At 44.3% G+C, this 246968-nt stretch overlaps 51 protein-coding genes and 3 long non-coding RNA genes across 122 annotated transcripts; 23 read left to right on the top strand and 31 right to left on the bottom strand.

The window, feature by feature from the left end:
• Positions 1–9024: 9024 nt before the first annotated feature.
• LOC108022147 (basic proline-rich protein) lies at positions 9025–15075 on the bottom strand. Of its 50 annotated transcripts, XM_050888048.1 has the most exons (49): positions 14923–15075; positions 14615–14830; positions 14535–14558; positions 14425–14481; positions 14304–14369; positions 14099–14176; positions 13970–14047; positions 13883–13909; positions 13717–13773; positions 13461–13487; positions 13342–13407; positions 13253–13279; positions 13133–13198; positions 13044–13070; positions 12924–12989; positions 12835–12861; positions 12715–12780; positions 12626–12652; positions 12506–12571; positions 12417–12443; positions 12297–12362; positions 12209–12235; positions 12089–12154; positions 12001–12027; positions 11881–11946; positions 11793–11819; positions 11673–11738; positions 11585–11611; positions 11465–11530; positions 11376–11402; positions 11256–11321; positions 11167–11193; positions 11047–11112; positions 10958–10984; positions 10838–10903; positions 10750–10776; positions 10630–10695; positions 10541–10567; positions 10421–10486; positions 10332–10358; positions 10212–10277; positions 10123–10149; positions 9880–9933; positions 9797–9823; positions 9677–9742; positions 9587–9613; positions 9431–9532; positions 9347–9373; positions 9025–9292 (listed from the first exon to the last, which is right to left on the bottom strand). In XM_050888048.1, the coding sequence occupies exons 1-49, from the start codon at positions 15064–15066 to the stop codon at positions 9161–9163; spliced, it is 2697 nt and encodes an 898-aa protein (XP_050744005.1). In that variant the 5' UTR covers positions 15067–15075; the 3' UTR covers positions 9025–9160. The 50 variants fall into 50 exon arrangements, with proteins under 50 accessions (XP_050744005.1, XP_050744006.1, XP_050744007.1 ...); XM_050888049.1 differs by lacking the exons at positions 10630–10695; positions 10750–10776; positions 10838–10903; ... (3 more) ...; positions 11376–11402; positions 11465–11530 and having other exon boundaries at positions 9880–9939; XM_050888050.1 differs by lacking the exons at positions 10541–10567; positions 10630–10695; positions 10958–10984; ... (3 more) ...; positions 11376–11402; positions 11465–11530 and having other exon boundaries at positions 9880–9939.
• A 1348-nt stretch (positions 15076–16423) lies between these two features.
• LOC108022146 (uncharacterized) lies at positions 16424–17447 on the bottom strand. Its single transcript, XM_017090987.1, is given in 5 exon segments — positions 16424–16475; positions 16477–16545; positions 16547–16587; positions 16589–16665; positions 17408–17447. Coding segments are annotated over 5 exon segments (279 nt in total).
• Positions 17448–24313: 6866 nt separating this feature from the next.
• On the bottom strand, positions 24314–24876 carry LOC108022370 (uncharacterized). The gene has a single exon (XM_017091251.3). The coding sequence runs from the start codon at positions 24743–24745 to the stop codon at positions 24395–24397; it is 351 nt and encodes a 116-aa protein (XP_016946740.1). The 5' UTR covers positions 24746–24876; the 3' UTR covers positions 24314–24394.
• An 11058-nt stretch (positions 24877–35934) lies between these two features.
• On the bottom strand, positions 35935–36514 carry LOC108022145 (lipopolysaccharide-induced tumor necrosis factor-alpha factor homolog). The gene is made up of 2 exons (XM_044092533.2): positions 36303–36514; positions 35935–36242 (listed from the first exon to the last, which is right to left on the bottom strand). The coding sequence occupies exons 1-2, from the start codon at positions 36512–36514 to the stop codon at positions 36140–36142; spliced, it is 315 nt and encodes a 104-aa protein (XP_043948468.1). The 3' UTR covers positions 35935–36139.
• Positions 36515–54668: 18154 nt separating this feature from the next.
• Positions 54669–58428, bottom strand: LOC108022559 (lamin-B receptor). Of its 3 annotated transcripts, none has more exons than XM_017091553.3 (3): positions 58313–58428; positions 57600–57959; positions 54669–56879 (listed from the first exon to the last, which is right to left on the bottom strand). In XM_017091553.3, the coding sequence occupies exons 2-3, from the start codon at positions 57933–57935 to the stop codon at positions 55080–55082; spliced, it is 2136 nt and encodes a 711-aa protein (XP_016947042.1). In that variant the 5' UTR covers positions 57936–57959; positions 58313–58428; the 3' UTR covers positions 54669–55079. The 3 variants fall into 3 exon arrangements, with proteins under 3 accessions (XP_016947042.1, XP_016947043.1, XP_016947044.1); XM_017091554.3 differs by lacking the exon at positions 58313–58428 and adding an exon at positions 58034–58229; XM_017091555.3 differs by lacking the exon at positions 58313–58428 and adding an exon at positions 58041–58229.
• Positions 58429–58653: 225 nt separating this feature from the next.
• LOC108022143 (histone-lysine N-methyltransferase SETMAR) lies at positions 58654–59956 on the bottom strand. The gene is made up of 3 exons (XM_017090985.3): positions 59802–59956; positions 59565–59737; positions 58654–59370 (listed from the first exon to the last, which is right to left on the bottom strand). Exons 2-3 carry the CDS (start codon positions 59733–59735, stop codon positions 58969–58971), a joined length of 573 nt encoding a protein of 190 aa, XP_016946474.1. The 5' UTR covers positions 59736–59737; positions 59802–59956; the 3' UTR covers positions 58654–58968.
• A 268-nt stretch (positions 59957–60224) lies between these two features.
• On the top strand, positions 60225–63900 carry LOC108022562 (transport and Golgi organization protein 11). Of its 2 annotated transcripts, XM_017091558.3 has the most exons (3): positions 60225–60329; positions 60500–61130; positions 63023–63900. In XM_017091558.3, the coding sequence occupies exons 2-3, from the start codon at positions 60573–60575 to the stop codon at positions 63296–63298; spliced, it is 834 nt and encodes a 277-aa protein (XP_016947047.1). In that variant the 5' UTR covers positions 60225–60329; positions 60500–60572; the 3' UTR covers positions 63299–63900. The 2 variants fall into 2 exon arrangements, with proteins under 2 accessions (XP_016947047.1, XP_016947048.1); XM_017091559.3 differs by lacking the exon at positions 60225–60329 and having other exon boundaries at positions 60336–61130.
• Positions 61587–62971, bottom strand: LOC108022563 (MIT domain-containing protein 1). Its single transcript, XM_017091560.3, has one exon. It carries the CDS (start codon positions 62496–62498, stop codon positions 61683–61685), a length of 816 nt encoding a protein of 271 aa, XP_016947049.1. The 5' UTR covers positions 62499–62971; the 3' UTR covers positions 61587–61682.
• Positions 63901–63944: 44 nt separating the features above from the next.
• Positions 63945–67386, bottom strand: LOC108022564 (high mobility group protein D). 2 transcript variants are annotated; one of them, XM_017091562.2, is made up of 3 exons: positions 67305–67386; positions 65064–65267; positions 63945–64992 (listed from the first exon to the last, which is right to left on the bottom strand). In XM_017091562.2, exons 2-3 carry the CDS (start codon positions 65211–65213, stop codon positions 64804–64806), a joined length of 339 nt encoding a protein of 112 aa, XP_016947051.1. In that variant the 5' UTR covers positions 65214–65267; positions 67305–67386; the 3' UTR covers positions 63945–64803. The 2 variants fall into 2 exon arrangements, with proteins under 2 accessions (XP_016947051.1, XP_050744069.1); XM_050888112.1 differs by lacking the exon at positions 67305–67386 and adding an exon at positions 66516–66604.
• Positions 67387–69244: 1858 nt separating this feature from the next.
• Positions 69245–71114, top strand: LOC108022560 (uncharacterized). The gene is made up of 2 exons (XM_017091556.3): positions 69245–69970; positions 70278–71114. Exons 1-2 carry the CDS (start codon positions 69623–69625, stop codon positions 70791–70793), a joined length of 864 nt encoding a protein of 287 aa, XP_016947045.1. The 5' UTR covers positions 69245–69622; the 3' UTR covers positions 70794–71114.
• A 6264-nt stretch (positions 71115–77378) lies between these two features.
• LOC108022889 (high mobility group protein Z) lies at positions 77379–84885 on the top strand. 3 transcript variants are annotated; one of them, XM_017092086.3, is made up of 3 exons: positions 77379–77575; positions 83783–83997; positions 84070–84885. In XM_017092086.3, the coding sequence occupies exons 2-3, from the start codon at positions 83845–83847 to the stop codon at positions 84250–84252; spliced, it is 336 nt and encodes a 111-aa protein (XP_016947575.1). In that variant the 5' UTR covers positions 77379–77575; positions 83783–83844; the 3' UTR covers positions 84253–84885. The 3 variants fall into 3 exon arrangements, with proteins under 3 accessions (XP_016947575.1, XP_016947574.1, XP_043947908.1); XM_017092085.3 differs by lacking the exon at positions 77379–77575 and adding an exon at positions 78965–79147; XM_044091973.2 differs by lacking the exon at positions 77379–77575 and adding an exon at positions 78966–79154.
• Positions 78978–80393, bottom strand: LOC127011053 (uncharacterized). Its single transcript, XR_007764086.1, has 2 exons — positions 79812–80393; positions 78978–79685 (listed from the first exon to the last, which is right to left on the bottom strand). It is a non-coding gene; the product is annotated as an uncharacterized LOC127011053 (long non-coding RNA).
• Positions 84886–85504: 619 nt separating the features above from the next.
• Positions 85505–90226, top strand: LOC108022943 (cyclic nucleotide-gated cation channel beta-1). Of its 3 annotated transcripts, none has more exons than XM_017092157.3 (6): positions 85505–85594; positions 85724–86076; positions 86888–88510; positions 88566–88715; positions 88769–89198; positions 89254–90226. In XM_017092157.3, the coding sequence occupies exons 2-6, from the start codon at positions 86050–86052 to the stop codon at positions 90144–90146; spliced, it is 3123 nt and encodes a 1040-aa protein (XP_016947646.1). In that variant the 5' UTR covers positions 85505–85594; positions 85724–86049; the 3' UTR covers positions 90147–90226. The 3 variants fall into 3 exon arrangements, with proteins under 3 accessions (XP_016947646.1, XP_016947647.1, XP_043948027.2); XM_017092158.3 differs by having other exon boundaries at positions 85524–85594; positions 85965–86076; XM_044092092.2 differs by having other exon boundaries at positions 85524–85832; positions 85965–86076.
• LOC108022944 (phosphopantothenoylcysteine decarboxylase) lies at positions 90144–91007 on the bottom strand. Its single transcript, XM_017092160.2, has 3 exons — positions 90833–91007; positions 90570–90709; positions 90144–90500 (listed from the first exon to the last, which is right to left on the bottom strand). Exons 1-3 carry the CDS (start codon positions 91005–91007, stop codon positions 90240–90242), a joined length of 576 nt encoding a protein of 191 aa, XP_016947649.1. The 3' UTR covers positions 90144–90239.
• An 18-nt stretch (positions 91008–91025) lies between these two features.
• On the bottom strand, positions 91026–91416 carry LOC108022945 (cytochrome c oxidase assembly protein COX19). Its single transcript, XM_017092161.3, has one exon. It carries the CDS (start codon positions 91308–91310, stop codon positions 91026–91028), a length of 285 nt encoding a protein of 94 aa, XP_016947650.1. The 5' UTR covers positions 91311–91416.
• A 360-nt stretch (positions 91417–91776) lies between these two features.
• On the top strand, positions 91777–92154 carry LOC108023015 (uncharacterized). Its single transcript, XM_017092248.3, has 2 exons — positions 91777–91921; positions 91995–92154. The coding sequence occupies exons 1-2, from the start codon at positions 91884–91886 to the stop codon at positions 92152–92154; spliced, it is 198 nt and encodes a 65-aa protein (XP_016947737.1). The 5' UTR covers positions 91777–91883.
• A 47-nt stretch (positions 92155–92201) lies between these two features.
• Positions 92202–92976, top strand: LOC108023014 (mitochondrial import inner membrane translocase subunit Tim10). The gene is made up of 2 exons (XM_017092247.3): positions 92202–92352; positions 92709–92976. The coding sequence occupies exons 1-2, from the start codon at positions 92202–92204 to the stop codon at positions 92834–92836; spliced, it is 279 nt and encodes a 92-aa protein (XP_016947736.1). The 3' UTR covers positions 92837–92976.
• LOC108023012 (uncharacterized) lies at positions 92694–94456 on the bottom strand. Its single transcript, XM_017092245.3, has 3 exons — positions 93972–94456; positions 93323–93907; positions 92694–93262 (listed from the first exon to the last, which is right to left on the bottom strand). Exons 1-3 carry the CDS (start codon positions 94149–94151, stop codon positions 92996–92998), a joined length of 1032 nt encoding a protein of 343 aa, XP_016947734.1. The 5' UTR covers positions 94152–94456; the 3' UTR covers positions 92694–92995.
• A 171-nt stretch (positions 94457–94627) lies between these two features.
• LOC108022142 (baramicin A1) lies at positions 94628–95338 on the top strand. Its single transcript, XM_017090984.3, has 2 exons — positions 94628–94770; positions 94829–95338. The coding sequence occupies exons 1-2, from the start codon at positions 94719–94721 to the stop codon at positions 95119–95121; spliced, it is 345 nt and encodes a 114-aa protein (XP_016946473.2). The 5' UTR covers positions 94628–94718; the 3' UTR covers positions 95122–95338.
• A 297-nt stretch (positions 95339–95635) lies between these two features.
• On the top strand, positions 95636–96965 carry LOC108023007 (TATA-box-binding protein). The gene is made up of 2 exons (XM_017092240.3): positions 95636–96491; positions 96550–96965. Exons 1-2 carry the CDS (start codon positions 95805–95807, stop codon positions 96826–96828), a joined length of 966 nt encoding a protein of 321 aa, XP_016947729.1. The 5' UTR covers positions 95636–95804; the 3' UTR covers positions 96829–96965.
• LOC108023008 (eukaryotic translation initiation factor 3 subunit K) lies at positions 96957–97964 on the bottom strand. Its single transcript, XM_017092241.3, has 2 exons — positions 97712–97964; positions 96957–97648 (listed from the first exon to the last, which is right to left on the bottom strand). The coding sequence occupies exons 1-2, from the start codon at positions 97780–97782 to the stop codon at positions 97051–97053; spliced, it is 669 nt and encodes a 222-aa protein (XP_016947730.1). The 5' UTR covers positions 97783–97964; the 3' UTR covers positions 96957–97050.
• A 158-nt stretch (positions 97965–98122) lies between these two features.
• On the bottom strand, positions 98123–107504 carry LOC108022225 (protein stum). 2 transcript variants are annotated; one of them, XM_017091082.3, is made up of 9 exons: positions 106445–107504; positions 105874–106350; positions 103151–105756; positions 102537–103095; positions 99131–99787; positions 98936–99041; positions 98751–98877; positions 98495–98689; positions 98123–98432 (listed from the first exon to the last, which is right to left on the bottom strand). In XM_017091082.3, exons 1-9 carry the CDS (start codon positions 107266–107268, stop codon positions 98323–98325), a joined length of 5661 nt encoding a protein of 1886 aa, XP_016946571.1. In that variant the 5' UTR covers positions 107269–107504; the 3' UTR covers positions 98123–98322. The 2 variants fall into 2 exon arrangements, with proteins under 2 accessions (XP_016946571.1, XP_016946572.1); XM_017091083.3 differs by lacking the exons at positions 102537–103095; positions 103151–105756; positions 105874–106350; positions 106445–107504 and adding an exon at positions 101014–101220.
• A 4624-nt stretch (positions 107505–112128) lies between these two features.
• Positions 112129–112928, bottom strand: LOC108022723 (uncharacterized). The gene has a single exon (XM_017091808.3). The coding sequence runs from the start codon at positions 112791–112793 to the stop codon at positions 112197–112199; it is 597 nt and encodes a 198-aa protein (XP_016947297.1). The 5' UTR covers positions 112794–112928; the 3' UTR covers positions 112129–112196.
• Positions 112929–113026: 98 nt separating this feature from the next.
• Positions 113027–114499, bottom strand: LOC108022720 (dr1-associated corepressor). The gene is made up of 2 exons (XM_017091805.3): positions 114336–114499; positions 113027–114150 (listed from the first exon to the last, which is right to left on the bottom strand). Exons 1-2 carry the CDS (start codon positions 114375–114377, stop codon positions 113146–113148), a joined length of 1047 nt encoding a protein of 348 aa, XP_016947294.1. The 5' UTR covers positions 114378–114499; the 3' UTR covers positions 113027–113145.
• A 181-nt stretch (positions 114500–114680) lies between these two features.
• Positions 114681–115306, top strand: LOC108022727 (cx9C motif-containing protein 4). The gene is made up of 3 exons (XM_017091811.3): positions 114681–114885; positions 114948–115104; positions 115165–115306. The coding sequence occupies exons 1-3, from the start codon at positions 114822–114824 to the stop codon at positions 115172–115174; spliced, it is 231 nt and encodes a 76-aa protein (XP_016947300.1). The 5' UTR covers positions 114681–114821; the 3' UTR covers positions 115175–115306.
• LOC108022724 (uncharacterized) lies at positions 115174–115428 on the top strand. The gene has a single exon (XM_017091810.2). It carries the CDS (start codon positions 115174–115176, stop codon positions 115426–115428), a length of 255 nt encoding a protein of 84 aa, XP_016947299.1.
• A 9-nt stretch (positions 115429–115437) lies between these two features.
• LOC108022728 (uncharacterized) lies at positions 115438–115672 on the top strand. Its single transcript, XM_017091812.3, has one exon. The coding sequence runs from the start codon at positions 115438–115440 to the stop codon at positions 115633–115635; it is 198 nt and encodes a 65-aa protein (XP_016947301.1). The 3' UTR covers positions 115636–115672.
• LOC108022719 (GPI mannosyltransferase 1) lies at positions 115659–117162 on the top strand. Its single transcript, XM_017091804.2, has one exon. The coding sequence runs from the start codon at positions 115659–115661 to the stop codon at positions 117057–117059; it is 1401 nt and encodes a 466-aa protein (XP_016947293.1). The 3' UTR covers positions 117060–117162.
• On the bottom strand, positions 117084–118031 carry LOC108022721 (uncharacterized). Its single transcript, XM_017091806.3, has one exon. It carries the CDS (start codon positions 117809–117811, stop codon positions 117173–117175), a length of 639 nt encoding a protein of 212 aa, XP_016947295.1. The 5' UTR covers positions 117812–118031; the 3' UTR covers positions 117084–117172.
• A 41-nt stretch (positions 118032–118072) lies between these two features.
• LOC108022722 (uncharacterized) lies at positions 118073–118997 on the bottom strand. Its single transcript, XM_017091807.3, has one exon. The coding sequence runs from the start codon at positions 118778–118780 to the stop codon at positions 118157–118159; it is 624 nt and encodes a 207-aa protein (XP_016947296.1). The 5' UTR covers positions 118781–118997; the 3' UTR covers positions 118073–118156.
• A 211-nt stretch (positions 118998–119208) lies between these two features.
• Positions 119209–120298, bottom strand: LOC108022172 (uncharacterized). Its single transcript, XM_017091017.3, has 2 exons — positions 119616–120298; positions 119209–119561 (listed from the first exon to the last, which is right to left on the bottom strand). The coding sequence occupies exon 1, from the start codon at positions 120153–120155 to the stop codon at positions 119691–119693; it is 465 nt and encodes a 154-aa protein (XP_016946506.1). The 5' UTR covers positions 120156–120298; the 3' UTR covers positions 119209–119561; positions 119616–119690.
• A 177-nt stretch (positions 120299–120475) lies between these two features.
• On the bottom strand, positions 120476–122962 carry LOC108022808 (uncharacterized). Its single transcript, XM_017091942.3, has 2 exons — positions 122227–122962; positions 120476–122172 (listed from the first exon to the last, which is right to left on the bottom strand). Exon 2 carries the CDS (start codon positions 122162–122164, stop codon positions 121700–121702), a length of 465 nt encoding a protein of 154 aa, XP_016947431.1. The 5' UTR covers positions 122165–122172; positions 122227–122962; the 3' UTR covers positions 120476–121699.
• Positions 122963–123066: 104 nt separating this feature from the next.
• LOC127011063 (uncharacterized) lies at positions 123067–124428 on the bottom strand. The gene is made up of 2 exons (XR_007764109.1): positions 123606–124428; positions 123067–123552 (listed from the first exon to the last, which is right to left on the bottom strand). It is a non-coding gene; the product is annotated as an uncharacterized LOC127011063 (long non-coding RNA).
• Positions 124429–126489: 2061 nt separating this feature from the next.
• Positions 126490–128571, top strand: LOC108022807 (uncharacterized). Its single transcript, XM_017091941.3, has one exon. It carries the CDS (start codon positions 126833–126835, stop codon positions 127418–127420), a length of 588 nt encoding a protein of 195 aa, XP_016947430.1. The 5' UTR covers positions 126490–126832; the 3' UTR covers positions 127421–128571.
• A 196-nt stretch (positions 128572–128767) lies between these two features.
• Positions 128768–130045, top strand: LOC108022806 (protein Rae1). Its single transcript, XM_017091940.3, has 2 exons — positions 128768–129278; positions 129333–130045. The coding sequence occupies exons 1-2, from the start codon at positions 128871–128873 to the stop codon at positions 129963–129965; spliced, it is 1041 nt and encodes a 346-aa protein (XP_016947429.1). The 5' UTR covers positions 128768–128870; the 3' UTR covers positions 129966–130045.
• LOC108022809 (NADH dehydrogenase [ubiquinone] 1 beta subcomplex subunit 3) lies at positions 130034–130748 on the bottom strand. 3 transcript variants are annotated; one of them, XM_017091943.3, is made up of 3 exons: positions 130706–130748; positions 130327–130461; positions 130034–130269 (listed from the first exon to the last, which is right to left on the bottom strand). In XM_017091943.3, exons 2-3 carry the CDS (start codon positions 130452–130454, stop codon positions 130065–130067), a joined length of 333 nt encoding a protein of 110 aa, XP_016947432.1. In that variant the 5' UTR covers positions 130455–130461; positions 130706–130748; the 3' UTR covers positions 130034–130064. The 3 variants fall into 3 exon arrangements, with proteins under 3 accessions (XP_016947432.1, XP_016947433.1, XP_016947434.1); XM_017091944.3 differs by having other exon boundaries at positions 130638–130724; XM_017091945.3 differs by having other exon boundaries at positions 130327–130456; positions 130638–130707.
• An 85-nt stretch (positions 130749–130833) lies between these two features.
• Positions 130834–143079, bottom strand: LOC108022626 (uncharacterized). 3 transcript variants are annotated; one of them, XM_017091673.3, is made up of 9 exons: positions 142748–143079; positions 139120–139237; positions 138535–139044; positions 136270–136396; positions 134132–134264; positions 133997–134073; positions 133283–133664; positions 132497–133221; positions 130834–132436 (listed from the first exon to the last, which is right to left on the bottom strand). In XM_017091673.3, the coding sequence occupies exons 2-9, from the start codon at positions 139120–139122 to the stop codon at positions 131736–131738; spliced, it is 2658 nt and encodes an 885-aa protein (XP_016947162.3). In that variant the 5' UTR covers positions 139123–139237; positions 142748–143079; the 3' UTR covers positions 130834–131735. The 3 variants fall into 3 exon arrangements, with proteins under 3 accessions (XP_016947162.3, XP_016947160.3, XP_016947163.1); XM_017091671.3 differs by having other exon boundaries at positions 138535–139237; XM_017091674.3 differs by lacking the exons at positions 136270–136396; positions 138535–139044; positions 139120–139237; positions 142748–143079 and adding an exon at positions 134896–135168.
• On the top strand, positions 136829–138395 carry LOC108022627 (protein Aster-A). Its single transcript, XM_017091675.3, has 2 exons — positions 136829–137623; positions 137717–138395. The coding sequence occupies exons 1-2, from the start codon at positions 137191–137193 to the stop codon at positions 138277–138279; spliced, it is 996 nt and encodes a 331-aa protein (XP_016947164.1). The 5' UTR covers positions 136829–137190; the 3' UTR covers positions 138280–138395.
• Positions 143080–152583: 9504 nt separating the features above from the next.
• On the bottom strand, positions 152584–156282 carry LOC108022774 (zinc finger protein 853). Its single transcript, XM_017091888.3, has 2 exons — positions 155975–156282; positions 152584–155610 (listed from the first exon to the last, which is right to left on the bottom strand). Exon 2 carries the CDS (start codon positions 155582–155584, stop codon positions 153074–153076), a length of 2511 nt encoding a protein of 836 aa, XP_016947377.1. The 5' UTR covers positions 155585–155610; positions 155975–156282; the 3' UTR covers positions 152584–153073.
• Positions 156283–156333: 51 nt separating this feature from the next.
• On the top strand, positions 156334–159035 carry LOC127011045 (uncharacterized). Its single transcript, XR_007764071.1, has 5 exons — positions 156334–156397; positions 156458–157392; positions 157492–158172; positions 158565–158810; positions 158890–159035. It is a non-coding gene; the product is annotated as an uncharacterized LOC127011045 (long non-coding RNA).
• A 389-nt stretch (positions 159036–159424) lies between these two features.
• On the bottom strand, positions 159425–166141 carry LOC108022768 (protein mahjong). Of its 4 annotated transcripts, none has more exons than XM_017091875.3 (11): positions 165572–166141; positions 165361–165511; positions 164044–164856; positions 163709–163981; positions 161510–163636; positions 161328–161448; positions 161166–161263; positions 160745–161107; positions 160269–160329; positions 159994–160212; positions 159425–159936 (listed from the first exon to the last, which is right to left on the bottom strand). In XM_017091875.3, the coding sequence occupies exons 1-11, from the start codon at positions 166000–166002 to the stop codon at positions 159932–159934; spliced, it is 4662 nt and encodes a 1553-aa protein (XP_016947364.1). In that variant the 5' UTR covers positions 166003–166141; the 3' UTR covers positions 159425–159931. The 4 variants fall into 4 exon arrangements, 2 of the variants coding, with proteins under 2 accessions (XP_016947364.1, XP_016947365.1); XM_017091876.3 differs by having other exon boundaries at positions 159994–160200; XR_001768060.3 differs by lacking the exon at positions 159425–159936 and having other exon boundaries at positions 160118–160200; positions 160269–161107.
• Positions 166142–166446: 305 nt separating this feature from the next.
• LOC108023060 (protein TEX261) lies at positions 166447–167837 on the top strand. The gene is made up of 3 exons (XM_017092307.3): positions 166447–166622; positions 166681–166982; positions 167288–167837. Exons 1-3 carry the CDS (start codon positions 166553–166555, stop codon positions 167510–167512), a joined length of 597 nt encoding a protein of 198 aa, XP_016947796.1. The 5' UTR covers positions 166447–166552; the 3' UTR covers positions 167513–167837.
• Positions 167823–168996, bottom strand: LOC108023059 (ribose-5-phosphate isomerase). Its single transcript, XM_017092306.3, has one exon. The coding sequence runs from the start codon at positions 168817–168819 to the stop codon at positions 167986–167988; it is 834 nt and encodes a 277-aa protein (XP_016947795.1). The 5' UTR covers positions 168820–168996; the 3' UTR covers positions 167823–167985.
• A 103-nt stretch (positions 168997–169099) lies between these two features.
• LOC108023033 (uncharacterized) lies at positions 169100–171519 on the bottom strand. 2 transcript variants are annotated; one of them, XM_017092272.3, is made up of 2 exons: positions 171373–171519; positions 169100–171315 (listed from the first exon to the last, which is right to left on the bottom strand). In XM_017092272.3, exon 2 carries the CDS (start codon positions 171307–171309, stop codon positions 169336–169338), a length of 1974 nt encoding a protein of 657 aa, XP_016947761.1. In that variant the 5' UTR covers positions 171310–171315; positions 171373–171519; the 3' UTR covers positions 169100–169335. The 2 variants fall into 2 exon arrangements, with proteins under 2 accessions (XP_016947761.1, XP_016947762.1); XM_017092273.3 differs by having other exon boundaries at positions 169100–171312.
• Positions 171520–174245: 2726 nt separating this feature from the next.
• On the bottom strand, positions 174246–174797 carry LOC108022392 (uncharacterized). Its single transcript, XM_017091278.2, has 2 exons — positions 174671–174797; positions 174246–174612 (listed from the first exon to the last, which is right to left on the bottom strand). The coding sequence occupies exons 1-2, from the start codon at positions 174688–174690 to the stop codon at positions 174348–174350; spliced, it is 285 nt and encodes a 94-aa protein (XP_016946767.1). The 5' UTR covers positions 174691–174797; the 3' UTR covers positions 174246–174347.
• Positions 174798–179488: 4691 nt separating this feature from the next.
• LOC108023034 (aminopeptidase N) lies at positions 179489–184222 on the top strand. Of its 2 annotated transcripts, none has more exons than XM_050887712.1 (6): positions 179489–179626; positions 181044–181496; positions 181551–181706; positions 181838–183242; positions 183297–183799; positions 183856–184222. In XM_050887712.1, exons 2-6 carry the CDS (start codon positions 181045–181047, stop codon positions 184070–184072), a joined length of 2733 nt encoding a protein of 910 aa, XP_050743669.1. In that variant the 5' UTR covers positions 179489–179626; position 181044; the 3' UTR covers positions 184073–184222. The 2 variants fall into 2 exon arrangements, with proteins under 2 accessions (XP_050743669.1, XP_016947764.1); XM_017092275.3 differs by lacking the exon at positions 179489–179626 and adding an exon at positions 179982–180126.
• Positions 179645–180838, bottom strand: LOC108023035 (uncharacterized). The gene has a single exon (XM_017092276.3). The coding sequence runs from the start codon at positions 180771–180773 to the stop codon at positions 179922–179924; it is 852 nt and encodes a 283-aa protein (XP_016947765.1). The 5' UTR covers positions 180774–180838; the 3' UTR covers positions 179645–179921.
• Positions 184223–201202: 16980 nt separating the features above from the next.
• LOC108022344 (uncharacterized) lies at positions 201203–201732 on the top strand. The gene has a single exon (XM_017091207.3). The coding sequence runs from the start codon at positions 201240–201242 to the stop codon at positions 201606–201608; it is 369 nt and encodes a 122-aa protein (XP_016946696.1). The 5' UTR covers positions 201203–201239; the 3' UTR covers positions 201609–201732.
• A 2118-nt stretch (positions 201733–203850) lies between these two features.
• LOC108023047 (bromodomain-containing protein 2) lies at positions 203851–204802 on the top strand. The gene is made up of 2 exons (XM_017092288.3): positions 203851–203961; positions 204016–204802. Exon 2 carries the CDS (start codon positions 204017–204019, stop codon positions 204800–204802), a length of 786 nt encoding a protein of 261 aa, XP_016947777.1. The 5' UTR covers positions 203851–203961; position 204016.
• Positions 204803–204804: 2 nt separating this feature from the next.
• On the bottom strand, positions 204805–207607 carry LOC108023045 (uncharacterized). The gene is made up of 3 exons (XM_017092286.2): positions 206339–207607; positions 205139–206266; positions 204805–205084 (listed from the first exon to the last, which is right to left on the bottom strand). Exons 1-3 carry the CDS (start codon positions 207491–207493, stop codon positions 204830–204832), a joined length of 2538 nt encoding a protein of 845 aa, XP_016947775.1. The 5' UTR covers positions 207494–207607; the 3' UTR covers positions 204805–204829.
• A 69-nt stretch (positions 207608–207676) lies between these two features.
• On the top strand, positions 207677–209946 carry LOC108023046 (proteoglycan 4). The gene is made up of 2 exons (XM_017092287.3): positions 207677–209133; positions 209289–209946. Exons 1-2 carry the CDS (start codon positions 207815–207817, stop codon positions 209854–209856), a joined length of 1887 nt encoding a protein of 628 aa, XP_016947776.1. The 5' UTR covers positions 207677–207814; the 3' UTR covers positions 209857–209946.
• A 2264-nt stretch (positions 209947–212210) lies between these two features.
• Positions 212211–213369, top strand: LOC108022302 (uncharacterized). Its single transcript, XM_017091162.3, has one exon. The coding sequence runs from the start codon at positions 212315–212317 to the stop codon at positions 213236–213238; it is 924 nt and encodes a 307-aa protein (XP_016946651.1). The 5' UTR covers positions 212211–212314; the 3' UTR covers positions 213239–213369.
• A 10099-nt stretch (positions 213370–223468) lies between these two features.
• Positions 223469–224697, top strand: LOC108022287 (proteasome subunit beta type-5). Its single transcript, XM_017091145.3, has 2 exons — positions 223469–223696; positions 223754–224697. The coding sequence occupies exons 1-2, from the start codon at positions 223547–223549 to the stop codon at positions 224543–224545; spliced, it is 942 nt and encodes a 313-aa protein (XP_016946634.1). The 5' UTR covers positions 223469–223546; the 3' UTR covers positions 224546–224697.
• An 18689-nt stretch (positions 224698–243386) lies between these two features.
• LOC108022318 (RNA polymerase-associated protein CTR9 homolog) lies at positions 243387–244897 on the bottom strand. 2 transcript variants are annotated; one of them, XM_050887432.1, is made up of 2 exons: positions 244760–244897; positions 243387–244703 (listed from the first exon to the last, which is right to left on the bottom strand). In XM_050887432.1, exons 1-2 carry the CDS (start codon positions 244820–244822, stop codon positions 243486–243488), a joined length of 1281 nt encoding a protein of 426 aa, XP_050743389.1. In that variant the 5' UTR covers positions 244823–244897; the 3' UTR covers positions 243387–243485. The 2 variants fall into 2 exon arrangements, with proteins under 2 accessions (XP_050743389.1, XP_016946667.1); XM_017091178.3 differs by having other exon boundaries at positions 243387–244679; positions 244760–244894.
• Positions 244898–246968: the final 2071 nt, after the last annotated feature.

The following is a 246968-nucleotide window of genomic DNA, read 5'->3' as shown; positions in this document are numbered from 1 at the left end:
AACCCGGCGATTGGCATCGAGCGGGGGTTGGATAAACCACCGACTTTCGGATGGATGGACAGCTTGGTTGCCGGCCACAAGAACCGCAGGAACAACAACAATGTATTACACGTAAAGTTTTTGCAAGAGCGACGACCATAACACAGGAAAAATTAGGTATTATATTATATTGATGAATTCAAAACCATTCACATTAAACCATTTAGTACTAAAATTTCTCAGTAAGAAAACATAAATTTTTAACTTTAAATTTAATGTAATTGTAATTTAGTTTAAAATTAAACTATTCTAACGGTCTATCCTAACTAACTGTGAAGGAATTTTTCTAAGACTTTTAAATTCCTAAAATTAAATTCATTATAAAGCAATTATTTCTTTTTGCTTAAACCCAATAACGACAAAAACTAACACATTTTTCTTCTTTGGTATTCTCAATCTGTTTTTAAATTGTAAAAGGACAACACAATATTTGCAATGTTAAAAAAATATTCGTCCATAGAGTTTCAATGAAAAACATACATTTTCCTACTTTTTTCCAGTGCACTATGAATGAGTTGGATAAGGGGCGGAAAAACTAATTGAGTTACATATTTGGTGCTGACATGTGGAGCAAAGTTTCTTTCTGCTCGGCTTGGTGGCCCAACCAAAACTTTACATTGTTTAATTTCGACAAATGTAGGAACACTCGAATGCGATTGCAGCCCCAGACACTAATCTTTTGTTTGTCGCCGCTTTCCCCAGCATTCCCCAACTTTCCCCCAGCTTTCTTTTCCTTTGTCGCAATGGCAATGGCAATCGCAATCCCAAAACCCAATCCCAAGTAGTTTGCCTGTGTCTTAACATCTCTTAATCTCTGCTGCTTGTTTCAGAAAAACTTTCATTCGCACTACATACTCGGCTATAACCATATCCCATTTCCCATAACTGAGAAACTGGGAAAGCGAGGGTAAGTTTCTACTTTCCTTGTTTTCCTTCCGGCGGCGCCATCTTTAACTTTCATTAGTAACGAGTATGTGTAAATCTGTTTTCCGAGGCTTGGGCTCTGGGTTGCTTTATTTCTTTGTGCCAACTGAAAGTTATAAGTTTTTGTAATTGAGCTCTGGGGTGGGATGAGAAGGCACGGGGCGTATTCGTAATATATGATGACATTACATTATCATTTGTCAGCCAAGGAAAAAACTGCCAACCAGCAGAGATGGCTTGCCAGACAAGTGTCTGCAAGTTAATGTCCTTTAAATGGCACAACTTTAATTATAACGAGCTAACTAAGTGGGGATTACGGGACCAAAGTTTCGGGTTTTCTGCTACAATGTTGATGCCATAAATATGCCGATTATGTGAGGATAATACATGTATGAGATGATAGTAATTATAATCTTTAACAAAACCTTTGCTTTGTCTACTTTTAAAAAAATTAAAAATTAAAAAAAAATGTTAACATTAAGTTATTACAAAATAATCTGAGCACCTTCTGAATTTTTTATGTTGTTGATTAAGCTATATTAATATTTAATTTAAAATGTACGTAAAATATCCTATTTTAAAATACTTAACAACAACATCTTTGTTCTGATTTTGATTACAAATTTTGCAAATCAAGTAATCACTTCACGATGTCCAACCTCGAAATTCCCAATTAAATAATCCAAAATCCCATTTCAAGCCAGGGAAAACTCGAAAAGTCTGACCACTGAATTAGTGCTCTACCAGATTGTAAAGGCATCGTTCTGCACATCTTTATCTCCATTTTCCCCGCGATCTTACCAGTCGTCCCACCAACTCATTAGTATGCAACAATGTGTCCGCTTACATTAATTGGGCGTTGCAGCTGATTTGAATACGGGTAATCCAGGCAGTGAGACTGGAGTAAAAACAGAAAAGGGGAAAACCCGGGGGAGTGGAAAATATTTTGCCTGGCCAACCAAACTAACCGCAAGCAGCTGTCCGCCTGATGAACAGCGCTTTTAATTGCTGACTTCGTTTTATTTTCCCCTGTTGACTTATGGAAATTGGCAGAGCCGACTACTTATATTGGTTAATGCCAAACACGCTGGCTGCATAATAACGAGCGGCTCATCAAGGATGCGGGGCGGAAAATGGGGGAAGGCGGGAAAAGCTGGGAAATGCTGGGCTGGAGCGGAGCATGTGTCTATTTATTTTAATTAAGCACAGGTAAACCAGGCTCAGCGTGGGCTTCGGCTTTGCTTTTGCGACACTTTGTTGCCATTTTTTGGCTGAATATTTCTCCTTGTTACTGTGTACGCGGAAAACACCCAAGTGCGTAACACTAACGAATCACTAATTAATAAATTAGGACTACTACGGGATTTGGCCGTTGCCAGCACTATTATGCTGATTAATTTAGCAAGGCTCTTGGGCTCCGTGGCACTTTTACCTTGGCTGGGCAAAAACTTGTAAGTTGACTCTTAAAGTAAATTTGATACTAAAAGAATATCTTTATAAATACGTATTGGGAAAATAAAGTTAGCTTAGGCATCGTAATTTTCTAGGCCTTAAATGGGTTCCCTTTAAAGGTAATATTTTTAAATAGCCAACTATTATAGAAACTGGATTGTCTATGCTAAGCTTAAAGGTCAAATGAACAAAGAATAAAATAAAAATGTAAATAAAAAAACCAAAAGGAAAAGGAAAAGCTTCTTAGCTTTAGTGTTCCCTTTTAAATTAACTCTTAAGTGAGTGTCTGAGAACCAGGCCCGAATTTAAACAATATTTCTCGGGCCCCATTTGAATTTGAATTTTCATCTTTTTAAATGCAATAATATAGCAATAAAACCATCAACTCTGACACTTGGCAGCCATTTTCATTTCTGCAGGCAAATGATGTCATTAAAGGCACATGCTTATGGCATTTTGAGAGGCATTACGCATACGCCATGTAGAACGCAACAGCTGCGTTATGACAACGCAAATGCGTGTCTTCGCTCTGTCTCGATGTGTGTGCGTATCCGTTGAGATTTTCCGCCAAACATTTTACGTGCAAATATTTTAAGCCTTTGCCGGCAACATGGGAAAAACAGGGAGCGAAACAGACAAATCTCCATCCTGCGGCATTATTAGGCGCATATTTGTCGAGCAAGTGTAAGCATACCATATAAACATATATCTCTGGCACACAGTCCCCTTCACATATGTGTATATATTTTCCTCATGTGTGTGGCCGTCAGCTGGGGCAGCAGAAAAACCCATCCCCACTTTGTCTTTTCCCTGCTGAACCGAAAAAACGTGACTGCGTCATCTTCGGTGTCTTATTAAATATTTTCCTTGCCCGTTTTTTCCCGCTCTAATCCATATTTTTTGTTTGTTTCGCTTTTTGGTGACTTTAACTCACATTTAATTGCCGCAACTTTTCAGTTAGACTTTTCCTAATTAATTAAAAAACTTTGCGAAAGCAAAAACGGCAACTCACCCAGAATGGAAAACCCATTTTCGAGAATTCTGACTCTGTTTTTGGTGGCAAAAACTGTCCCAAAGTAAAAGTCATGCCACGTTGGAGTTGCCCCAAGTCAAATAAAAGATTTGCGGTTGCCAATGAATAAGTGAGCGGCTTTTACCGGGCAAAAGCGGCCGCAAAAGGTGCCTGTGATTGGACGGTCGTGGTGGGGGCAGTAATGGGTTAAGGGGCGACTGAATTTCATGTCTCATTTGCGGGACAGTCGAAAGTGCGGCTAACCAAACCGCAAAGCTGAAAATGAAAGACTTGCCACCGAAAAGTCCCGAACGGCAAAATTAGAAAGGTATTCATGGGATTTTTGATGAATTTTAGGCAGTTATTTGAAACTTTAAGCCTCAGAAAAATCTTTATTTTGTAGGAATATGTTTCTAACAAAGTCAGAATCTTAAAGCTGAATTTCCCTTTCATGTCAAAATAATCTTTCATATCTCATACTTTATTTTGTTCATGGCACACCTGTGTTTTCCTTTGCCTGAACCCCCCAATTTATCCCCACAACAAACTAAACAGTTTACAAAATATGTATCTTTTGTGGCCGGGACAAAAGAGGGAATTAGTTAGTATGCAAAATAATCACAACGTACGAACAGCTTTGGAAGCATATCCCTTTCTTCCCTCGGCCAAAGTTTATCTCGTCCATACATATGCAGTTTTAAAACTTTGGATTGTCTGGAGTTGTAAATGTTTCATTTGCTGGCTGCCTCCTCTGTTAGTATTTAAGTCTTTTATATTATTCGCCTCTTCGTTGCCTGGCAAATATTACTTAACAGACATATCAAAGCTGATGGGATTTCGTCCTTTTTTCCATCTAGTTCTTTGTTTTTAATGTGACGTTGCTAAGCGGCAGCAGCAGCGTATCAAATTTATAGGGCTTGCTGGGCTGTTTGTTTTGTCTTGGCACTGACTGTGATTGTCGGGAAAGCTGCGAGTACGCAGTAAAAAATAAATAAATAAAGACCTTAAAAAACAGTACCCTAAAAAGAGGTTAAAAAAATATTGCACTTTGAAGAAAATCAACAAATGTAAATATACCTTTCAAATATCTTTATAAGCATAAAATCATCACAATCAATACCAATAACAAGTTTGACATATTATGATTTTAGCAACATTTTAAAATAAATTATAATAATAATATAAATATTTAATATTAAAAATCAAACTTTAAAAATGGTATTTGAAATTTTTAATTAGTATATTACAGAATAAAATAGGAAATATTGTTCAATTTGCATCGGTTAATTGTATTATACATTTACAAGTCTAAGCGAAATTGAAAAACTAGAAATAAATGGGTCACACATTTTTTTCAGTGTAGTACAGCGAGTAAAAGTGGATGGATAGAGTGTATGTGTTTATCTTGTCGCCATCTGCTTTGCTACTGCTTTGTTCTGTTTAATTTTCTGCTTGCTTTTGCTTCCTGCAGCTGTTTGTCCTTTTCCCTGCCCTCCTCCTCCGCCGACTTTTCCACCCACTTTTCCGCCCACTTCCTCGCTTTGTCCGTCCTTGCATTGTTTTCATTAATGTTATTATTCAACATTTCTGTGTTTACGTCATCCCATACGACGGTAGTTTCTAATTTGTATGCATAATTTACAGCCACACCGAGTTCGACTGGAAGGATGTGTGCACATGTGCCCTGGTGTGGGTGGAAATGGGCTGGGAAACAATTTCCAATTGTCAACAGGCCTGTGTGTGTGTGCCGGGAAATGTATCTGTGAGTCTGTCTGAGAATTGATGAGTTGATGCCTAAGTAAGTTGCTGACAAGTGGGAATTTCTAATCAAAAGAGCGAGGCATATCGATTAATCGGAGCTTAAACACTTATCGCCACTTGCACTAAGAGTGCAGGGAATAATTTAATAGTTCAATTAATTAGTTTATAGATTTGTTTAATTTATCTGTTTAACAAGAGCTAGATCCATCTGAATGTCCATCTATAGATACCTAAGTCTTCGCTCGAATCGAAGAATCATTGCACTTCAAAACCTGTAGAGCCGAGTATTTCAAATAGTTTAATCGTTGAATTGATTTAATTAAATGTGACTTTTAAATTATAGACAAATAAAAAAAAAAAAATATTAAACAAATTGTATTTTATTTTTATTATTATTACATTACACCTAAAATGAAACTTAAAAATAATTTAAAAATCCTAGAGACTTATGTGAAACCTCTAGTTTTAATTTTAATCTCAAAGGTACGCATTCCTTAAGAGAAATATTTGCTTAAGGTTATAAATGTTCCCTCGGTGTTTTCAAATTGAAATAGTTTTGCACGATTGCCTGTCTGAAAAAAGCGGCAAACAAAAGGAGAAAGTAACCAAAAAGTAAGGAAAATTGCATACCAAGATCCCTAGCATTCCCCCAGTGCTTTCCTTAGCCAAAGTAAACAATATTTGGCAAAACTTTTAATTAAAGAAAATAGAAGAGAGAGCCAAAATATAGGAGGAGGAATTGCACCACGTATTGTTATCGTTTGGAATTGCGCAACTGCAACTGCAATCAATCTAAATGTCGAGCTGTCAATAAAATTGTCAGCCGAGCTGCTGCAGAGGGTCCGGCATCCTGTCAGCCATCTGCAGGATCCAAGGAAAACACGTTTGCATACCTCCGTTCAGCTGACTGCACTGGCAACCTTTCCAGCTGGCAAAATGGGTTAGGCGAGGGGCTGAGGGGGTTAGGGCCAGCTTGGTTAGCCAACATCCCAACGAGAGCTAGTCGTGTGAAACAAAAGCGGGGACATGCGACCTGCAGCTTGATTTGGTAACACATATTTGACACATGTCAGGGAAACAATCCTTCGGCAAGCAGGTCAAGCGAAGCCAGTCAAAAGTTTGATACTAAAACCTTATTGGGGTTTAAAGAAAATATTTAATTTGAATAAGAAGACATTGTTGATGGGAAGGCACACTTTTCAGCTTTATTTTTGTTACCAATCTTTTTAATCAGCTTATAACAATTTTTAATTACACTCAGATCGATTTGAACCCAGCTAAGGGAAGAGTGAGGGAGATGGAGATATGCAAGCAGCAAACTTGCAAACTTTATTTGGCTATAACTTTTTGGTAAATAGTCCGATTTGTATAATTTTTTATATATAGATGGATATTGAAAGTCAAAACCAAATCCAATTTACTTTTCCCGTAATTAATATAATTATCATTATACTGCCAACAATATTTACAGTGGCTTATTAATTGAAAACTGACATGGCTAGTAAAAACTTACACTACGTACTACCCCCAGCAAATCGCTTATTTATTTGCTAATAAAGCGCAAATCTATAGATCTGCGACTTTTCCCCTGTTTCCTGACCTTTTCAGAAACGCTGTGACGTGCACTTTTGGCTGCTTCTTCGCTCAATGCACTTCAATGCGCCTGACATTTTTATTAAAAGCTTTAAGTTGTTACGGCACATGCTCGCACATACATGCATAAATGTCAGGCAGCCGGGCAGGAAGAAGGGATATGTGCTGCAGTGGCAACGGCTGCTGGCAACTTATTGGCTGCAGGACACACACAAACGCGCTTCCCCTGCCATTTCTTGCTGTCTTATGCAACAATGTAATAATGCCAGCCAGGACTTTAACTTTAACCCCTCCCCTGCCAGCTTCAGTCATTTTTCCATCCCGCTGGGATTTACTTATGACACTAAAACTGCGAGTGCAAGCTGGCATCATTTATTTCGCCGGATTCCTCGGAGCAGCAGGAATTGCATTGCCATTGCGTGACATTTTATGAAAAACTCATTTGATAAATGATTGCGAGCAATTGAAATCTGCAAGGACGGGGCAGGAGGCAAGGCACAAGGCACACGGCACATGCACTTAAAGCGCTCCGCGAATTGGGCTAATGACAATGCACATCCCGGTCGGTCGTCGCCCCTCGATAACTCGGCATTCGGCAGTCGCCCCATTTTAATATGCCAAACACATGTCGTATGCGCAATATTCGCAATGCCAGTTTGTCTGCGGGAATTTTCGCTTTCGCACACATAATTTTCGAGCATAATTTGGAAGGATTTCAACTGGGTCGGATCCTGCGGCAAGCAGATTTGCAATGCACAAAACGTTTATGTGATGGGTATGTGAATGCCAGGCACCCCAGTTCCCCCCACTCAATCCCACCCGCATGCACCCAGGTCTTGATGCACCAAGAGAAATTTCGGGTGCTCTTAAAGAGACAGTGAATTTAAAACTAATGTGACAAAAAATAAACAGAATACATTTATGATTTAAAGCAGGCAAGGTAAAAACTGATTTTTAAAGCTTTAAGCCTCTAGAGATTTTTTACAAAACACTGCAAATGGTGTTTTATGATAAGGAGGTTAATATAATATAAAAAGAAAATGGAAAAGATTATTATAAAATAAAATATTTATACTTGTAGTTCCAGAGAAATATACAAAGCTATATATATATATAAGTTCTTTCAAAACAATGCTGTGACTTTTTGTTCTTTTATTTTTGACACACTTTTAAAACAATTATTTAAAACGATGTTATTGTTTGTGTAAATTATTTTTACCATTTTCTACTACTCTTTTCTCCCAGTGCACACACACAACCGACGCTTGTTCATAATGGGCATAAACATTCTCGCATCCGTTGCCGTTGATTTGGTCGCCTTTGCTTTGTCTTCCAGCTGTTGTACGTTAGATATTTTGACTATGCCGCTGCGAAATGTTGTATGTATAGCACATTCGATGTTGCTGTCGCCGCTTCCCGCATTGCATTTGTCGGATGTGGCAGGACCCGCTGCGTGTCCCTGTTGTTCCTGCCGCTGCTGCCACGTCCTGATAATGACGGCCGGGCATGGGCCTCAATTTAAGTTTCTATTAATAATGGAATTGAATTTCGGTCTCCATGGCGGAAGTTCAGACCCACTTTTGGGTACCTCTCGCAGGCCCTTCCTCCCGTGGTTGCCGTCGATTTTAATTGCAATAAATAATGAGTTGGAACTATTAGGCCTTTAAAGAAGTTTACTAACTAATTGGAACTTGTAGAATGTGTTTAGAGGCTTCTAATAAGTCTTGGAGAGTATTATATTTTGTATATACCTCATAAATCAATTTCCTATTAAATCTTCCCATTAATCCAGATAACTATTTATACTAATCGAGATTTGCCGCAAAGTCGCCTGCCAAACACATTATAAACCAAAAGCAATCAATTCCATGGACTTGTGGCCGATGGGGCTGCTCATATCTGGTAGGAGGACATACCAATCACAATGGCAACTGTTTTGCAAACAACAAATGGTCAACATGCAACCGGGACAAACATTTGCATGCCAAAGGCAGGCGAACAACAATTACCATATAAAATTTGAAATGATTAAGCAACAACCACGGCGACAACAACAAAGGCGGCCAGGAAAATGGAAATGAAAATGAAAACGGAATGGGATTTTATTGGTCATGTCCATGTAGATGCATAATAAAATGTGCGGAACCTCTAGTGATGCTGACAGCATAATCAGCGTATAATTTGCATAAAATTAAAATATGAATTTGCATGACCCAACCACATCAGAGAAAAGCACGCGATGGTTATTACCGAGGGATGTGGTAAATGTTCAAGTGAAACGGTTGAACAGTATTTATTTTTTCTGCCCCTCAATTCAGCTGACAGAGTTTTTGGCTATACACAAATAACTCAATACCCATTACCCTTACGAGTAAGGGCCTAGTTAAAAAGGTCTTCGGGAATTATATTATCCACATTTAAATCTTTGAGATAAAGGTCTTCGGTTCTTAATAATTGAGGCATTTTCGGGAGATTCGGAGCTATGATCCTGGGATTATATGTTCCAGGTATCTGAAAACATCATATTCCTAAGGAGGATGGAAAAATATACAATTCAATACGTACCGCAAGCGTTTTTGGCGGACTCAACCCCTAGTTAAATAAAATACAAATAAAAAATATACATTTCTGGGATCATGAAGTTCTTACGCCGAGCGGGGTATTCCATGGTATCTCAGGATTTGCTTCTAGAGGCCGAATACGAGTTATCTTTGGCCTTTCAACATTAGGAATTCTGGGATTGCCAGGTATCTTAAATGCATAGTTTTGCTATGAAGGTCCGATTAATTTTCGGTCAATACTTACAGAAGGAATTTGTGGTGGACGTAAACTCTAGAATAGTAAAAACAAATTTAAGAAATATATATCTTTTTTGGAAAATTAAGTTATTCTTACACCGACAGGGGGAATCTGTGGTATCTCTGGATTACCAATACCAAGAATTTCCGGAATGCCTGGTATCTGAAATTCAGAACTGTACTATGACAGTGGATTAATTTAAAGAAACACACTTACCGCAGGAAATTCAGGGTGAGGCGGACCCTAATGAAATAAGAACACCATTAATAATACTCTAGAGTAAATTACGTAATACCTACAACAGGAACGGGAATTATTGGTATTGTGAGTTCCGGCTGTCTTATACCAGGTAACTGAAACTCATAATATTATCATGAAAATCGATTAATTTAAGGTACAATGCTTACAGGTATAACTTGTGGTGGTCGTACGATCTAATTAAATTAACCAAATTCGAAATATATGCATACTAACCAAAAATCAAGAATTGCTTACACCAATTCATATATTAACTAATAAGTCCGATTATATTAAGTACTTACCGGGGGAATTCCCGGTGGACGTAAGTTCTAAATAAATTAAAAGCAACTTACAAAAATTATATATTTTCAGTAAATTATGTAATGCTTACATCGATTGGGGGTATCCTTGGTACTCCTGGACTAACAATACCAGGAATTGGTGGAATGCCGGGAATCTGAAATTCATATTTTAACTATTAAGTACGATTAATTTTAAGTACAATGCTTACCGGGGGAATTCCTGGTGGACGTAAGTTCTAAATAAATTAAAAGCAACTTAAAAAAATTATATATTTTCAGTAAATCATAATATGCTTACACCGATTGGGGGTATATTTGGTATTCCTGGATTAACAACATCAGGAATTGGTGGGATGCCGGGAATCTAAAATTCATATTTTAACTATTAAGTACGATTAATTTTAAGTACAATGCTTACCGGGGGAACTCCTGGTGGACGTAAGTTCTAATTAAATAAAAAACAGCTTAACAAAATTATTTATTTTCAGTAAATTATGTAATGGTTACATCGATTGGGGGTATCCTTGGTATTCCTGGATTAACAATACCAGGAATTAGTGGAATGCCGGGAATCTAAAATTCATATTTTAACTATTAAGTACGATTAATTTTAAGTTCAATGCTTACCGGGGGAATTCCTGGTGGACGTAAGTTCTAGGGAAATTAAAAACAGCTTAAAAATATATATTTTTTCAGAAAATCATAATATGCTTACACCGACGGGGGGTATATTTGGTATTCCTGGACTAACAATACCAGGAATTGGTGGGATGCCGGGAATCTAAACTTCATATTTTAACTATTAAGTACGATTAATTTTAAGTTCAATGCTTACCGGGGGAATTCCTGGTGGACGTAAGTTCTAATTAAATTAAGAACAGCTTAACAAAATTATTTATTTTCAGTAAATCATGCAATGCTTACACCGACTGGGGGTATATTTGGTATTCCTGGATTTACAATACCAGGAATTGATGGAATGCTGGGACTCTAAAATTCGTAATTTAACTATTAAGTGCGATTAATTTTAAGTTCAATGATTACCGGGGAAATTCCTGGTGGACGTAAGTTCTAAATAAATTAAAAGCAACTTAAAAAAATTATATATTTTCAGTAAATCATAATATGCTTACACCGATTGGGGGTATATTTGGTATTCCTGGATTAACAACATCAGGAATTGGTGGGATGCCGGGAATCTAAAATTCATATTTTAACTATTAAGTACGATTAATTTTAAGTACAATGCTTACCGGGGGAACTCCTGGTGGACGTAAGTTCTAATTAAATAAAAAACAGCTTAACAAAATTATTTATTTTCAGTAAATTATGTAATGCTTACATCGATTGGGGGTATCCTTGGTATTCCTGGATTAACAATACCAGGAATTAGTGGAATGCCGGGAATCTAAAATTCATATTTTAACTATTAAGTACGATTAATTTTAAGTTCAATGCTTACCGGGGGAATTCCTGGTGGACGTAAGTTCTAGGGAAATTAAAAACAGCTTAAAAATATATATTTTTTCAGAAAATCATAATATGCTTACACCGACGGGGGGTATATTTGGTATTCCTGGAGTTAAAATACCAGGAATTGATGGAATGCCGGGACTCTAAAATTCGTATTTTAACTATTAAGTGCGATTAATTTTAAGTTCAATGATTACCGGGGAAATTCCTGGTGGACGTAAGCTCTAATAAAATTAGAAACATTTAACAAATATGTATTTTTTCAGAAAATCATGTAAATCTTACACCGACTGGGGGTATATTTGGTATTCCTGGATTAACAATACCAGGAATTGGTGGAATGCCGGGACTCTAAAATTCGTAATTTAACTATTAAGTACGATTAATTTTATGTACAATGCTTACCGGGGGAATTCCTGGTGGACGTAAGTTCTAGGGAAATTAAAAACAGCTTAAAAATATATATTTTTTCAGAAAATCATAATATGCTTACACCGACGGGGGGTATATTTGGTATTCCTGGACTAACAATACCAGGAATTGGTGGGATGCCGGGAATCTAAAATTCGTAATTTAACTATTAAGTACGATTAATTTTATGTACAATGTTTACCGGGGGAATTCCTGGTGGACGTAAGTTCTAGGGAAATTAAAAACAGCTTAAAAATATATATTTTTTCAGAAAATCATAATATGCTTACACCGACGGGGGGTATATTTGGTATTCCTGGACTAACAATACCAGGAATTGGTGGGATGCCGGGAATCTAAACTTCATATTTTAACTATTAAGTACGATTAATTTTAAGTTCAATGCTTACCGGGGGAATTCCTGGTGGACGTAAGTTCTAATTAAATTAAGAACAGCTTAACAAAATTATTTATTTTCAGTAAATCATGCAATGCTTACACCGACTGGGGGTATATTTGGTATTCCTGGATTTACAATACCAGGAATTGATGGAATGCTGGGACTCTAAAATTCGTAATTTAACTATTAAGTGCGATTAATTTTAAGTTCAATGATTACCGGGGAAATTCCTGGTGGACGTAAGTTCTAAATAAATTAAAAGCAACTTAAAAAAATTATATATTTTCAGTAAATCATGTAATGCTTACACCGACTGGGGGTATATTTGGTATTCCTGGATTAACAACATCAGGAATTGGTGGGATGCCGGGAATCTAAAATTCATATTTTAACTATTAAGTACGATTAATTTTAAGTACAATGCTTACCGGTGGAAGTCCTGGTGGACGTAAGTTCTAATGAAATTAAAAACAGCTTAAAAAATTTATTTATTTTCAGTAAATCATGTAATTCTTACACCGATTGGGGGTATATTTGGTAAACCTGGATTTAAAATACCAGGAATTGGTGGAATGCCGGGAATCTGAAATTCATATTTGAACTATTAAGTACGATTAATTTTAAGTACAATGCTTACCGGTGGAAGTCCTGGTGGACGTAAGTTCTAATGAAATTAAAAACAGCTTAAAAAATTTATTTATTTTCAGTAAATCATGTAATTCTTACACCGATTGGGGGTATATTTGGTAAACCTGGATTTAAAATACCAGGAATTGGTGGAATGCCGGGAATCTGAAATTCATATTTGAACTATTAAGTACGATTAATTTTAAGTACAATGCTTACCGGTGGAAGTCCTGGTGGACGTAAGTTCTAATGAAATTAAAAACAGCTTAAAAAATTTATTTATTTTCAGTAAATCATGTAATTCTTACACCGATTGGGGGTATATTTGGTATTCCTGGATTAACAATACCAGGAATTGGTGGAATGCCGGGAATCTGAAATTCATATTTTAACTATTAAGGCAATTAATTTAAGGTTCAATGCTCACCGGAGGAATGGTTGTTGGATGAAAGTCCTAATTAGGTATAAGAAAATGAGAATAGGTATTATGTTTATCAATAAATAAAGTTATTTTTTTTGTGGGTGATGATGCTGGCTCAAATTTTCAGGACTTTTCGAAACTATTACGTCAGGTCTCTGAAAAAGTATTTCAGTAACTTAGCGTTGCAACATCAAATCCAACAACCTAATTCAAATTGCCGTAGAAAACAACTATAATCGAAGTGTACATATGCAATTTTTACCTCGGTGATGGCAGTTGTCGCATTTCCAGGAATTTTCGGCGACACTTCCCCAGTTATCTAAAAAATAATATTTTAAAATAGTAAAAACTAATCATAGTTAAGTAAGTATAAAGATTTGTTTTAATTTTACTATGAATGTCCGATTACTTTTAAATACAATACATACCGGAGGAATGGTTGTTGGATGCAAGTCCTAATTAAATTGAAGAAAATGTGAAATATTTTATTTATCAATACATTATGTTAGTTTTACCGCGAAGGAAGATGTTTGCGGGGGCTCTTGTGGGCTTATCGAATTTTCAGGGCTTATAGATACTGTTAGGTCAGGTCTCTGAAAAAATTTATCTCAGTAATATAAAATATTACATAAGGTTATTTTTACCGCGGAGGTTGATGTTTGCGGTGGCTCTTGTGGGCTTATCGAATTTTCGGGGCTAATCGATACTATTAAGTCAGGTCTCTAAAAAAATGTATTTCAGTAACTTATCGTTGTAATATTTTTTATTTGTGAAACCTATTTATATTTGGTGAAACCAAATTCTTATAAACATAGAGAAGAACTATAACATTATGTTATCAATTTTTACCTGGGTTAAGAATTTTTGCGGACTCGTCAAACTTCCGGGACTTATAGTTGATATTTTACCAGGTATCTTAAAAAGGGTTATGTTACAATACTTTGGTTTCTATAAGATCGGTTATTTTTACCTCAGTTGAAAAAGTTTTCGTTTGACTTGGTGGGCCACTCGAATATGCAGGGGTCATCTGTAACAAAAAATTGTCCAACGCTCTGCACCAGATGGAAAAGCAATACGTACCTCAGGAACCTCAGGTGATAAACCCTTTTTTAAGTAAATCAATTAAAAATTTTTTTCTGAGAAAATTTTTGAAAATTTACCCCAGTTGTGGTCAATTCTGCTGGTTGAGTTGGTAATTTCTGGGTAATTATTGTTGTTTCAGGAGTTACAGGAAGTGTAACTGAATTTGTATCTACACTTCCCCCATTTTCCGGTGATATAGTCGGCATTGTAGTTAAGGGTCTTTCCACGGTGCCTATCCTATTTGTATCTCTGTCCGTAACCGGTGGTTTAATAGAACTGTTTCCTGAACAAGGCTATTGAGTAAACAATTAAACCAGTATTTAATGACAAAAGATATTAGCCCACTGGACGTAATGTGAAACTAAATAAGTGCATTGAAACTTACCAGGATCAGAGGATTACTGGTTGTGGTTATGATGCAACTACCCTCAAAAGCCACATATGGAGGCACGCATAGGAATTTAGGCATATAGAGAGCATCCGAAAAGTTCCCCAGATGGGATAAGGCTAGGATCCAGACAATCCACATCTTGTTTGCCAAATAGCTGCACAGGAACTGATTTAATGATAGCTGAATTATATTTTATATTTAAATTAAATTGATTAGCGTCACTTTTACAATTACCAAAGTTCAAAAGAATAAGTGTCCGAGAAAATTCAATTGGATTTGCAGAAAACTTTTTCTTAATAAAATATACATGGAAAATAAATATTGTTTAAAAAGTAAAATTGTGTAGATATATACTTTGGTTTCCCGGATTGGTTTAAAAATTTCCTGCCCTTTTTTTTAAAACATTTGCAAAAATTAAGTTAATTTTATCTACCTTTTTAATAAAAAATTGCATATAAATTGTCACACCATTCAAATATTAGAACAATTAATAACTGTGTACTTGGTTGCTATGGAACCAAATTTTCCGCATTCATTTAATTATCATTAAGAGTAACTAAAAAACTACTTAAAAGGGATACTTAAAGAAGAAAAAAATCTACCCAAACAAGTTAGTTAACTTATTGGGAATCAGGAAGCTAGACACTCAGTGAATAAATTCGATACATCGAATAAAAGCTCGGAAATAGGCGAATAAATTCAAAATGACAGGAGAGGGGCGAAAAGAGGCAAATTGGCACGCATCAGACGTGTCAAAGTGACAATTCTTTATTTACATTTCACCCCCTCCGTCATGAATGACAAAAACAACAATGACAGCTCTCATGACTCTGGTCACATTTGCGTGCGAGAGCGACGTGAGATGCATGTAAAAACTCGCAGGGGTGCGGAAAAGTGTGGCCATGGCACAGGTAAAAATGCTTTGACATTTGTCAACGACAGCTGCTACACAGAAATAAATTTTTCGCATATTTTTGGATTTTTTTTGCCTCATTTTGGAATTAATTAATAAACAATAGGTGGTAGGAGCTCTTTTTTGATGTACTAAAAACGCAAAAGGTGGAAAGAGCAGTGTGACCAAACGCTATTTCACGCTTTTAAGGTGGGGAAAATACTCCTATTTATTCAATAAAAAAATAGTTAATGCACTGGGAGTTTAGTATGGTGTAATTGCTCTTCTTTTTTAATTTTCGTCGTTTCTGTGTTATTAGTTGGAAAACCATATAAAAAGGTGCTCTTGCACTACGAAGCTGCTTGTGTAATTGGTTTCAGTGTACTTCTGTGATATGAAGCCATCAAGTTGTGCACTCCGCTTATTTATCAACAGATTAGCAGGCAGTTTCGGTGACTGTCGCCGTCTCCTTCCCACTGCCGGCTCTGTCTCCCTCGCTCTGCTGGGTGTAATGGCACATGAAATCGCAATAAACATGACACAGAGCGTAGCAACTTCTGCGGCATGTAGTTAAGTATAACTTACGCCCAGAGCGCTCATAATTCAAAAATTCTTCCTCGAATGGAAGGGGTGATTCTGGGGTGGCGATAGGCGGTTCTTGTGGGGCATCGGGTGCCCTGGGATGCTGCAAGTAACAGTCACGCTTTCGAGAGTGGGCGTGTGACCATGGCGACAGAGGCGCCTTCCCTGGGGTCTGTTTTGTCCTTTTTCCATTGCCATCTGCCCCGAACTGTGAAATATGTTGCATACTTTTGTGGGCACTCTATCTCTCGCCATCTTCCCATCTTTACACCCCCATTTCCGGTCGCCCCTTTTGACTTTTGCGGTTTATTGTAGGCGTGCCGCGTGCCAAACTTAACATACACAATCATTTTTGTGCCACACCATTTTGGCTTTCCACTCACGTCCTGTGAAACGGGGGTGGAGTGGGGTTTTTTGGGTGGAGTGGGTGGTAGTGGTAGTTGGCAAGGTCCTTCGGGTCTGGCGCGTATAAGTTCATAATTCATTCCTTCATTATTATTTTCATTTTCACATTTTCGGTTTCCTCTCTCGCCTTCCTTTGTGGATTCCCCTGCCCGGTTCTTTTTCCACTGTCGTTGACAAATTGTTTTAAATTGCATTTTCATAGTAGTTGTTACATTTTTTATTGAAAATAATTAAAGTTGGGAAATAAATGAGTCAAAATAAAGTTAATAAGTTATGCAGATAGTTCTCAGAAATTGTATTCTTAGTAATGGGTGTTACTGTTTCTAAGTTTAAATAACTTCATAATTGTCTCCTTTCCTTCAATAAATACTTACTTTTTTAGGCAAGGAGTTAAGCATAAGGTCCCCATGTCAGTCCTTAAACCTACATTTTCCATATTTCTTTTAGATGTACAACGAATGTTTACAAAAATTGAATATGTCTTGTACGGAGTTTAATCCTCATGACTATTTTATACCTATTTATAAAGTCTCTCCTTTTTACCATTCCTTTGTATGGCTAGTTCTTTACTTCGGGGCGAAATCGGGTGATTCTATTTACTCGTGCTCAATGAGCCCTGCAGCTCAGCTTGTCCCTGCATCCAACCCTATCCCTATCCCTATCCCGATTTCGATTCCGATTCCGCATCAGATCCAACAAGTCAAAGTCCCCAACCATCGACGACGTTTTGCGTTCGACAGCCAGAGGCCCAGTGGGGGCTTCGGTGGGTGGCTGAGTGGGTGATTCAACGGCGGGGTGGCAGCAACCACAGACGCGTCTTTTGTTTGCTTTGACAGAGGGCGCAGCACCCACACCCGGATGTCTCGTGTGTTCTGGTCTGTTTTAGTCTGGGTGGCTTGGCTGTTTTGGCTTTGGCGGCTACCGATTTGCTCGCCGGAGCACTAAACTTTTATTTCTTAAATCTGTGAATCGTTTGTGCCCCTCGCTCAAAGTCAATATGCGGGCGCAAATGTTCGAAATGATGAGACAGGCATGTCAGTGGAGTGGAGTATGCACTGCCAAAAAGCAGGTAGTATATCATTGGATTTACTACTACTAAGTGAAGTCATAATAAAAAAGCTTTAAAATAAATTTAATGGGTCTCTTTTGTTTTTATTATTTTTTTTTTTTAAATCCTTAAAATTTATTTTTTTTATTTGTCTATTTATTCTCTTCGTGTAATGATAACGTGGCCCAAACTGGGCCTCTGGTTGTCCCAGCGTTGGCGCTGCTGTTGCCGCTTCCTGTTTTTTGGAAAATCGGTTTTTGTTGATGCCAGCGCCAGTTGTTTAGCCCCGACAGGCAGACTTCAGTTAACCCACTGCCCACCACCCACTCCAGCTAACCACATCCCACCCCGTTGGCCGAGCTTCTGTCCGGCAAACAACGGCAGCCGACAACTGAAGTGGAGTTTTGTTTGTTGTCCGTTTGTCAATTACAAAACTTTTATTGCAATTTACTTTTGTTTCAAGCTCGCAGCAGTCACTTCTACCTAGCCCCTCCCGAAACAGCCCCCGCCCATGCCCACGCCCGTGCCCACCCACTTTTGAGGTCGTTTCGATTGCTGTTCGTTGACAATTTCGTTGTTCGCCCGGTTCAAGTATTTAATATAGCACTCGATGAAGTAATATCCATTCGCTTGTTTGATGAATTGTAACGGCTCGATGTTCGAGGACATCAAATAACGATGCCCATTGGATGCCAACGCTGTTGGCTCTGGGTTAGGTTCGGAATTGGTGCACGTACTGGGATGGCTGGGGGAGATTGGGTGGACGCTGAAGGTTAGGAGACATTTCAACAATTCAAGCTAGGCCCGGTAATTGGAGTTTGATGTTTGCAGCTATGGGTGGTGCATCACAAAAATGTAGGGGGTTCAATTGTGGAAAAGTTTACCCCTAGCTAAAGAAATCTTCGTTCAATAATTTGGGGATTCCTATAATACATATTCAAATTAGATCAAACCAGATACATTCAAATACATTTTTAAAATTAATAAGTAAGTAGTACCATAAAAGTAAATTTAATAATAATAATGCTGAAAGTATTAATGAAGTACTATTATATCATTACTGTACTTCAAATTAAGAATTTAAATGATATTTAAAAATGAATTTCTTTCATAAAGAATATTTGTACTAAGGTAATAAAATTTCGGTGGCATTAACTCACTGTTCCACTTAGGACCGTAAAATCTTAAACGCACATCACACTGTTTTAATGTCCTATCAAATTTATAGCCCCGTTTTCCTAAGTGGTATTGTTTCATTTGCAAGCCTTCTTCGAAATCGCTTTTCGAACCCCACTGTGAGCCATTCCCAGCCAAGTGGCGACTGCCAGGAAATGGGCATTCGACTTAAAATTAACAAGTTTTTTCGCTGGCGCTCACTGGCCCGAACTTCGGAGGGCCCAAAGGAGGGCACAACAAACGATGCGCTAATTTGACAAAACCCACATGAGGTCCTTCGAGGGGGATGCGAAGGGGACTCGAAGTACTCTCCCTGCAAAGCGAATGGGCCCCAAGAACGCGCATTTAGTGAGCTCCACAGGAGGCTGCGGTAATTTGCAAGAGGTTCATGCCATTCCGGTCCGCTCTTCTCTGGCCCAGACGTGTGCGATCCTACACAATCAAATAGGAATGAAATTGACCATTAATGTGTGGGGCAGGTACATATGGGCACGGCTCTGCCCCAGGGGTGGCTGTGTGCAGAGGTATGTATGCCTTGGGTTGCCGGGTGGATTGAAATCCCCGGAGTTCCTTGCCATTGACAGCCATTGTGAATGATGTTGACAAATGAGCGATTGTAAGCAGGAAGCCGGGGTGGGGCCCTTGCACTAGACACCTGAAGCGGTTCGGGGGTATCTGCAAAAACAGGTTGCGAAATCGCATTACCCAAACAGGAAAAATATTAACGTAATGGAGGAGCACTTGCAGTACTCTAAACTCACGCTGTTTGCGAGATTGAAGTTGGAGAATGGATTGTGATGATAAACTACTATCTTTTTATCTAAAGATAGGATGAATGTTTGTTCTTTCAGAATGTATACAATTTTATCTTAAATCAAAAAGCAGAATAGCACCATTAAAAAGGTTTAGTTTTGATTTAATTTTATAATTTTATTGTTATTAACTGGATTATGTAAAAGGTCTTGGTTAAATCAAACCAAAATCAGATTAAATTATTATTAAAATCAAATAGATCCATAAAGTATGGATGATTTTTGGATAACATTATAATTAATATTTATATGATAATGGAAATGTATGACTTATGCCTATATACCTTACCTCGCTTTTATTCCCCTTAAGTTTGTTCATAAATTAATCAAGTACCTATTGTCATCTGAAAATTCCCGGGGAACTTTTGCGCGTAAAATAAAATTCTAATAAATTAATCGCGGCAAGCGCTCGCCTAACTCGAAACTTTGGCTGCCAACTAATCATCTCGAGCTCTGCAAAGCATTGCGCGGCATTTGGCAAACTCATTAAAAACTTTTTCCTATCGCGATGGAGGGAAAACAAAAAATGTCAATACAGTGGGAACTCAAACAACCTACCGTGCCCACCTGCATAATTTTTTGAGTCAACATTTTCGCATAACTTAAACATTTGCCGTGCACTCTTTTCCGCCATTTCCTTCGGCTGGAAAACTCCTGCCGCCCACTTTCATGCTTCAACTTTCGCCAGACCAACGGCAGCAAACATTTTTATAGCGCATTTAATTAATTAGTCGGAAAGTTTTTTTCGCTCTCGCAGCCCTTCTTCGCATATTCTTGTTGCTTATTCCTCGCAAAGTTGGCTGTTCATCAGCCGAAACTCATTATCCCTTTCTGCCGGCCTCAAGTTATTATCTCGTCAGTTATCCCTCGATTATGCCGGCACAACTCTTTTCCCGGTTGTCTGGAGCACTTCCTTAAAATATGCATGCGGTGGGCTCCTTCGAAAGTGCCCACTGCCCCAGGAGAACTCACAGAGGCCGAGCGATTGCGATGACGCCGGGCCTTCACTCCCCCGTGAAATATTCATAAAATACTTAATTAATTGATTAATGGCCCCAAAAGCTGAAAGTTTAGCTAAAATGCTTAGCTCTCGCAAGGTATCGAATTACCATTGGACGGGTCGATGATCCCTCGGGGAGTTGGGACAAACTTTGGTGGCAACTTTGGCATCTAATAAATAATTTATGCTTGGCATTTGGAGATATCTTAATTTGCTATTCACTGATTAAACAAAACATGATTTCTGTGTGTTAAAATAACAGAATCACAAGGCTTGAATTGAATGTGGAAAATGGTAAGATAAAATTTATCATATTTTTATAAACACAAAATATACCTTTGCCTCCATTATTTCAATGTCACTGACCTTCCAGTGCATTTGTGCAATTTTTACTTCAAATGCTGTCAGGCATTTTCCAAGTAGGTGGTACATATTCTATATAATTATACGTATATGCACATATCCTGTTGCTTTCGTGTTGACATCCAACAGCCGGTGGAATAGCGACAATGGGAGCCACCCACTTTCGGTTCCGGTCGGCAGACCCCAGTAACAATGTCACGCACACATATTTCCTGTCATTCCGGCATTTATTTCCTCACTTCGCTCCACTTCTGCTATTTTTTATCGCATCCTTGTTAACACGTGCGTTGCTTCCCCATTGTGGCTATTACTTTTCTGTTGCAGTGTACGCCTTTGGAAGTGTTTGCAGGTGTGCCATAGAAACTTACAACAATTCCATACTGAACACTCGAAATGAGAAAGTAGGGACTCACGTCCAAGTATATTTCCTTATTTATGAACTCGCAAGTGTAGTTATATTTTATATAGATTTTGAAAATATATATATTTCCTCATAATAAATACTATATAATTATGTTTTTGCCAGTGTAAAAGTATTCCTGTAGCCCTCGCAAAGTTTATCAGCGCGAAAAGATCTCAGTTGCATGGCCATGGCCGAGACTGAGACCTGGACCTGGCTCAAAGTCACCGTTTGGGGATAGCATGTGTAAAACAAAGAAGTACAGCAGTAATATAATTATATGTTGGCATGACACGTTACGTGCAAGTGTCGTTTTGAGAAATTTTAACACGTTCTCTCCCGAAGTCACTAACTCCGGAGGGGCTAGTGTTTCAAGACTGATGGGGTGTCATTAGATGGAGGAATAATATATATTTCCAGCACTCTAAATATATCTTCCACAATTATTGCATTTTCAGCTCAGCATAAAGTTAGCCAATTGGCGAACTACAAATTCAAAACTGCAATCCATCTTTCCGGGAGCCGCAAAAAGAATCTCCAACAATGGGATATTCGAGCATTTTTCGCTCGTTTTTGGTAATTACAAGACTGCGATGCCCCGGAATTTGTAATCAAAAATGCCACAAAAGCCACCGAGCGGGAAAACTAATAATAAAACGCTTAATAAATCGTCTATCAAAGGCCAAGGAGCCGCCGCTGCACATGCACATGGAGCAGACAGAGTTTTCGGGAAACTCTATGATATATGGATGGTCTAACAGGAGTCTGGCTGCCGTAGTTTCGGGGCTCGGAAAGGGGGCAGCCACGAAAACTATTCCAGCCCGCAACTCGTCTGGTCAAAGAAAATTCTAATAAATTCTTCTCATGCGAGCATTTTGCGTTCTGCGGAACTTAACACGCTGATAATTGAAGATTGAGTGCTGCATACATTGTTCGGCCACGCCCCATTATATTGGCCATTAAAAAACGCCTGGGCAAATGAAATTAAGGCCGGCAACAATGTTGCCCCACTGACTAGATAATATCGCAATCAAAATGCCAAATGCATTTTTTATTGAGTTAGTCAGCGACAGCCAGTTCTCTTCCTTTTTCCCCCACTCTGACAGTCTGTCGGTGGCAATTGCATTCATCCTTCAACAAATTAAAACAAAGTTATATGCCACTGCAACACACTTTTTCCCCTCCCTTGGCTGGCTTTAAATAGCGAAAAAACAGTGTTGGCCAGCGTTCGGGATCGTAAAAAATTTCCATTCCATTTCAGTTGTAAAAATTCTTCGTGCTGGTAGCCATAGCAAATTTTCATACTCGTCTGACTTACGCCAGAAAAAAATTAATAAACAGGTTAAGGGCGAGGACCAGAATACCCTAAAAAAGCTTAAAAAATATATTATTTATTAAACAAATAATAAATAATAATTAGAACAATTCTATACAATTCTTCTTTCAAATCCTTAAAATTTTAATCTTTAAAATTTTGAAATACAAATAACAACTGGTAATGAGTTGTTTACCATTCCAAAAAGCTGAGACCTGACTGCTCATAATTTCCATAATCAATCCTTTCGTCGCTGCTCTCGTGAGTTTTAACCCCAAAAAACAATCGATGAGCCAAATTACGCATACGACACGTGTGCCGCGACATTTTTTATCCGTTCGCCCAGGTGAATTGCGATCAACTTTCGCGTGTGTGACAGTAAACCGAATTCGACATTGTTAAAGTATTTTCGAAAACAATACAGAAAGCGAGGAAAACAATTTGGCAAACAAATTACAAGCAATTTGGGGGGAAATTCAATCAATTTAAGCTTGCGTTTTCTACGAATTTGTTCAGAAACCTGGTCTGAGCAATGGAAAAAATCCTTATATTCAGCATATACTCCTCGTGAGACGTGCAAACTATCGTGCATGCACTTTGTGGATTGTTCGATGGGGTCTTGAAACTTTAATGCACGAGCCTTGACCTCATGACGTTGCTTTCAACTTTTCCATATGCAAATGGGTTCGAAATCGTTGGAGGGCTGGAAAAGGACACCTGGATGGAGGACAACAATGAAGCACACTGTCGAGCGCAGGTGAACGGAAAGCGCATTCAGCCCAGCCTCCCGACAGGACTCGCTCCTTAATTGTTACCCGCCCTCAGACAGGCGGGATCCCCCCAGGAACAACTTAAGCGTCATATTGAGCAGATAAAAGCCGGCTCGTGCATCCGCCTCCTGTTTGCATTTCCTTTGTTGCCACTTTTTTAATCGTTTCTCCCAAGCAAACACATAAAAAAATGAAATCGAGTTGTTTAAGATGTGTGTCAAAATTCAAAAAAAAAAAAAGTCAAAAATTCCTACGTTTAAAAAAGGTAGTGAAAACTTTAATATAAAATTTAAAAAATTTCATTGCCCTCAAATATAAAATTGTATTATAGTTTGAAGACTTTAAACTATGATTTCAATATGAACTTTTATTTTTTCTTAACATAACATAAATGTATAATTTATTTATATAAATAAATTATATTCTGTTTTTTATCAAACTTTGATTAACTCTAAGAATAGGACTGGCATATTTTACTTGGTATTTTCTATTTGTTCAAATATTTGTATATTTCACCAAGCAATATAAAAAATATAATTTCTAGATAATCTCTTAATATAATGATTGTATCGTGAATGATAATTAGTTTCACAACCTTCTCCCATCCTTATTAAAAACACCCTTTGAAACGCCAACTGCAATTGTTTTATTGTGCCGGAAGAACAGAGTTAAAATGGAGAACCACATGCAGCATGCCCCATTCTCACTGGAAGTACTTCTGCAGGATGCCCTGCTCGTAGAGGCGCTTCACGTCGGTGCCGCCGCCCACGAACTTGCCGTCGATGAAGCAGCGCGGAACGGTCCTCGACCCCGTCATCTCGCCCAGAACCGCCTGGATCTCGTTGCCGTCGTCTCGCAGGTCCAGCTCCACGACCGTGGCCTTGACGTTGATCTTCCTGAACTGCTCCTTGGCCATGCTGCAGTAGGGACAGTAGGTCTTGCTGAAGATCACCACCTTGTTGCTGCTGATGGTGTCCCGCACGAACTGCGCGTGCGTGCTGTCCATGCTCACAAAGGGGGTGGGGCGCTGCAGGGTGGAGACCACTGTACCCATGGATCGAGCGGGAGGAGTGAACTGTCCGGATCCGGGAAAGTTTGGAAGCAGGGGGAGACGAGGCTTTGGGGTGGTTGAATTTTGACCTACGGCTTTCAACTGATTATGTATATTGATGGAAGAAATACCAGTTGCTACGATTCAGGGATAACTTCGATTGCTTTAAGAAGAGAGTATTTAAAATAACTTTCAAAAGTGTCAACGAGATATTGATGCAATCCTTTCACAAAATATTAGCTTTAAATGTTATGTTTTTTTAAGTTTCCCAAAAGAGCTCCAACTTATTTATCATTTCCAAAAAGCTCTGTACTTTCCCTTTCCCAAAAATCGATTAAGAAATGATTAAACTTTAAGGCAAAGCCGCAGAACGACAAGCCAACTATTTGGCAGCTGTATCTGCGGTCTGGTCCGTCATAAGATCTTCCTTCCAGCCCTCTAGGCTTATGACACTTTCACGCATTCTGGGCCCAAAAGCCAGCCGCAGTAACCCATGGAACCAGGGAACCGCAGTGGGCCCCAAAGGGAACCCTTTTGCTGAGGGCGAGACTCACTAATGAACTGAGGCGTTTATTTATGCAAAAGTTGAGACCTCAACTAATGGGTCGAGGACATCAAAGACAGGGCCATAGTGCCCGTCATCCTCCTACTTGGAAACCCACCGTCTGGCTGGAGTTTAAATATTAAATAACCCAAAGAGGAAAGTCAGTTCAGTTGAGAGAGGGTTGGAGTAGGGGGCACTACTAACTCTGCAGACATGTGGATGCCGGAGAAATCCTTTTCATTAACGCGGCGCTTGTTGCTGACTTCCTGCCAGGACCTCTCCTCCACGTGTGTGCACAGATATGCCAGTGTGTCCGTGCCCGTGCCCGAGCCCGAGCCCGTGTCCTGGTCGTAAGTTTCCGTGTAACAATGTAATTTATTGTGCGCACCTTTGTTTTCAGTCAACACACACTCAACGGCTTCGCCCGGGTAATAAAACAATTTCTCCCCAGTTCCCAAGTATGCACAGAAAGAACTGGTACGAGATCATATTTTTAGTGCACTCAAAATTAAAAGCTCACTAAAATTTATTTTTTAAAAAATTATAATAATATGAAAGTATTTGTCTTTAATTTTATACATTTTTGTAATTACATACAATTATATTTTATTACTCTTTAAGTAATTTTTTGTTTAGAAAACCTATTTTACTGGCTGAATATCTTTTAAGCTTAATATATAAGCGGTGAGTTTTGAAAATAAAATAACTTTATTTTTGCACTGTGTGTGCAACATTGTTGTCGCCACACACACCATACAGCCAAAGGCACTCCTAAGTGGATTATCCTTCCTTCAGTTACTTCAAAAAGTCGCCCCCTCGCCTGTCCAAAAAGCCAACTCATTATTGTTGTCTTGTCTTGTTCAATGGCCATCTGCTAACAATTTACACATATGTAAAGTGCCAGTCCTTCGTCCTTAATCATCCTTTCTTCCCGACAGGCTACAAATTTATCGCATGCAATAATAAGTAGCCTCTCTTCGCGCCTGCGCCCTACGAAAATCTCTCCTGAAGATTTCCTCTGAGTGTGCACTAGACCATCGTAATTGTTTTGGGAAATTTACTTAACAATCATTTTAAATTGTTCGCGGTTTTTCCCAAGGATTAGTACTTAATTTGATTAGGCCATTCAAGTTGGCAGCAAGTTCTCGTGGCTGGTGACGCCTTTTTATTGCCTTGTCTGGAATTTCTTGGTTCGTTTGAGGCGACCATTAAAAATTTAATATTTGGGGGTTTCACAGAATGTCGCTTTACAGTGGGTGAATTGTAGTTTTAAAAGAGGAACTACAACAAAGTTTTAAGCGCTTTTAAAACATAAAATTTAAAAATTTTAGCATTTTAACTAAAGGATTATTGGACTTAAAAAAAGTAGTTTATGGGCACTTTAATTCCTGGGATAATGTATCTCAATAAACAGCAACACAATAAAATACCTTCCCAGACTGATGACCTCCTAAGTTGATAACTACTCCATCCTTTTCCCATCCGGCAATTAATCAACTACTTAATTCACATCAATACACCATCTCCACACTTGACACAGATCGATAGCCATTGTCCGCTGGGAGGCGACGGAGTTAAAGGCTCATCCACCTGCCTTGAACTATGGGAATCACCCAGAATCGGCTGACGAACAATGCCTTTGTCGTCGTCTTCGAGCTCCTGCTAATTGCCAGCAATTTGTCTACGCAATTGCGTAATCCCATTGGCCCATTCCCCTGCTGACAAATTAATTTCCAATCATTAACTCAGCTATGCAATGGCAACAGATACTACAGAGCAAGGGATTCAAAGGGTTTACGAGCTGGGTGTTGCTGATGGTGATGGCGATGGTGATGCCGATGGTGATGGCGGTGGGAAGGCTCCTCAATTGATCACAATTTAAATGTCGGTCATTTATAGCGGATGAGGGTGAGGAGCGAAGGCATTTTCCTCCTTCAGCTAATTGGGTTAGGCAGCAAATGGGCCAGAAGTCGCTAGTAGGGCGTACTTTGAACTGGATGCACCGGGAGAAATAACATAACTAAATAATGTATTATTTAATTAATACTTGCATCTATAGTTTCCTTCTTTTGTGGCAAAAAATTGTATTTTACTGTTTAACTTATACTGTTTATACTGTTTAAGCTTATAAAAAAACACTATTTTTATTAAAATATTAAAAGCAATTGTCAGCAATTTTTGCTTTTAAAATTATTAAAACCATTTTTCGCTTCCCTATTATATGGAATACAAATATTTATTTCATATTTTCTATTATAAAGCTGATAAAAAGGTTGATACTGCTGTATTTTCTTAAACAAAAAAAGCTAAATTATTCTCTGTGCACTGAAGAAAGCGCTGCCAATCCTAAGCACAATTCGGACCTAATTGATTAGCTTAATTTACATTTAATGTTCATAATTTCTAACCACCCTGCTACTTTCTTCATCCTTAGCCATTTCCAGCAGTCTGCTGCCATTCGCAAAAGTTTGTTATAAATTTCTTCATTAAATATTTTCATTCATGTGCCACGCGTATTTCGCTGGCGAAAGGGTTTTCCACCCTCTCAAGGAAAATTAAATGAACTGCGTGGGCTGTAATTATTCATGTGGGAATTTCCCCTTTCGAGCTCTGCCAGTAAAATGCTCTCCGGATGAACTTAGAGGCTGGCTTTAGGTTAGCCCCAAAGACCCGAGTGCCCTTGCATATTCATAGTTCTTGAGACCGGGTAAGTAGCTCAGGTAAGTCCTGCGAATTGTGGGTAATAACTAATGGGTGTTTGAATGGATCTTTTAAGCATTGAAGGTAAGAGTATCTTTGCAAATGAGTAAATTATTCAACTAAGTATAAGTTGACTGGGAAAGATAAACAAAATATATAGTAATAATATTTCCAAAATCAAAACGAACCTTTGTTGATAATCCATCCCCATAGCAATAAGTTTATTCCTTCCCCCACTTGGAGTACCATGAACCCGCACCCCACTTTTCAGGCAACGTTTCCACCATTCACCCAACACCGAAGCAATTTAAACTTTTTTCCGCTGGCGCCTTAAAATAAGACTCACCTTAATCCCCGACAGAAGTGGCAGAGACCAGCTTGCAGTTGAGCCCACAGTTCTCCAGTTTTCTCCAGTTGTCTCGGCTCAACTCATCAACCCAATGCACATCCGTCCAATTAATCCAGTGCGTAGCAGCCAAGAAAAGCTGAAGTCGAAAGGAAAAAGAGGGAAAATGCAAAAGGAAAAACTAGGCACACCTGCGCGCCTACCGCTTAAGCAATTTTCCGCACAAATTCCAAAGACAGCAGGCCGTCTCTTTCCCCGCGCCCTGTTGCCGTCTCTTTTCCCGAGACCAAGGCAAACGCATGATCAAATGTCACAATCAATTTCAATTTGGCGCTCGAATTGAGCTTCGTTAGCGGCAAAAGCTGCAAAAAAGACGAGACAAGACGGCAATCTGAACAATCTGAGAGGAAAGAGTGAAGTGCCTTGGATGCCACGAAGAAGATGCAACAGCCAAAGCCACTTTTTCTAATCAACCGCCTGTAATTTAACTAATTTGTGCAGCTCGTTGCAATTGTCTCACGTTGCAAGCTGCAACTGCAACTGCTTGACAACCCGGCTAACCAAATAGAAATTGCAAATTGCTCGCAGAATACCTTAGCATGGTAAAAAGACGGGCTAAAATGTAGGCAGATTGAATGACTAACTGAAAAGGCGGAGTGGGATTGCCTGTCTTTCACATGCAATCAGGTTTTTCGAAGAGAAAATAAAACAGGAGACTTAACTAGGATGATATGGAAATAAAATAAATGGCATCATTAAAATGTTTGCGTTATTAATTAACTAGGAATACAAAAGTTAAGTGTTCGATTAAAATAACATCTTATGAGGTCTAGTTAGGGGAACAGCAGTTAAATCCGCTGGCAAAAGTTAACATGACATTAGGATCTGGGCCAAGGGGAAAATATTTACATATCAACTTGATTATTAAAAAAAAACACTACCCATTTATTAAGAAACAAATATCTTATAAAATGTTCTATTATTAACTTCCTAGGATCCTTACAATCCAACACTCAACCGCAATTATGCGCTCGGAGTGCATTAAAGCAAATATCAGGAGCCAAGGAGTATAATAAGAAAACCTCTAAAACTTCCAACGCACTTTTCGGTTGGGTTCCTTGGCTCTTTTGTTCTTCAGCCGCAGTTGCAATAAAGCCTTTTGTCCCTTGTTTACCAATGTCTAGACGCCGATGGTGACTTGGCTCGAAGCTGCATCCACGGTGCGTGGGTCGTCCTTTAAAGGCATTGTGTAAGTTTTAATGCAAAAATGGTGTGGTTGATAATATTGAATGCGAACTGGCTGGGGCCAAATTGCGTTTTCGAAAGTGTTTCATAACAACAGCTCAAAGTTAAGAGAACAAGGGGTCCTTTACACAAGAAAGCGGAAAAGAAAAGTGTTGCGATACGGAGGCAAATCAAAGTTTTTAATGAGCTTCAATTCAAGTATGAAGTTAGGATTTCAATGCAATCGAAAACTGCTTAGCTTGAATACTGCAAGGGATAATCCTTAAAGCAGAGAGCGAAGCTCAAAAGTTGATGCTTCTCCGGAAAAGATATTAAGGATTTTAATTACGCGCAGTAAAGAGAATAGAACGTGCTGCAGCGGTCAACGATTTGTGGGGAAAAGTGCGGCAAATTAAAAACTTTGCGTAAAATCCATTTTAACTTTTCAACAACTCATCGCGCAGCTTTCGAGGCAGCTGGCCCGCAGAAAAATCGCAATCTGAGCCTGACAGCAAGCGTTTAATAAAGGCAATTCCAGTTGGAGGCGGAGTCATCGCAATCGTAGTCATTTCTGCTCCCGTGCGACGAACGCGATGAGGCTGTCGACGGCCAGTTACCAGAGTCACTCAACATGTTCCATACATATAAGATAGATCCACACCCAGACCTATTGAGAACGGAGAAAGACTGGTGGGAACTCACCTTCTCACTTATTCAAGAAGAAATGTTCTTGATATCAAGGCGTTAGTACTCTCTACCTTAAAAAGAGATACATATTACCCTCTAGCCTAAATAGAGTTACATTTTATTGAAGTTTAAGCCTATGGAGGTGTATACTTTTTATACTTTTTTGTCTTCTCACCCATTTAAGAATTTATATCAAGACAAAAGTACTCGCACTTCTGGAGTTCTTTACAGTTTTAATAAATGTTGTTTTAAACCTTTGTTGTATCCAAAAGCTTTGTTTTGTGTCTCCAACACTTGATGATTTAAATTAACGTTTGCATCCCAGACCCACTTGCACATTCTTCCTCCAGGCAAGTGGGATGGCAGTAAAGAAGTGCGGAGGCCGCTGGCTTTGCCTGCAACTCCATCTAAATGTTCATTTGTTATGCTGTCGTCGGTCGCGATCATCATCGCCGCTATATTCGCAATCACCATCATGCTCCTCGTCCTCAACTGGCGGGCAGCCAACAAGTGTCTTCAAACACACTCCACCACCCCACTCCACTCCACTCCACTTCGCCCAGCCAACTGCAAGAGGCGCCTCCAGCGATGTCTTCAAGTAGCCTGCAGCGTAGCGATGGGAGGTTGGCTTTATTCTAGCCGCAAAACAATAAAAAAATGTGTCTTCATGGGGATACAAATATTTTATTATTTATTCAATTTTTCAAAACAAAATCAGAATACTGAGTTAAGTTTTGAGAGCTTTGTACATTTTTTTAGACAATTGTAATATTTTTGTATTATTTATTTATTTTATTTATTTTATTTATTTTATTTATTTTATTTATTTTAATTATCTAATTTAAAAACCTAATTCTATAATACAAATTTACTACTGTTTTGGGGTGTATTGGGCAAATAAATTAACAGAAAATTATTTAAACTGTGGTTTTGAACCAAACGAAATTGTCTTTGGAAATCTTAGCGAGATATTATTAAAATATGGATATATAAAAGATCGAATTTTTTTATTCGTTATGTAGCTTTTTCCAAGCTAAAACCAGAGCCGATCCGACACATGCAAATTTCCAGTGGCCGCAGTGTTTTGATTTTATTCTCATTTTGATTATTTCGTTCGCTCCACTTACAGATGGCCTGGAGACTTTTTCTCGTGGCGTGGGCACACTATATGTATATTTATTCCCGGGGACTGGCTTGAGCTTGGCTGGCCAGCTGCGAAGTGCAGTTGAAATTGCCACGGCGTGGGCTTTTCCAGCTTTTCCCAGTTGTTCGAGAAGTGCGTGACATGTGTTTCAGAGTGCCAGAACGGTAGTTAACTTATGGAAATGCAGCGAGCTACTCGACATCAAACTTTGTTTGATTGACTAGGCGATGGGCATCGTGAAAGCGGCCAAGTCACGTCCACACCGACGGAATAGAGTTGTCCAGTGGGATCTAACGGAATTCAATTTGAAGTTGATACCGAAACTGAGCAGAGATGATGGAAATGAGATATTTATTGGGTTTTATACTCCTATTTATAGACAAAGTCTGAAGTACCAATTTAGATAGAGCCCAAATATATTTTCGATTTCTTGGTTACTTGACTTTAATATTCATAATAAAGACACAAATTATATTAAAAAGCAATCAACTTACTACTAATTTCCCTGACATTTGACTAACTTCCCGAATACAAATGCATTCGACAAACATTGTTTGTCAATTCCACCGGACGCAATTCGTCGGCCATACTAAGCGATTCATGAGATACTCTCCATACAATCCATGGGATTGCCCAATAAACGGCTCAAGATTTATGCATGCCGGCGTTTTATTGGCCCAAATCCAGTTCCACTTCTGCCATATCCTCTGGCCAAATTGTAATATTTACGAGTATCGATACACAAATCAAATTGCAATTGCGAACAGCAAAGATTCCAGTTCTGCGAAATGTGTGCCACCAGGAGATATGGTATGGATTTCCTAGTCAGCCAAAGGTACTTTAGCATTTTCACACTTAATTATAGTGCTTCAGGGCAGTCGTTAAACAAATCTTTTGCGCTAACTGATATTAATCTGTTAAAAGTTTATTTAAGTGTTAACCTAATCAATTTGGCGCTTGTGTAGGATTTTCTAAAAGGTGTTGGTGCTTTTTTTCTGAAAAATATTTTAATTACATTTAAAACAGATTTTTAAGGCGATTCAAAATAATTAAACGTTCAAAATTAAATTAAAGTGTATATTTACGGCCAAGATAATTGCATTTAAATTGTACGATTATGACCAACTAAAATGTCCTAGTGCAGAAAAGCACAACAAAATATTTTGTTCAAGTTTGTTAAATAAGTAGACGAAAGTAGATACGAAAAAGCAAAATAGGTGCATTATGGAGTCATTAAACTCTTCCGATTCAGTCCCCCAAAGTCCTTTAGCCCACTTAGTTTCACTGAGGAGGCCTTTGAAGTGTGTCAATGCATTGCTCGCCACATGTGGAACATTTCGCACGACACCAGTTCGCATTTCACCCCTTTTTCCTCCCCGTTTCCCCCGTTTTTCCCCTTTTTGGCCAGCACTTTTGGCAAGTGTCTGCGCCTGCTTAGGCCGTGATAATTTATGTGGCTGCCGCATCTCCGTCGTCGTCGGACTTTGCGGCTTTGATCAGTGCCGACAACAATGCACCCAGCCTTTTGCCCCTGGAATTCTGCCTCCCGACTTGAAAGCGAAAGTGACATTTTACTAATTTAGCATTTTGAATGCGCCGCGTGTCTTGCGGCCGCGCCAAAAGATTTATTCGCTGCACTGCAAGTGCAACAGTCCCGCCTCGGCGGCTTTTAATTAAAGCGGATTTTTCATTCCCCGGCCAGTGGCCAAGAGGCAATTCATCAATATCATGGTTATGGATGCTGGGCATGCTTGCACCGGGGTTGAGCGATTGATTGATGCCCAGAAGGTGCTGCTGAACTGCCAATAAGTTCAAGGATAAATAGTTTTAGTTGCAGTTTAATAGGAGATTTCTTTTAAAAGTTTTATTTGGTTTTTTAACTTAAAAAAATGTAAATTTGCATTTGCTTTGCTATAAATTTATCTGTTTTTATTTCTTAAAACCTCTAAGTTATTTTTAGCTTATATATTAGACATTTAAATTAAGCTTTTCAAAACATATACATTGTTGAATATTTTGTTAATAACAATCTTTATATCTTTTTCTTCGTTTCTATTTGAAATATCACAAAAAAAAACCCTCAAGGGCTTATGTAAGCCAGGAAAAACTCAAAACTAATACCCATTCTCCCGAAGGGCCCATTTATTTTAGAGAAATAATTAAAGCACAATAAAAACTATAAACCAATTAGTATTGAACCGTTCAAATTGCATTTACCGGGCTTGTGGTGGTTTTCGCATTTATCCGTTTATCGCGTTCAAGCCAATCCGCACTGCTTTTTATGCCCCTCAAATTGCAGTGGAAAAGCGATTTAACAAGGCCAAAAGCTACAGCAACAAAGGCAAACATTGCTGAATTATTCAGAGGCAAACAAAAGGCATTCAATTAAAATTTGCACAGTTTGCTGGGCATGGCAAAACATTTAATACAATTTACGCAAATTAATTTCGATGCAAAAATGCGGATATGCAAAACTGCGAAAAACATCCAAATCTGCGAGAGTGGCGGAGAATTTCTGCTATTTGAAGCGCAGCTGGGGGCAAAAAGCGCTGACAAAAATCGCATTCAGCGATCGACGGAATGTTTCGAGTGCAACAAAAATGCAATATTAATGGCCTATATAAATGGCAGATACACTATATTCCAACACACGCACACCCAGAATGATAATAGCCCTCGAAACAGCAGTTAAACGCAAATATTTTGCGTAAAAACAATTTGCGAAAATGGCAAAAACCCATGGAGAGCGGGGGATAGACAATGCAATACCAATTTGTCGTATTGTTTGCCAATGGCCAAAAAACAATGGCTTAGGTATCGAAAGATATGGCAATGAATGATGTGTAGGGTCATCCATTTTGCAGGCAAAAGCTTCTGTTCTGTTTCGCTTGCTCTGTAAATTGGGTCAGCCGATAAAAACAATAAATAGTCGTCCGGAATTTATGGCATTTTAAGGTGTTTGCACAAGAACCATTCACCAAATTGATTGCTCTGCATTCAACTGGCAATTAAAACGGTATGAATTAAAAATACAAAATAAAAGTAGATTCCGCATTTTTGGGGATACTGCTTGAGGGTGTTGAAAATGGTAAATGGCATTAGCTCCCTTTTAATACACCTTCAATGATAGGGTATGTTCGTAACATAAGTATTAAATACCAAAAAAAAAGTATTCAAATAAATATTTAGAAAAAATTAAGACTAAGCTGAAATAGTTTTAGTGAAATTAAAGAAATTAAAATCATTTACTCTTAATAACTAAAATTATTTCTGGTCAGCTCTTATAACATATTTTATTTAAATAAAAATTATATAATAATAAATCTTATGGGAAGTGGTTATAGTGGAAAAGGAGCTATACATTTTAAGCTTCCTTAAGGCTTAGCTTAAATTTTAAATATATTTATCCACCCCGATGAAACTATAATAAACCAAAATGAGCCTTAAATATTTACACTTACACTTTCCCCAGACTCGTCCCAGTCCCATAAACTGCTGCCACATTGCAAAGCGCTTTACAAATATTTCCACATGCAGCCTTTGGCTCCTGGCGCAAACATACAAAGTGTGAAACCCTTTGAGACGCACTAGACACACCAGAAAACGAATAAAAACAGGAAAACCCCCAAGAAAAAGAGAACACTTTCCGGGAGAAAAGGGGAAAAACAAAAAATGCTGGAAAATTATTTTACGGCAAGTGTATGCGCTGTGAAATTATTATGAGCTAGGGGTCTGGTTATATAGGGAAAATGCGGGAGGTTCGGGGGCTCATATCCGCTTGAATTAAAATGAATTTAAGTGGTTTGCTTTTGGCCAAAGTTGCTCCCATATGCAGACAGAGCAAGGAGCAAGGATATCGTGCATAATGCTTAGTGGCTGGGCGAAAAGACAGCTCAAATTCGTATTTAGCTGCGAAATGTCTGCAAAGTTACAACGAGTTATTAATAACGCGGAAAGAATGGCGTTTTATGGGATAAAGTAAAAGCTAATTATATGATGCAGGAGGAAATAAATAAGCAAATTAATGTGTATAAGAAAAGGTTTTTATAAAGACACATTTCTGAAAGTATGCAGACAACACTATTTTCTTGAATACTTTACCAAAGCAGGGTATTTACTGTGATACTCAATAACAATAATATTAATTCTATTCAAAATTATATATTTATTCATATATTTACATTAAATACTTATTCACGAGTTACTAAAAATATTAACTATGCTTTCAAACGTTCATAAAATTAACATATGAGCTTATTGAGATTGAAAAACAATTTTATATATTTTTCGACAGTATTTTGGAACCCAAACATAACTCATACCTCTGATATTGATTAATCTCTTGCTTGCATATGCGCATAAAAATGTTTTATATTTTGGGGTACGATAATGGCATATGTATGTATATTTAAAGTACAAATTGAAGGAACACTAAAAATAGCATATAAAGAAATTATATAGAAATTATATATTATATTATATATATATTATCAAGCAAAAGTTAAAAAAAAATTTGTATAATATCTAAAAATTTATGAAAACTGGGATTATAATTATTGCAAGTTCTATCTGAGACATTCCAATTGTATAAAAAATGATACTGATTATTCCCACAAAAGATAAGATTTTTCCTAGAACTCGTTTACTGTTTTTGTGAAACAAAACTTTAACTTTTTTTTAATTCTTTATTGGTGAAAATTCCAAGGCATAAGATTGCTTATCTGCAAAACCGACGACTTCCGACCGAAGTTTTTATCGCTCGTAGGTGGCAATCAAGACCTTGCAGGCTGGACAGTGGTGGTCACAGTTTCTGGCGCACGGGGTGCAGTAGAGACAAACAGCACAGGGCAAACAGCTGTTCGATCCAGTAATTTATTAAAATGATGTAATACATCTTAGATATACATATACAAACCTGAGGCAGCACAAGATCAGAGCTATCATATGAGTTCTGGTGGTAGACTGGTAGGTCACACGGGTGGTCACCTGCTGGTTGCAGTTGGGACAGACCACTGTACAGGCCCTTGGACCAACGACGGGGATGTACTTGAAGGTGGGGGGCGCAGAGGCGGTGGGAGCGGGAGCGGCAGGGGCGGGGGCGGCTACGATGGGCATGAAGGGGAGCATGGAGACACCAGGGACAGCGGGGACACCGTTATTGGTAATATTCCTGCAAGAAAAAGGAAGTTTTTTAAAACAGTTCTCGAAATATTTCAAAATGAGCGCTGATTATCTTAAAAAATAGGCCTGGCTTATCCACACTCAAAAAAGGTTTGCCATTTCAAAGTTCTTAGACTCTTTTCGAATACTATATTTATTCCCATGAAAATAGATCAAAACTCTTCACACTTTGCCATAAAAAAATTTGTATTTATGATTAAATTACACAGTGGCCATGTTTTCTCCGAAAACTGTTGTGCACCGCTTGAACTTTTAATTTATTCTGAAGCCAGAATTTGTTCACCACTATCGAAACGTTCCTTCCACTCAAAACTCCGATAAATCATGGCTCAAGGGCCCAAAAATTCCCATGACTCATGGCCCATACTATAAGCTCAGCTACCTATCGTGGATAAGAATTGTTTTAACTCAAACACTGATTTGAATATATATATACGAATAAGTGTTTTTCATAAATTTTGTATTAAAATTATGAATAATTCTATTTGAAGTTATACAAAATAAATTAAGTGACCATGAATATTTGTTCGATTTTTAATTACTTTTTTTATAGTTTAACTTAATAAATTACTTGTACCATTACTCATTGTCCAGGTGAAGCCCATTCCATCGGGAAAGCAGAAATCAAATATTAATTTTCCCAGATGGATAGATAAGACCTGCCCCCTGATAGAGCCATCAACACGCAATGGCCGAGCTCTGTGGTTTAATTAAACTCACGATCATGAGCAACTTGCCGCGCAATTAAGACCCAAGTCAAGGCTGGAAAAATCATGCAACTTGGCTCACTCTCTAGGAAAATATAAAATGGGAGGCGGTGCTGTTTGAATGGCCGAATAAAGTGGGGGAGGGGGAGATTTGCTATCTGGCTAGGGCCACGCCCCCTGGAAAGTGAGGGGCGTGAGTGGCAATTTTTCGCGCTGAGTGCAAATTGCGATTTCGAGGATCGGATCGCCGAGCTCTTCGCCAGTGCAAATAAGCAATTAGTTGGCTTAATAACTCAATGGCCTTGCAACCGGTTTGCACTTCCTAATACAATTTTTCTTGCCCACAGAGGCGGGGGGAGGGTAAAGTGGCAGGGGGACGCAGGGGTGCCGTGCCACAAGTTAACTTTTGCCTTTTTGCTAAACAGTCCGCGTAAAAGTTTGCTGGCAACAAAGTTGGCCGGGGCACAAAGTAAATGAAGCCGCCGCAGCAGCCTCAATTTAAAATTAAGCTCATGAAAAGTAGTTAACCTCCAACCAGCCACCCACCCAGCGCCCCCCTGCCGAAAGCCGTTAACTACAGCACAAAGTCAACATGGGTGGGGCAGAATAGTGCGGCAGGGTTTCCCTCTTGTTGGCATTAAAGTAAGCATGAAATTAAAGCTAAGCCAAAGGGACGACCTCCAACCCTGATGGATGCGTGGCTTTTATAAGCTCGTGGTTCTCTGGGGCGCGAGAGGGGGTGGTAATCAGGGGAAAGGGGGCGCCAAAAGGGGGCACAAACAGCGCGCCGTTGCCTGCATTGTTGCAGCATCAAATTAGCAGCCTTGTTGTATGAAAACTAGCGCGAAATTCACATTTTTCGTCCATTGTTGGTGGTGAAAAGCTGCCAAAAGGAGCTCAAATGACCTCAGACTGGTGGTGCACAGAAAAAAAATAACGAAAGTTTGTTAAAATATAAAATATTTAAAACGGGCGTTTGCTTTGTGAAATAGAAACATGGTAACTTGTGGGCACATGAGAAAAATTTAATTTTTTGTTTATTCATTTAATAATAGGCAAAATGGTTTCGGATTAATATATATTATAATATAAAAAAAAGAAAAGAAAACAAGTGGATAATTGAAGAACCCTTTTATCCATCTTTAAGCATATTTTTATTTTTAGTTGGTTTTTAGGTTGGTTAGGGAGAACCATCCAGTTTTTTTTGCCGTGCACCTAATGATACCCCACCAAATTCAACTTAAAGAGCAGAAGCAGACGCATCCCTTTCTGAAAACAGCTGCACTTATTCGTCCTGAATTTTCCTTACTTTTACGTTCGTTTCCTTTTGCTATCCATTGTGCTGCTTTCTTGATGCCATTTGTTTTGCGAGAGAGGAGGGCAAGTAAAATTACAACACCCAAAGGTGTAATTGAATCAAATGAGGAAAGCAAAAATTTGAGATTACTTCAAAATGTACGCTTCAAGACGAGACTCTCATTTCGCCGAGGGCAATCAAATGCAGTTCCCTGGGAAAGATTTTTTATGGCTGGCTGGGAGCCAAAAAGGGGGGTTACATGGCTAATAACTGAAAATACAAATGAGGGGGGAGCGATACGAAGGGGGGGTTTTGGGGGTTGAATTTCTGGGGAGCAGCAATCAGTGAAAGTGCCTGCCACAGGCGTCTGCCGCTTCCGGTGCGCCAAACGGAAGCGGAAGTTGCACACGCCGCAGAAGCGGAAGAGCGAGAGGAACACTTTTCACGCACATATGCGCCCAATCATCATCATCATAATCATCATAATGCGGTCGAAAAACATTTAGAGATGGAATTATGACAGAAACGCAGACAAAGCCCCCAGACAGAACAAACTGCGGAGCGAAGTAGAGAAAATAACCAACTAAAACAGACTCCAAATGCGATTGCTGAAAGACTCCCGACCCCGAAAGTGGATTTTAGCAGCGGGAAAAGCGGGAAAATCGGGAATAGCGGGAGGAAAACCTGGCAGCCAGGGCAACATCAGTCGTCTGGTGATTTATGTGCACTGTTGAAGGCTCAAATAAGCGTTAAGTTTTCATTTCCGCTGGCGCCGCACTCAGCGGGTCCGAGTAAAATATCCAAACTGCAAAAGAAATATTGTTTTCTTTTCTGGCCAAAACAAATTAAGAGAAATGCTAAAACAAAGTGCCGACTTTCTGCGGATTTCCCGGCAAGGGGTCGCGCATTAGCAGGGCCGGAAAAGAATCCCAAGACGGGGAAAAGCTTAGGGAAAATAAATTATGGAGACAGCGGGCCAAGGAGCAGGTGAAAGGATGGACAGCGATGGGAAGTGTTTAATAACCGCTTTGGGGCAGGGCACATTTCCACCATTGCATTTAATTACATTCTCATAACTGTTAAATTCTTCCAAAGAATAACAAATCACTTGAGTTAAATTTGAAAAATAAGTTGTAAGTTGTTAATTTTCAAATATAAATTTAATAACTTTTTCTTGCATATATATAGTTATTATATAAATATTATTTATTTGTTTTAAAATTCACGCCAGATAGATGATTATTATAATGCTTTTAAAATGGTTTAATGATGACCCAAACAGAAAATATAAATAGAAAAAAATGTATGAAACCTTATTTTTAAATGTAGTGAGTAATTTTGTAGATTAGTGAAATAAACGAATACTTAGCAAACTTAATCTTTTATTCCACAATTTTTTTTTTATTTTTGAACCCACTTTAAATGCGTTTGAATATATTTTCCTGTTTCTACATTTAATCCTATTGCTCATTATGATTGAATAAGCCGCTTCGCACCCGTTAACCTCTGTTTAAAAATCGAAAGCTCCTTAAAACTGCTCTTGCCGCACCTGGATCCAACTAGGGCCATTAATTAAAGGCAAGATGCCCTGCTAAAATATCTTTACAACTGCTAAATGGCTGGCAAACTTTTAACCATAACCCCGCTTATCCCCCACTTATCCCACTGCGTTAATCAAAGGGAATTATATTTGCAGGAGCGAACTAAACTTGACTTGGCACTTTATTTATTGCTTAAATATTTCGCTGGCTCATTCCGCCGCTGAACAAATTGTTAAAGAACTCTCCGGCGTACAGTGCGGCGTATACGCAATTTATCAACGCACAACAACGGCAATTAATTTGTGCGTTCGCCTTACAGCGGCAACATCAACTTTTATAAATCAAACGTAACGAGCGTGTAAAACCTGACGGGCCCCCAGGTATATATTCTATATAAAGCATGTGCCCACCGCCCCCTTTACGTTTTGGGGGTGGCTTTTCATTAGGTGGTGGCGTTTTCACAGACCCCTCAATAACAACTTTTCAAATAAAACTCAATGGCAAAAATATTTACAATTGACTCTGAAGCATTTTTACCATCTGGCAGGCGTGACTTTACCTTTGTTTCATTGTTTTTGTTATTCCAGTTTTCTCCCCAGTTGCTTTTTTTTTTTGTTTTCTTCCCGGGCCCACGCTGCGTATGAGTTATTTATTTTTGAATTATTGGCATTTGAAACTTTTGTTTCGAGGGGATGAACGTGCTTCTGGGATTTCTTATCTGTGCTCGATTAGTAACTGGATAATAAATGAAACCATATTTATGAGTGTTTAAAATTTGGCAGGGAGATAAATGGGTCAATGAAGGGTTGGTAGAAATAACCCTATTTAATTTTTAATAAATTAGGAATCATTATTTAGGATTTATATTTCAAAAATAAATATAAATATATTTTAATAAAGAAAGAAAATAAATATTTTCCGACGGGTTCCAACGTTACATGGATAAATTATTTCAATGATCGGAAAATGTATTTTTAGTATGGAAATGGTTTAATCCAAAATAGGATTCTATTCTCCTTCCACAATTCATAAGATAATGCTATGTTTATATACTTAAATAAAATTTCAGATTAAAGATTTAAAGACTTAACGTTTTAGTTAGTAAATATTCTTCGCCCCTGTTTGGTAACTCATCAATGGCACTTATTGATCTGTGCACAACATCGTTTAAATTAAAATTCCTTAATTATGATAATGCTTCCATAAATGTAAGTCACTGCTTTTACAGTTTACAACTTAAGCGGCTCAATTATCGTACTTCTCTGCCGTTCGCGACCAATCATCTCGAATCACTTACCATCTCTCATCCCGAAATCCTCTTTGCATCGTTTGTCAGCGCCAACTTCTGTCTATCCACTAAGAACCCGGCCAACAATAACATCAACAATGACAACTACAACAATGAGGTCCTGACAACACCCACACAGAGCGCTGTTGAAAATCAGGGAAAACACGAAAACTTGCATAAGCGATGTTCCAACTCACCTGACAAACTCGAAAAGGCAGCTGCCGGTTGCAAGTTGCCAGTTGCAACAATAACAGCAGCATGTTGCAGCAGAGGCAACAATAACAAGGGGCCGAACAATTTGCCACTGCACTGGGACATTCAACGTCACCCGATCCCCCTAAGCCCACGTAACCCTCCCACCCAGCGACCCCTTTAAAATCCATCCCCCCTTCAAAAACCCCCCTCAGAAGCGCTACATTTTGCGCTTTATGCACATTGTTTATGAATTCTCGCGCACAAAAACTTTGCCCATGGGAAGAAAAGAAGGTAACGTGGGGTGATTACACTCGTAATAATAATGATTTGCCATAAAAAGTCTTAATTTAAATGTATTTATTTATTGACATTAAAAAACTTGGGATTTATAAATATAATTAATTAATAATTATGTTTTTTCATATAGACATTTAATAAGTCGCAAAAGATAATTTTTGCTAAAACTGGTTGGGAATTTTAAAAAAGTATTAATGATTTGGATTATACATATACACGTATTTTTATACAGCTGGTCAGTGTAATAATATAAAAAAATTTTCGAAAGGTAATATCAAAGCTTTAAAAAAGAATTATTTTTTAACTGCAAAGTTATTTTTAGTTAGTTATTAAAAAAATGGTTTTTCTCGTTTCTCGGAAGTAGGACCCCCATTTTTCCGACTGCATTGGCTGGCAGGCCAAAAGGCCCAAAGGGCTACGAGGCTCTTGCGCTGAATGGTTTTACGATTATTAACCCATAAAGTATTCATTGAAGTGAGTTTGAGTGGCCCAACTGGGTTCGCAATTTTTGGCTGCTCCGCCGCCGATCGCCCCTCCCTCTCGCCCCCAACGCCCGCTGTCTCTTTTCTGCACGCAAAAGTGCAATAACAAACAGGAACCAACAGCAGTGGCAGCAACAACAAAGGGCGCCACAAGTTGGCAGCCCTTTGGCTCTGCCGTTTTCATACTTCATTCGCTTTGTGCATTTTCTCTGGTAGCTTCTTCTTGCCCCAACCTTGGAGCACGTTGTTGTTGGCTTTTTATTTTGCGCCGCGCTCTCTTCAGTCGAGTGCTTCCCATTGGTTTGCATGTTATCTGCTGCATCAGTGGCATCTCCCAACAGAACTGCCAACTTGACTGATTTCAAGACAAGTCTATTCTTACTTTTTCTGAATTCAAGAAGAATCGAACATAAAAACACACAACAAAAATCAAGAAAAAACAAAAAAAGTTAAACACACTTTTAGTTTCTTCTTTTAAAAACTCCTGTTAAATTTGGTACACTAACCGAATACCATCTTAATAATTACATTAAACTTAAATTTAATACCTATCTGAAACTTTCAAGAAACCTGCTTCTAACAATATTTAATATTCTGCACTTTAAATTAATCTCTATGTCTGATCTAGACTTAATTCATATTTTAATAATATTTTGTATTTGTTTCTTCATACTCATTCTAGCTATGCTAGTGACCAGCACTGTCCCTGAAGCGCTACTTTTGTTGTTTCGCTATTGCATTTTCAACTGGCCAACACTCAGCTTCTGCCCCATTGAGGCCCTTCAGAGCCCCTTCTGCCATCCAATCTCACCCATTTGCGAGTGCCTTAATTTATGCAGCCGACAAGAGTGAATATTAAAAGTTTTCAATGCGCCCAGTGTCTGTTGTACCTTTTGCTGCGGTCGCTTCTTTTTCTTGGGCTCCGTGATTCTGCGGTTCCGTTTATGTGGGCGGTACTTCGGCCTGCTCTTCAGATGATTATGATTACATTATTATTTTGTATATACTGTATTATTATGGCTTCCTTTCCTTACTTGGGTGGTGCATTCTTAATGAACAGCGTTGAGAATGATGATGAACAGCTAAAGCGGTTGGGGAAATATAGTAGTTAACTTTTTTAAATTGTATAACCAGTTTTAAAAATGTAAATTTTTCTAAATATTTTATTTTTAATTTAATTTTAACATCTAAGGCTTCAAACGCTTTATCAAAAATAAACCTTAAGTCTCTGGGTTCCTGAAATTGAGCAAAAGAGAGAAAGGACCCATTTTAATTTACCTTAATAACATTTTTTATTTCCTTCTTTACACACCTCCCCATCTCTTGCATTTTTACGCCTCTCATAATCACGCTTACACTGCACAACCGAGCGTTAAAAAACCCATTCGATACACTTAAATTATGACCTAGGACCAGCCACCCTTAAACCGGGCATCCCTCTGCAACTCCCCGCTGTCCTGGCCAAAAAGAACCCACAAATCTTCCATCTCTATACGTAAATAGAATTTATCAAATTTAATTTCACGCTTCGTGCGCTCATTTCTATTTAAGTTTGAGTGTCGTGTCCTATCGAGAGGCCAAGGATCCGCAAAAAATAACGAAGGAGCCCGAGGAGCGGAGGAAAAAGGCCAATGAATGTCAAAAATTGTGACCGTAAATGACGGGCCTCAGCCATTGGGGCAATGAGCACTATAAATCTGGCAAGAGATAACCGGAAAAATGCTAACGACCAGAATGGCCATAGCCAAAAATCTCTCACTATCAGGAAGGCAAAAAGTGGAGACCGGAAAAAATATCAAAATGATGAGGGACACTTAAAGTTATGAAATTGTAAGTTTCGGTTCGGTCTAGTTTGGCCGAGACAAGAAAAAGTACAAATATTTGGACTCGCACACATCCCATATCACTTGCCCTCGTCACAGGACTTGGGGTCTCACAGTTTGAGTTTGGGTTTGGGTTTTTGGGATCCTGCATGGGATTTTGCATAGAAAGTGGGGAACCGAGCATACGCACACAAATTTCCATGTCAAGTGTTGTTCGAAAGTTGTTTTCAGCTTGACTTGGTTTCCTTCCAGCACCGCCTCCTCCATAAATGTAATCAAAAATGTATTCAAATTGTTTTTATGGTGGCCGTGTTTAAACTTTCTGACGTTTCGCACATAAATTTTTGATATATGTGTCATGCTTGGTGATATGGTGTGGAAAATTACTTTGGATTTTAATGAGTTGTCTGCTGATTTCGGTTAAGATGTGGCTGTTGCTTCTGTTTGGTTTTCCAGTTGATGGCTTAGATTGGGCGTGAGAATTCGGTATTACCTTTAGGTTGGTTCCACAAAATTTTAAATAATAAAAATCGTATTTGGGAAAGTCAGCGAAATCTGTAGAAATTGTAAATGACTTATAAAGTGCTTAGAAGTATGCAACGACAACTTTTATTATTATTATATTTCATAGCATACTTTTCGGTGAATTATTAAACAGTTTTAAGCCTCAACAGATAAGAATTGCCATGAGTTTGCTTAATATGGAAATGCCTTTAAAATTTAAACCATACCTGAGTACATTTTCAACCAGACAATTAACAGATTAAACCCTAGCATAAATCCTTACACAGCACTAAGCACTTCCTGTACCCTTCAAGCCCAAGCGGAACCATTATCCAAAAGAGCAAAAACACCTACGTCATAAACATTTCCTAATCAGCCCACAAAAGTTGACCCTTCACATGCATACGAAAGTGGGCGAGTGGAGTACTCGAGCTTTATCCCCGGTCTTGGCCTCCTTGGGAACTACAAATTTTCCAAGAGTTTGCACTAAAAAGCAATTAAAATTTTACACGACCATTTGCGCAAGACAATTATGAGGCACCACATGGCCAACCATTCCAAAGGAACCCGCCAAGGAGGAGTCATCATCTAGGGGCCCCATCTCTAGAACAAGTCCAGAGCGTCAACATTATGCCAAGACAATAAAACGATGGCGAGCGCCGCCAGGGAAAGCGGAGATTTGTTGGCCAAATGCCACACACTCCATGGAGGAGATGGGGAAATAATGGCTCGGCGAGCACGGGGATGAAGTCGAAGGCCCGACCCCCCGTCGCTTAACTGGCAGCCATACCTACGAGGCATAACACCCAACAATTTCCACACATTTACGACGCTGCCCAAGGTAAGGGAACAAATTTTTCTAAGCGCCCAGCGACCGACCAAAAAAAATGTGGCCAAGAAAAAGCGACCACTGCAAATTGAATTGTAACCAAAGTCGAGTCACCAGAAAGCTTGGGCAAAAAATAGGAGGATTAAAACTCGAGGGGTCTATGTTACGGCTAACCAAGAGCCGGCCGAAAGGCACTCAGAGAAAAGGAGTAGCAAAAATGGTTTAAAATTGTCTTTTAAATTATTTTAATAGTTATAGTCATTTGTTAAATTCATTCAACTGTTTTTAAAGTAATAAAAATATAGCATGATAACAGATGATTTTCGAAAAATTTAGATTGGGTATTTAAGGATATTATTATAATATCTTTAATTTTCATTAAAAGCAATTGGGTTCTCCTTTTGAAACACTCAAAATTATGCAACACTTTATTCACTTCAGAATTTTAAAATATTTCAGAGTGGCATAAAAAATGTATATAAAAATCTTACAAAGTAAGAGAACAAATTTAATCTGGACAAATAATGTTTTAATTTTACGTCGTCTAAAACTATGCAATATTGAATTTACAATCTAAATATCAATTATATTCACTTGGGTTTCAGATTCTTTTTTTTTAAAGAGCCTAGAACTATGCAACGTTATCTTTTAAGTCTATAAATCGGATAAATAATAAACGAAAGGGCAACCACTTTTATTGCTGGTTTCGAAATCTTTAAACCTATTTTCCCCAGTGCACTCTGTTTTGGTTGCAGGCCCATTAGTTGGCAGCAAGTTATGACTCTATTAAAGGAGCAACGCCTCGCTGCACTTGCCACCGGTTCCAAAGAGGGCGTGGCCGCGCGTTCTGGACCCTCCCGCGATGTCGCTGCCTGCCATTTGTTTTTGGCCACAGTCGCGGACTTCAATAAACATTGGCAATATGGCAATTGTATGCGCAGCTGGAGCTTTGATTGCAACCTCTCATAATTGCTGGAGATTCGAGCGCCCCGAGGGCCAAATGGAAATTCAGCAAATGTTTTAATTGCAGTCTGCCAGAGGAAGCTGATTGAATTTGCATTTCAGTTTGGTTTTGAGCAACACAAATTGCAGTTGTCGTCGTCGACTGCTGAAGAGGCCAACCGCATGCCATTAGTTTCCATGATTCCATGAGCATTGAAGAACATTCACCACAGGCCAATAATCTAATCTTCGACCATGCTAAAAGCCTACTATCCCTATCCCAATCCCTATGCCTAATATGGCTTAAATTGTTTTTTCGGGCAATAAAAGTTTACCTGAACCGCAAGGGAATAAGAAACTCGGTATAAAATGCCAGAAATGGGGGAAGAGCTTGCGGTTGCACGCCTGATGCAATTTACGGCGCTTTGTTAAACGCTTCAACATGAAACCGAATGCTCAGGAACTTTCCTCGTCCAGATAGCCAGAGAAAGGCAGGGCGGGGTGTTGGGGGAAGGACTTGCCGGCTGAAGGATATACAAGTTAAAGGCAACATCCGTTCTGGCCCAAGCTGGCTGTGGCCATAAACAAACTCAACGCTCCGCACTGACCGGGGCAGCTATAAAACAATTTCGCATATGGCTCCCCGAGCCCAGTGCTCTTTGTTTTTCCTCCTTTTGAATATGCGCTGAGAAAAATTTAACGATTGCTTAAAGCGCTGATTTCTCAATGTCATGTTAGCTATTGTTTTAATTTTAATTGCTATCTAGGTATAATTGAGACTCCCAATATCATGTTAGGCCTTATCTGACTGTAAAGAATCTTAGTCTAAACTAACACTGAAATACAGAGTCTTTAAAGATTTGTATGTTAAAATGATTCTATAAAACAAGAAAACAAATGTTTTGAATACCCTTCCTCTTAAATCCCTAGAAATAATATTAAGAGTAAAACAATCTTAATTTCAAGAACATTCCTCTTACCTCTTTCAACGGAAATTTGTCTTGGTGTACGTTTTCCTTACACTTCCGGCAATCCCTTTTTCTGCAAGTGTGCCAGGAGTAGGAATCCTGGCCAGAGTTTGCGGTTGTGGGCAGGACTCCCGCCCGCCCCTGTCTGTCCTGGCATGCACTAACACCTGGTAAGCGCCTTTGTTGTGCTCTGGTGGCTGTGATGACTCCGGTGGCCGAGTGTTGGGCACTTTTTTGCTCGGAAGGAGGCTCCTCTGCACCCGGAATTTTTGCGGCTCTTTCCAGGCAGCTTGTTTTTCTTTCAATATTCTCTCGCACTTTTCGACTGCTACTCTGCCCGGGCCCGATATTCAACACTTTTGGCTTCTGGCAAATATTATGCTAAGCTGAGGCATAGTTGGAGCCCCCGAAAATTGTTGCATTCTGTGGGTTTTCGGGGGTTTGCGGCCGTGTTACTGCCTCAAATTCGACCCCACCAATTGTGGGCAAAGTTTTTCTAATTAAAAACACAATAAAGCTTTCGGCCCGCTGTCTTGGCCATTGTGGAAAGTGAAAAGCGCCAAGCGCTGAACCGCGACTCCTGCATCCTGATCCTGCGCCGTTCCTATGCCACACAATGGCCATTATGCCATCGTTATGTGGCATCAACTTTGTGCCTCATTAAAAAGGTGAGGTGGCTCAGAGGCTGCTTAATGCCTCCCTTTACCGCCCCTGTTGTTTAGCTATCTGGTCTTAATTAAAGCCGGGATTAGATATGGCCAAGTCATAATTGAAACGCAAAATGGCAAGCCAACGAGCTTTGCCCTTTGCCCGGCTTTAATTTCCATTTCTGTGCTGCTCTCTTGAAATCCTTGGCAGGACCTCGAGTGGTCAGTCCACTTAGGCCTTCGAGAGTTCTGTGTCGGCCAAAGTTGCCCCATTATGCTTGAACTTAGAGCCTGGTCAGGGCCAATATCGATTCAATAAGTGCTTTCACTCGTGGGGTAATTGGTTTTCAAGTTGGTTCAAGGTCGTTGATATATGAATATTTCAGTTCTATGAATATTTCAGTTCTATGATTATACTATGTTATTCTACTATGTTTTTTTTTAAATTAAATCCTAACTTAAATGAAGTATCTTTGTTAAACCTTAAGAAAAGTACATGTTAATGAGGTAATACATTGCCTTGACACAAGCTTCCACAAATTTCTGCTTAAGGTAAGTATAATTTCCTAATGAATTCCTAACACGGCCTATTTTTCCACCTCTATTTCTATTTTTACCCCCACCTGCCCTGCTTTGATCGCTTTCATCTTGCGAGTATTGATTTTGCGGAGCCCTTTCAAGGTCCCTCCTGCGTTAAGAACCATATATCACGAGTCAATTTCCTGGCCACATAAATCACCGGGGATAGTGCAAGTTTGGTCTGTGGACCGCAGCATACACCATTTGTCTGGACCACGTATCCCCGTGTATCGCTGCATCCGCACTTCTTCCACACTCGGCTGACAATTATAAATTGTAACCTTGCGTTGCTCCCTGTGACATAATCGCGTTCGAATCCAATTTGGCCACGTGTAAGTGCAAGGGCAGGAGCGATTAATATTTTGTCTGGCGATGATGGATGGTCTACGGCCACTGCAGTGCGCCACTGATTGAGTTATTGGCAGCAGGGAGCCGGGGAGGGGGATGCTGGATGCTGGATGCAAATACGATAGCAACACCTACTACATGGCCACAGACTTGTTCCCGGTGCCTGGCCAACCATACAGAGGGGAGCCTCCTCCTCATCCTCGCCGATTCTCCCAGCTCCTCCGGCAACTCTCAGCTCCAGCTGCATCGACAACAGCCTTTCGGTCAAGTTTATTGTGTTAGCATTAAACAAGACCAAAGCAGGGGAGGATGGGGGATCTGCATCACTTATCCGGGCAACGAGCCGTGCATACTGAAGCCATCCCCACTACACTCAAAATTCTTTACCAGGCCTAACTCATCAATTAAAGATCTTCCAAATTGTAATTAGTTGACTTCCCTTTAAAAACGTTTAACTTCAAATATAAGTATTCCAATAAGCAATACAAGTGCATTTTTCAAAGAAAAAAATTGGTCTTAATTATCTTTTGATATGAATGTTATGAATTTGTCCTTAATTTATCTATGATAGTGTACACAAAATGTATAAAGTTGATAGTTTTTAATTATTAATGTTTTAATATATATGAATCTTTATAAGAAATATAAAAAAAAATGTGAGTGTAATTATGATTAATTCCCCTTACTCTAAAAAATTCGCGTTTTCTTTTTCCTATAGATTAATTTTTGTAAAAAATCATTACATATTTGTTTGGTAATTCCTTTGATTTTCTTTTTGTATTGAAAATATTAACTATTAATTCTTACATTTTAAATGGCAACAATTATTTCCCACAGTGCATCTCAGGGTCCAGCGGCAGCAGCGCAGGCCTATTGTTTGGTCAGTCTTGGCCATGTTCGTTGAGTGGGTGCAGCAGGCGAAGGACTCGTTGGACTCGCAGGACTCGCAGGACTCGTAGCACAGTAATTACAAGCAGACGCAGCCCCATCCGCCTGTCTTCCGTCTCCTCCTCCTTGCAGGATCTGTCCGGGGCGAGGACATGGTTAGTCCTGTCCCTCCGAGGAGTAAATAAAACTGTGCAGACAATTAAGTTTGTTTTGCCTGGGCATATTCTTTTCACTCATCCCATTGCTGGGCGTTACGTTTATGGCCAAGTCGAGCAGGTAATGGCTCTTGGTTTTTCGTCCTGGTTCTGGTTCTGGCCAAGAAATTGCACTAATTGTTGTTGCCGGAGATGCAGGAACTGGCTTTCTGTCGAGCACGAGATACAAACTTAATTTCCAGAGCCGAATTCGATTTTTGTGTGTGGCCTGTTGATCAAAATTCAGTTTGGGACTTCATTTAGATGGAAATCATCTGTTGGCTTTGATCATTACTTTGCCACAGCAATTATGGGTTTAAAGTTACCAAAAAAGGTTTATTTGGACGGATATTTTCCATTTTATAAACATTTTTACGAAGGAAGGAATGTTGGAGTTTCTTACCATAATTCCATTTAGCATCTTTTTTATAATTTCAATAGAACATTTAAAAAACAAAGCCTAGATTAAGAGTTTTTCCATTGCAAATAATGGAATTCCATTTGCTGCGCCAGGCTATTTGTGGAATTGACGGCAGTAAATGACTTGTCACCTGTCCGATGGCTTCATTCGCACTTTTGTCAACAGTCATCAGTTCGCCGATTGTCCTTGATGACCTGCTCAACACGATTTAGCTTCTTCCCTCCGAATTTTCCCCCCGAATTTCCCATTCATTCCCGCCATTTTGGCTGTCACTTTCTTATTTACATTCAATTGGCAGCGTTCGAAGGAAGGACGTGCCACTATTTCCGCGTTTTCTATTTTATTGTTTTCCTTTCTTTCATTTATTTTGCGATTTAATGAAATGATAAAGTGGAAGAAGATGAAGAGAGTGCATTTAGTACAAGCAACGAAATTATTACTTTCACTGGGATTCTAATTTGTAAATTTAATTTTAGTTTATAAAAAAATTAAGTGAAGTAAAGTAAAAGCTTGCATGTTAATGAGACTTCAAATATTTTTGGTAGGTGAAAATGATTAGGTTTTTATATTTTTAAGTCTCTAAAATAAATTAATACATTAACCAAAAATTTAAGTATTTTTTTTAAAAATGCAGTAAAACCAATATTTTATAGTTTGAATTTAAAAAATGCTTTTTATTCTAATAATTTTTTTTATTACTTATCTTCCGAAATATTATTATTATATTTTTGTGTTTAGTTGTTGAAAAACATTTAATTTAAGTTGTGCAAATAAACCTTAGGCTTTTCCCACTAATTCCCATTAATGTTCAAGTTTGAGCAGTGCCGTTGATTGTCTCCAGCTTCGACAGCCAATTTCGCACTTTGAACTGATATCCTGCCCCTGGCTTTCACTTCCTGTGCCACACATTTCTTATCACTCGGGTGGTTGATTGCTTCCGCTTTTCCCCGCTTTCCCTTCTCAATGTCATCTTGTTGTTTTGGTGCCTTTGTATTTGTACTGCTTTCGCCCGCATTTTTCTTGCCACTTTCGCTTTCATTTTGTGTTAATTACCAATTTAAATGCAAACTTTGGACTGATGCAGATGGATGCGACTCCGTCGAACAAAAGGATGGTGTCCTGTCTTATTTTCCCATTGTCCATAGCCCATTGTGGCCCCAAAGAACTTCTCCAAAGCCCTTTTCAAGGTCCCTGAATAAATTGTTTGAAAAGTCCTGGTCACTGATACTTCGGTTGGACCAGTCTTTAAATTAAATATGTCCCTTGTGCTTATTAAAAAATTCGTGAAAAGGGAAAAGGAAATTTCTGAGATCTAAGCCTCACCATTAAAAACAACAAACGTACTATTCCTTGATTGAAAATATCAGTTTTTAAAGATAAACGACTGATCTATCTATACATATATTATTGTTTATTTGTGGAGGAGGCCTGCAGTCACAGGCCCATCGAAAATTGATTTAAATTGCAGCTAAAAGTTGCTCTCGTTTTTCAGCCAATTACTTGCTGGCCATCAATCAATCAGGACTTTTGCCCGGAGTCAGCACTTACTGTGCACCGCAGTACATAAACAACGGCTGACACACATAAATAACCCCATTACAAACCTAATTACAATCAATAACAATTTTATTGCTCGGCCAACGACAAAAGCGAGACTGTCAGAACTGAAATTGTGGCAGCGATATCGATCTTACTTGTTGACATGGGGCAATTACAAACCAACAAAATGCACCGAGCTCACTGCAGGCTGCAGCCAAGAGAATTTATAGAAAACTAGATAATTGAATGGAAAAGGGGGGAAAACGCCCACGCCAAGCCAACAACTGCAGTAAACTGCTTGACAAACTAGCTGCAGAGACTGTCGACGCCCACTGCCAAGTGAGTTGTAGGAACTATTAAAAAAGGTTTCCAACTACTGATAGAAAACCTTACTGTATGCCAGGAATTACAATTTACTCTGAATTTTTATAAGTATTTTAATTTAAAAATAATATAATATATGTTTTGTTTTAATGTAGAATCGTATCTTATACTTTAAACCTTTAATCATAAAATTCCGAGCTATATCATGTTGTTTAAAATTACTTTTATAAATTCATTCCTTTTAGTATACTTTGAAGACAATTTGCCAATATTATTTCGTACTATTCCATTTCTTCCAGTGTGTATACACAGAAAGACGCCTCTACAGGAGCACTTCCTTCTTCTTGACCCAGCCAAGGTGTAACCCGATCCCAAGTATCTTGTCATGTGGCTGGGTGTTGCCCACACTTCGCTCTGTAATTAATTATTTGATAAAAGTACAAGCATTAAGTCAATTAAAACTAAATTTATGCCAAACGTTATCTGATGCTGACAAAAGGCGTGATTTATAGCCCGTGTTTGCTTATATTTTACAGCCGAGTTTTTCTTTTCCTTGCTTTCCCATTTTGTTTGCTCGAGCTTTAAAACGAGTGTAGTGGCTTATACTAATCGCTACTAAAGGAAGCCCTGTTTAAGCTTTTAAAAAAAAGAACTAAAGTGGGTAACAGAAAAATCGAATTAAAGGTATTAATTTTCAAACCACAATTTAACTTGCTTAAATACCATTTATAATATGTTGTAATATAATGTACCCAAAGTAATTGACTTTAAATTAGAGAGAAATACTTATACTTTTCCCTTTTTTGTTGCTTCCAAAAACCGGGCGAGCATTCAATTTGCATGCTTGGCCAAATCATTTATGCATTTCCCGCAAACACAAGAAAGGAAGAAAACACGGGCAATCAATCAAAAAGCGAGGCAAAAGCCAGGATCCGCCAATTTAAACGCTCATTAAAGGACAACCAGGGGGGGTTCAGGGGGTGGCGTTGGGTAGGAAAATGTCCAAAATGGGAACTGCGACAAGCGCACAATTTGCTAATGTTGACGCCATTATTGTATAATTTTCGTTGAGGGGGCGGGGCAGTCGGCGGCGCGGTCATTTGTATAGCAAACCGCAAATGTCGACTCTGAGGTTTTCCCAGCCGCTTTCCATGATTTTTTCACCCGCCATTTGCTTACTTTTTTTGACAGTTTCCGCGTCATTTTTCTATGGCATTCTACACAGAAAAAAATGTTTAACTTAAACAAAGCAAAATAAGTTATGCTTATATCATTCCAATAGATTGCTACTATTACAAATATTAAAAACAATGGTATATGGATTAAATGATGGAGATAATATGATATGATATATGATAATGATCCAAACACAAAGGATACTATTACATTCTCTATAGCAAGTTTGTTTGTCTGGTGTTTATAATATTATAGATATTATTATTATTTAAAATGCTTTGTTGTTATCCAATCCAATAGATCCAAATAAACCAGAGCTCCTAAAGTATAGAACCTACTATTATTTATTAAAAATTAAATATTTCATTAACTGTTTTCATATTTCCGTTTGTACTCAAACCATTTTTTTCTAAGAAATATAACAAATTAAGAAGAAACTCAGCGTTTTTTTCTGTGCAACGTCATGGCCAAGTCCTTCGGAGGTGCAACCCCAGACCTCGTCATTATTTTGGCATTATGTGTGTGGGGAGGGGCAGGGGCACATGAACGGATGGGGCTACCAAGTCTCGGTGGCTCGCAAACATTCGTAAATGTCATTAACAGTTGTAACGGCTTCGGGGCACGCCCACTCCCCAGAAGTTCGGGCGGTACGTCCGGCCAACCGAAAGGCGGTGGAGCGGGTATTTTTACACAAAATTACTTCTTTTATTCGCCGGCTGACATTCATCATCATCATCAGCCGCAGTTTCTGGCCAACCCCGTGAAATATGCCCCATCATAACTTGTATTTTGATTCAAATTGAAACCCACTTGGGGCTGCTCCGACCTTAAAGTCTGGCCAGTTCCAAGTGAAAATCGATTCATAGAGCTTATCTAGTATCTAGATTCGAATGACGCACTTAAGTGTGAATTGCTATAGAGAATTACTATGCTAGCTCAGGTAACTTCAAGTTTTTAAAGGGTTGGCTGATATTATACAATATAATCCTACGTCCTAATAGGTTTTAGGATTTCGGACAAAAGAATCCGCATTTTTACTGCTTATCTCCCTAAAATATAGTATACTTTCCAAAAGACATTCACCTCCTTCACCAAATAATAACTCGTATCGTTATGCGTTTCTTTAGAGCATAGAAACTAAGGTTTTTATTTCGTATTTAAGTTTATAAAGTAACCCTATATGCATACCATATAGATCAATAAGGTATTGAATATTTTAAGGTGTCTAGATCTTAAGCGCATAAGTTCGTACATCTAGATGTTTTGGGAGTCTTTTATACCTAGGCTAATGTGTGCGAAAGTGTTTTCTCAAATGTTTGTCGGCGAGAGTAAAATTAAATTTTGTACTTAAAAGAATGGGTGTGGGTATGGGGGCATATTGATGGTCTAGAGCAATATGAATACGTATTTATATATATATATACATACATCAATATAATTCGAAACACAAAATATAAACAAACTGAAATCGAAATAAAAATGGCCACAAAATAAAAAGTCAACTAGTGCCTCAATCGAGTCCTTAGTAGATCCTGGGCAGGATGTAGCTGCGCACCTGGGTGCAGTAGCGGTGCCACGAAGAGTGATAGCGCGCCTGATTCCTGGCGTTCGCTCGGGTGGCGCGATGAAGCAGCAGCAGGATGATCAAGCTAAGACCCAAGACAGGAGGCCAGGCGGGTCGCAGGGCCACGGGAGCAGCCAGGGCGAGCAAAGCCAGGATGTCTCCAAGGTAATTGGGCTGTCTGACCCAGCCCCACATCCCGCTGAGCAGCAGACGGCTGCCCTGATACGTGTGGATGGTCTCAATGTTGGCGAAGATCGGACTCTGCGAGTTCACGCGGTACTTGTACTTGTAGGCGCAGCTGAAACGCTTCACCAGCAGTCCCAGGAGGAGCAGAGCAGCCACTCCCAAGGGGGCATACCAGCAGGTGATGGGTATGCGCTGCTCGTAGAAATACTTGGTCACCGCCGTCAACAGATACGGAGTGGCTGCGTAGCGCAGAAGCAGCAAGCAGCCGTATCCTTCGTGCTGCAGCTCAAAGGACGAGCTCAGGTGGTGCTCGAAAATGATGGAGTCCAGAACGTAGAGCAGCAAACAACTGGCCGAGAGCAGGGTGCCCGCATCGTAGTTCACGTTGTTCCAATAGTATTTGACCACGTAAAGGTAGCCCCCCTGCTCCTCATCCTGTGGCTTTTGTGGCCACACGAGCGTCTGGTAGATGTAGCAGGCGGCATAGAGCAAAGTGGTGATCAGGGAGAGGCGGTACTGGAACTGCTTCCAGTCCACGCGTCCGAGCCACTTGGGATTCAGCTGTCTGCCCAGAGCGTAGTCCACCACGAAGCTGCCAGTCCTGCCGTAATCATTCGTCAGCGTTTGACGCAGCACATTGTACTTGGCGTTGTCCACCAGCCAGTAGCTCCAGGCAGCGCACACAAAGGCTCCGACGAGTCCAAAAATGCAGAAACGTAGGTAGTGACGCAGGACGAATGTCACCACTGGGTACTTCAGATACTCGGCGACTCCCCCGGCAATCAAAAGGGTGAGAGCAACTGTCAGACAGTTGAACTTGTAGGTCTCCCGGGTGAGGTGAACCCGTCGTCCTGGCAGCAGAGCCACGAGCAGAAAGACCACAGTCTGGTAGGCGGCAAAGGCACCGACCACTTGTGGCTGAAACACCTGACGTGTTAGGTATTTCACATCCAGCAGAATGCCCAGATTAAGGCGCTTGAACTGACAGGAATTGCGGGCCGTGCAGCTCCAGCTGAGATAGTACACGGCGGTGGGCAGCAGGAACAAGAGCAGAAAGGCACCCAGCCAGCCTCCGAATTCGCGGGGAGCTTTCAACTGGCGACAGGAAGTTTCCACCGGTGTGGCCGTCTGTCTGGTGACATTGAAGCTGCGGAACTGATCCTCCTCCACCTCGTCCTCCTCGTCGATGTCCTCCTCGCCCGTGGAGTAGCTGCGCTTCGAAGACTTCTCATCGTCGTATACAGATCGGGAAACACTGCGGCTGTAGCGACTGCCCTCCTCTGTGTTTGTCACTGGGGTTCCAGCTAAATTCGAGATTGTCTTGGACACCGATCGGCGTAGTCGTTCGGTGATGCGCTTGCGAATGGAGTCCGTGTCCACCTCGCCCTCGCCCTCGGCGCGGATCTCGATGCGCTCGGTTGTTGTGGTGGTGCTGGTCGTGGTGGTTCGGCTGAAGTTGTTGCCGCTGTTCGTGGAGGTCGTGTTGAAGGACTTATTTGGAGCTCCGCTGGATGTGTTGGTGGTCAGAGCCAGAGGCAAACTGCTGGAGGTCTGACGAGCGGGCGACGGCACCTAAAAACGGGAAGATCAGAATTAGTAGGTAGTTCCATTGGGATTTACGACAAGCGGAGAACCCTATCTGGCTACTTGATTCCTTTTTATATTTTTATTGGGCAATTAACAACACTTATCAGCAGTTAAACACAAATTCTACAGCCGAAATTCTCTTTTAATAGTAGGGCAGGCCCTTGAGCTGATAAGCACTTCGGGAATGCTTATCAGCTCAGAACACCGATACCCCCAGAAGAGAACAAAATTATTAAGTACTTCTAATATATATAAAATATATTCTTCCCAATGAAGGAATTATATTTGCATATATGAAATACTAACTAATACTCCTGTTTAAACACACACAAACGTTGCTGGTCATTAAACATAATTGATGAATTGATTTTATTTGTATAGGACTCTGAATAGCTGTCTGTTAATACTTGTAACTCGATCCAACTAAGGTACACATGTTCTTGGCCAACTTAAAGTGATTGTAATAATGATCCGTATAGCACATGAAATAAAAAACTGAAAATGCTTCTACTGGCCAAATGAAAAGACACATTTTATAGACTTATATTACTTGCAATATTGGTCAGAAAGATACTAATTTCAAAGTGAACATGCAACAGAAGCGACGAACTGATAGTACTGGTAATGCTGATAAGGTATATACATTTTTTCCTTCTCTGTGCAGGAAAACTGGTTTGCTGGGCGGGCAACTGCCTAGGTACTTACCTCCGAGACCTCTCGGATGGGCGTGCGAGCCTTGATGGCGGCCTTGATGGTCAGCGAGGAACCGGATCCCGGTCCCGACCCGGTGAGCGGCCCCACCGAAGACCTGGGGCGGCTGGAGCGCCGGGTGCGGGGACCCAGCTCGGGCGAGGGCGGCGCGGCGACCTTGTTGCGCGAGGGCGAGGCACGTGTCCGGGTGGCGGGACCGGTGGTGGGCGCCGCCGAGATGGATCCAGCCCGTCTGGTCACCGGCAGGAGACTGGGCTGCGCGGACTGCTGCAGAACTGGGCCGCTGGACACTTCGTCCGCGCGGCGCGGGCGTCTCAGGCGACGATCCATGGCTGATTCCGGTCGAAAAACGTGCTGCAAGATGGAAACTGTCAGTCACTATCTGTGCTTTCCGCGTGAGCGGGTTCCATATTTTATTAATAGCTTACAACATACACACAATCTATAAATGTTTTCAAGTAACTCTGTGGTTTTCCCTAGTTTTCTCAGCGTTTCTCTATGTTTTCTCTACTTTTTCTATTTTCTTTTTGTGTTTGCGCGCCGAAAGGAAAAGCGACGTCGCTGCCGCAACTGTACATTCCGCAGGCAGCGACGCTGGCAGAGCACGCTCTCTTTCTCCCTCTCTCTCGCTCGCTTGGTGCTTGCTTTTTAAACGCTGTTTAACTTAGTTCTGTATACTTTTGGCACTTAATAACTTGATTACTCACTGCTGCTGCTGGTTAGTTGTAGTTTTTCACTTTGTGCGGCTTATGAATTGCCGTAAATTCAGTTAAAATCACTGGTTAAAAAAAGACGCGCGTCTGGCGGCGGCTGCGGAAGTTTTTGTTGTAAAGTAGGGATGTGAAAATATATCAATGTCAATATATCGATATTTTGGGGGTAAATATTTATCGTGAAATTAAAGACAGACCAGACAGATGGTCACACCGAGTGCCTTAACAGCACGCTGTGTGAAGTTAACGGTACCTTTTTAACAGAGTATCAAGAAATTTAACATTTTGTTAGACCATGGTAATTAAAATAAAATCAAAATAAGTTACAAAACGTATTTTAAAACATTATAAATTTATTAATTTAAATGAATCCGCAACATAAAATAAACTAATTCGCAACCGTTACATACAATTTAAACTTAACGATTTTTATGGTGCCTCTACCAGCTTAGCTATAATCAAAAATACATGATGTGGTTTTTTAAGCAATAAAAAAGTGAATAATTTACATGCACATCTATAAACTATCAACTAACTAAGATGCTCCTAGTTTTATATTTGATTCTATGGATACGAACTGATTTTCTTTGTATAGGACTCTGAATAGCTGTCTATTAATACTTGTAATATCGATCCATTTAAGGTATAAACTATCTTGTTAGGCAAAGATTAAAGGTTTTCTTGCTTAGCTTCTTAGTGGCTCCAAGCTTCTTCAAATGGTTTATAACGGTTTGATGACTCATGCCCAACTCTCGAGCGATGCTACGGCTGCTACTCTGCCGGTGTCTTTCGACCAACTCAGCGATTTTATCGCAATTTTCGACGACAGGCCTTCCGGAACGTGGCGCATCTTCGACCACCTCAACACCAGAACGAAAGATTTGAAACCATCGTTGTGCGGTGGAAATGGACACTGTATCGGGTCCATAAACTGCACAGATTTTGTTGGCGGCTCTGGATGCATTTTCGCCTCTATCGTAGTAGTACTGTAAAATATGCCGTATTTTCTCTTTGTTTTGGTCCACGTTTGCGACGCTGCAACGAAAGGTTGACTAAAAAGAAACAACAACAAAAACAACGTATTAGAGCGTGAAAAGAGCTTTCCAAAGAGGTACAGCATGACCCTATGCGAGGATTAGAACTGGAACTTAAAAACTCATATTATAAACTGATGCAATATTGGTCAGAACAGAAACAATTTTAAAGTGAACATGGTTTTGGTTGGGGGAACAACGTAAGTACTCACCTCGGAGACCTCTAGGCTGGACAGCGAGGAAACGGATCCCGGTTCCGGTATGGCGAGTGGGTCCACCGGCGGTCCGGGGGAACTGGAGCGCCGGGTGTGGGGTTCCAGCTCTGGCGGGGGCAGGGGCGGCGCAGCGACCTTGTTGCGCGGGCGCCTCAGGCGACGATCCATGGCTGATTGCAGATTGTACTTTTCTCGTTAGCGAGTTTTATATTTTAATAATAGCTTACCACATACCCAAAATTTATAAATGTATTTGAGTTACTCTCTGGTTTTCTCAGGTTTTCCTAGCTTAACAGAAACATAAAGTTTCGCAATTTGTTTATCGTGAAATTAAAAGACAGACCAGACAGCTGGTCACACCATTTGAATTCGCGCCTAACAGCACTCTGTGCATACTTAACAGTAACAGTTTAGCAGGGTACTTCAGAAACATTTAACATCTTCTTAGGCCAAGGATATTAAAATAAATCAATAAAAACTAATTAAACGTACTTCGAAACGTTACAAATACACTTATTTAAATTTATTCACTTCTTTTAAGCTAACTAGTTCGCAATTTAAAACTAAACTATTTTAATTGGACCTCTGCCAATTTAGCTATAAAACAGCCAGAACTGGCGCGTAGCAGAACAGTGCTTGTCATTCTGGCATTTTTTAGCACATTCTATCTCCGTTCTCCTCACACACATAACAAAAGGCAGGAGAAAAATTGTAAATTACTACGGATTTCCCGGACATTTTCCTGTCATTTTCCAGAGCAATGTGAGTATTAGGCATTCGAAACACACCAACTGCAGCAGAAACATCGAACACACACGCAAAACAGGCGAAAATGTTGCGCTTCCCAAATTCTGGTTATTAATTTGTTATGAAAACGTCTCTCTCACGGCCGCCTCCTTGAAAAAAATTGGAAAACCCACGGAAAACCTCAGATAAGTGCTGCGGAAAAGCAAGCGAATCGAAAAGGACACAGGATCCGATCTGCGGAAGCCCCAGGACATCGCCATGGTGACCCCCCAATCGCCGACGCCCATGTTCAATGGCCTGGACGACGATCTCTACAATGAGGCCAAGTTCGCCCACGAAATCAACGACAGGATGCGGGTTCCCAAGCGGATCAAGGCCACCGGCGAGTATTCGGACGAGGATCTGCTGCTGTCCAACCAGAACGGCATGATCAGCTCCTGGAACTACCACGACAAGATCGACATGAATGTGCCGGACCGAATCGTGGTGCTCGGCCACAACCAGCACCTGGAGACGCGCTCGGCGCCGCGGGAAATCCAGCTGGAGAACTCCATTCTGCCCAAGAACCCCTCGATCGGAATGGTGCGCGTCCAGACGCCGCCGCGCGTCATCACCCTCACCGATCACCACTTCCCCTCGGCCTCCGAGGAGAGCTCGCCCATCCGGGCCAACGGTCACCACCTGTATGGCCACGATCTCGACGAGGACGCCGACGACGAGGAGGGCCATGCGGCCACCCAGTATGTGCGTGCCAACGGGGTCGCCCGCATGGGATTCCACGCGAACGACACCAACTCCGTGGAATCGGACTCCCAGGTGAGTAAACACGCAGCGGGGTTTATCAGTGACTCGACTTTGAAGGGGTTCTAGTTCTTGAATCGATTGTAAATCCAATCAAACTAGAAGTTGCCTTGTAAATGATAGCATTTCCTTATGATGGAATTTCCTTTAAATGGAAGAAAATCTAAATACACATTAGCATTCGCTTATTCACTGCTAATTTTAAAGTTCCTTTTAGGTATTTCCCATGTGGTTGCCTTTTAAGTTAATATTGCGGGATTTATTGTGTTTCGCGATACCACATGAAACTATAAGTGGACTTATCAGCAAACTTTAGATGTTACTTTGAAGTATCACTTGATTTGATAGAGCTGATTTGTCGAAGACTGCAATAGGCTTATTAACATCACTATAGTTCCCTTACATATTGTGCTCCTCCATTTCCATAACCTTTGCTGGATCAGCGATCCGCCCATTCAATCGGCTGGGAGATTAACAACCTGCTGCTTTTATTAATTTCTGTTACTACCGTGATAAGGCGGCTGACCCAATTCCAAGCGGGCATGTGGAATCGCACTCTCACTCTTGCTAATCGCTGGAGGTGGCAGGCGCCTCCGACCGGTCCTCCTTCGACGGCTGGTACTCGTCCTCCTCCGAATCCTTGAGCCGCTTGGCGAAGGCCCGACACTTCCAAATGTCCACCTCGGTGGCCAGGCACTTACGAAAGTCGAAGTCGCACAGGCCCAGGCTGTAGGAGCCCTCCGCCGGCTCAAAGTAGTGCAGGCCTCGGCCAATCTTGATGACCACTCCCGAGCTGAGCACAATCTTGCGGTCGTGCAGGCTGTCGTCCATCTGGAAGTTCATCTGGATGTTGCCGCCGGCCAGGTCGTCCTTCATCTGCTGCAGCATCTGCAACTGGTTCTTGGGCGCCACCGCATCGGGCCTCGTGGTCAGGCGGATGTACTTCAGGTAGCGACAGTTCTTGACCAGCACTTCCAGAAAGTTGAGCAGGTTCCTGAAGTGGGGCGGCTCCGTGAGGTGGGGCTCGTTGAGGTGGGCCTCCCTCACGCCGTCGTCCAAGTAGGGGCCAAGCAACCGCTGGTAGCTCCGGCCCCTGGCACCCTGCTCGATGGTGATGTGGTCCAGCCTGCGGCTGGAGTGCAGGTGACCCTTGACCTGGTCCCGCAGCTGCCTGGCCCGCGCCTCGTACATCTTCAGGTACTTCCCACACAGCTGGCGGCGACTCGGCTCCGCCTCAGCCATGTGGGACAGCTTGAAGATGCTCTCCTCGTACAGCAGGATCGCCTCCATGATGTGACCCGTCTGCTCGCACTTCAGAGCGCCGATGATCGCCTCCAGCTTGGGAAGCGCGTCCACCTCGGCAAGGATTGGATTGGTTGTCATTGTGCGGACCGAAAAATATGATTTGTTGACTATACAGAAATTTCGTGTTAGGGGGAGTTTTTGAATGTTGATTGTTTATAGAGAAACTGCTGTGACTGGGGCAATGTTTAGGAAATATCCTAGCAAAGTACTTCTTACTTTTGTCGGACGATAATCTATTTGCCCATGACAAACAAATTATACATACTAGCCAAAAAACCGCTCTCTCAGAACCGGGAATTCTTCAGAAATGTACTCGAAAAAGTTAAATTCACAAAGGATACACTGAAGTCTTTCACTTTTACTATATGTTCCTTATGGATAGACGTCGAATTCTTATGAACTTGGGATGAATGTAGTTTTAGAGGTACCCCATTCTCACCTACAACTTTTAAATCTCACAATTTACACCTGTCACATTGGTAACACAAATATTCTCCAAAATTTCCCACTTTCGCTGTACTTTTCCCAGCCAAACAAATCGAAATGGTATAAATCCCTGTCCCATCTAAACCACTAATCCTCGAATGGCTTGTGTCTTCCAGTTGACCACGGGCAGCGCCAGCAAGCGCTCGCAGTTGAACCAGCAGCACAACAACCTGGATGCCTCGATGCTGGCGCATCGCGAGGGCACGCCCATGGGCGAGCTGACGCCCCACGAGGAGATCCTGTATCTGAGGCGCCAGCTGGCCAAGCTGAACCGCCGGGTGCTCAACATCGAGATCAACAACGAGCAGCGCACGCAGCGGGAGAAGATCGTCTACTGTCTGGGCCTGGCCTACTTCGTACTCAAGACAATATTCTGGCTGAATCGCAACTAGGCGCGTGGGCCGGGCTTCTGAGATGGTCGGAGATCTTCGGTGGGTGCTAGGAGGACCACCACCCTGCTGCGGACACCCTTTGGAACACAGCTTCTTTCGTTTCTTGACTTCATCGTTTCTTTTGTGCAGAGGCTCTGAGAGAGACCTTGTTTTTGTTTGCCATACACAACTTCGTAGTCTAAGCTCGATAATAAATAAGCGCAACACCGTTCTGTTTTGTACGCCGTGGAAACCCAAGAAGCAAGGCCCCATACTTAATTTGTAAGATCTGGCACCCCAAGGAGCATGTATCTAAATTTAAGCTTAATCTCAACCCTCGACCGAATCATCACACCGTGGCATTGGAGGATATTGTTTATAGGGTTGTGTTTCTGTTGTAGATCTGTTAACACTTGATAATCTAATCCCAAAGCGAGGACAAGAACTCGATGGTATTTGTATGCGATAATCCCATACGATAAATAGTTAAATACATAATAGTTCACTAAATCCCACAGAAGTCATTGCATTGACTTTGGCATACTACCGGAAACGAAAGAATCATTTTAGAGTGTAGCATGAATCATAACGATATTTAAAATAAAACGTTTAAAGTACCAAAACAGTGTGTTTTTCTATTTTGCCCAGCAAGAGAAAGGACGATCCGTTTTCAACGCATTTAAAAAATGTATTTATTTTATTTTGTTGGTTTTCTCATTAAATTATACGTATAGTTATCAATTAAAACTACCGATTAAATGCAATTACATCTGCTTGTCTCATCTACCTTCCGGTTTCCTCTTCTGCTATACATCTTTAGCTAACAAGACGTTAAACATTAAGTTTAATGCAAAATGACGAAAAGACCTGAGCGAAATTTCGTTTGTTTCATTTGCGGTGTTTTGTTTGTTTGTTTTTCGTGTGTATTTTTCTGTGAAGTGGATATTCACCCCTCTTTTCTCCAGCCCGATCCTACAGCTTACAATCGAGTCGATTTCATCCTACTACTGAGAACATTTGCCATTTTTGTATCTTTTTTTTATTTTTAATGGAATTATTTTATCGTTTACTTTACAAAATTTATATGCAAGCTAGACCGTCTCTTCAATCCCTGAAACGCAGTCGTTCTTCTCAAACGAAGCGGAACAGAAACTGAACAAAAACTCCTCAACGTACATCCTCACATTCTTCTCCTTTCCTGCTGGTTGTCCTCTCTTTGTATTTTGGGGTATTATGAGAGAAACGCTCTACTATAAACTTAAATTCAAATGTATAAATACAGTTTTGCTTATTTCACGTGTTTTTGTTCTTCTCTCGTGTGTGGTGTGTGTGATTTTAGTTGCAACCTCATCAGATCTCTTTTGTTGATGATTATCGGGCTGGGCATTCTATATTAGGGGGACTTTAGTGGATGCAAATGCAGGGAGATGTGGTGTTGCCACCAGTGTTTTGTGTTCTTGGGGGTTCTGCTTCTGGATTGTTGTGGGTGTGTGCCTTGGTGATGGTTAGGGGTATGTGTGAGCAGTCTACTCGCTCTCATCATCGTCGTCCTCTTCGGACTCATCCTTCTTGCTCTTCTTCGACGCCTTTTTCGCTGGTTTCGCGCGCTTCTTGGCTCCGCCGTTGGCAGCACCGCCACCACCGCCGTTGGCCTCGAACTCCTTGACAGCCCGATCGTAGTCGTCCTTGGCCTTGGCAGCCTTGGCCTCCCACTCCTAGGGGTCAGCAGAGAAACAGAGTGTGTTAGTATGGATCTATTGGGTTGCCTGGGGTTGTGACCACTTACCGACTTGTCCTTCATTGCCCTCCATAATTCGCCACCGCGCTTGGCCACCTCGGTAACCTTGATGCCGGGGTTCTCCCTCTTGATCGACTCGCGGGCACTGTTGAGCCACAGCATGTAGGCGGAGAGAGGACGTTTCGGTTTGTCGGACATGTTATTTGTGTTTTGTTGAAACTATTTAACAAGTGTTACACTAGGTTTTATTGGCTGTAAGTAAAAAGGGGATAAGTGGGTTAGATATAATGTAAGTAAGGTCTTCCTAGCTATAGCTAGCTATATATAAATCTGTAACAATCTAGAACTACCTATCTGCAGTACTGTCCTGCCTATTAGTTTATAATAATGGAATAGTTACTTCTATTCATGTGGTTGAGATCTATGGTAACAGCTGGAATACACTCTTCCTTATAACAAAGCCTTGTAAGGCTCTTAAATAATGCCTCAAAAGGGATCTAGTTTAACAATATTCCTGGAAGATACAATGATAAAGAGCTCTTAGCTAGTACACTACGTGCCAGGAATGTTTGCCCTTGTTAAGTACAGTTTTTTGCATCGTTACAAATACATCTCTACATTTTTCTGTTAATTTTATTATCTTATTCATTATAAATCCCTGACCAATAACCTACGACTACTCTGGGGTACTGTACTGCGGGCCAAAACCAAACACTTTGATTCAAAATGTTATGGGCAGCACATTTTCCGTTAGCAGCGCGCCATGTTCCTGTACCAAAGCGAGGCAGCGGCAGGGCAGAGCGGGACAGCAAGCCACCACCGGGGCAGAGCCGTGGCGGAGCAAGGGAGATGCCACTACTACGGCCGCTCGGCTCTCTCCGAAGAGAGGGCACAGGAAAGAAACCGAAAATGCGCGCGCGCGCGCTTGCTCTCTCGCGCCTGCTGCTTCTTCTATCTGCTCGAACGCGCGCCACTTAATAATTAATATGAAGTTAATTGGCGTTCTACAGGGCCATATTGTGGGGACTCGGGGACTGCGACTGTTTGGAGGGCTCAAAGGTCCTGCTTCTGGGCCAGAAAGGGCCGCTAGTTTCGCTGGCGAGTGCGAAAAGCAGCGAAACGGCAACACACACTTTTTCTGTATGCGATGACTGCCTTATACTGGTACAGACTGCGACGCGCTCTCAAAATGTGAGGAAAACCGAGACGAAACCGAGAAAAACCTCAAAAATGCTGGGAAGTGGCCTTCAGAGGTACTGATTCCTGGGAAAACTCCTATTTGGCAGCCAATTAGGGCCGTTCTAATAGGTTTTCGGCAGTTAATAGGGCAATTCAACGTGTTCGGTCAGCACTCTCGGGGGAACCTCTCACTCTCTCCTCAGCGGGTATTTGTTTTATTTAGCCAGCAGCCTGCTGGCACTGGCATTTGTCACTGAGTTTATGTCGATTAAACAAGTATTTCATTTTATTTTATCTGCTTCCAGAGCTCCGTTCACCAACCTTTGCCGCTTGTTCTTCGAAAAAAACTGAACGAGTTGGCGTCGACTGCCAAGAAGGAAGGCGGCACTCTCACACGTACTCGCTCTGCTCTGTCGCAGTCGACGTCGGCGGCGGCGTCGGCAGAGTTGCGCAAAAAAATGAAGGCGGCAGATGTTCGCGAGAGCGTGGCTTTGTTTTTGGGTTTCCTTTGCTTTCCCCCACCACACTTACATCTTTTACCGCTGGATATGAGGGAAATCTATTGTTTTCCAATGCCTCATGAGCAAAAAACAAAACAAACAAATTATTAACAAAGAAAGTAGCCGGAGAGCGGGGGCGCCCTCTCAGAGAGCGGACGCACGCTCTCTCTCCCGCCGAACCGGCGAATTAAAAGAGAAAACGCTAAATGTCGGGTAAAAACAAATGCACAAAAACGCATATCTTATAGGAAATAGTAGGGGCGAAAAGCGCGCGTTTTCGCGGCGTCTAACAAGCAATTTCCGCCGAAAACGGCAAGTTTTGGGCGAAATGGGGAAAACTGCGACATCGGCGGCCATTTTGAGGCGAGGCCCAAGAAGCAGCGAGCGAAGGAAAGAAGCCAAAGCCAAAATGGCAACGATTCGGTTTCTCCGCTCTTCCTCTGCTCCGGGGTACAGACACGCGCTGCTCGAAAGAGGTAAGCACTAACTCCACGGCGAAAACGGCAATTTCGACTGTTCACTGGGCACTTATTGAATACGGGTCTGGCAACTTATTAGTGTATTTTGGATGTGTTTGCACAATTTCTGGGAACTAGGAGAGGAAACCAACCTTGCGCTTGTGTGGCTCGAAATGAACTGTACGGAAGAACGCGTCTGCCGGCGGAACGAAAAGAACGAAGGCGAGTGGGGAGAGCGAGCGCCGACTGGCAGCGCAGCGCGTCGGCAGCGACGCGGCAGCGCGAGAGAGGCAGAGGTGCTCTCGCGATTACGAGCAAAGAGGAGGGCGATAAATGGCATGTAAAAACAAATAAAACGCTAAGCAGGAGTGGAGGAAAATGCTTTTGCCACAATTCTAGACCTAACTAGTAGGGAAAGCGGACTAAGTGCGATTTTCCCCGAAGGTTCCTGAAAAAAAAACACTGCAACCATTTCGCAGTATCCAATTTTCTTCTGCATACGCATACTTGCAAGCAGGCCAGAGCAAAACTCTCTCCGCGAACGGAACGCACACCACAAAAGGAACGAGGGTCGCTTTTTAAAAATGGCGCCAAAAATTTGTACCCAGCAAGTAAGCCACTAAATTTAAAAACCTTTACCCAAACACTTATATTTTTTAAATCGGTATTCCATTGAAAATTGGAAATTATGTAGTTTTTAAGCTTACCCTCGCTGTAAAGTAATTTAAAAATGATTTTTTTTAGCTTCGTTTTACTCCTTATAGACACTCTATATTACTCCAGTTCGGTTTACTTGTAGTACGAGAAACTTTCTTCCTGGCTTGACGAATTTTTCGTTTGTATTACGATTTTCCTTACATATGTTCGATCAGATGAAAAGTCAAAGGCAATGCTAGCTATCATATAAAGAACTTTTAGGACTACATTTAAAAATTTCAAAATATTATTTGAGTCCTGAAACAGAAAGTAAAATAATATCTTAATTTTTAAAATACTATATTTTTAAATATATGACCCATAATAATACAGTTTTTTAAAAGATTAAATAGCTTACGGGGCTCCTAGCAAATCCTAATAGGGAAATAACCGTTACTTTTCAAACCGATATTCGGCGGCAGATGCTGCCATGCATTTTCCCACAATCAAATCGTAAATGCCCCGAAAACGGTAACAATGGATCCCAGAATTGCCGCTGCAGTTTTCCTCCCGGAGGCACAAAGGATAACGATGTCACGCGCTGTTGCAAGCTCACAATGGCCAAGGATAGAACAGGACGAGGGCAGGGGCGCTGGCGAAGGGAGAGGGAAGACAAGCAGGCAGACGAAGAAGATGGGACCTACCTGAGGGGAACCAGAAACTGCATTCCGCTGCATCCAGATTGCACGAGGGGTGCATTAGGGGAAAATGGTATACGAGTCCAGAGGAAATGCAATATTAACGCAAAACCACACGAGATACACAGGGCGTGCTGTTAATTAACAGCTGCTGTTAAGTTCGGTATTTCTACTTACTTGTCGATCCCTCTCCAATTCTCCAGTCTCCAGTTGCAAATGGGAGAGCATACATTTCTATGACAACTTCAGTTCAGCTGTATTATGACTGTGTGTTTTTTGCAGGGGCGTTTTCAGGATTTTATTGGGGGTTTCAAAGAAGGGGTTAAGAAAAAAATACAACAAACTTGAAACCCCCAGCTTAGTGACTTTAAAGATTATTATTCATTCCAAAAGTGGCCCCAGATAATATTTCTCGGGGGTTATTACATATTAGGAGTGCTGTTTTCATTAAATAACTTCCCACTTTGCTTAAAGCACTCCCTTTTGGGGCGCTCGAAGCCGAAACCCTCTGGGATCCGCCACTGGGCTCCAAGAGCGCCACTCGAATAACGGACCTGCGCCTTCTCTCTCTCCTGTTCTCTCTCGAGCAGCAACGCAAAAGCAACAAAGCACGTCGTCAGCAAATTTTCACTCGTTTTTGCTTTGGAATTGCCTGAAAAATGGTTGTTTACATGCTTATTTTGGGGTTTTGGGCGTTGAAAACTTTCCTAAACCGAAATTCGAGAAACTTAAGGGCACTCTAAAACTTTTTTAAACACTCAAACTACGAAGTACAGTTGTTCTACGTGCTAAAAAAGCATTCTCGTAAACACGCTGTTTTTTAGTGCTAAATCCCTGGCGTTTGTGCTTTGCCTTCCACTTGAAAGCAGACTTGCAAAGACATAAGCATCACATAAGCAGCATCAGACGAGTGAGACAGCGCAAAGGGGGCGAGAGTGGGGCCGAGCAAAGCAGCAGAAAAGCAGAAAGCAACATGTTCAACGTCAGTTGGGGAGCAGCAGTTGTTCGGCGAGGTTATCATTCGTGCTTTCTCCCTTTTCTGCTTTTTGGCAAGGCATACCGCTTCTAATATTCATAGAGCAGGTTCTCTGAAGAAAGCAAGCATTGCCGAAAAAGATACATTTTCGAGTCTAGCCATGACCAATCCGGTCCCACCCGGCATGGTCGGGCTTCCCTATCGGTTCTCCGACGAGCGTACCGTCAAGTTCGTCGAGCTTTACGGCCGGGAACCTTGTCTCTGGAACAAGCGACCTTACTTACGCCGCGCTAGAAACGCAGCCTATCGGCGCATTCAGGCGGGGATCAACGCCGACATTGAGCCCTACGAAACATGCCTGACCATCCAGGGCGTCAAGATGAAGATCAAGAACCTTCGCACTGGGTACCACCAGGAGCTGAAGAAGATCCGAACCATTTCGGGGTACCAGCCGAAGACGCCTTGGTTTGCCCCACTCCACGGATTCCTGGCCGAGTTCTTGGACACGGTAAGATAGATCTTTCGATGTTCTATAAATCGAATCTATTTGAGTAGTCCATCAATAAGAATTACATCATATATGATGTAATGATGAATTAGATCATTTTACTTCCTGTAAATCCTGTCCACATTTTTTGTTTACCTCTAAAGAACACCTTAGGGATATTCTATCACGTACCATATAAGCTTCGAGATCCAAAAACTATAAAAGATTATGCTTTACGTCCGATTTTTGTGATGGCTTACTAATCTTGATGCAATATATCATTCATCACACCTATGGTTTTGGTTTCTTCTCTGTAATCCCCATCCAGAATGACTTCGAAGCATCAACCACTCCGCAGCTGAAGCGTCTACAGATTCGTCTCACCAGGCTGAAGCCCATCAAGATGCAGACTGAGATCAAGCCGGATCCAGATGACTTGTCTGTCCCAGAGATGCCATCGATTCCAACTCCGTCGTCCTTGTTCACTGTTCTTCCAGCACCCATGCCCATGGATCAGCCACCCACCCCGCCGCCATCGCTGCCCAAGATCGCCGAGATCAGTGCAGCTCCTCATTCGGCCCCTGCCCAGATGCCACTCCCCATGTCGACGTCCTGCTCCCTTTCCGAAAAGAGTGAGGTCGCTGGACGGACCAATGGAGGTGGCCTGGGAGTGGGAATGCGAGGCGAGGACGAGTTCACCTTCTTCGGACTCAGCGTAGCTGCTCAGATCCGGAACATGCCACTGGCCAGTGCCATGGTGATGCAATCCAAAATCCAGTACATGATCTCCATGGAGCGCCGCAAGATAGGCGGTCACTCGTGCGATGTGGATATCTTTAACTGAAAAGCAGCGAGGCAGATCCTGTCTCAAGATATCTTTTGTTTTTCATACTCAAAAAGGACATTTCTTAGAACTTATCTGTGAATACGATTCTCAGTTATTTGTTAAATAACTTGAAAGAATATCCTTAGTTTAAGAACTAACCAAGATAGTTTTCTTTGGAAAACACTTTTGCTGTTAGCTTTTGCGTTAGACTCAAAACTGAAAAGAGACCTCATCTCACTTATAGGTAAGAAGTATATTAATTAAGTAATCATATCATTCTTAACACTTAAAGTTGTACCACTGCAATAAAAGTAAAACAGAAACAATAACACTGAATTGTAACTTAAGTATACTGGTTCTTAGCAGAGAAGCACAAACGTAGAAAGCAAACCTTTTGCAGTCTGATGACCACCATAGATCCGGGTTTCAGCTGGCCAGGATTGGGAGAGGTGAGTAATATCGACCTCGACGACTTCTTTGCCATGTTTAGAACACGGTGGAGACCGTTTTGGAAGCTCCGTCTGAAGGAGCCTTCTGGCGATGTGTTGGACTTCCTAACCGGTCAGGAGGATGTCCTGGAGGCACTGGATCTCCCGTGCTAATATATAGCCAGCTCGGAGCAGGGGAAACTTAATGTGCTGCCCATGAATGGCTCTTCCCCTCTCGTCTGAGAGTTGTGTGTAAAGTGTAAAATACACGTGTAAAGTGCGTGTAAAAGTTACATAATTTAGTGCTGAGTGTAAAATGCAATCAAATCTCTTCTCGGTCTGAGATACAATCCCATTCGTTTCTGGATATATCTTTTCATGGCCGATTTCGGCTTTTTCAGCAAGTATGACGCATATTCACACACATCCACGTTCCGCCGCCGTGAGAGCTCAATAAATTCCCAAGAAGAGAAAACCGAGACTGAAACCGGACGACAAGCGGCAACAGAACGCACAGTTTTCGCTTATCAGCTTTGCAGTTTGTTCGCACACACAGGAACACCCTACCCAAATTGAGAAGTCGGGCTTAGCGGTTCTTAGAGGGCCTTCACCTGCGACCTTCGGATTGGCGGGCGATAAGATCGCTGCATCACACCCACAGCGGGTGGTGTCAAGCTCGGCGGTTCACCTGTTTAGCCTACAGTGAAGCTTCCTTTCGTGTAATAAACACTTAAATTGGAGTTGTTATGTTTCTTAATAATGTATTTAGGTATACCATATGAGTAAAGAAGGTCCTTATAACGTCGTGGATAACGTGTCCCCGAGGATGTAGCATTAACGAGAGTTGATCGAACAGAAGAAAGCTCTACCAATTCAATCCATTATAATAATCGGAGGTTAGGCTTTGAATAAAGATATATATTTTAGGAAATAAGAAATAAGTATTTAAACTTATAAAGATATGTTAAAACGAATGAATAAAAATAAAATTCATTGATTAAAACTGTTCTATTATAACTCCTTTCGTTATCTTTTTTTAAATTGGGTTAGAAATTATAAATTTGGTAACGTTATAGTTATATCATCATCATCTTTTAATATACTATTGAGTCTCGCTCCTCTCACATCCACCAGAACCATCATCATTTTAGAGAGCCTGAACTGCGGACCGCCCACACATCGCCGGGGAATAGAGCTGCACTTTAGCGCCTCGCTTTAAATTGGGTCAGCAAGGAGTTGGTCCTGTTGCTCGTGTTGGTTTTGCCACTGGTTCCCTGCCTGGTGGCGCAACAATAGGCCCCATGGAATGTGCCGAAGATACAGATACTGAACTTGGCCGTGGAGGCCGGTGGGGGCATTCCCATTCCAAACCCATACCCATGCCAATTCCTCCAGTTGTCGTTGTTGCTAGCGGCAAGTTCTACCCAAAACACACTGGCGAAGCAACAACGCGTCGTCGGGCCTTCGCCATCCGTGCTATTTAGCGAACAGCCCCAAGTTCTGCCCCGGTTTCCCCCTTTGGGCGCACATGCATCATCATCGCAGCGCCACCATCAGCTGTTCGGCGGAAACGAACATCGGGAAAGGTGCAAAGCGACACAGAAATCGAAAGAGAATTCGATTTAGCAAGAACGGAGCGTTTGTATCATAGGTCTGAACTCGGTAAGAACGTGGTATGCAGGTTCCTTAGACTTCTGTTGAGAGAAGAAGGAGTATAGGGATAATACTTAACGATATAGCATCTAAAGGATCAATTAGCAATGGATTAGTCTCTTCCAACCTATATATTTTGGATGATGATGATATATTCCCGGGTGATGATGAGGCAATGAAAATGGGGATAGCCAAATATAGATACACTCCAGACATTAACTACAAGAATATCAAATACATATGAAATGAAATACAGATATCAAGCTTTAAGGCTGAATACCTTTCCTACTTCCTATCAAGTTTTTATGTTCTATCTGAGAAAGATGATATGGTTTGTTTACTCTATACATATATTTTAAGATTGCAATTGCTTATGAATATTTACTGCTTATAAGAACTTCTGCCAGCAATATGAGTCAACGACCATGATTTTATGACTCCCTCTTACATAAGCTATTGCAAAGGGGGAAATCATAACTTCATAAGCCCCATTTTAATCACTACTAAACTATCCCCCGCAAGAAGTGGCGCCAAAAAGTTGTTTTCCTTAGTCCGAAGACCCTCTATAAAACGTAACCGTAAAGACAGGAACCAACTGCATTTGGTCCATATGCCAAGCATATTGGTTCGAGTGGGACGGGCATGGGATGGTGCGGGATGGTCTGGTATGCAGCGTTGGGGAGCGGCAACAACAAGTGCCCCGTATTCCTGTTCCTCTGATGCGGAACCCTGCTCGCCGGGATGTTTGCCTGCATCCTGCTGTGAGTACTTCAGTCTCCCGATTGTCTGCAGCAAGGATGTGCGAGGGTATGTCTGTGCTGCTGGCAGCGTTCACTACTCAAGGCGAGGCCCGTGCAGCTCAGTTCCATGAAAGGCACAAATGCCCGACCCTGCAATCCGCACAACTCGTATTCCGAATAACTGCGAGACATTTGCCGGCGAAACCAAGCCAGAGTCCATGTTCTCGTGTCGCCTGTCCAAGTAGACCAGGCAGCAGGAAAACTCAACCTAAGCCGGGTAAAGCAGGGTCGCGGAAGGTGAGCGAGAGGAGAAGAAGGTAGGCCAAGGATCTCATGGAGGAATGCTTAGTACACACAAAAAGTACAGAGGCCCTCCATGCTCTTAGGCCATGGCCAAGATGAAAAGTTGCAGCAGATTGTTGCAGGCAGGAGGAATGTGTGAGCAGGGGGTATCTCCTGCGCGAGGAATCTGATGATAATGATTCCGTTTTTATAAGAAGGAAAATCAGCACTTTTTTTTAGGTTTAGTTATTAATTTGTCATTAGGATCTGTACCTGTTTCTGAATTGTTTCCTATATTATGTCTACTTGTAATAATGGGGTTTTATTATTGTATTGCAAATGAGATTAACGTATGATAGCCAATATATTATTATTATTTAGTGTAACATTATAATAGGGCTTTCGAAATCGAAGAAAAGAAAGGCATTTGGAATGAATATTATTATATTTAGGTAGGATACTATTGACTATTTCAGCTTAGAGCATCCCCCTTTCGATCAGATGGCTCTCGAGCGCTCCACGTAGTACATACGCATGCAGGCTCGTTATATCCACATCCTGTCAAATGGGCGCCCCATGCGTCCCCGCTTCGGTGGAGCGGTGTCGCCAGTTCGCTCGGCTCGTTAGCTGGTTCGTTTTGCATACTCCTACCGACAGAGTAGCGAATCCCCCTCCCCCGTGGGCCTGATGAGCGGCAGGAGACCCCTCGTCCACGTCCTCAGCTGGCCCACAATTGCCACCACCGAAAGTCGCCGACTGCAGGCCGCTCGGCCCCCCACCTCCCGCCGTTCATCGAAACCGAAACCAACACCGAGCCCACCCATCACCCTCCTCGACACCATCCTATGGGCCGTTGGCTTCAGCTACGGGCTGCACACAGACGCACGGCTGAAATGAGACGACAAACAGCCATAATAATCGACCGACCCACTGGCACGGTGGGACCAGCAGCCAGCAAAGCCGCGCAAATGTGCATTTCTGGATCTTGGCATTTCCCGGATTGGGTGTGCCAGAGCAACCCCTTTTTGCCTAGGCACCCCGAACTGTTTTGGCCCGGGGTCAACGATCTGTGAAATTCGTTACCTTGTTTGTCCCGCCAAAGGATACAGTTGCCCAGAGCATCATTCTGCCATAGATCTAGATTAATGGCGTCTGTAATCCTGATTTCTAAAAAATACATTGTGCTTTGGGGGTGAGAAACCAAATAAAAACGCTTTTAGTCCCATTGTAGTACTTTCTTTAAGACTATGAAAGATTAAAAGTTTGTTTTCCTCAAAAGTATTTTATCACCAGATACGGTTCTTATTTTTTCAGTTAAAAAACACGCAATTATAAATCTATTTTCGGAATTAGGTTGCACGAAACAATCGTTTAAGATTTTATAAATGTAAATTGAAAATTCAGATCTATAGTTCTCTAGCTCGTCGCTGCGTATCTGTATCTTTCAACTGCCCAACCGCAATTCTTATCTGAAAGATAGTTAAATAGATTCCCTATAAAGACGGCCGTATCGCATTTTCCAATGCGAAATTGTCGCTGGTCTTGCCTCAGGAATCAGAGATCAGAAATCCGGTTAATCCGTTGAGCGGCTCACCATTAGACCGGGTCCGGATTGTCCCACTGCCTGGCGCATACCCTACTCGCAAACGCATCGGCCTCCTCGGTTTCAGTGTTGTTTGTGTTTGCTCTGCAGTCGCGTATGTGGAACGACCGCCTCTGCCGCTCTCCCTCGCACCGCCGCCCGTCTCGCTCGCACCGACTCCCCTTCAGACACACTCGTTCGCTTCGTATTTTCGAATTTTGCTCTGTAGCTACAGCCGTGCTGTACTGCGGTCTGCAGCTCGACGGCTCTATAGAGCGAGATACTGGCGAACGAAAAACAGGCGGCCTGGTCGACCCGAGGAGTGCGCTTTTTCGAGGCCGTCTGTCACCCTGCTCGATTAGATAAGGCCCTTTGCAACACCGGACATCTGATGTCATTCGCTGATGAACGATTATTGTAATTTTACAGCCCTGTTTCGATCATTATAGTGAATAAATTGAGGGATTTTTATTCGGTTTTTAAGAAAAGTATCAAAATATACATGAAATTTTAAATATTCCCAAAGCCTTAAAGTATTCAAATGAATAAAAGTTTAAATCAAATTGCAGTCTTTGTATGTATTTCAAATATTTTATTGTTGTTGTATACCGATAAAAAATGTTTAAGATTTCAGATTTTAATTGACTGGTTTATTTCTTTATGGAAGGGCTTACCAAAACATGCGCAAAAAATACTGTAGCTATGGCTAAGGCCATAAGACTTAAGTGTTTTCGAATATGCTTAAACATATTTTCTAATGTCATTTTTGTAACCTAAGTATAAGTAAACAGACTAACAATTTAATTTGTAGCATAAAAACCTTTAGAATTAAAAATACCTGTAAGTACGAAGGGTAAATATTAATTCGTAGAAAAGTATTTATTTAAAGATAGTGAGCTAGTCCTTTGATACGTATTACTCAAAATCCTGAAGAGTTTTTATATTTTAATGCAACAATACAACTTAATTTCTCCATCTTATCCATAAAAATCTATTGTTATCAATAGCCTAAGATACAACTAGTATTGAGATACATATTTTCAGAAGTGGCCTTCAATGCGAGTTTCTAAACAAAAATGAAATAATTTTTATATGACACTCCTTAGATTTTTATTTTGTTGAAGTCTTTCCATATAAAATATTTCTAAATTGCTCTAAATAGCTCTAGAATTGTATTTCCAAGTACCCCTATAATTTACCCAATATAGGTAATATCAAAAAATCCATATAAGTGCTATGCAAAGAGGTAAAGTGTTTGATGCCATTAATAAGATATGTATCTTCGCAACATACTGTCATACTTAGTACACCCCGGATAGTTTAAAATTATTGAAATTAGTACTAAGAACCACTACTATAGTAAAAACTCGCAGAAAAGGTCCGAAAACTCTACTTGCAGATACATTATGGGTATTTTTTAAAAGAGGTTTTTAGGTTTAATGTATTTCCAGTACATCTGCATACTCAGTACACCCCATGCTAGTGCTAAGATGGTCCAAAATCGGCCCGAAAACCGAAAGATACAGGGAAGCAGAGCGAACCAGAGGCCAGGCAGGCCAGGCAGGCCAGACCCAGCCGAACCAGGCGGCCATGTTCAGTGCTCCGGCTCTGCGCTCTGGCCGCTGATACTCGTACTGCCTCCGCCCGCACGCCGCCGCCATCCCCCCGTGGAACCGTCCACGTCCATCTGCTCTGCCGCCAGTGTGCCGTTCATATAACGAACGGAGCAAAGGCACCCATACAGCGGCGCGCTCGCCAGCCAGGCGAGATACAGTGCCCTGTATCTGTGAGTGCCGACTCGCCGAGCGGCGCACAGACACACAGATACTCGGCACGCACACAGCGACGGCCGCCCGCCTGCGTTTGCGTCGTACTGGCTCTGGGCTCTGGTCTCTGGTCGCTGGCATTCACTCTACGCTGTGTATTTCGTGTTCCAAAGGCAAGAGCTGTACTACGCTCAGGCGACTTGCTTGGCCGTTCAGTGGAAGAAAAACTTCATACAGTGCACCGAGGCAGCCAGTGGTACTTGTACTGAGACCGAACCTGAGCCAGAGGCGAGCAGATTTCCCCGATTTGCCGCAATTAAAACGCAAATTACGCGACTTTTTCCTACGGGTGAGTGTCAAGTGCTCCACCACGATTGATTCGTTATTGTCTCGCCGAGGCAGTGCGGCCAAGAAACAGCGACACGGTGGCCGTTTATTATATAAATTTTGCCAAATAAGCCGAGCGACCCAATTTTTGGTGGCGGCGTGGGTCTGCCACTATACTCGGGGTCCGCACAGAGCCACTGGCTGCTTTCGCCTTTGGCTAGGTGGCTTTCGTCGACCGCAGCGTGCTCGTATTGGGTTGAAATTTTGAATGGAGGGCGCGCGCGAAATATTGACGGTTATTTTTTGAAATGCGAGCGCCTGGCCGCTGCGGGCCAATTGCCGGGCTGATTACTCAATCGATTGCAATGCAAATGTCAAATCAATATTCTAGGTTAAAGATTTTTTGGAAAAAACGGGAAAAGCTGACAAGGGAAAAACCCGCAAAGATTTTGATGATGGCTGATAGGTGGAAGATACAAAGTGCTCGAACAGGAGTGCTTTATTTTTCTTAATTTCTGCGGGCGGGGTGGGTGGTACACAGGTGGGCGGGCGGCAGTGACGACGTTTTGACGAGCTCTGGGGTATTAGTTGGGGAGGCGGGGGGTCGAGGGGCCGGAGGGGGCCGGAGAGGGGAAGCGGCGCCGCCAAATACTGCTGGCAATTCGTTCTCACAGCTCCATGCTTTTTATACGTACAGTCGCGGCAAAAATAGTCGGAACATGCGCGTCTTGTTAGACCCCAGGGTGTTTGCTAGGGAACAGCCTCAAACAGGGTTTGTTTTGGCGGAGTTTTAAGGGGAAATACTTTTTTTATTTCTATAAAATTAAGAAAAAAAGGTACCTTTGGAAGCTTCCTAAAATTTCATTTTGTAAGCCAAATAAGCTGGTAAACATTTTGAAACAAAGGCCCTTTCAATATTTCGAGCCTCCAGTGTGCATGCGCTGTGCCTCTAATTTGCCGGCCCAGCAGTGTGTCGAACGGGCAAATGAGTCGCGAGGCCCGAGCCGTGCTCACCCGAAGGCCCGCCACTGTGCGACACAGTCGCCTCCCCGGTGCGCCCTGTGTGTTGGTTGGTCGACTGCCTGGGTTGCTCGACTCTCAGATACAGATACTTTGCTTGGCTCTGGCTGCCTGTACGTACGTACTCCGTGCTATTTGATGGTCTCGCTGTTCGTCGCTGCCTTTGCTTTTGCTTTTGCTGTGCTGTGCTGTGCTGTGCTGTGCCGTGCGCTGTGTGTGCTGTGCTGTGCCGCCGCCCTCCCCGGCGCCCCTCTCGCTCTCTCCACCCTGCGCTGTGTGCGCTGTGTGTGTTTCTGTTTCGGTTTCGGTTCGGTTTGGTTGGGTTTCTGCCTCTGCCTCGCCGTATGGCTGTGTAGCTGCTATGGCCATTGCCTGGTACAGCTGCTTCAGTTGAATTTCAGTTCAGTTCGCCCGCCTATAGCCGCCGTAGTAGCAGCCAGTACCAGTGCGAGTCGCCGCCTCAGTTCGTTCGAGGCGATTTTCACAGGCAGTAGTACCACCAGAGTATCCAGCGCCAGTATCCAGTGTCCCAGCACAGTCTCCAGTATACAGTCACAGCCAGCGACCAGCCAGAGTACGAGGTGGGCATACACCAGTGTTTTTCATGCGACTTTTTGCACTTTGCTGGCCAAGCGCATTTACACTCGTCGTCAAATTAGTCGGTCGGCCTTAATCTCGGTCCGAGTGAAATCATGTGCGCGGCTATGTGTGTTTAACTAATCGCAGTAGGTGCTCTTACAGGGCCCGGCGGGCACTTACAGAATCCAAATCATGTGCTCGAACTTAGTTTGCAGCTCGCCTATGTAGTTTAATAATTAACCGCTCTCGATTGGTGTTTCGTGATGAAATCGAAAGATAGGCATATCAGTTCTAATCTCTTTTGGAAGTAAAATCATGTGTGTTTTTGTGATGAACCAAGTTTTTTTTGTTATTTTATTTATAGTGTTTCAATACTTTTTTTTGGTTTAAAATTTTAATAGATAAAAGCGTTTTGTCGATCTAAGCGATTATTTGATTTAGTCATTAACTAAAAATATATTGAGCAAGTCAGTGCTTTGAAGGGTAAACGTGCATATATAATCTAAAAATGTTGAATGGAACTTGTTATCAGTCTGGAAAACAATTTGTTAGTGGCATTAGGGCGAATCTCTTTTTATTAGGGGGAACATTTCAAGATTTAAATTTCAATTTAAAAACAAATTAGCAATTAAAAATATATATATATATATATATATTACCTTCTGAATTGGCTAAGTACACTTCGAGACTTCCAGGGTTTTATTTTTTGTTATGACAGCTTCTTCACCAGTAAACAATCTGCAACCTGAGTTCGGCGATCCAAGTTCTGTTGGGCCAGTGTAGTTCGCTGGCTCATCCGCTGGCGGCGGAACATCCCCAGTGCAAGCCACTTTCAGTCGCACCTGCTGGTTGGGCTCTTGATTTCTGATCGGCTTTGGGCCCACCTTCGGGAAACGGCCACCCGCTGTCCACCCACCTGTCGCCATCTGCGGCTTCTCTTGGCTCCAGCCTTTCTTGGCACTTCCCACTCGCCCATAATCCTGTTCTCCGGAGTGGTCAGGAGGGACTTTTGCTTTCCTCGCTTGTCACATGATTGATTGCGGTTGCTTTGAAGGATACCAATTTTGTGTTTCAAAGATACAATTTTCTGTAGGGGTCCCAACTGATCCTGACGGATCGTGACCCATTGCTAACCGATTTGCACCTTTTTTACTTTCCCAGGCGGCATCCGATTGTTGTTTTCCGCTTTTCCTGCCGCGTGCGTGTTTTGCCTTGTATCTTTTAGCGCTTTGCGTGCTGCACTCTCGAGTGCAAACTAAAAATGGCGCCAAAAGTTTTGTCATTCGCTGCCCCCACTGACTCACACAGCGATAGGGCGGGAGAAGGAGAGCGTGCTAGAGCGGCAAAGCTTCTGTTCTGGGGGCCTTTCGGCTACAAAGCTCTTTTCGCGCCACTTTTGCGCTGGTTCTCCTAATCGAACCGACTATACGAGTGTACGGGTAATCTACGGGGTCCCTCAAAGTCACAGGCGATCGTATCTTTTCGCGCTCTTTTCTCAGATTTGCGATATCGCACAGGGGCTCTCTGCTGTCGGTGGGGGTTAACAACAATACTGTGTCCCATATGGCCCTCTGATAAGGGTCAGTAGATTGCGACTTCTATCTTTTATTACTTGTGATGCAATAGGATTTATAGCTTAAAGATTTTATGTTCTTCTCTCTTAAAGTTTGTGCATTTAGGAATGGCTAGGATGATAAAACTGCGATTATCCTTTAGAAATCAGCTGGCGAAGATCCCTAGATTATAACAAAAGGCACTTATATCCTTCATACATTTTCCTTAAGTTCTTGATATCCTTAAAAAGTCATGTTCCCCTTGAAAAATATAAATAATTTGTTAATACCAACCCCTTGTATAAAGTAGACTAGCTCATCAAATTAATGATGTGAAGTGAAAACCACCATGGCGCCATCTAGCGTCCCTTTTCCGTACGATTCCCTGTAGCGCTGACCCACCTACCCTTTAATTTTTGCCCCGACTGTACTGCACAGCGTACACTGTGCGAAATCAGTGATACAGAAAAGAGGGCCATCGAACGAGGGCATTTCGAGCATTATGTACACCCTCGGCGAAAGTCACCACTGTGCCTTCCGTGCTCTCCGGCGAAGGAACACATAGAGGCCATCCAGTGCGCAAATCCCTGGGAAAGTATCTACCCTAAAATGCTGGTTCTGCGCACAAGCTTGCTGCTGCAGGCGAGCCAGCACTTCGTTGGGTACTTCCATGGGTGGTTCTGGGTGGTTTCGCGGTGGTGTGGACGGTTTCCTGTGGCCCGGTGGCCCGGTGGCTCGGTGGTTGCTGCCTGTGCTGGTGGTGCTTGGCTCTCCTCTAGGACGGGGCATTAAAAACACACGCCGTAAGCACACACAGTCCATACAGTTCGCCAGATAAGCGTTGTCAGTTGGCTCTCAGTTGACGTCAACGCCGCTGCCGCTGCCTCTGCCTCAGTCGACGCCTGCTTTCCCATTTTAGATCGACAAAACGGAAGTTGTGTTTTCCACTGAAAAGGCTTTGCGTTTAATTTTTCTCCCTTTGTGCAGCTCCCTATTTTGTATTCCGTTTAATGTCCTTTGTGCGCCTTTTTTGTGTGGGTTCTGTTTGCCCTTAGTCTGGGCTTTCATTGCGCCATATGCCACATGCCACATGCACAAGCGGCGGCCGCACACGTTGCGTATGCGTAATGTGCCGCGCCAGTGTTGCCAACGCTGCGTATGCGTAATGCTGCGGAATAAATTAGTAGTACGGATGAGTGGGCTGCTAATTAGCGGATTTATGGGTGGCAGTGGGCCTACGGTTGTGCATTTCGAATTTGAAAAATAGAATTTGTGATTAATAGGTGAAATTTGCACTAGAGGGGTCCTAAAATTGAAATTATGATGCCTCTTTGTTTTGTTTTATTATACCAAACTGGTTATAACGTTGCTTAGGCCCCAAAATTGTGTAACGAAATTTTAGTCGAAAATAAAATCTTAGAATTTATTTTTATAAGACAATATTTTTAGCAGACTTTCTGCTTTTTTTTAATTACATAAAAAATACAATTTTTAATGTTTTAGGTACAATTATCTAAATTATTTGTCTCTTTAAAGTTTTCTTTTTTTTTTAATACTACATAGTTTAAACCCCACTCTTTTTAATTATTTTGAATGCGTTTCTTTCACTTGATTCCCTTATTCGGAGTTGTATACCTGTTTTTTAGTCCTTTTATCCCTATATGAAAATGTTTTCCCCTTGTTTATTCGAAAGAGCGAGGCTCGCAGCGCAGAACAACAGATACAGATGTAGTTAGCCAACCGAAAATGCACATACACAGCCGGGAAATGGTTTTCGCTTTCGATTTTCTAGGAGGACCCCCTCTACGAACGAATATATACATGCAAAGGGGGTCGATGAGGAGGAGGAGGTGGCTCCTGGCTGCATCACGTGTTGCCGCAATATGCGGAGCCTCGCCAGCCAGCCAACCGTCTATCTTATGGATGCGTGTGGCTGTGCCGAGCCCGCGTTGAACTAGCAACAATTTTGCCGCCGTTTTCCTGTTGCTCCTGGACACAGGACACGCAGATGGGGATGTGTACGTACGTGTGTATGTATGCAGTATCTGTGTGGGGGACTGTGCAGTGTGCGATGGCGGCTGCCTGATTGATGCCTCCCACTGAAGCCCCCTTGCAGTTGCTCCTCGGGCGCCGCAGATTCCTTTGCTTGCGAGTCGTTTGTTAACCCAATTCACGTTGTTATGCTCCTCCATCCGTCTGCAACAGGCCCCTTAACCCGCTGACGCCCCTTCGGTGCCTGTCGATGTCTCGTTTTGCGCTGAATTCCTGGATTTGGGTCAAGTGCAGTGGCTCCCCGGCTCTGGGCTGTTGTTTGGGGGGCAGACTGTCGTCATCGTTGTCGCTTCATTTGCATGCCATCTCCCAGCTGATTTGGCAAGGCGAAAAAGGTGCTTTGGAGTCGGGTGGAGTTTGAGTGGACTGCAGCGAAATTCTCTCCGGTCGTTGACCTCTGCGGTATATGTTCAGCTTTATGTGCTGCCTCGCAGTACATAAAGTCCATGTACTTGTATACAAGAAATCGACACCCACAATTAATTGGAAATATTGCTGCCATAAATAGCCATTATGTGGGGGGTTATATAAAGCCGCAAGGATTATGTATTAAAAGTATTCCATTCCAGTGGTTCAGCGGGTGGAAGCGAAGGGGGGTTAAGGCCGGGGGTCGAATCTGTGCGTGGGCGTACAGGCAGGCATATTTAATTAATGCCTGTTTGCGCACAGGCCAAAATGCAATTATTGAATATCCAATCGGCCGACTCGGCACAGCAAAAGTAAAACGTATGGCTCTGTCTGTGAGTTTAATTAATACGTATCTGTCGCAGTTTTGATTCTAGGCAATTCTGTTTCCTCTCGAAGTGTAAAACACTGCCACTATATTTAGTGATTCATTAACCCTTTCCAAGGTTTTTTTTAGAATTGTTTTATTGCATCTTTCTGGAAACCATTTTAAATATTAAAGATAGAAAAAGAAGAAATATAAACAAATATTATTAAACTATTATTATTATATCCTTAGGTCATAACTTACTTTATCCCCCAACTAATATTATAATGTTCTTCATTTTTCCCCTTTCCAGCTGCTTAAGAAGTCAGCCCTTACATTTCCCTTGAGAGAAGTCAACCCAAACCAGAAACAAACATGAGTGGAGATCGCCCGAAGCGTCCCCTTTCCGCCTACATGCTGTGGCTCAACGAGACCCGCGAACAGATCAAGAAGGATAACCCCGGCAGCAAGGTGACAGACATCGCCAAGCGGGGTGGCGAGCTCTGGCGCGGACTGAAGGACAAGACCGTAAGTGGACCCCTTGCCTATGGTAGCCCGGTGATGCGTTAGTTAACCCGGATATTTTCCCCCTCCGAATAGGAATGGGAGCAGAAGGCCATCAAGATGAAGGAGGAGTACAACAAGGCGGTGAAGGAGTACGAGGCCAACGGCGGCACCGACTCGGGGGCGCCCAAGAAGCGGAAGAAGGCGGCCGCCAAGCCCGCCAAGAAGGCCAAGAAGAAAGAGTCCTCCGAGGAGGAGGAGGAGGACGAGAGCGAGTAGACGGTTGCAGCCTCCGCCATGGCAACGTTTTTCTGCATAAGTTTTAAAATACATTTTATTAATGTAATTTTTTAAGTGACAAAAAGAGAACCCACAAAAATGGAAACCAACAAAAACCCAATTAAAAAAATCTCAAAAAAATATGAAAAACATACAAAAAAATGAATTAAGACCTTAAATCTTTGAATATGCACTAAATCCACACACATGAGGACGCACCGACACACACACGCCAACCAACACACAGCATGAACCATAAAACTAAGTTAAAGAAGCGAAGATGCCACACACATTATTTCCAGTCAACTGTTCTTAATTCTAGGTTTGTACGTATAAATGTATCTATATGTATGACACGCCCACTGCCCCCAAGAGGGGATTCCCCGCTCTCCCGACTCCCCTTTAGCCACTTTCGAGCGCATCAAGTTATTTGAATTTTGAGTCCCTCGATTCGAAAGCAAGAAGTTAAAAGTATATACATACATTTTAAACTATACACATAAATATATATTTAAATATATATTATGTAATTTAAAAAGGAAAACAAAAACCAATATTACAAATATGTAATTGTGAATGTAGAGCTGAATGGATATTTAAAAAAAATATATAAAACAAAATGTGAAAAACCCAGGACTTTGGTGTGACTTTTTGGGTCGTTTGGGGATTGGCTGTGGGAGATGGTAAGCTTTTCGTATGAACGCAACTTGAATGGAACTTTGAGTGGTTGAAGTTCCTTGCAAGCTTTTTAGATGATGGTAGAAATAATATTCACAAAGATTTTATTCATTAAAGTGTAAGGTAAAATGTTTTCTAATAATACTGAGATAAGAATGGGTATTGTCTTGCGTTTCTTATTTAAATTATTTAAATTAATGCTTCAATATCTGTTAGATTAAGTATGATGATAGAAATGTTTAAAACAAAGATTAAAGATACAATTTTTTTTAAGTGCTAAAAAAATAATTCATAGAATTTATAATATTATAATTTTAAGTACCCCTATATCCAATAGCTTTTATATGATGATAGACATTCTACAAATAAAGATTTATTCATTACATTTAAGTTTAAAAAGTGAGTCTAAAAATACTCCAATAATTCGAAATATTTTCAGGAATTTCTTATTTGTTTTCTAAGTTTGGTTAACTTTTCAGTGGTTTTGGCCCACTGCACCTTCAATGGAGCCAAAAGCGCCTGCGTTAACTTTGTTTAGACTAACTACACAGATGTCCCGCCTTTCGTTGACCAGTTTATCTCCACCTGCACCGATGGTCGGTTACATTCCCCGCAGGATCGGGGCTCTTTATTAGAAAGAAAATTTAAGAAAGGACTAGGGAAAGTAAGTTTCCACTCACTATAGCCAACATCTACAATTCTTCTATCAAAAACTAAGAAAACAAATCAGTGCTAGGCGAGTACCTGAACAAAAATCCAGGTAAAGTTTTCACACTTTTCCAACCACCTGTAGAGCTTTGCTATCAGCCAAAAAGGAAAAGCACCAGAGGAAAACAAAGAGCGAACTCCAAGCTGCAACAACTGGAAAAATCAATAGTGCGAGGAGCATATGGAAATACAAAGTAATAGGCTGGGAGATAACACTCGAGAGGGTCAAGTGCACGGCGCTTTGCGTGTCCCCTCAGCACATTAATCATACGCCGTGTGCAACACGCACCAGCTAAGCCCGCTCCTCTTCCCCTGCTTAATTACAGGCTGAGGGCCACAGGCCATTACAGGCTAACGACCCTGAACCTCCAGCGACACTGAACTTGGCCCGGCGGCAGGTCGGTCGGCAGCATGTCCAGCATGGCACGTTTTCGCAAGGTAAGCTATGGTCAATGGGAAGGCGATAAATAGTAGTGGTCTTTATGGCCTTTGGTCAATGGTGATATGAACTTTATTAGGGTAAAGGCTCTTAGGGATATAGCCGGGGGTTAGAAATATGTGCTTTCTGTTGTAATAGATGGTATGGAACATATTAAAAAGGATGTCTTCGGTAGCTCTTAGGCTCGAAAGAAAAGTTACCAAGTCAAAATACATTATAATAGAAAGTTTTATATTAACTAACAGCTCCTGGTGGAGGAACAAAGAGTACCATGGCATTTCAAGATCAAAGAAACTTCATCAGGAGGTTATCCTAGGTCCTTTTGATACCATATGATAATTGCTCAGTTCTTTGTAGCACGAGTTAAACCAATAGAAATACTTTAATATACATATTATTATGGTTTTTGATCTTTAACATTAACTTTACTGCCTTTTTCACTTAATAATTCAATTTAAATTAGAAAAATGCCGAAACCTATTCTATTATTATGTTATGTTCTATTCTTATGTTAGCCCTAACCTTGAAAGTGTGGCTTCTAAAGTTAGTAGTTGAACTTGCGACCCCTTGGGTTAACACCCCAAAGTGAAGATATCAGATGGATAGTGCGATAGATGAGCTTTTGGCGTTCCTAGCCCGTTGTGCGGGTGCCTCGGGGCAATTACCATGCGAATCACACTTGCAGCCCCCCGTTTTTGTTGTTTTTATTGCGTTTGCGTGCTGGTTCGCCTTGTTTTTATTTATTTCTCGAATAAAACTCAAAACCGACCCTCAATCGGCCGAACGTGCGGCTCATCCATTCATTTGCAGGTGAGCCGCCCAAGCGAGGAGCTCGAACCGGAGGCGAGTGCATCACTGCTGAAGTCTTCGCCGAACATATTGGAGAACTTTGCCTACGACGAGTTCCAGCCGCCCAATCACCCGCTGCTCAAGCGCATGGCCACCTCACCCACCGCCCATTCCGGCTCCCAGAGCAGCTCGACCTCGTCCACCTCGTCGTCGCGGAGGGAACCCAAGTTCTGTGACACCTTGGAGCGGCACGCCTTCATGCGAAATGTGATCAACCGGCAGCCGGAAAGCGTGCGCCGCTACTCGAGTCCCGGCGAGAAGGAGGCCCAGGTGCGGCGAAGTCTGGAGGAGATCACCAAGGACCTCAAGGAGATCGAGCAGTTCGTCAGCGCCACCGAGGAGCTGCTGCAGAAGGAGAGGGAGCAGGAGCAGGTCCTGAGCTCCAACAAGGAGAACAAGTGCCCCAGCCCGGTTAAGAGGGTCACCTACAAGATAAATGCCTACAAGGCTCCGCCGAGGAGGCACCGACCTGGTAGCCCACGCTTCTACCACTCCAGGCTGTACTTCAGGAACGGCAAGATCGGCTGTGTGGAGTCCGCGGAGCACCAGAACAATGTGGGCGCCACTCATGCTCTGGTCAAGCACATACTGCATCACGAGAAGCCTCTGGTGAGCCCGGATAGTGTGAGGAGGGTGCTCGAACAGGAGAAGGAGAGGGAGACAGAAGAGAGCTTCGAAATGGTTCCCCTTCCAGGAGCTGTACCCGAAATTGTACCCGATCCCATTGCCATTCAGCGGGCAGAGGAGCTGGCAGCTGCCACTGGTCAGGTGGTTCTACCCACGGAGGAGGAGGAGGCAGTGGAATCCATTCCCGTTATCGACGAGGACGAGCAGGATGTGCAGATATGCTACAACGAGTCGCCGGAACTCCAGAACGAAGACCGCAACGAGCGAGCCCGAGGAACGCCGTCGATCAATGAGAGCGAGATAGTGGCAGTGGATGAACCGGACACGAAAATGAATGTGGAGATGGACCTGGAGCATCGCAAGCCCAGCAGCGCGGGCAGCTTGGACTCCCAGGGTCAGCAGTTCCTGCGCGATCAAGTCCGTCACTTGGTTCGCCGCTTCACGGCCAGGGCCAATAAGGTCAAGTCCCGGATTGAGCTGCCGCCAACTCCCTCCTCCAGCAGCACGGCCAGCTCGCCATCTCCTCCGCCAACCAAGAGTCTGCATCCCAGTCCTCAGCACAAGGTGCGTCTGGTGCCGGCGGGCCAGTCTCCCCATCGGGGAAGACTCTTCGAGGCCGACACTCCCCGCTCGAATGTGTGGCTCTGTTCCAGTCTCTGCGGCGCCAACAACGATGAGCGCACCCTGGATCCGCAGGGCAAGATCTACATCTCCTGGCTGTGCGTGGTATCGCTGTCCTTCCTGTACAACGCCTGGGTCATCCCGCTGCGCGCCTCGTTTCCCTTCCAGACCAAGGAGAACACCAACATCTGGCTGGCCTGCGACTACTGTGCTGACATAGTCTACCTCCTGGACGTGGTCTTCTTCAAGCACAGGGTCATGTACCTCTTCGAGGGATTTTGGGTCAAGAACAAGAACCTCACGAGGAAGAACTACATGAGGAAGCTGCAGTTTAAGGTGGGTATTTGGTGATCCTAAAAATACATTATTGCGAAAACATTTAATTTTCCAGTTGGATCTGCTGGCCCTTCTCCCTCTGGATTTATTATACCTTCATCTGGGCACAGGAGCGGTTTGGTTGCGTTTTCCCCGGTTCTTCAAGATTCAGAGCTTCTGGGAAGTGTTTCGCCTTTTGGATCGTGTGATATCTTCCCCGCATTTTGTAAGTTTTCAACGCAAATCGACATTCCCCTTACTGACAATCCCTTCGTACAGGTTCGCGTGGCCAAAACCCTGACCTACATGCTGTACATGATCCACATCACGGCTGCCCTCTACTACGCCTACAGTGACTACCAGGGATTGGGACAGAACCGTTGGGTCTTCAGCGGCAAGGGTCATCCGTACGTGAGGTGTTTCGCCTTCGCCACCAAGACGGCCACTTCGATAGGCAAGAATCCAAAGCCGGAGCGTCAGGGGGAGTACGTCTTCATGACGGTGGCCTGGCTCATGGGCGTGTTCGTCTTCGCCCTGCTCATCGGACAGATCAGGGACATCATCTCGACAGCCACTCGCAACAAGCACGAGTATCGCCAGTTGGAGGACGAGACGTTGGAGTACATGCGGCGACTTAATCTCTCCCAGGAGGTGCAGTCCAGGGTCAAAATGTGGTTCCAGTTCACCTGGGAGCAGCAGCGCACCCTGGGTATGTATAACCACGACAAGTTTCTTGATGCCCTGACTAATCTCCTCTTTCTCAGATGAATCCAACATCCTGGACGCCCTGCCCATCAACCTCAAAACCGACATCGCCATCTCCGTGCACATTCAAACCCTCTCCAAGGTGCAACTCTTTGCCGATTGCGAAGAGGCTTTGCTCAGAGATCTGGTCTTAAAGCTAAGAGCCGTAACCTTTCTACCCGGAGACTTCGTTTGTCGCAAGGGAGAGGTTGGCCGAGAGATGTACATCGTTAAGTTGGGTCAAGTCCAGGTGATGGGTGGTCCTGGCAGCGATGTGGTGCTCGCCACCCTGACAGAAGGCTCCGTTTTCGGAGAGATCAGCCTGCTGGGAATCAACGGAGCTGATCGCAGGACAGCAGATGTGCGATCCAAGGGCTATTCCAACCTGTTCGTGCTGTCCAAATCTGATTTAAACGAGGTAATCGCTTACTATCCGACTGCACAGGCCATCCTCAAGAAGCGAGCTCGCCAGTTGATGAGGAAAAATGCCGCCAGGGAGCGGGAGGAGGAGCGAGAGCGAGCCCGCAGTGCCCTTCAGGCGGATGTGGTAATTGGCAACCGCAACCCGAAAACTCCGCCTCCGAAACTACTGCAGACAGTCATCCAGGCGCTGCCGTTCGAGTCCCCAGCCGTGGTGCTCATCACCAGGGGTTCCAAGAGGATGCGTCGCAAACGACAGTCGCTGCAGATGGAGACCATAGTGGAGCCCAAAATGGAGGTCACCGGTGCCGCCGAGTCGCAGGATCAAAAGACGAGCTTGAAGCCTGGACGATGCTCGCCGGATTTACTCTCCTCCATCCAGCAAGAGCTGAAGTCCAAGCACAAATTTATCAACCTCACGGATTCTGAGAAGGCGCTGATCAGCCAATCGGCAAACAATTCGCTGGAGGACATGAAGGTGGTGGATCTCTAAGATTTCATAGCCAATACCCTAGTATTTGTCTAATTATTGTAACAAAATATTCTGCGATATAAACTCTGTGTGCATAACAATTTCTTGACTTATCTAATTGGCCGGCTGAAAGGCAGATAGAACCGCTTCCACAATGCTGGGAACCTCCGCCATGGCACCGTTTCCGGTATCGCCGCACATGAGCGTCTTGGAGATGCAGGGTATCTCCTTGTAGCCCCAACTGGTCAGCTTGTCGATCTGCTCCCGGGTTATTGGGTGGTCGTACATGCGGGTGTTCATCGCCGGGGCGAAGAGTAGAGGTTTCTGAAGGTCCCAGGCCCGCACCACGCACATCACAATATTATCGCAAATCCCCTGTCATAAAAGAGATACAGCTAAGATATTTGATGTACATAGAATTTCACAATGCGGGGTTTGTCTTACGGTGGCCATCTTGGAGAGGGAATTGGCGCTGAGCGGGGCAATCACCAGGAGATCGGCCCACTTGCCCAGGTCGATATGCAGGACGGGATCTCCGCGCTTGTTCCAGTTGATCCACTCATCGCGGTTGTGGTAAATGGGTACTGGAAGACAGGACTCATTAGTGGGTTTGTTAAGAAGTTTGGAATATGGAAGATGGAAGTTAATAAATAAAATTTAAATTAATTAATTAAATTATGTGGATATGGTAAGATGTAGTGACCCACCGTTCTCGGGTATTTGCTCCAGTTCAAAAAAGTGCTTGGCCGACTCGGTGATGAGGACTTTCAGGTGGAACTTGAAGGGCAGACTCTCGTCGGAGAGCTCCCGGATTAACTGGGCCATCTTGATGGTGGCCACACTGCCGGTGGCCGCTATCATCACATTGCGTTCGGGTTTCATGGTGTAACTATCAACTAACTATTGCTTCTGCTCCTCCGACGATTTCTTGTCGGTTTTCTCGCTCTGATCGTGGAAGCCCAACTTGGACCACTCGGTTCTCTCCATAAGATTGTTGTCCATGCGACAGGCCAGATAGCTCTGGGCGTCCTGGCGGCACAGGCTCGTGTCCTGGGCGTTCTTCCTGAGACAGCTGGCGTAGAGCAGGAACTGCTTCTTGCAGAGGCCTTCGTGGTCCAGGGGAAAGGAGCCCTTCTCGGGCGGCGTGGGCACGAACTTCTTCTGGCTGTAGATCTGCGAAGTCATTTGGTTTTGGGCGGCCTGTTCGCCTTATCTTAATTCATTGATAAAATATGACTTAAATTACGAAATAATTGAGTAAATATACTGTAGTATTTAGATATGACCGTACCGAAAGCCGGCAACGTTCTTTGGGATATTAGAAAAATACCAGAAATGTAGTGAAGTCACGATGAAATCTTATTGGAATTTAAATAACAGTAGGTATCTGAAATGAAATCTTGTTAAGGTGATTCATCATATATGCATTTCACAGATAATCATATTATCATCTAATATATATCTCTAAAAGTTCAATATAAAAACCAATGTGATCATTATGGAAAACATTATGTGATTCCCCACCTTAAACTTATATAAAATTAACTTATTGATTAAGTAACGAAGCTACTCAACTGAGTTACTGAAGTAAAACTCAAAACGAGGATAGAAGATCCTCCATCTTTCACTAGACCGGTAACAGTTTCCGAATCTAGTGACCCGTGACACGAAGAATACCCCCACTGCCCCAACTGTCACACGTGCCAGTGATAAAAAATCCCCAAAACGCGTTAGTGTGTCGTTTTTTCCAAGCAGGCTATGTCGTTGGGCAACGCAGGGCGAATTGCTGTTTGTTGGTTCGTACAGAAAACCCAAATAAAAAGCCATAGGCTCAGCTAACCATCTCGAAATTGCGCATTCCCGATCCAGGACTGTTCTGACCGTGGGTGGCGTGTACGCTTTTGTGCTGTCGAAGCAATCCGTTGAGAACCGGCGTTACGAGAGCATGCGAGTGCGTGAGCGCATGAGGAAGGCAAACCAGGGCGATTACGACTCAACCGCAGCATCGGACAGGCGATTCGACTACTAACCAGCAGCACCCACTCACAGCACCCAGAGCACCGTATCCGCGCACAGATGGCTCTGCCCCAGATCAGCTCCGCCGACCAGGCCAAGTTGCAGCTGATGCAGGAGATGGAGATCGAGATGATGTCCGATTTATATAACCGCATGACGAACGCTTGCCACAAGAAGTGCATTCCGCCCCGCTACTCCGAGTCGGAGTTGGGTGAGTTCTGCGGGGGATAGTAGGTGTAAGAATAAGCAATTGGCTAGGTAAAGCTATAAACTTTTCTCCAAGTGTATTCCGGGGTTACCTATCCAAAGTTCCGAGCTAAAGATGCATATCTATAGTTAGACGAGGTGGAACAGTTCCATTTTTGTTTAATAGTATTACAATTATTATTAATATTATATTTATTAAGTTACCATTTTAATAGAGAACATCATTGCTTTTCAATTCGCTAGCGTCATTTATAGAAATTTTAGATAGGACTGATGAAACCTCAAAATTATATTACCTTACTTCTTAGTTTGTTTCTACCAATTCACATTCACATTTATCAATGATTATTTATCTTCCAGGCAAGGGCGAGATGGTCTGCATCGATCGCTGCGTGGCCAAGTACCTGGACATCCACGAGAAGATCGGCAAGAAGCTCACGGCCATGTCCATGCAGGACGAGGAGCTGATGAAGAAGATGTCCAGTTAACTGGCTCCCCGTAACCCCATCCCCGTTTCCACTTAACCAATGTGCATTTTTCAGGCGCTACGATTGTTAGAGGTACATGTACAAAACACCCAGTTGTAGAGAATAAAGCGCAGATTTATGTGTGCTACATAACACCCCAACTCGATCACAATGATGGCTTCAAAAGGTGGTGACGAAGCGCGACATTTCCGGCAGCATGAGACTCAGATCCTCGATGGCGTTCTCCATCGTGCTCTCGTCCGTGGTGTCCAGTTCGCTGGTGCGGACGCTGTTAGCCCAGTCGGAGTCGTTGGATTCGATGTCCTGACCCGCCCCTCTGGCCTGGTCCTCCTGCTGGTCCTGGGTGTTGAGGCTGGCTCGGCTGGCCGGGCCATCACAGGCTTGAACGGGATCCTCCGGCAGCTCCACATAGAGGTTCGTCTGGCGCTGCAAAAGCAAGGGAGAAACTCAGCTGCAGGAGAATGAATAACATTACTGCATACTCACCAACGCCATTAGCTGCAGGTCGTGATGAAGGCTGATGGGATTCTTGGACAAGTTGAGCATCTGCAGCGAGCGCAGCTCCTCCAGCTGCGGCCTCGTGGGCAGCTCGTCAATGCGGTTCTCGTTGAGGAAGACGAAGCGCAGCTTCTGCATGGCCATCAGCATTCTGGGCAGTCGCCGCAGTCGGTTCCCCTTGAGATTGAGGTGCACCAGACTGGCAAGCAGCGCCATTGTCAGCGGAACTTCAGTGAGCTCGCAGCCCTCGGCGGTGAACCAACGCAGTGCGGTCAGAGCACCGATGGCATCAGGCAGCCTCTTCAGGGGATTACCACGCACTCCAAGCGTCTCGAGCCTCTCGCAGTTGCGAATCTCGGAGGGCAGCTCCCGGAGGCCGGTATTGTTGCACCAGAAGGTCTCCAGCTGGGTCAGATAGCCGATTTCCGGGGGCAGTGAGCTAATACTGTTGCAGCTGATGTTGAGGAACTTCAGGCGCACCAAGCGGCAGATGCACTCCGGGAAGCGATCCAGCTTATTGTAGTCCAAAGTGAGGACTTGCAGACGCAGCAAATCGCCGATGGAGGATGGAATCTATCAAGGGGATAATATATTACCACCTGTTTGTAAGTTTCTATGCCGAAGAGCCTCCTCCAACCTTCGTCAACTTGTTCTGGTTGAGGAACAGCTTCATCAGCGTCTCGCACTGCTCGATAATGGACGGCACCTCGGTCATTTGGTAGTGGGAGAGGTTGAGGGAGAACGCCTTCTTGTGGATGGCATCCTCGCAGTTGGCCAGCACATAGTTGTTGCGGAAGAACTGGCAGACCTTCTCCATTTGGTTTTTAATTTTTGTTTTCTTTCTTCTGTGGTACTTGAATTTAGCAGCTCCGGTCCCAAATTGTCCAACACTTGTCTGAAAACCTACTATGTTTTTGGGAAGGTTGCCTAATTCTCAGGACTCGAAATTTGTACCTTCAAAGTGTTGCCTCTCCCGCGTATTTTTTCGTTTCTTTTGAGTGCGCATTATATAATGGTTCTCAAAGTCTATATATGCCTAAATGTCGCTGTGCTGTGCTCTATTCCCAATATATTGCACTCTTTGTTCGCCTTCTCTTCCCAAGCTAGTGAACTAAATTTAAAAATGTCATTAGCTGGGTAAAAGCATGCGCAAAATATTCTATATCTTGCCAATAGGGTGCACCTATTTTGAAATTGGTGCATTGCGATTGGGAAGCCCAGTATATGGAACCCATTTATGCGTTCTAAGCTGTGATGTCACCCATTCAGAACTCCTCATCTGCTAATTGGCAAAAGCTCGTCTTTCTCGCGGCTCGTATAAATAGATTTCGAATTACCGGACTGCTCTCAGTTGAAGCCGAGCTCAGTGACTGGAAACTGCATCATGAGAACCATGTTTATTTGGCCCGTCTTTGTTGTGGGCAGTCTGCTAGCCGGTAAGTCGAGTGAGGCAACCCGAGAGGCTTAAACTAATTGAACTCTCTTTTCAAAAAGTCACAAATGCGCAGCAGAACTATGGCGGCAGAAATGGCCCCCACCAATTCGGAACCCCGGGAAACGAGATCTATATAAGGGGTCAGAACGAAGGATCCTACACAGTTCCCGGCGTGGACGGTACCTTCCAGAATTCGCCCTCAAGTGGCCATCACGTTTACACCGATGAGCAGGGGAACACCTACACTCACTCTCATTCCTCGACCACAAATGAAAAGAACTTGGCTTCTGCACCTTTGGCTTTCGGCGCGGGCGGAGCCTTACTTTTGTTAATCAGTTTAATTACCATTTAATTGGCTGTTTAAAATGCAAATGTTCCCATTCTGTCGTTACGCCCTATAGAAATTACTTTTTTAAAGTGGAATTCACATTTAACATTTTCAAAGTAGTCTGATGATTCAACTATATTAGCTATACAACTTTTTGATTAGCGTTCCCATTTTGTACACAAACTTTTATCAACAATTAGGCCTATGCTAATTCTAAATAATAAATTAATTTCTCAGTGAATTATTCAAAAAAGTGCGCCATTCCATTTATCGATAGGCAAAGATGAATCGGAGAAACTAAAACGTAAGAAGAAAGAAGGAAAAATGCAATAAAAATGCTTATACATTAAATTAAAGCTGCTCTTAGGTGCTTAAATTATTATTATATTATATGCCATCCGTAGAAGTATTAATTTAATTTATAATTTTGTTTAACTTTGTTGTTACAGTCCTTTGATCAAGAAAATACAATTCAAAATGTGGGAAAACGTAAGCAACGTAAGGCGCCGCGTAATCGATTGGTCCCGCGGAATGCCACCCTGCTGTTGCCATTCACACGGAAGGAGCCACAGGTACAACGACGAACGCGGCTGCAAATTTATTATTATTATTTTCCCCGCTCCGTGGGCATGCAAAATTACTCGGAAATCGCCTAGAACTGACTCACCCAGAATCCCGACGAGAGCGCACTACAAGCCATCTGCAAGATGGACCAAATGCTCAGCCCCAACTTCTCGATTCCGAGCATCGGAACGCCGCTCCACCAGATGGAAGCGGACCAGCAGATTGTGGCCAATCCCGTGTACCATCCTCCGGCGGTTCCGCAGCCGGAGCCCTCGATTCCCTCGATCCCACTGGCCCACAAGCAGATGCAGAGCTACCAGCCTTCGGCATCCTACCAGCAGCAGCAACAGCAGCTCCAGAGCCAGCCCGGCGAGGGAGGAAGCACTCCGCAGTCCATGATGCAGCCCCAGACGCCGCAGAGCATGATGGCCCACATGATGCCCATGAGCGAGCGCAGTGTGGGCGGCTCGGGAGCCGGAGGCGGCGGAGATGGCCTCAGCAACATCCACCAGACAATGGGCCCCTCCACGCCGATGACGCCCGCCACTCCGGGATCCGCTGATCCCGGCATTGTGCCGCAACTGCAGAACATCGTGTCCACGGTGAATCTGTGCTGCAAGCTGGACCTCAAGAAGATTGCGCTGCACGCGAGGAACGCCGAGTACAACCCCAAGCGATTTGCGGCCGTGATTATGCGAATCCGGGAGCCCCGCACCACTGCCCTGATCTTCAGCTCCGGCAAGATGGTGTGCACGGGGGCCAAGAGCGAGGACGACTCCCGACTGGCGGCCAGGAAGTATGCGCGCATCATTCAGAAGCTTGGGTTTCCCGTAAGTCTACAGTTTCGAACAAAAACGCATAGTTCTATCCAACTGTCCACCATTACAGGCAAAATTCCTTGACTTCAAGATCCAGAACATGGTCGGCTCCTGCGATGTCAAGTTCCCCATCCGCTTGGAAGGCCTGGTGCTCACCCATTGCAACTTCAGCAGCTACGAGCCGGAGCTGTTCCCCGGCCTCATCTACCGTATGGTGCGGCCCCGCATCGTGCTCCTCATCTTCGTGTCCGGCAAAGTGGTGCTCACCGGCGCCAAGGTGCGGCAGGAGATCTACGACGCCTTCGACAAGATATTCCCCATATTGAAAAAGTTCAAGAAGCAGTCATAAATAGGGTAGCGCTTTATTAGTTCTGTACGTGTTCGTTTTAAGGTCGGCGGTAGTTCCGGAAGTCTGAGGTCGTGAGTGGGAGCAGCCTGGCGAGTAGCTCCGATCGAGATAATAAACCACAAAATAAGTTAGCTGTACGGACAGGCTTTTATTTGTTGTTTCCGTTAATTACTATTCGTAGAAATTTAGACAGGACTTTGAACGCGGAGTCGGAGGTGGTTCCTACAGGCACTGGGCCATCAGGGCGCCCACATTGTCGAACTCGATCTTCTCCGTGATGTTCTTCGTCTTGATCTTGTCGTCCTGGGTGGCCACAACGACGAGTCCCTGGCCCTGGTGCTTCCAGCCGTTGCGCTTGATCCAGCTCTCCAGCGTCGAGTCCTCGATGCCGCCGAGCAGCTCCTTCAGCAGGTCCTTGCGGATCGTCTGGAAGGTGGTGCCCACCACATGCGAGACGAACTTGCGAATGGAATCGTGGAAGCCGGCGATGTGGCGGAACATGCTGCGGTTGACCTCAGCGCGCTGCCAGAAGAGGGTGAAGTCGGCGCGCTCCAGGATATCGGCCAGGTCGATGATGGTCTGCACATTCTCGTCCTTCATCTGCTGGGGCAGCAGCAGGCACTTGGCCATCACGAAGTCCGTGTGCGGCAGGCTGGTCAGCGACTTCAGCAGGATGGTGTAGGTGATGTCGAAGTTCAGCATGTGCGGGTTGAACTGGTACAGCTTGAGCACGGCCAGGTTGGCCTCCAGGTCGTAGGTGTTGTTCTTCGCCTGGTCCTGCACGTAGGCCTCCAGGGTCTTCAGGTGATCCGGGTTGTAGCTGGAAAAGCGAGGTTATGTTTATGCGACCCGTTTCATGCGAGGGATGGTGTTCGCGTCTCACCGCTCGATGCAGCCCAGCATCTCCTGGATGGTCTGGCTCTGTCCGTTTTCCATTTTCACGAGGTGCGACATTTTTTACAGCCAAGTTGTGTGAAATTCGCAAGTTGACGTCGTGTTTTTTTAAGGAACGCTAAATAGAAGAGGAAGAACGAATTGGTGTGGCCGCTCTGCGAAATGGGCATGTGCCGATGAAAACAAACGGGCTACGGTCGCACTAAATGGGAATTAACAGGGGAATCCCTCAAAACTTTTTGAAAAGCTGATCCAGTTTAAAAAATAATTTGGAAACAAAAGGAAGTTATAGAACGATTAAATAATATTTTCCAAAGGCATACTTTTACTCCCTATCTTTTGCATTTGATTTTATATTTTATAAAAAGAGCCAAATTCATACGGGAATAATAAAAAACGATCATATTTTAGTGGAAGTTTAATGATTTTAATACATTTACATCAATGCATTTCTTGTTTAAAGGAAGTTCTGTTCCATTTCGCTTAACCTGGAAGTTCGTTCATGTGGAAGTGCTTGTTTATGTGGAATCTACATGTTTTGTACAAAAGTATGTACACATTGGTATAAAAAGCAACTTATTTATATCCGGGATCGGAGGACTATGTCTTGGCCGCCTCGGTCTCTCCGTTCTTGGCCGCCTCCAGCTGCGCCTGGCGCTGCTCCTCCTCCAGCTCCAAGCGCTCCACCTTTTTGATTTTGCTCAGTTTCTCTGAAAGGTTATAGGAATTCCAATGAGAGTTTTCGAATTTAGGAAGACCTTAGTTTTCTTACTTGCACACTTTAACATTATGGTGCCCCACCAAATCGACCAGCCCCATCCCACGAAGCAGAAGAGCACGCAGAAGAATTGGGACACCGCTACGATGATGTTGATGATGAAGGACCCAATCCGGGCACGGGCGCTGTCGAATTGAGAGAAGCGCGGAATGCCCACGCACAGGCAGAAGAGTCCGGAAAGTAGCGTTCCTTTCATGGGGGAAATCTTTAAGTTAATATCTGCTTTGAACAATCATTTTATACAACCCACCTAGGCCTGGGAAAACCACATTGCAAAAGGCGCAAAACCAGGCTAAGTACAGCGGCAGCACTGGAATGGCTCCCTTCATTTTGGATGTATACTCGACCAGGTCCACGTGCAGCTTCTTACGGGTGTCCTGAAGGCAGGGAGTTTATTTTCAAGTAGGGTATGAGCTATTAAAGTGGTGTACTTGCCTCGCTTGGTGGCGGCGCTTTGATGCTCATCCTCCGGGCATTGGACTCACGACGCTTCTTCTTGCGACAGCACAGCAACATCAGCCAAAAACGCTTGCAGCATCCCCTGCAATAAGTTGAAACATTAAAAATAAAGACATAACGTGTATTTAAAAGTTGTAATTTGTTTTTAAAATATGTACTTCAAATACTCACTCCTTCACTTGGTTATTGGCAGCATCCGCAGTCGCGGACATGGCCGATTCAGAGGCGCCCTCCACCACCGAGGACTCGGTGGGCTTTATGCCGAGCTCGGGGTCCTGATCCCGCCAGGACACGGTGCTGCCCTTCTTGTTGGCTCGGTTCCCCCGGCGACAGGGTATGCAGAAGCAGCACTGCTTCAGCTCCGTCTCGTCGCCCGTGGTGGGGTCCACCTTGTTCACCGAGCGACAGCAGAACACCTTGCTCAAGCAGAGGCCGCACTTGCCCCGTGGCCTTGGTCCCGTGCTCATGTTGGCCCCCTGCTTCGTCCTCTTGGACACTTCCTCGTGGACAGGGTCCTGCTCCTCCTCGCCCTCGGGGTGAGCGGGTTTCTTGCGACAGCTCCGGCAGCAGCTGGACTTCAGCCAGTCGGAGGCCTTCTTGCGCTTCGGCTTGGTCTCATCAATCACTTGGACATTGGTGGCTGTGGTGGCACTGCTGTTGCCGCTCCACAGGACGGGCTGGTCCTCGGCGGACTGGTTCCGCTCGCGGCGCCGGCAGCAACGGGAGCAGCGGGAGCGGCGGCAGGGCATGAACAGCGCGGAACAGCAGCCGCACAGACCAGCCTTCTTGGCATTATCCTTGTCCTCGAGGAACTCCTGACTGCTGCTCCTAGTTGAAACGGGGTGGGGAAAATAAACAAAATGAAATAATTATATTTTCAGTAATCTTGCTAATACTTTTAAAGAAATGTTTATAAAAATATAATATAATTTAGGATGTTTTGAAGGGTATATATTGTTTTACAACCAAGTTAAACACAATAAGCTGAGGGACAGATTGTTAAATAAATTTCAATGGTCCTGAGTTGTTCTTAAAGAAAACCCATAATTATTGTTAGGTATAGGCAATAAATTTACTATTAATGACCAACGATATTTCCTAAGTTTACTAAAAGCCGAACTGAAAGCTTAAGGATTGGGAGATCCACTAAGTTGGCTTAACTATGGCTTTATAATATATTGTTGCATACTCTTAGGCACCATTGTGAGTGATTTTAAATCCTCAAATGTTTCTCTTTTTTAGTTTTTATAAGAAGAAAAGTATTAGAGGCCACTTAAATTCTTTCATACTGGACGTCGGAGCAAGTAAACCGATTATGACACGTTGTAAAGCACCGTCTAGCCGAGGATGGCCCACCCCAGTGTCCTTGACTATGCAGCCGACCGGATGTGAGCTTTTATGGCTTCTGGGACTGGCTAAGTGCCAGGCGGCGGAAGTGCTGTATGATTGGAAAGTTCAAGTTTGTGGGATGGTCCTGAATCACTTCCGCACTTCGCTGGCGTGAAATATAATCACCTTCGGAAGTGGATTACCATTAGCGTGGGCCTAGGAGGATTTCCCCATCGAGTGTCTTTAAGTTATGAATAATGCAGTTGCAGTCGCGGTTGCCAAGTGGCGTGTAATGTTAAATCTTTGGCTTTTGAACTTTAATCTTGGCATAATGGAGTTTCGCTTTCGGGTCGATTTTGAATATGCCAGCGCCCCAACCACTGAAACATGTCACGAGAGTTTTGCTTTTCGGACGCTTACACAATTTTCAGGGGTCCATGAGTTCACGTGTGTACTGTATATGTCAAAATATATATTCCTGAACCACAGCACGCTTGTAGTGCCGTTGTGCACGAGCCAACGACCAAACGCAATTTGGAGGTCGGCAATTTATTTGACCTGCTCCGGTCGAAACTCAAACAATACTGCGAGACAGCCGGAATGAATGGAGCGAGTTTTCCGCACATTCTTGGCCCCAAATGCCGCCTCCAAGGTCAGTGCGTTTATTTACCCGCTGGCAGATCAGGTCCGCCGATAGCCTATAATTGAATCGCACTCCTAATTACCTAAAGAAGTACTTGTCGCCATCGATGAAGGGATCCTGGGCCAGGTCCACTGTGTAAATGACCGCGTTGTTCGGGCTTTCGTTCAGCATTTCGGTGCCGCTGAATTATCTCGGATGGTTATTGTCGTATTAATTGCTGGGAAACCATCGACCAGAGTTTCCCAACTTTCCGTAGGAATTTCCCAGCGAGTTAGTGCTGCGGTTGGCGCGATTGTCCGGCCCGAACTGATTTGTTATTGCGGCAAGAAACTTAAGTCGTGTTGCGAAAATACTTTTCCCCCTTGTTTTCCGCGCACGCTATACCGTACAGTGCGGTCTGCCCCATAGTGGACACTGCTACCCCAGGGTTAATGGGTTTTTGGAGGGGAATCCCCACTGTAACTGGTCGGTCACACGGTTTCTTGCGGGCTCCTCGCATGGCTGGAAAACAATGCACTGAAGGACATCGTTGCCTTCGGCGATTGGGACTTCGCGACCTGCCGACGAACGGATTTCCTCAAAGGTGGTTCCTGGGTCTTGGCCAACCCATGCCAGCCCCTGTTCTCTTCGAAATTTATTGACGCACTTATGAGTGGCTTGACGGACCTGTGCCAGCAGAGGCTAGGGCACGGAACTCCTGCCCACACGGCACTGTAAAGTTTTATGTATCATAGTTGTTGGGCCAGGAGCCCCTCCTCCCCGGGGTTTCCTGTATGTAAATTGGCTGGCCAGGCGCTGTAAGCCTTGGTGGGTGCTTTACGTGGCGACCCTAGGGTCGAGGCAAAATGTTAGTAGTACTACTGGCCATTCTAGCCAGCCTGCCCGCCGAAAATTAGAATTCTAGCGGACTAGAAACGGACAGATTGTATGGCGACTTGACTGATGAATATTCATAATGGTCATAGCGAACATGGGGAATTTAGTAATGGGTTTGTCGCTGGGTCCTTTGGGGACAGCAACAGCACTGGTATCCGTCTCAAGGGGCTTAGAAAAGTAGATACTCTAATACTAGGGGTTCTCAAAGGTCACTGATGGGCATGGGAATCCGACCTTATAGGTTACCTTTACTAAGAGTGTAGTCCTCAAACATTTTTCTTTAACGGACATTTCGAAAGTGTTCACAATGGGGTGAACGTTTTAAAAACCGAAGTCCTAAGTGCATTTTTTAAAGGAAATATTACTCTATAAAAGTTAAATATCTATAACATTTCAATAATATTTTAAAATACTGTCAATTTACCAAAATGGAAAGTTATGTTACTGCTCAAAAAAGTCTTAAAATATGCGTATACATATTTTATTAACGATAATTATCGTTAAAATTAAGGAACAGCAAAATGTATAAGGCTAACAGTTTCTCACTAATTTAAATTGATATATGATTGATATGATTTAAAAAACAAATATTTCTATAAAATGTTGTTTCCTGGTGGTAGAGTAATGTTACCAACTGGATAATACGAATCTATAGGGGTGCTAAAGGAACGTCTTAAAAATGACCTCTATTTTTAATATTCCTCATTTTATAACGCTTTGCTTACTTACTTGGCAAGACCGCCGCTTCCCGCTGTGGATCCTCCCTGTCCGTCTGGCGATCTCCGCTTGGCGTCCACCTTGAAGTCCGCCCCGCTCTCGGGCATGGGCATTACATTCCCCCCGAGATCGGACTCGGATGCATCCAGCACCGTTGGAAGTTCGGAGCTCTCACATTCCACCTCCGGCACACTGGCAATTCGATCGGCGGCACTTTCATTGGGATGCAAAACCGAGACGGAGGCTTCGATGGGTTGCGTGGGTGGAAACGGTGACTTGGGCAACTCCCCCGAACTCTGAGGAGCAATGCTTCCATCGGCGGTGCCCGTTCGCGAGGCGGATTCACCTGGTCTGGCCAAAATGGTTCCAGAACTCGGCGTGGGCGAGGGATCGGCGGCGAGGTCGTTCTCCAGGCTCTTCAGATCGGTGAGATTCTCGGTGATGGTTTTGTGGATCTCGTCGGTGGCCTCGGTGACGGTCTTCTGAATGTTCTCCAATGTTTTCTGGGACTTTTCCAAAATGGCAGCCGCATCATTGGACATGGGTGGCTGCGCACTGGAACCCACTGTTTCTGAAAGGTAGCATAGTTTTATGGATGTATCATATGGAACATAAAGAAGACCCACCTTCAGCTTCGTTGGGTTGCTCCTTCACGGTGGGCACCTTCCTGTTTTGAGGGGAATCCGAACGGTTCTTGTTGCTTTTGTTGCTTAGCAGGCTCATCCTGGAGCTCATCCGCACCAGCTTGGACATGTTGGCACCTCCAGATCCCTTGCCACCAGGGGTTGAGGGTATGGTTACCTCGCTGGTCACCGCAGGAACAGCTTCCACCGCCTGGAGCACTGCATTGCCCACTTGGGCAGCTAGTGGATGCATCCCACCAAGGGATTCCGATCCATTAGCTCCTTTTTCCAGTGCTATTCCTAGAGCTTTTGTCGCGGCAGGCTTTTTGGTCTCCGTTGTAGAGGGGGTTCCCCCAGCTGGCTTATTCTTGCTAGACTGGGCCTTTGCCTTTACTGGAGGCACTGGTTCCTTGGAAGCCACCACCTTACCCGCCTCCTTTCCCTTCTCATTTCCCTTCTCCATCTTCACATCCTTCTTGGGAATCCCCTTGACAGTTGGCTTTCTTGCCTCAGTGGTGGGCTTACCACCTGCGGGAGTCTTCTTAGCATTCTTAGCTGGTGGAGCTTTCAAGGAGGATTCCGTCTTGGTCCTTGGTTTGGCACTTGCAGGGATCTTAGGCTTTGCTTTGGGGCTTCCCTTGATGGTTGTCCCCTTTCCAGCTTTGCTGCTCTTGGGCGTTGATCCCACGGTTTTTGATTTATCCGGCGACTTCGATCTCTTCTTGGAGGAAGACGGCGGGGACTTGGAGCCGACGTTGGTCGATCTGGTGGGAATACGGGAGCGGGAGTTCCGACGAGATAGAATCTCTGGGGGATCAATCGGCTTTCCCCTGCTGGAAACTCTTCTGTTTTGATTAAGGACCTCGGGACTTATGGATTTCCGACGACCCATCATCATCGCACTGGCCGGACTCAAGGAGATGGATTTCCTACGACTAGTCGTGGTGGAACCTCTCATGCTCCTATTTCTGGCCATGGTGGCAGGTGAAATACTGGAGGATCTTAAGGATGAGTTGATGCTCAGTCGGGAGTTAGCTCTGGAGTTTCCACGGGAGACATCCAAGCGGGAGGTGGACCTTTCCAAACGAGAGCTAGGTCTATCCAAGCGGGAGCTTGACCGTTCCAATCGGCTTCCGTCCTGATCCAAGCGAGATCCCGGTCTGGAAGCTGGTCCCCTGGAAGCAGAGCGCGAATCTCCTGGCCTTCCACTCTCCCGCGAGGCTGTTCTGCTGGGAGGCACTGATCTTGAAGGCGACCTACTACTGGCATGGACATTCATTCCTCTGGAAGGCGACCTACTTATGCTAGCCCGGGAACTTCTCCCGGAGGCAGTGACTCCAAAGTCTTTCAGTGGCGAACTAGAGCGGGATTCGGGACTTTTGCGGACAGGGATGCGGGATATGGAGTCTCTTCTGGTAGACACCTCCGATGGGGTATCCGCTGCATCTCCCGTTAGGGTACTTCTATGGGTGGGACTCTGGGCAGAGCTGCTGTCCTTGTTGGGAGTTCCAATAATGGGCGACAAGGTGCTGGGCTTGGCAACCTTTCCATGCCTGCTCATAGGCTTGGAATCCCCATCCCGTGGATCTCGATCCCTTTGATAGATGGACTGCCTTCTCTGTCCAAAGCTCGGGATTCTATTGGGAATCCTGTTGGGACTAGGAGCCTGAATGGATTTACGACGCATCCTGGAGAGAGTTTGAGAGGCTGGCAGTGTGGAGAGCGTGGGTCGTCGGAAACTGAAGTCCGAGGTGGTGGCAGTAACGCTACTCAGGTTGGAGCTCCTCCGATCCGAGGCAGTTTGCGTGGAGCTCCTGCGTTCTGGGGAGGTGGAACTAGAGCGCCTTCTGGTAGCCTGGTTGGGAGTGGGCCTGCTCAGCTCCTCCAGGCTGCACCAGTTGGAGCGCGGCGGGATGTGGGTGGAAGTTAGCGACTCCTCCTTGTTGATAATCTTCAGCAGGCCGCGCTGCTTTCGTGTGGGATTCTGATTTGGCTTCAGTGGTCGAGGAAGTGCTCCAGGTGGAAAGACAGCGGGCTCCGGAGCGCCCAAATCCATGGTGGAACCGTAGTGCAGGCGGGGAATGAAGCTTCCGTGGGGATGGTCCCTTATCAGCGGTAGTGTTTCCATGCTCTTGATCTTTTGACCATAGGGCATCTGGCTGTGGGTGGGACTTCTGCCCACAGAACCCCTCCTGATCTGTGCTTTTGGCGTGACTGTGTCTATGGAGGAGGTCAGCGAGTCCCTCTGCTGGAGGATGCCCTTCTGCGGAATGGCCAGCTTGCTCCGGCTGTGTCTTCCACTCATGTTGAACTGCACCGAGGGACGTGGCGAGTCATCAGTCGTCTGCTGAAGAAGCAGGTGGCTGGAGGAGGGGGCATAACCCAGTTCGGGTAGTCGGGAATCTGAGCCAAAGATCGATCTCCGGCGGGGACTGATCTGTGGCCTACCGGCCGGCGATGAGGTAGTCGTCGATGTCGACTGGATGGAGGCGTGTCTCCGGCTGGTGGGAGGAGCTTCTTGTGTTTGAGGACGTGATGGAGATGGAGCCACCTGACCCGCGGAAAGGATGGTGAAAGCAGTCTTCTTGTGCGGACGCGGTTGTTCCACTCTAAGGGCATAAGATATGAGAATGTTAGTCAAAAGCTATGCGGATTTTAAATGCCAGTGGTATATTTGGTTACCCGAGAAGTACAGTAATGATTACGATAAAAGATATGCTACAAACCTGTAATCTCCCCCCATGGGTATGGAATCCCTGATGATAATTGGTGACATTTCTCGCTTTAAGCTGGGAGCAGCAGGTTCGACGCTCTGGTTGTCTTCCTGCTCCATCAGGAGGGTCCTTGTCCTGTGGCAAGGGGGCGGGGCAGCCGGGGGCGGCGGCACTCTGTAGTCCTCCAGAGACTGCCTCTGGCTGCCCATTTCCAGACCCATCTGGTCCTCCAGATATTGCTGCGGTGAGAGCACCACGTCCCTGCTAACTGACATCTTTTCACTGGGTGCCATCCGCTCCTCGCCTCCGCTGCTGGAGCTGTTCATATCCTGGATCATGGTGGCCAGCGGGGAGAGAGGCCCCTCGTCCTGCTTCATGGACATGATCATCTTCGAACTGGGACGCAATCGAGGGATGCGCGTGAACTCGGGAAAGTGCTGCGGCGCCGGACGGAACCAGTCCCTGCCGGAATAGGAGTCACTCAGCAACCTAAATGGAATCGCGGAAATAATAAGTTGCAAAAAATAGAAATATATATCAATAATAAATTAGTAAACTTAAATGTTTATTCAAATACACCCACCCCCTGTGGTCCTCCGTCGTAATGCTGGACACACTCAACTTGGCAGGCGCTTGGCTTGGAGTCCGCGCCGGCTCGTCCTCCTCCTCCCTGTCGAAGGACATCCTCTGACCCACCACGGTGTACTCCTCGACCTCGTTCTCCAGATCGTACATGTCCGGTTTGTTGAGGATGTCGTCGGGAGCCAGGAGCCGATAGTTAGGCGATCCCAATTGCTCCGAACTGGAACCACCGCTGGAGTTGGGCAGGATCTGGATGTCGGGAGGCTGCAGGTACGGCAGGAGGGATCCCCGCGGAGTCCTGGAGTAGGGAACACTCGGAAAGATGCGCTCCCTGGCCCCGGGAATCAGAGTATTCAGCGCCACGGCGGCCACCAGTGCATCCTCCTCGGAACTGGGCAGCTCCACGGAGCCCGTTCGCAGCGTCTCAAAAGCTGCCGTTCCAAAGTAATCATCTGGCTGGAGGGGCGGTGGAACCGGATCCCCAAAAAGGCTACTATAGGGCTGGACATCCGATTCCGAGGGCTGGCGCACGAAGCTCTGGTTGGAGGCGAAGGTGGAGGGAGCCATCGAACGGGCGGATAGGATGGAGCGGGTGGTGTGGGTGCGGTAGCTATAGTCCGGGATCACTGGGATGACCGACGGCTGGAGTCTGGAATCGCCACCTGTGGACCTGGGGCGCGGACTCGGTTTCGAACTGGGATCTGGGCTTAGATGCAGATTTGGGATCGGTGGAGGAGGTGCTGCTTCTGCTGATGCCGACGGCCTGGGCATCGGGGATGGGGATGGCGAGAGCGATGATGATGAGTACGAGAGGGTCTGCTGCATGGCTTGACATGGGTGCTAACCGATCTCCGGCCCTCATGCATTCACTATGTTGATTTTCTATCCATTGCTTGATTTATTGCGCGAAATTCAGTGGACGATGGTTGGGGAATGGGGTTCGATTCCCTCGCAGGATGGGTGGATGGGTGGTTACTCCCTCTCCGCGCTCGTCCTTCGGCTCAGTTTAAGTGCCACAAAACCAATGACGCCAGGAGCTGTTTATTCGAAGCAACAGAATGTATTTAAAAATCACTCACAACACAACACCCATGTTCGCACACATCTTTTGACTCTACAGACAGACCAGCGAGACCTTCCGGCTTTTTGCAATGTCAGAGAGACGTACACGCGACGCCTAGGTCGAGGGATTACTCGGGGAGTAGGGCGTACGGAGCACCAAAGACCCAGGGGCCCAAGACCGAAAACCGGAGAGCGAGCCTGAAGGACTGCCGGCTTTATTGCTGATTCCTAGTGATGCGAAAGGTACTGAGTTTCGTTTACCTAGACAGCTTTCAGGACGCACCTTAACCCTTTCATAAAAAGTACCTATATTTTTTAAGGAATTTTTAATTAAGACGAATGTAAGTACCGATTACTAGTAGTAGAGAATAATTTTGAGAAATAAATATAAATATATAATAGATCATATTTCCTTAGTCAAAGCGCCATCATTTTTAAAAATTTTTTTTATGGTAATATATTAAGAATAGGTAATTAGGTACAACTGCCTAGATAAGTACCCCTGCATCACTGGTTATGGCTCAAAACAGTAGAGTAATTATTATTGCACGGCTTTATTTTCTAATGCCATTTCACTCCTATAAATAGCTGCGTGTAGGCGCTGATAAACCCGCCCCGAACCATCGGAATGGAAGGCACCTGCACCTGCCACACGGCTCCCAATCTGCAGCTCCCAAATACTTGGAGCTTGTCTTGGCCGGGCGCTAACGAGAGCATAACTTGATGAGGAGGTCTCAACAGCCCCGGGGGAACTGCTATTACCATTGCATTTGGCTTGGCTGCACCGGGATTGCATGTTGCAAATTGCCGCATTAGTGACTGCACTTGAAGTCGAACGACCCAGGAGATGTGGAAGCCAGCGCCAGCGGGCTGCGACTATCACCCAAATACAAGCGGTGGTTTAATTGGAGTACGCAGATATTTTTGCGGAATGACGTAGCCCAAGGAGAAGGTAGGTGTGAATGAATGGCCTTTGCTCGCATTGATTTTCCTCTGCCTAATATTTAACCTACATTTTATGGCCCGCCGCTCGAATTTCGGTGACACACTTTGGGCCACAGGAAGTGACTTGGCCGGCTTTTCTTTTTTATTTCTTGTTGTGGCCATGACGCGTGTGCGGACCTGGCCGGCTCCTAGATTTTAGCTGGCCATTCGCGAATTGGGTTTTGTATTTTTAAGCCATTTGGCCCATTACACGCAGTTTTCCTGCATCTCATTAAGACGCGGTCACACTTGAATAACGTCTCTTAATGACTGCCACGTCCACACTTGCTTTTTATAAAGCTTCGCTTAGCTCATAGAACTCTTAGATCCCATTATATAATATACTTTTGGGTTTAAAGTTTACACTTGTGCCAAAATAGCATTCTATTTGCTGAAAAGCCGCAACAAATAATGGAAACGCGACGAAACGTGGCCGCTGCCTAACTTAAACTGATGGCCGCCCAGCGGTAAGTGAGCAAAAAGGCAGGCAGGCCTTCGGGAGAAATATTGCCTACACTTCAAATCCAAAGCAGCACACAATGAATGGCCCCACACACAATGCTTTTCCATTCCCCAACAGTTGCACACGCAGACCCGCCGAGATATTGAGACTGGGCCTGGCGAACTGAAAAGCCGAAAAGAAAAGCCACCGGGAGAAGCCCCCAATTCGCCGTGAGTTTTTCCACGCGAATTTTCCGCTTTTCGCCGTTTTCCGAGGCGGCTGCACTTGGTGTTTGCATGTTTGTTCATCTGCTCGGCGTGTGCTTCTTTTTCAGCTCTTTCTGCCTCTTAGACAACTTTTGATTACTGTGACACCTGTTGGTATGTCTGTGGCACGCGATGTTCAAGCACAGCACTCGCACACCCCATGCCGTTCACTAATTTTTCATTTTGCTGGGGATGCCCCATGGCTCCAGTTCGATTTCGATGGCAGTGATCTACTGAGTGCACGCATGTAAAGCAATCACGCACTTTCGCTCATTTCACTTCAATGCACTCTTAACGCACGCTTTTGATGTGGTGTTGTACAGTGGAGGGTCTCTAGAGAGTCCCGATTGATGAGATGGGTTTTAACTATCTGTACTACGGATTGGAAGGCGGGCAAATGGATATATGGTCCAATTTTGTTATTTCATGTTAAGAGAAAGTTAACATGAAGTTTTATTTTCTCGGAAAGACAAGTTGGATTTATCAATATGATGCTAACTTTACGAAAGTCACGCATGACAAGTCACAAGTCGGTCTGACAAACTAGAAAAATAAGACTAGGATTGGCTAAAACCGTAGAAGATACTGAGAGACTGACAAAAGGTTACTGGACATAAAGAAATCGGGACAAATAATTTTTTTCTATTATAAGGAGTACAAAATTCTGATACGGTTTCAATTCAAACAATGATCTTAACTTTACAAAATACCCTTGTCATTTGTATACTTTCTGAGGCCTGCCTTTTACTGATTATTATTTAAAGCGAAGAATCCCAAGTGGTTCCAAAATTAATCTTTACATTTTATTAATAATGGAATCTATTCATTGCAAAGCTCTCCGGCTGAGAACGCCTCTCCTGTACTCGGCTGAGTACTAGCCCCCAGCCGAGTACACTGCACTTTCCTTGGCTTTGGAATAGGGTCAAAACCGCAACAAATTCGCGTTGCCTTGTGCGGCGGCTAGGAGTCAACAACACTTGGCCCGAGGCACTCCTCCTTGGCCACCTGGCCACCCGGGCACTGTTGCAACATCAAGACAACAACGGCAATGGCAGCAATAACGCCTAAAGACAGGTATGTGTGCAAACACAGCCCACCGAAAGGAAACCCCCGAGAGCCCCTTGACATGGGGGAGATTTTGAAGTGGCGGTGCCGGAGAAATCCTTGGCTAATGTCGTGCTAGCCCCCAGAAACCGCCCCTTTTCGGCCAGCCAAACCGCGAGTTCAGCAAAAAGTGGAGTCACGGAGTCACAGCTCGGGGAATTCCTAGAGACATCTATGAGTTAATTGTTTTAGGTTCTCTTTCACTGGGCAGTTTAAAGTGTCACTAGAGAGTTGGATTTAACCGACGCTTGTTTTCCGGCTTGAGCACACTTTTATTAGGGTTTATTTATTCTTTTAAATCGACCGTTACTTGTAGAGTTACTGTTAAAAAAAGGTTTAACAAAAAACTGACTACCCAAAATCCAACGCGCATTTGCATCGATCCGATGCACTGCACTCGCCGTTCGTAGAAAAACTAACCCGCCGTGGGCAAATACCTTCTTATACATCGTCCTGCGCCTTGGGACTCCGCGTACTGACCACTCGGGTGCCCAGGAAGACGCCCCGAAGAAAGCCGAACCGCTGTGGGCAGCCCGTACGGGTATACGTGGGTCAGTAAACCTACTTCCGGTTGACATAAATACGCCTTGGACATGAAAACTTGGCACTGGCGGCGCGCCGCAAGTTGTTTTTATTGTTTCAAACGTTTTTTGCCATGACTCAAGACAGGTGGACATAGCGGAGTCCACGAATGCAGGTGTGCACATCCAGATTTTCGATTCCCGCTCCTGTAATATGGGTTCCGCAGAAGAGGCCATTTGATCTGGGCATGGGTACTACACACAGAAAAAACACTGGCTTAAATCAACGATGTAAATTTGAAGCAGCTAAATTAAGGTTCCCAAGATAAAAGTAATTAACCTATAAAATGTAATGGTTGAAAAAGTGTACCTTAACTATTTTTAATATGTAATATTATATTTAAGTAGTGTATCTTACTGTGCATGAAGGGAATTGGCAATCTAATCTGGGCTTGGCGCATCATATCTTGACCCCAATGCTGACCCTAATCAATTATGCCGAGCCCATATGGCTGAAAATTCGTATAATTCAGAACTGCACCTCTGGGAGCGCCGAGTAATTTCGGTTGCAACAAGATTTTCCCACGCGATATTTGACTTTGCCAGGCTCCTCGACTTTGTCAGTTGTGTCCCCGCCACTACCATGTTATTTCGTGTGCCCCCGAGGGCGGGGAAGTGGCATAGAACATCATAGCTGACCCACATCGGGCACAAATTAATATCAATTGTGGCTGGCAGATTGCGTGTGCGAATATACGAGCTGCCAGGGGCAATCCTGGGGCTGGGCGAAGGGGATTGAAAGGCATTCAATTGTAATTGGCTGTGACCGAGGATTACACAATGACTAAGCGGTCCTCCCAGGCGAAATTAAGTAATAATTATTATGATGTGTATACGCTTATAAATACCTGGGCTCGGCGAGTAAAGGTCACTGTTTAGTAGGGCACGGGCTGGGATCCCGCGGTCCCGAATTCCTGACCTCCTTGCGGTACGGCTAATAGTGTAATTGCCATGTTTGCATTGGGGGAAACTCCAAGCAACAATGGTCTATAAGCAGGGATAATCTCATTATTATCAGAAATGAAGACATTTTGTTAGATTAAATAGTAACCCCTTTAATTCAGTCGTTTTAAATATTCTAGCAAAGGAACAATAATTGTATTTATTTTTTGTTTTAATTGACATAAAACATAACGTATTTTTTGTTTTATAGGTCTTGGATTATAACAAACCCCTCTCACACATCAAAATTTAAATCAAATCCTGTAAGGTTTAAACAACTATAATACACCTTCAAAAAAAACCCTTTAACGCTTAATTAATTTTATTGGTATGCAACGAACATTTTTTAAGATCCCTTTTAAACAATAAATACTAAGGACCAGTAGAAGGCCCTGCCAAGCCTCCTTCTATAACTCGCTTTTGCTTGTCGATAGCATGCTTATACAAAAAAGCCAGATTCATCTCGATTGCGTTGACCTGATCCTGCAGATAGTCAATATCGTGCTCATGCTGCAGCTGCTGCTTCACCAGGCTTGTGATGTCCTTTCTAATGAACTCCTCGGCCTCGGGCAGACCAAACTTCATTCGCAGTGACGTGCCCACTTGGAGCGTAACCTTTTCCACTGGCAGCACGGTCACCCATCTGAATACTCCCGGGGTCACTTGCATCAGGCTCTGGAACTCCTCGTCTGGATGGTCCACGAACTTCTTCACCAGCTCCAAGTTGTTCTTGGCAGCTTCCAAGCGGGCTAGCACCGCAGCGAGATCAGACTCCAACTTGGCAGCCAGCTCGTTGTACTGCAAGTAGAATATGCGTTGCAGCTTTATGGCCACTTGGACATCCGAAGAGAACTCCGGCTGGGCAACGTGTCTCTCCACATCCCCTATTAACTTGGCTTCTGGGATGGGCACGTACGACTTTCGGTGGCCAAGAGGCGGCTTCACAATATTTTCCATGAATGCAAACATTTTCTATAATTTTCAAGTAGTTTGGTACATGAGATATTTAAATAAATTGACTTAATACGCTATTCTCTACTGACGACTTTTTAAATTTCATAATTTTACAATAGAAAAAGAGTTAATTTACAATTCAAGTGAATAGCATTTATGAATTACAATTTCTACTAGTTTTAGCGCTAATCTTTTAAATTTTAGAATTTTTCGTTGCCTTTTCAATTGCTTTCTTCAACTCACTCCACTTTGTCAGCTTAAAATCCAGCATGGTCTTTATTTTGCAAAAAATTTTATCGTGATTACTTAGGCCTAGGGTACATATTAATGTATCAATAATTTAAAAGCGCATTCACATAGGTCCTAATCAAATATTGTCATAGTCTTCGTCTAATTCGAAAACGGTTTCAGTGGGGGTCGCTGATGCCGCGGTGGCCTTTGGAATGATGGGAGCGCTGCTCTTTCCAGCCATTTGGTTCACGTTGTTGTTATCCGCCGGCGTGGCCGTTGCGAATCCAATCGGGGTGGGGGGCATTTGGCCGCCCGCCGCTCCGACTGCGGCCCCGGCGGCCACGATATTCGTCAGATCGATATTGATGACCGGCGCAGCGATGTCAAAGTTGAACGCCCCGGATCCTGCGCCCGACCCCGAGCCGGAATCGGAGGCATCCGGTGTGCAGAGGTTCGCCGTGGGCATCTGCATCTGCATGTGGCTGTAGTCGATCTTGACGATGGGCTTGTTGAGTTCGTAGCTGCAGATCGGGGCAGGTATGGCAGTGTCGAGCTGCACCGACTGCTTCTTGAGGTGGTTGGGCGGCCTGCCGCGGGGCGTGTAGGCCGGCGTGGACTCGGATCGGGCCAACTTGGCGGGCAGGGTGCTGGTGGGATTTGGATGGGTTAGGTGCGCGGGCTGTGGCTGGAACTGACGCTTGGTGGCGGCACCACCACCTCCTCCAGCTCCGACTCCATTGTTCAGACTCATGGAGCGCATGTAGGCGGCGGCGCCGTTGGCCTGCGAGCGCATGGAGGTCGATGGCAGGCTAAGATCATATGGCGTGTCCGAATCGGGGTACTGATCCTCCGGGGAGCTGCGCAGCACATCGTCCTCGTTGTAGGCGGCCTCCTCGGCGACGCTGATGTCGGGTATGTTGCGCACGAGCTCCTTGAGGAAGTCGAACCGCTTCTCCGACACGATGCACTGCCTCATGTGCGATGGCGATAGCGTCTTGGCGTTGCGCGCATTCGTGATGCGCAGCGTCTTGCTCAGCAGCGACTCCACGAAGAGCTCCAGCGTGCGCGAGATGATGACGGGCACCGCCTGGGCCACCTTCCCGATTTCCTCGTCGCTCTGCATTATCTTCTTGATGCGGCCCTGTATGGGGTACATGGAAACATTTAATCTTCTGTTTTTTCGAGCCTCTGATTATGCGAGGCGTGTATGTATGTATGCCGAGATGTACATATGTACCCATGCCCGAAAACTGATAACCCATCTTCGGCGTTCATGGCCGCCGAGTAGCGGCGGTTTCCCGGCCGCCCACTGGGTTTTCCACTTACCGCCGGAAAGCGAGCGTTGTATTTCTTCTTTTTCGATGGCATTTTGCGATTTGTGAAGCAATAGTCGCGAGTCCTAGCGAAATAAAACAAATGTGTGTGTGTTTTTCACACAAGAACAGTTCCTTGGTGCCCGAATGTCGGCGAGGGTGGGTGACTGGCATTTGCTCTCGCAGCAGGCGGGGTATTCACCGGGAACTAGCTGGTATCCAAAATAAAATTATTAAAAACAACAAAATAAACTGAATTGGAAACTATGCTTATTCTATTTGTTGTGATTTATTTAATGGTCTTTTATTTTGCCTTTATTCATTAGTTTTAAATGCAGGCTAAAAATCGTCTTGCGATCTGGCAACCCTATAACGTAGCACTGTGAATGGCCAGAACCGCCAGGAAGGGAAAGAAGCAGCAACCGCACATCTGACAGCCTGTATTTTTCTCGCATTTGCAATTGGGATTTAAAATCTCAGGAAGTCTGCACGAGGTTACATGTCTAACACGCGCAAGGACCCTTGCAAAGCCAACGCCTGCCGCATTCAAGCCTGCCTGAACGGTAAGCACCCGGTGATGACTCCCTTTTCGACGGTTATGTAAGCTTGGCGAGACTCTTTGCAGAGAATAACTACCAGGAGGACAAGTGCTTGGATGTCCTGGAGGCGATGCGCCAGTGCTGTCTAAAGTGGCATAAAGAATCGCTTTGCTGCAGTGGAATCGATCTGGACAAGTCCTACAAGCCAGAAGCATCAAAGGGGCAGAACCCAACCGGCAAATCGTGAGTACTGACCATACTCCATTTTCCATTGATACTTCAATATGTCGTCACCCTTTGCAGGAACAAATAATGACCATACCGCAGTATAAACCTCCCAAGGAAATCCAAGACTTGCTAGACAAAAAGGAACAGCAACAGGCGAATCAACGCAGGCGAACCGCTGTGCTGCCCAAGCGCTCGTGGATTCAGCGTAATCCACGCCTATTCCAGATATCCTTCCTCACCGGCTCGCTGCTGATCTTCTTCTCCAAGCCCCTGTACGACTGCTTCATCGCCGATCCCCTGCCGCCGCTGGAGATCAAGGTGCCACCGCACAAGCGCTGAGACTGAGGCATGGAATCGGTGCGCAAGGCCAACCAACGACTCCGCAACTACCCGGTTTTGCTGACCAAGTGCGCGGACAAGGCCACAGCGTATGCGGTGTGCGTTTCACGGGATCTGAACGTTCAGCACAAGATCTGTGACGCCGAGTTCAAGGAGTTCCTCAACTGCATCCGCAAGAGCGCCCTGGAAATGAAGACCAAGCTGTAGACAATCGAAAACAATAAAACACAATGCCTCAAACTAAGGTTACAACCACGGGATGGCAGCGACTGGGTCGCCGCATCCTGAAGACCAGCTTTCGGACCCACATTCTAATCTCCGCCCTGCTGCGGATCGCTTTAATCTGCTACGGACAAATACACGACAGTGAGTCGGCCGTGCCCTACACAGATATAGACTACAAAGTGGTGACGGATGGAGCTCGCAGAGTGCTGGATGGAGACACGCCCTTCGCCAGGCACACTTACCGCTACAGCCCGATCATGGCTTACCTGCAGACCCTCAACATCCTGCTCCATCCGGCCTGGGGTAAGCTTTTGTATGCCACCTTTGATCTGCTCATAGCCACGCTCATTTACCGCCTGGTGCACATGGAGATCAAGAGTCAGTACCAGAAGACAGTGCAGCACCTGCTCAGCAAGTTCAACAGGCCACGGGACTCGGACCAATCGCTGGACGCCCTGGACGCGCGAAGTCATCCGGAGAACCTGGCCCGCGCCTCTGCTTGTTTCTGGCTCTACAATCCGCTGACGGCTGTAATCTCTACACGTGGAAGCGGCGACTGCTTCTCGAGCTTCTTCGTGATACTCACCATATATCTGTTGTTAAAATCAGAGCACAACGTCGCTCGAAGCTACTGGCTTATATTCTGCGCAGGCTTAGCTCACGGACTAGTGATCCACCTGCGCCTGTATCCTTTGCTGTTTAGTTTGGCGTACTACTTGTCGCTGTCCACGCGCCTCACACAAACGCCACTTGATTTTCTGTGCCAAATCCTGCGACCGAACAAGCAGCAGTTGTGCCTGGTGATCGGAACACTTGTCAGCCTGGTGGGCTTTACCTACACCTTCTACTCAATGTACGGCAGGGATTACATCTACGAGGCTTATTTGTACCACTTTGTGCGCAAGGACTCGCGACACAACTTCTCGCTGCAGTTCCTGCTGCAGTATCTGGGCAGTGCACCGAGTGCGGCGGAACCCTCTGCGATCCTGAAACTCCTAGTGGTTGGCCCGCAGTTCCTGCTCATCCTCTACTTGAGCCTGAGCTTCGGCCAGTTCCGGCAGACCCTGCCGTTCTGCATCTTTGCCCTGGCCTTCGTCATCGTCACGTACAACTCGGTGGTGACCTCGCAGTACTTCATCTGGTACTTGGCCATCCTGCCGCTCTGCTTGAACAACTTCAAGCTGCTGTCGTGGAGAAGGTGCTTCTGTCTCCTGTTCCTTTGGCTGCTCGCCCAGGCGCTGTGGCTGCTGCCCGCCTACTTTCTGGAGTTCCGGACGTGGAACACCTTCTACTGGATCGGAGTGCAGGGCGCCGTGTTCTTCGCCACCAACGGTTACATTTTGGAGCAGCTGTTGAGTCACTACGGATTCACCCAGTTTAAGATAAGCTACAGGAAGCTACTGTAATCAAACAATCCGAAACCACGATACTTTAAGTATGTGCGAAGCAGCTATTTAATACAAGGAGGTAACACAAGATATCACAAATTAAACTAGTGGAAAATTAAAAGCGGTAGTCATTAGCTCTTCGTGGAGTGTAAGAACTTGATGTAGTTAAAGAGCCTCTCATGTTCCTCGGTGCGCATGGCGTAGACTCGGTCGGAAATACCCCAGATATCCTGGTGTCCGATCATATCAGTCTCAAACACATTGCCCAGCTTGTTCCACTCGACATCTGTGAACTTTTTCTGAACCCGGCGGTACAGCGCTCGAGCACAGACCGTTTGCACGGATATGTTGTTGACGTATTTGTACTCCTTCCGGTTCTCGTAGAGCCGTCTGGTGTGGTCGTAGTCCTTTCCCAACTCCTTTTCCGTCGTTATGAACATGTGATAGGCGCGCTTTCGGGCGGCTGGTTTCTCCAGGCACAGGAAGCAGAGGTACTGCGTGTGGTCCTCCAGATTGGTTTTTGGTGGAGCTACAGGAGGCACATCGCTCTTCAGTAGGATCCTGCTCAGGATCACTGGAAAGGTGCCTGGGTTCACTCTGGGCTCTTCTGGGATGGGAGCCTTCTTCTTTTTCCCCCTTATTCGGGGAGCACTTAAATTCGGCTTTACCCTTCCGGATATATTAAGCACTGGGGTTTGCGATGGTGACTCAGTCTTGGAACCACTTGCAGATGAGGGTGTACCATTATTTTCCGGAGCTTCAGCTTCCATGACTACAATTTCTTATGTTCTTTGAGCGCTTTTTTGTGTATTGTCCAAAATACTACTGAATTTTAATAGCCGAAACCCACTGGTTAAGTAGACGGATTGTTTTGTGCCCAATCGAAATACAAATGTATTTCGCAACACAACACAAAAGTTCAAGAGGAAAGCTCAGAATTAGTGATGGTTTTGTTTGTAAATACCTCCAAGGGAATGGCAATCATATGCTTGTTGATTAGGGTGAGCTTTAGTAGGAAATTAGTTTGGAAATTTTAACTTTAAAAAAGGAATTTATTCAAAGTGTTTTTTCTTTTTTTATAATACTAAAAATGGGATAGAAAATTACTTTAGTTTTCAGCTATTCGTAGCGCTCAGGAACTTAGTGTAATTAAACAGCTTTGTCATTTCCTCGCTTTCCATCTCATACAACCTCTGCGAAAGGTTCCAAATGTCGCGTTCTCCAACTCTGTCGGTTTCGAAAGTGTTTCGCTGCTTATTCCACTCCACATCGGTCAATTTCTTCTGGGCTCGGTGGAACAGTGATCTTGCACAGAGGGTGCGCAATGTTAGTTGCTCCAAAATCCTGATGTCCTTTCTATTTTCGTAAAGTTTTCGCACTTTCGCGTAGGCACTATCCAACTCCTTTGCGTTGGAAGTAAACATATGATACACACGCTTCCTTTTGGATGGCTTCTCCATGCACAACACGCAAAGATTCTGCTCAAAGTCCGATAGATTCACTTTTGAAATCGGTGCGGGTGGGTCATTACTTCTCAACAGGATCCTTCCCATTATCACCGGAAAGGAAGTAGGGTTGATTTTTGGAGTCTCTGGAGCTATGGGAGTCGGAGGAGGTGCTGGCTTGCCCCTAGTGCGGGGAGGAATCCGACTTGGTTCCACCTTTCCCGAAATATTAAGCACTGGTGGCTCGGATGGCTTGGGACTACTGCTGGTGTTGATATTAGCTTCAATTTCCATGCCTTTAATATTTTCTATGAAGTTTGTCTTTCCACAGGTCCTCCACGGTACTGAAATTTTATTTAACCTAGCCTCGGGTTGTGGAATGAATGTAGTATAATTTCACACAGAACTTAAACCAAAAGCTTATTATTAGTCACTTTTATTGTTGACATCTACCTGTGAATGGTAAAACTAAGACACCTGTTCCCAAATTAGGGTGAGCCTTGGCAGTTATGTATATTAAAAAAATGTTGTAGGGTGTTTATTTTCTGGAAAATGTTTTCACTTTTTGATGAGTAGAATCTTTTTGAAAATGAAAACACTCATAAATTTCACAACAACTTTGCAGTAAAAAGCTCTATATTAGTGATGGACTTTCTGTTTACCTCTGTAAAACTTTAACAATAATTGAACACAGCCTATGCTAGAAAACGATTCAAACAATATTATAAAATATAACAATGGGTAAAAAGTTTATTTGACTAATATCACTTTTTGCTTCTTGTTTTGTTAAGATAACTTAAAAACTGGTAGATTTCAATTTCTTCTTCTTTCAAGGCACCGGAAACAACGTCCTGTATGAAGTACAGGGAGATTTTTTTGTACTGAATTACATTTTTGTTGACCCAGTGCTCTTTACCGATTTTATTCCTAACACGCTTCTACGTCTTTGGGACTAAATGCTGGTCCACTTATAATAGTTCTGTTTGTGAAACTATCAGTTCCAAACTCGTAATATTGTTTTCCGTTCAGTCACTTCCAATAGTTAGAACTGTCGAGTTTGACGTCATGGTAATATCTGAAAAATATATAATTTAGAGGAGAGTTTCAGTATGCCACTGTCACAGCTCACCTGATTTTTGTTATGAGCAGTTTTATGTTTATTTACAAATGAAATGAACTAAAAGCTTAGAATTAACTTCTCTCTTCACTTGTTGTGTTCGTTCAGATAAGTCAGGTAATCATATATATCAGAGTACTCCTCATCAACAGCTTTTGAAACAGTTTCCATTATGAAATCTCTCGAATCCTTGGGATACTTGGCAACGTTTTCAGAAATCCAGTGTTGTTTACTGATTTTGTCTTTTACACGCTTGAGAACGCCTTTTGGTTCAAAGGTAGGACAACTAATCATCCAACCATTTATCTTATCACTCGGACCGAACTCGTAAGTATATTGTCCATTTTTCCTGTTTTCATTCGCTGAAAACCGTTCTACCGATCCGTCTAAGTATACGTTTGTCAATGGCTTAGCACTATTTAGTAATATTTTCTGCAAGTATTTCTCTAAATCAGAGTCTTGCAGCTCTTTGGGGCTCTTTGGGATACGGCGTTCATCTAAAGTTTCACTGGTCTCTGTTCCAATAGTCAACACATCTGATTTTGTCGTCATAGTTTATTTTGGAAATATATTTTGGCTTCCGAGCCGTATTCTGATACTACGATTTCTGATGTTTGATTTCGTTTTTAGTAGAAAAGATATTGCTATTTGTTTACTTATGAAATAAATCGCCTGGAAAGCTCACATTAAAAGCACAAAGTTAGTGATGGTAGTTCTTTGTTTACAACCCACCTGTGAATGTTAAATAACATGTTTTTTAAGTTAGGATGAACCAAATAATATTATTTTAATATATTTTTTTTTAAATATAGAATTTTATTTTTTTATTATATTTTTTTAGATAACATAAGTAAATTTTAATTTGTTCCTCATGAAGTCTCTGAAATCTTTTTTATACTTGAAAAATATGAAATCTTTATTCTTCTTTAAGATCGGGTTTCTTTCTTTAATTTCAGTTGTCCCTTTCCTATACTATTTTGAGTATTTCGACGCATTTTCAGTTCTGAAAAATATTTAACCTAGTAGATAGATAACCAAAATAAAGAATTCAGCTTAGCTGATCGGGATATTACATTGAGTAAATTATTATTCTTTTTATTTACTAATAAAATCAACTTAACCATTAGTGATGGTTTGTTTTTGTCTCTAAACCTTTTTAAAAGGTTTTTTCCAAATTAGGGTCAACCATGACGGTTAAATTAAATAGTGGTTCTTGTATATTTATGTCTAGGATATAAACACTTTACAAGATTGATTGATGATATATACACCTATTTAAGACATGGAATTACTCTTAAACCCTAGGGTCAAAATTTCTGCTCAATTATTCGTAACGCTCAGAAACTTGATGTAGTTGAAGAGTTTTTCGTCATCCTCGGGGCGCATTGCATTTATTCTTCTTGAAAGCGCCCAAATGTCTGTCTCTGCTGTCATCTCAGTCTCAAAAACATTGCCCTGCTTGTTCCACACGGCATCCGAAAAGGTTTTCTGAATCGTGCGGTATAGGGTTCTCGCACATAGTGTGTTTTCGGTTAATCGATTTACAACCCTGATGTCTCTTCGATTCTCGTACAGTTTTGTCACTTTCTCGTAGTCGTCTTCCATATCCTTGTCGTTCGACAGAAACATATGATAAACCCTTTTTCGAGTTGCCGGCTTTTCAAGGTACAAAAAACAAACAAGTTGAGTATAAATCCAAATATCATCCTTTGGGGGAGGAGGGAGAACATTGCTCTTTAGCATTGTTCTACACAAAACGGCGGGAAACGTTGTAGCGTCTATTTTATCCTTGATTCGAGGAGTTCCTCTACTTGGCTTGGGCCTTTCGAAGTGTATTGAAGAGACTTCCGAGAAACCATTTTTAGTAATTGTCGATTTGGATCTGCCATTACTTCCCACAGTTCTTATAAATATCTGATAACATTGAAACCACTTCACTTGTTGCTTAAGTAGAATTTTTTGGTGAGCATGAAAACACACTCATCCCTTTCACAACAAAAACTTTATATCAAAAAGCTCTATATTAGGGATGGACCTCTTTACCTCTATTAAACTTAAAAAAATAATACCAACAATATTATAATTTTTAAATAATTTCACTTTTTACTCTTAGATTTGTTAAGATACTTTAAAAATTGGTAGATTTCCATTTCTTCTTCTTTCAAGGCATCGCAAACAATTTGCTGTATAAAGTACAGGGAATCTTTTTTATACTGAATAACATTTTCGTTGACCCAGTGCTCTTTACCGATTCGATTCTTGACACGTAGGAGCATATCTTTCGGATTAAATGCAACTCCGCTTACAATAGTTCCATTTTTCAAACTATCAGGTCCAAACTCGTAGTATTGTTTTCCGTTTCTCATTATCTCGGTGGCTGCAAACCTCCCAACGCTCGATTCATTCAAATTTTCGGGCTTTTCGCCATCAAGAAGTAGTTTCTGCATATGTTTTTCAAAGTCAAACTCAAAGTAAGCTTTGGGGTTACTGGTTTTTGGCACTTTGCCGAATGACTCGCAGGTGTCACTTCCAATAATTAAAATGCCTGAATTCGAGGACATGTTATGTTCTGTAAAATATATAAATTAGTGGAGAGTTCCAGTATGCCACTGTGTCAGCTCACCTGATTTATTCTTAATAACGTCTGATTTTGGTTGTGACCAGCTCTTTTATTTATTTTCAAATGAAATCAGCTGAAAGCTCGAAATTAGTGATGGGGTTTGGTTTGTTTATAGCCCCTGGATAATGGCAAAAATCATATGTTTTTTAGTTCACTTTCTTTTGTAGTGTTCTTTTAGATAACTAAGGTAATAATATATATCCGAGCTTTCCTCACGCACAGCTTGAGGAACAATATCGATTATAAAATTTCTGGAATCCTTGGGATACTTGACGACGTTTCCAGATATCCAGTGGCTTTTATTTATTTTCCTTTTAACGCGCTCTATAGCGCCCTTTGATTGAAATGCGGGGCAACTTATCATATAACCATTTATCTTATCACTCGGACCAAACTCGTAAATATACTGTCCATTCTTCCTATTTTCACTCGCTGAAATCGTTTCAACTGATCCATCTACATGTAAGCTTGTCAGTGGCTTAGCATCATTTAGTAATATTTGCTGCAAATATTCCTCCAGATCTGAATCTTTCAGCTCCTTGGGGCTCTTTGGAATCCGGTGTTCCTTTAAAACTTCTCTGCTCTCTGTTCCAATAGTCAACACATTCGATTTTGTCGTCATGCCTTAATTACAAAATATATTTTCACTTGAGAATCGTTTTCTAATACCACGATGTTTGATTTTGTTTTAAGTATAAAAAGTTATTGCTTTTTATTTACTAATGAAATAATTTTTCCGGAAAGCTCTCACTAAAAGCACAAAGTTAGTGATGGTAGTTTTTGTTTAAAACCCACCTGAGAATGGCAAGCAACACATGTTTTAAGTTAGGATGGACCAACAAATATTATATATAGCATTTCATTTTTTATTAACATTTTCTTTTAGATAACACAGATACCGATAGATTTCTATTTGTTCCTCATGTAGGGCATCCCTAACAGTTGTTTGTATAAAGTCTCTGGAATCCTTTTTGTACTTCGCCACGTTATCAGCAATCCAGTGGTCCTTGCTTATTCGATCCTTAACACGTTCAAGGACACCCTTGGGCTCGAATGATGGTCCGACTGTAAGCCACTTATTGTATTTGGGCTCCGATACAAACTCGTAGAACTGGTGGCCATTTTTCCTAAACTCATTTACTGAGAATTTTTTTACAGACTGATTACTAAGCAGCGGTTTAGCTCCATTCAAAAGAATTTTCTGCAGGTGCTCTTTAAAATCTTCTTCAAAAGAGGCTCTGTTGTTCTTTAAGATCGGTTTTCTTTCCTCAATTTCACTAGCCTCTGTTGCTATACTCAAAATATTAGATTTCGACGACATTTTCAGTTCTAAAAAATCTTAATCTTGAAGATAGTTTGCCAAAATAAAGAATTCAGCTTACCTGATCGAAATTAAATATAGAGTACATAGATGTTTTATGACTTACTAATAAAATAAATTTAACTCAACGAAAGCTCAGATCAAAGCACAACATTAGTGATGGTTTGTTTTTGTTAATAAACTTTTGAGAATGGTAAATCACAATTTTTTTAGGGTGGACTTGATATAGTGCTTCATTTTTTATTTACATTGATTGTATCGGTTTGCTTGCAAATATAACAAGTAGTTATATATTCTTCGGTCCTCCTCCACTAAGGCGTCCGAAACCAGTTCCTGTATCTCACATATAGAATTATTGTGATACTTAATCACACTTTCGTTTATCCAGTGTTCTTTGCTGATCATCTCCTTGACTATTAAAATAAGGCCTTTGGGATCGAATGCTGGCCCAGATAGAACAATGCCCTTTGTATAGTCGTCTGGCCTGAACTCGTAGTACTGGGTCCCAGTTCTGCGAGTGCTTGTGGCGCAAAACCTTTCCACTGCATCCTCATCGGGGTCTTCTTTCAGGGGACGAGATCCACCCAGAAGCAGTTTTTGCAAACGTTTCGTAAACTGTAAGTAGAAATTACGTTTCTGAATTTTTAATCTCGATGCTTTGTCCAAAGGTTCTTCGGTCTCCGCTCCAATAGCTAGAATATTTGATTTTGACTCCATGTGTAGATTGCTTATGAATCAATCGGAACTATTTCAAACGTTGTGTAGTTACTATTTCATTATTTTCACAATAAAAGCTTTCAATAAACTTTTGTATTAGGGACGGGACCTTACACACCTTCAGGTGATTGGCAAATAAAGCGGTCTTTTAAAATGGGAACTATAAATCTTTTATAAAATAAAAGAATTCATGTATATTTTTAAAATATTAAATATATTATTAAAATATTAGGAATATTATTATACTATTAAGTAAATGATCCAACAGCGTTTTTATTTTTAACACAGCTACAATCTTTGATAAGATTGAAATAGCAGTTTTATCTGAGATCCGTAGAGCCTGGCGAGGGGCCATTCACCAATTTATCTTCGCCGTAAGTCCCCTGAAACTTTTCACACCTTATCGCGCGTCTGTCAGAACAAGTAACATAAAGTTCATTATTTCGGTTCGGAACTTGAAAACAACAAACAACGCCTCTCTCCGATCTAAATGAAAGATAGAGGTGATTTTTCGTCGGTGGGGGTATTAGCACCGGTATTAAAAACGTGCTACTATCTGATGGGTATGGTATATAGTATACTACACGAAAGGGGGTTTTTCTCCGCTCGCACAATTTCTCCATTGCCCGTGCTGTAACTACGTCGGGGCATATCTGGACTACACACGATTCAGCTGATATAATTCCTAGCGATTTGCACCTAATAAGGCTTCATGTTGTTACTTTTTTACTTCGACCTTGATTGGTGTCGAGTACGCTTGAGATAGCTGCAGAAAAGTCCCCGTTTAGCGCCCTAAAATTGCGATCTGGCAAATAAATCACTTTATAATGTTCCGCAGGAGATAATTGATTTGTCAACCGAAGTGCCCCTAGAAAAAAGCCATTAGGCAGCAGGGCACCCTTTAAATTTTGGTTATGTATGTGCTATCTATCTATATCTCTATGGCTGCGGTGCTTTCCCCGATAAAACAAACATTGGCCCCGCTGTTTACACTAAGGCGTGTTTATCCAAATGGCGATCGACGTACATATGCTCCATATTTTCCGGTTCTCTCGCCTCCAAGCTCCGCGACCGACTGAAATCGAAATGGAAACCGAGAGCTGAACCTGAAATGATCACTGATACGGCCAAGATCGAGAAGGGACGACTCGACGTCGGAGTGTTTCGGGGCTTACGTATAGTATGTGCTGTAAATCGAATGCTAATGAAGTCAGTTGTGCAAACTGCGGGTGCGAGTTTTTGTTTGTAAACAAACAGGCTCGGGACTTGAGTAGGAAACGATTGCCTCAGCTGGGGAGATCACTTGGCAACCAGGTAGATACTTTTGCATCTAGAGTCGAGTTTCTAGTGCAGTGCGGAAAACTCTGCCATCGGGGTTACTACCCCTTGTTTTGAGGCGGTCCCAACTTAATGGCGTTTTGGCCCAACATTTACGACCCAGCCGAAATCAGCCAGTCCACAATCAAGGGACTTGACAATGATAAGGCAAAAATCCCCATTGAATTTGGCTGCATCGTAAACTGATAGGAATCGGCACAGGAAAAAACTACAATTTGTAAAGTCTACAAAATAATGATACCTTTTTAGTGCTTATGATATATATGCGTTTTTTTATATATTTTTTTAAATTAATTTTAAAAGAAACAAATGTTTCCACTGTGAAAATTTGACCTTCAAATGAATGAAAAAATCCCCTTGCCATATTTAGCTACATTGCGAACTGATAAAAATTTACACAAGATAAAGTGTCCATTTGTAATGTTATTATTAAATAAAAAAATATATTTATTTCTTAAATTAAAATAAATATAATATGAGCAAATAATATATTAAGTTTAATAAGGGAGGGTCTGAAGAAAAATCCCCTAAAAATATAATGAAAAACCAAAACCATTTACTGATAGTATAACTGGATAGTATAACTTCCAATACTGAAAATGACTTTTCTGTCACTGTAGAAGTAGCTCTTCCGCATTTCGGGAACCCTGGGAGGCCGAGATCCTATGAGCAAGCCTGGCTAACTGGGAGAGATAGCCGAGCCCATTACGACGGGCCCCACAGGTGCGCATTAGTCACGCCGCATAATTCGGCGACCTTATCAAAGGTCTCCCCAGCTGGTCAAAATGCGGAGCCCTCATGCCTACGAGGTGGTTTTCGTGCCCTCGGGCGGAATAAAAAAGCCCCGCCGCTAGGCGCTCGGGCTGGTATAAAAGCGGCTCCCGAGCGGCAGTATCGTTTAATAGCCACAGCGCCAGTGTTCCGAGAGCACGGCGAAAGCGATCTCCAAAAAAGAAACGCAAACAAAACCCAGAGGGAGTTCCCCCGGCGGAAGCAGCCGGTTCCCCAGTAATATAGTATCGTCGATGCCCGCACATTTGGATACTTTTGACCTCAGTCGGCGGCGGTGACATACCATACCACTGGATATTGCTCATCACGCGGAGAGTTCCCCCAGCGACAGCGGTAGCAAGCCCCGAAAAGCGCCGGAGAATGAGATAGCCGAGCGTCGACGGCGATTTGTACGAGTGATTAGCAGCGGAAAGAAGCGAAGCTGAGGTAATTCACACCAAAATGGGCGTTCGTGTGATAGAGACAGACTCGGCGAGCGACTCGTACGACGATGACGAGTGCTCCACTTGCCAGAAAGAGCAGCAGGGTAAATCCCCCAGCAAGGCCAAGAGGAGCTCCTGCCCGCCGGAGGAGGCGACCATCCATGCCAGCAGGGACCTGGTGGGCAACTGCAAGGAGTACCGCATCGAGAACAACTCGCGCGACCTGAGGATCATCGGCAACGGCAACCGGATACGCATAGTGAGCAACTCCGGGAGCCTGCAGATTATAGGCAACAGCACCAGGCTGAAGATCCAGAGCAATAGTGGCTCCCTCAAGTACACCGGAAACGACGGCCGGATATACCTGGGCAGCGGTTCTGCGCAGCAAGTGGTGGACTACACGGGCTGCAACGGACTGCTCAAGGTGGTGAAGTCCCTGGATCTCAGCGGCGACGCCAAGAAGAAGCCCAGCTCGCGGTCGAAAAACCCCCAGCCAGCGGCCGCCAGCCAAGGCACGTCCGGGGGCGTGGAGATCGAGAGCAAGTTTACCGTCCAGCACGGGGCTGGGAATATTGTGATCAACAATGCCATCAACGTGAGCATTTAGGCCACGGAGCTCTCTAAGTCTTCCTAGGCCAAAGATTAGTGCACTGCAGCTCTTGCCGCCGAACCCAAGGTTCCTAATGACTGCTAACCAAGTTACCGAGTCCCAAGGGACTTCCGACTGCTACTTCATCGCCACACATTCAGCATCGCCAAGTATTAAACGCCACGTCGCTAGTCCAGCATATCCATTAGCCACCACAAGCCACCCACTGATTAGGGAGTATATATGTATGCATAGTCGTAATGAACAAAGCTCAAACTTCATTCCGAGAATGATTAATCTGCGTTAAGCCAAATAAAATTATATGTATGTGCTTAAAGAAATACGCTGAGGTGCTTTTCTTTCTAACCTTCGCTGTAAGGACAGTAAATCCCCGGCTCTGAGCGTGCTTCACATTTTCTTCGGAGCTTGGTGAACTACACGGATAATACAATGCAAATCCAAAGTGTTTTCTTCAGCATAAGCACCTACTATCTGCGGTCTGCCGCGCCACTCACAACTTCTGGGAACTGGCCTTAAGTCATCTTGACGCTGGGATGCACCGAGCTCTTGGCCGAGTTGACCCACTTCCATTGCCACCGGAAGAGCACGCGACGCAGGCGGGGCACTATCGATGTAGGTACTGATTAATTAAAACCTTTCGCTTTCCCATGGGTGCCCTTGGCTACGGACTTTCGAGCGCCGAATATCAATTCTCGGGGGTTCTTCCCCGTTGACAGTGGCATTCAAAGCATTCATCACCGAAAATCGACTGCCACCTTTGTACTCGCACTTACTGGATTCTCTGGGATGACAGGTAGATATCCGGAGATGCGACTTGGGTGCAATCACCTTGTATCTCTGGAAAGCTCGAGAACACAAAAGGTGTAATTAACATAACTTAGCCGAGGTAATATTAGGAGTTGTAACTATAAACAATTATCATTAAGTGTCATCATCATGAACTCAAGGAAAATAATGAATTTAAATTTAATTGCATACTCGTAGGATTTAAACTAAAATAAAGAGTTGGAAATTATTTAAATAAAGTTTTGTAGGAGTGGGCAAGGTTTCTGCTTTTATATTTATTTATATACAAAAAAAAATTAATTTTTACTAATTATTTTATTATATATAACTATTATTTTATTAAATAATCGAAATCTCTAAAAGCCTTTATGTTTTGTGTAGTTATTTTTAGAGCATGTACTTAGATTATTTCCACTTTTGATTTCACTATTGAATTCAACGTTAGATTTGAGCTTTTAATTTTGAATTCATTTGGCCTCCCGCCAACAGAAGCACTCGATTAATTTCGATTGGTGACTATTCGATTCCCGCCTTGCGGCTTCCTCGGACTGGCTGGTCACACTCAGCCGCGCTCGTGCTCAAGACCGATAACCGATAGGTTCTCCCTCGTCGGCGAAATAATATAAACACAAACATTTTGCGACATCTCAAGCAGAAGATCATGTTTGGCGCCACACAATCGACCAACCGGATGAACGACTTCGAGGTGGCCTCGCCCCCGGACGACTCCGTCTCGGCGCTGGAGTTCAGCCCGAGCACGGTGCAGAAGAACTTCCTGATGGCCGGAAGCTGGGACAGCACGGTGCGCTGCTGGGAGGTGGAGCAGAACGGGGCCACCGTGCCCAAGTCCATGAAGACCATGGGCGGACCCGTGCTGGACGTTTGCTGGTCGGACGACGGCAGCAAGGTGTTCGTCGCCTCCTGCGACAAGCAAGTCAAGCTCTGGGACCTGGCCTCCGACCAGGTGATGCAGGTGGCGGCCCACGATGGTCCTGTGAAGACGTGCCACATGGTCAAGGGTCCCACGTACACATGCCTGATGACAGGCTCCTGGGACAAGACTCTAAAGGTGAGCCCATCTCATAGCATTAACCTCCTTTTCAGTCATCACTGTGCTTTTTAGTTCTGGGACACGCGGTCACCCAATCCCATGATGGCCATCAACCTCCCCGAGCGCTGCTACTGCGCCGACGTGGACTACCCCATGGCCGTGGTGGGCACCGCCAACCGGGGCCTCATCATATACTCGCTGCAGAACAGCCCCACGGAGTACAAGCGACAGGAGAGTCCGCTGAAGTACCAGCATCGTGCCATTTCCATTTTCAAGGACAAGAAGAAGGAGCCCACCGGCTACGCCCTGGGCAGCATCGAGGGCCGCGTGGCCATCCAGTACGTGAACCCAGCGAATCCCAAAGACAACTTCACCTTCAAGTGCCACCGCTCCACGGGCACCTCGGGCTTCCAGGACATTTACGCCGTCAACGACATAGCATTCCACCCGGTGCACGGCACCCTGGTGACCGTCGGCTCCGATGGCACCTTCAGCTTCTGGGACAAGGACGCGCGCACTAAGCTGAAGTCCAGCGAGGCGATGGATCAGTCCATCACCAAGTGCGGATTCAATGCTAATGGCCAAATCTTTGCGTACGCCGTGGGCTACGACTGGTCCAAGGGCCACGAGTACTTCAACCCGGCCAAGAAGCCCCAGATCTTCCTGCGCTCGTGCTACGACGAGCTAAAGCCGCGCATCAACTGATCGGAGGATTACTTTAGTTTTAGTGAAAACCCCTACACGTATATGTATTGCGAATAAACAGATTTGGATCGATAACACAATGGGGTTTATTCAAAATAGCTAATGGTGGCCCTTGTCGTCGTGCTCCTCGTGTCCATGACCATGGCCGTGTCCACCCTGGCCCTTGCCGATGCCCAAGGCGTACTCCACGGCGCAGGTGGCGAGGAAGGCGGCGAATCCCACGCCGACTCCGCGGAAGAGGAAGGCGTTCAGGCGGCTTCTGTGGGTGCCGAAGGCCTTGGGCTCGTAGCGCCAGGCCTCGTTCCTGCAAGAATACAGCATGTGAGACGTGGAGAGGAGACTGATGCCTTCCAAAGCTCACCTCAGCCAGGGATCCTTCAGTCCTTGGCGTCCCAGGGCCTCCTTCACCTCCACCAGCTGGGGCACGTTCTCCACCTTGTAGGCAGACGCATGTGGCACTGTGTAGGGTTCTCCGTGATGTCCGCCCATTGCTGCACTGGAATTCGGGAAAAATCAGTATCCTCCAGGCGAAATATCAAATGTTTAACCTAGCCCTGAACAATTACATAAGAATGTTTATGTTTGACGGGCTCTAAGGCTTGCTTAACAAAGCAAACTATATGTAAAATGTTCAATGCCAATTTGAATGCTATTATAACTTATTTATCACACCCAAGTATTCCTATTTAAAGCTAAATCCGCAGAAAAATAAAATTCCTCGAAAAATTGTTAATACGCACAGTTGACTTAGAGATGAACAGCAAACGATAGACCCCAAACAGCTGATTTATCGATACATCGCCGGGAGGGACTAAAAAATACCACTCACTTTTGGCGCCAAATTGATTTTTCAAAAACGAAACCATCATTAATTTTCCATATTTATTTATTCATTAAAGGTATTTTGCAATTTGTAGAACATTTGTAATTTTAAAACGTGCTTAAGTGAAAATATACATAAATCGGATTTCCATTTAATTCTCTAGTTACACAATAAGTAATAGTAATATTTGTAGGATCTATATATTAATAGCGTTTCTCTCTTTAATCGTTAACTTAAAAATGTGTTTTTGCGTGTATTTTATATAATATATATAGTAAACTCTGGCTCTTCGAATCTGTGACACTACAATTGGAAAAGGAAACGGGCTAGGACTTTAAGCATATAGATACATACAACGAAATACTGATCATTACGCTCTGTCGCTCTGTCATTTTGCATTGTAATGTAATGGCTAGGTATAAAAACGCACGATCCGAGTGTCCTCGCTTGAACGTACAATACATGTTTAGGTGTGCTCCACGAGAACTCTCGAAAGAAGGTTAATTTATATGCACTTTTGCCGAAACAGTTCATATTCGATCTGAATGTGAAATGCAGAATGCACAATCAATCAATCTAAGAAACTAATTACTTTCATCTACGGTTGGAAGCGACTTGTTCACAAATTACTTTAAAATTCTCTGCTCCTCGCTTTCCACAAATGCTGCGATTAGTCGGGGAAACACGCTCCACCCTTCACTTAAGGTTACGCGTCGGTTAAAGGTTAAAAGTTAGGGGCTACATATCCATATCCGGTTGTTAAATAGGTTTGCTTGAATCACATTTCGAATTTCTAAAGATTAGTTGATTTTGTTTCATAATTTAACGCATGTTGCTACAACAATTTAGGTATTCTGAAATCAAATTGTACTCTTAACTTGTGTTCCCCCCAGTTCCCCACATTCATATTCGCCTTCTCATATTCATATTCCTTCTTTTTCCTGCTCTTAGATGCGCTCCTCGGCCAGGATCTCGTTGAGCAGGCGGTTGAGGCTGTCCAGGCCGGTGAGGAAGCCCCCGTCGGGTCCATGGTGCACTGGAGCTGCCGCCGGAGTGGGAAGCATGCTGCCGTTGCGCGGCACAAATGCCGTGTGGGCAAAGTCAATGAGGCGGACGTCCACGAAGCACTGGTTGTCATCCGTGGGCGGTGCCGACATGTCCAGCGACTTGGAGCTGTGCTGCAGGGCCGCATTGCGACGCTGCTCATTGTTGTTGTCCAGAAGCAGGCCCGCCAGCAGGGAGTTCGGGTTGGAGATGCTGGTGGAGATGGTCTCGCAGCTGCGCAGCTGAGGCGCCGCCTTGGCTGGCGAGGATACGGCCGACACGGACTTCTTGGCCTCCCTCGAGTCGCACTCCCCGAGGGCCGCCGACTGCTGGTCGTCGTCATTGCAGCGCAGCCTCTTCACCGCACCCTTTACGGATTTGAGGGAGGAGGCGCTGGATGAGGCGGGCGACACCAGCGAGCGGACTGTGGTGCCTCCGTTGGAGATGCTGGAGTTGCCGGCAGTGAGGGGCGGGGAGGAAGCGGCTTCGGCAGCTGCGGCGGCGTCGAAAGATTGCTGCGACTTGTAGCGCTTGAACATGGCCTCTGTGGGTCCAATGATGCTGCTCTCGTAATCAGAACTGGCGTCGTCACTGCTGTTGTTGCCTGCAAGTAAGAGGAAATGGTTTTACAATCTATACATTTCCTAAACGAATTTTTTCTTACATGTCTGCCGCCCGCTAGCAACAGCCTTGATCTGCTCCGACAGGCCGGAGAAGTCGTCGCTGCTGTTGCTGCTGTAGTTCATCCACGAGTCACCGGAATGTGGCGATGAGGTCGTCACGCTGGGCAGCGCTGGCTCGGGGTCCAGGAATACTGTCTCTTCAGAGATTGGAATGAATGCGCCCTGGCCCTTGCCGGCCAGACCAGCTGCAGCCGCAGCCGCTGCCGCCTTGGCGGCCATGACCCCGCAACTCCTTGGCGGCGGCATAGCAGCCGGATGCTCTTCCTCCTCCTCCTCGTCGGTGGTGGTGTTGTTGGCCGCCGTCTGCTTGACGCCCCGCGCCGCTGCCTCGGCAAATCCACGCTTGTGCAGGTGTCGCCTGGTGGCCAGGTTGAGCAGTGAGCTGGAGTCGTTCGAGGCATCCGCATCGTAGTTGCAGGCATCGCCTCCGGTGCTGCTGTTGGTGGCCGAGGCGTTGCCGCTGTCGGCCGCCACCAAATGCAGATCCTCGTCGGTGTCGTGCGCCTCCAGCTCGTCGCCAGCCTCGTGCCCCGCCTCGTCCTCGTCCTCCAGATCGTCCTCGTCTATGCTGTTCTCCGGATGGTAGTCGAAGACGGTGCCGGGCACGGTGGCCGACCTGGGTGCCTCCGGCCACTCGTCCACGCCCATGGAGGGCGGGTAGGCCATCGGATTCTCCTCGAAGCCCTCGTACACAATGAGCAGTGAGCTGTAGGCGATAAGTAACTCATTAGTGTCATATTCAAGTGGGTGAATCAGCTATGACTCACCAGGAGTAGAATCTATAGCTCGACTGCTTCTCAATCACCCGGCGCAGCTGCAGCAGGCGCTGCAGAATCTTGCGGATGACGCGAATGCGCAGGCGGTAGCCGTTGTGGAAGAAGTCGTGCAGAGCCGTCTTGAAGCCGTCCTCGTTCAGCTCACGGCCCCAGTACTTGTCCCGCTTGGCGTACTGCTCCAGGTCGGCCAGGTAGGTCTGCATGCCGCACAGGCGAACACCCAGCGATCCCGAGGTGCTGGCCGCGCACTTGGCCATCTGCTTGGAGCGCTTCTCCGCCGAGGCATCGTCGCCGTGCTGACGGGTGCCCATCTTCAGGTCCAGGATGCAGGGATTGCGGAACTGCGAGGTGATGTTCTCGAGCATAAGGAAGTCTGCAAGGAAGGGTATCGATATTAGGTTAAAAGCTTGGAAATTATTAAAAATATTATAAGCTGATACCCTACGTTACACAGTTTAAAATGGAGTAACGTCATTGGTAGTTCGTAAGAATTCGACAATAAGATTTAAGATCCTATTGTAGTCATGGGCACTTTCTGTTGAAAGCCTTCATTTCGGGTCATTTAAATATTTGATTTATGGGAGTCTAACAGATAATACTTTACATTTCCAACAAGCTATAAATATTTTTGTGGGAAAAACCCCATAACCACAATATTAATAATCGTTTTCTGGGAAAGCAGCTCGTTTTTCATCTGCAACTTACATTGCTTGTTGGTGTTGTCCAGTTGGGAGATGCTCTTGATCACCTCAGCTGCCTGTCCGTTCTTGTGCACCTTCATTCTGCAAGGAAATCAAAAGTTAATCCAGGTTCGGGCCTAGTTTCCGGTGAAGTACCCACCTCAGCACCTCGTCCCGCTTCCTCTTGGAGGCGCTCATCTTGCGGACGGGAACGGCGGCGGCCTCGTCCCGGAAGCTGGGCGAGTAGCGCTTGTCCAGCTTCACTCCGCCCATGGTGGTGGCCTGCATGACGCCTGGAATGGACACAGAGACGAGCCGGAAGGAGGGATTACTAACTTGCACATGAGCAACTGTTAAACATCTGGTTGTAGTTCTCTTTCTGCAGTTTAGCATCGAATCGACACGGGTTTAATGGGTTAGGAGGATTATTAAGATGGCAATGGAGGCTGGGCAGCGGTTCCCGAGCGTGGTTAGCAGACACACGAGATGCTTTTCGGAACAGACAAACACGATAGCTCTCATGGAGGATGGCAATGGAAACGCTGGGCCGGTGATCAAGGTCTGGTTCCTTGATCAACTGACCAGAGTTCTTGGCAGTTTCTTTTTGGTGCAATGAGTTTTCGACGGTGCTTCATGCATTCCAACATCAGACGGAATCAGATGGCTTCAAATGTTATGCGTTTAAGAAGAGCTAATAACTAGGCCTATCCTAAGCTAGGTGGTGCAAACAGATCAACAGAAGGCAGAACCGACGCAGTAACAGGTGCAAAAGAAGGTGGAAGTATGGGATACCTCGATGTCCCTCAACTTAGCTTAACGTACTGTAAACTGGGATAATCTTAACTATCGTATCGTACTTGAGTGGCGTATTGGTAGGTTAACATATGTAAATATAGATAGATAGATGTGTTTAATCATACAAACCCATTCGACTTGGCTCGCCCGCATTCTAACCGACAGAGAGCAGGGCGGAACCGATCGCTTGGGACCGGGATCGCTAGGGACCCGGATCGGGATCGGGATCGGTATCGATATCGAGATGAGTCGAGCGGAGCGGAGCGGAGTGGAGACGGCGACGACGACTACACAAAGGGGAGGAGGGCGGCACGATGTGCGTTCTGAACAAACACATAAAATAAAACTCGATTTTCTGTTGCATTGCGGAAAAAAAAGAATGCTTTACACTCAGATTCAGATCGGTACTGCGGCACTACGCCTTCCCTTTACCGGCTATCGATCGATCCCGACAGTTAGCGGAGGCTCCGGTTCGGTTCGGTTCGGCGAGGTTTGCTTGGTACGGCGGCAGATCTCGAGCGGGTCTGTCAGGTCGGGCAGGCACCTCGAACCTTTGGATAATACGAGCATAGACGTACATGTAGTGGCGGGGACACGCCCCCGATCCGGGCCACCATCTCCGGCGCCGAATCGAGGGAGTGCATCAGTGGGTGTAAATTGCTCCATTCCAGTCGAGCGATGGTGCACTTTTTGCTGGCAAAAACTGTACCATCCTCACGGAGGGGCTTCATTCATGGTTTCAGAGCTACGTTACTTTACTTTGGGTTGGAGGTTGGAGGTTGGTTGAGTTCTTGTTTGGTTTGCGACTTACCCATTGATGTCTGTTCTACTAACTAAGGGTTTATCGGAAAGGGTCTCTGAGCCAGGGCCGGACTAGTGACTAGTTCCAGGCGTCGTCGAGTCAGAGAGTGTTCTGTGGCATGTGGCGGCTATAACGCTTGGTTCTTTTATTTTCGATCTCGCTTTCGTTTACAAATCGTTAAGGCTACAGATTATGGTATATGGTTCAGTCTTTTTGCTATTCGTCAGTTTATTTTCTTTTCTCATTTTTTGTTTTCTTTCTTTTTTAAGATCTGTTTATTGGCATTTTTAATATTCAGCTTACACACTAGGGATATCACATTGTTTTAGACATAAAGTAGAGCAAAAAACACTATAAATAAAATGATATTCGAATGCGATTTGAATTGGTTTGATCTAGGGACGATACAAGAGGAGCAAACGCAATTGGTTGGTTGTTGGCTTTATCATTTTGTTTGTTGCGAGTTAGTACAAAAACAAAAGTTCGATTCAATAAACAATAGGCGATTTCGGAACTCAAGACACATGACAAATGCTTGGCGCGGTTCGGAATGTTTAATATATATTTTTTGTTTCTTTTTGTCGTATGAATTAGTTAATTCGAAACGAAAGAGCAAATGAAGCGCTTCGACAGAATCGATAATCGGTACTTAAACGAGTGATCAGTTTTGGGTGCGGGTGGTGAAACAGTCGGTATCTTACCTTTGTACTTGGGCACAAACTTCAGTATGTCCTGCGGAATGTTCTGGTAGAAGTCCAATTCGCGCAGGTTCAGCGGCTTGATCACCGTCGACTGGTTGAGCAGCAACAGGCGAGTGTGTCCTCCGACCTGGGAAATAGGGGAAAATATATTAGTGTTTAACAATAAACGCTTGGGGTCAAAATAAACAACGATGGTGGTACGCTATTATCTTTATGGTGCTAAATCTAATCCGCTTTCCACAAGCTCAAGTGTGTTATTTAGGGCGCTATCAAGGCATCAAGATAATGAGGTGGCTAGAAACAGCAATGACTACCTTTCTGCGATTACCATTCTTAATTAGCATATCCGTTTTGTACTTAAAAACAAAAGACCATACCCCCTTAAAGGAAAAAACGCGAATTCTTTAGAACAAATTGAACTTTTTCAAAAACCTGTGAACCATATTCATTTTGGAAAACAAAACGGCGGATACTTTATGAGATATTTAAGTAGAGAATGCGAATTCTTTAGAACATATTGAAGACACTGCGAATTTGTTTGCGATCTTTACGATCGGATTTGTACCCGAAAAATCCTCGCGTTCCTCACTTTTTTGTAGACACTCTTGATACTATGTTTTTACTTCATAGTAAACATAATCTAAGTCGTCTCTTTTGGAACCTTATGACCGGCGCGTGGCCATAACCCTGATACTGCTGGTATCTTATCGTGTCCTACGTCACTTCTCGGCTGCAATCGAAAAGGCCAAAATGCCCAGCTTATCGAGAGACTTTCGAGTGAAGAACTCCAGACACCCATGAAATTTTGGGCCTGGAATCTGTTTAGTTCCTTTAGCTGACTGACAAAATTTGAGTGTTTCGTTTTACGGGGTCATTGACAATGTTTTAATTGAAGATGACGATGAAGGTTGGCTGGGGAATATGAAGTCGCACAAGGCCCGGCTGAAGCAGCGATTTGGAAAACTATTGGTGATGGACAAGCCGTCCAGTGCGGGCAGCAGCAAGAGCAATCGGATGAGCCGCAGCCCCCCGTCCCGCCGGAAAGCAGCCACTAGCAGTCGGGGTCCACAGACCAGGGACGAGGATCCCACCTCAGCCGACACGGCCACCAAGAATCGCTTCTTCTGGGGCAATCGCCGGAACTCGACGGGCGGCAAGGACGACAAGGGCCGCTCCAAGATCGACTTGACGGCGGGCGGGAAGAAGAAGCCCGCGGTCCAATCACCGAGGCAATCAGCTTTCACCCAGACGGACAGAAGCCGCTCGCACCGCCACCTGCACACCCAGAACAGGCCGTGCAACTCCCTGGCGGGCACGGCGATCACCAGCAGGGAGAACGTCCGGCAGATATCCGGTAAGAGGGGGAAGCAGGCCAAGAGCGACCGCACCTCACTACATACGAGCCCATCGAAATCACTCAAACTAAAAACGGCCCCGATCATGCTAGGAACCAGGAACCCGGACGAGCTGACCGCCCGGTGCAGTGCCTCGCACGAGGGCCGCAAGCTGCTGCAGGAGCGGCTGATGGTGCGGGTGGACGCACTGTTCAACATGCTCTTCTCCGCCTCGCCGTTCCTGCAGGGCTTCCACGAGCGGCGCAAGTCCACCGACCTGCGCATGGGCGGCTGGACGCGGAACGCCGCTGGCCAGAACGAGCGCATCGTCTCGATGACCGTGGCTCTGCAGGCGAACGTTGGACCCAAGACGGCCAAGGTCACCGAGACGCAGGTGATGCGCGAGTGCAGCCGACCCGGGCAGCTGTACTCCATCGACGTGCAGAGCGTCAATGCCGAGATCCCCTACGCGGACGCCTTCGTCGTCCTGATGCACTTCTGCCTGAAGGCCACCGTCGAGGAGTACACGGACGTGCTGGTCTTCGCCCAGGTCAAGTTCCTCAAGTCCGTGTGGGCGGTGGTCAAGGCGTTCATCGAGAAGAACGCGTACGCCGGTCTCGAGGAGTTCTGCCAGTCCCTCTACAGCGCCCTACTCACCGAGATCAAGAAGAGGTAGCCCAAGGGCTGGAATAAACTTATACATGGCTGATGGCATCTGATTGTCTTCGATTGGGGAGGGCAAAAGGAAAACCCACTACTTAATGCGTTAATAAAGGAAACATTTTGAACTCACTTCCATTTGTTATTTAACGCCAAAATAAGGGTTTTTATCCTAAAAAAATCGGATCTTATGGAGCCCCAACAGATGGTCCTGAATAAGCAAATGATGCGACGACACATGACACTGAGCACAGCGAATACCATTACTCACCTGGTTGGAGAGCGGGTGCAACGCCACCTCGTCCTCATTGTCCAGGAGGTCCTTGCTCAGCTGCGGGTTCTTCAGGGACTTGGCAGCCGGAGCAGCTGCTTCGGGGAGCAGTAGTTGCTGCTGCTGCGGTTGCGGCTTGGTGGGAGTGTTGCAGCCACTGGTGGCGTTGTTGTTGCTGCTGCTGCTGGAGTTGCTGCTGCTCACCGACAGCTGCTGGAGATTGGCAGTTACGAGGCTGCTGCTGCTGCTGCTGACAGGGCCAGCATGTTGCTGCTGCTGGTTGGATGGCGAGGGAGTCGTGCCCTGTGGCAGGAAGCTGGAACCACTGGCGAACTGCAGCTGCAACTGCGGCTGTAGCTGGCTTAGGCTACTGGAGATGTGTGCCACAAGTTGTTGCTGCTGCTGCTGCTGCTGCTGTTGTTGCTGCTGCTGCTGTTGCGGGAGCTGCTGCTGCTGCTGTTGCTGTTGCTGTTGCAGGAGGAGATCATGTCCAAGGATGCGTTGCGGCTGCTGTATATTTGGAACATGTTGCTGATATGACGACAAGTCAGAATCTCCCATGCCCCAATCCCCCAAGAAATATACCATTCCCCGCCGCGCGAAACAGTGTAACGATTGCTGGCCGCTTTTCCTTTCCCCGGAGCTTTTCCCGCTGGTCGCCCTGCCTGGGAAATCCGCGTATCCTGCTGCCGCTTGGTTCAGTCTGCAAGGAGATAGAAGTGGAGATGTGTTAAAACTGGGTTAAGTGCGAGATGGCCTTAACCTGCCACCCACTTGATCGCCAGATGGCCTGAATCATCCCCTGGTCGTTCAACCAACCGCCCGGGAACCGGTTCTCACTCTCGTTCCCACATCGCATCAACATATCATTTAGTACGGGAGCAAGTGCATTCAGGGGTTCAATGTCATTTCCGCCACGGAACACTCGACACGCGACTACGTAGAATGCAAATTGTGTTCCGGCTGCGAGTGTGATTCAAGGTGGAGATGGGATGGAGAAGCTGCTAGATCACAGTTCTTCTCTAGAAAGTGCCTTATGTTCCTTAGCCGTACTGGGTATACAGCCTCAGAGATCAATAACCAGCAGGCGAAAGATCAATAACATTTCACGCCCAGCCAATTTCGGGTGCGCTTTAGGAAATCTGCCACTTGGTGGCCGACTGATCCATCCCTCGCAGATAGAGATCTCTGTATTTCTCCTTATAAACAGTACACAGTCGGCAGTGCCATATACTACACGGCAATCAAGTCAGCTGGTGAACCGTGCGCCATATTAGAAAACACTTAACGAGGCGTGCTGTTAATTAAATCAGTTGGGAGCAGGGGAGTGGCATGGTGATCGTGAACAGGGTTCCGGGGAACTGGTCAAGCGTGGGGCACGTGAACGGGAATCTCCGCAGCTGATAGCGCAGCTCTGGAATCAAAGGTTCCCTAATTGGTGGGCCGGCAAGCTATTAACATATTCAAGGCGCTGCGAAGTGGCACGATTCGCGAATTGCGTTGTAGACACACCTATCTCAGCCGCTATTTATCACCGCCCTCTAATCCGGATCGCAAACAGGGAACTGCGGACGTCATAAAGATAGCGGAGAGCATGTTTGCCAGCTGCTGGGCCTGCAATTACTACCTGATCGAGACCAGACGGCGGCACCGGCTAATCTCCCTTTGGATATGCAGATAGTGGCAGCAGATACGCCCAGCAACTATGAGATGCAGCCGGGGGACCACCAGGAACCGAGAAATCAAGTGTCCGGAGGTTCGTTAACTCGGGTGACTCACTCCGTTGTCTTGTCTACGCCGAAAAGGCAATGCGGAGGGGTTTATCGCAGCTAAGGCGGCTATTTCGACAGCGTTATTTATAGCAAAAGGCTTTAAATAAACGGCGTTTACCCCAGGGAAAATGTCAGGCGACAGTCGCGAAAACTGATTGGAACACGGAACACAGTGCTCGGCGGGTTCGAGCTAATCGGTCGATTAATGGGAACCGATTGTCAGAGATTGAAGATCAGGCAGAGATCGCAGCGCGATGAGTAAGCTGAAACAATGACCTTATCAGCCAGCGGAAAAAACTGGGCGAAATGTGCGGCGTGCGAAGGAAAACTTTGGGGAAACTGGGGAATATACGGGCAGTACGACGCAGAACTACTTCCCTCTCGGTGAGTGCCCCACTTCGGCGGGGTGGTGTGGCGTGTCTGTTTGCTTGTACATATGTAAATACATAAGGTGGACGGAAACTGGGTCAGCGACAGCGGGTAAGGCAGACAGAGAAGGGAGCTGGGGACTCCGACCGAAACCGAGACGTCTGCAATTGCGCCGGAAGAATTCCAAAGTATGCTCCTCAGATTTAGGACATGTTTCATTTCAGTGTTCAAAAGAGACGTAGTTTCTAGATCCAAAGGAAGACACATCTAAAATACAAAGCAAACTGCAAAATCAAAACAAATGGGGGGAGGGCACTGAAAGCAGCTGACAGCTGTTCGCCCAGACAAAGGCAATCAAACAAAGCCACGAGCCCCAGCTATGGTAACAGAACTCAGCCCAGGAGATAAAACAGCCACTAAACGTATCGATTGCACACTTAGTTTACAAACAAGGCGGAAAGGCCTCCCTTTGGCACCGAGCCGTTGAATTTGGCAATGGAACAGGTGTGAACTGCCAGCTAATCAAACTGTGATTAGTCCAATTTCATTTGCATACCAACAAAAGTGTTTTGCTTTCGAAAGTTCATTGGGCCTGTTCCAAAGTCTAGTTCAATACAATTTTGGAGGAATTCGAGTGGGGTGCAAAATATTAATATAATAACATCAGATTTGGGTAGAATTCATTAAGCTGAAGGGGGTTTTGCGTGCTGTTTTGCTGGGAAAAAGATGCGTCATAATACAAATTTAGTGTGAAGACGGGTTTCTCTGTTCAAGAAAGCATAACTAGGGGGATTTTTAAGAGGCAAGAAACAGGCTTGTTAGATGATACTAAGGGTCATGTAAATGCGATGCCTCTCCTCTTGAATATCTTTAAAGTAAACGGAGAATGGGTTACCTTTTTCTGTGCCACTTTAGTTTGAACTTTTGCGCTGCTTAAGTTGAGATTAGGATTTGTGTTGCGTGCGAAACCAGCACGGGCAGCACAAGTGGTTTGGCTGGCTGCCAGGCGGAGTGGGTGCACTGCATCGCAATTTGCCAGCGGGCGGAATCGGAGCTGCTTGTTGTTTTTCCATTTGAATGAGAGCGGCGGACACCGTGCCCGTACTAAACAAAAAGGAGGCCTGCCTTTGTTTGTTTGGAGCCCCCCGGGAGCCCCCGCTCGCCCCTTGCCAATCGCGGGCGAACTCTGCCCACTGATAAGCCAGCCAGTATCAAGTGAAACTGAATTTGGCGGGTGCCTGGCAACAAAAACAAGGCAAGGCGCCAGTAAAGTGCAATATATGCGTGGCACTAAGTGCGGCGACTGGAATCTGAGCACCTAGGTGGGTGCGAAACAGCTATCATTGGCCGCGGGGTGAGAACAGTCCAAATCTTGCGACAAAAAACAGCTGAGCAAGTGAGCAATTAGCCGTTAGTCATGTTCTCGGGCGAAAAAACAAGTGAGTTCGATGGGTAATGGAAAGTTTGATGCTTTTTCAGGCGGCGGTTTAGACGCCTTACACCCAGATATTGGCATGCTGTTCAGCTCGCTTTTTGGACAACAAAACAGGTTTTTTTCTCGACCTTTCTGTTTTTTAGCTGCGAAGATAGCTGGCTGATTGCGGATTTCGCGTATCAAAACAAAAAGCAGCTGAGCCCGATATCTGCGGGAATTACGTGTACGAATAGGGGCAAAAGGTGAGGCCAGAACAAGAGAGCCAAGAACTGGGGGAGAGCAGATCGCCTCACGCACACACACAGGGCGGCGGAACAGCAGAACAGCCGTAGATAAAGAGTTTCAAAACAAAAGATCAACCACAAAGCAGACAGCCCGAGGAGGAGAGGAAGCACGGCAGCAGCAGCAGCAGCACAAAAGGAAAGAAAGAAACGACTGCGTGAACGATGACGTCGCCGTTGTCTCTCCCGAGAGAGCTCTAGCTCTCGCCCTCTCTTCAGCTATTTTTACAGTGCACATACACGAGAAAAAATTAAGTAAATCCACGCACACACACAGGGCCCCGAAATTACACACTCACACTGGGACAAGAAATCGCTAATCGCCTTCTGGCGTCGTTTTGTGTAACGAATTTTACCTTTTTCGAGCTCGAGACACCTCTGCGTGTCCCCAATGCGAGCTACTCTTTTCCAATTCGACGCTGGCCGACTGCGCTCGAGTTTTTCATTCAGTTTGCATACTTTCCACTGCGATTGGGGGAACCTCACCAACACCAACACTGGCACACGCTCGGTATGCCCGATATGTACACAACAATTTCTGATGCTTCTGCCTCTCAATTAACTTTGATTTGATTTCCACATGCGCGTTGTGGCTTATTTGCACTTTGTCACACACTTTTTCACTTTCTGTACTTCAGAGCGCGCACACGTCCGTTCCGAACGAGGTTTGAAAAACAATTGAACGAAACGAGCACTGCCTCTTGCTCGGATGGCCACGGTTCGCGGGTGGGAGCGGGACGACCGCTTGGTCGCTCCGCACTTGTTCGCCCACCCAGCGAGGGTTGCGGCAGAGCGAGCGAGACGGCTAGTTGAGCCGCGGCGCTCTCCAGATACTTTTTGAGTAGCTCCTGCACTGGGAACAATTGGCGGTGTCATTGGTCGTTGTCATTGTAAATTCTAGTATTCAAATTTACTTTAATTTTTTAATATATTTAAGCCATTAAATTTTTATTTTCAATTGCATTGAAAATTAGTGGGAGTAGCTACAAGTGGAATACGCGCTTCGGCTCTTGTTTCGTCGGCAAGGAAAAGGGACTCCTAGTTCCGCATGTCACCGATAGGAATCAAAATATGTAACTCTGGAAAATACAGATAGAACGACCGAGTGCGATCACCTACCCAGCATTTCAAACGTTGAAAGCGCTTTCAAATTGTTTAATATTGTTTATAAATTTAAATTTTGTTTAAGCTGACTGTGGGTATGCATAAAATTTGTGTAAACACTTCCAGGGTCTTAAATACTTATTTACTTATCTCTTTGTGTTAAAGCTTAAAATTATACTATACTAAGGACTTCAGCTTGCCTGGGGTCAAAAACACATTGACCTTTAATTTCTAAGATCGCACTAAGAACTGGAAAAAGAACCATTCAGTAAAAGTAAAACATACTTTGCTTAACATAAAAAGATGCTTGTTGATTTAGATTTTATTTAGGAGAGAACGATCCTTACCCGACCAGGCCCAAAACGAAAAAAGGACTAATAATCGAAAGGCGTCAGTCAGCTAGACTTGCCTATCGAAAAAGAGTGGGACCAGAGCTGGTCTGATAATTGGAAAGACAGTGTTGGAAAGACGGAAAATATTTAAATTTGTCGGCCATATTTAATTTTGGCGGAAATACAGGATAAGTCACAATTATATCCAGTTATAGTTTAATTTTCCTAACTAGGCGTAGTATTTTTTGAGTGTACATAAGCTCTCTTCTCGCTGCCCACCCCCATTTTCGTGCTCTTCGGCCAAAGAGAGGAGCAGCTCTTTTTCCTGCTGGTTCTTTTCCCAGCTCAAAAGATATTTTTCTTATTTCCCAACTTATTTTCCTTGGATTTGGATTTAGATGACAAATGGTCCCAGGACACGCGCCTGCTCGGCATATCCCCCGGGAACGGTACCTCCGACTCGTATCTTTAGTGGGTCAACAAAGGCTCCTGACGGATACATTCTATTTTTGGAGCTTCCTCTTTAAGCTGGAAATCCAGTCTGCAATTCCAAGAAACCAATTTACTTGCTGATGGCGACAAAAACAATAAACAATGGAAAATCTCTTCGGTACACTGTTTTTTCCTCTTAATCCCGGCGACCGCCCACTGTTTGTGCCATAAAAATTCCAGGGCAAATATTTGTTGACGGAAGCACCACATATAGTGTATGGAGTCGGCCTCCCAGCCATTTCCGCACAATTGGCACCCATGGATGGGCGGGCCTAATTAAATTACCAGGGTCCGAGCGAAATTGGGAAAGTAAAGAATTCGCACAGCTGCTGGTGTTGACAAATGCTCCGCTTGCCTTATCGTTCACATCTTATCTCAGAATATTCCGCTCCATGAAGGCACGGCCAATCCATAAGTTTGATCGGTGCAAGGGGCAACGTGACACTGATACAGACTGTCTGGAGGCTCTCGACAGGGAATCAGCGAAAGATTAAGGTGCTTTACTGCTGCCAATGGGCAGCCATCGCAGATATTATCAGCAGGTGTCGGGAATTCCACTCGAAACTCGAGTTTATGGCCTAGCTTTCACCTGAGAATTCATTTATTGGGGAGCTCCAGAACTTTTCCATAGCTCCAAACAATATCACGTCAGAAAGAGTAAAGCCCCAGACACTGAAAGAACTATTGGATGATATGATATGATATATATGATGTATCATTCAAAAAGTTTAATCAGCTCCAAGCAATTAAAGATTGCTAAAGAATTTTTTTTTAAATCTCGATGGTAAACCATCTTTCCTAACAATAGCATGATTTCTACCTATGCATCTACACCTACACTTACTTCAGGTACTAGTACAGTGCTATTATCGAAAGTGTTTGCTGGCGACGTCGTTTTGGAACCGATAATATAAATGGTAATGGCTAGAATCGCGTGAGCTTCGATTCGCTCCCCATTGGTGGCACCTCCATATCCCGAAATAACACCCAAAAGGTTTCCGTTCGGATGGGAAAATGGTGAAAGTGACGCAACCTTCGGGTATTTTTACATCAGCCACAGGCCCAATGGGTGATAAACCCGGCAGACTCGTCGAGATAGGCAGCCCCGGTTCCTGTGCCTGTCCCCGTGCCCGTCCACCACCCACTCGCCAGTTCCGAAATAAAATTATAGCCCCCGCAGGGAAACCCATTCATAACCGATAAGAGTTATGCCTCCGAGTTGGCCTGGAACCCAGCCCGATCCCAGAAACAATCCCCTTGACCCTGGGCTGTCCGGCTGCACCCATGAATAATTTATTCAAAGAACCCTCAGCCCAGTTCGGATCCCAGGGGGCGTGGCCGGGGAGGCCATTGTCAAGGCTGCGGGTAAGTGGGCGCCACATCGCTTGAAGCCCCCATTGTTCTGTAAAGCTCGCATCCTTGACATTGACTCTGAATGCAGCCAAAAGGCCATGTGACATGCATGTAGCTTCTACTATATCCGAATTTGAAAAACATGAAAAAGGGGGGAAGGAAGTCAGGATGGGAAACTAATTGAAGACTATGCCATGTACTTTGCAATACAAGAAAAAGGAAATTATTTAAATCGACTAGACACAGTTTACAAGTGTATTTAGAAAACAAATGTTCTTTAATTCCTTTAATTATATATACACTGCACTGCTAAACAAGTTTATAAACAAAATATGTGTATTCTAAAGAGTAATGGGAAATTCAATACATGATTAAGTGGAGTATGGTTTGGACCGCAGATCTTCTTATTTTAGTACAATGCATATCATATTGTCATGGGTTCATGTTCTCTATGAGACTGAGAAGTATGGAAACGTGAAACGAACCCTCATTACTTTCACTTGATAAGTCTATAAACAACTTGTATTATTCCAATTATGAAAATTAAGTACTTTGAGAAGCGAGTTTTTCCCAGATAGTATTAAACTCGACATAAAGATACCACCACAGTTTTCAGCTTTAGGAGCATTTAATTTATTTTTGTCTAGAACAAAAGCCATTAACGATCAACTGTTTATCCTACTCCACGAGCGGCAAACCCATCTAAAAACTCATTAATTAACTTTATTACCGATGATTTCAACACTCTTGCGACTAAATATTTGATCGTGTTCCCCGGCACATTTCAAAACATTTTTTGGTGGGGGAAAATTGTCACTCGGCAAGCAAATGACTATTTTAATTTCGTGTGTATGTTTTTTGGGGCTTGTTCCGCTGACAGGCGAGTCAGACAAGATTCATACGGCTGCTCTATTGCTCATCCGGGCTCTTCTAGTGGGCCAATTTGGCTGGCAGGCCAAAGGGAAGCTGTCACTCAGGAAGCCCGTGGATTTGGACGGTGAAAATGAAAACGAAGGGGGCGTATCAGACCGGGCAATCAGCGTCAATCACCCTGTTTATGGCCAAATTTGGGACTTTATATTTATAGGCATATTTGTGGAAACTGAGTGGTGGCCGAGCAACGACCTTGCGAGCAGCCTCAGTCTTGTGCAAGGACACTCGGCTGCAGTGCACCTGCCCCAGCCACCAAATCGATTTTTAGCTGGCAGCAAGGACGAGGAAGTGGCATTGGATGTGCATTACAGGATTAAGCGTGGATTTGCCAGAAATGTCAGTTAGTCGGGCGCCACATCCCTCCGAGGGATGCGTGCCAGGTGGCGATTGTGGCGTTCTTAGGGTGACGGTTGGGAGGACTGCTTTGAAGGGGTTTTCAAGTGGTTCTGTGACCGTTCCACTCCGTGCCTGGCTGTCTGGTGCATTCCTATTGATGCCAGTGTTATTGGAAACACGCGCCACTCGCTCGTGGGTCTCAGAACCGAAGGCTTAATTGAAATCAGCCGGCAAAATGGCTAGCAACTGGAACTACAATTGAATTGGCCCGCCGACAATCAGGAGATGGTTCGTCATTCGTCGTTTACCTACTTGTTTGGCCCACAATGAATCACACGCGGCGAATAAATCGAGTTTATCAGCTGGTTTCCATTAGTCAGCGATCCATTTGATTCCAATTAATTAAAGCGAACTCTAAACTATCAGTATAGGGAGTTCTTAATAACGCTTTTTATAGGCTAATGAGTCATTAAGACTCGCAGACTTCAATTTCAATAGTATCTAGTTAAGCGTTTAACATTCTATTTAAATTTTAAATATAAAAAGAGGAGAAATTATAATTTTGCGTGGCAGAAAAATAAGAATTTAAATTAAAAATTCTTTTAAAAAAATTATATTTTGAACCCTAAAATTTTTAAATACTTCTCTAAGTAAATATTCGTTTACTATTGATACATTTCTTTATGATAAACTTTAAATATTAAAAGGCTAACATTTTATGTATTAATTTTAATGAATAATCTACTTCACACCGGATACAACTGCTAAAAAGATCTATGTTTCTAACAAGAATATATATGCACATAAGGTTCTGACCCCGCCCTTTACTATTTTCTTTGACAAATTCCTACAATTTAGTTTAATTCAACATCTAGTTTGCACATTGCACAACACGTACTTTTGATGAAATAAAATTGTTGGCAGTATGCGGCAGCTAAAGTGAATTTTATTAATTTTGTTTCGAATGCAAAAATGTTTATTTTTGGCAGCCAGGCGTTGACACGGCATTTTAGTATCTGGTGCTATGCTAGGAGATGCCCCGCGAAGTCTTCAACTTTCTTAACCGACCCTGACATTGAACGCCGCATACAGAAATAGCCAAAAAGTATCTCAATCAATACATTGTCTTGGTTCGTTTGCTTTTCTTTTTCTTTGACTGAGGAGAATTCCCCCAATTCTACAAATTTACTGCTTCGCACTATGCCAAGTATTTCCCGATGTATCTCTATCTTAAACTGAGAGCCAGAGAGGGAATGCATGGTAGTATCTGAGGGACGTCACCGGTTACCGGAACAATGGCCACGAGCTGGTGCCGAGGTCTCCGCCGGCGCTTCGATGACAAGATACTGTGGCCGGGTACGCTTCCGCATTGTGGGTGGCGAAAGTAGGGGGAGGGTCTTCCGTCTGGCAACCAGAAGAAAACGCTCAAGAAATTAGAAGGCGTCGCCCTGACAAAGACGTGTTTTCAGGGCCAATCTAACAAGCCCACAGCCATGTGGTTACCAGGGCGCCCAATTCCAACTCGGGGGCGACTCATTCTGGCACTGACCACGCCAAATCGGGACCCCTTCGGACTCGAGTATTCGTGGCCAGTTGCCAAGTCCCAAATGCCGGCATTCGATGATGAATATGATTCGCATGTGTTCGGAGCAAACAGATTAATATTCCCGATCACAAGAGAATCCTCTGGTTCGGCCAATGGCCGCTAACAAAAATCTTTAAAAAAAATGGTTAATTATTCAGAAGAAACAATAAAAATCCAATATTAAGGTGGATAGATATATGTGAAATGAAGTAGAATATTATAAAATTGTTATGGCCAAATATTTATGATTCTAATAATATTCTGAAATACACAGAAAAAACCATAAGCAATGTCATATTAAGAAGAAAATCGAGATAATATCGAAATAAGGTTTAAATTGTACTGGCACTTTTTTGAATTTGTTATGAAAGCTATGTCTAATTTCTATTTAAAAATAAACAAAAATATTTTATTTTTAGCATGGTACACCTCACCCCATTTCCCTATTAATATTTTGCTATTTAGAGGAGTCCCTCTTTGCTATCGCGCTAAATGAGGAACAAGGCTCTGCGCTTTCATCTTCATCCTTCACCCAGTTTTAGGGGTATGTCTGAGCCAATGGAGCCTTGAGATTCCGAAATTCTTCGCTCGAGCAGCCAGCCAAAAAGTTCGCCAACGGATTCATGACCAAGTGGGTGCAATGTCAATAGCACACGCCCCACTCTCAGAAGAAGCAGATAAGCCAGAAAACCCCACTCGGCTCGTGGGCCCCCCTTAAGTAGATACTTTCGTACGAGATTTTCTTTTTACTTATATCTAGGAACATGTGTAGAACATGCAGTTCGTTTTTTGAGGAGCCGAAATCGGAAATGAAAACGAAATTGCGCCGCAAGCCGAAAAAAGCAGCCGCGATATTGCTAAAAATATTGCCTCGATCTGCAGACAGTCTATAATTGTACTAAATTATATAAATATTTGAAGAGTATTTCGATTTGTTGGCCGCATTGTTTGCACTTGCCGTCGGCCAAATGTAGATCAAGTTTGAACTAGACGCAGCGAAGGCGGGCACTGGCAATATCTTATTTGTAAAGTGATACCAAATAATTTATAATGGCCAAAAACCAAATAATGAAAATAAGGCCAAAAACCCATTTCCGTGAGAAAACAAGAATGGGAGAGCATCGCTGGATCGAAAATCAAAGCAAAATGCGATTCAACGTGTGAATTGGAAGTTCGTGACGGAAAGAAAGCGCCAAGAAAAGTGTCATAAAGTGACCGATGGGGTAATACCCTGGAGAATATTGTGAACTTACTAGAATGCCATATAGGGATACCCAAAATATACATATTTAGTTACGAAACATCATTTTATCAGTATAATGACTCAGAAAATCAGGGGGATCACAGCAAAATAAACGTAGGTACTTTAAAATCAGGGAAGTCATACCGAACTCAATTTGAGATCTTATTATTGTTAATACAATTTACTTCCCGGTACCGAAGCATTCAAATGAAACCCCAAAATGCACGACCATGTAAGGGCCCTAAAATATTTCAGCTTACACAAGAATTCGTAAACAAAACCAAATTTGGCGTGGAAAAATTACACATTTATGGAAATCGTACGGAGAATTGTGTAACAACACAAACAAATTGGCACAACAACAGAAAAGCCGGAAAAAATGGTTAACAATCGGGTTTAAGAAGGAGAATTATTTGCGAGGCGGCGAGCGCCAAGTAAACAATGTTGTTGTTCTTTTCAATTGCGTCAATGCGGGTCTTAGGACTGTGCGGAGGTGGAGGGGTGGCTGGCCAGTGGGCTAACAGGTGTTGGCCCTCTCGCGCCAGTCTGGCGCAGGTACTAGCACACATTTTGGCCCTGTCTGGGGAACTTTGGGAACACGCCGATGATCGATGCATCATTATCGCGGTCGGATCAGTAAACAATATGTGGCTCTCTAAACAACACTGTTTCGCTTTCATTTTCTTCCGGCAGACGAGCGTCCAATATTTTGCGGCTGCTATTTTCGAATTCTGTTTACTCAGTCGTCGGTTAATGACACAAACTGGGGGAAAACTTGCTCACTCGGCCAGAAAGCAATGGATAAGTGTTTTTGTTCTCAGATCTCAAGAGTGCGTAAAATCGGAACCTTTGAAGTGCAAGCTAACCTTATGGAAAAGGCGAACAAAAATTGGGATAGGGGATATTAAAGACTGTATTCTGAATAGGCAGAACCTCATTTTGATAATATTCTGTTTTCTCATTTATTATTATTATTATTGTTGATCTGTTGATTGTGGTATTTACATTTATACTCCTGTTGTCCCAGCATTGAGTTCAACAACTTGGAGTATGAGCAAATATTTTTTACAGGCGTTATCGAGGAACCACTCCAGCGCCTCATTTTAAGGAGGTGCTAAGTACAAACTTGCACACTCTGAATACCTAGAACACGATCCTAATGCGTCTCTGTTTTCCACTTTTATCGTTAATCCCTTGACTGTGAGTTTTCAATATTATGGTTTTCCAGAAAAGCTCATTGTTGAACGTTTTCCTAGGCACACACGCGGCGCAATTTTAATAATCGCACTTGCACTGCGCCTCGAATATCCCAATTGCGTTCTAGTTTCACTCCCCAAGAGGAGGATGGGTCTGGAACTGCCCAGCACAACCCCCAAGAGGGGGCCAGGAATCTAGCCCAAGCTCTTCGCGTGACTAATGTGCCGCGTTCGGTGACGTCGTGGATTTCGATTCAAAAATCTGATATTAGTACAAAATAATGTGCATTAATTGGCTGAAAATGTGAGTAAACTGTTGGCGAATCAAAGGAATTTATTTTGTGCAATTATTCCGATTCCGGGCCCCTCCTCGAGCCCTGGCCTGCGTCAAATCAATTAAATTTGAAATGGATGGCCAACTGCCGGGGCCCACAGTCGCCGGTTTTGTTCGATAGTGTGTCCTTAAAATAGATCTGGTGGAAATACATTTTGAAGCGCAAAACCCCATTAACATTTTTTCCTGGCGAATTAAAATATTTGAAATTCTTCCTGCTGAAAAGAACATGTTTTAAATGACATGTGATGACTTGAAGATCCATAGCAAACAGTACTTCCCTAGTTATGAGTTTTGAACAGGTAGTTCTTTTGAGTGTAGGGGTGTGCTGAAAGTCGTATGTTCTATAACCGCACGACAAGTATTTGCCATCTTTTCATTTATTTGGCTGCGTGGCCAAGTTTCGTTTCAGTTGGTTCAAAGTTCAAGGACATTTCCAGTCAAGCATGAAAGCAGATGCATTTTCAGATTTGGGATCTTAAAATTAAATGTCGTGCAGAATTTCGGAGCCCCTAAGAATACTTTCAGCAAAGAAAATGTCAATTTTAATTATGTACGGATAGACCTCACAACGCATTTGATAGCTTGAAAAATCGATGGGCATATCAAAGTGTGCATAAGCTCTATAATTAACTCTGGCAAGAGTGGTCATCGGATTTCCCCAAGAGCTGGGTGGAAAGTTAAATTCGTGCCGTGAAAATGCGTCATATTCATATGACAAAAGTCCCTTATCTTATCGTTCAGCAGTCGGCTGACCATCATTTATAATCTGAGCAAAACAAATAAGCGGCAGGCGATTTCCACTGTCACAACGTTATTCCAATTGATGATATTGGGCAACTTATTTGCTAATTAATTATCAATTCCGTGTGACAGCGGGCGACTTGAGACCGCGATCAGCTAACTGATTGCCAGTCGCTCAAATAAACAACAAAGGGTTATAGCATCCATAGGACCGGACAATGGGAACTTAAAATATTACATACGACCGCGGATAAATAAATGAATTTAGCATCCATAAGGTAGGCATAATCACGTAGGATACAACTAAACAACAAGCTACATTTATCCAGATACTCTGGAATCAGCAGAGGAACCCTGCGCGTGCCAAGTGGGAATCAATAGGCTAGACCTTGGACTGATTGCTGTTTTCTTTCGATCAATTTTGTTTTGGTTCTGTTTTTCCGGCCCTCTTACGCCGCCGTTGAACAACAAGCCACCCAGCGAATTGGATTACATGCTTAAAAATAAACATTGCCGCCAGGGAGAGATAAGCATTGTGCATATTTTTTAGAAGGTTTGTTAATTTATTTTGTTGCAGTTAAAACAATTCTTACTCTTTCCTCGTTTCAAGCCCAACAATGAATACCCAACGCCGAAATACGTTTAGCCTAAAATGCCAGTCTGATATTCCCCGGGGAAAACAAAATAATAATGGTAAGGTAATAAAATTAAAAACAAAAACTGGCAAGTCCCCGCCTGATTTGGATGTGGCCTGTTCCGCCTGTTTCGATCCGATCTGCCTACCTAATGCTTCGTATTTGATTACAAAATTCGAGTGAATCGCTCTTAGGTCCTACTAAACAAGTTCTCTACGACGAAAATCTAGGATTGCATATTTGTGTGTGGTGTGTGCTAATTGCTAAGTGTTATCTAGACGGGGTAGTACAAAAATATATGTATATATATCCGTATGTTACAGCTAAGTGGTCATCTAGATGCCGAGCAGGCACTCGCCGTTCCCGGGAGCGGCTGCTGCGGCGAACTCCGCTGGCTACGCCTGCGTCACGAAGTACACTTCGCCGGCGGAGCCCACGACCACAGCGTGGGTGTCGCCCGCTCCGCCGGCCAAGGTGGCACTCTGGCCGGTGGCCATCATGTTGGACATGTCGGTGGTGCCGTTGCTCACGAGGCTCACCGCCCCGCTGAAGCTGTCGTCCTGGCCGCTCATCTGCACATCCGCACTGTGGTCGGTGCTCTCCACGTGCAGCTGCAGCGAGTCCACGTTGTCGTACAGAGATCCGCACTCGCCGCACTTGAACAGCGGGTCCACCACATCCGGATGCTTGCGCTCCACGTGCCACTTCAGGTTAACCGCCGAGGAGAAGTTCTTCCGACAGTTGCCCACGCCGCAGCAGTAGGCTCTCTGCTGGTGCGTCTGCCTGTGCCGGTACAGGATCGCCTTCGACTTGAACGTGCGGTTGCAGATGGTGCACACCGGCGTGCTGGACTCGGCGTCGTGCGTCTTCATGTGCATCCGCAGCATGCCGGGCCCTTTGAAGCTCTTCAAACAGATCTCGCACTGCGGCTGCTTCTTGCAGTTTGCCCTTATCCAGTTGGTGTGCGAGTGCATGTGGTTCTGCAGGCCCTTGAACTGCCGGAACTCGGTGTTGCACAGGTGGCAGATGTAGCGGCCCGATCCCAGTGGCGAGGTGTGCTGCCGTATGAACTCGGTCACCAGGTTAGCGTCTATCTCGTAGTTGTCGTCCGCACCCGCGGCCGCAATCACGCTGGCCGTCTGCACCAGCTGGCGGGAATTGGCAGCCGCCAGCTTGCTGCTGATCGTCGGTTGAGCTGCGGGTGGTTGGTGGTCGCAGGGCTCTAGGGTCACTCCAGCCGGAGTTCCCTGATTGCCTCTCTTTGCCCGCTTGGCCGTCGGACTCGGCGAACTCACGCTCAGCGTGGGCGCCACCAGGGCGTCTGTGGTTGTGTTGGCCTGGCTGAACTCGACCACAGCGTTCTCCAGCGATATGTTCTGCAACTCCTCTTGCTGCTGCTGATGATGATGGTGCGACTGTTCAGATTCCAGGAAGGTCTGATCAATGTCGACACTGGTATCGCCATCCGGTGGCTCCATAATCGCGTATTGCAGGTCGTCGTCAACGTCGCCCGAAAGATGCGGGTCCTGCTCGTCACTGACGTACTCGCAGTCCTGGTCGATCTCCTCCACATCCGGATCCTCCAGCATCTCGTCGTCCTCCAGCTGGATCTCTTCGATGATGAACGTATCCTGGTCTTCCTCATGCTTCAGATGCTCGTCCTCGTCCTCCACCTCGTCCATCGCCTGGTGTTGGTCCAAATCGTCAAAGTACTCGTGCTCCTGGCTCTCGCTCTGCGTTAGATCCTCGTTGATCAACACTTGGTGATGCTCGTGGTGGTCCTTGAGGAAGTCCTGCTGCTGGTCGTCGTCCAGGACAATCGTCTCGAAGCTGTGGTCGCCCTTGCCGTCCAGCTGCTCGTACACATCCTCCAGCTCCTCGTCCTTCACATCGCAGCTGTCCTCCAGCAACTGAACATCGGCATCGCCCAGCGAGGGGCCCACATGATGGCCCATGTCCGTGGCATTTGTGGTGGTTGTCACCGTAGTGACCCCGGTGGGCGCCAAGCTGCGCTGCGGCACCAGTTGCACCAGCTGCAGTGTTTGCGTGCCATTGGGCTGCTGAACGATCTGCAGCGTCTGCCCGTTGGGCGTCTGCAGAAGCTGGGGCAGAAATTGCGACTGCTGAGCGGTGGCCTGGCCATTGGCCGTTCCCTGTGGCTGCGTGCTGATGATCTGCGCCAGCTGCGGTGCTACAATCTGGGCCGTCGTTATCAACTGGCCGTTGGGCAGCAGGATCTGTGACGGCATCGAAGTGGTGGCGCCGGCAGTGGACAGAAGCTGGGCGGGAGCTGGCTGAAGAGTGGACAGCTGAATCTGCTGGATTTGCTGCTGCATCGTGGGCTGTGGCTGTGGCTGCGGCTGGGGAGCAGGCTCCTGCAGCAACTGCATCTGTGGCTGGGGGGCAACGGGCTGTGGGGCAGGGGCTGCCTCCAAAAGCCGCTGCTTCTGCTGACGGGAGCCCTTCCGCAGCAGCGGCTTCAGCTTGGGCTTGGCCGGAGACTGCTGATGCTGCTGTTGTTGGACTATCTCGTCGATGATCTTCTGCTGCTTCTGGAGCATCCGCTGCTGCTTGCGCTCCAGCTGGAGCTGTTGCTTGGCACTGGCCGCCGCCTGCTGCTGCTGCTGCTCCTCCATGTCCTGGGCGACGGTGAGGTCGCGGATGTAATCGCGCAGCTCCTTGTCGCTGCGCTCGACGAGCGTCTTGAAGGCGTGATTCCGGCTCACGGCGTGGACGCACTGCACGCAGATCTTGTCCGGCCAGCCCTCCGTGGGCTCCACGCGCACGCTGGTGCAGTCCATCAGCATTTCGGGGACCTTCTCGCTGAACAGCGGGCGCATCTCCTTGCGCTCCGAGATGCACAGGCGGCAGATCTTGTCCAGCTCCAGGACCTTCTTACGATCCATCACTTTGTGTCACTAGGAGAGGGTGGCTGCAAGGATGGGTGGGCGGTTAGCTTGGAATACCCCTCGGCGTACAGGTGAATCCCCGAAAGGTGCACGAATCCAAATTTGCCCGCCAAAATGGGCCAGTTCACGTAACAGCTCTGTTAAGCCGCTGCTACTAACAGCAGCCATTCAACACGTCTGGTAGCTCTTGCGCCAGACAGAGACAGCTATAGTGTTATACACAATTTAGCATCTTGGTGTTGGTGTGAGCGAAAAATCATATTTTCAGGCCCAGAAAACGAAACAAATACATAATCCGCGACTTGAGCTGGCCAAATGTTTTCGATTCGCTTGCACCCGCACTGCGTGCACCTTTCGCCAGGGATCCCGAACCAGAACTCCGCTCACCTGCGCTGTATTTATGTAATTTCCGCAGCTCGCCCACATCCACAACACACGAAAACTCTTCAAATATGGCCGCGTCACACAAAAAGCCCTGCGAAACTCACATATTTGTGATTATGGGGCCGAAACACGCACCTTGCCGCGCCGCAGGGTTCGAAACCAAAACAAGTGCACACCAGTGGGTCTTTCGGGACCCGGATCGGATCGAATGAAAGCACTAGACGTTATCAATAGGGTTCTTTCGATGAGATGGAGATTGAGATGAATGAATTTCTCCGCCAGCCGAACTGCTCTGTCCTCCTCTGTGTGTGAGTGAGATGATAGGCGTGTTGCCAGCGGGGCTGCCAACTCGCTGGCAGGCAAATCCCTAACGCGTGCCGGCGGCGACGTTTGTTTATATTTTTAAAAACTATAACAACCCTCTTGGTAAACCTTACCTTTGTAGCTTAATCCATAGGCTGGTCCGCTCAGCTTCAGTACTTACAGGGCATTATTCTCCTCGCCTCCAGTTGATCTCCCGCTACTTAAAAAATAAAACCCACTTTACAGGCACACTTCCCAAGTAATAAAACACAAGAGATTGAAGGACTTGGCCTCGGAGCTGCCAACTCGTTTAACTAAACTGACATTTCGGAGTAGTGACACCTGTTGATCCTGGTGCTTTTTCGGACCAACAAAACTTAAGATTAATCATTAATTTTTCAGGCTGGGGGAGCCACATTCGTGTTGGCCACTTCGTACCGCTGGCGCTGCTTGTGCCTCCGGCTCTGGGTGCGCACCACCAGATAAATGCCCAGGACGACGACGAGGGCCAGCAGCAGGGAGGTGACCACAAACCAGCCGTAGTAACCATCGGAATCCTCCTCGTCCCGGGCGTTCTCCCACTCGGTGAAGTTGCCCGATGCATCCTCCCTCAGCTGGCCGGCCTTCTGCTCCCGGAAGAGCGAGGCCTTGGCCAGGTTACTCGATTCTGGGGCCATGAAGACCGGCTCCGTGTTGTCGATCCGGACGAATGTGAGCCGTGCTCCCAGCAGAGCCTGCTTGTAGCGCCTCAGTCCATGGCCATAGTACTCGTATATATCGGCGCCAAACTCCCTGTGCTGGTCCACCCACTGGCCAATCACCTGCACCCGCACCTCGCTCCGGGGATCCATGCTGCGCCCGAAGTAGGCCTTCTCCGCCACATCCAGGCCGCCCACCCCGTCCGCATCCAGCTCCAGGACGGAGGAGCGGTGCTCGAAGAGCAGTGGCAGCCTGGCCAGGCTCTTGTCCTGGTACACGCTGCTCGTGTTCACCAGTACCTTCTCCACAAAGCTGTAGTTCAGGCTGCCGTAGATGGGCTTCCTCTCCCCACTGGGATTCCGCAGCAAACTGTCGCCCAGGTGCATCTTGTAGCTGTTGGTCACATTGCGCCAGGGCAGGTAGGTGATGTTCCGCAGCTGGTACATCAGCGGTTGCAGCTCCACCAGCACATTGATGTTGTCCTCCAGACCGTACTGCAATGATTTCTGTGTTTTCAGGCTATCTGCGGGTAAATCCCCTGAAGAAACTCACGAAGTTATCGCCGAAGATCATGACCACGCAGGTGAAGAGATTGTCGGACACCGCATTGACCAGGTCCGTGTGCCGGAAGTGGCAGAGCTCGGTCTTCTCGCGCTCCACGTTGGTGGCCTTGGCTATGTAGGTCAGCCGCTCCTTGGGATTCAGCTCGGCAGCGTAGTTCTTGAGCACCGTGTGGTAGGGCACCCAGGCCAGGAGCGAATCCGCTCCATCGGCACACACCTCCGCCTGGACACCGCGTCCACTCAGCTCGCCGTTGTGCAGCCGCAGGAAGTGGTGGTTGTCCCGCTTGACCGTCGTGGAGCCGTGATCCGCGCACAGGGTGTCCACGAGGCTCGCCTGTGAGTTAGTCAGATAAAAGTTTAGACGGGAAGCAAGCACCTCGATCGTCGGCTTATCTCAGCTCCGCCGGCATTATCTTCCCCAGCTGCGATGGACACTTTGTCTCTTTATCGTCAAGCTAATTCAATTTGGAATATCAGCCACTCGAAGGTGGCACACGAATAATTTATGACTGGCATTGGGTTCGTCACTTAAGGATGTCGATGAGACAAACTCGTTTGGCCGAAACTGAATTCAAAGCCATTTAAGGCTGCGAATTTTCATCTGACTGAGGTCACTCAATTCAGATATGGATAAATGTAACTCACTTTTGGTCACCTAATTCTAAAACTAACTAGAACCATTTTAGACTGTCGTTTTGGAAGATTTTAAAATGTATTTTAGGACTCATGTTGCTAGAGTCTGTTATTTTGATTTGATGTTTCATTGAATTGAATTAAATATGAGCAAGAAAGTCAGTAAAATAATTAACAGTAGTACAAACGACAATCATCTGATTAAAATAATTACAAAATGTACTTCTTAAATGCAAAGAAAATAAGCCCTTAATTTACATTTTAGTTGACCTTAAATTCGACTTCAAATATAAGATATTTTATCGAAACTAGTAATGTACAGAATCGCTGAACCCAATGCTAACTTTCCTATCTATGGTTATCCCCACATTCTAATGATTCACCTTCTCCTTTAGGGTCAACGTGGTGGCCTTTATGTGGCACTGCAGGTCCTTCTCGCTGGGCACGACTATATGCCGGTCGATCTCCGAGAGGAGCAGCGGCTCCGTCTGGATGCAGAAGTGGGGGTGCTCCTCAAAGGCAGAAGCACCCAGCGCCACCAACAAACTCAGCCATCCGACGATAAGTAATTCACACATTTCCGTAGTTGCAGTGGTCGCAGTTCTTGGATTCTATTGCGCCGGAGCCGTCGATGAGCACAGGTCGGTGGACAAGTCGTAACTAAATTTGCAATTTTAAACCGACAACTAATCGAACGCATTCCACTTGACCGCCAAGCAGTCGCACTGCGAGCACCCGAATATCACCATATTTATCTGCTTATGAAGGATTCGGCCGAGATTTGCTGCGATTTTCGGTGAGAGCCGATCCGAGATCCGAGTTAACGTCACCGCGCGGCCAGTTGGTGGGTAAAAACTGCGGAATGGGGATGTGTGCGTTCACCAACTTGGAGTCCACAGCCGGCGATAAGATAACCGGCTGGCATTCGACTCGAACTCCAAATAGACCGTATGCGTAGCACCAGTTATGCTATGCTTCGAGTGAATATCAGGGTGGATCGATATTCTGCACACAATTCCAATGGAAGTTCTAGTAAAGAAATATAATTCCTGATGAATTAGTAATTTTTCCACCTAAAACCTTCTATTTGAACTTCACTAAATCGAATTTTCTAAGAGTTCCCATTGTATAGTCATATTACCAAAAAACAATTCATTCATTGATATTACAAAGTACTCACTAAACCAACAATATTTAATTACATTAACTGGAGTACACTCTTAAAGATAGCTCCCTTCTAGGCAAAACAAAAACATTACAATTTTCAAATTTCTGAAACGAAATATATAATTATTTTCCGATAATTAAACGCCGCAAAGCTTAGGCTGATACAAAAATAGGGCTTAAAATTATACAAAACAGGTTCAATTGTTCCTAGATGCTACGATTTGATGCTAACCGATCGTTTATTCCTTTATAGCAAAAGTATACGATTCTTATTTAGGTTTGTACAGTGGAAATTGTTGGACAATTTACAGATTTGATTCTTACAGTCGGTACTCATGCGGCGATCCCATTTATAATCATTTGCTGGCTTCGTATGGTTTGTACAAAATTCAAAAACAACAGTGTAAAGTGTAGGTGTAACAGCCTAATATCTAGATGCACTAAAACTATCGACGATGGTTGGTATCTCATCCCTCCAGGCGCACGGCGGACAACAGGGAGAGGATCGAACGAGACGAGACGACACAGTGGGAGAACAATGGATCGGTGGATCGATGGAGCGGTGGTGGAGGAGCTGATGTGGAGTAGGAGGGGCTCAATCTAGGGGAGGAGAAAATACAAGTCGTACACGAACGGATTCTAGAGATCTTGAGTTACCGTCTGAGCTGCTCCGGTCGAAGTACTCGAGCACATCCTCGAAGTCGCCCTCGTCGTCGCCATTGTCGGATCCGTCGTCGTCGTCCATGTCGTCGTCGGAGTCCAGCAGATCCCCATCGTCGTTGTCCTCATCCAGCTCTCCGTCCTCGTCGTTGTCCGAGCCGAGTCCCAGGTTGCGCAGCAGGGGAAATCCCATGAAATTCGGACCTAGAGCAAAAGCTACGGGGTGAGGACATTTAGGCCAACCGGTACGCTGCACATCGGGCCACACTTACTGTTCTCGGAGCCCGTATCCGAGCCGTCCTCATCAGATTCGGGCACCTCCTCATCATCTTCCTGCAAGCATAGACATAATATTTAGTTCAATATCATCCATCCGCCGCATGAGGGTTCTCAGATCTATAGCAGCGCCGATTCCGACTGCGCCGCCGCCATTTAGATTCAGATTCCCATTCCCGCCGCCACTGCCATTGCCACCCAGTGTACGTGCCCGCCGTCGCACCCCAACAATTGAGCTGTTGGGTGCATGTTGGCGAGAAAGATTCGGACTTGCGTGCAAAGCGGGACTGAGCCGGCGGAGCTGCTCCTCCTCGTTCAGGCCAGCGGGCGCCGCGTTCTCCGCCGGCTGTGGGCGCACCGATGCCTCCTCAAAGACGCGCAGCAGCGAAGCGCCGCCAACGTCGTTGGCGTTCGCGGGCGCGGGCGCAACTGCGTCCGACACCTCGCTGGTCAGCTCCTTAACCGCACGCACCTCTTCCGAGCGCTCGCTCTTCTTCACGCCCACCGCGTAGATCTTCACGTAGGTCTCCTGCTTGGACTCGTAGCCGCTGTAGTCCTCGACCACGGCAATCAGGCTCCCATTGGCGCTAACGCTCAAATCGTTAATATTGCGCTTCACGTCAATGGTCGCAATGCTCGAGTAGTCGTAGGCGTCCAGCACGTTGAAACTGGTGTCGTAGGTGGTCGTCTCCATGTCGTGGTCCCTGTCCGCCCCCAGGCTGGCCCCGTAGATCACGTGCATCGGGGAGAAGGTGCAGTTGCGCTGGTCCAGCACGGGCACAGTCTGCAGCAAGTGGAAGGTGCGCAGGTCCCACACCTCGGTGTTGGCGATGATCTTGAAGGGAGAGTAAGAAATATTAGCTCTAAGTTTCCCGCTCAATCTCAGCCCTTACCTCCAGGCAATTTGGATGGAAGACGCCCGAAATGCACTGGTTGAACTTCTCGAACTTGTGGATCTCCTTTCCAGAACGAACATCCCACAGCACGCCATCTAGGTAAGTACATTTATTTGGATTATAAACCACTTACTGCTTAAATAATAACCCATTCCTTACCAGACAAAATCAGTTCATCGGTTCGGCAGAGAGTGGCTCGGTTTTTGGTGTACAAATTGGGTATGGTAGGCGTAAAAGAAGCCACTTTGGACCCAGTATTGATATCAAAGAGTGTGCAACACTGCAAGGCAAAGGCAAACTGATTAATTTAAGGGAATACAATTTAAAAAAGAAGTACCCACCTCATTTTGGGTGCCCAGAAGGCGATCCTGCGCCGTCTGACTAAACTCACAGTAGGTGACGTCGGGCAGTCGCAGCTTTAACTTGAACTCATCGTCCGCAATGGACCACAGGATGCTGGTGGGCGTGCGCCAGAAGCTCGACGTGATCACCAGATCTCCAGCTCTGTTGGCCTTGATGGCATCCACGCTGAAGTTGTGGCAGTTGGAGAAGAACTGCTCTACGCCGTCGTTCATGTTGAACACTCGTCCGTCGCCCTGCTGCGTGCCCACGATGATGTACTTGCCCACCAGGTCGCAGCAGGTGAACTCCAGGTCCTCGTAGTCCGCCGATCGAATGCTGCGCCACGGGGAGAAGTGCGTGTGCACATAGCGCCGATCGAAACGACCGGTATTGAAACCAGCTTGAGTGCGCGCATGCCGGCTGGTCAGGTTGTAGTTGGAGCTCAAGAGGCGACTGGGCTTGGGATCCGGACACTTGTGCGGTTCGTACAGGTCGAACTGCGGGCAGGTGGTCACCGGGTTGTTGCACAGCGAGTGCTGGTTGGTGAGGTACTCAGTGACGATGGTGTTGAGGGTGATCCTCTTGGGGTGCAGCTGCCCATCGTCGGGCAGACCCACTGACATGCCACCTGGCTCCAGCGATGACTTCTGTATCGAGCGGCTCACCGAGTTCCTGTCCGTTCTCCTAATTTTGATGGGAGTCTGCGTTGTGTTGAGGCAGCCAAAGTTTGGTATGCTCACTCCATCTCCCGCAGTGCTGCTGCCTGCTCCTGCAGCTATGGCTGAATCTTCGCCGAAGCTCCTGTTCAGGTCTCCGCTGCCCATGATCGCTGCATTCACATCTTGCATGCGGCTTCTCAGGCGGTTTCTGGACAGCGAGCTACTCCCGCTGGGAAGTGATTTGTAATCGAAGGGCGACTGATGGAAGCTCCGTGTGGTGGGCGTCTGCAGCGGAAGACCTACTTCGCGTTGCAGCATTTGGGCCGTCTGCGAAAGACCATTGCTCTCCAGGTGCTCGAAAATGAGCTGATACAGCTGCTGCTTGTTGTACTGGATGCGGGTCTGGGCAATCACATTGGCCTTGTGCATGTTGGAGAGCGACGGATCCAGCGGATTGTTCAGCGGCTTGGTTTTGCCCGACACCCGTTCGAGCAGCTCCAAGGCGTACTTCTGGAAGATCACGTGCTCGGCGCGCTTCTCCTGGAGTATGGGATCGCGCATCAGGGTCTGCAGCTGTCCGCCAGCGAACAGTGGCAGCTTGCTGACGATCTGTCTGACTCGATCGGAGCGAGCTAGTCCCGCCAGCGCACGGCAGGCCATTCCCCGGATGCAGTCCGCATCCGTAATCGGTCCCTTGGTCTGCATCAGCGAGAGCAGCACCACGATGCCATTGTTAGAGCACACAGACTCCCAAACTCGCTCGATCAGCTCCTCGGCGTACTTGTGGTTGGCCTTGTTCTTCCTGGAGGAGTTGCCGAACTTGATCAGGCTGGTGCCGCTATCCTTGCGGATGATGGGCGAGCAGACGCAATGGCAGAGCACGGCCAGCGCGGACTTGATCACCTCTGCATCTGAGGTGATCTCTCCAGCAGCAGCGCCCAGAACCGAGCAGAATCCCGAGGTGGTGGTCTTGTCCAGCATCAGCAGTCGCTCGCAGAGCACCACATAGACCCGTGGAATAATACAGCACACACTTAGGACGTCCAGGGCCGAGCGGACCGTCTCCGAGCGGCCACTGTTCACCCAGTCGTAGCTGAAGGCGATGATCCTGAGGAGCATGGTGATTCCTCCCAGCTTCATCAGCTGATCCACCGGCTGCCAGTGAGCCCGGATGGAGGTGTGCTCCTGGAGCGTGCGAATCTGGTCGTGCAGCTGATCGAAAGTCAGCTTGGCCGCAACGGTGGGATTCTGGTTGAAGTAGTGCGTGGAGGAGGGCGACGATGAGGCCGCGTTGTGCTGGCACAGGAAGCTGTTGTACTTGTAGAAGAAGTGCGCCTCCATGTAGCGCTTGAGGGCCACACACACATGGCGCACCATTTGTCGGGAAGCACATTCCACGTCTTCGTTGATATCAGAGTCGTTGTCGCTGTCGTTGTGGCTCGGATCCAGGATCTTCAGCACAGAGATCTAATAATGGAATAATAATAATAAATTGTAACTTCTTAAATAGTTCTACCTGTGCAATTGCAGATTACTCACCACATTGTAGAGCTTTCTCAACCCATCCTGGGCATCAAACTCCTCCAATATGACCTTAAACTGGAAGCTCAGACTGAAGAACATGGTGGCGTGGCACTTGGAGGAGTCGTGGCAGCGACCCAGGATCCAGAGAGCATAGCGCACCAGCTCCGAAATGAGAGGACGTTGCATACTGCATATGCGCTCCATGGCGTCCTCACAGTAAGCCAGGTAGTAGATGGCGATGGAGACCCCTGTGGTGGCCAAACTTGGCCGCGGAACCTTCAGAAGGAGCTGCAACAAGTAAAGGGATACTTTTAAGGAACTTTTCCCCCAGTTGGATTACTTTAACTCACCTCCAGTCCACCGTGCGAAATAAACTCCAAGGCAAACTTCTTGTGGCAAAGAAGGGAGGCCAGATACTTGAGAACTTCGTAGGCCAGGCAAGTGTCTCTGCGATCCAAATTCTCTAGGTAGCCGAAGATCAGCTGCATCACATTGTTTTCAAAGGCCATGGCCAGGAACTCCTGGTACTCGCCAAGGCTGGTTAGGAAGCGCATGATTAGCATTTGGCTGGTGTCCGCCGTGGGCGGATGCAAGGGGATGTACATCCTTTTGTAGTAGCGGGAGACGGGGAAGGCATCCCTGCTGTTCTCGAAGAGAATCGACATGTTGGAGGCGTCTCCGTGCTGCGAGGAGGTGGCTCCCAGTCCACTGCCGTTGTGCTGCGGCGACTGGGGAGCGGAGGCATTGCTGGCGCAGGCCACCCAGCTGAGCATTCCCGCCGTACTGCTATCCGCCGATTGGTTGTGCTGCGAGGTATTGGCGTCCGGACTCTTGCTGATGGCCAGCAGCATGTGCAGCCGCTTGATCATCTTGGGCACCAGGCGGATGTTCTGGTCGCGGAAATTGATGGCAATGTCGCTCACCTCCATGGCCTCGGCCAGGAGCCCGGTGGCGTAGCTCTGGAGTGGTTCGATGCTGTCCTCCGCCCAGGAGTAGATGCGGTTGATGGTTCCGTCGCCCTCGGCGGTCTGAAACACTGCTGAGGTCTCCATGCCTGGCATGATCTCCAGGATGAGCCGGCAGGCCAGGATGTTCAGTTCCAGAGAGCTGCGACTCACGTTCTGACGACTGAAGTAGTTCTCTCGCAGATAATCGTTGAGTAACTAAAAAAAAAATAGTTAGTGGATGTAGTTATTTTTGTTATGAGTATGTTAAGGATGGGAGCCCTAAAGTTGGTTTACTTAAATGAAAACTAGACCAATATATAGAACCTCTTTCATTATATGTAATATTTTGCATTGTTTTAAGGTTCTATCGAGTAGTAGTTGAATGGTTCGTACAGGGAAATTAAATATGGTTAAATATATATTCAATAAAAATGTTCATTAGCGAAATATTGTTAGCCATTGCACTTATATACAAGTAGATCTATTTAGATTTAAATTCTCACTTACTAGAAGAGTAAAGATAGGATGACGCCATTTTTCCAAAAAATGGATTATTATTGGTTTAATAATAAATGAGCTTTTTGAGCTTGTAATGAGTTATGGAAGTAACAAAAAATTAGTACATACTTATAGAAAGTTAATTTTCATAAACCAAGGAATTGCATTCTTAAGATCTCTCTTTAGGTTAAAAAAGAAATACCCTTAAAGCCCATATCTTACTTTGCTCATAAAGGTGTCCTTGCGGAAGAGCAATTTCAGCAGCAAGCCGTACTGGCAACTGGGATCGGCTCTATAAGGATGACGCGAGTCCAAAGGATCCGGGTCCTTCCGCCGGTACACGTCCTTCTCGCGCTCGAAGATCTCCGCCAGGCTGTGAGAGTACAAGAATTCATTAGAACTGATGGAATGATCTTCTAGACAGTTCTTTTACCTCCTCAATGTGGGCACGGGATCGTAGCCATTCTGGGTCTGCTGCTGCTCCCACTTGTCGATGATCTGGGTGAGCTCCTTCTTGGTGGCCTGGCGCCGGTCCGCGGCAGCAGCTTCCTCGGGATTGCCACCGCTGTCGCTTTCGTTTTCCGCGTTTTCCACGCTCATGGCGTCGCCCTCGCCATCGCCGTCGGCGTCTTCCTCGGCCTCTGGCTCACCCTCAGCCTCGCCATCCTGTTGCTCGACTGGCTCCTCCTCCTGGTGGTCTGCTGGCTCCTCCTCCTGCTCCTGATCCTCCTCATCTTCGCTCTGGTAAGCCACCGCCACGGCCTCTGCCATCAGCGCTGCCTCCGTCGCCGCCTCTGCCTCGGTCGCTGCCTCCGCCGACGCCTCTGCTCCGGGCGCATTCTCGCTTCCAGTGCCCTCAGACATCTTATTGGATTCCCGGGACTTGGGTGCACTTGCTCTGGTACTAGACGCACTGCTAATCGGCAGCAAAACACTTTTAACTTACTTCCAGTGGCGAAATAAAGCGTGCGGCATAAAATACCACGCGCTCGAAATAAGTAAGACCGCTTGCAGTTGGCGGGAAAATGGCTGGATTCGGAAAATACCAACTGAAATGTGACTGAATGCGCTGTGGAAAAGGGGCACTCTAATCGGTTTGTTTTGGTTTTCTAACCGGTTGATTTAATGTACACATATGCCACTAGAGTCTTTTATAATTTTACATGCATTTCCCACCAGTAGGAGAGGATTAGAAAAGTTCTTTAAACACTATTTCCGGCTAGAAATAAAAGCGCGCTAAAGCCCTTTGAGCCTAGTGGTGTGACCGTGCTGTGCCTAGAAGATACCATAACAGACGTCTAGTATTTCCAGCCAACTGCCGCACAACACACTGAACGGATTGTTTTGTTTTGTCGGCCGATTTTGCCGAATATAACTACGTTTATATCTTTATCTTCTGGTCCAAGTACACACCATGGCCTTCCTCTACATACTGGGCTGGATCTCCCTGGGCATACAGATCGTGTTCCTGACGCTATCCATAGGTGAGGTGTCGCTGCCCGATTCTCGGCCCAACTGCAACGTCTGCAATTGTGTTTTCAGTGGCCGGACTCTATTATCTGGCGGAGCTGGCGGAGGAGTACACCACGGCGGCGAGGAAGTGCATCCTCTTCCTGATCAGCTTCACGATCTTCGTCTACATCCTGCTGATGCTCTTCGAGGACCTCCCCTGGAGCCTGATAATATGTGGTTTTGTGGCCCAGGGCTTCCACCTCGGAATCATGGGAGGATTTCCCTTTGTTCGGTTCCTCTCGCTTCCGCTGCTGGGCTCTTTGACCATGCTTGTGGTCAACCACTTCCTGGCCTTCCAGTATTTCACCACCGTCTACGTGCCTTTCACGCAGGTGAGAAGGGAGGAGCGGGTTCTAAGGGTCCGAAAATATCCCAAACCTAAGAATTGCATAAATCATTAGTCATACATAGCACATTCGTTGGGTATATTATCTTCATGGGGCAGTTCTTTAATTTATTAGGGTTTTCGATTGAATAAGTAGTGATGTTCTCCTAGGAATGTTTTTAAATATCTATTGTAGACTTATTTATTTATTTAATCTTATCAATACTCCAGTAAATCTTTTTCTTTTGCTTTAACCCCCGACAGCAAATATTTTACTTAAAACCCGAAATACATCGTATCTTTTATCTTCAGGTGCTGGCCTACTTCACCATCTGCATGTGGATCGTTCCCTTCGCCCTGTTCGTCTCACTCAGCACGAATGACAGTGTCCTGCCCACTACGGTCAGCGATCAGAGCCGGCGCAGTCCGGACGTGGTCAGCAACTACTTCTCGCGGAACAAGAAGCAGGGCCTGCTTTCCCTGTTCCAGTATCTGAAAGACACCCTGCTCCCTGGGCGAACCAAGAAGGCCTTCTAGACGTAGTGTATTTAATGTTTATTTATTTTTGTAGCCGGAATCGAGACAAAAGTATACAAGAGCGTATGCAAACTACGTTTATGCAATGACATTCGCTATTGACTCATTGGAAATGGAGATTATGGGAGTTTCAGAGATGAGCAAAAGAAGGGTATGAACAACGACGTGTTAGTTCTTAAGAATACCAGATAATCATCATTCTATGTCGCTATCAACATGACAGTGACTTAAGTTAATAGGATGCCCTTGTAGCGACTTTCGGATAACCATATTTTGTTATCATTTCACAGAATAAATTCGTTTATAGTCATTTTAGAAATATCAACTCAATCTGTATTTATATTTATAGAAAATCTTCACCGTTAAGGAACATCTTAGTAATAGATAAATGCAAGAAGCGCCGCAAACGCTCCTCTTACTCTTCTCAAGAAAACATGTTAGGTGGCTGAACTTTATTCACAATCCCCTTACAACTACTTGTTCTGAACCTTGACCGTGCCATCGGCCATACCGTAGTAGCACTTGTGGGCCATGTTGACGAACAGGCCTGTCTCCAGCACGCCCGGAATCATGGTGATGGCCCGGTTGACCTCATCCCAGTCGTACTCCCTGTTGGCGATGAACTTCCAGTCCAGCAGGAAGTTGCCATTGTCCGTGACAATGGGTCCGGCCTTCACCTTGGCCATCCGCAGAGAGGCTTCTCCGCCGAAAAGCGCCTCGATCTGCAGCTTGATGGGCACGTAGGCCATGGGAGCCACCTCGATGGGCACTCCGCGGCACCACTGTTCCCCCAAGCGGATGGAGTTCTTTGTGTAGTCGGCCACCACGATGAAGTGCTTGGCGCAGGAGGCCACCACCTTCTCCTGGAGCAGGCAGCCGCCGCCGCCCTTGATCAGCACCATGTGCCGGTCCACCTCGTCGGCGCCGTCGATGGCCACGTCTATGTTGGGATTCCTGTCCAGATCGCCCAGGTTGAGGTTGTAGTCGAGGACCAGGTGGCGCGCCTGGTAGGACGAGGGCACGCAGATGAGATCCGTAAGCTCTCCCTCCTTCCACACACGCTCCGCGATCCGCTGAACGGCGTAGACGACGGTGGAGCCGCTGCCGATGCCCAGAATCTTCGTGTCCTCCGTGACCCACTGGTCCACAGCCGTGCGGGCCGCCGTCTTCTTGGCCGCGTCCAGAGCAATGTCGTCCATGTTGCGGATCTGGGAGTAGAGTACAGGGGCCCCCAAAGATAGTGCTTCGCTGAGATTTTGGATGAACCGCGGTCGCTGGACGCCTCGTCGCAATAACCCAGATAACATGTGGTTAACAGCTTTCGGTTTCAACCGCAACTTCAATGTCACAGAGATCAAGCCGCCTGCGGCTCTCGGGAGGCGTTAGGGATTCCTCACCGTTGCGCCGGCCAGGTTAACAGAGCTGTTACGTGGCGCGAAAAGTTGGTTATTTGAATCCTCAGTCAAAAAAAGGTTGTAAAGCGATTTAAATCTAAGTATGACAACTTTAAAAGTGTTTACTTTTTCATCCTTATTTTTAACAGAATTAACAGTTGCAGAGAGTAGAGTATTTTTTAACATTATTAAATAAAAAGTTTTAATTTTATTTATTTTAATTACCATTTCATAAAAAAACAATTTTGTGTATCTATGATTTTATTTTTATTAAGCAAATTTTATTATTCTGGCATAGGTTTATTGCATATATTTAATATTTCTGGTTTCTGGGAATCTTCCCTTACTGTTTAATGTTCCATATCAGCTTTTCTTTTGGCACATGCTGGCAAATAAAAGAAATTCGTCAAGTTTAAATTTTCCGCGACCCTAGGTACGAGGCTCCAACAACTGTTTGGTTAAATCAAAGGTAACCACCTTGGGGGCGAAGAAGCCGCCGAAACCAGGTCGTCCCTTGTAGTAGATTCCCAAGCCGGCCAACGGGACCGCGGGATGTGGAACCACCTCCTGGACATCTACGAAAGGCAAAGTGTTCTGAGCCGCATCGTTCAACCGGCTGGAGCTGCCGAACTCCATGTACTGGTTGTCCTTGGAAAGCGGTATAGAGGGCAGCTCCGAGACGGTGGGCAAGTCACTCTCCTTCAAGATCAACTTCTTTCGCTGACCCTCAAGGTGGGAGTTTTCATTGCCCAGCCAGTAGCTCTTGGTCAGCGGTTCGATCAGCAGACCGGTGGAGAAATTAAAGTAGCTGAAACGCACCTCGAGGTTGAGATGTTTCTTGAAGATCCTGAAACGGACTCCGGTGACCACCTGGTCGCTTGAATTAGCTGAAATCTCATCCAGGTCGAGGCCTCTGCTGTCCATGCTCAAGGTGTGGTAGTCGTAGCCATCACGAATGTCCACATCACTCACGTTGTAATCCTCCACTGGCAGCCACTCCATCGAGCTGTTATTGATGGCTCCTCGGGGCAGGAGCTCACTTTGCTGCAGCTGCAGGTGGAAGACCCGCTGGCTCTTCACAAAGCGGACTCCAGTCACAATCTTGTTCTGCTTGAAGTCCGTCATGGAGTCACGAAGGTTGAAGTAGCGATCTGACTTAGGCCCTGGTTCATCGCAGAGGCAGAAGCAGTAGTGGCAGCGCCAGAAGATCCAGCTGGACCAGGACGAGGGCTCCCGCACCTTGGACTTGCACTCCTTCCCCTGCTTATTGCCTCCAAAGTTGATGTAGTCATAGCGCCTTGTGGAGCTGTTGGAGGCCAGGCAGATGGACATGTCCGAGTCGATGTAGTTGCAGTTGTAGAGCCTGCCCTTGCAGGTGGGCTGCTGGCCACAGAACTCCTCCTCCGGCTGATAGCAGCCACTGGAACGCGTGTCATGGTAATCGGGGCATTCGCTGAGGCAGCTCTGATCCGGATTCAGGTTGACCTCGTTCTCCACAAAGCCCTGCAGCAGGCGTGTGACGCGTTCGTAGGTTTTTCCCTCGACGTGTTCTTCTTTTCCAGGATCGCAGCGCCAGTACAGGCGGTTGCTGTGGGACATGACCTGCTGGAGCACCTGCTGGGCCTGCTCCAAGCGCGTTTGGTGTGCCTCACGCATTAGCAGCAGCTCCTGGGTGAAGTTTCCCCGCCCGAACTGGCGCAGGATCATCCAGGAGAGCTCTATCATGCTGTAGCCCTTCAGCTCCGTGAAAACCCACTTGGTGAAGAGGTGGTAGGCGAACTGTTGGGCAGACTGCCTGGCCCGGCACATTTGCCCTGGGTCCGCATCAAAACTGGCCGTCAGCTCCGCAAGCAGGGAGTGGGTGTAGTCCTGTTCCGGAGGAACGGAGTCGCCTACGAACAGACAGTCGTGGTGCTGTTGCAGCAACAAGGAAATCGAGTTGGGGCCGGGATTCACGGTCCACTTGGCGAAGTTGATCAGGGTGCTGGGCTCGAGGGAATCCCGGTGCTGCTCATAGGTCTGCAGCTGCCCGTAGCGGAGATCCACGAGCTTGGTGAGGTCCCTCAGCTGGTTGAGGCGGTGCAGCAGCTGGGACTTGTCCTGCATCTCCCGCAGCAGCGTCTCAATGGTCAGGGCAGTGCTCCTGGCCTGCTGCTCCTCCAGACTCCGTATATTCCCGCTGACCTCCTCGATCTTGTCCATCATCTGGCGCTGGTTCTCGTAGATCATGGCTCCCGCGGTGACCTCGGCCACCGGCATCTTGTTGATCAGGTCCCATGACTTTAGGATGGAGTGCGTCACGTCCTGGATCAACCGTATTATGTCCACAGTCTCCTTGACCCCTCCTCCACTACCGGGAGCAGTGAGCACGCAAAATGCGCACCAAAAGAGCAACACTTTCATGGTCTTCTAAGAAATGGCACTTAAATAGGGCAAACTCAGCAGATTTCTGGAGTCTCGGCTTACCCTCTGGAATTCCTCACCAGCTGGAAGATGTGTTTGTTTATTTTATACGATGTATTTATCCTCTGCGAGACCCGATCACTTCGAAAGATTGGCTGGAACTGAGTTCGGAGTACAAACGCCTGAATATTAAGTTATTTTTCCGCCATCTTGTAGGGATGGAGACTTATGGTATTTTTAAAGCTAATGCACTAAAAAATGGAAATTCAGTATTACTTTACACTATCCGAAATTTTGCAGTAACAAATAATTTTAATTTTGTAATTTGCAGGATCTACTTTTTTTTAATGCCTGTAATGATACATTTTGAACCATTATAATAAAGCAACATTTTTGAAATATTGATTCTGAGTAAACCAATTTTGAAATACCTAATAATATACTCTTGTATTGTACATCTATAGCACTTGTAAAAATATTTTATTTCATTTTTTATTTCGGCTAATCATTTCGAAACGAAAGAATAGATATTATCTTAAGAGACAACATTTTTAAATTTCATTTGATTTCTAAATAATGCCGTATCACTATATCACTAGAACACAATGGGTCACTCTAACAAGAAATCCTTGACGATAATACCGCAAAACACACAGAGAAGCATTTAAAAGTGACTTACTGCCGGTCGATGAGTAAAATCGAAAAGGGGAATCCCCGCAAATGGAATGGACAGGAGTTGCACGAATCACACACCGACATGTACCGACAATATTTGAAGAAATTTAATACTTTTAGTGCACAAAGCGAGAACTGTTGAATGCGAGCGATAGAGCTGAAAGGCAGGGCACAATCACAAAGGTGATTGCAGTTTTTCTCCAGCCGTGCAGCAGGCGGAAAAGCCGGAAAAGTCTGAAGCTGGAAAACGGAACATAAGAGCCTCGTGAATGGTCAGGGCAAGACATAGGGATCTAGGAAAAGGGGGAGCGAGTTTTGGGGCGAGGGAATAGAGGTGTGCAGAGATGGTGGGCCACAGAATTTGTGTTAATGGATTTCACTTTTTAAGAAATAAATTACTATCTCCGGCCGGAGGGGAGCCGCAAACAAAGTCCCAAGCAGCTTGCATGATTGGATGGGATTCCCAGTCATTAGCAAAAAAGACGCCCCACAAAGGTCGGGGGAGCGCCGGGGAATCCCATCCGTTGGGGATTGCAAAGGGGATCATAGGGGAAGGTCCTGCATCGATACGTGCACCTCCATACCTGCCGGTCCCTGGCGGAATTAGTGAAAGCGGAGCTCTATTATTGCAAGTGAACGTAAAACAACAGCCGGCCAAAGTAAACAGCAATTAAGAGCAACAAAGAGGGCTCGGCAAAAAATCGGGGAAACACAGCAAATGCAAATTGTTAATTAAAGAAATGGGCATTGTTTAATGCGACCCATGTGAAATGTTCCGGGCCAACACCTGAGCCCTGAGCCGCCCATTTCATCACCCTCCCTCTGCCCTTCTCCATTACTGGTGGAAAAACATTACATAAGAACAAAAACATGAAGGAGATGCAGTGCTCGGGTTCAGGATGTAAGGATACCCTGGATGGACTACCTAGTATATAGAAGTCCTGGACATCATTTACTAATCGATGATATAAAGAAAATGTTTATAAATGTATATTTTTATATTTGGAAATCAAAAGGGTCAATCAATTTATAACTCAGTTGGATTAAAGATGTTATGAATATTTTAGTTTATGGACAATGGGTAATATATTTGTTGAGACTGAATCATTGCTGATTTATTAATTTCGGCATAAATAATTTCAGTACGTATAAATAAATTATTAAATAGTTAAACAATACATATCCCCGGCTCCTAGAGGGTATAAGTATTTGAAAAAACAACCAGCGAAGGGCCAAGAGTGCAAATGGACCTACGACCCAGTTGCAGCTGCCCCGACATCCATTATGGCCCAACCAGCACCTCAAATGGGACCTGAAAAAAACGGCGGGAAAGTGGCGAGAAAAGCGGAGGAAAATGCAGGCTTTCCCTTTGTGCGAGTTATGATTGCCCGTGCTGATGATGACAATGTCGCCTCCCGGGGACCGGGGTCCCTGCATCGAACGACTTTCCAATGGGCACGATTTATAATTTGATTAGCGCATCGCTGAATGCACACGGAAAAGAAAATCACGCTCAAAAGTCAGGCGGGAAGTGCAGCCGAGTGCACTGAGCGAAATCGGGCTGGGGCAGCAGGGCGGCCCTGGCCACCTCTTATCTCATCTATTGCAAAATGGAGCGGGCCATCACACTCCGTTAGATGACAATGACAAATGATGATGGAGGAGCGGTCGCAGGATTATCCGCCAGAAACCGAAACCGAAACCAAACTAAAGTGAGCAAAAAGCACGCTTTCTCCCTGGGCTTTCAATTAATCCCAGCAAGTGGCGCTTTTATTGAGCTAGGCCTGCCGCCATAATCAGTTGTGTTTGGTTCCCCGAGAAACAAAAAATTCGTGGAGAGATATCCTGCCAAAAAACACGATCCGCCCCAAAGGGTTTTATCCCGAAACAAAGGCGCCGAAATTTGCCTGCCATTCATTAAACCATGAACAACAAATCCGGCCGGGGGCGTGGCTCGCTGCCCGGGAAATAGATTAATGGCCCCAGAGAAGGACCAGCGAATCAATTTATTACTCGGCCGTCGGGACCGCAGGAGCCCGGAAAATAGGTGTTTTTCAGATCTTCAAGGAACATGAACAATGCAAATAAGTAATGAATAAACTAAGATTTCATTTTATTCGTGCTAACAATTCGTTTTTACAGTACCTAATTGTATTTGTATCTGATCGACTTGTAATCTTTGAGAGCAGGTCACTCGAGGAGTAGATTCTTAATAATCAAAAGGTAATGAACATGAATCTTTCCAAAACAAAAAGATATGATTCTGGGTAATTTTTTAAAGATTTATTTCTGCGAGGGACAAGCAAATACGCAAGAGCGAAATAAAATGTGTATCTTTCAGATACATTCGCGAACAGGCGACTCTAAAACTTGGCTTTCGAGCACTCGAACGGAGTGCAGCAGGGATAGCAATCCGGGGCCTTGATGCAGCTCAGGCCAAAGCGGGACAGCTCGGCGGCCTCCCAGGCGCGATCCTGCTCGAAAAGCTCCATCATCCGCTGGCGCCTGGCCCCCGTGATGAGCTTGTCCGCCGTATTCATCTCCACACTCATGGGCTTCACCAGGAAGTTGACAATGGAATTTCCGGAGGGGGTCTTCAGGAGATCCCTGTTGTTCAGCAGGGAGAGGCTGTCGGAAGACGGACATAAAATGATGGAATTAGGCATCCCCTATGCAGCACTCTTACAAATCCCCGGCTTTCTTCATCTTGGGGCTTCCTGAGCAGTTCAGAAAGCAGTGTGCCTAATGTACGGAGCTCGAAACACAAATGTAACCCAGCCGACAGAAGTCTCCGGGCCTGGTTCGATGCCCCAATTAGGTTCCCCACTAATCGAAGGCCCAGGGATTGGCCGGATGGAGATGGAAATCGGGCGGAGTGTTGCAGCTGACTGACATTCAACACCATTTGCCACTCACAAAGGTCAATCAAGTGACCTGAGAAGGCGAACCAAGGATGGCAGTGGGGCTCAGGGGCTATGGGGGTCTGCAGATCCTTAACAAGGATGCCTTTAGCTCCAGAGGTTGAGTGCTAATGTAGGTACACTTTGCTGTTTGCCTTCAGCTTTCCTTGTTGAAAAGTAGTTCAAGTTATTTTTTAATTGCTTTCAATTAAATCAAAGAAGTAGTATAAGTACTTGTAGCATGTTATGAGCCTTAAAAAAAAATAAAATAGCATTTTTAAATTAGTAACCTCAACACCACCCTTATTAAATTCCGGTTGTTAGTTTTCCCATAGCCCTTGGAGAGCGAAAGGGGAATAGAAATAACCGAGGGAGCCCAGCATAATTTCGCGATTAAGCCATGGCAAGGAGGATTTCAATTAACCCAGTGTCCCGTCCACTTGTCTCCTAATTGTCTATCTTCCACTTTCTCGATGGCACTCTTCCGAGCTGCCCCACACAAATAATCCCCACAAATTGCACAGCGCGCAGCAGAAAAAATAAACAGACTAAGTAGTGGTGTGGCAAGGAGGCGAGGCCAAACAAAGAGAGAAGATTGAAAAACAAGCCAAAACCAACACAAATCGTTGTTCGGCAATTTTCAGCCGGCCCAGCCACCCACACACCTGACCCCCGTTTCCCCCGTGCGGACCTAAAGTCAGCCCCGAACGGGGGGCGGGAAAACAGTCAGGTGTGTAATTGCAATCCGAATTGGTCAAGTGTAACAATGCAAAGACGCAGCTCACATCTCACACCTGCTGCTGCCGAACGGGGAATCATTTTGATCCTTGAACTTAGCCAACAAACTGAATCTGCAACTTGCAACCTGCAGCCTGGGTCGAGACTCTCCCCACGCCCATCCCCCATCCCCCCGAAGGACGCCGGGGAGCGAAATCAAATTGCAAATTGCATCCGAAAATGTCACGTGCATCGACACATTTTTCGGAGCCAACTGTCTGAGGGTTCCTCTTTGGCCCCGGCCCCGACAACCATACCATTCCAAGCCGAGCGGAGATGTCGTGACATGGTCGACATGGGCAAGGGTTATTGCAATCGCCCGCCAGAGCAATCAGTGGACACCAGACCCGAATGGATACCGCCGTTGCGGAGGGCAGATTCGGGCAGAGGTGCCCTCAAGGCGGCGTAGGGATGGGAGGAACTCAAGAACTAGCTTTTGGCTGTTATGGTTCTTGGAACTAAGTATTTCCACAAGATGTTTTAAAAATTTAAAGGAAAAAAAATTATTTTTAAGTTGAAAAAAGATTGAAAAGTTTTTATATACTTGTTATGAACTTAAAAACTAACTGAAAATGAAAAAAAGTAGAGATGTTATATTCAAAGATGTATATAGAACGTAGTATGCAGTATCTTATGACATGTAGCATCCTATGACATAGATTTGTTTTTTGTCTGACTGACTAAAAATATTTTATAAAGTCATGACAACCTAGACATTATTTATTTATAAATTTATTATATAAATCATAAAATGTGGATAACGTTGTTATTCTAAGCCTGTTTGTACAAACATAGATACGTACTTAATAATCTAAATAAATCTAAAAAATCAACAGAAATTAGATTTTCAAAGTATCCAGATTTATCTGAAAAATAGTCGCGTTGGCAGCACTTTTTCGGGTCTAAGGACTCGCAGTCTGCACCTGCAGGATGCTGCACTCTTTGTCCCCATGGCGGATGAGGGCGGGGAGGGGGCGTGGTTCGAGGGGCGGAGCGGGTGGCCGCCCCATTCATTATGTTGACCACGCTGTCGCATTTGCTACGTGACATTCTGCTAACTGCCCTGAAAATGGAGCCAGTGCCTCGTCGCACTTGGGCCATTGTCGGCTCAGCTCATAACCCTACAGCCGGCATAGGCCAGCGAATGGGGTATTGATCAACACCTACATACCCTGGATTTCATTTCTTATTTTTGCATCATTACTACAGAAACAGTTTACACATATGTACTATTTTTAATACTCTTTGTTTTACATATTTTACTTGTTTATAAATCTCCTATTAATAAAAATATATAGATCTCTCTATATATATAGATCTATCTTCATTGGGTTATCTCTATTTATCTATCAATTTATATACCTATTTATATTTTATCATATGTTTTATTTATACTGAGCTCATTCTTTATTTTGAACCGCGAATTTTTGAAATATGAATCTCCTTCCCACAAAAGGCCCATCTGGGGAATCTACCCTCCAACCCGGTTGGTACCCTGTAAAAACCATACCGATAAATGTCCTCCCACCGACACAGAATTAGATTGCAGTTAGTTACCCCCGGCGCAGCTCATCCTAATCCATCCTCGTCAGCTACTAATACTAATATGCCCGTTGGGGACGTGATTGCAGCGATTGCATTCAGTTAGTCCAGGGTGCACTGCATCACTCCGATGCTTTGACCGCCTGCGAGACCCGGGCCAAATTGACTTGGGCTCCGGAGCTTTTTGTCTTGCGACTCGAGCGCCCACTAACTGCCCTCGATCCCCGGTGATGGGTGCAGTTCATCGAGCTGCCAAATTCGTCCAATTGCATTGCCATTACACTATACAAAGTTATGGCAATCTCTCTCCGGAGAATCGCATAGCCAGCGGAACGCGAGGAAACAATACAATATACGCTCGCCCAGTTCGAAAGTATCGGGTCTGCAGCTTGGAGGCGGCATCGAATTGCGAGTAAATAAAGCGTCTGGGAAGCAACACCTCCGGCACATCCATGGCCACAGCCCCATCCCATCCCCATCCTCCCGCAATCGCATCCTTGGAGCCGGAGTTGAGTTATGAACGTGCTGGGAGCAACAAAGCGGGCGAACACAACACCCGCAATCCGGGAACAGAAACTGGGAAACTGGGCAGGGAAGCCTTGTAAAGTAAATGTGCAAACATTTATTTATGTGGCCTGCCAAGGAGCACTTTAAAGCTCTGCAATTGCCCTGATTTCGGGCGGAGAGCTCTGCCAGCTCCTATAGAGTCCTGCGACTGCCACTGCATCTGTAACTGGACTTGGCAAACAAATGATTTGTATGAATTTTACATTTTTACTGCCCGAAAAGAGTGCTTTCAGCACTTTCTTCATTTTTTATGGGGACTTAAGCCTAGTGCTTAAAACTCTCGCTTTCTAAGCTCATTTAAGCTCCATAAGCCCTTGTAGCATAGCTGAAAGAAGTTAATTTGATTAAGTATTTATAACTTTTTAGTATAATATTTTAACCCCCAAAGTCAATCCTCAAGTCTACCCCAATTTTCTACCTGAAAAGGACTCAAAATGGGAACCTGCAATTCCATTTGGTCCCGGCTGAAGCATCATTGTTTGGCACACATCTGCTCTGGGTCTTGTTCCTGCAGTCGCATTTCAATTTTAATGAGCACTTGAGAGTTTCACGTTTTTAGCCGTAACTTTAATTAACAACAAAAGTCATGGTCTTGGCCTGCCAAAAAATAAAAACACGGAAAACAAAAAGAAGAGCAATGGAAAAGCTTAATTTGTAAGTAAAGGAAAGGCGCACAGGGCGGGGGGCAGGAGAAGGGAGGCGAAATAAAAAGACACATGAGGCCCGGAAAATTTCAAATGGAACTCGGTTTTCCTTGGTGTTCCAAGGAACATGGGCCACATAAAAAGTCGCCAGCAAGTAGTTTTTGCCGCCCTTCCCTCCTTCTTGGTCCCTGGCCCTAGAAATGTGCTCCGTTTTTCTTTTCGAAGGGGGTAGGGATACGGGCTTGGGCCAGGGCTGCCGAAGTTGCTGCTGTTGGCGTTAAAAAAGCGGAAAATCGCAGCACATTTTTGCTTTTTAATTAAGCCCTCAATTTTTTATGTTCCATTCGAAAGCGACACGCCGTGATTTTCCTTCTGCTCCCCGTAGCTCCCCCGCCCTTTCACATCCTTGGGCTCCGGACAAATAGTTAGCTCTGGCAGCCAGCAGCCAGCAGCATCTGGAGTGCAAGAGTGCGAACATGGGTTAAGAGCTGGGGAGCAGCCTGACAAATTATTCGCACTCCCCGGCTCAAATTAAAAGGCTACTGTTTTGTTCTCCTCCCTGGCCCGAGTTCCAGTTTTAATTATCAGATACAGGGACTAATAATATGTAGTTAATACCGAGTACTGGCCAAAAGTTCAGTGAGTTAAAGCATTTTTATGAAGAAGGTATATTCAATTTCCTTATCGAGTAAACTTTATTTTTAATCAAAAACAATCTGTTTTACCTTTACACAGATTACAGATTTTATTTTAAGATTTTAATATTAGGGGCGCTGTTTTTAATAAATATAATAATGTCTATATAAAATTCCGTAGCAAAATAATGAGTGTAAAAAGGACTCCCTACTGTGAAATTGTTTTAATATTTATAAGCATAGTTGCAAAATGGATTTGGTAATTTAATTGAATATCAATATTATTATTACTTGGTATTATTAGCATACAATCGAAACTAGTTTAATGCTCACCAATGTCTTGTTTTCTAAATAAAAGCTTTAAGCTCACATGCAGAGCCAAGATTGCAGTAGATCTGCCTTAGTATTAAAACAACACTCGTTTTTTGCATTCTTTTCTTGGCTGCATGTCTAAAAACCTATGCTAAGCCGCTTAATACTTAATAATACCTCAAAAATCTATAAAACATTACATTAACCTATTTAATAGTATTCTTTATTATTTCCTATGAAGTCACTGCCCAAACTATAAGTATAAGTAAACATAAACGTGTAATTACACATGGAAAAAACTTTACTGAAATCACAGTGCTAGCTGACACCTAACACACCTCCCGAAGTGTAGCCATAAGTATATGGGGTTGCCCTCCAAACGGATCAGTTATCTTCAGACCAGAGTCGCGCAATGTTCGCCGGAGAGTGACTGTCGGCAAACTCGCCCAAAATAATGATAATTCGGCTATAGAGATCGTTGAACCAAGATTGACTGGCACGTGACTGCAATTGCTTCGAGGGCCTCACCAAAATCACCTTATAAACAGCGACAACTCGGGCTACTTTTGCTGAACCGGTTTCAGAAATTCTATAACGCGAAAGTTGAGTGTTTTGGGACTGAAGCTAATCAGCTTGAAGCGGTGCACTTTGTAGGAGTCCACAAGCCAGCCATTCTCCCGCTCTCCATTTGCAACATCTTGACCTGCATCCGATTCGGGGTCTGGAGGATCCACTTTGGAGGACTCCCCCAGTTCCTTGCAGAAGGTGAGCACCAACTCGGCTATGGCTAGGCGGCAATGGTTGGGATCGAACTGATCCTCGATCTGCGCGTCTGCCAGGACGCCCTGAATCTGCTGGATCATTTCCTGCTTCTCCTGGGCACTGCCCAGATCCAGCAGATTCCGCAGGCCCACGAAGAGCATGTCCACCAGCACATAGCTGCGTCCATCGATCCACCGACGAACCACTCTCACCGGGAGGGCGTGTCTCAGGTGCTCCCTCTGGAAGCGCACCAAGCTGGCATAGGAACTGCGCACCTGGGACAACCCGTATATGTCCGCCGATCCGCGCTCCGTGCAGCAGCTCCGGATGCAGGGCCAGTCCGCTTGACGCACTGCCTCGATCATGGTGGCCGCCGCCTGGCGAGTGCCCTCCTGGAATCCGCCCTCGTCGAAGGCCACGCCCAGCAGGCGGCGGAGGCGCCACAGGCAGTAGCGCTGCCTTAATCCACTGAGCAACTGCATCATCCCGAGCTTCCAACGGAGGCGCCTTCCCGACATGTGGCACACCCCGCGGTGAAGTTGCAGTGCGGCGGGGTGGCGCGATTGGGCAGTGGTTGGGGAGTAGCCACCACCCCGCGCTAAACACATAATTTTGGAAGTGCTCGAACCACGCATAAACCTCAAGAACATATTCCAAACAAAAAAGAACCAAAGAATAAACAGATGAAGAAAGAGTCGAGGCCTACCTATATCTATACACCGAAATGTCAGATAGTCCCAACTATGGATCATAAACTGCATTCTTAGTATTCCCTTCCAAAAATATATATAATTTAATATATGACTGTATATAATGCATGAAGTTCTTACAATTTTCTTACTTCAGGCTTAGTTCTGCAGTATATAAACATTTTAAAAGTCTAAATTACTGATCAGATATTTCCCATTTATCTCCTACAGCATGTCGCAACCTACCAAATGTTACCTAATCCTCTTGATCCTGGCAATCCCTTCAACATGGGCTACCTACGATCATTATCGCTTGCCCAATTCACTGGAACCTCTACACTACAACCTGCGAATTCTGACCCATTTAAATAGTACAGATCAAAGGTTTGAGGGTTCTGTGAAAGTCGAAATTCTAGCGAAGGAATCAGCTAAAAATATAACTTTACACTCCACCAATTTGAAGATAGATGAGGATCGTACGTCAGTAATGTCTGATCATGAAAAAATCAGCGTAACTAGCATTGAAACAAATGAGGTATATAATTTTTATACCCTACACTTAAGCCAGCAATTGGAAAAGAATACGATCTATCAGTTGGAAATGCACTTCGAAGCCAGCTTAAATGATTCCCAAAGTGGCTACTACAAAAGTAACTACACGGATGCGATTACCAAAGAAGTTCAGTAAGTTTAAAGACTAATATTCTGTGGATTATGTATATAACACCCTTTTTTTAGCCATCTTGCCGTCACCCAATTTTCGCCTACATTTGCCAGGCAGGCCTTTCCCTGCTTCGATGAACCCTCCTGGAAATCAACTTTCAATGTGACCCTGGGCTATCACAAAAATTACACAGGTCTAAGCGGTACACCTATTATCGGATGTCAAGAGCAGTAAGTATATGCAGGATTAGGAGACTATTAAATCTGTTTTATCTAGAATCAATGAGATAAAGAGGATTACTACTGTCCCTATCTACTTGAGTAGATCAATAGAAGCTTTAATATACACACTATTCTTTTAGTGAAAGCCTGGAAAACTATGTTTGGTGCGATCACGAACCGCTTCTCAGGACCTCGACTTATTTAGTGGCCTATGCCGTGCATGATCTGAGAAACGCAGCCACCCAAGAGAGCAGCACCCACAATGGAGTGATTTTCCGCAACTGGATGGAGCCAAAGCTATTGGATCAGGAAATGATTTCCTTGGACATGGCTCCCAAACTCTTAACGTTTTATGAGAATCTTTTTCAAATGGATTTCCCCCTGGTAAAAATCGATCAGGTTACAGTGCCCACTCACAGATTTACGGCCATGGAGAACTGGGGTCTGGTTACCTACAACGAGGAGAGATTACCCCAAAACACGGGCTATAATCTGCAGGAGCAAAAGGATCAAACCAGCTTTACTGTGGCCCACGAGTATGCCCATCAATGGTTTGGGAATCTGGTAACCATGAAGTGGTGGAACGACCTCTGGCTAAAGGAGGGTCCATCCACCTACTTTGGCTACTTGGCCTTGGATGCTTTACAGCCTGAACTAACTAGAGGTGAACGATTTGTAGATAGAGACTTGGCCAACTTTTTTGACAAGGATTCGAACGCTACTGTGCCTGCCATTTCCAAGGATGTGAAGGATCCTAAAGAGATTCTCGCACAATTTACGGAATATGTTTACCAGAAGGGATCGTTGACCATGCGCATGTTGCACAAGTTGCTGGGCGAGGAGGTATTTTTCCAGGGAATTCGTTCGTTTTTAAGCAGATACTACCTGAGAAATGTGGCTCAAGGGGATCTCTGGAACTCCCTTCAGGAGGCTGCGCTGCAAAAGAAAGTAATCCCCTCGAACTTTAATCTGAGTAGGGCCATGGATTCTTGGACCCTGCAGGGTGGATATCCCTTGGTTACCCTTAACCGGAACTACGAAACGGGTAGTTTAACACTCAAACAAACTAGATTTTTCAAAGGCCAGGAACTTGGCAACGATACATCATGCTGGTGGGTTCCCTTGAGCTTAGTAAGACAAACTCTCCCCAACTTTGATCAAACTATTCCAAAGTTATGGTTAGAGTGTCCTGCAGTCACAGAAGATCTGCAGTTGGTGGAAACCCCGTCCTCCGATGAATGGATCATCCTAAACCCCCAAGTTAGCACAATTTTTAGGGTTAACTACGATGAAAAAAACTGGCGCTTGATAATGAATAGCTTGTTGAATGATACCAACTTTGGTGGTATTCATAGACTCAACAGAGCTCAGTTGATAGATGATCTCTTGGCATTGGCAGCAGTGCAAGTGCACACATATGATACAGCCTTTGATCTTTTGACATATCTGGAAAAGGAGCGGGAACTTGGACCCTGGCAGCGGGCTGTTAATATCATAAATAAACTCAGACCCTTATTGGATGATGAGGAGGCAAAGCGATTTAAGGTGGGTTTATTCTAAGTTGTGTTTACTAAAAATAATTGTTGTTTATACTTGTAGATTTACATGCAAAAGCTACTCTTACCACTGTACAAGAGCTTTCCCAAGTTATCGGGAATTACAGGATCAAGCACTGCCATCAAGGATATCCCCTTCGCTCATTTTGTGTATTCCCAGGCTTGTCGTTATCACGTAGATGATTGCACCGATCAGGCCAAGATCCTAACTATATCTCATCGGAATGGAGGCAATCATGAACTGCCCTCTAATTTCCAACAGATTGCCTACTGCTCTTTTCTGGAAGAAGGATCAGAAACAGAATTCCAGGAGGTATTTGGACACTTTCAGAACACTACGAATGAATCTCAAAGGAGGGTATTGGCATCATCTCTCGGTTGCAGCCGTAACTTCAAAAATTTTGAAAAGTTTTTGAACTACACCCTAGGTTCCAATGAGAAACCTTTAAGCGATTGTTGCCTACTGGCAGTAAAAACTGCTTTGAGGAGGGATCATTTGGTTACTCCCACAGGAAACTATATCCTAAATCATGCAAAAATCTTGGGGTAAGTTTGTACAAACATACCATTTCAAAAGCAATCCTTCTTATCCTTCTTTCTAGTGAAAAGTTCAAAAAGAAAGAGCTCACAGGACTCTTACTCGGTTTGGCTGAAAGTCTTAGAAGCCCGGAGGAATTGGAACAACTTAAGGATCAGTTGGAGGACATCAAACAGTTCAAGGAATCTCTGCCAAAAGCTCTTTATCTGGGTAAAATAAATCAGAAGTGGCGGAAAGACTGTTCCAGTGATTTTATTACGGCCCTTGGAAAACGTATTTAAAAATATTACCACTTGTTAATGTAAGGTTTAATTATTGTTGATTTCACTTAATTTGACGTGACCTATTAGTTAAGCAAAACTTTATATTCCAAATCTTTCACTATAACTAAACTGTAAGTTAATAAAGTTATTTACAAACTTTAACACTCATTTAATTATTATTATTATTTTTAGGCATTTGTTATCCATTTTCCTGAAGTAGTTTAAACGATTCTCTTGGCCAGGCACCTGTGTCAACTAATTCTGGCCAAGATTCGGCGAGCTGTCAGGTTCCTGTTCTCGGTATTAATTAAGCCAATGCCGATGAAATCTTGGAGCCGGCATTGAAAGGAATAAGGAATGCGAGTTGGGAGGGGTCAGGGATCGGGGAGTGGGGTTCAAGGAGCCCGGCTGTCAGAAACGGGTCCTGTCAGGACTTTGACTGGTGGACGTGGATGGTGGATTGCCTGACACGGAACATGGGACACGGGACACACACCGACACTATCCATCCAGCAGCTCCTTTGTTTTGGCGGAGCTGCTTGGCCCCGTCCTTTCTGGCATTTGACGTTTACACGGGTACGTCAAAATATGTATTCCTCACTGCCAAATGCCATGTACCCACCGATGATGACGATGACATGTGGAAAGAACATGGAAAGGGCGGCCCGGCATTTAGTTATCCCCTTTGTTTGTCATCCGAATGGGATTCCAGCAGATCCGGGACTCAAACTGGCTGCCAATTAGACAAATTAATCGGTTGTAATTGATGTGCCATGGGGGTTAATGGATTGCAGTGCAAAAGTGAGACTTAGGGCGTCAATCAGGCGAAAGTAACTGCCAATTGCAACCAGTTTGATGGCCTATGCAAGCTTGTATCGCAGCCACTTGCAGCTACCAAGAATCCCTGATTTGTTTTCTCTGTCGACTGCCTCAAAAAACAATTAGGAATATTTAGCAGGATTAAGGCTGACAATCGCCTGCAGATGAGGAAATCTAATTCGATTGAAAGCTTAGCCATCAAACTAGTACAATTAATAGAAAATATGTGCAGGTGAGAAGGGAGCTAGGAAAGGCAAGGCATTTTAACAGTAGCAGACAGCCTTATTAATTTAGGATAAGCTCTGAATCAACTCTGAATCAATATCCTACCATGATCCGATTTCACAATCTCAAGTTGGCTTTCTCCATTGGGTTAAATTGCAGTTTAGATATTCATTATAAAATTAGGTTTTGTTTGATGAAAGCATTTAACAAGAGGTTAAGTTCTTGTTAAGTTTCTCTAAGATGAAAATAGTAGTCCTACAACTAGTTGTTAAGTTCTAGTTAATTTTATGTTTGACGCTTTTAAAATTAATATCATATTAAGAAATTAAAGTTGTCTTTTCAAACCATTTATGTTCTGGTTAAGCTTTTAAAAGTTATTAGGACATTGAGAAATCGGGAATCACTATAACCTTTTTTACCATCTATGATCCTCAGTAGAGGGAATATTAATACAAAAAACTACAAATTAAAGACATTAAAAATTCTCTCGGCAGTCGTTCAGAAGTGAAGTTCATTCAAGTCAAAATTGCGCTGAATCAATCAATTGATGACCCATAATTGAGACCACAAAGGGAATGCATACGCGCTTGCATCTTATATAGTATGCATCGCTATATGCCGCGTTAAAAGTAGCTGGGGAATGCATACATAAACGCAAATGCAAATGAAAAGTGGCCCTGTCAGAAAAATTAACGCTATTAATGCTTGTTAAAAGCGGTTATTAAATTAATTAAATGTGATGGCAGCTTGACGTGCGTGTAGAACAGCACAGAAACAGAGAGGACCATTTGGTGCAGTTGATGTGCAAATGTTTTTCGACACACACGGTCTGCGATGCCGGATTATTTCACGTTAAATATTTACGCTGGACATCGGCATTTTAGCGCTACTTTTTGCTTATTTATTTATCACAAATTAATTGAATCCGAACGCGACACGAACGAGAGAGAATGCGGCGGAAATGTCAAATTAATTGCACGACTGGAGTATCCTTTAAAAATGATGTGCAGAATGAGCTATCCAAAATAATATGATCAGCATTTCTTTTATGCTTCTTCAATAAAAGTTTCTGCATTTTCTTTCTAAATTTTTAAACAGGAAAAATAACATTAAAATGTCAAATTAAAACTCCTACCTTTTGTTTTCTGATTCCTCGCTGCTTTAAATCTAGCATTTTGTTTAATTGATATCTGCTAAATTTTCCACGAAAAACTTAAACACACTGGCCTTGCAATAAAGTGTTATTTCCAATTTAAAATTGATGCATTTTTATTGCCTCACCTCAAGTAATTTGGGGCGAAAGATTTCTGCTTGGCTGGCTCTTTTGAGTGAAGGCTGCCTGGGGATAATTCTGGATTTCAGCTGGCTGGAATATGCCTTGGCTGCAGTTCGGGGATCCTCCAGCTGCCGCTGCAGTTTGGCACACAATCAAATTCTGAACGTTAATTAATATGCATTCAGTGTCTGGCAGGGCAGGGATCAAATTATGTAATAGCCGCATTAAAATTGAATTTCTCGATGCGTGCCTCGCAGATTGCTCCTGTGTGTGGGGTGTATCTATGCGTCCATGTCTATCTACCCAGTGAATGTGCAGTCCGTAGATACACACATGCATGGACTTGGATTTCTGTTCACGTGGCACACTCCTCCACTCGCCGTCCATTGGAAAATGGAAAACGGTCTAATTACCCCTAATTGAATACGACAAGCTTATGCCCCATCTACCCCGTTTAAGTGAGACAAATTATTTGTGTGTAGCTGCAATTGCAATTCAATTGGAGTGTTTAGATTATCAATTCCTGGCAACGATTGTCGATTATGCCGCTTGGCTGGCAATCGGGTCGATTGCTACTCCCAAGGAGTTGAAAACGTGATTACCATTGTGTTGCACGGTCTCCTTTCTGCCTTTGAAATTGCTTCATAAACGGTTGTCTATTGAAGCAAACGATTGGTTGAATGAGGAGTGCCCTTTTAAAAAATGTTTTTTTAAGGATTTTAAATAAAAAAGAAAGCTTGTTCTTAGGTTTAAGAGTTACATAAAAAAAGCTTAAAATATTGTTGCATACTTTTTGGGGAGTATTTATGTATACCTTTTACCTTTTATAAAATATTTCAAAAAATTTTAAGGGTCTGAGCCTTAGCTTCAAATATTATCACTTATACGTACTGTTGCTCTTGACCAAACGCTTACATGTCGTATGAGTAATTTATCAGCCGTAATGAGTTCCCTTAAGGGCCGGAATAATGTAAATTCTTTGTACAACCCTAACAATAATTGATACTTGGGTGTATTTACAAATTTCGACTTTTATTTCTTTAAAAAAAATTGAATACATGTTCTTGCTTTTGAGAAGCTTACGCAATTTTAAAACATCTTCTTTTATCATTTTCCCTGCGAATAGCTCCTTTCATAACTTCTTGAATACATCATTTTAGAATGCAGTTTAAAGCCCCCAATGAACTTGGAAACCTTTTCATACCACTGACCTTTTCACCTGCCAAGTTTTCTTTGAAATTAAGTCCGTGACTGGGGAAATATATTTCAATTAGTGCATTTTTTCTCGCCTTGTGAGCTTTGCAGCTTCATTGTCCCTGGGCTTTCCGGTTTTCCATTTTCCCTTTTTCCGTGCTGTGGAGCTGGTTTGTTTGCCTTTCGATGGGAGATGTCGATGCTTTTTATTGTCTAACTTGTGTATTACATTTTGTTGATGTCGTAAATTAAGGCAGGTCGGAAGTCGGAGGTGGGAGGTGTTCATTGTTCGTCGTTTTAATGCCACCAAGGGAAAATAAATTCATTAAAAACTTTTGGCCAATGTGAAAATCCTCTTTATTGACTTTGGCCGGTCGGTTCGGTGGTTGCGTGTGCAAATATTTATGCAAATATTTCTGAACTGGCTAGCATGTTTTGATTGTGCGGGGTCTGATGCATATTCACAGTCCGAATTGAATCGATTTGCTGACCAAATGCGAGTGCTTCAACCTCACCTCGCCCCGCCGCCTTATCATAATCAGAGTAAAAACTTTTCTTACTTTACTTTACATTTATTGCTTCCTTCCCCGCAGCCCTGGCACTTTTGTTTGAATTCTGGGCGGAAAGAAATAGAACGTGAAAACTATTTCTTGCTGGCGCCTCCAGGCTGTGAGACATTCAAGAAAGTTGCCACAAAAGTGGAAACAGGACCAGAAGCCCAAAAACTTCCCCTTGTCCGGCCAAGAGAGAGACGGACGGACAGGCCAGGCCAGAAGCGGTACAAAAGGGGTAAGGCGGGGCGGGGCAGGCAAAGAGATGGCAACTTACAAATTTAGATTACGAGGCAAGCACAATTGCCACACATGTTTGCACAAATGCTGGCTGGATTGTTTAATTTCGTTTAATTAAATTGCAAATATTTTATTGCTGCACTTGCAGCAGAAATTTCCCTTGTAGAAGTTAAATTTGTGTGGCGCCTTCTGGCGCCAGCAGCACTTCAGTGGCATTATTAGTAACTGTGTGTATTGCTATCTTTGGAGTGCGTAAAAGCATTAGTAAGCATGTTGTGGATGAGATTGTATCTAAATATTGGGCCAGGGGAATTTAAGCTTAAGTGGTTGTCTTTAAAATGGTTTTTATATTTCTTAATTATTTCAATAATAAATGTTTTTGTCTTAACAATTAACAATTATATAAATAAATTAAATTTCCCCATTTCATACACTTGGGTGCCTAATTGTTGTGATAGCTAATATCCATTAAATCGATAAGCAATCATCGAAATGGAAACGCTCGACACCTCTATAAACATTGAGAGTGTCAGCCACTTGATGCTAATGCAAATTCGACTCGTCCAAGTCGTGTAACCCATGCCTCAATAATTCACTTGACCACCTCAACGAGCACTTGATTGGCCCCACTTTGGGTGGGCTCTGACCTTGGCAGAGCAAAACAAATCCCCCAACCTCCCACTCGGAACAACATTGGCAACAAAAACAGAAGCAACCAGCCGAGGCAACGGCATCGAGTTCCCTCTTTCCTCGAGCCACTTTCTCCTCCCCTTCAAGTCACTTTCTCCAGCTCTTCTGTGTGTTTCTTTTAAGTGCTCCTTATAGTTGATTTCTGTTGTTGTTGTCGAGTTTCTGTTTACTCTGGCACAGAGCAAAAAGAAAGCGTCCGAAGAAAAACACTTTTAGCACGCATCGAAGGGAAAAACCAATAGGAAAAGGCTTCAAAGTCCAAGACCATGGAGGGAAAAGCTCATCCATTTCCCTTTTCTACACCTGACTTTAAGATAGAAGATAATAGATTTTAAATAAAACCTAACTTGTATTAGTATTGGTTGGGGCTAGAACTTAAAAAAATGACTTTAAAAGATTTTTAAATACTTTTAGTTATATATTATATTAAATAAAGATGTTAATTAAAAAAAAAAAAAAAAAAAGATTTTAAAAATATCGAAGCCTTCTTTTAGGCATTTTTTTAGTTGGCATAGTCGACATTCGGAATTAGGTTTCACCACTTGATATTGGTACACAATCAGGCTAATCTGGCTTCAATTTTCGTTCGTGGCAGCTTGGCTGAACAATGGACCCCAGCCACCCTATATCCTTTTGGCGCCCATTAATCCCCCATGACAACTCGTAAAATTTTAAAGCATATTTACGGGCGGCTGCTCATTATTTTGATGCGCTTTGGCAAATACATACATATACACAGCCGAAAAGGATGAGTGGGGTATAAAGTTTCGGGTGGGGCTATTATAGAGGGTGGGAAGTGCGGGACAACATGAAAACTGGAACCGAAACTGGAACTCTGGTGCATATATGCATATTAAACAGACCGCTTTTATTCGCCGGCACATTCTGACATCAAATTTGATTGTCTGCACAGTGCTTCTCCCTATTCTATATCCCAAAAGCCCCCGATTCGCCCCGCCCCTGATAGCCCGTCGTGAATGCATATGCATGAAACGGCATTATTTCGATGCTGCAAACAATAGACCAAAAGATCCAAATCTCTGTTGCTCCTGCTCCTGCTTTTGGTCCTGTTTCTGCTGTTGCTTTTGCTTTTGCATGTGCTCCTCCTCCCTCTGCAAATGGGACAAAACAACGCGTCATCCTGCCATTGTGTATGCACTGGCAGAAAATCGTGTGTAACTTGTGGGGATAATCAGGAAAAGGAGGCCACAACATCCATCCATACATCCATATCAACAGGGATTTAAAATCACATAAAAACTAACTTGGACTTCGTTCAAGGTGTCCAAAAGTATGCTGCGGTGTTTTATAAATATATTTTTAAAATGACAGCGTTTTAAAGATTTAAATAGCTTAACAGAATTTTTAAAATTTGTAACTTAGCAAATAGATAGTATTGAACTATAGGTTTGATATTTTAAGATCCCCCTCTTGATGGAATATTAAACTTAAAGTAGGGTTAGGCCCATAAGATTAACTTGAATTTTAAAAAGCACTGGACAACTTTTGCCTTAATTTTATGGCTTCAGTATGGTATATTTTCCCAGTGCATGATAGCGATGGGGAGGTCGAACCACCCAAAGCAGGATGCTGCGAGTGGAAAGCAAAGAGTGGGGTGGGTTTGGCCACAATTCATGCGGCTGCATTTGCCTAAGCGCCAAATATTAATGACGCTGCGACGATGACGAGGTCTGAAATATCATCAGCAGAGCTGGGTGTTGATTTTAATGAGAGAGTGAAACTGAGGAGCGTGGGGATGTCATTTTGATGGTCTGGGGAGTGGGGTTCATCTCGACGGGGGACACTCTGCTTATCAACGCCATCAATTCTTCCTGCTAGTCCTCAAAATTAGGGGTGTTTATTATTTTTGATTGCCGGCACGCGTCCCAAAAACAATAAAAAGAAAGCGGAAAACGGAGACAAATAGCCCGCTGAAGGGGGTAAAAAGTGCCATTGTTTGAGCCTCAAATTGATAGCGCGTGTGCAAATTTCTGGCTGTTGTTCCCTAACTGCTTTATTTTTTGCTTATTGCCTAATGACTCATTTCTTGTCTCGCCGGGTCCCTTTCTTGTTTATCTTTCCTTCGAGCCTTTTGTTTCGCTCGGGGAATACCCCATTTTGAAAAAAGCCAAAAGTTGGCGGGTGTGAAAAGCCAAACAGACACGCTGCAGAAATTTATTTGGCACCCTGAAATTTCCGCTTGCAGGAGGAACTTCTTCAAGAGGAGTAAGGTAAAGAAAGCACCAGCACAGAGAGAGAAAAATTTTATTTACGTTATATTTAAAATTGAATATAGCCTAAAAGTATGCTGTGAATAGAGGAATATCGTTTCCCTAAGAACTTTATCTCTCGAAATATTTTGTAGCTTAATTTGAGACATATTTTACTGATAATGACACAAATAGTATTTTAATAATAATAAGAAAAATGCAACTAATATTTTTCTACCGTGCCCTGATGATCTGGCCAAATGGCACGTTCTGCTTCCCGTTTTGAGTGGGTTGAAAGGCGAGGGTGGAGTTGCTGTCGAAGGTGGAAGTGCAAGAGGTCTGTAGACTGCAGTTGAGTTCCCCCACTCGAGGACGCATTCACGGGCGTTTGCACTCGCAATTAGCGCAAATCAGGCGACGTCAGATGGTCCTCGGGGCCCTCAATTTGCCGCTTAACTTGCAATTGAATGACACATGCTCACACGCTGAGCCAATGGAGTCACAAGTGGAGCAACTAAGATGAGAGTGGAAAAGTCATGAAAAGAAAACAATGGTAGAGAACGTGAAGGGCTTATATTTTCGTTGTAATTGACAAATTAGTACGGATTAAATAAGGAGAAAAGAAGTAATCTATAAAAGGATTTTTTCAGGGGCGCCTAAAAGTAGGCAAGGAAGAACAAGACCTTGTTCTTTCTTAGGACGCTATTACTTGAAATATTCCAAAGCATACTTTTTGACACCACACTTAACGCCTTTCAAAACCCAATCGATGTTTGTGGTATTACAGCTCTGTAACTACATAAACAAACCTTAATTTTAAATCCCTTTTTCATTAATGCAATATTTGACTTGTAATTCATTTCTTTTCTGGTGCTACCCTTCTTAGTACCCCATCCACTTCTCAGTCGTAATGTTTTGTACCACTCTTGAAGCATTACTCTTTTCTCCATTGTTGGTTTACTTCTCCAACGGCTTCTGCTTCTTCTGTTCCCTTAAGTTCTTGTTGCTGTAGTTGCTGCTGTTAAGCATTCTTATCGCCGTTGGTAGCATTTCCGTTCCTTCTTACTCGTGCATTTTTCATTTCCGCCTCTGCGTCGCGGCATTTCCCTTCATTTTTCACACATTCTGTATTCCGCTGCCCCTCTCCGCTCTGCTTGCCATATATATTTCGCATTTATATTATTTTGTAATGTTTATTTCACTTTGAGAACCCTCTCAGGAAAGTCCCTGCCGCCCTTCTGCCACCCCTCCTGGCTTTGACACTTTCGGTTAAGCCTTTAAGGAATTGAATCCCTAGATAAGGGATTTTTTGGAAATGGATCTTGCAGATTAGAGTGCTGGGATGTGCACCCACTTGGCAAAGTGTCCATCTTGATTGTCTTGGTAAAAATATTCCAGTAACAAATATCAAATTTAAACTTTATTTATACTGACACGGAAATCACTTATGAAACTCTTTAAAAGTATGCAACAATTCATTTGGAATTGAGAATTTTTGTTGGATTAATTCTAAACAAAATTTATGTTTTCATTGCATACTCTTAGACACCTTTAAGAGTTTTTTTTTTTTTTTTTTTTTTTTTTTTAATTAACATCTTTATTTAATATAATCCAGGAACAGATCTAATTAAAGCCTTTAACCTAAATGTTTTCTTAAGTAAATAATCTCTTAATTATAAATTATAATTAGTTTTCAACTTGGTATATAGGAGTAGATCAAATTACGACTAGTTTCAAGTAAATAATATATTCATATTAGTCTCTTAGGAGCAGCCCAAAATGTCTTCTTTTGAGCCTGCGAATTGGGATAGCCCCCTGTAATCTCCGGGCTAGACGATTACGGTGGGTCCTTTAAGAGTAATTATGTAAATTTTACATTTTTTTTAATAGATTTAAATAGATAAAAAGTAAGGAATATTAAATGTTTCAGAGGCCAACAAAATGTATACCACGATTTCAAAACTCATATTTTTTAAACTTATATTGGAACTATTAAAAAACTCAGCCCAAAATTTGAATTTTGTTATACCAACCAAATTTTGCCGCCCTTAGGGATAACTTTAAGACTAAAGTGACTGGCTAAATATATGTACCCACTCCGCGAGTTTTCCCCACAGCCTGTCCATTATGATTGTTGTTGTGTGGAAAATATTGTCTGGTCGACAATTTTAGGGAACATTGTTGCTGGGCGCCATTTCGCAGACCGCAGACAACGACGGAATAAATTTGGAATGGGAATGAAAATGATGCCCATTGTCATTAGAGGAGGCCTTCGCCGCCAGAAATCTCTGGCTATGGCTGTGGCTATGGGTATGGCTACTACGGCAATGGCTATTTCCAGAAGTTGACTATGGCGGCCAAAAAGGCAATTCCAGAAATTACTATTTGCATTATTTCCACGACAATGCCATGGCCAATTCATGGCAAATAGAACGGAAGCGAATCCAAGCGTAGAAAACTGCGAGGAAATTCAGAGTCAGGGAAGGCAGATGGAAGCAGCTGCTACAATTGACGGCGTCTGGGGAAAGATGAAAATTGATTTTAATGCCAGAAATTATGTTATTTGCGCATGTTATGGACATGCAAGGGAAAGCCCGCGCTCAGAAATATCAGCACAAAAAAAGGAAAATAAGGGGAAACTGTAACGGAAACGGCAAAAACTCCGAGCAGTACTTGCCATAAGCCGAGTTTCCCTCACCCCCACTTCGCACACACCCATAATTATTATGATTATGAACTCGACTAAATTACAAACGACTTACGTGTGAATGCGTTGATCCCTCATCTCATCATCCTATTGGGGACCGGGACTGGAGCCGGGAGCCTTGGAGCTGGAGTGCCACAATCAACGACTGGCAGATAGCGGAAATTGGCGACTCGAATTTATCGATTGTTAATGGGCATTTGATAAATCGAACTGATTAGCCAGTAAGGGGAATTGGCAAGCTTGGGGACTTTGGCACATATCGTAAGAGCATTATTTGTGTGCAAAAATAATCGTTACGGATTATAGACCCATAAAGCTAATACAGAGGGGCTGAAATTACTTTGAAAAGTTTTTACTGCACACTTTTAGGCTGTTTTAAAGTGATTTCAAAACCCCAATTATTTGTGTGGATATTTCTTTGATAGTTATTGTATATTCTCATTATAAAATTGAAGTTGCAAAATCAGCTTGTTCCCTCTAATTTATAATATAAGTAAAAACAAGATAACACAATGTATATTTAGCTTTCAATTTAATTACTATTACTTTTTATATACTTTGTATGCCGAATTTCTTAAAGATCCCCCATGTAATAATAATGTTTTATGGGTACTTTCCAAACTTTGAACACTTAATCCAACCTGTATAAGCTTATAAAGCCACTTATCCCCCGCAGCATATCGCTCACCAGCTTTGTCAACAATTTATTTGGCCAATTCCCTGGTCAAACAATTTCCAAGTTGATGCAATTAAGGGAAATGCATAAAAAAGGGGAAAAAACGGGGGAAAAGGACCTCGGGTGAAGGCGAGGCGCAAATAAGCCGGGCTAAGAAGCAACTTTTGCTGGCCGCATCATAAAAGCGGCGGGCGCAATCTGCTGCGTCTTCATTTCTGCGGAACCACCTCAAAAAAAACCATCCAAAAGCCTCCCAAAACCATCCGAAAACCACCAAAAAATCCACCCTCCGCCCCTGCGGAAGAACTTTGCAACTTGCGACGTCAAATTGCATTGGACTCTGTGTTTAATTTGTGTGATTTATTTGTTCAGCCTGCTGGCCAAGTTTTGGCTTTTGGTTTCGGTTCGCCTTTATTCTTCTCTGGCTTTTACTTATCTGGACGACTGACGATGACTTTTGATTTCTGGAGAACGGAGATCCCGGAACAATTCTATGCGCTTTCCTGATTCCGGGCCATAAATCAAAATAAAACTTTGTCACTTGAGCTTTGACTTGTGGAAACTTGTGGTTCTGCTTCCCTCGAATCCCCTCCCCGCCCCTTCCCTCTAATCGATTTCAAGTTTATGTTGCCGAAACAATAACAATAAAAATTGACAATGCCGAGGCGACGGCGGCTCATAAAATTTTATTACAAAAGGAAACGAACGCCATTGACATACGTAAACTGATTCGCACCGCTCCCCGAGGAATCCCCGGACTGCGCTCGCCAAGCGGCGGCTACGAATGCCAAATGCGAAATCAATGTCGTGGTTCCTTTAATTCCCCGGTGGCCCCGTCCCCAATTTCACCCTCCATTCGCGACATTCCGATTCCCCGTCCCACAGATCCTGCTCCATTTATTCTATTTGCATGTTGCATTGGGTTCCCTGAGTTTGGGAGGGCATATTGGGACTTTTGGGGGACTTTTATTAGCCCTCTTATATTTGGGTAAATAATTTTAATAAATCATATGAATTATCTTAAAAAAATAAGTATTACTTAGCTTGTATTTAAATAAGTAATCCAAAATAAAATAAAGTTCTCAAATGACGTTAAAAGAATGGGTATACTTATAGAAAATGCTTAACAAAACTCACTTTTTTTGTATTTTCAAAAAGGTGAATGTCTAATTGACATTATATATTATAAAGTGATCTTTATAGCTCAGCCCCATTATTTCACAAATGTAAAATCTAAGCCTTATAACTTTTTTTTTTAATTATATCGATCGAGTAATTAATTTACTATTAAAAAATAAATTATATTCTTAAGTTCTAACCAAGAGTATCTCAACTTCGGTCCTTTTTTATTTAAGTGAATTTGCGTTGTTTTTGTTCCTTGCTGTTCTTGTTGCCGCACATGATTTGCCTTTCACCCGAGCAGAGGGCGTGCCCCCGGCCTCAGGTCCCGCCCCCTCCTCGCATCCTCCCCCTTCCCGTGCCCCCTATTCAGCATTCCTCGTCCCGCTCAAGCCGCAGGGCACATTGCTCCAAAAATGTCAAAGTGCCGCCGCTGACACCGCTGGGCCTCTGTGGCGGGAGACGCGGGCGAGGGGTGGTGATGGGTGGTGGATCAGAAGCGGGTGGAGGCCATGACAAGGGCGCGAGGATGTTGAACATGAGCGCGAAGGAGCAGGAGTGGCGCATATGTGTGTGTGACACCCGCGAGAAATGCCTCGCATTTTTCCTCTTTTTGACCCACTTTGCTTTGTCGTCGGCCATGTGGCTCCTGTCGCAACTCCGTCTCCTGTCCCCATTTCCTCCGCTTCCCGGCTCAGCTCGTACTGTCCCGTGTCCCGTCTCCAGTCTCTCATCCCTGCTCCCAGTCTCCCAGCCCGTGTCACTCGGCAAGCGCTTAAATTGGGCTCCTCCCCTGGCCTCAAAACTATCCTCCTTATGTGGCATGCTATATATATGTGCCAGTATGTCGGGTCCGCCGGTTTGTTTTGTCGGTCGCCTTTGTGCCATATTTTCACAAATTGAATTGGCCATGTCAAAAATGAAAGGATGCAGCTATGAAAATTTCTGCATTCCAATTTTTCAACCAACATTATTTTAGCAGAAAGTTTGCCGCATATGCCACGAGAGCTACAGCTCCAGGTCACCATCTACAGTAGGACATGAAATTTATCTACTTTCTAAACTTTATCGAGTCGAAAATGTTTTTTTCTTTATTAAATGCGTTTACAGAAATAACAAAAGTTATTCTATAATATCATTCTTGCTTATATAGATCCTAGAAATCTGAAAGTACTTCTATCCATAATTTCTATATCGATAGGTAAATGAAAGCTGGAGATCCTAAAAATATAATATAGTTTCTTTCTCATAGGATAAATAGAGTTTTAAGAGGTGCACTTTTCTACATATATTTGGGCATTTATTTTCCAAAAGCTTTATATGTAACTCTCCGAGTATCCTATTGTCCCTCGTTCTGTTAATATAGGCTCATTAAATTTTTTAAGATCCTCAATTTTTTCCATTCAGTGGTACCAGACCAAACTTATTTTTAGCAGTCAATAGTCCAAGCTATAAAAGGTCGACTGTATTTCCCTGGTAGTCCAGTCCAGTCCCCGGTTCGCACCCCTCATCTTGGACCCCATCTCCGCCGAAATAGAGTTATTATGCATTCGGGGCAAGGCGAGCCCGAGCCCGAGACCGAACCCGACTAGACTGAACCACTTTCCCATCTCGAATGCCTGGGCCTGCGAGTGCGACAGACCACTTCTGGTCTGGAGTGGGCTAAATCTGACGTCGCCCCGACAACCCGACACATGGCACTTGAGCAAATTTGCATAATAGAAATTAAAATGGATTTTAACATTTCTGCTTTAGAATATGTTCAGTGGCTGCATGGCGATGGTCAGAGGCTAAGGAATGCCTGCTGCGAGAGCCTTGGGAACAGATTGTTATTTCTGCATGTGGTGTGTATGGTCCAATGGGTAACGCTTATGTGGAATTTGGCAGATAGCCACAATGCCAACATCGAGCAAATAGGGAAATATACAGGGAACGGAGGAGCCCCAGGATCAAGGATTAAAAACCGGAAAAGTTGTTTTTATAACTTTTTAAAAAAAATTATACACGCACATACTTCTTTCTTTATAATATTAATAATTCGGTTCAGTTTAGTTCAAGATAGTGAAACATATTCAACCAATGGTTTCTCAAGCTCAATATACAATATAATAACAGGTAAATCTAAACCTGCAATAAAGTGCTAGCCACCCACAACAAAAACCCCAATTCCTAAGCTCTCTTTAAACGTTTTTCCGCCAACCCCGGAGTACATGGGCACACAAGGCTCCTCTGGTGGTGACCTACTGCTCGAACCTGCTCCTTGGCAGCTCTCCTTGCGGAATTGGGTCTCATTTGCGTAGGCCAGAGAACTTTCCCCGCCGCCGTCGTGGCTCCCAGTTGGTTTGCCCCACTTTCGCTGGCGTGCCGAAACATAAAATGGCATTAAAGCCGCTTTTAAATAATGCAAAAGGACACACACCCACTGAAATTCCTGCTTAAATGCTTTGATTCGGACTCGCATCCCAGGAAGCCAAAAATGTTTGCCTGCCGGAAAATGCTGCATCGAGGGGGCACATTTGGTAGATTTTGGGGGCCAAGGGCCATTGGGGGTGTGCTTGGCTCACTGGCAAGCATATTTGCTTAAACTTTAACATGTTGTCCCCCAGCATTTTTAGCCATGTTTTGTGCTGCAGTTCTTGGCCTTGTAACATTGTGTGGCCAAATATTTTCAGCGCTTGGACGCAAGCCAGCAAAAATGAGCAAAGTGGAAAATTGGAGCGGATGGGGCACAAAAATCTGTGGAATAAATAACCTCTTAAATTGTTTTGTCGTGTGTGTGGCTATGAAGGGTTCTGTGGGGTCGAAACCACTTTTGGAAAATGTTATAAAAAATGTCGATGTAAAGTTAGTGCTGATTGTGATTAAATTGCTGCTTTCATGTAGTGTAATTACAAAAGAATTTTTATGTAAAATTTTTAGTGCTCAACAAGAAAGCTCTATACATATTGTCTGCTATGATCTTTCCAAAATACCACAAGAATAATAATAAGAGTACAACAATTATTAGGTCTTCAGTTCGAACTTTGCATAAGACGAGAATTACTTAACAATTGTTAAATGTTAAAGTTTACTGTGTATACATATGGTAACAAGTTATGACAACATTAAAAAATAATGTAAAACCATTCAAGGATCTGTCAAAAAACTCCACTAAGCTTAAGAAATAAACTATGCAATACATTTTTAATGGTCTGAAATTGCAGTACATACAGCAATAGAATTTCTCTAGCCATGACAGCATTACAAATATAGATCGCCAAGAAAACATTTTTTAAGGAGTGAAATCGTTTTGCTACAGTGTCCCTTTTTTTCATTTTTTGCTACCCGTTTGAGCCGCTTATTTGGCATTGCTGCTGCTGTAGCTCTCGATGTTGCTGGCGTGCCTGCTGATGTTGCTGCCGTGTCTGCCGATGTTGCTGCTGTGCAATTGCCGGACATGTGGCACTGGGTCGCTCGTCGGGGACTCAGCCACTCAAGGAGCTTATGCATGCTATGGCTTATCCTTTATTGGATCGATCCTTGCTCTTTGCTGCTTTTCGCAAGTCCATTATTACGGCCGGATGGACCGCAGTGGAGAGCCTGGGAAAGCTGGGAAAGCTGGGCTTCCCCGGCTGTGCTTAACCTTGAACTTCAAAGGACTCGGCGACCCTCAGCCCGCTTGGCAAACATTTCTCTGTGTTTTCACCCGCTTTTCACAGGCAATTTCAGGCCGTAAATTAGTTTTATGTTGCTCGATTTTGCTTTTATTAAATTACCTTTTTCATGATTACTTGCAAACTTCATTTGGAAAAATGCCTGCCGACGGAAATAGCCAACGAGGTCGAGTCTGTGCCGCAATAATTTGCGCCATTTTGTAATTTCAGCTCGCTCCTTTCGCTCCTTGGTGCTGTATTCTGGGCTCTGGGTCCTTCGTCCTTGGTCCTGGGTGATGACGCTCCTCCGTCGCTTTCGCTTCCGCCGCTTTGGGTCGAAGACCTAATAAAGTGCCCGCAAAAACCCATCGAGACTCCAACTTTGCCGCTCCGCGCGAAATCCGCAGCCCCTACAGGTTAATTATCTTTGGTGTAATTTAGTGGTGCCTGGCTGCCGAAAAAGGCTTTCCATTTTAATTTATTTGACCAGCAAAAGGATTAGATTAGATTCCCTGATAAATGGCCGTCAACTTGCTAGTTAAATAGCAAAACTGTTCGTTCAATTCTGGGCGCTAATTGGGTTTGTTCAGGCCTTGGAAAGTCCCCCCCACACCTTTGCACGGAATAAGCAAGGTTGCCAAGGACCTCATTATCATATTTTACGAGGTACAGTTTAAAGATTTAGAGGAAATATAATTAGTGTGAATTCCTCAACCCCGAAAGGAGATTAAATAGAATATAATTAAAAGTAAACAACTAAAATAAATTCTAAAAAACTTTGTTTAAAATCATTATAAGCTTATAATACGAGTTAAGAATAAAAAAAATCACAATTTATTATTGACAGATTTGAAAACATTACCACCTGTTTTCAAACCTTCAAACTCGATAATGGTAAGGTCTTTATGAAGAAACAACCTTAAGGTAGATCTTGAAAACAGGGTTGTCAACCCATACGGCATTGTTTATCTGTTTGAACCTCGAGGTACTTACTTTTCGGTATCTCACAGTCGGGGAACTCCACTAAAGCGTTCTTTCTTGTTTTTAATCAAGTTATTGAAGATACGATGCACTTTATAGGGTTTGGCAATAAAACGTGGATATGATATGGATTCTTGGAAATGTTTTTATGTAGCAATACACTTATCTAAAGACACATCTCTTAATTATTTTCCGTCACTTAGTTTATTACAATCTTTTGATAAAGAACAGGTTCAGTTAGTTACTTTATTGATAACTTTTAATTAACTCTTTTATATTGGAATAACATAACAACCTTGAAAATTAATAACGTAAAGAAAACCAAATGCTGATCTATTCAGTAAAGAGATCGAATGGTTCTAGTTAGGTTTTTATGGTAGGCTAATAAAAAATAAACTGATAAAAAATTCGAAGAAAATTTCACTTTCTCCAAAGATAATGAGATTCATCAAATGCATTGAAACCTGTTTAGTATCAACACCCGTTCTTTGAAGATCCGAATGACTGATATATTCTGATAGGTCTCAAATGACTATGTAATTATATCCGCTTGCTCTTTCCTCTTAAATGTTAGTGGCACCCAAAATTTGTAATAATAAAAAAGGGCGGGTATCCGATAGTCGGGGAACTTGTTTTTCTCAATAGTGATTTCATTTTCATCGTGTTACAAGATAGAATGGGTCTCGCTTAAGATATGTTTGCGCAGGTGTTGCAGACACTTCTCCACCTTTTCCATTATCGATATAGGCCATCTGTAACCCACGAAACTTACCACTCGAGGCAGCCCTATAAAAGCGAATAGCTGCATTGTCTTCACCAACAGTGAGCTTTCATCTCTTCACCAAAGAACAACCACCTTCCAAAAATGTACCTCTTCGGCGTGTTTTTACTTCTGGTCGGCACACACGTCTGCTTTATAGATGCGAATTTCGGAAGCAGCGAGGGAAACGACTATACTTATGGAACCCAGGCGACGTCGGATACCCTCATCGCCAGTGAGACCATTTCGAAAAGCAAGCAGTTGATGGGAACCACCACGAAGACGTATACTCTGACGCAGTCTGGAACGGCCAAGACCATAACGTACATCAAAATCACGGATCTGATGAGAAAGCGCGGTGCTACCGCCGAAATTACCTCCGGCGGAGTGGGTTCCACCACGGTCACGATCAAATTTACTTCAGCCCGGATGGCTGGCATCAGGTCCCAGGTGGTGATCTACGGATCCTCATAGTTATGTACGAGCTATAGCCCGTACACAAGTAGCTGTCCTAAAATTAATCAATGCAAATTGGGTTCATATAATTTAATATGCTCATTCACTTCACATTCATAAAATAAAGTATTTTAAATCCTAAGATGTTGCCTATAATTTTTTTTCCAGGTACCTTTCAAGAGAATAATTCAAAGGTAGATAGATAGGTAAATAGATTCGACTATTACTACATCTTTCCTCATATATATCACAAAGATACTTCACAAAGATACATATCTCATCAGTCGTCAAAGTTGAAGACAAGTTATCTTCTGGATCTCGTCGAGCATTAGCAAAATTGAATTCAGACGATTCATAAGCAAATGCTATTAGGACACGAACGGGTGCACATGTGGGTATAGGAAATGTATATACCAGGCAGTATAAATCAACTGCGGCGCATCCGTTCCGCCGAATGCGAAATCCGACTGCTGACAAGTGTCACCGAGAGATGCTATGACAAAGTGTCAAAAGAATGTTTGACATCTGACTGGCTGAGTCCGTCTCTTTCGCTCGGGCATCCCCGTCTCTTTCGCCCTGGTATTCCCCATCTCGCTCACACTCACTCAGAGGGCAGCTTGTGTAGCCTGTCCAATGTACATTTCTCATATCTCCTCGGAGTCCTCCACCGCTGCTACTTCTTTCCCTGTTTTTCTGCAGGGCTTTCATATTGCCGCTTTTTTCGCCGCCAGAGCCGCTTTTTCTTATATTTACCCATATATCGCCTGGTTCCAATGGGACGAAGATGCGGTATGGCCAGGTAGGGATGCCCTGGGTAAGGGCGAAGTGGGGGAAGGCCTGTCTCTGACAGCCTCACACGTTTTTCCCCGTTCCTATCCCTGCGGCGATCCTTTTAGCACCTGCCCCCAGTCCCGAGGTGTACAATTTCATCTGCCAACTGATTGAGTGCCGCAGTTTTACTTTGTGTAAAAAACGAAAGAGATTTTTATCTAGAAATCGGCGATAGAAAGGGAAATGTTTACCATGGGATACCAAAGAACGAAGACAGCACTTGACAAATCGACAAGATCAAAAGAAATTCTACTTCGAGATTCACAGAGATTTTCTGAGAAAAGTATGGTATTTTCGATTGTGAATAACACTTATTTCAGTTGTTATAATATAAACAATACCCTTAACCTAGAAACATCGTTCTTACAACATTAAAATATTATTAAAAATAGTAATACTTAAAATACGAATTTCACCGTTATATTTTGTGTGTTAAAATTCTTTTATAGTTGACTGGGTTCATATTTAATTTCCTTATCTGCTCCTACCAAACAAACCTTACCAACAAGTATTGACAATATCCACTGGGGTTCACATTAAAGTAGGTTCTCAAATGTACTCGTATAATAAAAAAATAAAACGAGTAAGGAGATTTTTCTAATAATATATGGAATCCATTTGAATTTTCTATCATCTATCCTAATCTAAAATTAACTGTGTGGCCCCCAGGTTAACTAACATAAAATATTGATGGTACTGGATAGACGCAAGTGGGTCAGTGGAGTGTAATCCATTTCCTAGGGGATTGACCCACTGGCAGGACCATTCTACTAAAACCCCAGCAGCAGACTAAAGAGATGCCCAAGATGTGGCCAAGACTCGGCTGGATGGCCCCCTATTTTCACTTTTTGTGGCAGGTAGGTTAACAGAGAGAGAAAAGCCGAAACCTGAGCCTGTTTTCCTCTCAATTGTGGATTGCAAGCTAACAGTGGAAGAGAGCCACAGGACTTCCCCTCCAAAGGCATGTGGAATCCAATTTAACAGCATGACTTTAAACAGGATTTCTGCTAAACTTTTTATAAGCTCAACTTGTTGACTATCCAAATGGCAGCCCTGCAAATATTTGACCAAAAATGATGCATGTTGTATCTCTTGACAAAACTTGTATGCAAAAAAATTATAGCCACCCAAAACGCTGACGTCAGCTAGTTGACCACAAATATTTTTGGGCCTAATTCTCAAAGGGACTTTAATGTTTATTTAAATACATTCACTGGAAAAGGGACTGTTTGCATGGGTCCTGAAAAATGAGATTAACTACCCCCGGGCTAGGGATTGGGAAAAGGCATTTCCCCAAAGGTCCATCTTCCCACACAAAATGCAAACACATTTCTGGACGAACAGAAGCACTTGCATAATTAACCGAACTTGTTTGCTGTCCTAACCGCAATTGTGGACTGACTCTTCTGCTCGGGTTGAGGTGGCAATCCGAAATCCCAACTAAAAATACCAAACCAAAATAAGCTGTGTGTGAAAGATGACGGCATTGCTAAAATATACTTTGGGGTTTCCTTCCAGCTCTTTAGCACCTGTCAAAGAGGTACGAAGTATTCACTTCCATAAGGAATTTTCTGCTATTACCAGCTTTTTACAGCATGTCTGGAAAACCGGAGACTGCCTCGCCGGAAATTATTGCCTGCAAGGCCATTATCAAGAGACTTTTCTCCAGTTCCTACAAGGACATAGCCTGGGTGTTCTACGAACCTCTGGATGCCCAGCTCTTGGGACTCCACGACTACCATGACATTGTGAAGGAACCCATGGATCTGTCCACCGTAAGATATCGCGTGAATACTGGTTGCTATCAGACTGCCTCGGAGTTCGTCAAGGATGTGAGGCTGATCTTCTACAACACCTATCTGTACACGAATCCTGGCCACCTGTGCTACGAAATGGCCAAAAAGCTGCAGATCATCTTCGAGCAAATGTTTGCCCAAGTTCAGATGTACATAACAAATGGTAATGAGGGTAATGCTGAAGATGAGAGCTCCTCAGGCTCCTCGGATGAATCGGACTCGGACTCGGAGGACTCGTCACCGACTGAAAATGAACAAGGCAGTCCGGAGGTGTCCTCTTTGATAAGGGAGGATCCCCCGGAATGGACTTCGCCGGGCTTCTCAGGAGCTGTAAGTCAGCAGAATCCCTTCACCACCGAAGAGGACCTCGATTTGCATGCCAAAATTCAGCAGCTGGACGGCGAGGTGCTGCTCCATGTGATTCACCTGATCCGAAGGATGGAAGGCGCCGGATTTTGCAACAAGGAGCTGGAGTTCGACGTCTGCCAGCTGAAGGCGCACACCAAACGCTTAATTCTCGAGTACTTGGCCAGCAAGGGAATCACCGGGAAGAGAGTGTCCCGCAACAAACCCAAATACACCTAAGATTCGAATACCAAAGTGCTCTTATTTCTAACTACCACTTTTGCCCAGAAGCCTCTCCTGCTCCTTCCTCTTCTCGCGGAAGGCGCGGTGATTTCGAAACTCTCCGTTCCACACCTTAGCCCGCATGATCTCCTGCGGGTTCGAGGCTATGTAGGCGAAGAAGGTCCTGCGAGGAGGTCCTCCGGGCACCAAATAGTTGCCCATCGCGTACCAGGCGGATCCCACGGTCTCCAAGTAGCGCTCGTTCAGCTGGTCATAGAAGGTTTGCTTCACGATGGCAGCCTGGAAAGACCAAGATAGATTCGAATTTACCTTTAAAACATTATCTTGACTCACCGTATTCTTGATCCGCTTGTAGTTGTCAAAGTTCTCCTGGGATCTGGGCAGGCGATCAATACCCATGAGATCGGGGTCGGGGGGACTGCTCTGGCAGATGGTGACCAGTTCGAAAATCCTGTTCGCCTCGGTGATACTCTCGTCCAGCTCCTTCTGGCTGTAGGTCTTGCCGTACCTCCTCTTGATCCACTCCCGCAGGATTGGCAGCTTGTGGGCCTCCGGCAGACTGGCCAGCACGAAGCGAGGTTCCTTCCTCAGGGCTCGTAGGCCATCCTTGAGCAACTGGTTCATCTGCTCCGCGTTGTCGGGATCGAACTTGTTGGTATCCTTGTAGGTGAGGGCCTTTCGCGGGGTCATCCTGCCCAGCCGCTCCATCTCGGCCCGCTTTATGGTGGCCTGCCTCTGCCAAATGGCGTTGGCACATCGCACCACCGCCTCCACGATCTCCGCCTTGTAATCCACGTGGCTGCGGAGGCTGTGGTTGCTCGAGTTATCCGGGGTCTCCCGACTGTCATCGGAGGTCCTGTCCTCATCAGGATCATCGAACAAGCCCAGCGGGGCTTGGGGCTCTGGAGCCACCTTCTTATCCGGTTCGTTCTCCGGGGGCACCTCGTCTTCAATCATCATCTCGCTCATTAGGCAATCATAGTTGCAGGAATCATGCCCCCGATCCTCCTCCGACTTACCCAGCGCCTTCACAAACGTCTTGGTCACTATCTTGTGCAAGTCAAAGGGTTTTGGTTGACCGGATTGGAAGACCCGATGGTACTTGAACTTGTAGGGCTTATTGGAACGCGGTCCCCGGAAGAACTTCTTTTTCACCTGTTTGGTGGAGGTCCGCATTTTGCACTTTTCGGAATTCGATTCGAGTCTTCCCTTGGCCAAAATGAACGATACAGCCGACTTTCTTGGTGCCGGAGGAGCCCCGCATTCCGAGGGGTCCAGTATGGTCCTAGATTTCTCCGAGGATTTGTCATCAAATTCGATGTTATGCATACGGAAGGGGCTTTTTGCCAGCTTGCGGGGTGGCGGCTTCCAGGTTGACACCTTCTTGGGCTCTTCCTTTGGGGGTTCCGGCGGGGGCTCTTCCTTTTTTGCCTTCCTACCCTTTTTATCCTTTTTATTTTTCTGTAAAGGCGGCGATTACTTAGTTCGAGAACAAATCAACTCAGAATTGAATAGCATTATTATTTAACTTACTGGCTTGCCTCCTCCTCCCTCGAGCCTCTTCCCCCGGTAAGTATCGCTGGCAGCCGTGTGGGCTATACCGATATCATCACCAACCAGAGCCCGACCAGCCTGATCCTTGGGATCCGGCCAAGGCTGCGATACCAACATCTTCTGGCACAGCACGCAGTCGGCATTCTCAATGGTCAGCACTTTGGTCTGGTCGCAGTGCATCGCGTTGCGATGGCGCGCCATGATTATATCGATGTCGTGCTCCAACTGGGCCACAATCCGCGCCTTCCTAAGCTTTCTATAGGGCTCGGCCACGTCGAGCAGCTCCAGGCAGCGATCCCTCGCCTTGACCGCCAGTTCGTCCCTCAAAAGCTGCGACTGGAGCACCTGACCCTTGTGCACCAGGCACATATTGGGCTCTGGCTCCCGGCTCTTGGGCTTACCCTCCTCCTCCTCCTGGCTGCTCTCCAAGCCACCCAGTTTGAAATATCGCTCCAGAGTCTCGGAGAGGGTTTTTTTGATCAAACGCTGGCCGGGATTGAGTCGGTATAGGGCGTACCAGGGCTCCTCTTCGTCCTTTCCGTAGTTGGGTGGTCCATCGTTGGGCCAGAACTTAAAGGATACCACAAACTTCGGGAGCTTGGTGGTCAATCGGGAGGTTCGCTGAACGGGTTTCGGCTGGCTCTGGAAGTAGGGGGATTTCTTGGAGCGCTTCTTCGATGGGCGCTTCTCTGCTTCGCTCCCGGAATCCAGCGACTGGGCTTCCGCCTCGGGTAGTTTTTGTGGGGGCCTCGGGAGCACCGTGTCCAGACCTCGAATGGTGGCCAACATGTCGATCTTGGCTATGGCGTTCATCAGCAACTGTTCGTTTATGCTGTAGACTCCATCCTTCTGGCACGTCTTGTAGTAACCCTCCATCACGAAGTAGAGAAAGGCCAGGATGTTGTTCCTGCTCAGCTGGACCATCCGGCTGATCTTCTTCTTGGATATCACCGGTTGGATTCCCAGGGCAATCAGGGCCTTGTACATCTGCTCACCCGTTCCCTGCTCGTAGTCATCGCGGAGGCTCTCCGACATGGTGAACATCGCCGTCTCCTGCTGCGTGGACACGCCCATGTACCATTTGGCCAGGTCCAACTTCCGGTGGAAGTCGTTCAACTTTTTGTGGAAACTCATGGTGGTCCCGTATCCAAATTTTGTACTCTGCAATTTTTAGTATCTAAAAAAATGTGTTGTAAAATTCAAACGTTCTCGATCAGAACATGTGGGGAATAAAGCCTTGCTTTTGTGTCATGAGCTAAATATGAATGGTGAAGTCAGAGGTTCTCATGATCACCTTTTTAAATTCTGAAAATTCAAGGTCTAAAATAAAATTCAAGCATGCCTGGCCTGTTCCATATACTCATTTCGATGTTTTTCCAAGATAAAATTAGTATGTGCGAAGCCTGAAAGTCCCTGTTGACCGTTGTTCAATGATACGTGATAAGTGTTTAAACAATGGCTATAAGGATGCAGGACTGCAGATCCATGAGTGAACCGTGCCAATGCCCACGTTGCCGGTTTGGAATGCATATGTCCAGTCACCTGATGAACTGCCAGGAGAAGTGCAAGGCCTCCTTAAAGTGCTGCAACATGGGTGGCTTGCAGGAGAATCAGCAGTCCTTTGACAATTGTCAACGACCCTGCTGGCAGAACAGACCAGTTCCTCAGGAAGTTTCTCAGAATTTCCCCCAGGGAAACCCTCAGAAACTTCCCCAGGAATCTCCTCAAATCTGGACTTGCCAGCCTCCTCGGAACGTTATCTACGGGCAGCAGTTTCCTAGGCAGGCCAACCAGGACTTTCGGCAGCCACTTCCGCAGGAAGCTTCTCAGCAGTTTCCACAGCGCTCTCCTCGAAAGTGTTGTTACCAGGGTCAAAACTGTGGTCAGTCATCTCCGCGAAACTATTGTCAGCAACCTCCTGGAAACTTGTGCCAGAAACATCCCGGGACTGTATACCAAGAAGACTTTGAAGGCAATCATTGCAGTGGTCTAAATGGAATGATGAGAAGATCCTGCTTCTGTGTGACCCACGAAATGGGCGTTCAAACGGATGAGACGGAGTGCAGGAGCCCAGACCAGTCACCATCTTCCCAGGGGAGTAAGGAGCTTGAGTATATAGCGGTTAACGAAACTACGACAAAGGAACTGGAGGTTAAGCATCACACCGGCACCAAGGATATTTACATCTCACGAGTTCAGTCCGTCACGCATTTCCCAACCGGAACCCATGAATACATCACAGAGACTCAGACGGTGAAAAACGTTTCGGATGAAAAGCAGGAAAATAAAGCCATGAAAGAGGAGCCAAGACCGGAAGACCTCATACCCCACCGAGCGCTGCGCCACTCCGAGCTGGTGCCCCTCATAGAGTCCATAAAGGCCGAGGTGCCCAGAGCCGATTCTAAGGCCGAAACGGGGGAACTGCTCTACCAGCAATATGAGACCTTTGAGCGGGACTTCCTTGAGCCCAAGGAGACTGTGAAGGCTTCCACAAGGAAGGACAGAAGTGCGCTGGGATCACCAGCATCCCACTTATCGAAGACTCGCACACCCAATCCCCGATCACCTGCCTCCCGATCATCTGCCCCCCGATCCCCCGATCCCGGCACACCCACTCGAGGATCGCCCTCTTCCCCTAAACATATTAACCGCACACCCAGGGAAGACTTGAGCCGCTCAGAGTCCGGAAGGGATATTAGTCCACCTTTGTCGCAGCAAAGCAGTGCCACGAAGTCTGAACAAAATACCTCCATTGGCAATGAAGATGATGTAAGGTAGGGTTGGTGTAAGGTTCTACTACAAAGAAAATCATCTTATAATATTGTCTTTATTTATTTATTTATTTTTGGAACTATTCTTTAAAGTTCGGCGATTATAAAAAGACAGTCCTTGGGAAGTACCTTTAAATTGATATTAATTTTCTTCTTAGCAAACCTTTTGTCATGCTAAGCAGTGACAACTCGGACGATAAAGATGAGGATGTGGAACCTAAGGCGCCAGAAGAAAGGAAAAGAATACCCTCTGACTACGACAATGTGAGCACCGTTCACGTGAGGGTTACCAATAGGAAGGAGGCCTCTGCAAAACGGCCCCATGCCAAAAAATCGGATGAAAAAATTACAGCGGTCTTCGAGAGCCGAGTTTCCCAGGTGCTTTTAAAGGAAAAGGCTGAGAAGAAACCGAGCGAGAAGCCGGCTGAGAAGAAACCCGGTGCAAATAAACCAAAGAAGCCAAAGACTTTACCCCCTCCCAAAATGGAGATGAAGCGGGGCTATCCATCAAATGATTTGGTCTGCAGATTTGCAAGTCCTCCAAAGTGCCGACCCACCTTCAATTCTTGCAGATTCCCTTGTCCGCCGTCCACTCCTTTCAAATCTTTCAACTCTTTTAAGTCCTTCGAACAATGTCCTTCCTGTCCTCCGTGTCCTCCCAGCACAAGACAATACGATCCCATCTATGGGTTTGGCAGCAAATGTATCGCATACTATTGTCGATAATACCGAATATAAATTTAAAACTACGTACCAACTTTAGCATATTGACAGCAAATAATAAAATAAATAAAATATTGCCAGCCTAAAAAATTAGACCGCGAGGATTAAAAATAAATACAAATCTTAGCCCCATTTGGAGTCTTATCCTGCTGAAAGCTTTTGAAATGGGAATTTAGGAATTAGTTGCACCGGCTCCTTGGCAAGTGCACAAAAGTGCAAATCCTGGTAAAATAATTTGCGGTCAACTGGACCACAGATCGTTAATGATGCACTCTCCGAAATGGATTTCGGGCCCTGAATTGCAGTTAATGGCCAAATAAGGATGGCCATCTCTTGTCTGCCGGAGGCAATGACGATAATTGGGACTTCAACGACCGAGTGATTATAATGTTCAGTTTGCCAATTCAATTGCCTGCTTAGGTTGTGCAATGGCCAAGCAAATACGCCTTATATGAACAAATGTATGCAGAAATAGAAAGTAGGCAGTTCTGTAATCTCTGTATCTTTCAGGCAGGTGAATCTCCATCTCCGATGGTTGTTTCCTAAGTTTGTCATGGGGGAAATTGAATATGTTATCTACGGATATTAAGTGCCAGGCGTTGCAGCCAGACTCCCTTGCACTTGCCCGATGAAACGTTGCCATTTAGTTTTTATTTGACCCTTCGATTGGCTGGTTCAGGAATAATTTAGCCATTTGCGCCCAAGTAAACAAAATAAAACTCAACAATGCCGAGAGTAGTAGCAAAATCTCTGGTATCCGTTGGCCACTAAAAGTTCTCCCCTCCACCTCTGCCTCTGGGCCGGCATTTTATTTCGTTTCATGTTTTATTCACCACTTCCGCCGGAAATGGACGTGCGCCAGTGTGCGTGTGTGAGAGTTGGCCTAAACATTTGTCTCGTTTGGCAAGCCGATGGATGGATGGCATAGATTTTTGGCCGGGCCTGGTCCCAGCAAAGTCGGAACTGTTTTCGCAAACAAATCCCACATAAATGCTCAATTTATAACGGACCGGAAGTTAAACTTAATCAAGCGTACTTTTTGGCTTATTGTTTAGTTTTCCCCGCCCGCTCCCGCCCTGTATTTCGTATTTACTTAACATATTTTATTGCGATACTTCTCTCTCTGTTTTTGCCTCTATTTTCCCGGGGATTACAGGGGGATTTTGTGTGCCCAAATGCCATGGAATACCATCTCCGTTCGCCGTGTGTGAGCCCCGAAAATCCCCTCCTGCCATCTGAAACATTCATACTCCAAACTCCATTGTCGTAGGTTTATTCCGTTTCGTTCATTTCATATTTCGTTTGATAAATCTACGGCATCAGGCATGGATGGATGGGCGTTCTCGTTGTCTTCTGAATTAGTTAAAGCGGCCGTAGGCATCAAACTGAATCGGTTTTACCAGGGATTTGCATACTCATCGCAGGCAACTCTACTTTTTAAAGTATTGTGCAAAACTCGGTAGGCATCTATGCGCCCTTTTGTTAAATAATTGAAAATAGTCACAGAAGTTGGATAAATCAGCTATAAATTGTATGAAAAAATCTTTGGGCTGTTAAATACTTAATAAATTAACGTCTTAATCTCTCCCATAAATATAATTTTTATTATTTTGCAGGCAACTCCCCTCGAATCGAAATCAATTGTCCAACAATTAAACCGATGTAAAGTCGGTGGGCGGATGCTCCATTCGGGCTGCCAGGTGGGCGTGCCTCCCTGTTTGCCATTGTTTGTTTTCCTTCGCCCGGAGCGGGATAAATGAACGCCTGGGCAAGCAAATGCGGGTGGGCCAAAGGGGGATCAATGGGGGCCAAAGGTGAGTGGAGGCTTTCGGGGCACTCTGCATTTGCTAATGCATTCGATAATTGCATGCCTCCGAATCAATGGAGGCCCAGGCACATCTCCTTCGGGAGCCAAGTGAATAATGTAGGTTTTTCCCCCAGTCTCTCGGGCGGATTGAGTTCCCTTCCATGTCGGCTCAATTAGAACCTTATTGTTGTTTTGCCAATATGCGAAATTACACTGGGAAAAGAAACGAAACGGTGTAAAAAGTCATCTAGAACTTTGGTTTTGGTAGTACGATATATGGAACAATTAAAAAATATTGTTTTGCAAAAACCAGGAAACATTACAGTATTTTAAAAATATTTGATACTTGAAATTATCCCCATAATGACATTATGAACTGAAGACACATCGCTCCGAAAAAACAGTTGGGAATTATAGCGCATATAAATCATAAATTCGTTTTTTTTAAATGCTTCCATAAAAGATAGGCGAATCACTTAAAGTTTTCTTCAGTGAACCCTTTCCAATGGAGAATTAACTTAAGTGGCAGGGATTGTCTATCATTCAAACCTCGCTCCGAGCATTCAATGCCAAGTGCCAACGTACACATGTATTCCGTTCAGTTCGAATATTCCGGCTCCTTTTGACAAAATTCTTACCAAATTAAACTATGTAATGATGAGGATACACCGGTTGCTGATGAACAAGTCCTCCTGCTACGGTCACGTGCTGCAGCGCTCGATAAGGGTTCCCAGGCGAGCTCAAACCCCACTGGGGAATCGTGGAGGAACTTCCCTCCAGGTGCGCCATAGCTTCCAGGGCCCGCGGAAAGAGGACAATAGTCCGGGAAAATCGCTGGACCTCGAGCTGGACTTCTCCGTGGCGAAGGATGAGCCGCACCAGGTGTCCCTGCCCCTGATGGTGTACGTCTACAGTCCGCTGAGTCGTCTGGCCACCAAGTTGTCCCTGCTCCGGCTGAAGTTCATGTGGGATTGGGACTTCTCCGAACGGCACTTCATAGAGAACTCCCTCCAGGCGGCAGCCGTTTTCACGGACTTCGTGAGGCGTCGTCGCAACCGAAATGTTGAACGATGCAGTACGCCCATGGGCTTCAAGCAGATCAAGCACGATCTTCTGGACGACCCGCCCGACTGGAGGCTCAAGATGATGCGCTTCGAGAGGGCGCACTTCCGCCGGGCCATTCCCCTCAAGGTGCAGCTCCTGCGGCACTACGACCACCGGTTCGCCTTCATCGATGTGGTCTTCGTGGCTCTGCGGCGATCCAACGACTTCCGCTCGCCAGCGGAACTTAAGGAGATGGCGGAGCTGCTCAAGGACTATGTGGACCCCGCCCAGCTGAGGGTGCCCCATCCGCTGATCTTTGCCGAGGTCTTCATGCGCTTCCGACGCGACTACTCCGTGGAACCCACAAAAATGGGCAATATGCGGGACAACAATCGCTGCATGGGCCAGTGGCTCATCTCCACCTACAAGGTGGTGCGCTTCGACATCCTCAACCACCATCCGCTCTTCGAGATTCCCCAGTTCGAGGAGTGGATGCCGCCGGTCATGACCAGGATGGGCCGCAGTCTGGAATAGAATTTGTTTAACTTGGTCATTTACTTGGAGAAATATTCTCGTGCTGTATTTCGCTATAAAATTGTAAATTATTGGGTGAACCCTTCAAAAAACCATATTAGTAAGATGTATTAAAGCCGTTGGAACACTTATGATAAGATGTGCAATCAGTAGTTTAGACTTTATAATACTGATATCCATTTTATCGAAGTTCTCACCTATAAACATACCCCAACTACTTCAGGTTAGTAGATTTTTTATAAGATATTTTATTTCATTTTAATATTTATTTTGATGTATATATCATAACCATAGGCAGTGCCTTTGATATTATACTATACATTTACTTGTGAATGGATCCTAGTTAAACTTATGCACGTATATATTCCAAAAGAAGCCAGATAAGTTGAAAAGAGAAATGTTCTCTTCACAGACGGCCTAAGTTGTTCCTAGAAGAAACCTGATATTTTCCCACGCCAGAATTGTCATAAATTTGTAATTAACATTTGTCCCCCGTCGCCGGCAAGATTCATGGGCGGAGTAATGCCGATATGGCCATTACTCAGCGGGGAAATCTTCTCCAGCCTGCAGGAACAGAGCGGAGGGGCTACAGGTGCAACTCACTCACCTGGTCGCTTATCGGAACACGTTTCAGTGCAGCCTGTCAATAAGTTGAATTTAGTATGCGCGTGAGTCCAAAAACCACAGATTGCAGCTTGCAACTTGCAACTGGCGGTGGGTGGGGGAGGGGTCCTGGAAAACCCCATTGATTTTCCTTTTTCTCGGCGCAATCTTGGAGTCCACGATGTGCCCCGACACTTTGTGGGTGCGGCTTCTGTTGCTGCCACTTGCCACTTGCTACTCGCTTGCCACACTTTTCACTTTGCCGCTGCACTCAAATTTAAAGCGTGCAATTTTATGCTTTTAATTTTCCGCTCAATAAAATCCTGTGGCTTTGGCTCGCGCAAATTACACTGTTGGGAGCCATTGCCATCTGCTGCTCGCCTCCTTTATTTTTGGCCCTTCGTCATTACGATGCAATAATGAATTTCTGCAACATTTGCTGCAAGGTTATTGTCCCTTAATCAAAATTGTGCGGGAATTCCTTGGGAAATTCCCCTGGCGAGCATTCAGCTGAAGCAAATCCCCATGTAATGATTTACTAATTTTTGGGGTAACTTAAGCTGGATTAACTTTTAAAATAATATTGTTTTCTACGTGTTTTCTTGTTTTTTTTTTAGTTACTTGCCACTATTACAGGGAGCCTTTTAGCTTGAAGACTTGAAATTATTTTCGAAATTGCTCCGTCACGTAAGCGGCGAAAACAAAGGCACTGGAACCCCGTAGTTAAAAAGTTTCGCAGCAAACAAAACTTGGCAGGGATACGAGGGCCACGACCTAGAGACACCCTCCACAGGAAATACGAGAAGTAAGGACCTGAGCCAAAAGGAAGTGCCCCTTATAGGGCACTGGTGGATCGGATGACCACGGCTTGGCACATACTTCAGCTCCAATTGGAGTAAGGCTCCTCACCCGAGGACCACTTGGAGCGGGGCAATGGCAGTTTTGTTTTCAACTCGGGACACTGACCGTAATGGGCAACAAAACAAATGACGGTGCCATTGACAGGACAGTTAAAAGAGGAGACGCGAACTATATCCTGCGATGACAATGACTTTTTAAATTGTTTCATGAATGTGTCAGTTTTGGTCAGAAAGTTACTAGCGTGGCGCAGATGCTGGGAAATAAATGGGAAAAGATTCAGGCAGAGGGAGAGCTGGAAAGAGTAGTGTGGAAGGGGCTTGGAAGGGGTCTGGAAGGGGTTACACGGTACAGCGATCCACTTGGTTAACATCATCATTATCGTGGGCATGACGATTACACGATATCGCTACGTGATAATGAGCATGAACAGGCGAAATCAGACTTTATGACTTCATTTACCACCCACACGAACACCTCCACTCACCTTTCCGCCCAGCCACTCTCCCACCGCTGTGTATGTATGTAGCGACTTAAATTGCAGGTGTGGCATCCACACCGCAGACTCTTAGTTGCAACACCTGCGACTTCGAAAACCCGCCATCGGAGTGAATCACTTGGCACTTTTCTAGCTGGGCCTGGCCTTTGGGAAAAACCAAAAATATTAAATATAATTTATCCTAAATACATAAAAACTACAAATTAGATTTGGAATTTAGATCTTTTAGAAATAGCATTTGCTTGAATTAATTTTTTTTAGTTGAACACTTTAATTTTAATTCAGTTATTTAGTACACATTCTTTTTCTTTTAATATACATGTACTTCAACATTCCTAACTACGAATCCTGGATTTCGTAGTTGAAGATGTGGAAAAGTAGTTAAAAATACTTAAGATAATTTCATACCATTGAAATGGGGTCTATAAGAAAATATTTCCTTACAAGGCGTATAAGGACAATTTGAATTTTGTAGGTCTTTTACTTATCGATGTACGATGGCCATCAGGGCTATATAAATATCGAACCAGTTCTTCTTCGAAGCGCAGAGTTGTCTTTTAAAAATGAGAGCTGCAAAGACATCGGTGTTTTCATCATCGATAGATTTGGTAGCTTTAGCATGACAGTATCGATGATAATAAACATTTGGGACTTTAACCAAAAATTATTAATATGATAATACCATCGATTTATATTCACAGCTTCGTCACAAAGAACCTAAGTAGGCAGTTCCTTTACTAACGCGCTTTAAAAGAATGGTCCCTCTTTTTATCTTGTAGGTCATCTTAACAGAAAAACTAGAAATCAGCGAGTAGGGGAAGCCACAATGGGCCATGTTACTATATCTGCCTATTTAAATTTACCTTATTTTTTCGGTGGATATTTTTTTTGGAGGATTGAAATACTTTTTCCTAGCTACAAGTACATGATGTGTATTAATCTGTAGATCGCATCTCTGGCCATCAGTATGCCGTGTCAGTTAACGGGCCCTGGGCTAAAGTGCATTTGATGCTGCCGACTGAAAACACCCATTACTACCCACCACCCACTACCCACCGCCCAGCTGAGAGTGGGTGGGGCGTCCAAACTTCGACATGCCGACACCGTAGCAGACACAATTAAATAGACATTCGCCGGCTTTGATAGCGCCATTTGGAGGAAGGGTGGTTTCAGGTGTTGCGGATGGGTGGATGCGCATATGAAAGGTGTTCGAGTGGGTGGCGGGTGGCATTTCGGGGGAAAGCCATTTGTGTGCGCCCATGAAGGGAGCTACAAAACTTTATGCATGACATTCCAGAGCAGTCAACTCGCTAAATCAAATTGTTGCTTATCCCGCGAAATCTGCAGCAATTTTTCACGGTTTCTTGCGGAAATTTCATTGGGAAAACTAACTCACATGCCGGCTTTCTCTTCCTAGGGAACCCAAACATGCAACTCAAATTCAAATTGATAAAGCACATTGAAATGAGAGAAGTAAACAATTTGGCATGCAAATTGGGGAAACATGCACTTCATGGCTGACTGCACTACGAGGGCAGATCCTGTTCTTGTGGATAAGGAGTTGATATATTAATGGGATTAAGGAAAGCACATTTAAGAGGCTTATTTTTTTTGAGAGCCGTGCTCTTAAGTACTAAATTTTATTTTGATTGTGTGAAACTTTGACCTTATTTTCTTTTTGTGAATCTCGAATGATTTTAGCTTGCACGTAGAAAAATTAGAAGTTAGTTTCATATTACAAAATTAATTGCTATAAAAAACTGTAGGAAATTGTCGTGCAAATAATTGTAAATTATATAAGAACAATTTTCTTCCAGACTTTATGATTACTGAGTATCTTTTTGAATCGATCTTATTTATTTTGCTGATTGAAACCATTTGCCCTCCAATATGTAAAGAATTAATATGTAGCAAAGCCTAAAAACAAAGTTATCGGTGAAAAACTTTGTAATTACCCTCCGTCGCCAATGGGTTTTTCCACATATGCAGTGAGCAAGGGCACTTGCATTTTCCGAGGACCATCCAAAGGGAATACATGTATATATCTCCCATTTTCCCCAACTCCACCTCCCCTTTTCACATTAATGCGTATGCATAAAACTTTTGCATCACATGACTGGGGATAAGTATGGAAAATATTTAAAAGAAAAGTTTCGACTTGGAAAAACACTTGAACGGCTGACGACGACGATGACGACATTGGAGTGGAAAGTGTGGGGAAAACTGGCGCCAGACCGCCGAGCAAATAATTTCAAATTTCCCCTCGCTAAAAACATGGCAAACATTTCAGTTCACGTTTTATTTTTTAGAGCCACAAACATATATTTAAGACTGCAACTGGTTTGAAACACTTTTAATGAGCACTTCAATGGCTGCCGAGGGGGCGGCAAGAAAATTATTTTACTTTACCCCGGTGGCTGATGAAAAATTACTTCCATTTTAATTAGGAGCTGCATCAGAGAGCAAAGTAGAAGAGAGTGTGTGCGAAAAGACGAAAAATTAAATTAAAAACACTTTTGTGCATTTAAGCAAATAAAGCGAGCGCGTCACACACATGCTGGGAAAATCCCCTTTTCCCCAGGCGGGTGGTGTTATGTGTGGGATTTGCCCCCGCCCTCGACACAGGGTTATTTTTCTTGTACGTGCCGAGCGGAGTTTTATTTTTTAATTAAGCTGTTTACATTTAGTCGTAATGTCCTTGCAGCGTCCCTTTATGGCGAGCGCGGTTTTTGTCGCCTTACCTGGCCACCCCCTTTCACCGTGCCACCGCACACCTGACCCCACCCACTTTCGCTCGGCTTTCACCCACAATTGCAGTGGCCGCACCTTTGTGGGTCAAGTGAGCAGCCAAGTTCTTGCAGCTGTCGGCAGCACAATTAAAAATGTGCAAACTTGCATTATTAAAATAAAGAATTTCATTTCGCCTGACACTTTCCTAAGCGGTTTTTCCCCCAAAAAAAGGACAAGAAAGTGTGCGAAAAACCTCGGAAACCAGTGCTGAAAAATGTTCTTACTCAGTTGTTTACCCGCCATTTTTCAAACCCTCCTGGCCGTCGCCACACAATTTGATTAATGCCTGGAGGGCAAAATCCCGACCTAATTGCAGCCAAATGTTGCACATCCTTTGGCAAATAGGCAACAACAAATATTAATTAAATTGAGCCGGCTAAGTCAATTAATTGCCACGTTTTGGTTAATTAAAGTCATTGAAATATTTACATGTGTGCCGAACCATCGACCTATCGGCACGACATACACAATTCAATTAATTAAAATGTTTTACCTCTGCAGGCACTTCGCGCATTATTTTTTCTGCCCGATAATTGGCCTCAGGTGCGACAGTTCGCAATTAAAAGAGAGGCAAAAAGTGTTCGCTACGTTATAGAAAAAAACCTCAATTATGTAATAGCAGGTATCGATAACACATTGCCATGGCAATTTAGCCGACTACCAACACTGAACGATCGCAAGAAACAGCTGATAACTGGATGTGCAGAAAATAAATAAATATACCGGCTGAAGTGAATTCTTCTAATTTAAGTGGTGAGTTGCTATATAATCTCCTTGGAATTCGATTTCTCGCCTGATTGGCAATAAAAGTGTGCAGAGCAGGTGCTTTTCCCCAATTAATGTCAGAGTAGAGGCAGCAAACTTGCCAGCTCCTCAATTGGGGAGAGGTGATGTCAATGCTTTGATTGAATCTAGTGAAATTCCAGGCGGAGCTGCGTCTGTCTTTCGGCTCCCCATCGCAAATGCACGAAGCCCGGCTGCGTACAAAGTGGCAAAAAGCCTTGGCCCAAAACGCGAAAACGTGCTAACAAAGTGGCAGCCACATTAGCAGCTCAACAACCATCAAAGTGCATTCGGCATTGTTTGATGGGATCCAAAAGAAAGGGACTGCAAAGGGGCAGTGCACCATGGGATACAGAAGCCGGATTCAGTGTTACCAGACTTAAAGATAGATTAAAAACTAACCAGTGTTGTGCAGTACCTCGATATGTGCACAGGTTTTGACTTATTGTCCCACCTCAGTGTTACCAGACTTGAAAATACTAATATAACTTTTCCACGGTACTTAAATATGTACAGAGGTACCATTTTGTAGTACCTTTAACTTATTGTCCCACCTCAGTGGTACCAGATTTAAAAATACAAACTTATCCTTTCCAATGTGCATTTCCCTAATACGTAGCGCGTACCTAGGTACAGTTTTTTCCTAGCTTTTAACTTTATTGACATAGACCTAAGACTTTATAAAAATGTATATTCTACATATTTAGTAATATAGTAAAAATATGAAATATTTTTTTATTCTCCGTATAATCTATTATTTATTCTTATTATTCTTTATTTCTAGAAAATGTCCAATGGCCTTACGAGGGGCTGCCAAGTTGAAAGAATTGATTCAGTTTTCACCAATCGGAATGGGGGTACATTTTACATTATTAAGTTCAAGGGCCAGCCAAAGTTGGAAAAAATCCCAGCGAACATCGTCACGTGCATTATTCCCGACATGGTGATGGAGTTCTACTTGAATCACTTATCCTGTTGTCCCAAAAGCAAACCGCCGCGAAAAAGAAAGGCTGAAGAGGAATAATTATTATTATTAATTAAATTCAATTATACACCAACCAAAAACGATGTGTGAAGATCCTTATCGGGCGGGTGGAGTTTTCCTTTCGCGCGTGGCCGCCCGAATCGATCATGAAAATTTACGAGGCTGTCGGCCATAAAAGCCAAGCAGGGAAAACTAATTAGGTAGATATCAAATTCGGATTAATGGCTCTCAAAGTGCCATAAAATCCTGGGGCTCAACAATTAGGATGGGGAAGTCGTGGTGTATCTCCGGATATGTGAGAGCTGCCAATTGCCTTGGAATGCCGGCAAATATGTTGTGTCAACCATAAAAGCCAGCTTGCCGGCTTTCGGCATTTGGCCATGAAAACCAATGCAAAGTCGTTAAAACCAACAAGAAGTTGTGCCGCCCTCTCAAGATGTCGATTCCAAACGAGATGATGAAAAAGTTTGAGGCGCTGGCGAGTTTGTTTTACGGCCGCACTCGGGGAATTACTTTCCATTTAAAAATTTTAATCTCGCCCATAAATAAGCTGCTGCCGTGGCACTGGCGTGGCATTGCATTTTCGCCCTCATGTGTTTTTGGCCCAGCTAATGGACTCTGGGCCAAAGTTTTTAATTTAATGCATCATCGTAAAAATTGTATACTTTGTTACGTCGACGGCGGGCGACTGTAAAAATAGTTTGGTTTCATTTTGACTTTGATTCCGGCGTATGCCGTAGCTGTCAGATCCACTTGACCTAATAAGGAAATTGGGTGAAAAAAAGTTGTAGAATTTTCAACTTGACTGTCTTCTACATGTACACAAAATATTATAATTAAATATATCTCCAATAGAAGATAATATAAAAATGTTAGTAAATTTAATTGTATACATGTTTATTTACAGGAACAATATTTTGTATCATTAGTAGAAGCAGGAGTTCAGTTGTTATGTTTTTATGCTTTATATGACAATTTGGTCACACTTATTTAATGATATGCATCTTTTCTTTTATTGGAGCAGAATTTTGTTGGAACAATTTCCAAAATAGTAATTGTTTAAAAACATAATTTTTTACTGTGTTTATTTTTCGAAAATTCAGGGACAGCCAGTGAATTCGAAAAGCTAATCCGTTTTGCGGGCCTTTTTCAATTAAAATAAATTAAATGCAAATGTCAAAACTGTTTTCGGGGAATCCCCGCACAGGGCTTTGACAGGTCCGCGGGACGGATGATGAACTACAAATTGGTCGGCGGTGGTTGGGTGGCTCGGTGGTTCGGTGGGCTGGCTGGCATTTGATGCCCCATTCATCGCGCTGCATGGGAAAGTTTGCCGTAATTCCGGGACCAAGTCTTGTTGGGCGCCTTAAGCAAGCTTAAAAGTTGCTGCCAACAAAGTTGGAGGGCGGGGTGGGCGGACAATAAGCAGTAAAACAACGGATTTGAAGGATTTTAAAACAATAATGCTAAGCGGCAAAAGTAAATAAAACGAGAGTGAAATAAAATATGCGTTGCCAAAGTGCCTTAGTTGAATTTTATTTTAGAAATTCCCAAAAGAGTTTTGTTTTTGTAAATCGAGGGCTTAAAAAGAACTCTTTGGGAAGATTCGGCGAATATTCTTATGCTTGTCAACAAGGTGGTTTATTTTTTATGGCTCAGGAAAGTTTAGTAAGTGGATTGAGGGCAAAGTTATTCATTGTTTAATATTTACTTAGATACTTAGTGGGAGAAAGGAATCTGGATTCATTTTATTTAATATTTTAAAGCTCAGTTTTGATGGCATAGATATTTTACATTTTTGTCATATTAAATGCCTCGGATGTCACAATAGTTAATGTTAACTATTTTTCTATCCCATCTCTGCCGTAATTTGCAGACGGAAAACTCAAGTTTGCCCAAATCCCTTGCTCGCTCTCGACTTGGCGTCATTTTAGTCATTAAAACAGGTTCAGACTGAGTAATTTGCCAGCCACTTCAGGCTGAAAATGGGAAGGGAATGGGCGCTGCTTCCACGCTGCTGCCTTAGTTAGTTGCCCTCTAATAAACTGGCAGCGGAAATTTTTAACAAGTTGTTGCCAGTGCACAAAACTGGGCTGTAATTAACGCAGGACAGATGCCGCGAGGGGCCGAAATGGGTGGGTTGGCGGCCGGCAGGAGTTCGTGGAGTAGCATCTCGTCTGGGATAGACGAGATTTTGCATATCAGATTGCTGCCCCGGCTCCAGTTTGTCCCTGCCCTGTGATTTAATAATCAGCGCTGGCAGTCAAAACTATCCAGCAGCTACAAACAAGGGGGCATGTTAGCTTTGAAACTCGAATCTTGGAATGCACTTTCTGAAAAATACAGCTAAAATCATATAACAAATTTAACAAAATATTTCATGGGGAATAAATAAATCTCCGGTGAATTGCAATATTTTAAAATTTATTTCTCTTGTTTATCTAGTTCTAAAAATTTTATTTGTTTTTACAAGAATTGTATTCAGGTAAGAGTAATACCAAACCTGTAAATTATAACCAATTTTTCCCTAATTTTACTACATTATCTTTTATTATTTTATTTATTTTTATGTTTCTACACTCCTAAATAAACATTTTAGAACTGTTTTTGCTACTTCATCAGACCCTCAAGTTTATAGTTCTGCCCCTTGAGTTTGGGGCAAAATCAAGTAAAGTTATTTTACTTAAGAAATATAATCCTTATGCAGGGTATGACAGCGGTGGTGTTTTGTAGAAGGGAAAGGCTTATCTCGACTCTTTTCCCTCCATTTTTCTTCTCCAGCCATTCCTCTATGCCCGATTTTCCGCCACCCCTGCATTTTCCATTACGGCAGAAGGGCAGGGAAAGCCAAATGCAATCGAGAGCGCGTGCAAAAATGAAATGTGCCAATGTGGCGGATGGGCGATGCGGAGACGGGGGAATCAGAATCCCAAGTCCTCGGCAATTTGCATAAATTTAGATCAGTGACACATGGCGTCCGCTAATGGAGGCAGTGGGAGTGGGATCTGGAGAGGCCGGGTGTCTGGGAGTGGGAGTCGGCATATATCAGGGAGCCGACGCCCACCCGACGACCCTGGACTCAAACGGTTTAGCAAACATTTCCAATTGGCGTTTAATTAGCGGCTAATCCGTTTGCCACTGCCCCTGCAAGGGGGCGTGGTCGCTGCCAAACACCTTCCATTTCTCATCCGTTTTTAGGCTGATTTTCGCAGCGCTCCGCAGGTGGCGATGACGTCCCGTCCGGGCAGTCCAATTAAAATGTCGTGTATCTCTGCGGTGGCGCCACCACTGCCCACTGAAGGTCCATTCGCTTCCACTTGGGTGGTAATGGAGTGTCCAGCGGCCACTCCCACCCACTAACCGTGAAATGCCAATGGACTTGCAATCGAACACTGGCCTTGCCACTGCGCGTAACTCATTGGAGCGAGACTCCCGACCGGGAAAAGTTTGATGGGAACTCGGCTCCGATATCATCTACCCTTTATAGTAGGCAGATTTACTTACTTGCCACTTGGCCTACATTTCTCTTGAGAACATTGAACGCCTACTATAAAGAGTCAGCCATTACTTAAAGGAATCACCCATCTTTACTGAATCTCAAGTTATTTTAAACAGGTTTTAAGTAAACTATTAAAGCTTACGTCACACTTAAAGAACGTTAAGCTTATGCAAGGAGGAACACCTAAAACCTGTCACTTGCTTCATAGTTACATAGTTCCCTAGTTATTTTACTTCTCCAATATTTTATTTTGTTTATAGTTCCCCACTGCCCAGTACACCTTTACAAAATATGGCTTTAGAAGCCATTTGCGGCATGAATAGAATGCCCTTTATGAGGCGCTTCGATGACTTGCAATCCGAATGGCAGCAGGAGCAACTGCGCGAGGCCACCAGTAACTTTGACAATCCCTATGCCCTGATGGCGCCACCCTTTGAAAGAGTGGGTATATCAACATAAAATCCAACATTTCCTAACAAAAACCAAATTTTCTTAAAGCCCGCTGAGAATCTGCCAAAGATCCTGGCCCACTGTGGAATTCGCATGGATTTCGACCATGGCACCACCACCTTGGGCTTCAAGTACCGCGGAGGAGTGATCCTCTGTGCGGACTCGAGGGCTACCTCTGGCCAGTACATTGGTTCCCAGACGATGAAGAAAATTGTGGAGCTGAATGACTATATGCTGGGCACTTTGGCCGGCGGAGCTGCCGACTGCGTTTACTGGGATCGGGTTTTGGCCAAGGAGTGCCGGCTGCACCAACTTCGCTATCGGAAACGCATGACTGTGGACACGGCTGCCCGGATTATCTGCAATGTATCCACGGAGTACAAGGGCATGGGTCTGGTGATGGGCATGATGTTGGCCGGCTTCGATGACGAGGGTCCCAAGTTGATTTACGTGGACTCGGAGGGCATGAGGTCACACGGTCAGGTCTTCTCCGTGGGCAGTGGGTCCCCCTATGCCCTTGGGGTTCTGGACACCGGGTATCGTCACGATCTCAGCGATCAGGAGGCCTACGATCTGGCCAGACGAGCGATATACCATGCCACTAGTAAAGATGCCTATTCAGGGGGGATTGTCCGCCTTTACCACATCAATTCGACGGGCTGGCGGAACATCTGCAACACGGATTGCTCCGAGCTGCATGACTCATACTGTGGAACGGGTCACCAGGATAAAAGGAAAGATCCCAAGGATAGCCCTGATAAAGATTTGCCCTGCTCCACTGGATGGACCAAGAGGAAACTCACCGAAGACAATGTCCAGACTAAATTGGAAACGGTATAATCAAAGGTTGTTGTTTCAAAATTTTCTGTAATAGTAATTCTTGTTGTTATATCTACGTACAAAATTGGGTAATCGTGAGATTATAACTTTATTTATAAAATGAAGTTACCTGTGGAATTTGGCCTTATAAAAATAAACAGAATAGAACCATATGCTGGAACCATTTATTTTAATCCTTCCACTTTTTAAAAACATAGAACATTTCAAAGTTCCCTCCACATTTTCAACGCAGTCCTATCTACTAATTTCCCAACTCCCTGAGCCCCCTCCCCCTTCACTGTACAAAATATACGAGCAACTTTCGCTCGCCAAACGAACTTTTTCTATAAATCAAAATAATAACTTCTAAGCTCCGAATGACTTCCCTAAATGGGCGTGCCGCACCCAAAATACGGCCAACGAAATGTTCCACGAAATGTTGCATTCTGTGTCTTTGGGTTGTCATCAGCAAATGTTGCAGATGCCACTGCCTGGAGACCCTGTCCGGGGCCCAGTTCCTTGTCGTTCCATGCCTTCCCCTACCATCCCATCCGGAAAGCGCAACCGCAGACATTAGCAGGCGTAGGTCATCCACTCCCCTCGGTGGATCTACCAACCCCCATTCCAAGACTGCTAAGGCGCTCCGAGCATGCGATAAATTTAATAAATTACAAACCAAATCCGCAAATTTGTTGAATTCCAAAAAAAAAAAAACAGAAAGCGCCAAATGACTACACGTAAGAAAAATAGATATTAGAATCAGGAATAAAAATATGCTTTTTATCTCTTTGCTTGGCCAAAATGTAAAATATATTTTTGTATCTGTTAGGTAAGTAGTATTTAATATAATTATTTTGTTATACTTGAAAGCTTACATTTCCTTTCGCATAAGTTTTTTTTTTTTATTTTCTATATCGCTTTTTGTAGGAAAACATAATTTTTACTGTATAAAGTATTATAATAAGGTTCGGTTATAAATTATATAATAATTTTACTTTTTAAGGATGTTTTAATAACATTCGTTTAAAAAAATATCTTTAAAATTTAAATCTTAGTTTTATAGCATAACATTTCATTTAGTTGCACTAAAACTTAAGGGTTCTGTTTACGGTTCTTTCAATTTTGTCCAGTGTTTGCCGAGTTGGTGGCAACATTTGCACGGCGTTTTGGGGCACATGTGAGTTGCAGCACGTGTGTAAAGCAGCAACTCAACGGGGGGATTGGGGTGGCGAAATGGGGAGTAGGAACATCGGGGCAGAAGGCGTTTTGTGGCAAAAAGTTTCACTGTAAATTGCTTTTAATCTAATGAACGTCGCCAGCAGGAGCCGCCTGGAAAATGAGCAGGGGCGGGAAAATAAGGAAGGGATGGGGTCGGGCGACAACTTGGGTAGCCCCAAGTCCCCGAGAGTCATTTTTCCTCTGTGGTGTCATTAGAAAATTACTTAAAGCCAAAGTCGTGTGGCTCAAGTTCGGAGAATCCTCATTGCGGGTAAGTGGAGTAAAAGTGGCGGAAAAAATGCTGCAACATGGGTTAATGGGTCAAAACTATTTCTGCCAGTAAATGAGTATATATATCGCTCTGAAGTGGTTGCTGTGAAATGCTCGTAAGCAAATTTAATGCGAAAATATTTTTAATAAATGCCTTAAGGCTTAATTCTTCAGAGATATTGAAAAGGATTAATATCTCTTCCCTGGTTGTCCAACCGTATATCACTGCCCGTTTAAAAAAATTGGCATACTTAAATAAAGTGGATGTTTTCACAGCCATGGCCACGTATTCAATAGCAGACTAATTGCGCTATCAATTTCCAACAAATTAGCTGGTTCCTTCTCCATTTCAAAATTTCCCCCCGCCCTCAGCTAATGTGGCACAAAAAGCTTGTCCAAAAAAACAACCACAATTTAAATTAATTTGCAAAACAACAAGAGCGGCAGCAACAGCAAGTTGCAACACCTGCAGTGAGGCTGCTGCAGTGTTGCTGCGGCAGTTGTTGCTGCTGCTGCCATTCCACTTTTGTCAACGAGCTCAAATTCAATGAAATTTCACACTTTGTCGTTAAAAGCGCGCCGCTCGGAAAAGGTGGAAAATCGGGTGGATTGGAGCTCGGGGGGCGTTAACTGTCAGGCATAAGGATGCAAATATGCAAATGGATTTTGCCATGTTGCAAGGAGGATGGGGAGACAGTGGAGACAGAGGAGGAGGTGCACCGAAGCCGGCGGAGATCGTAAGAGTCTGCCAGAGTGTTTGACAAGCAAGCGTGACTGTTCGTCGGTTCGGTGGGTGGGGATCCTGAGGGGCGGCGTGGTATAGGATGGCATGTTGCCTGCTGGTGATGATGATGTTGCCGCTGTCACGGGCCGAAGCTGCAGCAGCAACACTTGGCCAAGGCATTGCTCCGGGGGCAGGGACGCAGGCGGACAGACAGAGACAGCTGGATAGCTGCTCGGGAGACGGCGGATGTGGCAGCGATGCCTCGCCTGGCAGTTTCATTAACCGACTGAGACTGAGGCGGCGGCGGAGGGACGCTGGATATGCAACACCATCACCATCACCTAGTCCAAGACCAACTACAACTGCAACAAGAACAGCAGCAGCGACAGCGAATGCAAATGCAACAGCAACATCATCACCCATATTAGGAACGGCAGCAACAAAAAAGTAATGCACTGCGAGAAATAGGAGAAAGTAAGTAATAATATCTATACCTTAATTTTTGGATTGTTTATAGAATAACAGTATATATTTTGCCATATTTGTATTAAACCAAGGTACTAAACAATAGTAATTGTGCAGTAATATTCCATGGTGTCGAAAGAGTTAGGGTGCCGAGTACAGATTTATTGTATGTATTTTAAAAGCCAAGCCATTTGTTTCAGATTTTAATATTAAGAGAAAGAGTTTAATAAAAAAAAAAGATGGTTTTTCTTTCAAATAAATATTATGTCCACTGCTTTCGACCAGTGCAACAGCGGCAACATCTTCTCCGCCAGCAGCGTCAAATGCACTTCCAATTTATCAGCTCTGGGCTGCCAGTTTGGCTTGCCTTCTGGAGGCCCCAGAATCCCCTGGACCCCCATTTCCCCCGGCCTTGGTCCATGTGCAACATGAGGCAACATCAAAGTGCAGATGTTGTTGATGCTGCCGCTGCTGTTGCTGTTGTCGCTGTCGCTGTGGCCGTTGGCTGTTGCTGCTGCTGGGCGATGTTGCTGCTAGATGTTGCCGTTGTGTGTTCTCCATTTATTGCTACTTTGGCGGCAACTGCACATTAGTCGCATATCTGTTGAAATTCGCGGCAATTAGTTGCCGGTCCAGTGCAAAAGCAATTATGGAAATCAGCTATCAAAGCCAGTTAATTATAGACCATTGAAATCGCCTCAATTATTGTACATCACTGGCCAGAATGAAACAAGAGAGCGGATATGTTGTCGGCCTGATTAATGTGGACATGCCATTTGAACCAGTTAAATCGATTAAAGGAGGATTTCTTATTAATTGATGTTTTTAATTTGCTGATGGGTTTACGCCCTTAACAAGTGAAATGGGTTGTAAGAGGATTGTGGCCATTAACAATTCGCAGAACGACTATCTTGACTGTAATGCAAATTCAATGATTTTAAATTTCATTCTATTTAAAAGCAGCTTCTGATGTAGTTCAAGAACCATTTCGCCTTATTAATTCGTTCATTGATTTGCCATCGTTAATCTTGTGAAATTCAAATCGCTTTCCGAGTGCTACAAGTGCCGACAGTTAAACTGTGTCACAGTTATATCATTACTCGCTTGTTCCGCTGGAGACAAAAGGATTCATCCCATCAGTTTTCCTCCTTTTTTCCCGGCAATTGCATTTCGTGTAGCGACAACGGCTCATTGCAGGCATTTTTGCGCAAATCCTTGTGATTGCAATGAATAATATTTTTAATGCAAATAACCAGAGGATAACTAGGGGCTTTCGGGGGATGGAGAGCGGACGAGATGGCAGTCGCGTTGACAGGCAGCAAGAATGGCAATGTGGAGGACCGACAGCTGGGAAAGGACTTCGCAGGGAGCTCAGCCAAGTAAGCTGTTCTCCGGGCCCTGATTCCCCGAGCCCCATTTCGCCCCCTCCCCGACATTTCATTCATTTTCTTTTCAATTTCAATGCCCGTCAAGATTGCAGCAGCTCCGTCTCCTCCTCCTCCGAAGTCCTTTCTCTATTACCCCTTTTTTGTGCCATCCCATCAGCGCTCTCATCTTTGTAGTGGAAATCGTCCCATCGTCCGGTAATGAAATTTTGCTCATTGTTTTCCAGTTTGGCACTGGCAATTTGCCACGAAGCTGTTCTCGAAAAAGACAAAATGATTGGAGTATGTCTTACAAAAATTTTATATTCAGGAATCTTTTTTGTTAGGATTCCAAAAATACGTTATTCTGTGTAAAGAACAGAGAAATTCGAAAACTGATCACTTCTCAGTATCACTTACAAATTATTCAATGAAAATAATTCCTCTATTAGCAATTTCAAATGTATTTCAGATTGTTTTAAATGCATTAGTTAACCTCAACTTTTTTAAAAATAATAAACCAGAGCTTTTAAATTTTGTTGCCAAAAATTGTTTACCAGGACACCTTCTGGAACACTTCCATCGACACCCAATGCGAAAACCCTCTCATATCCTTTATGTCCATCATCTTGTCAGCATTGTCATATTAAATTTAAGATGCATTTTCGTTAAACCTGTACATTTTTTATAAATAATCAACCCGAATTTTAAAATTCTGTTGCCAAAAATTGTTTACCAGAACACCTTCTGGAGCACTTCCCCCGTCCCGCAATGCGAATTGCCGCTCATATCTTTTATGTTCATCGGCTTGTCAGCATTGTCATCGAGAATGTCGCTTCGCTGCACTTCTATCACTATCGTCATCATCTGATATTTATTACAGTTACAGCATAAGAAGATTGGGTGGCGAAGAGGGGCCTGCCCTCATTATTATTCATGGCAAGTAATTTGTTATCTGTGCTGAGTTCTTCGCATTGTTGTCTTTTTCGGGCATTTAATGAAATTGCACTTTCCATGTGTGGCATGCTGCAGGAATTTGGGTCAAATCCACCCATCTGGCGGGCACTTCTCCTCATAATCGCACGAGCACGTAGACTAAGTGTATTTATTTTATTTTCCACAACATTGACGACGTAACCTAATTTGCAGAGTTTGTAAACTCCTCCGCATACAAATACTAAGCCCTTTTTAAGCGAGGCATGCCTAATTTATGCAAAAATCGACCCTGGCAAGTCAACTGGCCATATTTTAGCCATTCAGCCCAGACACAAACAACCGAATTCCGTCGAACAAAACTATATGTGTTTCGCCACATCCATGTGTAATAACTGGCATATTGTATGCAAATACAATGAATAGATTTTTGCCCTGGGCAAGGCCACTCCCCGTCCCCGACCCCGATCCCTGGCTTCGCTCCACGGTTCATTCAATTAGAAAGACAATACGTTATAATGGAAATTATGGCTGCTGATGAAGCGGCCGGGGAAATATCAAATAAAGGGAAGCATGCAATATAATCAGGTTTAAAGGCCGCACAACTAACATTAATTGGGACTGAAACTGTGGGCAGACAGCTAAATTATTCGGCAAACCATGGCAATATATTTCCCAGATATTTCTGGCTGGTGCAAATGTAATTTAACGCCTGCTAAAGGAGCTTTAAAATCAAGTCACTCACATTATTTATTTGGTTTCTCAAAGCTAAGCAAACGCATGGGGAATCCACATTAATTGAACCAAACGATTGTGCTGTCAAGTTTTTAATTTGCAATCAAATAGCCAAAGAAAGACATTCGACGAAGCGTTTACCAATAAAATTCCTCAAATGCAATTAATTTCCGGATGCCAAACAAGTGATTGCACAGGCTGTTACGAATTTCTAGGCTTTTGCAAAATATGAGTGTAATTAAACAAGAATGCAATACTCGTGTGTTCAAGGATAAGTGAAAAGCTTTCGAGTTCTGTTTGCAATATGAATACTTACATTGCGGCGGTTCACATTTATGAATTACTTATTGCTATAAAAGTAACCAATAATGAATGATTCAATATAAAGATCTACAGTTAAGATTTTCGGTTTATGGTCTTAGGGTCATCAGCTCCAAAGTTTATCACTCATACGCACTGTTGCTACTGACCAAAGTTTACTTTAATGCAGAGGGCATAAATTCCAAACAAATATTTATAAATTAGTATGGGCATGAGTTCTTTTTGAGAAAGATTTTGTAAGTACCAAATAAAGTTAAACTAATTTAAGGGTTGTAATAAGATTATATTTTAGCAACCACCCTACTGCGTACCTTTACTAGTATCTCTGGGAAAACTCACCCAAGTGCCAGATGAAAGATGCCATTTACAGTGGCTCAAGGTTACGGGTACGAGATGGCTGGAAGGCTCTTGGGACCTGGCCAGGTTTAGTTTAATTGAATGTCAACCTGCTAGGCACGCGGCAGCTGCTTTTCCCCACCGATACATGTGAGTTCGTACATGTAAATCCTTGAATTTCCCAGCGCGTGTGTGTTGGCCCGATCTCCCCAGTGAAATATTTATAGAGCCTGCCCGGGCACATATCGAACAGGAAATGAATGGAAGCACTTCAATGAAATTTATGTAATACAAAGGCAAAATATATTGTTACATTCTTTTTGGGGCGGGAAAGGGCAGACATGCAAAGCATGTGGGAAATATAATAAAGAACTATTTTCACCCAGGATTATTCAACAGGCGAAGGGTATGATGATTCTGTTTCATGAAGGTGTTTCATGAAAAAATTTGTTTTCCAAAATACGAATTTTTTTGTGAGTAGGACTAGCGGAAAATTAAATAAAATGGGAAAATGAAATTATGTTTATTAAGCCAAAGAAATCATAGATATCTTCTGGCAAGATAGGATAGTGATGGCAGTAAATGTCCTACTATCTATGTGATTTTTCCCTCAATTTAAATTTAGAAGAAAAGGGAACCGGTATCAGATGAAATAGGGTTGTAAGAGGTATACTCAAGTCCAGTACTCCCGAACTTTGCGCATCTGGCTGCTCATTTGCCAGGGCTAAAGCGGCGACATGCGATACGAGCACGCTCCACATTTTCCCCAGGGATGCAGCACACACATATGTGGTTCGAGTGGGTGTGCGAAAGCAGGTAAACTGCAACAAATTTCATACTATTGAGTGGTTTTTGAGTGCATTTGAAATAAATGTTATCAATGAAGTTGCATACTTTATGGGCGCAATCCCCGAACCCAGAGCCGGAGACCAACCCCAACCCCAACCCCAAGCCCAACCTCAACCTCGACCAAAGTCCCCGGAGACGAAGCACCGGCGAGAGGGGGGACCAGGACCAGGAGGACCATATAAAATGAAACGTTTTTAAGTTAAGTGCAGTCAAGAGGATCGACCGACCGACTGAATGACTGACTAACTGACTAACTGAGTGACTGAGCGAGTGTTTCAATTTGTTTGATGGAAAACCAATTGTGGACAAGAGCTCGTCGAACTCAAACAGCCCTTGCTCCGAGTGCACGTCGCTCATCTTGAATTTCATTTAAATGCCGAGGCATTAAAGCGACCCTTCTCCAGTTGCATTTCCCAATTTCCGATACGGGCCTTGGCGATTGATTAAAGTTGGTATTTTAATTAAAACAAAAAGGCAAGTGGGCGCCGCCCCCGCCCCCGCTGCTCTTTTTGTGCAACATGCCGAAAAGCATCGAATAAATCACAAAAGCGAGCTAAATGCCCAGAAAAAATCTTCTCCGGGCCAAGTTGGTGTGAAAACATTTTGCTGGCAACAAACAAAAAGTGGGGTAAATCAGAACCGAAATGGGTAAAAAGAAGTACACTATAAAATCGACAAAAACTCGACCAAAACCAGAATCCGGGCTTGCTGCAAGCCATTCCTCTTCCCAATACCAATGCCAATCCCAATACCGAACCCATTCCCATTCCCATTCCCTTCCCAATCCACTTCGATGGTACACTTTTGTGTGTTGATTGAAATGCCGTTTCATTTTTGATGCTTCGTCCTTTGTTGCCGTTTTATCCTGTTTTTATTTATCGATTTCAGGCTAGCCTGTCCTCTGTTTATAAATAAATGTTTCAATTTTACCATAAAAAATGCGAGGCAAATGCAAATTCCTTTCCTACGACTGCTCTTGTTCTGGTCTTCTTGTTTTGTTAGTTTGGAAAATGAAAATTTCAGAGTCGAAAATGAAAGAGAACAGCAAAATGCATGGCATTTCCAGTTAAATGGGGTGGCCGGGGGAGTTTCGAGAGTCGACACAGATTGGGTCGACATGTCACGATTTAATTTTAAACGAAAGCCCGATTGAGATAATTGATGCCCTGTGATTTATTCTCCGACTGGCACTGGAAAATTCTCTGACACCTGAGCTGTGCTTATTGAAAAGGACTCTTTGCCATGGTTTAAAAATAATTTCTGACAGACTCGATTCAGGTTAATCAAATAAACCAATAAAAGCTTTATTGAAAAGTGCTGCTCATTCATTCATTCAGTGAAGTGCAGATTTAGTGGGTGTCTAAATGATTTAAAAAAGTTTTTTCCCGGAATCATAAATTATTTAATTTTGGGAGACTTAAAACCTCCATTTTAATATACAGACTTTTTATACAAACCTATCAAGCAACTATTGTTCCCTATTAATCAGGAAATTGTTGTTAACATACTCGGCTTACTTTTATCCGCAGAGAACTCAATTAACTTGGACTTGAAGGTGTCCCACAAGTTTTTGCCGCCAGCTATCCAGCTTAATTGAAGGCAATTATGCGCTTATCAAAACCCCGCCTCTGGATCCAAGGAATGCCCATACGATTGTTCCTATCACTCGGCCATAATTAAAATGTTTTCTGCCAGCGGGATGTGGAAAAAAGTGGCCAAGCCACCGCCAAAGTGAGCCCAATTAAGGGGAGCCAGTCGAATCGACGAGATGCGGACGACAGCCAAGACTGGACAACTGGACAGCCGGACAACTGGACAACTGGACTCCACCTGTGGCTGCTGAAAAAAGGCATTAAATCAATTCCGTTGTCAGCTCGCGCAATCCTCAAACGGGGGTATATATATATCTTTAGGTATAGAAAAAGGCAGCAAAAAATACAGCAAAAAGATACAGGTCCAGGTGGATGGCATGCATCGCTGGCCACAGCCTAGATGGCTTGTGCAGGGGCTCGGACTCCCAATCCCATTCCCAGTGCCACTGCCAATCCCCAGCGATTCCAGCAATTTAACACACAGCGAAACGCCGGGAAATTTCTGCGATTCGCCCGACAATGAGAAACGCGTCGAGGTTACGCTCAATCAATCTCGCCCAGCGACAAATGTCCGTCTGCTTTTGGGTCTGGACAGTATAGTGGGGATCCGCCTAAAAGACCGGGTCCCTTGAGAGGGGAATATGGCGGAGAAGGTGTCTCCTCTTCACGTGCCAGCCGCATCGCTTATGGGCTCATTCATTTCATTTAGCTGCCCATGATTTATTCATGATAATTACCTCATTGGCTTAATTAAGTGTCGACTTCTGGCGGACCTTATTAAAGTTAAACGGAACCGGAAGCATAACTCAAAAAACTCCAAACAGCAATTATGTTTTATTATTAAATAATTAATATACTGACTTTTAAGGAATAGTGACAGGCTTTTAATGGATAATTTATACCTATTTTCCTTTGAAAGTTCCTTTAAAAGTTACATTTTTTCGATGGGTTTTTATTGTTGGAAGTAAGTGGTAGCCGAAAAACACTTGCTTTCTATAGAATCCATAAGCTTTTCCAAATTATTGTAGCTTGAGAGTATCTCAAAGAGTCATCGAAATCAAGTTGACCTTTCTGTTAATAGAAGGCTGATTGGCACAATTCTGCTTATTGGCTTCTTTCCACACGTTCCAATTGTTGGCCTCGTTTAAAATAAACATTGGGCACTTCACAGAGGGCTCTGCATCCTTCAGCCTGAGCTTGTACAGTGGAACCTCCTCCGGTGGAACGTAGCCCGCCTTCACTCTACGAGCTTTTCGCCAAGAGCCATCTGGGCGCCTGGAAGCTGGGATGAGGAACGCCTTATTAGACAGTAGGTGGTTTTCCATCTGGGTATTGAATCAATAACAACCGTTTTTGATTTATTTTTCAAGGGTAAAGGGATAGCTTACCATTAACTATTACAATGGTTATGAAATTTTAAGAACTGTGATTGCCTGTATGGTTTCCTATATATTTAACTACTTTAAAATATAGAAACTCTTTAGAAACCCTATTATTTCCGATTCATCTTTCTCCAATTCAACAACTCAATTTCGCGCTGCTCACTTGTATCTTAGTCCTTCCCCTGGCACTCCACTCAGCACTCCCATCAGCAGTGATTAGCCACTTTATTGCCAGTTCTCCGGGTCTCGTCTCTGGAGAATCATCCGCTCCTCATTCTCTGAACCCCTTCTCCACTTCTCCACTCATCTCCGCGTTCATTTCCGCCTTTGCTAATTCGCCAAAGAAAGTAATTAAGTGAACTCTTTGCTGCAGTTCCGATTTGATTTCACGCAGGGAACTCGGCGAAAGCGCCACACAGACATCATTCACAATTCAGCACATCATTCGCATTGACTGGACCGACTATCATCTAATTAGGATACCATTAGCTGCCCCTTGCGGAATTACCTGACTTTCATCCCGCCGACAGCTCATTGTTTTAGCCGCCTTTGGCTGCAGCAGCCAGCTTCGCCTGTCTAATTAAAACTCGTTTAGCAGCAATTTCAATTGCGTTTCAAGAACCTGTTGCCAAGACTCCCCGCTGGAGTAATCCACCTAACCCACCCCACCGTCGTTTCACTTTTTGTACCCTCACAGGAGGCACAACTATATCAGATCCGGCTTTACTATACTTTAGGGTATACCCTAAAGAAATGTTCACAATAGTACAGAGATTTTTTGTAGCCTAAGCCTAGCATACCTTTTTATTTATAACAGTATTTTTAGATTTAATTAATTGTTTTTGTGTAGTATTACACAGGATGAGGTTATTTTTTGTTATAAAATAAGAAGGGTGTACAGTCTTTAGCCCAACTGTCGCCTCTTTTTTTCCAGTGCATTGTAACAAGGTTTCCATTTCCATTTTCCTGCTTCTTCGCTGCTTTTTGCTGATTGTGTAATTTTAATGTAATTCGCTTTTATTGTTTTATATTCGTCTCCTCTATGCTTCTCTCTTCGTCTCTTTCGTCGGCGCTGTCTCCGTCTCTTTCTCCGCTCCTTGTCGTCTGTGTGTCTGACATTAATTGCAAGTGCAAAAAAAGGAAAACTGTTGCGGGGGCAAAAACACAATAAATTATAATCGCAAAAGTTTTCCCCTTTTTTGCGAGCTACATGTATTGATTCAATTTGGCGAAATGCGAGACTGCGGAGGGGAACCTGTCTGGCAGCACTAAGCACCTACAGCCCATAAATCAAATAAATCGGTTTAAGGCCTGCCACCCACTCTCTACATAAGTACACACACCCACCCAATGCCTCCCCCAAGCAATTAAAGTTTTTCAAGGGCCATCCGCAACTGCAATTATGATTCAACAGCACTGGTACTTTCCCTCGGCCAAAGACAAAAGGTAATTGAGGCCGGTCCGGGTCCTGTGATTCCGGCATTATACGGCCGGATACGGACCCTTCTGGCGTCTCGCACAAATCTACATTACCATGATAATTTATGGCGTCTGAATCGGGGATCAGGCTGGCGGGGAGATCTGCAGGAAAGCAGTTTCCCAGCCCAGACACACAGCCCTACTAAACTCCTTCGGAGACCAGGTCTCCTTACGCTCCTTAGTTTTTGTACATGGCAGTAAAGTAATTTTCGGTGAACTTGAATTCTTCTGTTCCTTGTAAACCTATAAGAGAAGTCCACATCAGCAGACATGTAACCCCAAAAAAAGCTGAAATACACCGAAAAAAATGTTCTAACACTTTTTTTAATTATAAGATATTTATTATGTTATTATATGAATTTGGAAAGAAAAAAGTTAAACTTTTTAAAAAATATTTTTTACCAAATTTTATGTTTTAAGAAAATAAAAATTATATCTTCAACAGAGTGAGTTCATGAAATATTATCTAAGATATATTTAAAGAAAAGTGTAAAAGGATAAGGTGTGTTTCCAAAACAAATTAAATGTAAGAAAGTGAGTTCTTGTTTTTCGTATACTTAAACATTTTAGGGAATCGGATTGCGCCAGGAAAAGCAGGAAAATAGAAAGTGTGTGGGGGCACTGAGGTCAGGGGCGACGACAGATGGAAATCTAGGGGGGAACACGTTGGCGTACTGGGGACAGGAAAAAAGCAGCAACCGCCAGGCAAACACGGGCAGGAGGAAAACGTAGAGTTCATCAAAAAGGGATTTTGAAATACAAATGAATTTTCGGCATTCCGTTGGAGGCCGTCAGAGACAGAGAGCTTCAACCAGGCCAAATAGGCGCCCACAAAGGCAATGAGCCGGGGGTAATGGGGTTGGGGGAGGGAGGCCCCCACCCCACATAGAAGGAGATAGGGAGATGTACCGAGCCAAGCCCTCGCAATCAGCCAAAAAATGAAACACTTGCCTATGTGCCAGGAACTACACTCAGAAAAACCCCTTAACAAATCTTTAATAAATATCAAGTAATCCCTACAAGTATATTCATTTAATTCTTTGTCCAGGAATATATATATTTTCTTCAAAATTTGACCATTAAAACCACCAAAGAAAATATGAAACAATATTACAAGCGTTTTGATTATTTTTGCTGGAACATTTGGTACCTTTAAAAAGGGGGATCATTTTCCTGGAATAATGCTTACCATTTTCCCAAAATTTTCGGAACTTCACCCGGGTTTTCCCAAGTGATTGACGTTTGTTTGAGTGTGTGGGTGGCTGACGGGGAGGTGTTGGCGCCCCACAGAAACAAAGAAACGCCGGGCGAAAAAAATATATAGAGAGGAGAAGAAAAACTTTTGCTTACTCTGCGAGAAATGCCAATCAACCCTTTCCTCTGGCATGTGGAAAATGCACGAAAGCGAGCTTTTTCGGCCAAAATAAAGGGTGAGAGCGACTGTCAACAGCAGCATTCCTCAGGGGCGGCCGTAAAAACGACGACTCATTTGTATTTCCTTGTCAGCTCCTCTGATCTGCTCTACTCAGCCCGGCTGCGGTCCTTGGTTGTTGTAATTTTCCAAATCATTTCAGCGGCTCAGTTGGAAAACTTTTCAAACATTTAACTAGCCTCCTGCCTGGGCCGCCATTTCCTCTGGCTTTTCCGAGGGCCGTAGCATTCCAACAGGCGCCGATGGCAGACCGAGGGGGGCGCAATGAAATGCTAAAGTAAAAGGCAGCGACGCGGATTTAAAAGTTTAAATAACTTTTATGTATCTCATTACTCAGAAGTGACAAGGCAAGCAGGCAGGGCTCCGCTTTCGCCCTCGCTGTGAGAAAGGGGCTTTGGAAATAATCACAATGAAATCGCATAATTCAATTACAAGCCTCGTTAAGCCGGCTCAAGCGATTTTGTCACACTATGCCCAGGCAACTACGAAAGGGAATCACAAACAAAGAGCAGGGATAGCTGGGAGAAGAAAGAGTTACAGTCGTACTTCCATAGAGTATCCGACAGATACGTAAAATAGGGACTACCTAGATGCGTTTATTTACTGGGATAAAAATGGTGAAATTACATGTTAGGATATCTTAATGTAGGAACTAAAATGTATGTAGTTCGATTTTCTAAAAATATAAAGACCCATTAGTACATTTATATATTTATTTTTTGAAGATTGGTTCAAGGGCTTATTTATCCCTACTGCTGATACTTAATGAAGTTGAACTGTGTTCCCAGAGAGGCATTAAGTACCCGCCCCATCGGCTGGACAACACCGCTTCTGGGGGAAAACGACCAATCGCAGTGATTTGTGCCCGGCTTAGAGGAGACGATTATCGGTTATATCGATGGATAAGTGGGGGAACGAACTGGGCCTTCGATAAGAGGCTTTTCCGAAGAGGGTTTCCAAGAGGAAAATAAAGGGCCACACAATGCGCACCTATTTCATCGAAATCAGACTTAATTCCGGATTTTTCCTTTGTTAACTTCCCAGTGGGGAACATTTAAATCACTTAACTTTTGCTCTCTCATTGTCTCAGCATTCCGTTTTTCCCCTTTGAGCTTTCGTCTTAATTGAGGTGCTACGGAAAATTCAGGCGGGTCTGCGACCTCCAGTCAGCCCATACCAAAATTTTCACTGTGCACCCCCGCAATTAACAAAGATTGCAAAGCTTTTAGCTTCACTCCTGCAATTCTCAGTACCGCTTTTCCTCTGAAAAGGGAATTGTATGCCCCCGTTGGACTGTGGTCATGCTCCCACACCCGGAAAACCATTTCCATTCCCAGTTTCCACCTCGATTTTCTTACACCTTTACTATTTCATTTCCTTCCATCATCGCTTTGAGGGGGCTGCCCGGCAGTCGTTTTGCATTTTTAGTTTCTTTTAAGTGAAATCTAAATGCTTTTACTACCAACAGTTGGCTTTTCCTCTTCCCTGGCTCTGTAGTTTTTCAGCATTTCCAACCATTATCACTGGCAGCGTTTAAGTTGCCAGAATCATGAATTCGTTTTGTTGTCGTCCCTCGTTTTCCCAGCACTTCCATCTTCACTGATAAAAATTATCGTGAGCCTTAAGATTTCATATTCAATTTAAGCATTCTTCGCCATGTTTTTGTAGTTTCTATACATTTTCTTAATTTATTTTTTTTAATTTTTTAATAATACTTAATTTAAAGATTTAAATCAAGCCACATTCTTCTAATATTTCTGTTCCTTCAGTGTGGCATTTCCCTATTTTTTGTGATGTGTAAATAGCATTTGCTGGTAGGTTACTCAATGGGAACGAGGCGCTTTCCTTTAGGTCAAAGCGAGATAAAAACATTTGGCATTGCAATGCGTTTCATTTTCGTCTCGTCTCGTTCCGTTTCGTTTGTTTTCATTACCTTTTTTGGTTGACCCCTGACCCCTGCTCCGCCCCTTGGGTTGACCCCTGACCCTCTGTGGCCAAGTTAACGAAGTCAGCCCTCCCCAGCGACTCTTGTAATCCTAACCAAGACAGAAAGGCGTCGCCTCGGAACAGTGTTCATTCATTATGAAGTACTCGCCCCCGAGGACTTTCCATTTCGTTGCCCGAAACGCGCATAAAATTTTATCATTCTATTTTTAAGCAAATGTATATATTGTACATTCGCAATGCTTCCGCTTTCCGTTTAGTTTGATTCCTTTGACAATTTCCGGTTTGTTGACTCCTTTCTGCTCCTTTTCCCTGTCGACTGTCCTTTTGTTTTGTTGTCTTTTATGGTTTCTTATTTAAAAGCCATAAAATTCAGCACATGTCTTCAATTTGGGCGTCTCGGCTGTCAAATTGGACATTTCCTCGGGGAGACCAAAGGGGCCAAAAAAACAGAAACCCGAAACGGAAGCTTGCGTAAAGTTTTGCGGCCCATAAAAAGTGGGCTCCATGCCCGAAAGGGGCGGGATCGAAAAGGGATATGGAAAGATATCCATCCTGGGCATTGGCCAAACCAACTGGGAGGAACTCGGAACTAGGATCGCAGATTTGATTGCGCTGTCAATTCTGATTTGAGTGTCTTACTTAAGTCGCTCTAATGGGGCTGCCGAAGAGATACAAAGTTTTCTTTTGGGATGACAATATCTGTTGACCATCGATAATCATTTAGCACAGCTTAGGGCTTAGGAAAACTTTGTGTCATTTAGTAAGGCCTTTTTTGTGTCCTTTTTGCATGGTTTTAAACTTAGTTTTACCTATTTTATACTTAATATATTCATACTTATTTAAGCGAGTCAGATAAAGCACAATAAAATGCACTTTTTTACCACGTCCTAGAATTTCGCAGGCCCCTTTAACCTCCCTTTAATTTTAATTTCAAATAAAAGCAATTAAAATTTGCACCACAAAGTGAAAAGGCAACAAAGAAAAACTAACAGGAGGGCGGCACAAATGTGCTGTTTTAAAAATTCGCCCAGTTGAATGCACTTTACGATGCCACGTCCCCCAAACAAAACAAACTTTCAGCTTTCGGGAAGGCGAAAGAGAAGGGGTTTGGGAAGGGGTTCGGGAAGGGCTTCGAGAAGGGGTTGCTGTACGTAGGATATGCAAATTTTTCATTAGTTGAAGGAGCCATGCCATCGCCATCGCCGACGTCATCGTCATTGCGCTGAGGGACCCTTGGGGCGCCTTTGTGGTCAGGTCCTCGTTGCGATGATTGCGCGATTTTTTAATCAAATCGTCGGCCGATTATGTGGGGCCCCGCGACTGACTTGCCGGAATGCTGAAACTATAATTTCACGAGGGGCCGGGGCAGAGGGGTGGCGGCAATTTGTTCGCTAAAACAAACTTGTGCTAAAAAAGAGCTCAATTTAACACATTTCATATGTAAATACCTCAAAGTACAACACTGCCACGGATCCCAATGGATCGTCTCCTTTATTTTTTTAGCCCCTCGTGGGCCGCCTTTTCCCCTCTGCCGCTGGCAGTAAATTACCACAACACGCAGGTCCCATTCCCATTCCCACTCCCCAAGCCCCACTCCATTTCCATTCTCGGTGCCCAGGGCCCAGTTCCCAGACGAGTGCAAACTCGTTCGAACCAGGCCATAATAATCGCCTTTAATAAATTATCGGCTTGCGCGGCGCGAAAAACGCGAGGAGCCCCAAACAAGCTGGAAAGGGGTTGGTCTGGACGAGGCAGGGGGAGCAACCTGCATCACTCAGCGGTCAACAATGCAAAAACGGGAGCATGTCCGATGGCCAGGCACTGAAAGAAATATATCTTATCTTATAAGCATGTACGAGTTTTAAATATTTCAAACAAAATGAAACCGCGAATTCTTCAGACGAAATTGTTCAGAGTGAAATTTTTTATAGATTCCACTTTCAATTCTTAGTTTTCTCTGCTTATATAATCATTATGCTTTTATAAACTATTATATTATTTTAAATTATCTTAAATTATTTCATGTCTGGAGAAAATAAGAATAAATGCATTATATAAAGGTTAGTTGTTTTTACTTAATTCACTAGATTAATAGAGTTATCTGAAAAAAATATTTTTTAAGCGTTGGTATATGAAAGAACCAGAAGTAAAGGTCAAAAACATTATCCGTTTTTCGAAAAAAAAGCTTTATAGTTATTTGTCAAATATATAAAACCATTTTTCTAAGAACCATTGCATACTTTAGTGGGTTTTTCGGTCTTTAACAAGAACCTCGTTATTATTATGTACTCCTAGCAAAAAACTTTACTTGAAGTAAAATAATTTATAAAAAAATCAAAAATAGAAAGTTTTTGAAAATAATAATTAATATTTATATTGTTATAAAAAATATGTAGGCGCAGATTTTTTTCACAGTGCCCATTCGAGCGGGTACTCAGGCGATGGCCGACATTTAAATTGCTTTGCATGTGTTGCACTCCCTTTGGCTGCCACTCCCCCTTTTGCCGCTGCGCCCCTTAACCCCTGCCCGGGGCCCGCCCTATCCCTCTTCCCTTTAACCCCCCACTTACGGCAACTCCTTGTTGTGTGCTCAACTTGCGTGAAATTTCAATTCCTCGCACTGGGAGCTGGGCTTCAATGGGGCAATTGCTGTAATGAAGTGCTTGAATGCCAATCAGCGGCAACGGCCAGGACGCAGTGGGTTAACCTTAACCCGTGCAACAGCCAGCCAGCCAGCCGGGGCCTTTGGGCGCTGCAATTTTGACATAATTTTTGATAAGTTGTTAACAAAAAGGTTGCCAAATTGTTGAGTAAATAAAAGTGGATGTTGATTCTGCGACCTGGTCACGTAAGCTGCTCCTTCTGAAGGCCCCTCCCCATCCGTACACTACCCATCATAATTGCTGCCGTTCACGTAGCTGCAAATTTATGAGGTGATTTTTCATAAAACGTTTTCTCCGCACCGCATTTTCGCTCATATTTCCCCATGTCCAAATTAATTTATGAATTATTTTCTTTAAAATACCAAGAATAAACAACATGGAAGCGAGCAATTAACTCGCCGAACTCCGGACGCCGACTGGCGCCTCCGGGAGACTCCACTCCCGGCTGCTTAAATAAATTCGCCAAAGTTTTTAATAGTCAAGTGTTGAAAATTGAGCGACTGGGTGTTGACTGATTTATACGCGATAATGGGCCGGGGAGGAGTGAACATCGCCGCCGGTCAAATGGCCGGCAATTAAGCGGCTTTCTGTTGGTTAAAGCCAAACGTGCCGGAGCCGCCGAAGGAAACTGTCTGTTGGCAGGATCCTTTGGCCCCAGAGTGCAGGTGTTGCACTATGCACAATAGTTCACTAGGGTGGGCCAATATTGGCAGAGGTCAGGTGCAAAACGCAGGTGTGTACCTTAAGAAAATCTCAACAGGTTTTGAATACCTTCATAATTCTAGCAGTTAGGAGCGGTCTCTTAATGTCATGTTAACTTTTGTCTCATTTGAGTTAAAAATTGTCTTTAAATGAAACGTAATTTTTGAAGTTGAAATGTTTGTCTATGGCTACGTACTTGAATCAAGAAGGAACTATTCCTATAGAGAAAATGTAACTTTTCTCCTTCCATTATTTCGGTTTAGTATTGAGAGCATAATACCAAAATGTACTTACACGGTCTTTAGGAACAAATGTTCTTAAATCAAGAACAATATTTCACTCCAAATTGGGTTGAATTGCTTTTTAATAACTGAAAGGTAGGTGTTTGAAGTGAATATAAGTTCAAGTTATAACCCATTTAAAGAAAAAATAAAAACAAATATATTTTTGTTTAATCTGTTTATTGAACCATTTATTTCTATTACAGGTTTGTTGTTTCGCCTTCTTCGTAGGAACTCATAAATGGAACTAATAGGAACTCATAAATGTTCACTTCTTTTTCTTGGACACCATCCATCCATTTCCATCCAATTGCTGGCTTGAAGCTCTTTTGCGGGAGCTCTCGCCGGTAGCCTCCTTGGACTCCTGACCTATGTCCTTCTCGACATCCTTCAGCATTTTCCCGCTACTATTCCTGGCCTCACTGGAATCCTTTTCGGGTAGTTCATTCCGCGGCTCCTTGGACATTTCGTTGAGATGAATTCGGCCCAAGAGCTGCAGCGCGTTGGGCTCGTTGGGCAGGGACTGGAGGAATGCTTCCAGACAAATCTTGGCTTTTTCGAATTCTCCTACCCGCAGGTACATTTGGGCCTTCCCCATTTGGGGAAGCACGAAGGTCTCGGGTGCGAGGCGCAGGGCATTCTTGTAGTATGTACTGGCGATTTCGAACTCCCCAGTGGCATGGTGACTCCTGGCCACCTGGTAGTAAATGTGGGACAGCAGCTCCGGGATGTCTGTCAGCTTCATGGCGTTTCCAGCCAATGTCAGCACCGTTTGGTGATCGTCAATGGAGTAGTAGTAAGAAGCCAGAATATTCAGAATAACTGGATGCTGCTTATCAATTTTGAAGGCCTCGTTAAGGAGACGTACGCCCTTTTTATAGGGACGTGGGTCGCGTTGATTGAGTTTCAGAATTGCCATGCCCAACAGCGCATTCTGGCAGCGTTTATTCTGCTCCAGAGCCAGCTCGAAGAAGCGCTGGGCCCTCTCCAGGTCACCCATCCTCCAAAAGCAGTGGGCTATCCCCACGCGAACATCCGCGGGTCCTTGAGGATCTGCCATCAGGACACTCTTGAAGTACCCCAAGGATTCCTTGTAGTCCTTGCGATCGAAAGCCAAGCAGCCACGCCCAATCAGGGCCAGTATGTGGTTCGATTTCTGCCCGAGAATTCCCGCAAACAAGTTATCTGCCTCTTGGGCCTTGCTGGGTGACACCATCAGGGCGTAGCCCGTGATTAGGTGGAGGCTAAGTTCCCTGGATCCCTGGTAGCCCTCTAGAGCCTTGAAAATGCTCACCAGCTTGGCCCCTAGGGCCTTACGCACCTTGCCGCGCTCTTTGAAGGCCATGTGGATGTAACAGGCCGCCAACATGAGGTTGGCCCTAACCAGGTCCTCTTCGTAGGACTCATATGGAGTTGTGCACTTCTTAATGCCTGCCTCCAGCAGCCTTGCAATGGTCTCCCTCTGACAATTGGAGTGGCAATTCAGCTGGAGAATATATCCTTAATTCCTTTCAGTATGTGAAGGTGTAGTCGAAAACTCACCGCTGTCTGAATGCAAGCATGCAGTTGCATTTCCTCCAAACTGGAAACATTTTCTTCTGCCATAATACTAAATTCCACTTTTTCGTTAGCACTTCGACACTCGCTTAGAATGACTCTAAATTTTCTTTGACAAGTAGCACTGGGGTGAGCACAATCTTAAAAGAGGGTTGCCAAGATGTAAAACCATCGTGCCTTTTTCGGACCCATATTCATATCGATAGTTTGTCGGTAAAAAATCACTGGAACAAGGCTTTGTTGTATTCAACGTAGTTAAGTAAAAACTCAATTTATTTTTTGTGACTGGATTTCAGTTTTCGAATAGCAAAAGTCAGCAAGTCCTCAAAGATTTTAAAGAGTATTCCTGCCTAACAGTTGTTATCCCTTGGCTTAAGAACTCTCCCGTCAACTTGCAAGTCAGTCCTAGTCTGCCGACTTTCTTTTAACCTGCTCCAAGCCATGACTCATCCGAGTAACCAATCTCAGCCGTCTAACCACCCCATTCCCTCCCCGCCCACCATTGTAATCTGCCGAGCAGCTGGGGACAAAGCTATCAACAAATTGCCGATCGGTTTCACTTCATTTGCGGCACTAAATTGCAGCGTAACTCATTTTCCCTTCATGTAATCAATGTGAAAATTACGTTTTGGCTAAAAGATTGACTCGGATGGGCTGGCAAGATGGGCAATCGGAGGAGGGCAGTGCAAGTCGTCCATGTGGTGCGTCAATCAAGAGAACTCCACTTGACCTCCATTTAAATCATTGACGAGAGCCAGCCCGCATCCGATGATGGCGTTTGTCGGTGCTGTGGCTGCACTCAGAGAAATAAAGTGAATCTATGAATCTATATAATACTTCGATAATTGTGATTATTTGAGAAGTATAATCCTTAAAGCCTTATAAATATTTTATTATTATTTTTTTTTAGGTGTTGGTGGTTAAAAAAAGTTGATTTATTAAAAATGTCTTTGGATAATATACTTCCTAACACTGGATGTCGTTAATAAATACATACCCTTTTATAGTGCATGAACTTATTGAAAGATACTTAGATATCTATATATTGCAAAAAGGTTTCTTTGGTAATGTTTATTTTCTTTGAGTGTGCAATTGGAGGGGAGTCGGAGCAGGGACGTCAAAGGCCCGGCCAGATGGCAACGGAAAAATCCAGCAAGTGTCCGGCGTCCGGTGTCCCGAGTCCAGTGTCCAGTGGCCAGTGCCACAGAAAGAGAGGAAACGCATTGCAAACGTAATCAAGTAATCAAAAGTCCAAATCACGGCTGTGACAGACCCAAATAATTTGCAATGTGGCTGCGGGGGCCAGGGGCGTCTGCACAGGGGGTCGAGGGGGGCGCTGCATTGCGTGCCATCCCCATGTGACGGACATGTTGAAGGGGCAAAGGCGACCCCGGACACATGCAAAGATGGCACTTAACGAAAGCAGTCGACCGACAACTGATTGAAGTGAAACAAACCGACGAACACTCAGCAGCACAGGGGCGGCGAAGGGTCGAAAGGGGGTCTCTCCGGTGGATACACACGGTGGTCACGTGGACTTAAATGTGCAACGACTTTAGCAGACGGGCAGGCCGAGTGGGCGACAGGGGCTAAGACCTGCGAGGGAGTGGAACTGGCTCATGACAAACGCCGAGCTCTGACTTATTGATTGGGCCGATATCTCCGAGCTCCGACAATCGATACTAGGTACGAGATACGAGAGACGTAGAAAAGTTCAGACGGAAACGCAATGAACTCTTGACATTTCAAGTGCCGAAAGGTAAGGCTCCACCCACACGAGGCAAGGGGCAATTAAGGCGAAAGGTTACCCGCCTATCAGATGGAGGACACATGATTTATCAATTCGATTCGATTGATTATTGCACGTTCTTATATAAGTTTGAGACCTCTCACACTGGAGAACAGTGTCTCTAGGTAGCAGTGTCTCTTATAGCAAGCAGAAATAAAATAGATTAATCAAAAAGGGTTCTCTGATAGGAACATCAATATATAAAAGCTACAATCCTAAGTTGGAAAAAGTAACATTTTAAGTACTATACTTCAAGGTTACCCATCTATCTAATGGATCGCAAACCATCTCCGAAGAGTGTCTACAATATTACTATAATATCGTATAATTAAGAAGCCCCAAGATAATAAATTCAAGGTTATCCAAGAGTTCCCAGCCAAAAATATAACTATAAATGCCATCCAG

The sequence above is a fragment of the Drosophila biarmipes genome, chromosome 2R (genome assembly GCF_025231255.1).
Source record: "Drosophila biarmipes strain raj3 chromosome 2R, RU_DBia_V1.1, whole genome shotgun sequence".
NCBI lineage: Eukaryota > Metazoa > Arthropoda > Insecta > Diptera > Drosophilidae > Drosophila > Drosophila biarmipes.
The sequence above is the reverse complement of the archived record's forward strand: the minus strand, read 5'-3'. Positions and strand labels throughout refer to the sequence as shown.

Excerpts from the sequence above, each read along its gene's own strand:
- LOC108022563 (XM_017091560.3), bottom strand. The coding sequence starts at position 62,498 with ATGACAACCAATCCAATCCTTGCCGAGGTGGACGCGCTTCCCAAGCTG.
- LOC108022945 (XM_017092161.3), bottom strand. The coding sequence starts at position 91,310 with ATGACTTCGCAGATCTACAGCCAGAAGAAGTTCGTGCCCACGCCGCCC.
- LOC108023045 (XM_017092286.2), bottom strand. The coding sequence starts at position 207,493 with ATGAGTTTCCACAAAAAGTTGAACGACTTCCACCGGAAGTTGGACCTG. Across the intron at positions 206,267-206,338 it reads AGGGAGGAGGAGGCAAGCCA|AAAAATAAAAAGGATAAAAA; the intron begins GTAAGTTAAATA and ends CCGCCTTTACAG. Across the intron at positions 205,085-205,138 it reads ACAAGCGGATCAAGAATACG|GCTGCCATCGTGAAGCAAAC; the intron begins GTGAGTCAAGAT and ends TGGTCTTTCCAG.
- LOC108022172 (XM_017091017.3), bottom strand. The coding sequence starts at position 120,155 with ATGACGACAAAATCAGATGTGTTGACTATTGGAACAGAGACCAGTGAA.
- LOC108022721 (XM_017091806.3), bottom strand. The coding sequence starts at position 117,811 with ATGGAAGCTGAAGCTCCGGAAAATAATGGTACACCCTCATCTGCAAGT.
- LOC108022889 (XM_017092086.3), top strand. The coding sequence starts at position 83,845 with ATGAGTGGAGATCGCCCGAAGCGTCCCCTTTCCGCCTACATGCTGTGG. Across the intron at positions 83,998-84,069 it reads GCGGACTGAAGGACAAGACC|GAATGGGAGCAGAAGGCCAT; the intron begins GTAAGTGGACCC and ends CCCTCCGAATAG.
- LOC108023059 (XM_017092306.3), bottom strand. The coding sequence starts at position 168,819 with ATGTTATCTGGGTTATTGCGACGAGGCGTCCAGCGACCGCGGTTCATC.
- LOC108022560 (XM_017091556.3), top strand. The coding sequence starts at position 69,623 with ATGACCAATCCGGTCCCACCCGGCATGGTCGGGCTTCCCTATCGGTTC. Across the intron at positions 69,971-70,277 it reads TGGCCGAGTTCTTGGACACG|AATGACTTCGAAGCATCAAC; the intron begins GTAAGATAGATC and ends ATCCCCATCCAG.
- LOC108022287 (XM_017091145.3), top strand. The coding sequence starts at position 223,547 with ATGGCTTTAGAAGCCATTTGCGGCATGAATAGAATGCCCTTTATGAGG. Across the intron at positions 223,697-223,753 it reads TGGCGCCACCCTTTGAAAGA|CCCGCTGAGAATCTGCCAAA; the intron begins GTGGGTATATCA and ends ATTTTCTTAAAG.
- LOC108022720 (XM_017091805.3), bottom strand. The coding sequence starts at position 114,377 with ATGCCATCGAAAAAGAAGAAATACAACGCTCGCTTTCCGGCG. Across the intron at positions 114,151-114,335 it reads ACAACGCTCGCTTTCCGGCG|GGCCGCATCAAGAAGATAAT; the intron begins GTAAGTGGAAAA and ends TACCCCATACAG.
- LOC108022564 (XM_017091562.2), bottom strand. The coding sequence starts at position 65,213 with ATGTCCGACAAACCGAAACGTCCTCTCTCCGCCTACATGCTGTGGCTC. Across the intron at positions 64,993-65,063 it reads GGGCAATGAAGGACAAGTCG|GAGTGGGAGGCCAAGGCTGC; the intron begins GTAAGTGGTCAC and ends GCTGACCCCTAG.
- LOC108023060 (XM_017092307.3), top strand. The coding sequence starts at position 166,553 with ATGGCCTTCCTCTACATACTGGGCTGGATCTCCCTGGGCATACAGATC. Across the intron at positions 166,623-166,680 it reads GTTCCTGACGCTATCCATAG|TGGCCGGACTCTATTATCTG; the intron begins GTGAGGTGTCGC and ends TTGTGTTTTCAG. Across the intron at positions 166,983-167,287 it reads TCTACGTGCCTTTCACGCAG|GTGCTGGCCTACTTCACCAT; the intron begins GTGAGAAGGGAG and ends TTTTATCTTCAG.
- LOC108022774 (XM_017091888.3), bottom strand. The coding sequence starts at position 155,584 with ATGGATCGTAAGAAGGTCCTGGAGCTGGACAAGATCTGCCGCCTGTGC.
- LOC108023035 (XM_017092276.3), bottom strand. The coding sequence starts at position 180,773 with ATGTTCTTGAGGTTTATGCGTGGTTCGAGCACTTCCAAAATTATGTGT.
- LOC108022809 (XM_017091943.3), bottom strand. The coding sequence starts at position 130,454 with ATGGGCGGACATCACGGAGAACCCTACACAGTGCCACATGCGTCTGCC. Across the intron at positions 130,270-130,326 it reads CTGAAGGATCCCTGGCTGAG|GAACGAGGCCTGGCGCTACG; the intron begins GTGAGCTTTGGA and ends GTATTCTTGCAG.
- LOC108022722 (XM_017091807.3), bottom strand. The coding sequence starts at position 118,780 with ATGGAAATTGAAGCTAATATCAACACCAGCAGTAGTCCCAAGCCATCC.
- LOC108023007 (XM_017092240.3), top strand. The coding sequence starts at position 95,805 with ATGGACCAAATGCTCAGCCCCAACTTCTCGATTCCGAGCATCGGAACG. Across the intron at positions 96,492-96,549 it reads TTCAGAAGCTTGGGTTTCCC|GCAAAATTCCTTGACTTCAA; the intron begins GTAAGTCTACAG and ends CCACCATTACAG.
- LOC108022142 (XM_017090984.3), top strand. The coding sequence starts at position 94,719 with ATGAGAACCATGTTTATTTGGCCCGTCTTTGTTGTGGGCAGTCTGCTA. Across the intron at positions 94,771-94,828 it reads TGTGGGCAGTCTGCTAGCCG|TCACAAATGCGCAGCAGAAC; the intron begins GTAAGTCGAGTG and ends CTTTTCAAAAAG.
- LOC108023012 (XM_017092245.3), bottom strand. The coding sequence starts at position 94,151 with ATGGAGAAGGTCTGCCAGTTCTTCCGCAACAACTATGTGCTGGCCAAC. Across the intron at positions 93,908-93,971 it reads ACCAGAACAAGTTGACGAAG|ATTCCATCCTCCATCGGCGA; the intron begins GTTGGAGGAGGC and ends TCCCCTTGATAG. Across the intron at positions 93,263-93,322 it reads ACCTGCAGCTAATGGCGTTG|CGCCAGACGAACCTCTATGT; the intron begins GTGAGTATGCAG and ends TTGCTTTTGCAG.
- LOC108022806 (XM_017091940.3), top strand. The coding sequence starts at position 128,871 with ATGTTTGGCGCCACACAATCGACCAACCGGATGAACGACTTCGAGGTG. Across the intron at positions 129,279-129,332 it reads CCTGGGACAAGACTCTAAAG|TTCTGGGACACGCGGTCACC; the intron begins GTGAGCCCATCT and ends TGTGCTTTTTAG.
- LOC108022944 (XM_017092160.2), bottom strand. The coding sequence starts at position 91,007 with ATGAAACCCGAACGCAATGTGATGATAGCGGCCACCGGCAGTGTGGCC. Across the intron at positions 90,710-90,832 it reads GGAGCAAATACCCGAGAACG|TACCCATTTACCACAACCGC; the intron begins GTGGGTCACTAC and ends CCTGTCTTCCAG. Across the intron at positions 90,501-90,569 it reads CCCTCTCCAAGATGGCCACC|GGGATTTGCGATAATATTGT; the intron begins GTAAGACAAACC and ends CTTTTATGACAG.
- LOC108023034 (XM_050887712.1), top strand. The coding sequence starts at position 181,045 with ATGTCGCAACCTACCAAATGTTACCTAATCCTCTTGATCCTGGCAATC. Across the intron at positions 181,497-181,550 it reads GCGATTACCAAAGAAGTTCA|CCATCTTGCCGTCACCCAAT; the intron begins GTAAGTTTAAAG and ends CCCTTTTTTTAG. Across the intron at positions 181,707-181,837 it reads ATTATCGGATGTCAAGAGCA|TGAAAGCCTGGAAAACTATG; the intron begins GTAAGTATATGC and ends CTATTCTTTTAG.
- LOC108023033 (XM_017092272.3), bottom strand. The coding sequence starts at position 171,309 with ATGAAAGTGTTGCTCTTTTGGTGCGCATTTTGCGTGCTCACTGCTCCC.
- LOC108022562 (XM_017091558.3), top strand. The coding sequence starts at position 60,573 with ATGGTGACCCCCCAATCGCCGACGCCCATGTTCAATGGCCTGGACGAC. Across the intron at positions 61,131-63,022 it reads CCGTGGAATCGGACTCCCAG|TTGACCACGGGCAGCGCCAG; the intron begins GTGAGTAAACAC and ends TGTGTCTTCCAG.
- LOC108022392 (XM_017091278.2), bottom strand. The coding sequence starts at position 174,690 with ATGAAGAAAGCCGGGGATTT. Across the intron at positions 174,613-174,670 it reads ATGAAGAAAGCCGGGGATTT|CCTCTCCCTGCTGAACAACA; the intron begins GTAAGAGTGCTG and ends GTCTTCCGACAG.
- LOC108022344 (XM_017091207.3), top strand. The coding sequence starts at position 201,240 with ATGTACCTCTTCGGCGTGTTTTTACTTCTGGTCGGCACACACGTCTGC.
- LOC108022559 (XM_017091553.3), bottom strand. The coding sequence starts at position 57,935 with ATGGATCGTCGCCTGAGACGCCCGCGCCGCGCGGACGAAGTGTCCAGC. Across the intron at positions 56,880-57,599 it reads CCATCCGAGAGGTCTCGGAG|GTGCCGTCGCCCGCTCGTCA; the intron begins GTAAGTACCTAG and ends TCCCGTTTTTAG.
- LOC108023015 (XM_017092248.3), top strand. The coding sequence starts at position 91,884 with ATGTCGTTGGGCAACGCAGGGCGAATTGCTGTTTGTTG. Across the intron at positions 91,922-91,994 it reads GGGCGAATTGCTGTTTGTTG|GACTGTTCTGACCGTGGGTG; the intron begins GTTCGTACAGAA and ends TTCCCGATCCAG.
- LOC108022723 (XM_017091808.3), bottom strand. The coding sequence starts at position 112,793 with ATGTTTGCATTCATGGAAAATATTGTGAAGCCGCCTCTTGGCCACCGA.
- LOC108022627 (XM_017091675.3), top strand. The coding sequence starts at position 137,191 with ATGAAGTCGCACAAGGCCCGGCTGAAGCAGCGATTTGGAAAACTATTG. Across the intron at positions 137,624-137,716 it reads GAACGTCCGGCAGATATCCG|GAACCAGGAACCCGGACGAG; the intron begins GTAAGAGGGGGA and ends CGATCATGCTAG.
- LOC108022370 (XM_017091251.3), bottom strand. The coding sequence starts at position 24,745 with ATGGGTACAGTGGTCTCCACCCTGCAGCGCCCCACCCCCTTTGTGAGC.
- LOC108022768 (XM_017091875.3), bottom strand. The coding sequence starts at position 166,002 with ATGTCTGAGGGCACTGGAAGCGAGAATGCGCCCGGAGCAGAGGCGTCG. Across the intron at positions 163,982-164,043 it reads TTTCGCACGGTGGACTGGAG|CTCCTTCTGAAGGTTCCGCG; the intron begins GTGAGTTAAAGT and ends TACTTGTTGCAG. Across the intron at positions 161,108-161,165 it reads TCCATCCAAATTGCCTGGAG|ATCATCGCCAACACCGAGGT; the intron begins GTAAGGGCTGAG and ends TCTCCCTTCAAG.
- LOC108022724 (XM_017091810.2), top strand. The coding sequence starts at position 115,174 with ATGACCATACCGCAGTATAAACCTCCCAAGGAAATCCAAGACTTGCTA.
- LOC108022807 (XM_017091941.3), top strand. The coding sequence starts at position 126,833 with ATGGGCGTTCGTGTGATAGAGACAGACTCGGCGAGCGACTCGTACGAC.
- LOC108022147 (XM_050888048.1), bottom strand. The coding sequence starts at position 15,066 with ATGTGGATTGTCTGGATCCTAGCCTTATCCCATCTGGGGAACTTTTCG. Across the intron at positions 13,774-13,882 it reads ATCCAACAACCATTCCTCCG|ATAACTGGGGAAGTGTCGCC; the intron begins GTATGTATTGTA and ends ATTATTTTTTAG. Across the intron at positions 11,403-11,464 it reads CAAGGATACCCCCAATCGAT|AACTTACGTCCACCAGGAGT; the intron begins GTAAGCATTACA and ends TTATTTAATTAG.
- LOC108022727 (XM_017091811.3), top strand. The coding sequence starts at position 114,822 with ATGTCTAACACGCGCAAGGACCCTTGCAAAGCCAACGCCTGCCGCATT. Across the intron at positions 114,886-114,947 it reads CATTCAAGCCTGCCTGAACG|AGAATAACTACCAGGAGGAC; the intron begins GTAAGCACCCGG and ends GACTCTTTGCAG.
- LOC108022318 (XM_050887432.1), bottom strand. The coding sequence starts at position 244,822 with ATGGCAGAAGAAAATGTTTCCAGTTTGGAGGAAATGCAACTGCATGCT. Across the intron at positions 244,704-244,759 it reads ATGCTTGCATTCAGACAGCG|CTGAATTGCCACTCCAATTG; the intron begins GTGAGTTTTCGA and ends TATATTCTCCAG.
- LOC108022302 (XM_017091162.3), top strand. The coding sequence starts at position 212,315 with ATGATGAGGATACACCGGTTGCTGATGAACAAGTCCTCCTGCTACGGT.
- LOC108023014 (XM_017092247.3), top strand. The coding sequence starts at position 92,202 with ATGGCTCTGCCCCAGATCAGCTCCGCCGACCAGGCCAAGTTGCAGCTG. Across the intron at positions 92,353-92,708 it reads CTACTCCGAGTCGGAGTTGG|GCAAGGGCGAGATGGTCTGC; the intron begins GTGAGTTCTGCG and ends TTTATCTTCCAG.
- LOC108023046 (XM_017092287.3), top strand. The coding sequence starts at position 207,815 with ATGGCTATAAGGATGCAGGACTGCAGATCCATGAGTGAACCGTGCCAA. Across the intron at positions 209,134-209,288 it reads GGCAATGAAGATGATGTAAG|CAAACCTTTTGTCATGCTAA; the intron begins GTAGGGTTGGTG and ends TTTTCTTCTTAG.
- LOC108022728 (XM_017091812.3), top strand. The coding sequence starts at position 115,438 with ATGGAATCGGTGCGCAAGGCCAACCAACGACTCCGCAACTACCCGGTT.
- LOC108022808 (XM_017091942.3), bottom strand. The coding sequence starts at position 122,164 with ATGTCCTCGAATTCAGGCATTTTAATTATTGGAAGTGACACCTGCGAG.
- LOC108023047 (XM_017092288.3), top strand. The coding sequence starts at position 204,017 with ATGTCTGGAAAACCGGAGACTGCCTCGCCGGAAATTATTGCCTGCAAG.
- LOC108022943 (XM_017092157.3), top strand. The coding sequence starts at position 86,050 with ATGTCCAGCATGGCACGTTTTCGCAAG. Across the intron at positions 86,077-86,887 it reads GCATGGCACGTTTTCGCAAG|GTGAGCCGCCCAAGCGAGGA; the intron begins GTAAGCTATGGT and ends ATTCATTTGCAG. Across the intron at positions 89,199-89,253 it reads GGAGCAGCAGCGCACCCTGG|ATGAATCCAACATCCTGGAC; the intron begins GTATGTATAACC and ends CCTCTTTCTCAG.
- LOC108022626 (XM_017091671.3), bottom strand. The coding sequence starts at position 139,122 with ATGGTATATTTCTTGGGGGATTGGGGCATGGGAGATTCTGACTTGTCG. Across the intron at positions 133,665-133,996 it reads GGACAACACCAACAAGCAAT|ACTTCCTTATGCTCGAGAAC; the intron begins GTAAGTTGCAGA and ends CCTTCCTTGCAG. Across the intron at positions 133,222-133,282 it reads AGCTATAGATTCTACTCCTG|CTCACTGCTCATTGTGTACG; the intron begins GTGAGTCATAGC and ends TATCGCCTACAG.
- LOC108022145 (XM_044092533.2), bottom strand. The coding sequence starts at position 36,514 with ATGCTCCCCTTCATGCCCATCGTAGCCGCCCCCGCCCCTGCCGCTCCC. Across the intron at positions 36,243-36,302 it reads CTGATCTTGTGCTGCCTCAG|CTGTTTGCCCTGTGCTGTTT; the intron begins GTTTGTATATGT and ends TGGATCGAACAG.
- LOC108022225 (XM_017091082.3), bottom strand. The coding sequence starts at position 107,268 with ATGCAGCAGACCCTCTCGTACTCATCATCATCGCTCTCGCCATCCCCA. Across the intron at positions 103,096-103,150 it reads GCAACCCAACGAAGCTGAAG|AAACAGTGGGTTCCAGTGCG; the intron begins GTGGGTCTTCTT and ends GCTACCTTTCAG. Across the intron at positions 98,690-98,750 it reads TGTGGTTTTCCCAGGCCTAG|GAACGCTACTTTCCGGACTC; the intron begins GTGGGTTGTATA and ends CCCCCATGAAAG.
- LOC108022719 (XM_017091804.2), top strand. The coding sequence starts at position 115,659 with ATGCCTCAAACTAAGGTTACAACCACGGGATGGCAGCGACTGGGTCGC.
- LOC108023008 (XM_017092241.3), bottom strand. The coding sequence starts at position 97,782 with ATGTCGCACCTCGTGAAAATGGAAAACGGACAGAGCCAGACCATCCAG. Across the intron at positions 97,649-97,711 it reads ATGCTGGGCTGCATCGAGCG|CTACAACCCGGATCACCTGA; the intron begins GTGAGACGCGAA and ends TCGCTTTTCCAG.
- LOC108022143 (XM_017090985.3), bottom strand. The coding sequence starts at position 59,735 with ATGGATCGTCGCCTGAGGCGCCCGCGCAACAAGGTCGCTGCGCCGCCC. Across the intron at positions 59,371-59,564 it reads CCAGCCTAGAGGTCTCCGAG|TCAACCTTTCGTTGCAGCGT; the intron begins GTGAGTACTTAC and ends GTTTCTTTTTAG.